Source organism: Lygodium microphyllum, chromosome 17, assembly GCF_053477565.2.
Source record: "Lygodium microphyllum isolate KBCC chromosome 17, Lygodium_microphyllum_v1.1.10, whole genome shotgun sequence".
Taxonomy (NCBI): Eukaryota; Viridiplantae; Streptophyta; class Polypodiopsida; order Schizaeales; family Lygodiaceae; genus Lygodium; species Lygodium microphyllum.
In genome coordinates, this window is record NC_141151.1 from 21285501 (window position 1) to 21573858 (window position 288358).

Sequence of the window (288358 nt, forward strand, 5' to 3'; positions counted from 1 at the left end):
AGCCATATAAGGCTCACTTGGATACAATTAGGAGGATTATATGCTATGTTAAAGGTACTTTTGATTATGGGTTGTTTTATGAGTATGGAAAGCCACTTGAGTTGACAGAAAACATAGATGTTGATTGGGTTGGTTGTGCATATGACAGGGAGCCAACCAATGGTTATACTTTTAGTCTTGGTAGTAGTCTGATTAGTTGGAGTAGCAAAAAACACCCTACAATTTCTCTCTCTAGCATAGAAGCAAAGTATAGATGTGCAGCTTTAGCTACTTGTGAAGTATTTTAGCTCTTGAAATTGCTGAATGACTTGAGTATACAAATGGATAGAAAAATCACATTGCATTGTGACACCATGAGTAGTGTGCTTCTAGCTAGCAATCTAGTTTACCATGCTATATCCATGCACATTAAAATTCATTATCACTTTATTAGGGAGATGGCACTTGCAAGAAAGATAGATTTGATCCATCTAAAGATTAAAGACTAGGATATCTTTATCAAAACACTTAGTAGAGATAAGTTCATTTACTTTAGAGACTTACTTGGAGTACAAAAATTGACTTGAGCTTGAATGGGAGTGTTGAGAATCTAGCTCAGTAGCATACACCGACATTGTGTGATATAGTTGTAGCTTAGCTGGTACCATCAGTTGTGACATAATAAATGAGTCAATGTGACTCAACCATAGTTAGTCATTGTGGTGAGTTTAAGTGACCTATCTCTTCAGTTGTATTGAGTGATTAAGTTAGAGTTTGTTATTCTACATCTATGAAATAATGAGAGAATGAGGGTATACTGCCCTTTGTTCTAATGCTCCAACATGTATTTATCTCTCTCCCTCTTGAACAAGAAATGCAACCTCTACATCTTTGAGCTTAAAACCATCAACATGAACATTAGCAATTATGGTAGTGTGAAAAGTATCCCAAGACTCGGGGAGAATGACAAGCAAGAACATAGCCCTAACATTTTCCTCAAAGGTAATCCCCTATAAAGTAAGTCAACTATAGTTGGAATGAAAATCATTTGAATGAGAAGACATGACAATGCCTTCCTTCATGCCGAAGTTCCATGAGTTTCTTAAGAAGCCAATACAATTTTCTTCCATTACTCTCAAGCACCACCCTTGTTCTCGATGACATTAAAGTAAACGTGCTTTGACAAAGACAAGATAATAGTGGGATTGCATATCTCATCGAGATCAATGCAAGCCTCTACATCATACTCTTCTGGCTTTATCCATTTAGTCTTCATCAATGGTCTAATTTGCTTCCTTCAAACTACAACTTGCCATATTTGGGTCTTCCAATAGTTGAAGTTATTGCCATCCAACTTGTTTGTGTTGAAAATGGCACTATTAGTATAAGTAGTTTAAGCAAAGGTCATTATGATTACTAAGTAAAGAGTAGATTGGCTACTAGAATAATAGTAAATCACCCCCAAAATCAACTCAAAATTGAATGCAAGAGGTGGGGTGCAATACAATCTATGGCTATCCACAAAAGTGATGCCTTAAAGTGCTCAAACCAAGTGTCTACTCAAGAAAATGACTCAAAATTGAATTTTAGTATTGCTGTCTAGAAAACTATAGTAAAAGAGTATGCAATTGTAGGTAAAAGAACGGGCTAAAAATGCAGTTAGTAGTGTATAAGAATGAGTATAAACCTCTAGATACCAAGTATTATCAAAGAACCAAGTATGTTAGATATGTAGATGCATCCCAACCAATTGAGTAACCATGCACATAAACTAACTATCCATAAGAGATCTTTCAAGAAATAGGGAGATCCAACAAGCTGCAACCAAGCTCACTGCATATGAATAGTAAATGTCATGTACATAAACATAGCATGTGTCCACCACTGACAACCCATCTAACAAAAGGAAGTATCGAGGCATCAAATCAAATCTAAATCAGCCCACAATCATCAATGTCTACAAAGATGGTGTATGCATAGACCAATGAGTATGTAAGAGTCTCCCACTAACTTAAGAGTCTAAGATCTATAAAGAAAATACCAAAGTACTCCCATTGGAAACAAACCAAAATAGACAATGAGAAAAACAAGCTCAAAGCATCTGATAACCTAAGATATATCGTGTATATCTAGGAGCATATACGTCCTATACGTAACCAAGTGTGTAAGTGGGAAATCACTAAAGCAACCAGTAAACTAATAGCCACTCTAAAGTGTATGTAACCAAGCTCAAGATCAAAGCTAAAAGCTCAATGAGAGCATAACCATACATAACATCAATAGCAAGCATCCATATAACAATAGGCATCTGCAAAGAGCTTGTAGGCATCAAATACATAAGCATTCACTATGTATGCTTGCTTCTCACAAGGTATAACAACAATGAACCTTCCAAAAGTTGGGCTAAACAAGCTCTGATCAATCTAGTAAGATTTTTTGAGCATCGATACATCATCCAAGCATCACATGAAACAATTATGCTTACCTAAATAGTGAATAGTAGTCCCTCTAAAGTATGAATTCATGGTTGGTTTGAGTCTCTTCAAATGATGCTCAATATTAAGCCAAACTACCTAGGAGCAAGTGCCAAGGTTTTCCAATGCTTGACCAAGAGCTGTGGAGATGAGGTTTGAGATGGAGAGACTAAAGCAAATCAGCCTAGATGGCAGTCGCAAATAGTGTGACCTATCCAAGAGGGGTTGATGGCAATGCTTGGGAGGTCTTACAATAGTCGTAGATAAGTTGAGATGAAGGTGAAGCATGATATACCTCGAATAGGTGAAGATGGGGTTGCCATGGAAGCTACAAGTAAAGCTCTCTTCTTGGTCTTAAATGAATGTTGATGAAGCTCCTCATATTCCTGCTCTAATACCATTTGAAAGGGGAAAAGGTTGAGCAACAATGAAAGCACAAGTGAAAACAAGAAGTAAGAGCTATGGAGGTTGGATCCAGAAGAGAATCAAGACCATATGTGGGAGTTACAATGTGTGACTTGCCTTCCATTATTCTATTAATATAGTAAAGAATAAATAATAAAGTGACAATAATTAGTGGCTACCACCTGTAGTGTACATGTGTGTAGGTAGTAAGTACAAGATCAATATAGACAACTAGGAATAAGAAGCCTTTAACCCCCAACAAAAACTTGGGGATATTTTGATTTGTGAATATGGATACAAGGCAAAAAAACACATCTTAATAATTATCTATTGATGTATGGAACTTGGGGATTTTTTGATTGATGATTTTATTCCAAGAATCGAATGGTAAAGTTATAGAAAATAGTAGAGGATCATAAAGTTAAAATATTGTTGACCTCTTCTATTTCTTATTGGAATTTTTTAGTAAAATGTGCCTTGTGGCAATTTTATTAAGACATTACTTGAACCCTAAAAGGAACCACCATTTTGTAGATGGAATGTCATTGAACTTTTGAAATAACACACCCACCCCTATCAATTGAGATGTCACTAATTGACAAACATACAAAGAAGGAGAGGTATCAATGAGCATTCACCATGTTCACTTACTTGCATTCATGGGAGAATGAGTGAAATAGGAAGAGATAGAGAGTGAAAGTAAGAAATTTTCATTTGTATCAATCACCAAAAACCCCTTTATATTGCAAGAGTCTTCGATGTGCTATCAAAAATTTATTGTTATTTTGTTAGGTGTCCTAAAAGAAACTCTTTTATTTTTTGCATTCAGGTCTTCATTATTATAAAACTAACACCTTTTATCCATTAACAAAAGGAGAACTACATTAAAAACGATAGCAAAATGGCATAGTTCAATGATACAAAATTTTATCAAAAGCAAAAATACTCATAAGATCCAAAAAGAATAAGAATACCATACTTATTTGCATTGGTCCAATGGCAATGGAGTCAATGTTCATATCTATATTCATACTTATAGTATACTTATTTGCATTGGTAGGCAATGGAGTCAATGTTCATATCTATATTTAAACTTATATTTATTATATTGCCCTTCTCAGTGATTGTTCTAATCCCTTACTAGTGTTGATCTAACCCTAAACTAGAGATGGACTTAACCTTGCTTTGGTGTTTATCCTATTTTTCAAAAGTGGTACAAGCTAGTAGGATCCTCTTAAAACCACAATACATCCCACAAAGATAGGTGTTTTGAATACAACTCAAATAGTCTTTCAAAAGCATTGATATATTTCATAAAGATAAAAAATGTATATAGAGCTCTATGAAAAGCTATGAGAGATTTTAATGGGCTATAATCTATATTATGAAAGTTTTAGCATTAGCTTTTAAAAAGGATGTTTGATTTCTCTTATTAGATTCATTGAAAAACTTATCCCAAGGTAATATTTGTTGTTTGAAATACACATTATGCTCAAAATAGGCAAAGGTGCATTTAAGGCAGTGCCATTTCTAGAGTTAGTACCATAAGTATTCTAGTGATATTGAAGTTCATAGTAGTATGTTATTATGTTAACTTTCTTCGCTTTTATATGTCTTTAGATAATTTCCCATCTCATATCTTGAACCTTACCTACACTCTTGCCTTCACTTGCCCTCTTGATTTCATCACCTTTTTCTCTTCTACATTTTGGCTAATTTTGTTGTAGCTTGCAAAATCCTTACTTGTCATTGCTTTGCATTTTGCAGAATACCTTGACAAATTGTTTATACTCGGCATAAAGTGAGTGTTTAAAATTTTTTAATAATAATTCTTTTGCTTTCTTATAACCTACCTTAAAGTTGCTCTTTACAAAGGTAAACTCATAAATATCCTTAGTTATTCCTATTTTCTATCGACTTGACAATTCCATGTGTGGCTATATCAACACAAGGATGTTGACCTAGTACTCTTCTTAAAGAAATCATTTATACTTCTTGAAAACTGAGTTTATGTAAATTTAAAGAGGTTCATTGTTGAGCATCAATTGATCATGGAACAACCACCATCTTGGGGCTTTGAAATAAAAAGAAAACTAAGTTTGGCACCATTTTGGTTCAAGATTTTCTATCCATTTACAGACTAGATTTTTCAACATCAATTGATCAGGGATCAACCACCATATTGGGGATTTGAAACAAGAAGACTAACTATTACATAAATATCATGTTTGCATTTCCTATAGCCTACTAAGCTCTACTTTCTCTCAAACACATTCTCAAATAATCCACAAGGTCTTAGTACATGGCAAAGCCTTTTGGAAAGGTTTTCTTTCATCATAGATACCAAAAATTGAGATGTGATAAACAATATACCACATTCATCTCCAAGGGTTATCTTTCCTTGTCAAGCTTTCCCCATTAATATTCTTTTCATTTATGATGGAATGATTTAATCATGTACAAAGTAACATGATGGAAGAAGATGGAATGATTTCATTTATGATGGAATGATTTAATCATGTACAAAGTAACATGATGGAAGAAGATGGAATGATTTCATTTATGATGGAATGATTTAATCATGTACAAAGTAACATTATGGAAGAAGATGATATTTATACTAAAAGACAAAATATCTCCACTCTCCTCCCAAAAAGAATTAATGATTAACCATGGTTTTGTGACATATAAAGAAGGAAACAAAGGAGCATGATGTGGCTAAGAGCATCACTCTATTGCTTTTCCTTAACTTTGTTGGTTTCAACTTAGAAATATTGAAAAGAGACCAAATGGCCCTAAAAATCAAAGGTAATCATAATGTATAACAAACACTAACTATTATGATAGGACCTTCCTCATTCATCATTGTGCTAATATCCATCACAAGTAAACCACCACTAATGGAGAGAGAAAGATGGACTCAAGGTCATGGAGAATGTGGTGGTGATGTAGAAGAAATTGCATGGTCTCTCAAAAAACAACTACTAGATCTATGACCTTGTTGACAAGTGGGCTAGCTTTGTCTTTATTGGATCAAATGCTTTGACCAAATGTGCAAGAAAAATGATGTCATCAATTAAGTGGCTAGGCGAGTTAATCTCCCCTAATAATCAGTTACATGTTTGTTAAGATCACATCAATCTCTGTATCAATGTAGCAACAACTCATTTTGAAAAGTGTAGATGTTGGTTAACAAAACAAAGATGACTTTCCAATGCTCTCTCTCTCTCTCTCTCTCTCTCTCTCTCTCTCTCTCTCTCTCTCTCTCTCTCTCTCTCTCTCTCTCTCTCTCTCTCCCTCCCCCTCCCCCCCCCCTCTCTCTCTCTCTCTCTCTCTCTCTCTCTCTCTCTCTCTCTCTCTCTCTCTCTCTCTCCCCCCCTCCCCCTCCCCCTCTCTCTCTCTCTCTCTCTCTCTCTCTCTCTCTCTCTCTCTCTCTCTCTCTCTCTCTCTCTCTCTCCCCTTCCCCCTCCCCCTCCCCCCCCCTCTCTCTCTCTCTCTCTCTCTCTCTCTCTCTCTCTCTCTCTCTCCCCCTCCCCCTCCCCCTCCCCCCCCCTCTCTCTCTCTCTCTCTCTCTCTCTCTCTCTCTCTCTCTCTCTCTCTCTCTCTCTCTCTCTCTCTCTCTCTCTCTCTCTCTCTCTCTCTCTCTCTCTCTCTCTCTCTCTCTCTCTCTCTCTCTCTCTCTCTCTCTCTCTCTCTCTCTCTCTCTCTCTCTCTCTCTCTCTCTCTCTCATACACACAAAAAAGAGAAAGAGAGGGCTCACAAATAGAAATAGAGAAAGACCTAGACACCTTTCAGAGAGTGTGTGTGGGTGTGCATATTTGCTTGTGAAAATAAAGGAAAAGAAAGGGTGAGGAGGGGAGCACCTTGGACTTTTCTTTCCTTTTGTGCTTCCACATTCTCTACAAGTTTTTCCATTCGCACATGTGTGCAATAGTGGAAGTCTTGTGTGTAAAATTTCATCTCCTGTGACATCAATAGGTGCATTGATATGAGCAATTAGTTTCCATAGAATTCAAAACTATCACATAAGTATGTGTAGAATACAAATCAAAAGGTGCATTGATATTAGCAATTAGTTTTCCAAATAATACAAAATATCACACTTGTGTCACTACCTATGTTAAGACCTAGATACTTTGGAGTGTTTTAGCATCAAAATATCCACCGTGTGCAGTAGTGAAGCATAAATTACCCAAACTTCAAATGGAAGTCCCAAGAATGATTCATCTCTTTATTTGACTTTTCAAGTAATTGAAAAGAATTCATAATTCTAAAATACAATTTTTAAAAGTGAGATCAACCCATTTGGATGATACTTCTAGAATAACAAAAGCATATTAAAAGATATAAAACTACCACCTCTCATACAATAGTAGCGCAAACTTAATCACAACAGATGCCAATCACTCTATAATTGAAAGGGATGCAGGAGACGTGGGAGAGAAGAGCACACACAATGTAGGTGTTGTCAACAATGTTATGACATCCTTATTGCACTTTCATATATATATGAATAAAGAATATGGGTGGTCACTGTACAGAGGCAGGCCCAAGGGCCTTTTACCCCAACAACCTCCCACTAAAAGGCCAATGGGCCAGGGAGTGAAAAAACAAAACAAAACAAAAGAGACAGGGTGAGGAATCATGACATCTCACCCAACGCCCAATCAAAAAGCGAGCTGTGCAATAAGCGGCGGGAACCTCCTCACAAGAAGAGTCAAGCATCCCTGAGTCCATGACATCTAAGAGATAAGCGATCCCATAGCTCTAGACAATAGAGCAATCCATGACTACTTCCCATGAAGCAAGCAACACAACTCATAAGTGCACGGTTGTAAAGCATCAAAGTGGCACATAGCATCAGTGCGGCACATAAAAGATAGTGGAGAGTATACAGACTCTCCAAGGTCAATCATCAAAAGAGGGCAGCATCTCGGACAAGTCAAACGGGGTCTCAAGACAATATGCAACCTCAGCAAAGCGGAAGACTGACATACGACTATAGAATCAGCCATAAACCGCACTAAACGCGCATCAAGAGGCCTGAGAGGTGTCTGCGTGTCATAAAAGATAGCATGATGGTTGCGTAGGACTTGTTGGGCATCTAAATCCCAAAACTTGTAAGCCATAAAGTCACCATCTCCATAACCAAGGAGTATGCATCTATGTAACATAGGCTCATGTGGCATACTAACATATGCTTGGCAGCCAAACATCCTCAAGTGATCATAGGAGGGTCTCATGCCACTCCATGCCTCATGCGGAGTAATAATATCCAAAGAGAAACACGACGTCCGATTAACCAAGTAGACTGCCATCAAAAGGGCCTCGGTCCAAAAGCCATAAGACAACCTAGCTGTAGTAAGCATAGAAGCAACCTTTACCTGTAAAGTCGGGCGTATGCCATGAGCAATCCCATAATACCGTGGGCATAAGAAATCAATGCCATATTGATGACAAGAGATCCGTAAGCTGGGAGAGATAGCATGACTCTCATAATCCATCTGCAAGCATCTAGGCCTGCTACCAACAAAATCCATAAACCTGTCAAGCATAGTAACATCATCCGCAATCCGTACCAAAGGGTAAGCCCAAACACAGTGGGTAGCATGATCCATGAAGGTCACAAAATACGACACTCCACCAAGTGACTGGGAAGGCATATATTGCAACATGACATATCAAGCATAGTAACAGCATTCGCAATCCGTACCAAAGGGTAAGCCCAAACACAATGGGTAGCATGATCCATGAAGGTCACAAAATACGACGCTCCACCAAGTGATAAGAGAAGACTCATTTGGCAAAGCCAAGTGTATATCCCCTCTACCAATAACATGATAATCCTGCTCAAGGCCCAAAGAAATACATTTGTCAACCTCCTTGTAAGAAGAGAACCAAGCTCTATGTGGAGTAACATGACAAGATGACATACTGTCTAAAAGCAAATCAAAGGTATAGGCTGTATCAGGGTAACACGATGCCAGGAGTCTAGGCTCAGCTGCATCATCATGGGTAACTACATGCACCATACCACTATCAACAGTGATATCACCTACTGTATCACTGACTCTGCTCTCATGTCTAGTGCAGCGCAATCTTTTCTGCTCTCTAATCCACTTGAAGCATTTACACTTCACATGCCTTGTCTTTCCACATTGAAAGCAAACAGAACCTATAAAACTTGTAGAAGAGGACAACTGCTCTGTAATAGCATGAGTAGGACTGTCCAATACATCCAAGGAGCTCAAAGAATCAGGGGAACTCTCATCACAGAGAACAGGCTCATCAAGAGGACTGTCTGCATGACTAGAAAAGCTGGAAGTCGTCATAGCATACTGCAAAGGGGACTCATCCAAACCAGAAGGGGAGAACATAAAGGCATCAACCACGGATGCAAAAGCTCCCACATGGACAAGCCTAGCAGACAAAAGCATGACATATCCAACCACTGTAGCTCGTAGCCATAAAAGCATAAGCATGCCTCGGAGCCATAAATGTATAAGCATCCCCGAAACATAGGAGTATGCATAACTTTGCAGTGTCTCATACCATGTACTGACATACATGTCCAGCCAAGAACGGCAGGTGGCAAATAAACCTGCAAGAATCAAGCTCCAATAAAAGCCCAAATATCTATGTAAAAGCATCCAAGTAAGAGGCTCCGTAAAATACATAGCAGCAAACCATGTGCATACACGGGTGGCCATAAAGATCAATTGCTCCTTGACATACACGGGCAATAGCAGCCCAAATAGCATAGATGTCATACAACAGAGAAGTAGGACGGCCATAACTATAAATCCCAAGCACTATCCAAGTCCACTGATCAGTAAGTATCCCACATATCAAATGAAAATGAGCAATCACAACTCAATAGGCAATTGCTAAAACAAGGGAGCAGTTCACTGCTCAATACATGTAAGTGCATCCAAGTAATAGCCAAGATCCATAATCAGAGCATCAAATCCTATATAGAATCCAAGGTCGTAACGGAAAAAGCCAAGTCAATGTCCAACTGCTCAAGGGAATACTCAAATGACTGTCGAGACGAGCTCAAACAACTGCCATCCATAGCCAAAGCATAAAGCATTCACCAAGACATCATAATCCGTACTGGGTAGCCTAGGCATAAGCCATGTCATAGATGAAATGCTAACTGCAAAGAAGTGACAGTCAAACTCAAATCGAGCTCTAATCTCAGCTCAAAAGCATTCCGGAGCATAAACAAGACATGTCGCATTATACCGAGTAGCCGGGAGCACCCCATGACCAATAGGCATAACCCAACTGTAGCATAAATAGCTTCAACCTTGAAGTTTCCAACAGCATATAACCTCTATAAACTCAGCAAATCAATGCTCAATCCAAGCTCAAATCCATAGGTAAACCATAGGCATACACTCCCATATGTATAAGCACCAACCGGGCATAATCGGGCATCAAATGCCAAGACCTGTAAGCATAAAATTGAAGTAATAGGTGGCTCCCCTATATTGGACAGATTTGGGACTGTTCAAAACATTCAATGGCTGAGCTAAATCAGCTCCAAATGCATCTCACATAAGAGGCATAACATCCACAAGTGATCCGGTATCAATAGACATCAGTAGAAGCATCACATAAGCCATAGGCATACAAATACACGCTGTTTCAGACCTGAAATCTATTGCAGAATATTTTGTTATCAAAATTTGGCAAATCCGACATCACCATCACGTCTGAAGCTTGCCAAAATCCCAACTTAGACTCTTACCTTGCCTGAATCGGGTTCCGAACGCCCGAGATATGACAAAAAGAGTGATTTTTGAGCCATTTTTACAAATAAGCGCAAATAAAACGTGAGCATGCTACTGTACTTGAGGGGCCAAATCAAGGTAGATAGGGGATAAGCAAGATCCCAATGAAGTCCTACAATAGGCCTGCACAAGCCTAGGACAAGTCCAAGCAAGAGGTAAAGAGAACAAGCTTCAATTATGGAAGCTATGGCTGCCTCTTCATGAAAACATGTTGTTCATGTCAAAGAATGGCTGAGAAGTGAGTGAGAAGCAAGCTCTCATACCTCGTGTAGATGCCGGGGAAGGCCGGGAAGCACTCGCGAAGGATCTACTCTAATACCAATTGAAAGGGATGCAGGAGACGCGGGAGAGAAGAGCACACACAATGTAGGTGCTGTCAACAATGTTATGACAGCCTTATTGCACTTTTATATATATATGAATAAAGAATATGGGTGGTCATTGTACACGGGCAGGCCCAAGGGCCTTTTACCCCAACAATAATTAATATAAGGATGATAAGATAGAGAACAAAAACATTTTGGATCAAAAAATTGATCTCTTTTATTCACTCTCATAATTTAAATGATATTGGGTTTTTTTTTAAATTGGACATGTCAAATCAATGTATTGTTCAAAACAAAAATGTAATTATGTGGTCTGATTGTGACCTCAAACATATAAGCATTTTAGGTTTACCAAATATCCACAACTAAACTACAAAAAGAAAAGTAACTTCATGAAAATTGAATCCATATATGCCCAAATTGAAAACAGCTCTAAGAGAGAACTCAAAATACCATCATGGGAGAGGCTCTGAGGTTGCCTTCCTTGATATGAGCATTACAAGCACATGGTTCAAGCTAATGTTTGCTAAGAGTCCATAGGAGTACATTGATACTACTTTTGGAAGAAATAATTTAAATGTTTGCTAAAGGACTTTCATGCCTTTCAAGTTTGAAGTTCTATATATGGTTTGGTAAGATTCAATGCCATCCATGTGCCTCTAAGTAACTTAACATTCAAGAATGGGCCAAAAGTGGCTTTAAGGTAACTGTTTGCAATGTACAATTAAAATACTTTGATGCCTTTCAAGTTTGAAGTGGCATCACTAGTTTGGTAATATTTGATGCAAATCCATGTGCTTTTAAGTAACTTGACATGAAGATGTTCAAAGTGACACACTTTGCAATGCATGTGCTAGAAATATAGAGCAAGAAAAAATGCATGAAGATGACCATGGTTCAAAGAAAGAAAGGGGAAAATATATGACTCACACACACACACACACACACACACACACACACACACACACACAATATATGTACATGTATATAATATGTGTACAAGACTAAGAGAGCTCTAATTTGATAGGATTTGGAATGGACCATTGTGATCGTGATTTTGGATCTTCTTGAGTATAATACAACGTTCATTTAGGATCAATTTAGAATCAAGGAAATAAGAGCTACAGTAAGACATGTACCTTTAAGCTATCGAAATTGTGCAATTCAATGTAACCTTTCTTATTCTTATTCTTCTTCTTCTTCTTCTTCTTCTTCTTTACATGTTATCACCCCCTTGCAAGGAACTTAGCTAGATCCCCACTCCTTACTTCACTCAAGAACATGATAGTTATGCCACATTTTCCATGTACTATAAATATCTTGAACTCACTTTAAGACCCACCCTAAGAACCACATAGACATTGCAAAATAATAAAGAGTTAAGAAAGCTATGTGGATAAAACTATGATGAGTGCCTTATGTCTCAACTTTCATGCGTGTCCCATCAGACCTTTGTGTCTTTTGAGACAAGGCCCCTAGATAGTCCTCCTATGTCCTCTTCCCCTACATGTGTCACACACATGTGGCAAGCAATGCAGGCTTCCCACTCAACTCATCACATACTCAACCATAGTCTCCCACTTAAATCTCTCCCATCACATCCCAACTTAACATGCACAAACTGAATGAGGCATAAAAGGCTCCTTGTTGGCTTCTCAGAGAAAGGTCTATAAAGCCATTGTGGCTCTTGCTATCAAGCTCTATCTACTTGCTATTTTGATTTTGCCACTTATGGCTTGTTCTTGTACTTCATGGGGAGGTTGCCATTTGAAGACAAGTTCTTGAGGTGGTTGTTCGCCCCTTCCTTTCAAGCCCAGTATTCACTAGCCCACTTCAAGTTTATTGGACTAGACTCTTCCAAGTGGTGGTTCCTCAAATGCCAAATGTGACTAGGTGCCTTTTGCTCCATTGGCTTCAAAGGAAACGTAGTTCACATGGTTTTGTGGTCCACTAGGTTCTCCCCTCATAAGTCCTCCTTTCAAAGTGCCCAATTTGGGTTTCCTTCCTAGTCTGCACTCCATCTTTGATGCCAATGTTAAGGAGATTGTCAGCTCCCTTAGTAAGGTATTGTGCATCACGTCACTTATTGTTAGCCCAAAGGGGGGTCCATTAGCTTTTCCCCACACAATTCCTCCTCTTGAATCACCCAATCCAGTTTTCCTTCCTAGTCCTACACTCCATATTTGATGCCAATGTCAAGGAAATTGCCAACGCCCTTGGTAAGGTACTATATGACCCACAACTCTCAGAGAGGTATGGCCTTAACTGCTCTTGATGGAAGGTGGTCTTCCTCTCCTAGACATGCACATAACTTTAGATTGAAATGGTACAAATATACTTGAAATGGTTCAAATATACAGAAGTTCTACTTCCTAAAGTTAAGCTTAAGGTGGAAGGAAAAAATGACAAGTGGATGGTTGCTACTCAAGAGTATTGAAAGAAATCTGGTATGCATTGGTCAGTATATGCTATGCTTAAGGCAATTAAGAAATCATGGACAGTTACATTCTTTGCAAATGCTAATTTCTTTTTGTGAAAAGTGGTTATGAAGAGGCTCCCAACACGTGATAGGTTATAGAAATGGGCTTTGGTCCCCCATATGTGTCCTCTTTGTCACTTTTAGGAAGAGTCTCTATTGCACTCTTTTTGGGAATGCAAAAGTGTTTGGGATACCACACATAAAACTCAGAAATGGATTACATAGGTGGGGTTCCATATGTCATTATTTGGAAATATGTGGCTCCAAGCATGAAAGTCAAATTGAGACATGTTTTCTCCCCTTGTGGAATGTGATTAGAAGGATAGTATTAATGCTTGTCTCAAATTTTAAGAACAAAAAGTCTTTAAGGGCGTTACATGGATCTTGGTTGTCGCACAATAGATCATTTTGACAACGTTGTCAAGTGGGTTGTGAAGATGCTTACTTGTTTAGGAAAAATAATATCAACCTAAAGTTGTTCTTATTAAGCTTGCCAGCTATACTAGTTTGTGGTAGACCTACGATGCAATTATTTCACCTTCGATAATATAAATGTGGTATACATTATTGCTAAAATGAATTATGATCCGTTTAACATACGAAATTAACCAACAGTGTAAATATATAAACAAAAGAAGGAATTTTACTTAAAAGCTTCGAATAAAAAGGCATGTGAACACATAAATAATAAGACATTTACAAGTAAGAGGAATTAAATGATTGACACCATGTACTTAAAAACATTGTAACTATCTTACTAAATTCCATGAACTAGAGATAACTTGAACTCACACTTTAAGCTGTGAGAACATCATTAACAATATAAACATTGTAAGAATATGTACCCTTATGAGACATCTTGATAAAGTGAAAGCAACAAATAGTGTGAACACATAAGTGAAAGAAGGAAATTTAATAAAAAACTTTGAATGAAAAAGGAGGTGAAGGCCAACAAGATTATACCCCAAGTGGTTTGTGCATGTAGCTATGTACATGGGTGCATGAATTCAAATCTTAGATACATCCTTGAGGCATCTTTCAGATTTCAAGCCTTCTCTAAGAAAAACAAGGGAGGTGAGTACAAAGACATAAATAATAAGGCATCTACAAGTAAGAGCATTAAATTGAGAGGATGTAATAAAAGTCATAGCATTAAATTGACACGATGTAATAAAAGTCATTGTAGCCATCCTATCAAAATGATCAAGGCCATGTAAGAGCAATCATTCAATGGTTAAAATATAAAGTCAAGAGAGATTTTGGTGAAAAAGTGTTGCATACTTTGGGGGCATGTGTTACCTATGTCATGCCTTTTTGGTAGGATAAAAAGATTTAGCATCTCCTTTGGTTTCCAATGTAAGGAGAAATTTTTGGGTGTTGGTAGGCCAAAAGGCTAAGTTGAGGCAAAGCCCATCATAAGCATAGACTTTTATTGGACCTAAGTGGGCAAATCACACACCTAAAATTTAAGCTTTCGATAGAAAATTTCATGATGTCTTTGAAATTTTATTCACAATCTAACAAAATTTAGATAAATACAATGCAAGGTTTCCATGGCAAAAAATGGAGAGGGGAAGACCTTTAATCACACCTTCCTTCAACCTTCAATCAATTTGATGCAAGGGGTGTGGTGGGATCGTGTCGTCGGGATAGTGTGATCATAAGCTTGGGACAAGGCAATATCAATTGAAAAGAGAATATTCAAAACTACATCATGAATCTTCCTTGCATGCACAAAGCCATAATATCGTTGATGGACAACGCTCCCCAAGAGGCCTTTTGTTCCTAAGTGCAAGGGCTTTTGAGAGGACTTTATAGGAGAAGTTCAGCAATTGGCGTAACGAGGCCTTGGTTAATTTCCCTTAGCATACATCCAAATCCACCCCGATGAAGTCCCAAGATTTTTGAAAGAGCTCAGCAAGAAGGCCACTGGGACCAAGTGCTTTCCTAGCCTTCATTTTGAACCCTGTATATTTCACTTCATCAATCAGGTTGAATAGTCAGATATATCAGCTAAAGCTTTAAGTAGGCAACTCCTGGCATAGGCAACAGCATCACCCTCCCTCTCGTAGTCCTTGGCCACCTTAGTGACTTCTTTGAGGCATTGTTGCCATCTAAAATCATTGCCACACATCCGCCATGTACCCTAGGTGGGATAAAAGCGATCTAGCCTATAGCCATCCTCAATGAGAGATAGCCATTGGGACGTACCTTGCTAGCATGCTGTTAGCACTCTCTTTTGCCTGTAGGGTAAGCGCGGGGTTTACGTAATCCCCCTCTGCTCATACTAGTGGCGCAATCAGGGGATAGTAGGCGTAGTAGTGGGGCTCTCGTCTACCCTGATCCGAGTGGTGCAGCTAGAGGTTAGTGGGGCAGTCCGCACAACGTTTAAAAGATATTTGAAGTGAAAAAGGGTTGATGATCAAACGGTGCATGACGACTCTAAAAAAAAGACTCTCGCTGACGCTGAGAAAGGCGATGCCAAATATTGTTCGAACAATCATCAATGCACTGATGTGCGCACGCGCGCCTCTCTCGAGTCTCGACTCCCTCACAGTTCACTATTATTTCTGTCGCGTCATGATCAGATTGGCCCCCCCACGCTGCCGCATCCAGAATCCACTGTCCAGATATTTCTTTCCAGCTTTTGCTTTTGTGTGACCCAACAGGCTACAGCTTTTTGATTTGACGCTCCATTTTGAAAATTGAAGGTCAACCGCAGTTCGAACAGCTCGGACAAGTGTCATGCTTGCGCAAGCAAAACGTAATAGAGCATGCTATCTTTCATACTCTCTCTCCGACTCTTCCTTCGACTTCCTCACCATCTTCCTACGGTCTACCACGAAAAACCGAGGTTTCAATGTAATGTGAATTGCAAAATTTAAAAAAAAACCTTCAAATTTGAAAGAAGAATGTCTAAAACCTTGAACTTTTGAAATTTTTTAATTATAAAAATGGCAAATACATGTAATTTGATTCAGAAATCCTTGCAAAAATTTGAGTTAGATGTTTTTGTATTTGCTACGAAAAACGTTTTTCGTGAACGCTGCTCCAGGCTCCACCTCCGTGCAACCTCCCCACCATTCGACCACCTCCCCCTTTTCTCGAGTCCCACCATTTTCCCTTTCCCACCCCTCGACTTCCCCTCCCCACTCCACCATCTCAAACTACGCACACACACACACACACAATCCACAGATATGAATCCTCCCCCTTTCTTTTTCATACACACTAAGCACACACACACGTAAATATATATATTTTGTCCATGTATATATTCCCTATCGATTCATATTGTATCTATCCTAATACTTATTTTACAAGTTTAGTAAACGTTAGTATTTATTTTTGTTATTTATGTAATTTTTAAAAAAGTATTTCATATAAAAGATAATCAAAGATTTTGTTATTGTTATTTTTATAAGTTATTATTTATCATTCATATTTTGTTGTTATTCTCTCTCTCTCTCTCTCTCTCTCTCTCTCTCTCTCTCTCTCTCTCTCTCTCTCTCTCTCTCTCTCTCTCTCTCTCTCTCTCTCTCATGTTAATTGTTCTCTTTGTTTCTCTCTAATGTGTTTTGCTTATTAGCTTCTAATTTTTAATTATAAGTGTGTGTGTGTGTGTGTGTAATTTTTCTTATGTTTTATGTATCATGATTTTTCAACTTATTCTCTCTCTACTTATTTAATTAAAATAAATTTTAAATTTATTTTTTAATTTATGATTTTTAGTTTTATTTTAGTTCAAATGATATTTTTATAAATTTAGCTCATTTAATATTAGTATTTTCCTTTTTTTTCTCTCATGTTTTTATATAATTATAAGATTTCTACTATGTGAATTCTTTTCGGGCCTCCTTTTCTTCCAACTAATAATTTTACCTTTTTTCTTTTTTCAAAAATTATATTAACCAATAGTAATAGTGGTGTTGCAAAGTTTGTTGTGAAGCACCAAATGTAAACTAGTGCGTAACACTAGCCCAACGCAAAGCATTGGGAGGAGACTAGGTGTGGAGTGCCTAATATCTAATTATAAAAATAAATATATGTGCCATTATATGGGCCTTTCACAAGACCTTTCGTATCCCATTATCTCCATAGCAACTTTCTAAATCTATGTTGTTATAGGAGAAGAAAAAATTCAAGCTTTACGGCCATATGAGGCACTAAATGTCATCGTCAACCACTATTGTATGAGCGCAATATAGAAGATTGATTTAGCCTGTGGGTGCCACATTTATCATTCACACCATACCATGGCTCCATTCCCTGCATCTGTGTCTCACAAGGATAGATCTCAGGGTGCATCCACATCCTAACCAGCAAGTCAAAGACAAAGAGGATAGATCTACGCATGGATATGAAGATGCAAGCCCTATCTGTTTTTGTTAGGAACAATCTTTTTTATTTATAAGTTCGCCAACTTCATCGTGTCGTTCTTATTTGAATGGTAGAACATTGGATGACCAGCTATTGATCGCCAATTCAAGTGTCACAAATAGCAAACCTTAGGTTATCGTTGCAACCCTTATTTCCAAATCTTAAAATCTATGTTTGTGCAACCCTTATCTGCCTACATTAAAAACTATATTGCAACCATTATGTTAGGTTGATGAGTAATGAGCAAAACTTTTGTGCATTACGAACTATAATGTTGATTTGATATATATGACATTGATATGCTGCATATATGTCACTAGATTCAAATCCTACAACTATTCGTCTCCTATATATCTCAATTAAAAGTCTAGAGTGCTAATACCACTACAACATAGAAGCATTTACACATATTTACGAATTGCCAGCATATCACAACTAATCTTGATGCATGTATTGAACTCTACATCTAGCTCACAATACATAATATCCTCATACCACTAACATAACGGTTAGTTGAATCCTAAGTCCTACAACTCTTGGTTTTGAGGTTTCCAAAAGCTACAATTAAGGTAGATTGTAACTTTTGCAAGATTTGGTTTTGAGAATTCCAAAAAGGTTCCAAAAAGTTGGGATTATTTGGTGAATCTAACCTCTACAAGTATTGGCTTTGAGAACTCTAAAGCCAAAACCTTGTGAATGTCCATGGGAATTGATTCATGTAGCTAAAATTCATGGAAGCACTTTGGCATCCAAGGTTACACTCTTTTGTATTTGTACAATTGTTATCAAGCAATTTTTATAATTTATGTGTCCTTTGAGACTATTATATAATAATATAGTTTGGTCATCACCTTTCTTTTACACATTCTTGGAAGGTGTGCACACACACAACATCATGTATCTAAAAAAGTATAAGATATATGCAAAAATTAACCCTAACGATACCACATATAATGTGCTAATGTAATTAAGATATCTAATATGAATACAAAGTTCTAGACAATGTCAGCAAAGTTAAGGGTTTAAATATCGTATGTACAACAAGTATTTGAAGTTTAGAGAACATTTTGTTCATGATAAGTTTATACGCATATGTACTTATTTTGGTGAAGCTAAAATTAGCTTATCCATAAATATTGACATTAGTTTTAATTCTTCATGGACACCCTCAATCATATTAACTCTCACCAACAATGAGCCTTTATAGTGTTATTGATCAAGTGGACCAATATGTGAAAAGGGCATTGAAATCGCCCATCTCAAACCCCCACAAAATGGCAATACAAGGGGGTTGAGACCTATATGGAGTGAATACCATAAGTAGATGAAGATGTTTTGATACGGTTGGAATTTTGGTACACCATGGATGAGAACCAATGACATATAATTTCCACTTAATATATACTTGCCATTGGTTGTCATCCAATAAATGCCAAGTTGATTTTCCTTTGACTACCTAATCATCATTATGTGGAGTCCTCAAAATCTTCGATTATTTGGAGATTCCTAGTTTTGTAAAATGTTTCTAATTTTTTAGGTAATGAAGTCTTTCAAAGTATTTTAGATATAACCAACAAGATATTTCTTGGTTAGCTAATTCTATATCATATTATAGATAAGGTTTCTTTATGAAACTTTGAATTTAGATTTCAATTTCACATGTACTTATTAAAAAGGCTATCAATAGGTAATCATTTTTATAATCAAAGGCTTACAAGTGATCATGTACCTAACATCATTTTACACTTTAAATAGAATCTCTTTTGTATTTGAGAAACCATCATGTGTCACTTTTTACACAATACTCATTTTCAACTATTGACTTATTCTTAAAAACTTTGTATGGAAAAGCAAGTCACTACCATTTTCTTGTTTGTTCTAGGTGCCACTTCTCTTCTATGTGTTGTGACAAAACAATTTGAGCTCATAATACTCTTGCATATTTGAGAATTGGTATAATGTCAATTTGCAAATTGCAAAAATAGTAAATCAAATGAGCTTGTAGAGATTCTCATGCTATGGATCCTAGAAGGTTTGAAATGATTTGTAACTAGCATGAAACTTCATACTTAGAGCAAGCATAAACATTTTTAGAATATCCTATGATGGTGTAGATCAATGTTAGAGCTAGGTAAACTAACATGTAATATTTTTCTTCTAGAATTGCCTCCAACCAAGAACTCCAAGAGCTCTCTCTCTCTCTCTCTCTCTCTCTCTCTCTCTCTCTCTCTCTCTCTCTCTCTCTCTCTCTCTCTCTCTCTCTCTCTCTCTCTCTCTCTCTCTCTCTCTCTCTCTCTCTCTCTCTCTCTCTCTCTCTCTCTCTCTCTCTCTCTCTCTCTACTAAACTTTTATTTTCCCTTTGCCTTGTTCCTTCATTCCCCTCAGTGGGTGTTTTCCGATAAAAAACAACAAATGCATGGTGATTTTCTATGTGTGTGTACATGTGTGCAAGTGCATATAGAGAAATCATATAGCTCAAGTGGTTAGGGCCCTTGAATCCTCACAATGTAGGGCCAAAAGATCATGGAGTGCATTGAGTGGTAGGTGACATGTTGTAGACTAATCTTATGGTATAAAGTAGTGATGTTCCCTAGCAAAGATTTGTATTCATTTTGTGATATGGATAAAATAGTCCATAGAGCATTTCACAAGTGGTGTACTATGATGGGAATTGGCTCCAAGGGATTGGATTTGAAATCCTAGCGAAAGTTGTGATTTAGCCTTGTGGGGCGTGTTTCAGTGTATACCAAATCGAGTTTTACACTTATTGTGATAGTTTGTACTTGTATGCCACTAATTGACAAGGTTGCAAAGAAGTGGCTACAACTCTAGAGTGATGCTTGGAAGAATCAACAACAATAAGAAGAAATGTGTACATGCCTAGGAACCACACTGTGTTGGACAAGGAAGTTGGTGTCAGCTCCTAGATGGTCATGATCATTATAGTTAGCTAGCCATAAGAGTAATGAAACCCTTTGTGCAATATGAGTTTCTATATCCATCACCATCAAATTGGATTGCTACTTTGTGTCTTTCCAAGTAACTACTAAGCCATTATTTCAAGTACTAACCTTCCTACAATATACATTGGTTCAATACATCCCAAACTTTGAGATTGTTGTTCATATCTTAACATGTTTATTATCCTTAAAATTGTTACAATTAAATTTCAATACATTACTTTATTGGTTATTGAACATTTGCACAAATTGTTGGATTATTAACATTTTATCAAATTGGGGTCAGCTTAAAGATGATCATGATTATTATGGTTAGGTTGCTATGAGAGAAATGAGACCTTTAATAAGACAAGTATCTATACCCACCATCATTGAATTGGATGCTTAATAAGTGTCTTCCCAAACAATGAATGAGCCCTTGTTTCAAGTATTGACCTTCCTACAATATACATCAGTTCAATAATCCCAAAACTTGAGAACATTACCATACTTATTATCCTTAAAATGGGGTATATGTAAATGTCAATGCACTATTTTCCTGCTTAATCCATACCATAGATTCTTCTTTATGTAGACATGCCCTTATGATTACATCACCTTGTTTCAAACAAGGGTGCACTATCATGCGCAAGGGTATTGCCCTTTATACATACATACATACATATACATATACATATACATATAAATATACATACACATACACATATGCATACATACATACATACATACATACATACATACATACATACATACATACATACATACATACATACATACATACATGCATGCATGTGTGTGTGTGTGTGTGTGTGTAATGCATAGAGAGAGAGAGAGAGCACCCTTTTTTCTTCAATTTTCTAAAATTAACCACTTTTTCTTTTTTAAAAGTAAAATATCCATAAAGTTTAAGGGTAAGTGGACCGCTTAACTAAAGTTAATAGTGAGTAGTTTTTTTGAGTGTTGCACCACCTTGTCATGCACCATTGCTTAAGCATATGTCCTAAAGGGTAATGCTACAAAAGGTGCTAATAAAGTGTCCATGGAAAACATTTTTCTAGAGAAAACCCTCCAAAGTTGATGATTTAGAGGTTTTTTCTTGGATTTTGTAGGTTTTTCTCAGATTCCTTAAAGTATTGCAAAAAGGTTGTATATTGTGAGGAATGATTAACCCTCCTATTTTCTTGTCCTATGAGTCTTGCACCAGGATTAGTGGCAAGGGTGGATCATTGCTCCCGCCACTAATCCTCAATTGCATCATGTGGATCTTGGGGTAGTGCGATTATGTAAACTCTCACCTCCCCTTGTTACACCCCTTAAAAATGTCAAATTAATGCAAGGTTAATAGGGCTAAGCGATTTGATTAGTAGGGGTGAAAACGTTGCTTTGAGACACAACCAATTGTTTTCATTTGGTTTTCATCATCAATGAATGTTGTGCAAGAGATCCAACCTTCTCATATCCTTTTCAACATTAACATAGCCTTGCTACATACTCCCCTCTTTGGCATGATTGCAAGGTCAGCCTGAGCATTTGAGATTTGAAATAACCCTACAAGCAATGACACAACGACCCAATCCTAACACTAATGCCATGGTGCCACTGTATATGAGGGGGGACAGTGGGCCCCTTGTTACCCTTGGGTGGAATGGAGTTTTGAGTAAACTACCCTACATTTTAAAATTAAGAAATCCTTCTCTTTAAAAATTTCAAAATTTTATTTTCAAATTTACTATTCACTTGATACTAAACCTCAATTTCCATGAACATTGTGTTGGTGACAAAAAAAACACTACCGCACCATGCTCACTTCACTCATTAGACTGGCATAAAGTTTAGTAAGAGTCATGTGTGGCAAAAACCATTAAAGCTCAAAGTGGTAAAAAGGGATGAATCTATTCCAAGTTGTAAATCCTACTCTAAAGTATTGCATAAGTTGAGTATGATTGAGAAGCCACCAAATTGAGTACTTGAAAAAGAAATCCATTTTAGTAGATACTTTTAGTTGACCAAGTTGTTCTCATAGCAATGTATTGATAAGCCATGCTTGATGAAGTTAATGAGAAGAGCATGACTACCCTATTTTCGTCCCTTCGCTCTTATCCATAATGACAAAAGCATTGGATCTCAAAGTGGTGAAAGGGGATGAATCTATTTCAAGTTGTAAATGTTGCTTTAACATACAACATAAGTTAAGTATGATTGGATAGCCACCAACTTGAGTAATTGAAAAATAATGCCATTTGATTAGGTACTTTTAGTTGATCAAGTTGTTCTCAAGGCAGCTTGCATGATGTGGCATTATAGCATATTGACAAACTATGCTTGATGAAATCAATAAGGAGCATGATTACCCTAATTTTGTCCCTTCTCTCTTATGCATCTTTGTTTCCAAGATAGCTTGCATAATATAACATTGCTACAATAACACACCACCAGGTGCTCCACGCCTAGATTCTTTCGACCCTTTGTGCTTGTGTTCACCTGGTGTTTTGCACTAGGGTTGAAGGCATGTTTCAAATGGCAATGGCTCATGTTCACATGTGTAGTCATGAACCGATTCATCATGCCATTGCCCCATTCTGATATTGTGGCTCATAGCATGGGGCCCTCCTCATTCAGGTGGTAGATGCTACATGGCACCCTCCGCAAGAGGATAGCCTACTCATCCTTGGCCTTATCATTTCCCTTAACACCCTTGGTCCCATCCTCTTTAGGACTACAACTACCTCCCTCTAGTGCCCCACCACCACTACACGCCTCCATGCCTGCATACTACTTGCTAGAGTACATTCACTAGTATGTTACCATGTTTGGCATCTCTTACCTAATTATATAGATTTTTTAATGAGCATACAAGAAAGCTCTCTCTCTCTCTCTCTCTCTCTCTCTCTCTCTCTCTCTCTCTCTCTCTCTCTCTCTCTCTCTCTCTCTCTCTCTCTCTCTCTCTCTCTCTCTCTCTCTCTCTCTCTCTACACACACACACACACACACACACAAAGAACTCCTCAAGTTTGTGGCTTAAGGCTAGCAACCCTAGCCTAGCAAAGATCCCATATTCTTAAAGTCATTCATAGCCTTCTAGTCTAAAGTCCCAATCTCCTAGTATCTACATATATCAATTAAAAATTTACAGTAGCTTTCTAATGTCATAACAGAAGGACTTTTCCAAACACAACTAAAACTTAGATTACACACACCATGGCTCCTTCATCTTAGTTGTCTAATATCATAGCCCAAGGACTTTTCCAAGACAACAAGAACTAAAACATAGATTACACACCATGGCTCCTTCATCTAGGTAAGGTCTCGCATTTAGTAGCCTAGGTAGATGAAAGAGCTATTTGACTTAGATCCCTACGATCACTAATCAAAGTTGAAAATCTACTCTTTGTGCCACTATTCCAAGTTAAGCTCAACAAATTTCTTAGTTTACTGTACACTTTATATTAAGTTAATATAGTACAGTTTATTTTAATTTAGTATAGAATATACATTGAGCATTAGTGAGTGAGTGAGTGAGCAAGTGCATGCTACTTCAAAACTAGATTTTAATGATGATACTAAGGTCTTAAGTTGATATGATGTTATAATCTACAAGTACATCTTCATTGTAAAAGCATGCATTTAGCTTTGATATACCTTCGGTAGATGTTATTATATAAAATAAACATGCAGGCTTTGTTGGATGAGGTAGGTATATCTAGCAAGGGATACACAACTATTTACCAATCTCTTCAATCGAAGATGAAGGACTTTAAGGTACATGGATCAATATTGTAAAACCTGACATCACTCAAAAGAATGCGAAAACAAGTGAATGATCAAGCTCTACAGCTCATAGGAGCTCATTTCATATCAAAGATACATATTGTAGAGCAATGGGGGAGGCAATGGTTTATAACAAATATAATGATATATTTTATAGCTTGAAGACCTTACAGACATACTCTATTCAATTATTTGAAGTGACTCTAGATGAATGTGATGGTGTCTTGAAATTTGTACTCAAGCTTGATGAGTGCCAAATTGTGAAGGATACAAAGCTAGAACAAGTCATCATCACCTTGATGAATAGGGCACTTGATCCAACAATTTCAAAGCATGATCCAAAATTGTTTAGTGTCTAGTCAGAGGATAATATATTCTCTCTAGGGTCCTTTAAGGTGAGCAATATATTAATATTGAAAGTTTACTTGTGTTAATAGTGTGGGTGTGTGACATGCTTATAATATGAGTGTATTCCAAGATATGTACGATAATTTTGAAACCTTACATTAGATTTTCCATAAGAGTAATATACCCCAAATTATTAGTGAGCAAAGGAATGGGAGAATCTTGGATGTGGAAGGGTTTGAAAGATTCAGAGTAGAGTGGCACCTAGCAGGTGATCTAAAGACCCTAAAGTGCATGTACAATGTCTCAAAGGAGGCCAATTCGAAGAGCCCATGCATATATTGCATGTGTGCCATAAAAGAACTTGACAAAAGGAATTGGAAAAATGCACCTAATAGGCACCTCAAAGTCCAAATTTTAGAGCAATTTTAGATATTCCCTGTCTCAAGTCCATATCTGCACAATTCATGGTCTATGCAAATTTATTGAGAAATTACTTTTCTTGTATATGCTTTGCATAGACAATGCGAACTAGATCTGTGCAGGTCAAGGCAATTGCAGCATTGGAGAATGTATTATCATACGTTGGTTTGCATGGTTGAAATGTAAAGATTGAAAAGGATGAGAAAAGGTCCAAGGATGGTAGAGACATGCCAAAGAAACTTTCCATTGGAGGTGTGAAAGCATGAAGATTTGTATTTGTACCACCCTCAAATAATCCTTGTTAAGTAATACAATCCACTCAAAGAATTCAATTCAACAGGTGGAAGTGCATCCATAATATGGTTGTGGACCACATTCATAGTGGTGAAGCACGATCACACAAGCCCAATGTTTGGAAATCTTTAGGTATAATCTTTAAGCTTTGTGACATGTGGACATGGAACTCACATGACTATTAGGGCTTTGAAACATCATTGGACAAGTTCAAAATGTCAATGGTTAGTGCATGGACAGATTAACACATTACCCACTACATGGTATGTTGTTTTCTTAATGTTTGATAAAGTATAATCACTTAATTGAAAGTGCGACACTAATTTGGCATCCTTTCTTATTCTTTGACAGCATATTATATATAATCACACCCCTTGGTTTGCTAAGGAATATGGTAGTCTATCGGTATGATCAACTCAAGGTATGGAGAAAACCCATTATCAAACTCGTACCAACTATTTCAACCATACAAGACATGGTGGAGGAGTAGAGAAAGCTAACAATTTAGAAGAATTACACCAATGGACCTATAGAAAGCTTAGAGCTAATAGAAAAGAAGCACTAAGAATATCTAAAAGAAACACTAAGAAGATCTAAAATTAACAAAGCAATGCAACATTTGGAGAGATAAAGAAGAAAGAAATTGTGGGGCAACAAACTAGACAAACACAAGGAAAGGCTTGGATACCCATAAACAACAATTCCTCATTAAGAAAGATCCGTAACCATATTTCTTTTTCAATAATGCAAATGCATAAGCCCATACACAATGAGATAAATACAAGAGGAGTTTTGGAGAAAGCTTAACAAAAAGGAACACTTATCAATTTCTGGAATGATTAATTTTACACAATAAAAATTACATCTCTTTCTTTTTTGAAAAATCACCAAGGGGAATAAAGATGGTTGGCTCGCAAATCACACAATAGAGAGCATGTACATAGCTACCACCAAGGGTGTTGATGATGAAGTAAGAGTAAAGACGTATGAAAGTATGGAGGTGACTAAAAGCACCTCAATTGAAAGGAAAGAGAAACAATTGCCATGATAAGTGGAAGGATGTTGAGACCCGATCTATTAAGAGAAGACACTATCTCTGTTTCCATGGTGATCAAGGACACGGAGGCAAGCCCACTAAGGTAGGAAGGAAAAAACCAGATTAGGTAGGACTTGTAAATATGTGCAACATTAGTCTCTAACTGAAATACAAAACCCAACATGTAAGTACAAGAAAAGAAACCAAAACTTGCATACCAATTGTTTCTTGTTGAGATACTTTTGGTACTATGCAAAAACTAAAAATTAACCTAAATGAGTGTATATGCAGCAAAAGTAACTAAAAAAGTAAGTGAATAAGTGTGCAACTACGACAAGTAAATATATGCATATGGCGAATGGAGAGCAAGAGCCAAGAGAGAGAGAGAGACTCAAAAGTGGAAACTCCAATAACCACAATGTGTGGCTAGAACTTCCTTTATTCAAACTGTCACTAAAAGAATAAAGAATAAGTGAATGTGATGGGCACCCGCCACCTGCAGTGTGCAGTGGCAGGTACTGTCAGTGTAGTAATATACGGGCGACTAGGCGAAGGTGCCTTTACCCCCAACAACCTCCCACTTAAAGGCAAATCCGCCCTAGTGAGAGAGAAAAAAGAAAAGACAATACAACATGTACACATGTACAATAGGATGAGGAAAAAGACATCATCTCATCCAATGCCCATCAATCTCCTGAGGAAGGCAAAGCGCTTGATAGTGAGGCTTTTCTGAGCAAGACTACAGGATTCTGCTCAGTCGGAATCTTGACAAGGTCAGCAGACCTGTCCTCAATGACCTCGCGAATGAAGTGATACCTCACCTCAATATGTTTCATCTTCACATGGAAGACTGGATTCTTGGCCAACTGAATGGCACTCATAGAATCGGAATGCAGTGTAGGCATAGCATCTATCATACCAAGGTCTGCAATCAAATAGCCTAACCAGATAGCCTCCTTGTAAGCCTCTGTGGCTGCAATATACTCGACCTCGGTAGTAGAAAGAGCCATACATTTCTGTGCCCTGGACATCTAAGAGATATCCCCTCCAGCATAAGTGAACACATAGCCAGAAGTGGACTTCCTACTATATGCATGTCCTGCATAATCAGAGTCAGTGTACCCCACGACTCCTGTATCATGACTGCCATAACAAAGACACATATATGTTGTGCCCTTCAAGTACCTCATGATGCCCTTCACGGCATCCCAATGTTTCTTGCCATGTGTAGCCATATAATGTGCCACAACCCCAACTGCAAAAGCTATATCTGGACGGGTGGCTATCATGGCATACATAGGACTACCCATGGCTGATGCATAGGGAATCTTGGCCATCTCGGCCCTGTGCTCATCTATCTGTGAGCAATTGCCTATGAAACCTTCACAGAAGAAGGTAATGGACAACCAATAGGCTTAACATCCTACATGCGGAAGTGCTCAAGGACTTTATGAATGTACTCCTGTTGTGACAGATAGAGTAGTCCCTGAGATCGATCTCACGTAATGTTCATACCAAGTATGTGAGAGACATGTCCCAGATCTTTCATCTCAAAGCTCTTCTTGAGCTGAGCCTTAAGAGAATCTAGCTCGTCATGAGCTATTCCTACTAAAAGCATGTCATCCACATAGAGTACCAAAATCAGTAAAGAACAGTCACGGGCTTTCTTCGTGTACAAGCACAGATCCATAGCACTGCGGTTGTAGCCCTGTGACTACTTGAATGCATCAAACTTATGGTAGCATTCCCTAGGTGCCTGTTTTAAGCCATAAAGACTCTTCTTTAGCTTGCACACTAGGTGTTCCCTGCCAGGGTCTGCAAAGCCCTTAGGCTGCTCCATGTAAATCTCATCATGCAAGTCCCCATGTAGAAAAGCCGTCTTAACATCCATCTAGTACAAGTCCAGGTCAAGCTGTGCAACCAAGGCCAAGACTAAGCATAGGGTGGTCATCTTGACCACAGGAGAAATGACTTCATCGAAGTCAACACCATCCTCCTTCTTAAAACCCTTAGCAACCAATCGAGTCTTGTATGCCGGCTTGGGGTGTCCAAGGGTACTTTTTAGCTTGTGCATCCACTTGCATGGCAAAGCCTTCTTACCCTGAAGCAAGGAAACCAAATCCCAAGTCTGATTCTTATGCAATGAGTCAAGCTCAGACTGCATAGCCCTCTCCCAATAGTGGCAATCACCCCTACGCATAGCCTCATCATAAGTGAGAGGCTCTCATGCATATGTAACCAATACATAATCCATAGAGGGCGCAAAACAATCAAGAGGTCGTCTATCTCTAGTAGAATGCCTCAATCCAGGGTTTGTTGCCTGACCAATATCCTGTCTAACATTAGCATGTCTAACATCTAGGCCATGAGTATTAGGTGATGTTGCACGCTGTCTAGCTAGCCGTGGAGTGGGCTGAATGGGAGCAAGTGGCTCCTCCTGAAAGGTAACTCTGCTTACCTCAACCACTTTTTCAGGCTGCATATGCATTTTGTCCTCATGAAAGATGACATTATGGCTGCGGATCACTTTCTGCACCTGCGAATCCCATAGATGGTAACCCATCTCTCTTGCATCTTCATAGCCAATGAAAATGCATTTGACACTTTTAGGATCCAGCTTATTACGTTTGTCCTTGGGCACATGGCAGAATGTCTCACATCCAAAGACACGCAAATAATCATAAGAGGGGGGCTTGCCGTCCATACCTCCTCTGCAACCTGAAAGTCAATGCCACTGCTAGGCGACCTGTTAATGAGATGCACTGCAGTAGTAACTACCTCAACCCAAAAGTGCTACGGTAAGCTAGCCTAGCTAAGCATGCTACAGACTCTTTCCTAAATGATCCTATTCATGCGCTCAGCCATACCATTCTAGGATGGGGTGTAAGGGGTGGCCAACTGACACTTAATACCCCACTCATCACAAAATTACTCAAAAGCACATGATACATACTCACCCCCATTATCTGACCTTAGGCATTTTAGCCTTTTCCCAAACTGGTTTTCTGCCAATGCAAGCCAATGCTGAAAGGTGTCTAAGACATCAGATTTTCTCTTTATGGGATAATCCCAAACCTTACGTGAGTAACCATCTATGAAAGTAACAAAGTACTTTGCCCCACCAAGTGATTGACAGGGCATGGGCCCACATACATCTGAGTGCACAAGAGCCAAGGGCTAACCCATGCGTTTCTTACCAGACTTTTTATGTGTATTTCTAGTCTGCCTACCATATAAACAATGATCACAAGAATCAAAATGCGAGGAGTCAAAAGGTGAAAGATACTACAAAGCACGTAGCATTTTCATTCCTTTAAGAGACATATGCCCCAAACGAGCATGCCAAAGGGATACATGGGGAATAGAACCCACAGACAAAACATGATCCAATGTAGCTTCAGATACAAGTAAGGGATAGAGGCTACCAGACTTGGCACCTCTTGCAAGTACAAGCCTGCCACGAGTAATCTTCCATGCAGAGTCTCCAAAGGACACAAAATATCATGCATCATCAAGCTGTCTAACTGACATAAGGCTGTGAGTCAACGCAGGTACATGGCATACATCATGCAAAACAAAAGAACTACCACAAGGAAACTACAACCTAACATCTCCAATGCCCACAATGTAAAGAGACCTATCATCACCAAGGTGCACAGAACTAGACATAGTACGATAGGTATGAAACCAATCTCTATAGGGTGTCGCATGAAATGACGCACCCGAATCCAAGAGCCAGCATTGCGCATACATAGAGTGTATCTCAGAAGTCTATAAGGCATCGCATGAAGAAGCTGCAAGTATGTAATCGTCATCTGAATCAGTGGCCTGCGTGACATTAACATCTTCTATCTTCACACTAGACTTTGCAAGTACTATGCTGCGCTCATAAGACTTTTCATGAGCCATCTAAAGTGTGTATCTTCCAAAGGCCCGCACATTGCATAGCAAGGAATGACAGTTGGACTAAGTGTGCAACAAGAACCCATTAGTCTTGGGAAGAGCATGCCTGCATTGCAAGCTAGAGCTTGACAGAAGCGATACTAGCAACATGCCTCCGTCCTTAAGGAGCTAAGGAGGATTATGAATGTTCATGAGCTTGCTATTGCAAAGCTTCCATTCACCAGGGTTGTAAAAGATATATTAGAAAGGAGCAATCTGCATTTCTGCTGGCATTCCTCGGCATTGGATTGCCTGCATAAAGTTGTTGAAGATTTTATGATCGTAGTCTTCCAGGATGCATATATTTTGGAAGCTCATGCACACATGGTCACATTTATGCCAAGGGACTTCACATCTCTTAGGCTTCAGTTCAGATGATACGATAAATTGTTGGCCCATATTGCATGAGTGATAGAAAAATGAAGGCAATTTTGGAGACCCCTCCATTGGAAAATAGCAGAAAAGTGAAGATGACTAATGTCATAGGACCCTCACATCCCCATAATACAAGGCTAAATGCTAAGAGGGTAACCCAAGACCAAAGGGAGATGGGTTAGACAAAGACCATGGAGATAGAGACATGGGAGACAAAGAACTAGGAGATTAGAGAAAGGCACGTTAGCATGCATAAGGAGGACTGTGAGGCCCTAGAGATGCTTTGACCCATGCTTCAATGCTCTGCTACCTCTTAGAAAGCTGCACTAGTAGCAAGAGTATCTTAGTTCCTTTCACTTTAGTGAGAAGGATACTCTTGTCCTTATAAACCTTCATAAGGAGATCAACTATTGTGTGATGAATGTCATCTTAAGGTATATTGTGAAATCATAAACTTTGGAAATTTTACATGATTTTCTTATAAGTAGATGGGCTTGAAACTACTATTTATTTGCTTTTGTAGCTTAATCATTGTAAACCTTCCTTTTCATGTAGAAGAGAAGGTTTTCATCATAGATTCTCTCCTATATGTGGTGTTGATCTAGGAGAGAACATCCCTTTTGGATGTGTGTATATGGTATAGAGATTGTAATTTAGATCTTGTATAGTATCTTGTGATGGTATACAATGAGAGGTAAGGAACTCTTTGGTGTGTTTCTTCTAAGTTATATCAATTTTTTTCTTGTAGATTTGTTCTCTTCCTTGCCTTGTAGATCTCATTGGAGCTTGGTAGTGTATGACATTTGGACAAGGAGATGTTTTCTTGCCAATTCAACAGATGGATACCATGATAACGTGACAAAGTAAGTTCCTTAAGCCTGTGAGAGGGAGAGAGAGAGGAAGAGGAAGAGGGGGAGAAAGAGAGGCACTAACCTTATTTTCATTTACCAAAACATATATGTTGAGAAACTTATCAGGGGCTTTGAGGCTACAGTTCAAGACCACAAAATGCTGGATAATATAAGAATAATCAATTGTAGATTGCCAGAGTAGGGTGACAGCCACAGTTGCAGGTGGAGAGTTTGCTATGATGCCAAACTGCTCCTACAACATCTACTCAGGGTACAAACAAGTGATGCATATTTAGTTTTTCTTAATTTAATGGCGCATAGTGTTAATGACTTTATACTTATGTGCATTTTGTACAATTTTATGCAGGGTGATCACTTAGCAAATTACACAAATGATGACCTTTTGTTTAGAGCAGAGATGGTTGAAAATTTGATCAACTACGCATCACATTGAGATGTTTCCATACCACTTTTGCCTATGTGCCTCCACCATTGTGCTAAATACCAAGATAGGTGAGAAGGCCAAAACCTTATTATAATACTATATACTTAAATGATCTGGACCTGATTGGCATTGCAGAGGAGACATCAGATGCACCAAGTTTGGATACAAAGAGAATGCAAAGATTGTAAATATGCCAAAATTTTATATTTAAATAAAAAAATTTCCTCTTCTACATACAATATAGCTTTGTAATCAAATTGCCATCATTAGCAATGAAATTCAAATCATTTTTGTATTACTTTTCATCTTGTTTACAACTATTGCATTTGTATTTCTATTGGATACGTTGTGGCAAGAGGAAAACTTTTTAGTGGGAATGTCCCTACATAAAGTATTTCTCTCTTTTCTCTAGAGCACTTGCACATAAGGTTCACTGTGACTAATATTATTAGCAAATTAAAATAAAGTATCTTAGATAATGTACAACAGTTTTGAATTACATATTCTATTTACCTTAAACCATTGCACTTGAATGAATAAACAACAAGGACATTTAGGTCCTTGTTTGCTAGGTCCATTTGCACTTGACATAAATAGACATTTGCATTTACATTGAGCATCATTAAGAGCTCATCCTCTAAGAAAACCTCTAACATTGTCATATGATTATCATCGACATCATGTAAGTCTTAATCAATTGCTGCATGTTGGGGATAAAGGTGCCTGGTACACTAACAGTACCCGGCACTACACATGTTGGGGGTAAAGGTGCCTCTACCTAGCCGCTCGTATATCTTTCCATCCACATGTTGGGGGTAAACATGCCTCTACCTAGCCGCTCGTATATTACTACACTAACAGTACTTGGCACTACACACTGCAGGTGGCAAGCACCAGTCACCATCACTTTATTATTTATTCTTTCACAGTTTGAATAAAGGAAGGCTCGATCACACATTGTGACTGTTGGAGTTCCCATTTGCTCTCTCTCTCTCTTTCTTGCTCTTGCTCTCCCACCATAACTCTTCCAAGCAAGCTTTGATCCTTCTCACCTTTCAACTGGTAACAAAGCATGGTTGCTCAAGTATTCCGACTTGGTTCGTGACTCCTTCAACTTCCTATTGATTATCTACACTCATTGGGTCTCCTTCCTAGTAGCCATAACCGACTTTCCCGAGCTCCCATCGCTCCCTTTGGGCACCCTCAGGGCATTCCAACAAAGGTATTCATTCATTTGCTTCAGGATTTCATGCTAGTTACATGTCTACATGTTTGAGAAGAAAGGGGGCAGCACCATTGAAGCTTCGGTGCTCCATATCTTGACATAGGCTTTACTGGGGCACCTCAGGCTTTGTTATGTGCCTTCTTTGGCACCCACTTGAGCTTCCTACCACTCTGCCCATCTCAAAAACGTGAGCACCAATCCCAAGAAGATTTGTGCCATTTTTCTAGGCACATTTACAACACGTGATCAGTTGTTTGACTCCTCCAGCTCATTCCAATCATTAGCAGCCTCATTTGGGCACTATACACTTGGTTTATGCTTGGCATTTGATCTCGAGCCTTGGCATTGAGCATTGATGTGATTTACTTTAGGTTTGGGACTATTATACACAATTTACAAGCAATCCACAATAGTGCTACATTAGCATTTTATGTATGGACCACTTTTGCATTGACATTGGTTGCCTAGTTGGGTCCCGAATGCATCCCGAATGCTAGGGGAATGTATGCCTATGATGTGAGATGATTTTGGGGATGAATTTTCTCAGTCATTGATTGTTTTACACAATCCACAAGTAGCCCAAAATAGGGTAGCCCTCTGTCATTACACTTTATGCTCATGCTACATAGTCATTTGATGCTCGATTATGCTTGATTGTTGGTGCATATACATATGGGAAAGTATGCCTATAGTTTGTCTATGGTTTTGAGCTTGGATTGAGCCACTCTTTGCTTAGTTTTGGACATTATTTGCTGCTAGAATATTCAGGGCTAAAGCTCTTTTGCTTATGTTTGGATATGCCTATTGCATTCGATCTATGTCTTGGATGTATACATTGATGTAATGACTCTCGGGGATTGACATAGAGCTTGGATTTACTCTTGAATCATTGGTTGAGCTTGAGCTTGCTTTGCATAGTATTTGGATCTTCATCTCTGATGTACTTATGGCATGTACTTTGCTTATGTTTGACCGGTCATGACATGCTTGGCCTATGCCACTACTACATGCATGTTACATTGTTTGGAGTTGGATGCTACTAAGCCTTGATTTAGCTTGACATTTGATTGCTCGAAGCTTACTTTGGCTATTTCTTGGCTTGCAAAAGTTACAGTTTGGTTGTACTTGATGTCTGTGGATGCTATATACGGATGCTACACAACCTATATGCGCATGAGGTCTTATTGATGCTTGATCTTGGATCTTTTGGCACTGGGGCTATCATATGCCCTTGTTGAGCTTCTTTGCTTGATATTTATGGCCTTTGTGCCAGTTGGAGTGTCTTGATACACTTGACAGTAGACATTGAGCAATCAGTTTATGCTACTTGAGCATTCAGATACTTGAGACTAGGATCTTCACTTGGATTTTGCATGGTTGATATGCCGTGGTCCTCACAGATGTACTTGGGCTGATTTGGGCTTTGCACTCCCTGAGCATACACCTCTTTGTGTCAAGTCTTGCCAATGTTGTGTACACTTTGTCCTATTGCACAGGGGGTGTGACAGCTTACTGACGGATTCTTTTGACATGCTTGGGCGTTCGCTTGATGTCCGTATGATTGCAACTTTTGTTGATTTATGCCCGTTTGATGTCGGTTATGCTTTGACAGTCAGTGGTTGACTTAGTGCATTCATTTTTCCTATAGTTTGCTCTTATTGTACCTAGCTATAATTTATTACATCAAATAATTATGCATGGATTGACATGGAATTTTCATGTTGAATCATCTTGATTTTAAGTACTTTTGATGGTACTTGGTGGGGAGCATCATTAGCTACCAGTTCATGGTTATTTTGCCTTGGTTTTGGTGGTATTTTGGCTGTTTACAGCAGAAAATAGCAAGCAATTTTAGACTATCTATACGTTTTGGATTGTAGTATGGCATCTTCTTCCACTGATAGTGCTATCTTCAATATCACTAAGCTTAATGGTACGAATTATGCCTATTGGAAGATCACACATGGTAGACTTGTGCTTGCTAGAGGTGCCAAGGTTGGCAGCCTCTATCCTCTTGTAGTTGATAGGTCCTCTGTTGACCATATTTTGTTAGTGGGTTCCATCCCACATGTATCTCTTTGGTATGCCCGTTTGGGCCATATGTCTTTGAAGGGAATAAAAATGATTTCTAGTTTGCAGTACTTGCCGCCCCTTGACTATGCATGTTTTGATTCATGTGAGCATTGTCTTTATGGGAGACAGACTAGGAATACGCATAAGAAGTCTGGTAGGATACACATGAGTGAGCCCCTAGCATTGGTACATTCGGATGTTTGTGGGCCCATGCCCTGTCAATCTATGGGTGGGGCAAAATATTTTGTGATGTTCATTGACAATTTTTCGCGTAAAGTCTGGGCTTATCCCATTAAGATTAAGTTAGATGTCTTGGCTATGTTTCAAGTCCAAAGCATTAGGGCTAGAGGGAGTATATTCATAAAGTCATTGAGTGTTTCTACATGCAGGATGTAAAGCCTATTGGTTGTCCATTACCTTCTTATGTGAAGGTTTCACATAAGAGGCTGATTGTCCATAAACAAATGAGCAGAGGGCCAAGATGGCCAAGATCCCTTATGCATCAGCAGTGGGTAGTTTGATGTATGCCATGATAGCCACTTGTCCAGATATTGCCTTTGTAGTTAGATTTGTGGCACGCTATATGGCTACACCTAGCAAGAAACATTGGGATGTCATGAAGGGTCTCGTGAGATACCTGAAAGGCACATCAGACATGTGTATCTGCTATTCCAGCTAGAATATAGGAGTTGTGGGATACACAGACTTCGATTATGCAGGAGATGCAGAAAATAGGAAGTCCACTTCTAACTATGTATTCACCTATGCTAAGAGGTGCTGTCTCTTGGATGTATAGGGTTCAGAAGTGTACGGATCTCTCTACCATTGAGGCTGAATATGTTGCAGTCACTGAGGCTTGCAAGGAGGACATATGGTTGGGCTGTTTGGTTCATGACCTTGGGAGTGATTCTATACTTACGCTACATTCGGATTCTATGAGTGCTATTCAGCTAGCCAAGAATCTGGTCTTCCATGTGAAGACGAAACACATTGAGGTGAGGTATCATTTCATACGTGGGATCATGGAGGACAAGTCTGTTGACCTTGTCAAGATATCCACTGAAGAAAATCTTGCAGATCTACTCATGAAAAGCCTCACTACTGAGTGCTTTGCCTTCCTTAGGAATTTGACGGGCGTTGGATGAGATGACGTTTTTCCTCATCCTGTTGTACATATTGCACTCCTCATTGGGAAAAATTCGCCTTTAAGTGGGAGGTTGTTGGGGGTAAAGGTACCTCTGGCTAGCCGCACGTATATTACTACACTGACAATACCCGCCACTGCACACTGCAGGTGGTGGGCACCCGTCACTGTCACTTTATTCTTTATTCTTTCAATCACAATTTGAATAAAGGAAGGCTCGGACACACATTGTGACTGTTGGAGTTCCCATTTGCTCTCTCTCTCTCTCTCTCTCTCTCTCTCTCTCTCTCTCTCTCTCTCTCTCTCTCTCTCTCTCTCTCTCTCTCTCTCTCTCTCGCCATAGCTCTTCCAAGCAAGCTTCGATCCTTCTCACCTTTCACCACATAATGTAATAGAAAGTCAAAATAAAATTTTGTGATGCAACCATATACTTACAAACAATAGATTTTCGTTCCACTTTGGATGGAATCCTACAAACTTCTTTTGTATCCTAGCTTTAACCTAGGAAGTCCATGCATTTCTTCAATCTGCATATGAACATTGAAGATATTTTCAAAACTTCCTCATCATAAAAGAAGTCCACAAAAACATGTAATGGCATGAAGATTGTGATATTCACTTGTCAACTTGCTACATTAGGTCTCTAATATCTTTGAATATTTGCAAAAATATTTAATGTAAAAGATTCACATGTTTTATTTCGAAATTGGTTACTTTGCCAATAGAGCCATGAAATGCATCAAAGATTCCAACCATGCTTTCAATAGGTTGCCAATCTTTGAGGTTTAATGGATATATATCTACAAACTTCAGTAAATTCCTAAAATATAAAACCTAGTTTAAAGGCTATTGAAAAAATTTTAACTTATGGTTTGGTCTATGGCATGGTTCTACAAGTGTAATTTTGAGTGCATATATACATATTATATGAGCACCTCCTTGTTTTTTTTCCATAATCCTTCAAGCTTGAAATCCTTGACTTGCCCCTTGTAAGTGTCAATGAATTCATTTCCATGACTTCTCCTCTTCTTTGTTTGCAATATAATCCAAGTATCGACTAAGATGGTAGTAGGAATTCACCTATTGTTGTCAATATCAAAATTGTTATATTTGTGATTCCTTTGATAGAAGAGGAAGAACACCGAGGACGTGAAGCTTCCATTGCTTTGATGGGGAAGAGAAAGGATTCCAAGGATGTGAAACTTCCATTGACATAGAAGATGACGTTGAGTGAAAAGAGAGAATAGCAAATCCTATGCAAAAATAGAGGGAGAATATGCACTTTGTTGAAATTGTTTTAGATTTTTGTGAAAAAAAGAGGAATAGTATAATGGAGGGAAAACGTTCAGGTGTATTATTCAAGAATTTTAGAAAATGATTGGGAGACTGACAAGAAATGTCTCATCTAGTATCTTTAATTGTACCAACACCTCTTATTTCTTGTGCCTTCATGAAATTTTCTCCAAAAATATAAAAAATTAATTTTTTATTCAAAAATCTATAAAAATAATATAAAATACCTCAAAATTGAAAAACCCCATTTTATCGTAATGGTAGCTCTCCCCCTATTGGTTGAGAGGCTTTCTCTCTCTAAAACTAAAATGCCCAAACTTGAGTCCAAATCTCCCCTAATGTTTTCCATGATATTTATGAATTCAAAGTCAAAAATTGCAAATGATTCTTAATGGTTTGCATTCATTAGATTAATTCAACAAGCCAAGGCAATGCTTATAAATACTAAAAGGCATACATAACCAATATGGAAGGAACAAAGTGAATGTACCTTTGTGGTTGGTGGGAGACAACCATAAATAGTACTTTGCAAAAGATATTTCAAAGATTTGTTATGTAAGTTGACATTATAGATATTTGAAATTCATGTTTGAACGAGGGTTTTAGGTTATTTGGAGCTCTTTCTTTCTTTCTATTCACATGATAAGATATAATGTTTAGGATTGCTCTTGAAAGTGAAAGGTAACAGGTAACATCTAGCATATTGATGTGAAAACTTTAATATCTTAAGGCTTCTTGCTAGGCGACTTGTATAAATAGCAATATCATTCTTGGAATCATTCATTAACAACCTTATGAAATTCCATGCAAAGTTGTAATAATCTGTTATCGTTTTGATTTGACAAAGAAACATAGTTACATTATATTGATAAAGACAATACATCCCTATGAATCTTGAAGAACCATAAATCCAAACCTATATGCTTTCATCACATGGCTCATTATAAATGCCATTTCTTGGAAGTTTAGATATACTTGCAAGCAAATGCTTTTGACCATGATGGACTTGTGAGCTTGAAAATTGGAATTGAGTTAACATTCTTTAATTTTTCTCCATCAAATTTATTGATAAAACTAGGTGCATCCAATTTTTATTATATAGAGTTTAGATGTAGCATACTAATAGATAACAATAGGAGATTATACTTCTAGAGATAATAAACAACTTACCCAAATCTATATTTCCTTGTCTTCATGAAGAGCTAGAGTTACTCTATTTCAAATACAAGTCATAAGGAACTATTGCCATGAAAGATGAATCTAGTACTAACAAATAATAAATAACATAATGAATATTTAGATGGTTAGATTGCTTTGTTAAATATTGGGCTACTATTAGGCCACAAGTGATACTGAAGATTTGGAACTTCTGCAATGAGGCAATTTATGGGCGAGTGTGCAATGCTTGTGGAGTTTTAGTTAGCTTTTGCCCTACTATCTTTGCTGATGCTTGTATGCTAGTCAAGCACTTAGTCAAGAAAGATTTGGCTTTAAAGCCTATTTGGAAGCTTTTGAAAACAATTTGACCTATTCAGTTAGGTGATTTTTACCCAAGTTGGGAGATGTAAATCTTTACTTTATTACTACAATGATCGCATTATAAATATAACGAATAACATGGCAATGGAGAGATGAAGGACATTCTCTTAAAAAAATTTCCCCAATCAAGTTGCATTTCATTTCTACATCGCGCTAAATTAGAGGCCCTAGAGGCTTTGCATTTAGAAAAGGTTACTATGCTTGAATCAACAATAAATTATTGAAACATTCTTAATACATAAGCTATTTTTGCACATTTTCCATATGTCTTCATACATGTAACTTATCCTAATCTACACATTTAAATAAGCTCTTACAAGACCATTAGATACCCATGTTTTTTTGTTGCTTTTTCCTTTTGCTAAGATAAGCCTTAGAGTTGTTCCCCAAATCAACATTCGAAAGGATTGAGAAGCACCTAAGCAATGATATTAAGAGAAGAGTCTCTATTTTGTGTGCAAGCCAAGAGAGTGACTATTTAAAAATGTATTTTAAGGAAGTTCTTTATGCTAGTGAAGGTGACATATAAAAATTACACGTTTTTATTTCAACGATGATTGGAATTCATTTAATTTTTGTCCACCACGATTTCATGTGAAGGTGAGGAGTGAAGCCAAAGTTTGGTCCATTACTCACTCTAATAAAGACATGAGACTTACATAGTCAATGATATGCATCATTATGCATGTGATAAGTTAAAAAGCATGCATGTGGTTATTGTATACTTTTAGGGGGGGGGGGGGGGGGGGGGGGGGGGAGAACTTTAAATAACCCAAAATAAAGAAGCTAGATGTTAGGTAGAAAGAACAAGTCGTGGCTCCACTTTGGCACCTAACAAAAAACAAGTCGAAAAGGACAAGAAGAAAAGCTAGATGTAGTTTGAGCTCATAAAACTCAAATTTTGTTAGCTAAAAAGAGAGTAAAAAAAGGAAGAAGCTTAAAGATTCTCTCTCTCTCTCTCTCTCTCTCTCTCTCTCTAAATTTATGATGTTGGAATGTCTAGTTTTCTAGTTTAAATTGTGACATCACAATGTTGTTCCAACCACGTAAAAACTCTTGTCACATGTCTTTCTTGGTTTCTCCTTTCTTTTACAGATTGTTCACTGAAAAGCTTGATAAGAACAACTTCAAAGCATGGAAGTTTAGAATGACGAATTTCCTTATGGGAATGTTGAAAAAAAAAAACCTAGATGCAAATTGCATTCTTTATGAGGGGATAAGGCATCAGGTCATTAAGAAAGAAAAAATATATTGAAAAATAGGTGATAGTTGTTTACCTTTTGTCACTCTCATGCCTAGATCCTTCCATAAAGGAATGACATGACATCTTAAGCTAATATTAAATGGAGAGTAGACTTCAAACCTTTACACATGAGGCAAATATTCAATATCTCTTCTCTTTCATTTCATTACTACTCTTATATGTGAATGATATTTGTGGGGATTTTAGGGGGGCCCAAAGGGCATGATTGTGGGATTAGTGGGGGAAGTGGCATTGCACTTATTCCTAACCTTGAGACCTAGCCCTACGGGGGGAACAAGATCAGGGTGTTATTGCACTCCATATTAGTGAGAAAAGTGGGATTCTATTAGCTCCACTGACACGCTATCGCACCATAGAGTGCTAGGTGAGAGTTGGATTAAATGTAAATGCCACTCATCCTATTAACACCTTCAAAAAACAAAGGGTGTAACACTATTTTAATGGTGCTAGTCAATAGCACCATGACCTTTTTGCCAATCACAAAATCATGTTTGATAGAAGGATAATACGTCCCCATTATTATCTGTTGCAAGCTCCTTGGTGTGTTTGTTGACGTTCGAATGCATTCATAGCCTTGCTCTTACCCTTGCAACCCCTAGTGCAATGTGGCTCTTAGGGCAATAACATGCACACATTGAATCGACCTACATGAATCATTATAGTTCAAACTATGTGCACATTGTAGGGTGAAGGTGCATTGCAACTTTAACTTCATAAAAAATGAAACTCCAATAGGCTGATGGAGCACCTCTTAAAATAGTGGTACTAAATGAGCTGGAGCAAGTTCATCTCACGTGGTGAAATCTATTTGTGATCTTTATAAGCAAAATTCTTTTCTAATCTGAATTTGGATTGTCTCTCGTCCTTTGGCAATTGGCATGGATATTATCTGTGCAAGGCTGGCATACTCGAAGTCTTCAAAGCCGCTCACGCAAGTCAGTTGACCTGTGGTTGTTGGGGGGAGGCGGCGGGGGAGCGGGCCCCGGGGGCGCGGGTTCGACTCTTACGGTTTACCCCTGGGGCCTGGAACCGAGGGCCACTTGTATGATCTAACTAAGACAAACCGTTGGGATCAGATAGATAGATGACGTATCTTTCGGACCACCGATTTTCTAGAAACCTGGAATGATTCCATGAATTGTTGCAGCCGGTAAACGAGCCGCTACAATACCCGATCCAGCCGGTGACCACTATATAAACGGCCAGCTCCGATTTCTACATCAATTTTGTCTTATTACGTCTTTCAACCATAGCTGTAAGCTCCTTTGACACAAGGCTGTCAGCTCCGAGTCCTACATCAATTTTGTATTATCACCTCTTTCAACCATAGCTGCAAGCTCCATTGACACAAGGCTGTTAGCGTGCTGCGTGCGGGTAGAGTAAAAGGCTTCCGTTCACACCTTCAGGCTTCGTGTTCGTCCCCGAGAGTCACGCGGATCACTGTTCAACGTGGATCACAACGCTTCCCTGACAACAGCCTGCATGCATTTACTCTTTGTCAACAACTTGTGCGCCTCCAGAGCTTGGAATCCTTTCGTCACTCGTGTAAGGTCAGTCCTGCGCGGGCCGCGCCTGTTTCTTGCGAACATCACCGCGCATTGCTTCGTAGTACGCGGAGAGAGAGAGAGAGAGAGAGAGAGAGAGAGAGAGAGAGAGAGAGAGAGAGAGTCTTGAAGTTTCTTGTGAATATCACCGCACATTGCTTCTTAGAGAGAGAGAGAGAGAGAGAGAGAGAGAGAGAGAGAGAGAGAGAGAGAGAGAGAGAGAGAGAGAGAGAGAGAGAGAGAGAGAGAGAGAGAGAGAGAGAGAGAGAGAGAGAGAGAGGCGAAGGTTTCTCTAAGTTCTCTTTGCCTCCTCTTCTGCCTCTCGCATCGACTATCATGCACTCCTTTCAGTCCCAAATTTTGATTTCTCACGATAGTCTAAGGTGCAAAGCTTCTGCCTCGGGCTTCTTCCACGAGTAGTTGGTGAATGCAAATTGCAGTACTCCTCAATCCAGAAACAGCTCTTCAAGCCAATCAAGCCGTCATCTCAGGATCTCAAAGGACACCGTTGGATGGAAATTACACTCCACAATCTGCGAACTTCTGACTGTGAGCTCCAAGCCAAACAAGGCTCCATCTCAGCAAGTTAGTACTTCCATGAAACAGCCACGTGTTTGAAAAACTCGTGAATTGTCCACAGGTAATATCACATTTCACAGATTGACTTTCTGGATTATTGGATCATGTTAGGTAGGTTTTGATAAACAAGCTTGGTGTTCAATTGTTCTCTGAAGATATGATGAGTATTAGTATGATCTCAGTGCAATCTGCACTCCGACTATGAGATAAATCTGCAGTGACTCTGCTCATTTATAGACTTCAAGTCTGCCCTTGTTGTAGTCTCTGATTAGTTGTTGTCCTCACTGTTAACTTGGACTCAATGCTTACATTTTGCTGCCCTCACTATTAACACCGGTTTGCTTCTTACATCATGGTTTCCTGTCATATGATTTATGCCTATAAGCAATACCATTGAAACACCCTTTAAACTTTTAATCTAGGTAGCCCAACAAACAAGCTGATGCTGTAACTTGGAGTTTTGCTGCCAAACGTTCAATGGCGGTATTTCCTTCTGTACACTCTATGCATATGCATGAGAATCGAGATTGTAGAGGCCATTCAAGGACTGGAAAGCAAAACTTGTACATTGGCACTGTTATTTGAACATTGCAACCTTTTAGCTTCTATGCATCAGCACTCTGTCAGTAAACATTGCCTGCTGACATAACCCAGTTTGTTTGGATCAGCCCCCCAGCTTATATAGGCAGTTGTTGGGAAAATATCATGCTGCAGTACAGCACATGTTTTCTGGATATGGATCCTTTGTTGCTTACCATCCAACCATTCCATTGATGTGAGTTTGCTTCTCCTTCCTTTACTACCCACTGACTTTTTTATATGTAAAAGTTAAATTTCAGGTTTTTCCCTCACGTTGAAATCCTTTGGCTAGAGTTGGAGTTCTTTTGCTGGGCTCTCTTTGTATTGGACTCCTACGAGTAGATAAGGAGACACATATTGAAAATCTTTGGGTGGAACAAAATTCTCGAATTATTCCTGAGAAAAATTACTTTGAGTCTCAGTAAGATGTTTCGAATTCGTTCATTAGTGAACAGATGGGTTTTTATTTGATTGATGGGTTTGGCAGTGCCTTGATGCTGATTTGATGTGTCATGTTTCTGGTCTTCAAAACAGCTTTGGAGGCATCTCTCGGAAGGAGTCTGTCACAATCAACTTAAAGACATCTCAGCATGCTAAGATTGATGATCTTGGTCAGGCAATGGATGTAATGATGTCAATCCTGAAGCCACTTTATGACCAGCTCACTTGGAATGTTACAGTTGATGACCGCACTGTTGAGCTTACCCAGGTTTGTTCTAGTCTTTGACATGTTTGAACTAAGATGTGGCTACGTCCAAATTTTTATATATCAAAGGATAGCTTAAGCTCAAGACTGGTAAGATCCTTTTGGGCACCATCATTACCATCATTAGGTCAGAAGTAGAGTAGTTGCTGAGATGATGGGCCACAAGCCACTTTTTTCTACTTGTTTATGTCAGTCTTGAAACTGGCACATAATAGCTGTCTGTGATAAGTTCCTCTGCGTCTCAGAAAAGGGAGAAGGTTAGAACAGATGTAGAACTATTTATCAGTAGAGGAGACCTTCAGATTCAGCTATCACTGCATGCACGCAGAGACACACACACACACACACACACACAAAAAGAAAAAAAGAACAGCAATGTTGCTTAATTTCCTGCAACCATCGGGTGTGTTATTTTCTACATCCACTCATGGTTTGCTTCTGGTATCTGCTGAAGCCTTGGTGAGGACCCTGTCAATTTGGCTGGAACATTATTAAAAAATCTTGGTACCCAAGTGTTGTCACTGAACCATTGGCTGGTTTGGATTTCAACCTGTCCACACACTTGCTCGCATGTCCATGAATATCTTGTTTCCCTTGGAAAAGATTCCCTCTATTAGTTGAAAGTCAACTGCAATATGTCCTTGAGTGTGAGCAGGATCTGCCATGTCAATTTCCCTGCCATACCAACAAGATTTCCAGGCTGATGGTTTCTTTTGTAGCCCAGCCTCAAGATGGCAAAGAAATGTGCAGTGCAACTGCTGTGTTAGTTACTTTGCTAAAATGAGTAATCTAAAGTGTAAAAGGCCGCAACTTCCCTTACATGTAATGCTTTGTAGTGGTACAGTTCTTTTTGGATACTAGAAAGGGCATCATCACTTGGGTTTAGTTTAAGTGTGTGTTTGCTTCAGCTTGGATGGCAAGCACTTTTGAGGGGGATGTCATGACTGTTTGGCATAAATGGATGTTTCACAACGTGTCACTTTGGAAAAGCATAATGAGAAGTTTTGAGAAGCATTGTTGCTACTCACTTCATATATATATGTGCCTCTTTCTTAGTAGATCGAAAGTACCGTTGTGGTTTCTAAAGGAATCACAGATTTTTGCAAAAAGACAACTATAACCAGCATGTCAGCTGACAGAGATAGCATATATAGCAGATGCTTTGCTGTGTGGTAAGTCTTTTGGCTTTAAGAATGCTAATCTGGGTTTATGACAAATGCATAGATTGATAAAGAAACATAGTTAGGGTTAGAGTAGCACAGAGAATGAACATAGAAGATGAAGGGCATCTGAGTAATGAATAAATAGAATGCTCAATGCAACTCTCATGTCTCTAGGACTAGGGCAGAGAGTATGAGCAGAAGAGTGTGCTGTACTTCCTGGGATGCTTGACAGTAGCAAATGCAACCATGGTGAAGGTCAAATCAGTGTCAGACAGGTAGTTGGCAAAGACTAATGATGTGGCAACAGAATAGTCAAATGCAACAATCTGATGACTTGCCAGGCTGGGCGGACAGCAAAACGCAGCCAGTGGCTGGTCATGCAGCTGCAAACAGGAATAGCTTTCCATGTGGCAATAGGCAGTAGCTGGTTAGGGTGTAGACAACAGTTGCCAAGCTGGACAGCGATGCAGGAGAGGTTGAAAACAGTCATGAACAACAGTAGAAGGCTGGACAATAGGTGCATGATGATGGGAAGTCCTAGCTAGCAGCTGGAATTGAGGTATCCTCCACAAATGGGGTGTGGATAGTAGAGAGAAGGCACTTGTAAGTTGTGAAAACGAGATTGAGGTTGGGTGGTGGGTAGCCTGTCTATTTATAGGTGGATGTGTCCTCCCAAATTAAGGTTTGGCTTATGGGACACAAACATTCCTTAGGAACACATTCTTTTTTATGAAAGTTTAGTAATTTAATAAATTAAGCTTGTTTTGGGGGCGTCTAATATAGCTAATTAGCAGATAATGCATCTTTAGCTCAACACCCTCTCTCAAGCACAAAACTAGAACTAGAAAGTGATTGTACTAGCCCAAGCCCATATATTTTTCTTTTCTTAAGGGGTCCCATCCCAAGGCAGCTAGGCCATTGGACAAAGGATGCACGTCGGTTGCCCAGTGGCCTACCAAGACTATAGAGGCGATGGCTATCTTACCAAGGAAGACCAAGTGATCACCTGAGAGAGGCCAATACATTGGACAAAGGGTACTTGTCGGTTGCCCAATGGCCTACAAGGACTTGCAAAGGTGGATGGAACCACACTGATCTTTGGTTTTTGTTTTGTTTATTCAATTTTGGGAAGGATGTTGATTCGATTTAGCATTAAGTGTAGGTTTCCAATCAATGTTTGTCCTATTCAGTAACTTGTGCCTCGAGGGGTGAATAAAAGGGATGGTCTAGGACTCAAATCCAACACATCACAAAATGGACAAGCTATTCGGACCACCACTGGGTGTTGTTGATGAAGGAAACTATAGGGGTATGTGGTGAAGCAAAAAAGAGATGGAAGCAAAGGGAGATTGCCCGAGGAGATTGCCATGTGAGCTACCACGAATCCAGTGGATTTAGAGTTCACCATACTTTGACGGAAAATGGATAAATGTGCATGGATACATGTTTACAAGAATGAAATGCCAATGTATGGGGTTATGTAAGAGGCAATGCAAATCATCATGCTCATGCAAAATGCTATGAAATGGTATCACTTAGACATTGCTCTCGTAAAATCCGCTTGGACAGTGCTGTCATAGGTGAATGGTTCAGTTGTCCAAGTGCCCTTTTATAATCATAGTCATCCAGAGGATACAGATAATGATGTAATGTACAGATGATAATCATTTATGGAGCAATAAATGAACCAAAATCAGAAAGGCACTTTTGATATCCATGTGATAGAGCAGCCAATTGTGTTGAGTGGCTAGGGCAACCAACAAATGGAATAACGTCAACCATGTAATAGCTGCAAAGGTCACTTCGTAATCTATGCCTTGTTTCTATTGAAAACCTTGCACTACAAGGTGAGCCTTGTATTTGTTCAAAGTTCCATCAGCTTTTAGTTTAGTCCTAAAAATCCACTTGGTCTTGATGACTTTCTTGTGGCTCAGATGATCTACCAAGGTCCAAGTCTAATTTTGGTCAATATTCTCAAGCTTCTTTTCCATGGCCTCTCACTGTTAGGGATGCTTTAGAGCCTTTTGCCAACTCTTCGGCTTAGAATGTGCTATATAATTTGTCGTAAAAACAGATGGAAATGAGACACTAGGTATAAGTCAAACAAATCTTTTAGGGCCCTTTAGAGTGGAATTCGATGGAAGGATCCCTAAATCCCATTTTCTCCTGGTACTTGCGAGGTATCGGGTCTTGCAGAGTGGGCCTAGGGATTGAAGATTCTATAGGTGGGTCAAGAGTGCATAGCGGACCCAACTCAGATGACACTATGTCTGATATGGTAGGGGAGGAATTGGCTTAGACGTCGGTGTAGTGTACTGCACAATATCCCTCTCATAAAAAATGACATCTCTTGATAGGCTTTTGCTTTGGACAAATAGCTAACAAAAATCAAGAGATTAACTCAGGGAGTGAGCTTTCCTAGCTTATCATTAGGAGTGTGTGTGCAAGTATAACACCCAAAAACTTTGAAGTAGGAAATAACAATCCGAGTGCCAAAAAATGCCTCAAAGGGGTTATTTGACGGACTGTTGCAATCAGACACCGGTTGAGGATGTACACCAAAGTGTTACCAGTCTCAACCCAAAAGTGCTCAAGAAGCTCTATTGCAAATAGCATAGAGTGTGCCATGTTCATTATAGTCCGTTCCTATGCTCTACGACTCCATTCTGAGAGGGGGAGTTAGTAGATGAAACCAACCTTTCTCCTTGGATAGGATGGTAATAACCTGATTTAACAATATTTATAGCAAGTAAACAATTCACATAAACTGAAATGCACACTTTACCACTTAAATCTTGGACAATGGATAGCTTGTTGGCCCCAAAATTGGTATTTTTTTAATCTTCTGTTGCAAATGGATAGAGTACAACTGAGATTCACTAATCTCCTGTGCTAATCCAAGTGCTGCTTGCTGTCATTAATGACCAGCAAGCCTTCAAAATAATTTGCCCCTTTATTTGCTTGGGGAATTGGCCTTCACCTTGCTCCTTGTGAGACAAATATAGCCCCAAATTGAAACCAGCTAGTTGCCCTCTTGAGTCTCTCTGAAATGCTTCAATTTCAGCGGTTGGAATTCAAGTCCTAGGAATCCCAAGTGTAATAATCACTAGTTGGAGTAGAGGATGATGTAGAAAAGTGCTGAAAACTCTTATCCGATTTGTTGTAGATGCAAATGCAGATCAGGCTGATGCAAAGTTGCAGTAAACTTAAAAACAAGTTGTTGTAGACGCAGTTGTAGATGCAGTTTCAGGAATCATTCAGAGAGGGGCTAGAGTAGTAACAAAGGGGTTGATTTGATGGTGACAGCAGGTGTCCTGAGGACATGTAGTTTTGAAACCTCGATTAATATGTGGAATAACTTTTAATCACATGATTAAGTAAATGTTGCACATGTGAGGTGCAACTAGGGCTAGAGTAAATTTACAAGCTCGAGACTCGAGGAAATCACGAGATGTCAAAGGAAAAAGTTGCTATAAGTTATGCCGCACAAGTACTTGGTGGTATCTGGTGCCAGTTGTTGGCCTAGGTCATTCATTTGGCCATAAGTGTCAGTTGGTGACCCTAGAGAAGTGGCGTTTGATGGTACCTAACGCCAATCTGATGGTCAAAGATGGCATAGAGACACTCAGGAATGGAAGTTGCCTAGCAAATTTAATTATTGACCAGTCAGATTATTTTTCAAGGCATTGAAATAATTATTAGATTAATTTTCAGTATTTAAAGACTGAAAATTAATATTTAATTATGGATAATGCTGGAAAAACCATTTGGGAAGGGTGCTACTTGTCAAAAATGCCCATGTAAGACTGAAAAACGTCTTTAGAGGCTGGAGAGAGGCATTTTTAGTGTATTCAACCTACAAGAGAGAGGGAGGAGATGTTGCCGGTTTGATTTGCAGCTATTGGAGGACCTTCCGAAGCAACCAGGGGCAGGAGAAGACTAATCAATAGCAGGTGACAGCATCTACAAGCTGTTAAGACAGGGCAGCGGCAGTAAATGTCTGATTTTCTTCAGTTCTTTGCATCTACAAGCTGTTGTGGCAGGGCAATAGTTGCATTTGACTGATTTTCAGTCATTCTTCGCAACAAAACTCTGAATTTTCTCTCTCTACAGCTTTCTCTCTCATCTCCCAGTCATTTTATAGCCTTGCTTTGAAGATCTCAGCTTTTGGATCCTCGGAGCTTGAGAAATTGCAAATTTCTTTGCTATAAAAAGAAAGTAGGGTTTAGCAGCAGCCTTAGGAAGCGTGCCAAAAATTGGAAGCTCCAAGACTTGGATTCAACAGGGCTGAAGGTGAATTTCAGCTAAATTCAAGTGGAGGACTAGCCAACCATTGAATTTGGGGCATTTCTATTGTCTGTGAAGTGGATGAAGGCCAGTTAAGTGCCCGAATCAAGGGGCAAAATAGATTGAAGACTTGTTGGTCACTTTGGACAGCAAGGGGAGTTTGGATTGCGAAGGGGATCGGGAGAATCCCATTGTAAATCAACTTTTACTTCAATAAAGCTAAAGAAATACCGAAAGGAGCACCAATTTTGGGGCCAATCGGGTGTGCATTGTCCAAGGTCAGTAGGTAAATTTGTATTTTCAGATTTGCATTAATTGTTTTTTGCTGTTGTAATTAGGGATTTACCATCCATCCACGGAAGGAAGGCTGGTTACAGCAGGCTGGAACCAAATGCAGATGATGGGAACCACCAGATGATCAGGGAGGCAGCAACAAATGCAGCAGCTGAAGTGATGGGCAGACTGGATGGCAATGGAATGCAATTGACTTAGTGCACACTCCATTTGTGGAGATGGAGCCAACCAAAGTGTGCAGGCTTGCTTATGGGACACTGAAGCACATTAAGTGCATTTGAGTTTTGGGGGCTGTTTAAAGAGCTGCTCCTTTTGAAGCTCAACATGGTGTTGTGCTGCCCTATCCAATTCATCAATCCTAAGTAGCTTTGTCCTCTGTTCTCCTTTATTTCAGTAAATGGTGGAATTTGGCTGAATTAGCTCTGCCTCTGGAACTGGCTAACCTGCAGGTTGCCCAGTTGCCTACCCTGACTTGGCATGGGTCATGATGGGCTGCCTGCCCCTGCAACTGCAAGAGGAGGAGGGGGTGTGCAGGATGCTAAATGCACATAGCTTCTAGATGTTTTGGAAATGTCTTGTAAAGAAATACACTTCAGAAATCTTTTGTTAGTATTTGAGTATTTAATAAAAAACAGTTGCTTGCTATTTTATGGAGGGATTTTATGTGTGGTATGAAAAGTATACATGTCTAATCGTTGTATAAACTAGGAGCAGTGAATGGTTTAAAGACATGTATGTAAAAGTACACCAGGACCAGTGATTGTAATAGTAAAGGTGTTGAATATGTAAAAGGGGCAAAATTGTTTTGAAAAATCGCAAGTCTTTAATTGTTTCAAATTCTCATTTGCTGTTCTTGGAAGTTTTCATGCTTGCAGTGTGTTCCATAGATGCGCTTAACAAAAGAATCAACTTACCTATTCTTGTTAGGATTTTGTATTCAATGTCTCTGATGGTCTTTCTGGTTTGTGTGCTCCTTTTGGGATATAGAGTGATTTTTGTGAACGGCCACTTGTTCCCATAACAATGAGGAGGGGGGCTGACCCCAACATTTATGGAAATTGGTATGCTTGGGGGTACCGCCGAATTTCAAATTGCGTCCTCAATACTCTTCAAATCCTTTTCAGTTTCAATGTCAGTTCATATATGCTTCCAGAAGACTGGGGATTTGATGACTTTCCATGCTATAAACTTACTGCAATGGATTGCTTTCAAGAAGGGAAGGAGTTTGACTATCCTGAGGCTCTGCAACAGCTAGAAATATTGAGTACATTTCGCTCCTTGCTGAAAGTAACTATTGGATACACCATCGTCCATTGATGTCTCTATACAACCAATATTTAACGTGTGTACCTAAATGTCTTTGTATTAAGCTAGGACCATTATCTGACACCAAATCAACACACATTCATTGTCTCATGTCTATGTCAGATTTATATCGCATCTTGGTGGTGCTTTAGTGAAAGGAATCTGGATTTTTTGTAATGTATTTACTTCCATTTTTAAAGGAAAAAAGAGAGAATGGAAATCAAACTCTTGGAATGCTTGGTTCTTTCTTAGATAATCTAGGCTTATTACTTCATTCCTAACTAGGAGCCGTTTTAGCAGAAGAATGGGATGATAACATGGAAATGGAGTTTTGAGATGATATTTAATGATAGTTGTCTAAGTTTGCACAGATACAAGAGCCAAGCCACGTGTGAGTGTGTTAAAATTTTTTGACCATGCATAGACAGGTTTGGATTCTGGAAATCACAGTCCTGAAAGAAGTCAGAAAATCTTTAAGTGCATTCAATACTTGTTATCAAATTTCACTGCGACTGCATTCTTATTTAAAAGGGAATTGGAGTCTTCTCCGTTTACAGATTATGATGACCTTTTTCCAAACTAGTTCTAAAGATGTTTCAGTCTGGTTTTTAGTCATCAGCTTTTTCTTAACTCTCTCTTTTTGTTCTTACAGTTATTCTGAATTCCACGCTAAATGGGACATTGAACCAGGTTGTATATGGCTTTGAACAGCTTACAAATCACCAGTGCTATGGCTCTCTTGCATCTTCATTGAGGAGCAATCCCAGAAGCATTGGTGTGAATGTTAAACTTTCTGCACAGCAAGTTGACGATGTATGTCAATTCTATGAAATGTCGTTGCAATTTTGTATTAGATGCATTGTGATATTCAGAGACTCAAATTTCCTTACCAGTCATTAGATGTTCTCTCCTCTTGCAGATTTTAGAAGGCATCAAAACTGTCACAACAGTTTTTGCTTCTTGGGGTTACAACTGGCGACCTTCCTACAAAGAAATGACTAGTCAACAGGTTAAAGCTTTTGGCTTTCTGTGCTTGTTAAGGTTTGTGAATTTGACTCAAGTTCTTAAAATATTACATGGCGCTTTGTGCAGGTGTTGCTCTACTTCAATAAAGCGATTGAATTCTCAAAGAACTCGAGCATCAATTTAAGTAATCCAGCGGTAATGAGATAAGTTTCTTGTGGTTATAGTTTTTGTGCATTTGTCTGAATTTTCAGCAACCTTCACAGTTGGCTGAGGCATCATGTAGGCAATCTGAGGCAGCCATGAAAACCCTAATTCTTGCTGTTTACAGATCTGGGATCAGCGAAATCCCATCAGCAACACCTCCAGATCAGAATGGAGGCAGGCCACAAGAGTTTCTTGTATAGATGTGGCTGGTGACAGCAATTTCTACCCCAGATCAGGCTGGCAACAGCATTTATTGGCTGAGATCAAGCTGAAAGAGAGATGAGCAGCAGGAGGAGAGAGAAATCAGTATTTTCCTGCCCAGAAAGATGCTGAAACAGGTCGCCACCCAGCAGCTCCTTGGCTTCTGGGCCCTTTCCCCCAAGTTACATGGCCCTGTCAGGGGCTGATTGCCAAGGTCAGCCCCTGGCACTTGGCAGACCTGCCCATCCAATCTCAGCCTCACAACTGAATTTTCATCCAAGTTTAGTTCAGCAACGTACTAAAAAATTGGCCCTGCCCAAGTTTTGGCTACTGCCCAGCCCTCAATTTTAAATCTCTGACCACTGTGAACCTGAAAATGTTTTGCAACTTGCCAATCCTTCCCAAACCTTAGTCGAAGATATTAAATGATTTGATTCTCTAAACCCTTTGACACTGAAAAACATTGCCAAGGGGCTATCCGAAGTCTTTGGATCAGGTCTATCCTAGGTACCCATTGGCATTTGTCCTTAACTTCTGGCAATGTCTCGCACTGCCCAAATTGATTTTGCACATCTTAACTTAATTTCACATGTGCACAATTTAATTATCCCAAGAGAAATAAATCAAAAGTTCACGACAGAGCACCTAGCCTGAATTGACAATGATCAATCATCCCTTTCTGTTTTTACTCCAGGACAGCCCTCTTAACCTCTTGCCTTTTAGTCCATGCAAAGGTTTTGTTCTGCTGCTTTGGCTTGCCAATTACCAGCCCTCAGGTGGTCATCATGCATATTGGTCTATCTCTGGTCCAGCAAACTCCTGTACACAGGCAAGTTCTCATACTCTGCAAACATGGAATGCCTTTGCTCTCTTTCGATGAAGTTGATGCCTTATGCAGCCTCTCTGCACCTATGACATGGGGTTCACCTCTACTAGACATAGACTGCAGTCGGAATAGGAGAATAAAATTTCAATCTCCAAGCTAGTCTGATGAATCCTTGCTCAGCAGCTTTTCTTGATTGTTCCAAACTGAGATTGTCATTATTAATAGGATCATTGTGCACTTCATCTTCTGCAAAATTAAATCAGCTGTACATATGTGGCTGTTGCTAGAAGTGGCAAATAGTGGAGGGCACTGCAGATATTTTGCCCAGGACTGTCAAGTTGATTGTTCATCCCTCTAAGTCCTTCACAATGAAGAGTCATGATGGGCCTTCTCCTGCAACCATTTAGGCTCCATGTTGATCTATTTGCAGTGGTTGCTGATGGGCAATGAGCTGCCGTGATTGTCACTGCATTCTCCTATTTTTCTGCTCCAGCCATTGTACTGGTAATCCTAATTGGCGTACTCCGCTTTGCCCTTTAATCATTGGCGACTCTACTCCTTGGCACCTTGCTTGCTATCCCAGCCTACTGCGCTTCCTTCATTTAGTCTTCAAGGCCCTTCTCGATTTTCACCTCCTTCATGTACTTGGCTTTTATTTGTTTGTTTGGTACTATTGCAAATCAAATGCATGACATGTGGCTTAAGGAGAGTTTAATGAACAGAAAATTTGATCTCAGGCTGACCAAGTAGAGATGCTTGCAGCAAGATCATGAGAACTGAGTGGGTTAGCTGGTGAGGTCAATGGGTGTCAAGTAGCAGGAAGATGGGCAAAGTGAAGGAGCAAAAGGTAAAATTGGTAGTGCTCAGTGTATTAATGAGTGTTGGAGCCTATGTTGCACTTGGAAAAGGAAGTATCAGAGGTGGGCAAGGTAGAGGATATTGGATCAGAAAGATGTGAAAGAATCAGTGAGAGGGCAGTCATGATGTGCTTACTCCTGTGTGAATGGTATCTGAAAGAGTGCTAAATTGCTTGTTGAAAGCAGGACTGGTAAAGTGTGCGTAGACTGAGAAAGAGGGTGAGTAACATTGTAACACCTCTACTGCCTTTATTCATGTGAATAGGGTTTGAAGTGCAAGAGAGTATCTAACAGTTTGAGTTTATAGCTTGATAAATGTTACAAGCCCAGTTAAATTGGCACATTGATTAAGCTTGAAGCACCAAGGTAGCATCGGTGTAGCACCTGTTGTATTCTTTCTATTCCAAACTGGGAACAGCTGGATCCAATTCCTATATACGATTGTGAATATTATGATTAGTGACTTTCTGATTTTTCCTGATATGGGTGGATGACAAGCAGCTTAAAAGATCTTGCTAGAGCATCAGAACCACTGCGTTAAACAGAAAATGAACAATAGGTTATGAGACTAAAAGGATGTGCATTGTACAACTGAAGATGTAGCACTCAACTCTATAAAAACAACTTTACAAGAAGAATGCAAAGGCACTGCATATTCTTTGGATTGTGTTTGAACTTTGTGTCTAGTCAATGTTTAAACTTCATGCTTGTCAGTCTTCTGTGCTGGGTTTCTGGTTTTGGAGAAAGAAGCTTTACTATCTTCCCTGTATGCCTGCCTGCTCACTTCAATTTTGTACAAGATAAGTGTTTTTATTCTACCATTTTCAATCATTCAATGCATTCTCTTACAATGGCTTAACTTTTGCAATCTTTTTGGCAGCTGCAACATTGTATAACCGAGCATAGGCCTTGCTGCTTGACATGGTTTGGTGCAATGGCTCCAGTTGAATATACACTTGGAGGTGTTGAGTACGATGGGTTGGGGAAAATAACTTCAGTGAGAAGTTCATACGAAAAGTTCTCTTAGGGCTTACCTGATGATGCTGTAGAATAAAAATTTCTCTTCAGTTTTGCTTTTGTTAAGTTTAATGAGTTTAATGCAGGTTGAGTCAATGAGATGGGGAGCTAACAATTGGAATCACAATCATCCCTTGTGGGTCGAGTTTATTACGAATAAATTGAATACGAGCAACACGGCTAACCAAAGGGAGAGCTTAGTGCTTGGTTGGGAAGAAGAAATGCTTAAAATTCTTGCACCTTTACAACAGAATGCTGCTGGCACCAATTTTACATCAGGGGGAGCTTATGGAGATTATCAAGTTCAGTTTAATGTTTGGGTGGGTAAAGATATTATATTTCACTCACTATTCTCTTCTTTTCTGTCAATGAGGAAAACTTCTTTGCTTCTGATGCACAGGCAGAGGTATACTGTATAACCGACTTTTTGTCAGGGAATCCAGCAAGCCCCCTCTGGATGGTCAATCTTTGTCAGAGTTTTTTCTTGCTTATTGTGCCATCAATTGTTCGTTAATGATATAGGAGAGATGTTTCCCTTTGTGTGAGTTAAATCATACAGTTTTTTATCGGTATCTTGATAGTTATATCAGGCTGCAGACACTACCACATTAGATGCCTAGATGCACTAAACACTTCAGTTTTCAGATGGGAACAAGATGATGTTAACTGCTTCATTTACTGAATTCTATTATTAAGAAATTCTAAATCTGACATGCCCTTTCACTAGCTTCTGATTCATGATACTAATTGAACCTGCTGAATTCATTAGCGAATCTATTTTGTTTCATGTGTGATATTTTCAGAAGAGATGATCTATATGGTCAAAATCTTTCTCTATGATGTCAAGGCAGGCAAGTCTAAAATTGCAAAAGGAAATCATTGCAGCATAGTTTTACTCTGTTGCATATTATATTATGAAGCTAGCATTATGGAATGTAAAGGGTGTTTCATCCGGTAGTAAACGATATAGGATGTGGAGGACTATTTTGTTAGCAAGTCTGGAGAACATGCCGGATGCCATTTGATTGGAAGATGCTTCGATTGTTACTAAGGTTCTTGTTGGGTTTGACTCATGCCCACGCTCATAGAGGAGTGTCAGTGATCCGTGGTAGGACGCTGGGGCACTTTTTACTCTCCTTATGAGAGGTTTTTTCCCCTAGTTATATTATCTTCTATTTTATGTGCTTATGTTACACAGTTTGGGCACTTATCATGTTTTACACCTTTCGGATGTGAATGCACATTAACAACCGTAAGGTTTAAGGGTTGTACTTTGTACTTTCATTACGCTCTTTGGTAATCGTTTCGGAGTCGTGCTGTGTCTTCACTCTCTCACTCTCTTCACTGTCAGCTAAGTATTCTCAGCTGAGCTTCAATCCTCCATATCTCACATTTGGTATTGGAGCTGTGGGTCAGCTCCAGCTGCACTACATTACCACCAGGCCGCCATAATCCTGCCAGTCAGCTGCTGGTCTTTGAGACCTGCAGCTCCCACTTGCAGCCACTTGCACCATCTGCAGGTCCACCCCCAGCTGCCAATTGTGTTTGCCACAATGCCACCACTGCCTGTTGCAGCTCCCACAGCCTAGGCGCCGCATGCACCAGATACTGCCATTGTCATCAGCTCCAGCGCCCCTGCCACCAGTGTGAGCTCCGCTTGGTCAAAGTGCCCCCCAGGTCTGTAGCACTGCCTGCCTTATGGCCAGCATCTTTCTGCTCCTCCAGGCCGATAGCGCTTCTTCCACCTCTTGCCGCTTGGCTCATGAGCTCCACCTGTCGGCCACCAAGCAACTGCTACCTGGCTCTCGTCTTAGGTGATAGGTATACTTTATTACTTTTTTATTTGTGAAATCCGAGCTACAACAAGGGGCTTTTGCTTGGGGAGTGCATTTTTGCTCTTGGAAGTGCTTTTGGGCACACACATTGCAGCAATTTCTTGGGATTCGGGCCATAAAATTTGGGGCTTTTGGGTTCAATGAAGACATTAGCACATGTACTACAGCTATAGTCTGAAATAGACTGAAATTGTGCAATTTGGACATAAAAAATTTGGGGCTTTTGCGTTGGTTGTGTTGCTGAGCACTATTTGTGCATTGGACAATGTATACATTGGACAGTTTTGACAGAGTGTGACACAGGTTTGTCAATTACAGCATGGTGCATGCTGTAATTTTTGGAAATTTTTAGATTTCCAGGTTGTTCCAGCTTTAGTTCTTTCTCTTGTGCTATTTGAAACAGTGACATTTACTATGGCGAGTTAGGGATAGAGTGATGTATTCACATATGTATCCAAGGAGGATAGATTGGACGGCAATAATTATTCTCTATGGTCTTTCATGATGAAGAATGTGCTGATTGCAAACGATCTTTGGGATTATGTTAGTGGTGAAGAAGTTCGTCTTGGAATTGTGGCTCCTGCAACACCTCCTCCAGGAGGACCTAGTCAAAGGCCCACTCCAGCTCAGCCACTATAAATCCCTCCAACACACCTTCCAACAAGGCTCGTATACAAACTCAAAAAGTCACATGGCTACCCCGGCAACACCGTCTGACTCACCACCCAGTAGTGCCATGGGACTGGCACTCAACTAGCAGGGGGGTAATGTTTACTACAAAGCGAAGGAAGCAAAAAACGAGGCATCAAGAGGAAAAGTGCAAGGTGGAAAAAAAAGGAAAAGGTGCCCTGCAAGAGAGTGGGCTTGGAAAAAATCTAAAAGCATGGGAACAACCACCAGGAGTACAAGAAGAAGCCAAAAGCAAGAAAGTGCACCTTTAAATATAAAGGTGTAGCCAAAACCTCTATAAAAGAGCACTAGACTCCCTCCTGTGCAATTTGGAACCATGAACGGGCGGTAGGAGGACAATAGGAAAAAGGGTCCCCGGCCGGCCATGTAAGAAAAGGGGGATAAGGGGATGACTGCCCAAAAGGGATTTAGGGTTTTGTATATAAAGTTCAAAAAGGGAATGAGAGCTCATTCTTAGCATGTGGCAAAAAAGCTTCTTCTTCTTCTTCTCTTTTCTTGTCTTCTTGCTTGTGCTTGAGTGAGGGAGTGTGAGAGAGTGAGGGAGTGAATGCATGAGAGTGAGGAATCAAGGAGAAGAAGCTCCCCATCTCCTCTCTTTATCTTCTTATCTTCTCTTCTCTTCTCTTATCTCTCGCGACTATGGAGGATGGAGCTTGATAGAGAGGAATTGAGGTTGCTTGAGCTTGCCTCAAGGATCGTGGAGCTACCGGTGTGCAAGGGAGAGGAAGGTACTAGAATCGAGCATCAAGGTAAGCTCACTACATCCCATGGATAGGGATAGTGCGTTGGCTATGTGAGAGGTAGCCATGGCCGCTCGCTTGAAACGCTTAACCAATAAGTGGTCCGTAGGTCACGGGGGTTGAGCTAGAGAGCTTCCTTCAACTATGAAGAGTCTGCAAGTAGAGCAGCAAGGTTTGAAGCTTCTTCTTGAAGTTTGAAGCTTCCCTCTTCATTTGAGCTTGTTGGCAATATCATTGGCCACTTGGGGACCCTCCCCATCATCTCAAACACTTGGACTAGCATTCCAATCTCTTTAGGGCTAAAGGCGTCATCAGCGTGGGTATGCAGATTTGCTTTTCAGCATACTCAAGACCTACAACAGCTACTCCTCTTCATTTGGCATCATGGTTTGAAGGGGAGCTACAAGCTCTACCCCGAGACCTACGGACCAAAGATCGGCAGCATAAAAGGCTTGGGACACATGGGATGTTCAAGCATTGTCAGTGATTGCCTTGGCAATTTAGCGGTCTATAATCCGGTACATACAGTCTGTAGTTTCTTGACGGGAAGCATGGCTTACTTGAGCAGATGTTTGCTGGAAAAAATGAGACACATCTCTTTCTTGAAGAAAGAGCTTGAGAATGTATGAAATGCCCTAATCTCACCATGAAAATTTCTCCATAGCCACTTACTTTCTTCAATTGGTTAGTTGCTTGTAGAAGAAGAGCAAACAAGAAAGAACAGTGGGGCGGATGTAATAGCCTCTGAACAAGCTTTTATGGCGAGGTAGAAGGATAAGGATAGCCAGTCTTAAAATGCTTTGCAAAGTTCTAGAAGTTCAGTTGCTTCATAGAGCAATAAGAAACAGGGGGCATGCAAGCCAAGAAGAGAAAGTGCCACTATTGTAAGAAGCGAGGTCATTACATCACGGAATGTAAGAAGGGCATTGCTAAGGAGGAGGAGTCAAGGATGTCTGTCTGATGCACCTTCTATTGCCACATAGTCCGTGTCTTTTGTTGTAGACTATGACTACTGTTTTTACACTTGCAGTTATGACTCTTCTTGGACTGATAGAGCATTTAGCTCTATTGAGGATGCTAGCACTTGGTTCTTTGATAGTGGTGCTTCTAAGCACATTACATCCCATAAGAATTTGTTTTCCTTTGTTATTGTAGCTTCTATTGGTAAGTCTGTGCAGTGTGCCAACAATGCATCTTACCTTGTTAGAGGTGTTAGGGAGATTGTCTTGAAAGCCATTGATGGCTCTACTCTCCATTTCTAGGATGCATTATTTGTGCAAGGCATAAAGAATTTGTTGTTCATTTCTTCTTTAATAAAGTGTGGTATGCAAGTCACATTTGATGATGACAAATGTACGGTTAGGGATAAAGAATTATTGACTTTGGTTTTGACTAGCACATTATGTCATGAACTATATGAATTAGATGCCTATTCGATTGATCAGTTAGCCTATTTAACATCTACTCTTACTCCTGTTATGTCATAGGGAGAGTTATGGCATGCTCGCATGGGGCATGTCAAGTTTCAACTATGACAGTTTGATGTTTATGCAATGTACTTAGATGCTAGATGGCTTACCTCTCTTGGAGAGACCTCTTGAGCATATTTGTGAGGGATGCATTTTGGGGAAAAGGCATCGATTCTTGTTTCCTCGTGATGTTGCTTTTAAGGCAACCGCCAGATTATAGATTGCGTATTTGGATGTATGTGGATCTATGCAGACAAAGTCATTGGGTGGATGTTATTGTTTCATCACCTTCATTGATGACTTTACTCGTTTTTGTTGAGTCTACTCATTGGTGAAAAGGTTAGAGGTGTATGATGCATTTTTTGCTTATGTCGCACTTGCTGAAAATAAATTTGGCTGCAAGATTAAGACTCTCCATTCAGACCAAGGGGGGAAATACATGTCTTCCTTGCTGAATAAATTTTTGAAGCTGAAAGGCATTGTCAATCAATATACTACTACATATACTCCACATCAGAATGGGGTTGCAGAAAGGAAGAATCAATCACTTATGGAGATGGCCAAATGTATGTGGAAAGCTAAGAGTTTGCCACACGGCTTTTGGATGGAAGCAGTTATGTGTGCTTGTTGTGTTTTGAATAGGTGCCCTACTAAGGCATTAAAAAATGTCACGCATTTTAAGGCTTGGAACATCCAAAAATATTTAGTTGACCATTTTCATACCTTTGGGTGTTTTGCGTATGCTCATATTTGTGAAGTACTAAGAAAGAAGTTGGATAACAAGGCTGTCAAATGCATTTTTGTAGGGTACAGTAGTGAGAGCAACGGATATAGATTATATGATCCTGTTCCAAGAAAGTCTTTATCATGTGGTTTTTGATGAAAAATCAAAATTATGTCTTGTTGGTTTTGAGACATATCAAGCTGCAAATGATGTGTTTGAAGGGCTGCTGCCCATTTCTTTTGGTGATACAGCTGAATTTTAGTAAATGAACACAATGTTCAGCCAATTGCTCCATTGAGCAATGCAGAAATTTAGCCTATGGCTGATTTGAATATTCAGCAAAATGCTGAAATTGAGGTTTAGTAGGAGCTTGTACATAGTCAAGAAGCTAGGCAGATGCCTAAATGGTACTTGCAGACTATGAAAGATAGTCATTTGAATGCTCCTATTGCTGGTCGTACTGGAAGACAAGCTCGTTTGCATGATCATGCTAATACAACGGAGTTTGTTATGGTAGTACACACGATGAGATGAGGAGCCTGAATGTTTTGAGGATGCACAACAAAGTATGCATTGGATGGCAGCAATGCAAGCTGAATTTGATTCTATCATAAAGAATCAAACATGGGATTTAGTGACATTGCCCGTTGGAAAGAAAGCCATTGGCACAAAGTGGGTCTATAAGCTGAAAAGAAAAGCAGATAGATCCATCGATAAGTATAAAGCTAGTCTTGTGGCCAAAGGTTACGTTCAAAAGAAGGGCATTGACTATGAGGATATGTTTGCTCCTACATCCCGTATGACTACCATTCGGTCTATGGTTGCTTTGGCTGCCCATCATGGTTGGATTGTACACCAGTTTGATATTAAGACTGCATTTTTACATGGGGAATTTCAAGAAGAAGTGTATGTACAACAACCCATTAGTTTTGTGCTTGAGGGATCCGAACACTTGGTATGTAAGGTGAAAAAGGCTTTGTATGGTTTAAAGCAAGCTCCACGAACTTGGTATGCTAAAATTGCTGCCTTTTGCCAAGGGTTCATTAACAGCCCATCATAGTCTACTCTTTACGTATGCAAAGAGGGGGGGATGTTTGCTGGTCATGTGTCTTTATGTAGATGATCTTGTGCTCATAGGGACACATGTTGATCAGATTTCAGCATTCAAGAAAAAATTTCAGCAAAATTCTGAAACGTTATATTTGGAGCCTTTGCATTACTATTTGGGCATTCAGTTCATTCATGAGGCTAGAGACATTGGATTGTCACAGTCGAGATATATTGGTAGACTCTTTGAGAGGTTTGGCTTACATGATTGCAAGCTAGTTAGTACACTGATGGAGACTGGACTCAAGCTGTCTTTACATGAGGACGGTGATTTGTTTGACATCCATACATATGCTCTAGCAATTTGATGTCTCATTTATTTATGCAACACAAGGCCAGATATTTAATTTGCAGTTTTAGCCTTGAGCAAATATATGTACAAGCCACGCATGTCACATTGGCAAGTTGTGGAGCATGTTTTTGGTTACTTGCAAGGTACCAGGACTCTTGGATTGCTTTATGTCAAGGGGGACCACTGCAAGTACATGCTTATGATGATTTAGATTAGGCTGGTGATTTTGATTCACATTGGAAATTGTTTCTTTCTTGGCTCATCTTGCATCTCTTAGCTTAGTAAGAAACAATCCACTGTTGCTACATTGTCTTGTGAAATTGAATACAAGGCAGCTTTCACTACCATAGTTAAATGTGTATGGCTGAGACGTTTGTTGGTTGATCTTGATGTATCTGTCATGTAGCCTACTCCTTTGTTTATTGACAGTTAGAGTACCGTTGCAGTGGTATGGAACCCAATGTTTCATGCATGTATGAAACAAAGGGATCCCTTATCACTTTGTCAGAGAGAGGCTACATGCACGAGATATCAGCCTTGTCTATTATCTTACCACCGGTAATGTGGCAGATATCTTCATCAAAGCTCTTTCTTGTGACAAATTTGAAGCATTTCGCAATGCTTTAACTTTGATCTCCTTTGGTGGATGATCCTTGTATGCTGATCACTTTTCACCCTAGGGGTTTTGTTGGATTTGACTCACACCTACACTCACCGAGGAGTATTGGTGATCCACGGTAGGACACTTGGGCACTTTTTACTCTCCTTATGAGAGGTTTTTTCCCCCAGCTATATTATCTTCTATTTTATGTGCTTATGTTACATAGTTTGTGCACTTATCGTGTTTTACACCTTTTGGGTGTGAATGCACATTATCAACCCTAAGGTTTAAGGGTTGTACTTTGTACTTTCATTACACTCTTTGGTAATTGTATTGGGAGTCGTGTTGTGTCTTCACTCTCTCATTCTCTTCATTGTCAATTGTATACTCTCAGTTGAGCTTCGATCCTCCGTTTCTCACGGTTCCTTCCCCTTAGGCTTTGTAGCAATGGAGACCCATTTTCATTGTGGAATCATTGTATAAAATTTTCTCCAAGATCATTGCTAATAGGCTTCAAGAGATTTTTCTAGAGCTAATTTATCCATGATAATATGGTTTCATTAAGGGACAAAATATTATGCACAATATTTTGAACATTTGGTTGGATATAAAAGACCCTTTTGATCATGTGAGCTCGACAATTAATGTCTTACATGGGTTTTGGCCCTCAAATGATTTCTCTTATTGATACAATTAGCTCTAATGAAGTGGTACACATAGCGCTTGACTTGGGGGGTGGGTGGGTTAACTAACGAGATTTCTCTCATTGAATCCCTTTATCAGGGATGCCCCTTAGTCCTTTGCTATTTTTGTTTGTGATTCATTTAATGCTCTCCTTATTGTATAAGCTAGCAACTTGATGGTGAAATCATTGGTTTGGCTGTTCCCAGTGGAGATAAGCTTCCGAGAAGTGAGTAGATGATTCATTTATGTTTCTTAAGGGTAGGAAGTCTAATTTGGATAGAGCAATGGTCCTTTGGAGATTGTTTGGCTTAGCTTGGAGCCTCAATATCAATGCACAAAAGTCCATTCCCGTTAGTTGTATAGAGAGAGACTTGCATGCTTTGGTTTGATAGGGTGGGATTGTTTCTCAGGGAGAGATTGCTAGACACTTGAGATATCCCATTGGTGTGCATGTGACCCCTTAGGCATTGCTTGATTAGATGTCTTTGCACATTCATAACAAGTTATGTATTAGAAATCTTAAGGTTGGCCTCTACATGGGGACCTAAAGGTTGCACAGATAGTGATGATATGTCATGTTGTCGCGAATTTTCAACTTAATGCTCTCTAGACACTTAAGTTACGCATGTGTGGTGCACGTGAGATTAAGTTGAATGTGTGCCATGGTGATAGATAATCCTAGATTAAGAGACCATGGGGTCTCTACTTTTCAATAATGGCACAATGGTGTGTTCTATCATGTTGTTTGGGATTCCCTCACATAAAGCGCTATTAAACATGGGCATGCTAAAAGCTCTCAGATACTAATTCATCATGATCTTGGTCTCTCCTTGTTTGCAATGGATCAATGGTATTTGTGGCCATTTAGATTGTGAAATGAGTGCTATTTGCCAGCATGCATTGTAAAGAAATGTTCAAGCAAAGATATAGAAATGCAAAGTGTACAACGAATACAAAGTGTGTGCGGAACTCAAGACGTTGAGAACCTAGATGAATGAATGAAGAATGAATGTTGACATGCTGAATATGATACAGGGGCCCTCAAACCTCTGTGTCATGGGAACTAGGGACTAGGGATGAGGTGAGCTGAGAGTGGTGTGCAAGGGTTTTGACAGAAGCAAGGCATTGACTACGAAGAGACCTTTGTTCCTATTGTGTAGTTGACATCATTTTGTCTGATGGTTGCCCTCGCCGCTCACTATGGTTGACTGCTCTATTAGATGGATGCCAAAAGTGCTTTCGGACTGGATATTTGGAGGAGGAAATCTATGTGGAGCAGCCGCCCGAATTTTCTTCAGTTGACCGAAAATAGAGACACTGACAATAGCTTCGAGAGTGTGTTGTACTTGTGATGGACCCTGAAATGCAGCAGCAGTAGTCCATGAAGCTGGAATGATGATGATGTCAACAATGGATGCAATGAAGGAAGCGTAGAAGACTGTTGAAATAGATTGCACAACAGAAGAGGACAGAGAGAAGAGAAAACAAAGGAATGGAGAACACTGCAAAGAACTAAAAGATATGCTCTGGAAATGGAATCCATGTACCAAACATGAGATAGTCGTGTGCAATAGTGAGTCACTGCCTGTGTGGGCATTGGCACTAGCTCCCTTTCTCCAACAAGACCTGCTCTAGAAGACAAGTGATGAATGACTGTGGAGGCGGGAGCCCAAAAAAAGTAGGCATAAAATGCATCGGGTTGGCCAACATCATGATGGCCTAAAAATAAAGTCAGCTAGCTAAAAGATGCTAGAAACCACAAGAATAAGCACCAGAAAAACGCCTAAAATAATATTCTGTGCCTAGCCCACAAATACACATGCACGGACTCACTCATGAGCAGACTAATCTGCTAACACATGATGGTAGTGGAGGGAGCAACATGCAGTCCTCCACAGTCAGCTAGATCTAGAAGGTGTGGGTGGCAGCCAAGTACATGTATCCAGCTAAAATTGCAGCAGATGATGATGACGAATGATGATTTTAGCTGTTGAATTTGTACTGCTGCAGGTGATGATGTTAGCAGCTGGGCAGCCTCCAGATAAGCAAAATGCAGGGCTGGGCAGGTGGTCAATCAGGTCACCAGGCTGGAATGATGTCCACAGGCTGGGGTTGCCAGTGGATGATGAAAGCGCAGCAGGAAGCCTCCAGGACATCAGCAAAATAGGTTGTTGCAGCAGGCAACTGGCTGGGAAACAGGCTGAGAAGGTCATCCAGTGATGGTGATATCCTTCACATGGGGCAGCAGCAGGTAAGATGATGGCAATGGCTGATAGATGACCGGCAGTGGGTATGATGATGGTACTAGCTGATAGGTGCTTAAGGGCTGGAGTGAATGAAGAATGGGGGATAAAGGGATGCCCACATCTGACTCTATTTATAAAGGATTTTGGTGCATTTTTCCTATTGTTCAAGAGTAAAGCCATATATTTTTGGTAATAAGTAGTAAAAGGTTTTTCTAGAGCTGTTTAAAAAGGAGAATAGGGATCGACATAGTGTAATTTAAGATAAATGAAAACCCTAGTTTAAGTGGCTCAACATGTTGTTGTTGGGTGAGGCAGTTGTGGCTGTCTTGGTACATCATAAAGAGCTCTAGCATAGTTTGCCATCCTTCATGCGCTGTGATCAAGGTGGGTAGTACTCTCTTCTGGTAGAGAGAGAGAGAGAGAGAGAGAGAGAGAGAGAGAGAGAGAGAGAGACGCACATTTGGCGCACGGTGGTGGGATCCTCGCTAACTCCTTTCGATTGGGTTTTTGTGCGCCCGATGTATTCCGCACCGCCACAGTTGCATGAGAAGATCTTATTTCACTTTTTCAGATATTGGGGATGCTGGCACATTTGGACCACGCGCAATGCTTTTCTCTTTGATTCGGCCTCTAATGTACCCCGACATATTGCCAGGCTTAAAGGGCTCTTGCATTGGCAGCTGGATATCATCCGACACTCCGACTTGCTCCCTCGAGAGGATTTGCATCCGTGGCATATGGCAATTGCCTTTGGGTCGTTGCCATGATTGGTGTAACTTTTTCAGTGCATTACTACGGGGCTTCCCCACACGTTGGCCTAGGGCCCTCGTGTATCTTGTAATCAGAAAAAAGAGAGAGAGAGAGAAAGAGAAAACCTCTTCACATGATGGCTTTGTGTCATCATGTATGTTGTAATCCAGTAATCTTGTATTTCTTTCGTAATTAATATAATTACCTTTTACGAAAAAAAAAAGAGAGAGAGAGAGAGAGAGAGAGAGAGAGGAAGCGATCCCGCCATGGCGCTTGTCACAGACCTGCTCGACCTCGACATCGATGACTCTGGCAAGATCCTCGCAGAATACATCTGATCACGCAGGGACTGGCAACGCGGACCTTCTGCCCCTCGTTGCTTGACTGGGCTGCAGCAGCGCCCGCCAGCCGCTTGCTGGGTATTTGACTCACGCCTCACTTACGCCTACGCTCATATGGGAGTGTCGGTGATCAGTAGGACACTGGGGCACTTTTTACTCTCATTAGGAGAGGTTTTTTCCCCCAGACTTATAGTCTTATTTTCGTATGTGCTTATGTGCTTATGTTACACACTTATGGGCACTTACTGGGTTCGGGTGTGAACACCCCCTACAACCCTAAGGTTTAAGGGTTGTACTTTGTACTTTCATTCCACTCTCTTTCAGTCTATTCTATTGGGTGTTGTGCTTCACTCTGTCTCTCTCACTCTCACACTGTCTACTGCACTCTCAGCTACACCTCGATCCTCTCACCCTCTCACATTTGGTATCAGAGCTCAGCTCTGAGCTCAGCTCCTGTCTGCAGTGTGAAGTCCTGACCGCACCCGAGCCACCTGTACCAGCGCCCTGTACCTGCGTGCTGTCGCTGCACCTGCAGGCGCTGCCACCTCTGCCCAGCGTGTCCTCTGCCCTGCGTCTGCCCAGCATGCCCCTGCACCTGTCAGTCTGCCTGCGCAGCCTCCCTGCGCTGAGCTAGCCTGCGCCGTCAGCTCCAGCCGCCAGCGCGCCACCTGTACCTGCACGTGCCCTGCCCAGCGCGCCACCTGTCAGCTGGAGGCGCCACCAACTCTGCACAGCGCGCCATCTGCCCAGCACGTGCCAGTCCTGCCTGCGTACGCCACTGGCCTGCACGAGACACCTGTTCGTAGGACGCCGCCTCCTGTACCTGTAGAAGCCCGACACCAGGTTCGCCAACTTGTTCCTGTTTGCAGACGTTGCCTCGGGATCCGTGCATGTCGTCAGTCAGCTGCAATCATTCTGTAGAGGTAACATTTTGCATTTTTTATTTCAAACACAGGAGTTCGTGCAGCAGCAGGATCAGTTTTCTGCATTGGGACACGTGCCTGTGTCTGTGACAGAGCAGCAGCAGGATCAGTTTTCTGCATTGGGACACATGCCTGTGTCTGTGACAGAGCAGCAGCAGGATCAGTTTTCTGCATTGGGACACGTGCCTGTGTCTGTGACGGAGACGTAGCAGGATCAGTTTTCTGCATTGGGACACGTGCTTGTGTCTGTGACAGAGACACATTAAATGCACATTCTGGGGTATTTGTGACAGAAATTTTGGGGATTTTGACATTACAGTGTTGCTGAGCACTGTTTGCACCTTGGGAAGCGTGCATTAAAGACAGTTCTTGACAGAGTACACCCTTGCACATTAATTGCAGAAGTGTGCTTGCTGCAATTTCTGGAAATTTGCAGATTTTCAGCCCTTACTGCTTTGACATTGCTCATTTGTCTTTGGAAACTTGTCATCATGGCAAATCAGGGAGGTGATGTATTTACCTATGTATCCAAGGAAGACAGATTGGATGGAAACAATTATTCGCTATGGTCATTCATGATGAAGAATGTATTAGTGGCTAAGAATTTATGGGATTATGTCAGTGGAGAGGAAACTAGACCGGGAGTTGTAGCTCCCGTTACTCCTCCTCCTCAAGGGGCACGTGGACAACGGGGACCTCAGCCCGCTCCACCTCAGCCACTTCCTCCAAAAACTGCAGCTCAAAAAGCTTGGGATACACACGGGTCTTCTTTGCCTGTGGACGTGCCCTCTCTGCACAGCGGCCGTCTGTTTCTGCGCGTGCGCTTCCTAAGCCCCTTCGTCAGTCTAGTGCAGGGCCCGTTTGGCCTGAGAGAGAGCGAGAAAGGCTTGCGCGTTTCTGCCTCCCGTGAGCTCTTCACTCAGCTTCTGACCGGCATACGCAGTGATACAATATGGTTGGTATGGATCTGGCTTTTATAGACCAAATGGTGGTAGCTCTTGGTCTGGATTCTGATAGCGAGGACCCAGAGGATATGGTTCCGTGTACAGAATAGATGCCCCCTAGTCCTGACTTCCAGCCTGCGGGCAAACGCACCAAGTATACTTTGGAAGAGACAATGGATCATCAGGATTGTTCCTATGCTCAGGTTGCTTCTGATTCTGTGAACTCTCAGGATGTTGACTGGGAGCATTTGCTAGAGTTTGCCAATACTCTGCTTGGCGATTATGTTCAACATAATCAGGAAGTCTTTTCTGACTCTGCAAAACTGAAGATGTTCTGGAAGCCATTGTGGACCCGAAAAATGTCTTGCGCTCCTTTTCAGTGCTTTATGAATGCGCTGTGATACTCTTCTTCACTATATTTGCTAGTGGCTGCATAGTATGCTACAAGGGGAATGTGTTGAAGAGATTTTTGTTGGGCCCTGAGGCTTTTTTGAGGTGCTGTTGAAATCTAAGACGCACCGTGTTGCTCTCCTGTCTAAACTGCCTTTGTTCTTTGATCGCCGTTTGGTCCATGTTGTGCCATGGCGCCCAATGGTAGATTTTCAGCGCCTGCTGCAACGTGAATACCATGTGTGGGTGAAAGTGGAAAACTGTCCGGCTGTCTACTGGCCACTGTTAAAGGACGCCATGGCCGCTGTGGGCACTGTTCTGGTCCCCCCAAGCCTAAGGGCCGTGAATCGTAACCGTTTGTGTATGTCATGGGACACTGCTAGGAAAAGGCCTGCTTGGTTATATCTTAATTGCTTTAGCATGCATCCTTTACACTTTCGTTTGAAATGGGGCAACTTTGCAGGACATTGCTTTTCGTGTGGAAAATTGGGGCATTTTATGGCCGAATGCCCAGAGAAGCAACACACTTCAGATGCTGAGCATGTTGCGCTGCCCATGGAAGATATGGTGTGTGATGCTCCGTCGCAGGATGCCACCCAGCCACCTAAAGTTTTGGATAAAGGTAAACGACAAGTTTCGGGTTTGGATTCCCGTGGCAATGACTGGGTTGATGTACGCACAAAAAAAGGCAACAGGCTTGTTGCTGGCATGGTGGATACTGTGTCTACTGCCTCATAAGATTCCATGCGTACTTATATGCGCAGGAAAAAAATGTTGTCTTCAGAGCACTCTGCTCTTGCTATGGGTTCCTCTGCTCCCCGTCAACAGCCCACTAGGAGAGTGTATTCGGATGGTCCAAAGGGTCCACCTGCTAAGCTGGCTTTTGATACTAGAGGTAATGTCATTACCCCATGGGATCGTCGTTATCCCCATTCCATCCCCAAGACAGCGGATATGCCGTCTACCTCCAAATCTGGTCATCAGAACTCTTTTGCTGTGTTAGCTGATTTTTCGGATGAGGGAGTCCTGGACATTCTTGCAGAAAAGGTCAAATCGAGGTAAGCTGTGCCTCGTACCTGATTTTCTTTTGAATTCACATGAAAATGGCCACGTGGAATGTGCGAGGAATTTGTTCTCGCCACAAGCAACATGCCATGTGGACTGTATTGCATGGGAATTAGTGGGATGTCTTGTGTGCTGTTGAGCACAAGAGTCACGGTGAAGCAGGAACAATTGTGGATTGCCATGGCTTTCGTTTGTTCTATGCAGGGACACATGCCATGCATTATTCTGGTGTGCTCATGATTGTACATGAAAAATATCAGCCTGTTCTTATTAAAAATGATGTACATGGCCGCTTTGTGGTGATTGAAATTTTATTCGAAGGAAAGATCTTATGGTTGCTTGGCCTCTATGCTCCGAATGATCCTTTATCTCGCTGGGAGCTTTGACATACTTTGCAGACTTCCTTGTCACTTGGCAGACATGGTTTTTTGATGGGGGATTTCAATATGTGTGTTGATTCTTCGCAGTCCACATCGGAGCATTCGGTACTGGACGCACCGGAATGTCGTATGTGGCATGAGTTGGCTCTTGCCGTTCTTAAGCAAGATCTCTGGTCTTGGCTACACCCTTCTTCTATAGGGTTTACTTTCCATTCTGCCTAGTATGCAACAACATGGTCACGGTTGGACCGCATATACATCATGCAGAATGATGATTTCCTTCCTGAGATGCTCGAAATGAAAGTGTTGCAGCAATATGCCTTGTCGGACCATTTCCCTCTATAGCTTGAGCTGCTTGCACAACCCATTGCACCTTTTACGCAATTTCTGGAGAGACTCCCTTTGTGTTTCAACTTGTCTTATTTGAGGCATGCAATCTTTCAGGGCTATATGCAGTTATTGATTGATAGATTCTTATTGGACTTCTCCTCTCAGGGCACTGCTTTGTTTGAATGATTGCTCTCTAATGTGCAGCGGGTTGCTCGGCAGTATGGGATCCATCATGCCTCTCTTTGTCGGCGGCGTCGACAAGCAGCGGAGGACCTGCTGGCTTTGGTTCGTTCTATGTTGGTGGACACTCTAGATGATGAATTTCTGCTGTCACTGGCAATGCGTGTGGCCGATCTTATTAAAGAGTTTTTGTTGAAATCTTATCAGCAGGCCAAATTGCAACATCTGACGGAGACTTTGCAAGATAGTGCTTGTTAGACTCATAAGTTCTTTCGAGCTCTCCATGCCTCTCGTGCTCGAGAGAATATGACTAGACTTCAGGATGCAGAAGGTCAAATGGTCCTTGATCCGCAGACTATTGTGAATATGTGTAGGAATTATTTCCTCGACCTTCTTGGTTCCACTTCTCCACCTTCAGGCCAAACTACTCATGCCCGTTCAGTTTTTTATGATCTGGTCCGTAATCAGGTTCCGCAGGACATGCAAGCTACTATGGAGACAGATATTTGTGAGGCGGAGGTTATGGATGTTTTGTTACTTTTGCCCAAGGATAAAAGTCCTGGCTGGGATGGTCTCACCAATGAGTTCTTTGAGGTTTTTGCTACCCAACTGGCGAAACAATTGACGGCTTTGTTTCAGCAGGTGTGGGAAACGGGGATCATGCCTTCCTCATGGAAAGAAGGACTTATTAGACTGCTTCCAAAAGTTCCTTCGCCGTCTACGTTGAAACATTGGCGCCAATTTCTTTGATGGGTTCTATGTATAAAATCTTTTCCAAAGTCATGGCGAATCGGCTTCACAAGCATCTTCTTGCCATTGTGCATCCTCTCCAATATGGTTTCATTAAGGGCCGAAACATTCTGCACAATGTATTAAATGCGCAACTGGCAATTGATTATGCAAGGTATTCTAATCAGGAGGTCGTACTGATTCAATTGGACCTGGAAAAGGCTTTTGATTATTTGGACTCGTCTTTCATTGCAAAACTTATGTCTACTATGGGCTTTGGTGGTTGGATGTCTCGTCTGATCTACACCATCAGTGCTGCGGCGTCTTCGCGAGTCATGCTGAATGGAGGCCTTACCGAGCCATTTGTCCTTGCCGGCTCTGTCAGACAGGGGTGCCCTTTGAGTCCTCTCTTCTTTGCCCTTGCGACTCATCCAGTTCTTTCGATGTTATCTCATATGGTAGCTTCTACTCAGTTGGCTAGATTGTCACTTCCTTCTGGACAGCACTTGATTAGTCAATCCTTGGCTGATGACAGCTTTATGATTCTGCGTGCGGACAAGGATAACCTTCGCAAAGCATTAGATGTTTGGGCTCTCTTTGCTCAGGCTTCCGGTCTTCGCATCAATGCTTTGAAATCAGCCATTCTCAGCTGCACGGAGCCGGATTTGCAGTCATTGGACTGGCAGGGCATGGTTGTTCCCTGTGGCTCCATTGTTAGGCATCTTCGGTACCCTTTGGGTGTTGATGTTCCCCCAAAGCAGCTACTACAGTGGATTTCACAGGAACTAGCGGCTAAGTTTCTGTATTGGAAGTCTCAGGCCTGGCCCTTCCATGTTCGCCTCAAAGTAGCCCAGACAATTATGTTGCCTATGCTCACATATTTCTTGCCATTGCTGCCCTGGACTACTACTTTACTAAATGCTCTTACTCAGTCTATTCGTTTCATGTTATGGAAGAAGGATTCCTTGCATGCAGGCATTTCCTGGATTTCTTGGTCGCATGCGTGCACCCCCAAACGCATGGGTGGAGGGGCTATTTTAGATGCCCAAACTCATATGCTGGCACTCCGTTGGTCTCTTTTCCGCGCCATGTACTTGGATCACCATCCGTGGGTCGTTATAGCCCGTTATTTTCTTGAGGATCACGGGCTTCTGCATGGTAATACCCAAATCCGGAGTTCTTGGTGGCATGTTCTTAATGCCGATTCTTGGTTCTCCAGTTCTTCTTCATCTCTACTTGCCCATTTGGTATGTTCCTGGAGATTGGTCCTCCGGAAGGCTCAATGGCATCTAACGGAGAATCGCTTAGCTACTAATTCTTTTCAATTGGAATTGTTGGCAGTCTCGCGGTTACTTTCGTGAGAAAGCAAACATGAGCTTTGACCAAAATCCAACCGCATGGCACGTTCGGGCTTAACTTCAATCGCGGATGCCACCCTTGCCAGTCGCAATGTGTTGATATCCTTTTGTATAGCCAGGAGCCTTTTCAGGATCCCTCGTGGATACTGGCATTTATGGGAATAGCTTTTGATGGTGCTCCAGAGCAGTCAACCCTTTCCTGCCCTTGCTTCGGATCGTCCCTAGCAGGACTGGGACTTTGTAGGCCGGCTGAATTTAGTCTCAATCCTCAGGTGGTGGATTGAGGTACGGATTTGACCAATAACTGTGAGCAATCCATGAGGCAGTTGTGTATCCATGTAACTGGTTTCGGTGATGATGTAGTGTTCCTTTGTCTCTGGCTCTTTGTCGCATAGTGGGCATGTGCATTCCTTTGTGTGTATGCCCTCGCATTTGCCTATGGCAAGCTCTTTGCTTTTAGCATACATCTGGCCATCTCCATGAGTGACCGATTCTTCCTCTATGCAATCCCATTTTGTTGTGGAGTATAAGCAATAGTGTATTGATGGACAATGCCTTTTTGCTTCAAAAAAGAATTCAGCATAGAAGACATGTTTGCCCCCCCCCCCCTTGGTGCGAATGAAGAGTCTTAATCTTGTAGCCATATTGATTTTCAGCAAGTGCTACAAAAGCCAGAAATGCATCATACAATTCTGACTTTTTCACGAAAGAGTAGACCTAGCAAAAATGAGTGAAGTCATCAATGAAGGTGACAAAATAGTGACAACCACCCAATGACTTTGTCTGCATAGGGGCCACATACATTCAAGTGCACAATTTGTAATCAGACAGTTGCTCGAAAAGCAATATCATGAGGAAATGAAAAACTATGCATTTTCCCTGAAATGCACCCCTCGCATATATGCTCAAGAGGTCTCTCCAAGAGAGGTAAGCCATCAAACATCTGTGTATGTTACATAAGCATCAGACCACCATAGTTTACAATGCCCCATGCAGCCAGATTGATTTTCAGCAAGTATTAGAAAAGCCAAAAATGCATCATACAATTCTGACTTTTTCACCAAAGAGTAGACTCAACAAAAACGAGTAAAGTCATCAATGAAGGTGACAACATAGAAACAACCACCCAATGACACTATTTGCATAGGGCCATGTACATCTGATTGCACAATTTGTAATCTGGCAGTTGCTCGAAAAGCAACATTACGAGGAAGTGAAAAATGATACATTTTTCCCGAAATGAACCCCTTGTATATATGCTCAGGAGGTCTCTCCAAGAGAGAGAAGCCATCAAGCATTTGTGTACACTACATAAGCATCAGGCTACTATAGTTTACATGCCCCATGCGAGCATGCCATAACTCTGCCTGTGACATAACAAGAGTGAGAGTAGACACTAGATAGACCGACTGATCAATTGAATAAGCATCTCACTCATATAATCCATGATATAAGGTGCTAGTCAAAACCAAAGTCATGTGTTTTTTATCTATGACCATACATTTGTCATCATCACATCAATGGCTGTCAACACAATCTCGCCAATACCTCTAACAGGGTATGATGCATTGTTGGCACACTACACTGTACAGACTAGCCAACAAGAGCTGCAATAACGGAGGAAAACAAATCCTTGCGGGATGTGATATGCCTAGAAGCACCGGTGTTAAAAAACCATGTGCTCGCATTCTTAGTAGAGCTAGATGCTCTATCAGCCCAATAAGAGTCATTACTGCATGTGTAGAAAGAATAGTCATGGACAGTTTGCAACAAAAGATGCAGGCTTAGTAGCAATAGAAGGTGCATAAGAAACATACATCCTTGACTCCTTGGCTATGCACTTCCTACATTTTGTGATGTAGTGACTTGGCTTCTTGCAATAGTGGCATTTACCCTTCTAGCCTTGCGTGCTCCCCTGTTTCTTGCTGCTTTGTGAAACACATGAAGTTCTAGAGCTCTGTGGAGCATTTTTAGCTTGGCTGCCATTGCGCTTTTGCCTTGCTATAAAAGCATGCTTGGAGGCTATAACATTCACCCCATTGTTCTTTCTTGTTTGCTCTTCCTCTAAGAGCAAATTGACCAACTGAAGGAGAGTATGTGGTTGTGGAGAAATCCTCATGGTGAGGTTCAAGGCTGTATGAAAGGGCAAATAGGAGGGCAGCAATGAATTCATAGTAGTAGATATCAACTGTGCATCTGAGTAATACTCATCTACATTCATAAGGTTCTTACGTGAGTCTTGAATTTTATTTAGATCATCCTGCATAGAATCACCCTCCTCCATCTTCATAGTCTCAAGATTTTTTTTCAAGAAAGAGATGTGTATCTCATTCTTTCTAGCAAACACTTGCTCCAAGGTCAACCATGCTTCTCGTGAAGAAATTGCAGACTGAATGCGTGGGATGATGGACCGGTGAACTGCCAATGCAATCAGTGACAAAGCCTGAGCATCCTGTGTGTTCTATGCCTTTTGTGTTGCTGATATTTGGGGAAGTGGCTGAGCTGAAGCAAGCTGAATAGGCTGAGCGGGTTGAGTTGTCCATTGTTCACATCCTCCTGGAGGGGGTGTAGGAGGAGCCACAACTCCAGGCCTAACTTCTTGACTGCTGACATAATCCCAAAGATTCTTTGCAATCAACACATTCTTCATCATAAAAGACCATAGAGTATAGGTGTTGCCATCCAACCTATCCTCCTTGGACACATGTGTAAATACATCACCTCCCTAATTGGCCATGGTAAATGTCACTGATCAAGGAGCTAAAGAGCAATACTTCAAGCTGGACCAACCTAGAAATCTCAGAATTTTCAGAAATTAAAGCAAGTACTTTTCTGTAATTAGCAAATCTAATCACACTTTGTCAAAAAGTGTCTGAAGTACACGCTGTCCAAGACATAAACAGTGCTTAGCAACACTAAAAATGCAAGAGCCCTGAATTTTCTTTTCTTAGTCTATTTCAGACTATCATTGATGTACATTTGCCAATCTCTGAGCTGACAAAAAAAGCCCAAATTTCTGACCTGAAATGCACAAAATCTCTGCTAGAAAGGTGTCCTAGACACCTGCAAGAGCAGAGAGATGCGGCTCAGACACAAGCCCCTTTCTCAAGATCAAATTGGAATAAAAAATTGATAAAATTTTTCTTTTACCTCCTTGAACTTCCGAGCTAGAGGTCAAGCTGGAAAGGTAGGTGCAGCTAGAGGTCGAGGGTGGGCTGTGCACAGGACTTAGGTGGGCAGAGTTTCAGGTGGCTGGTGTTGGTGGCGCGCTTGTTAGGTGGAGTTGTAGGGTTTGGCATAGGGGGTGGACAGGAGTAGGTAACGAGGTGCAGGAATGTTCACCAAGGGCGGGCGTTTGGTGAGGTGGTGAATGTTGCTGAAGGCAATGTAGGGAGTTGGTGAACAGAGGGTGGCACTAGCAGAAGCGTTTCAGACAGTGGTGGGATGGTGGAGGCAGCAGTGGGTGCTGCCTTGTCTGGTGGTGCAGGCAGAAGACGGGCGCAGGTAGAGGTGTTGCTTGGGGTGAGCGTTGGTGGCTTTGGCGGTTCAGGCTTGGTGGCAGACTGCTCAGGTGTAGGCGGCTGGAGCAGTAGCTCTGCACAGGTTGCTGGAGATGCAAGCTAACGTGGGGTTGAATGCTGAGGAGCTGTGGAGCTAAGGACAATTGAGAGGTGGTGGCTTAGCTGGCGATGACCACGAGCTACGCTGAGGGCCAACTTTGATACCAAATGTAAGAGTTGTGAGAATGCACAGAGATCGAAGCTCAAGCTCAGTTGAGAGTACAATTAACAGTGAAGAGAGTGTGTGAAAGTGAAAGCACAACACCGAATGCAGTAATTTGACGAGTGTAAGATGCAATTACAAAGTACAAGCCTTAAACCTTAGGGCTGCGAGTGTGTTCACACCCGAAAGGTGTAAAACACGATAAGTGCCCAAACTATGTAGTAAGACAGGCACATAAAATAAAAGAGAATAAATATGGGGGAAACAATCTCTTGTGAGGAGGGTAAAAAGTGCCCCAATGTCCTAGTGAGGATCACCGACACTCCTCTGAGCGTGGCCGTGAGTCAAACCCAACAATATTTTGCACAACATATGGGAATAGGTTATGCTCCATACACGAAGCAAGAAATGGTGCTCGCTCAATTGGACTTGGAAAAAGCCTTCTATCATTGGGAATGGTCTTTCCTGGGTTAGTTGATGCAAGGCATGGGTTTTGGTCCGAGAATGTTTGCACTTATCAATACTATCAACATGTATACCTTGTCAAGAGTTCTGATCAATGGTGGTGCTACTACATCCTTCCCCATTTTTCGATGTGTTAGGCATGGTTGCATGCTGAGTCCTTTGTTCTTTGCCTTGGCCACTCACCCTATTCTAATGATGTTGTATCCTCTAGTAGCCAATGGTGAGGTGGTTGGACTCTCTCTCCCTTCGTAGGAACAATTGGTGGGTCACACCTTGGTGGATGACACCTTCATGTTTCTTAAGGTTGATCTAGATAACATGCAAACAACGATGGCCACATGGTATTGCCGTTGCCTCAGGACTACACATTAATGCATCTAAGTTGGCCCTAGGCTAGCAAGGCGAGGTGGTGCTTACCTTCCCTTGCTTCCTTTGTTGAAGTCTCATTTACAACGAATCACTCAACCCATCAGTTTTTTGCTTTGGAAAAAAGATTCAACTCGGATGGGTATCTCCTCGATCTCCTAGCACCATGTTTGTGCTCCCAAAAGAATGGGTGGTGGGGCTGTTTTGGATTTGGAGACACATATAGTTGCTCTTCGTTGGTCATTGTTCTAGACTGTGTGTGAGGGTAGGCAGTCTTGGTCCTTGATTGCTAGATTTTTCCTTGAGACTCAGGGTATCAAGCATGGGAACACAAAGATCTCTGCCTCATGGTGGCATGTGCTCAACGTCGAACAGCCCATCCATTTGAAGTCTTCTATGCTATTGAATCATTTGGTCCAAATGTGGGGATGAATCTTCATGGCACCCACCTCTGGATCAGGAGGTGGCTAGCTTCCTGAGACTGGAAGGGTTGACAATTTTGAAGTTGCTCTCTTGGCATGGCAAAGAGGAAGAAAGGCTGATGTTGAAAAGGATGGCACGCTTGGGACTTGTCATTGTTGTTGATGCTCTTCTACCTGTTAGTGGGGTTGTTATGTCCTTCAAATTGATCCAACGCTAGTTTCATGTCCAAGGCTATTGCAATTTATGGAATGCCATCTCCACCTCTTTACGGGCCATGCAACCTCTCCCCTCCTTGGACTAGGAAGTCCCTTGGCAAGGTTGGTTGATTAAGGGTAGACTCCTTTTTGGTCGTGCTTGCATGAATCAAATATATCATTTGCTTATTCGTGATAAGTCCAAAAAGGAAATACCACTTGGGGTCTCTAGAAAAGCCAAGCATTGTGGAACTCTGGTTGTGATAGGCTGGCATAACACAACACCCTTCCGATCCAAGGTTTTCATTTGGAAAATGTTGATTGGTGCACCTCCCCTTGCCTTGGCATTCTTCAAGTGAACTATTTCCAATGGTTGCTACTTTTTTTGTTAGACGTCGGTTGAAACCTCCCACCATGGGTTCCTTACTTGCTGAGTCATGAGGAAGGTTTGGTTACTACTATTGGCCATTTGGTTATGAGTGGTTGGCCTACTGATGCTTCCAAAGGACTTGGTCTTTGGGCATCCCAAGTTTGTGGACACTGTGCAGGTAGATATGAAAGTGTTGTTTCCTTTCATGCGCTTTTGGGGTTGTTGGCATATATGGGCCATGAGGAATGCATTCATCTTTGATGCTTCATTAGGCGTGCAGAGCCGTATAGCCTGCTTGAAAGGGCTTTTTCATTGGCAGCTAGACTGGATTGAGTTAAATGATATACTCCCTTGTGTAGAGAGTCATCCTTGGTTAGATATTGCAAAATTTCTCATAGAAAAGACTGACATCTCTCATGGTAGCACGATTATTCACACTTCTTGGTGGCATGTGCTTAATTCCACGAGGCCTATTAAGGTCTCCCATGTGAGAGCAAGAAGAGATTGAAGCTCAGTTGAGAGTGGAGTAGGCAGTGTAGAGTGTGAGAGCATGACACCCAATGCAATAATCTCAAGTGTAAGGTGCAAGTACAAAGTATAACCCTTAAACCTTAGGGTTGTAAGAGGGTGTTCACACTCGAAGTGTGTGAAACATGATAAGTGCCTAAAACTATGTAACATAGGTATATAAAATAAAGGGAATAAATCTGGGGAAAAAAACTTCTCGTAAGGAGAGTAAAAAGTGCTCCAGTGTCCTACTGAAGATCACCGACACTCCTTTGTGAGCGTAGGCATGAGTAAAATCCAACAAATCCCCCCGGAGTGAAGAGTGATCAAAATACAAGGGTCATTCACCAAAGGAGATTAAATTTAAAGCATTGTGAAATGCTTCAAATTTGTCATGAGGAAGATCTTTGGTAAAGATGTCCACCACATTACTAGTGGTAGGACAATAGACAAGGCTGATATCTCTTGCATGTAGCCTCTCTTTGACAAAGTGATAATGGATCTCGATGTGCTTTGTGTATGCATGAAACACTGGGTTCTATGCCACTACAATGGCACTCGGACTGTCAGTGAACAAAGGAGTAGGCTCTGTGATAGATATATCTAGATCAGCTAGCAAGCGTCTAAGCCATACACATTCAACTGTGGTAGTGAAAGCTGCCTTGTATTCAGCTTCACATGACAATGTGGCAATAGTGGATTGTTTCTTGCTAAGCCAAGAGATACAAGATGAGCCAAGAAAGAAACAATTGCCACTAGTGGAGTGATAAGAATCATAATCACCAACCCAATGAGAATCACTTTAAGCATGTAAGTGCAATGGTCCCCCCTTGGCATAAAGCAATCCAAGAGTCCTAGTACCTTGCAATGGCACTACAATGGCACTCGGACTATCAGTGAACAAAGGAGTAGGCTCTGTGATAGATACATCTAGATTAGCTAGCAAGCGTCTAAGCCATACACATTCAACTGTGGTAGTGAAAGCTGCCTTGTATTCAGCTTCACATGACAATGTGGCAATAGTGGATTGTTTCTTGCTAAGCCAAGAGATACAAGATTCGCCAAGAAAGAAACAATTGCCACTAGTGGAGTGATAAGAATCATAATCACCAACCCAATCAGAATCACTGTAAGCATGTAAGTGCAATGGTCCCCCCTTGGCATAAAGCAATCCAAGAGTCCTAGTACCTTGCAAGTAACGGAAAACACGCTTGACAGCTTGCCAATGTGACATGTATGGCTGATGCATATATCTGCTTAGGGCCGAAAGTGCAAATTGTATGTCCGGCCTAGTGTTGCATAGGTAGATAAGGCATCCAACTGTTGGAGCATATGTGTGGATATCAAACAAGTCATTGTCATCATGCAATGACTACTTCAGTCCAGGTTTCATTGGTGTACAGACTAGCTTGCAATCTTGTAAGCCAAATCTCTTAAGAAGTTTACCAATGTATCTTGACTGTGACAATCCAATGTCTTTAGCATCATGAATGAACTGAATGCCCAAATAATAGTGCAAAGGCCCCAAATTTGACATCTCAAAATTTTGCTGTAAATTTTATTTGAATGCTGAAATCTGATCAGCATGTGTCCCTGCAAGCAAAAGATCATCAACATAAGACAAATGACTAACAAGGATCCCCCCTGTTTATATACATAAGTGGTAGACTTTGATGAGCTGTTTATGAACCCTTGGCTGTGTAAAAAGGCATCAATCTTTGCATACCAAGCTCAAGGAGCTTGTTTCAAGCCATATAAAGCCTTTTTCAGCTTATAGACCAAGTGTTCGGATCCCTCAACTGCAAAACCAATGTACTACTATACATACACTTCTTCTTGAAGTTCCCCATGTAAAAATGCAGTCTTGATATTTAGCTAATGCACAGTCCATCCATATTGGGTAGCCAAAGCAACCATAGACCTAATGGTAGTCATGTGGGAGGTAGGAGCATGTCTCCTCATAGTTAATGCCTTTCTTCTGTGCATAGCCCTTAGCCACAAGCCTAACTTTATATATGGATCCATCTACATTCCTTTTCAGCTTATAGACCCATTTTGTTCCAATGCCTTTTTTCCCAATAGGCAAAGATACTAAATCCCATGTCTGATTCTTTATGGTGGAATCAAACTCATTTTGCATTGCTGCTATCCAATGTACACTATGTTGTGTATCCTCAAAACATTCAGGCTCAAAATCATGGTGGAATCAAACTCATTTTGCATTGCTGCCATCCAATGTACACTATGTTGTGCATCCTCAAAACATTCAGGCTCCTCATCATCAACTGTATGTGCTACCATAACAAACTCCATGGCATGTGCACCATCATGCATACGAGCCTTCCTTCTAGTACAAACAGCAATAGGAGCATCCAAATGACTATCTTTCATAGCCTGTAAATAGCATCTAGGCATTTGTCCAGCCTCCTGATTGTGTACAAGCTTTTGCTGAATATTCAGATAAGCCATGGGCTGATTTTCTGCATTACCCAATGGAGCAGCTGGTTGAACATTAACTGATCTAGTTTTCCCTACAAAACAATAAAAACCTTGATAATCCGCTATTTGTAAATGAAAGGTAAGTTCACTTGCTGAAACTCCAGCTGTATCACCAAATGAAATGGGCAACAATCCTTCAAATACATTACTAGCAACCTGATATGTGTCAAAACCAGTAAGGGATAATCTATATCCTTTGCTCTCACTGCTGTACCCCACAAAGATGCATTTGACGCCCTTGTTATCCAACTTCTTTTGGAGTACCTTGGGAATGTGTGGATATGCAAGACACCCAAAAGTACGAAAATGCCCAGCAGAAGGTTTCCAGCTGTTCCAAGCCTCAAAAGGCATGATATTCTTTAATGCTTTGGTGGGACATCTATTCAAGACATGGCAAGCACACATAACTGCTTCCATCCAAAAATTGTGTGGCAAGCTCTTTGCTTTCAACGTACATTTGGCCATCTCCATGAGTGATGGATTCTTCCTCTATGCAACCCCATTATGTTGTGAAGTATAAGCAGTAGTGTACTGATGAATAATGCCCTTCTGCTTCAAAAAATAATTAAGCATAGAGGACATGTATTCCCTCCTCGATCCGTGCAGCCAGATTGGTTTTCAACAAGTGCTAGAAAAGCCAAAAATGCATCATACACTTTTGACTTTTTCACTAAAGAGTAGATCTAGCAAAAGCGAGTAAAGTCATCAATAAAAGTGGCGAAATAGTAACAGCCGCCCAATGACTTTGTCTGCATAGGGCCTCATACATTTGAGTGCACAATTTGTAACCAGGCAGTGGCTCTAAAAGCGACATCACAGGGAAACAGAAACCGATGCATTTTTCCCAAAATACATCCCTCGCATAAGTGCTCAGGAGGTCTCTACAAGAGAGGTAAACCATCAAGCATCTGTGTACGCTCAAAAAGCATCAAGCTATCATAGTTTACATGTCCCATGCAAGCATGCTATAACTCTGCCTGTAACATAGGAGTAAGAGTGGTTGTTAAATATGCCAATTGATCAACTGAAAGAGCATCTAACTCATATAACCCATGACATAGAGTGCCAGTGAAAACCAAAGTCATGTGTTCCTTATCTCTCACCATGTATCTGTCATTATCAAAGATGACTTGCAAACCACACCGTGTCAAAGAAGAAATAGATAACAAATTTTTCTTTATACTTGGCACAAACAAGGTATCTTGTAAGCGGAGAATAGAGCCATCAATGGCTGCCAACACAATCTCCCCAATATCTCTAATAGGATATGATGCATTGTTGGTAGACTGTACAAACTTGCCAACTCGGGCTGCAATAACAAAAACAAACAAATCTCTGCAAGATGTGATGTGCCTTGATGCACCATTGTCAAAAAACCATGTGCTTGTATTCTCAATAGAGCTAAATGCTCTATCAGACCAAGAAGATTCATAACTGCCTGTGTAAAAACAAGTCCCTGATTGCAACAAAGGACACTGACTCATTAGGAATGGAAGGTGCATAAAAAACAGACATCCCTAACTCCTCCTTCTCCTTGGCTATGCGCTTTCTACACTCAGTGATGTTGTGGCTTGGCTTCTTGCAATAGTGGCACTTGCCCTTATTGGCTTGCGTCCCCCTTTGTTTCTTATTGTCACAGGGACGTGAAATTTTGAGATGCTTTAATCTTGCTAGTAACATTTGATTAAGTTCTTAATCAAATGTGCAAGGTTGTTTAGCACATGTGATGCACATGGCAATTATTTCATGGGAACGGGCCAAGGATCCCGAGGATGCAGTGGGTGTTAAAGGAAAAAGTTGTGTTAAGTTATGCCAACTGGGCTTTGGTGGTCAGTTGGTGCCAAGTTGGACCCTAGGACAATTGTTTGGCCATTAAGTGTTAGTGGTGACACTAGGGAATAGCATTAATTAATTATTAATGCTAGTCTAAGGGTCAACAGAGGTTGGGAACCACTCCAAGTTGCAAATGGACTAGCCAATTTCATTACAGATGGGCATGTTTAATTTTGGGCAGGGTCAAAAGGGCTGAAATTAATTTTCAAAATTAATTAATTCTGAAAAATTAATTTAATGGCTGAAAATGCATTAGGAAGGCTGCCACTTGGCAAAACTTTCCCATGCAACTAGGGAGAAGGCTGTTGGAGGGTGGTGGAAGTTGAATTGCAGCCGTTCGGAGCTTGGTAGAGAGAGAGGAGGTGATCATATTTGGCTCAAAGAGAGGCGACGACTGATCGCGTGCAGCGACAGGATAGGAGGCAGTAGGATTTCTCTTCCGTCTCAAGAGAGGCGTCGGTAGAAGAGGAGGGCTTGCCAATTGAGCTGGTGTTTTATCCCCCTTTTGAAGCTGTTGGTGCCATCAGATTTGTCATCAGAGCTACGAATCAAAAGATACATTTCAGCTGATTTTCTCTCTCTCTACAGCATTCTCTCATCTCCTCCAGTCTATGCTTGAGCATTCTCAATAATTCTCAGCCAGTGGTTGCAGAGTACAGTGAAATTTGGTGGATAGCAGAGAGTTTATTGCTGTAAACCCTAAATTACAGTAGTAATTAGGGTTTAGTAGCCACCTTGGGACCTATGCCATCTGTTAAAGGTATTGTACACTAAAACCAACATTGGAAATTCGTGGAATTGTGAGGATTTCAGATGCCAGCCCATCGATTGTGAATTTGGGGCAGCATTTGACTAGTTGGGGTTCCATTAGAGCAAGTCCTGGGTGAAAATCAAGGGGCAATTTGCCCGAATGCTTTGCTGATTATTGAAACAGCAAGGGGCTTTTGAATCAGCCAAGGAGATCGTGAAATCTCGGCTTGTAATTTATCCATCAGTAATTGAAATTAAAGAAATACCGAAAGGGGCGCCAGTTTTGGGGCCAATAGGGTGTCCACTGTCCAAGTTTATGAAGGTAAAGTGAGCATTTCAGTTTATGTTCATTTGTTGATTGCTGTAATTAAATGCTTAATCAGGTTAAACCACCCTATCCGAGAAGGAAGGCTGGTTTCATGGTTCCTTTGCCGGGATAATTACTCAATCTCTTGATTTAGTGAGCCCGAGGCACCTGATTGCAAGCCAAAGCTTTGTGCTAGTGCTGATTTTTGTGCTCAGCTGAGAAATTACAGCAACATGCCTTCATACAGTGAGATGGAATCAAGCAGTGATGATGCCTCTCAGTATGGACATTCTCATGGGAATGAAGGAAATGCAATGCCTAATCTTGGACAAGGCTCTCATGATGGACAACAAGTTGAAAATGCTGCTGTTGGGCAAGATGCAGGGCCTTCGAGCCGTCATGAGGTAGATGACTGACAAAGTGAAGAGGAATTTGATGACCAGTTCAAGAATCGGATGAGCACAACAGCAAAAATCTCTTTGCTTTTGAATGCTCGGAAGAAGGACAGCAAGGGCAAGAAGAAGAAGTCAACTTCTACACCTTCGGGATAGCAAGGTGCACCGAAGGTAGTGCCAAATCCTTCACCTGAAGCTCCTAAAGAGGCCAATGAAGCTAAACAGTTGGTATCTATGGGGCAAGGAATGCAAATGCAAGGCCGTTATGGAAGTGCCAATCCAATGGATTTTGGACAGCCGGGCATGCATGCTACGATGGGGCAGCCAGGATACTTTGGTGGTAGCACGATTTTTCATGCAATGGTTGGCCAAGGGCCGCATACGGGAATTCACGGCACAAATCCCTATGGTATGCAGCAGCCAATGCATGGTGTGGAAGACCCATTGTTTTCGGGTATGGCTGGAAATGTGCAAAACCCTATGTATGGTAGCATTGGCTTGATGCTTGGGGCACAAAGTGGAATGTTTGGCAATGCGTCTGCACCCCCGAATGCTTATGGGGCTGAAGGAATGATTGCTGGTCATCCACATGCTTAATTTGGGCTTGGTCATGATGTAAATACAGAAAATGCACCCTTTTTGCAGCAGCCAGTGTATGATAACTTGACTCCCAAAGGGGAAGCAAAAGACTATGATGAGGGTGGAAAAGCAGTGAAGTTTGAGTCCTTCAGTGAAGTTCACTGAATCCTCTAAGATTCGAAAGGCAGTCACTTTCTTGAAGGAAGGGATTTTTGCATAAAATCCACCGTGTCTAGCATATTTTAGCTCATAGAGATTGCTGCTACAGCTGATGCTTTGCTGCGTGGAAAGGATTCGGGCTTCCAAGAGAGCGGAGAGAAGCCGAATAAAAAGTTGTTTAAGGCTGAGAAAAGGGGCATATCTGAAAACCAGCCTGAAAAGAGGCCAAAGCAGCAAAGAAAGGGTTCGAAAACATTGGCACAATGTAGGAAATTGATGGCTGCAAATAAATGCTTTATTTGTGAATAGGAGGGTCATATTGCCAAGAACTGTCCCAATAGGCAGCAAGCTGCAAAATCAGAAAATCAGGGAGATCCTAAGGGTAAAAGGCCCAAAACATCAGTGGGATTGGTGCCCGATGTTGTTAGTGATCAGCCCAATGATGATGCTACTGAGTTGTATAGAGCATGGGGCAAAATTAGGGATGAGTATGCGTTGATCTTCTTTGATAATGGCGCACGAGCTAACTTCATCTCTGCTGACATGGCAGCCCGTCTAGGCATCAAAGAGGATGAGATGGGAGCCATGGGGGAAGTTGGAATGGCATGTAAGGATCATGCAGAACCTGTCACACCACTCATTGGAAAGCTTCGGTTGCACATACAGGGATATGTGGACAGCAAAGAGTTTTACATTGCTCCACTTGAGGGTTGTGATGTGTTGCTTGGTATGCCATGGTGCCACCGTATGCATGTAATGATTGATTCATATGCAAAAGAGATCACTATTCAACATAAGGGAAAGACACTCACACTTGATGTAAAGTTGAAAGGGGAATTTGTCCCTGTTGTATCCGCAACTGCTATTTCTAAAGTAATGAAAAATCATCTTTCAGCGTATTTAGTTTTTGCTAAGGATAAGGATGATAGTGAGAATGTTGGGAATATGTCTAAATTAGAGAAGAATTGCATGCCATTTTTGAAAATGTATGCTGATTGCTTCTCTCAGTCACTTCCAGGCCAACTACCACCTGAAAGACCCGAAGATCATGGCATAGACCTTATCCTTGGAAGTAGCCCTCCTAATAAACCACCCTATAGAGTCAGTATAGCCCAACAGGAGGAGATTATGAGTCAGGTAAATGAGCTGTTAGAAAAAGGGTTGATTCAGCCCAGCTCATCTCCTTTCTGTTCTCCAGTGCTTTTGGTGCAGAAAAAGGATGGTTCATGGCGTATGTGCATTGACTATCGTGCTCTGAACAAGATCACGATAAAGAACCGCTTTCTTATCCCTCGGATCGATGATGTTATGGATAGATTGCAAGGGGTAGCAATATTCAGCCGTATAGATTTGAAAAGTAGGTATCATTAAATACGCATTAGATCGGAGGATATGCCTAAGACAGCTTTCAGGACATCTTTTGGGTTATATGAATTTCTTGTCATGCCTTTTGGACTTATGAATGCTCCTGCCACTTTTAATCGGATGATGGATCGCATCTTTTAGCCACATAGAGCATTTGTGGGTACTTTCTTTGATGACATGATTATCTATTAAAAGAATGAGATGGAGCATAGAAAGCACTTGGACATTGTTTTCAACGAGCTACGTAAGCATAGGCTGGTTATCAATGACAAGAAGAGTGAATTCTTTTTGCATGAAATCCACTTCTTGGGACATATTGTATCGGTTGACGGTATTCGTATGGACCTTGCTAAGGTTGAAGCAATACATTCATGGCCAACTTTGAAGAATGTTCATGAGATCCGTAGCTTCTTGGGTTTATGTTCTTACTATAAGAAGTATGTACGCGGGTTTGCTGAAATTGTATCTCCATTGCATGCTTTGCAAAAGAAAGATGTGCCATTTAGATGGACAACAGTGGAAATTTCAGCATTTGAAAAGTTGAAGGAAAAGATGACTTCAGATCCTGTGCTTGTGTTGCCTGATCTAAGGAAGTCATTTGCGGTTCAATGTGATGCATGTGGTAATAGCATTGGGGCTGTCCTTATGCAAGATGGCTGAGTTGTGGCTTATGAGAGTCGAATTCTCCACAGTGCAGAGAGGAATTTACAGGTTTATGAGAAAGAGCTCTTGGCTGTAATTCATGCACTGTCTACGTGGAAACATTATTTGTTGGGAGGACTGATTTTATAGTGCAGACAGAACATCGGACTTTGAGGTACTTTCTGACGCAAACAAAGTTGTTAGAGAAGCATATGAGATGGGAAAATTTTCTCTCTATGTTTCATTTTCAGATTGTACACATTGATGGTAAAAAGAGTGTTGTGGCTGATGCACTATCACGTAAGCCACAAATTTCAGCCATCACTATGGTTTATCACATTGAGTTGGATGCCATGAAAGAACAATATGCTGCTGATTCGGACTTTGCTAATGTTTATGATCAGCTTTACAATAGCCAAAGGCATGAGCATTTTATGCTAAGAGATGGATTTTTGATGATACATGGAACGACTGTGTGTCACAAAGCAGTTGAGGCCTAGAGTGATCATTGAAAGTCATGCACCTTCGTATGCAAGACACAGAGGTATTGATGCCACAGTCAAGGCAGTGGAGCATTTCTTTTATTGGCCAACTTTGAGGCATGATGTAGAGCAGTATGTTAGGGCATACATTATATGTCAGAAGTTAAAGCATGATAGGCAAAAGATGTCGGGCTTGTTGTAGCCCTTGCCTATTCCAGATAGGCCTTGGCAGAGCATTGCGATGGGCTTTATCTTTGAGCTTCCTAGGACATCTACAGGGAATGATGGAATATGGACTATTATCTGCAAGTTTAGCAAACAAGCCCATTTCATTCCGGTGAGGAAGAAGATAAAGACTGATCATATGGCACGATTATTTATGCAGCACATTTTCAAGTATCATGGTATGCTTGAGTCGATCATCAGTGATCGAGACCCTCGGATGACCAGTCTATTCTGGAAGGGGTCGTTTGAGAATATGGGTACTACGCTGAAATTCTCATCATCCTTCTATCTGCAGACAAATGGTCAGTCTCAGGAAGCAAATTCCAGAGTGTTGGATCTTTTGAGGTGCTATGTTTTAGACCACAAGACACAGTGGGAGTAGTATTTGCCATTGGTTGAATTTGCATATAACAATACGGTGCATAGTTCCACTGGCAAGGCTCCATTTGAGGTGGTTGAGGGTGGCAAGAAGGTTCCAACTATTTTGCATACTAAGGATAAGATCTCTGAGGTTGATCGCTTTGTGGAAAGCTTGGATGCGGCCTATGCAAAGATAAAGTATGCACTTAAGAGATCACAGGATAAGCAAAAGCGGGCAGCTGATCGCCATAGACGTGCTTTGCAGTTTGCAGAGGGCGATTATGTATTCCTGCTTTTCGAAAAGGCAAGGCTGAAAAAGATGAAGGGAAGAGAGAGGTTGTATCCTAAGTTAAGCATGAGATACTATGGGCCCTTTCAAGTGTTGGAAAAGATCAGCGATGTTGTATATCGGCTGAAATTACCTCCACGTTGGCGGATACACAATGCGTTTCATGTCAGTTTGTTGAGATCTTTTCGTGGTGATGTGCCAGAAGATGTATCTGTTGAAATTTAGCCAGAGGTTGAGGAACTAGATGAGATCTTGGTACCCGAGCAGATTTTGGCACATAAGGAAAGGAAGGTTAGAGGTAAAGTTTCCAGAAGATATTTGGTGAAGTTTCAAAACTATTAACCAATGGATGCAAAATGGATGGAAGAGGATGACTTGGCATACCATCCTCAGTTGTTGTAACTTTATCTTGATGTCTTTCAGTTAGAGCCAACTTTGGATCGGGCTTACTCAGGTTTAGCAGAGCGGGGGTTCGGAGCATTGCCTGATGCTCAAGGGGGAGGTAGCACTTCCACTCCACCGGTTTTGGACAGCTCTCGTATGTAGTGGATCTCAGATGTATTCAACATGCATCCAAGGTACTGTGCTGACAGTATGTTTGCCATGAGGTCACTACTCGGTGTACTAGTCACTGTGAGATACATGTATATGAGTATGGCTATCACCGCGGCTCTGAGACTATACTTATGCATGAGTTTTTGGACCGGCTTGGCATGAGTTTTTGCCTCAGTTTTGAGATCAATTTTTGATTAGTTTCAGCTCAGTTTTTGATCATTTTGAGAACCTTTTATGATCACTTTGGGATCAATTTTGCATCAGTTTCTGATCAGTTTTTTTTACCATCAGCTTGTGATCAGTTTCAAGTCACATTTGCAGCCATTTGTGACCAGTTCTCATATCAGTCCATGATCAGTTTATGATCAGGTCATGCTCAGTTTTTAATGGTTTACAGTTGATTCCATGGACAGACACATGTAAATGAATGTCATTGACAGTTTCAGCCATGGTTTATGCTGAGAATATGTTTTACTATGGTTTTGAAGTCAGAACGGTTGAGAAACATGAGTTATGGATGCATCCAATGGTTTCTAGCAACAATTTAGGACTGTTTTTCAGTTTTCTATAATGTTTTGCTGGCTGGAAATTTTCAATAAGTTTTGCGCATATGCAACAGTTCGACAATAGTGGCCAATGTTGTGGTGACTGTCATGCCAAATTGAAATTCCAGTGCTATATATTTTTGCTTTGGCCCAATGCAGTGCAATCGAGGACGATTGCAAGGTTTTCAAGGGGGCGGTCTGTCACGGGGACGTGAAATTTTGAGATGCTTTAATCTTGCTAGTAACATTTGATTAAGTTATTAATCAAATGTGCAAGGTTGTTTAGCACATGTGATGCACATGGCAGTTATTTCATGGGAACGGGCCAAGGACCTCGAGGATGCAATGGGTGTTAAAGGGAAAAGTTGTGTTAAGTTATTGGTCAGTTGGTGCCAGGTTGGACCCTAGTACAATTGTTTGGCTATTATGTGTCAGCGGTGACACTAGGGACTAGCAATGCTAGTGTAAGGGTCAACAGAGGTTGGGAATCACTCCAAGTTGCAAATGGCTTAGCCAGTTTCATTACAGATGGGCATGTTTAATTTTGGGCAGGGTTAAAAGGGCTGAAATTAATTTTGAAAAATTAATTTAATGGCTGAAAATGCATTAGGAAGGCTGCCACTTGGCAAAACTTTCCCATACAACTAGGGAGAAGGCTGTTGGAAGGTGGTGGAAGCTGAATTGGAGCCGTTGGGAGCTTGGTAGAGGGAGAGGAGGTGATCATATTTGGCTCTGAGAGAGGCGACGACGACTGATCGCGCGCAGCGACAGGACAGGGAGCAGCAGGATTTCTCTTCCACCTCAAGAGAGGCGGCGGTAGAAGAGGAGGGCTCGCTAGCCGAGCTGGTATTTTACCCCCGTTTTGAAACTGTTGGTGTCATCAGAGCTACGAATCAAAAGATACATTTCAGCTGATTTTCTCTCTCTCTACAGCATTCTCTCATCTCCTCTAGTCTATGCTCGAGCATTCTCAGTAATTCTCAGCCATTGGTGGCAGAGTACAGCCAAATTTGGTGGACAACAGAGAGTTTACTGCTGTAAACCCTAAATTACAGCAGTAATTAGGGTTTAGCAGCCACCTTGGGACCCGTGCCATCAGTCAAAGGCATTGTACACTGAAATCAGCACCAGAAATTCGTGGAATTGTGAGGATTTCAGATGCCAACCCATCTATTGTGAATTTGGGGCAGCATTTGACCAGTTGGGGTTCCATTAGAGCAAGTCCTGGGTGAAAATCAAGGGGCAATTTGCCCGAATGCTTTTCCTGATTATTGAAACAGCAAGGGGCTTTTGAATCAGCCAAGGAGATCGTGAAATCTTGGCTTGTAATTTATCCATCAGGAATTGAAATCAAAGAAATACCAAAAGGGGCGCCAGTTTTGGGGCCAACAGGGTGTCCACTGTCCAAGTTTATGAAGGTAAAGTGAGCATTTCAGTTTATGTTCATTTGCTGATTGCTGTAATTAAGTGCTTAATCAGGTTAAACCACCCTATCCGAGAAGGAAGGCTGGTTTCACTTATTGCCCTGTGAAGTGTCTGAAGTTCCAGAGCTCTGCGGAGCATTCTTTGCTTGATTTCCCTTGCCCTTTTGTCATGCCATAAAAGCCTGCTTAGAGGCTATAACATCCACATCACTATTCTTTCGTGTTTGCTCTTCCTCTAAGAGCAAATTGATTAGTTGAAGGAAAGCAAGTGACTGTGGGGCAATCCTCATTGTTTGGTTCAAGGTTGTATGAAAGGCCAAGTACAAGGGCAGCAATGAATCCAAGGTAGTAGATATCATTTGTGCATCTAAGTAATACTCATCAACATTCATAAGTTGCTCATGCAAGTCCTGAATTTTATTTAGGTGATCTTGCATAGAATCACCCTCATCCATCTGCACTGTCTCAAGCTCTTTCTTCAAGAAAGAGATGCAGGTCTCATTGTTTCCAACAAACATTTTCTCCAAGGTCAGCCAGGCTTCTCGTGAAGAAGTTGTAGACCGAATGTGAGGGATAATAGACCGTTGAACTATCAATGCAATCAACGACAAAGCCTGTGCATCCTGTGTAGCCCATGCCTTTTGTGCTGTTGATCTTTGGGGAAGTGGTTGAGCTGGAGCAGGCTAAACAGACTGAGTTGCCCGTTGTCCATGCCCTCTTGGAGGAGTAGGAGGAGCCACAACTCCGGGCCTAACTTCTTCACCGCTGACATAATCCCAAAGATTCTTCGCAGTCAGTACATTCTTATTCATCAAGGACTAGAGTGAATAGTTGTTACCATCCAACCTATCCTCCTTGGATACGTAAGTAAATACATCACCTTCCTGATTTGCCATGATAAACAATGCTTTGGTCGTCCATATACAAGACATGCTTCTGAGGTTCTCTTCTCTATCTGCTTTATAGCCATCATCTCCTTGGGAGATTGGATGTTTTAACTACTTTATGTATAACCAATCCTAAATAAGTGCTCAATGTATATTGTATTATAGTAGTAAATTGATAGTTACAACTAAGTAAAATGTAAGCTCAAATCAGTCCAAAAAGATCTTAAGACATCACAATAGCATCCTAGCTTCATCACATGTCCATAAAAGCATCAATATTTGTGTAGATCTCATGCAAACATGAAGGAGATCCTTAAAAAGAATAGTAACCAACATAAGGCTTACTATAACCCATAGTAAAACAACTCTAAACTAAGAAGTCAATGCTCAAGGCATCAGACATTGCAATGTGGAAGTATCCAGAGCATGCAAAGAACAAATTTGCAATCACGATCAATCATTAATCGATATCTTCAGCTCTCAACCAATGAGTTACAATGGCAAAATATCACCCAAGAGCTCTAATACATCAATGTTCACCAATAATAAGCATTCTTAAGCATTTGCCAAACATTTCATTTTATTGACATCATCTTGAAGGCATTTGGCATAACCGAGTGCAAGGAGATAGCTACACCTATGGAGGTGAATATAAAGTTATCCGTTGAGGATACATCAGCACTAGCAGACATTGGGAGGTACAGGAGGATGGTCGGCAGTATGATCTACTTGTGTAATACAAGACCAGATATCAGTTTTGCTGTTGGTGTTTTGAGCAGGTTCTCAAAAAAACCTTATGAGAGTCATTGGAAGGCTGGGATGTGGGTGCTCAGATACTTGAAGGAAACTCTTGACTATGATATCACATATAGTTCTGGAACTTCTCTTGTGTGGAATTGTGACTCAGATTGGGCAGGAGACAGTGATTCCAGGAAGTCAGTTTCTGATTATTGTTTCTCTTTGGGTTTAGGAATTTTCTCTTGGATTAGTAAGAAGCAGCCAACAGTGGCATTGTCTTCTACCGAAGCAGAGTACAAGGCAGCTTGTTTTGCTGCATGTGAAGCAGTATAGTTGAGAAGGATCCTATGGCCGATATCTTCATCGAAGCACTTATGAAGGATCTACTTCAAGTTCATCTTCAGAGACTCCGCATTGGGCCGAGGAGATAGTTCACCTATGGGTGGACATTGAGGGGAGGTGTTAGATATGCTCAATGCCCCACCCTCATAATGTGCCACCAATGATCCATGGTGCTCAAAGTTGTAAGGCCCCCATTATAAGGAGAAGCCAAATGTGAGCCCGGACATTGGTTGAGTCCTGACTTGTATGTTAGATGAGGTCTATGTGACCAGATGGCAAAAAGGTCACTATTGTGGGTCTAATCTTTGGGTTGGACTGAGTAGTTAAGCTGGTAGCAACTCGAGGCACATTGCATCGAGTTGCAGGGTAAGGGAGTTAAAAGGGGCCCCTATTTTGGGGTTCGGGGGCCGTGGAAGAAGCCCTTGGTTGGGGGGTCCCAAGGGGGCCAGCGGCCCCCCTGGTGGGGGTCCGGGGGTAGCACCCCTAGCTCGACGGTAAAGGGAATAATCCTTGGAATATTCCCTGGCCGACTAGTGGAGGCTCATATGGTAGGCCGGTCATGCCGACCTAACCGCCTTCACTGGCTATAAAAGCTAAACCCCTTCACAACCATCGATCATCTATCTTTTACCCAGTCAGAGTTGTTCCAGCTAGCCTTAAGCTCTTCACCTATCTTCTGTCTAGATCGCCATCTAAGCTTCACCATGGAAGCGCATGGGTGGACGGAGCCATCTCTGTATCAGTTGTTTGGAGCTAAAGAAATTTTCTAATTCTCCTCTTATCTTTTGTTTACTCTCTCTCAGATTCTGTTCGTTGTGCTATGTAATTTTTACATGGAAGTCTAAGGTTCCGTATCAGGGAAAAGTGTTCATGTGGTGGCTGCTCATTGGGGGTCTTCCGATGGGAGAAGTGCTCCATGCTTTGCTGGGCGTCCCTGTGACGCGACAGATGTGGAACTTCATTTTCCATGTGTGGTTCTTGGTGACTCAGCACCACCTATCGGTTCGTTCCTGGATTATGGGAAATATGTCCTTTATGCCCTCTTTGAGTTCAGATTGTTCCTGCCTATTTCATTTCCTTAGATGGACAGCCCTGTGGCATATATGGCGTACTCACAATGCCTTTATTTTTGATGTAGCATCGGGCATCCATGGGCATGTGGCCTGTGTGCGTGGAATAGTGTTATGGCAAATCTTCTCTATGATGTTAGCGGAGCTGGTTCTTCCGGATATTGCTGCTCCCTGGTTGGTGATTATTGGCTCTATTCTAGTTGTTCCTTCTGTCTAATCTATTAGTACTGTTCATGTAATACGTTGTTCCGGTTGTTCTGAGAGCCTTCAGGCCTCATGTACATAGTAGTTACACAGAGAGTGAGAGAGACAGAGTATGCTGGCCTAATGGTTTGTTATAATAGAAAGTAAGAGTTATAGAGAGAATGTTGACCTGATGGTCTGATGTAAATATTCACTATCTAATTCAATTTTCTTCACGAGAGAGAGAGAGAGAGAGAGAGAGAGAGAGAGAGAGAGAGAGAGAGAGCCGAAACTCTTTCCTGATGGTCTGATGTAAATATTCACTATCTAATTCAATTTTCTTTGAGAGAGAGAGAGAGAGAGAGAGAGAGAGAGAGAGAGAGAGAGAGAGAGAGTCAGTCGAAACTCTTTCCTTTGGGTCTTTGCCATGATTTGTGTAACTTTTTCGTGGCTTAGTACTGGGATTTTACACACGTTGGCCTCGGGCCCTCGTGTATTTTGTAATCGTGTAATCATGTAAACTTGTACCTTTTTTTTGTAATTAATACAATTACCTTTTACGAAAGAAAAAGAGAGCCGAAACTCATATACTGGCACTCTGTTGGTCTTTTTTTCGTGCCATGTGCTTGGATCATCACCCGTGGGTCTTTATAGCCCGTTATTTTCTTGAGGATCATGGGCTTGTGCATGGTAATACCCGAATTCGGAGCTCCTGGTGGCATGTTCTTAATGCAGACTCTCGGTTTTCTAGTTCTTCATCCTCCCTGCTTGCTCATTTGGTATGTTCCTGGAAATTGGTTCTCCAGAAGGCTCAGTGGCATCCAATGGAGGACCGCTTAGCTACTAACTCTTTTCAATTGGAATTGTTGGCAGCCTTGCGATTACTTTGTTGGGAAGGCAAACATGAGCCCAGACCAAAATTTAACTGCATGGCACGTTTGGGCTTGACTTCAGTTGTAGATGCCACCCTTGCTAGTCACAATGTGTTGATATCGTTTCGTACAGCCAGGAGGCTTTTCAGGATCCCTCGTGGATACCGTGATTTATGGGGACAGCTTTTAATGGTGCTCCAGAGCAGACAACCCTTTCCTGCCCTTGCTTCGGATTGTCCCTGACAGGACTGGGATCTTGCAGGCCGGCTGAATTCGGAAAAGGCCTCAGCTAACCAGGTGGTTTCATCTTCTGATTAAAGATCATCAATGGCTGGTTACTAAAGCTAATACTGTATGGGGATTGCGTAAATCTCAGTCGTGGTGGAAGGTAACTGTGATGGAGGGCTGGTTGAACAAGACACCTTTCAAATGCAAGGTCTTTCTTTGGAGGGTGATGATTGGTGGTCTTCATCTTGCTTCAGCCCTTTTCAAGCGTCGAATCTCCAACGGCAATTGTTTCTTTTGCATCACCAGTGTGGAATCGGCCCCGTCATCGATTTATTTCCTACCCTCTCACTAAGAAAATCTGGTCACTCTTGTCAGCAGTTTGGCGAGCAGTGGTTGGTTTCTCGCTAAGCCCTTTTGATTGGGTTTTTGTGCGGCCCAAATACCCCACACCGGCACATTCGCATATGAAGATCTTGTTTCACCTTCTTAGATACTGGGGCTGTTGGCACAATTGGACCATTCAGAATGCTTTTCTTTTTGATTCAGCCTCTAATGTTCAGGGACATATTGCTAGGCTTAAAGGTCTTTTGCATTGGCAGATAGATCTCATTCGGCACTCTGACTTACTCCCTCGGGAGGACCTATTTCCCTGGTATATGGCAATTTCCTCTGCGTCGCCATGACTTTTGTAACTCTTTTGTCGTTTAGTACTTTATAAATATAATATCCATTACGAAAAAGAGAGAGAGAGAGAGAGAGAGACCCTCCGGAGGACTTACTTCCCTGGCATATGGCAATTTCCTTTGCATCTTTGCCATGACTTTTGTAACTCTTTTGTCGTTTAGTACTTCATAAATATAAGATCCATTACGAAAAGAGAGAGAGAGAGAGAGAGAGAGAGAGAGAGAGAGAGAGAGAGAGAGAGAGAGAGAGAGAGAGATGGGTGGGGGGGGGGAGCCTTGTCTGATCACTATCCTTTGATCTTGGAAATGACACATCGACTTGTTCATGCCTATAAGGCTCTCCTGGCTCGCTTGCCTCTTTGTTTCAATCAATCCTTTCTCTTGCAAAATTAGTTTCTAGAATGTATTCAACTAAAATGGAAGCATGGCTTGTTTTTAGGGATAATGCGTGTATGTTATTCCGACAATATAGTATTTAGCATGCTTCCATTTTACGCGCTGAATTGCTGCGTGCACAATCTTTGTTTGCCCATTCGTTGTCTTTATGTCAGTTGGGGGATACCATTGATTACTTGCTTACATGCATTAAATGGTTAAAAGGCGGAGTTCAATCTTTACAGGAACACGATTATGCTAAATACAAATTGGTGTCTAGAGCAGAAGATTTGCACGATAACAACAGTCGATCTCACCAATTCTTTGGTGGATTACATGAGAAATATGCCCGGGAAAATATTGTGGTCTGAAGAATGAGCAAGGTGTTTTAGTGACAAAACATGCATCCATCATTTAGATGTGTGTAGATTTTTATAAATCATTGTTGGGCCCTCAAGAGATTATGTCTGACGCTGTACACTCTACTCACAGATACATTTGTGATTTGGTTAGTAATCAGGCTCAGCCAAAATGGATAGTCTTAATGGAGGCAGATATTTCAGAGGATGAAGTGGAAGAGGTACCGGCCCATTTTCCTAAAAGAAAAAGCCCTGGTTGGGATGGGCTTTCTAATGAGTTACTTTCAACCAATGTTGAGCAACTTAAGGATCCGTTAACTCGTCTGTGTCAGCAAGTTTGGAATTCCGGTGTCATGCCCTCAAACTAGAAGATTGCAGTCATTCGGTTATTGCCCAAGGTTCCCTCTCCTACTTCTTTGAAACAATGAAGACCCATTTTGTTATGGGCTCTTTATACAAAATCTCTTCAAAAATCATTGCCAATAGATTGCAAAACGTATTTCCGCATTTGGTTCATCCACGCCAATATGGTTTCAGTAAGGGTCGGAATATAATGCATAACATTTTGAATGTTCAACTGGGGATTGACTTTGCAAAAGCTTTAGGCCAACAGGTGGTCATGCTTCAACTTGATATTGAAAAGGCATTTGATCATATAAGCTGGTCTTTTTTGAGGAAGCTAATGTTCACCATGGGTTTTGGGCCATGTATGGTTTCTTTTGTGGATACTATTGGTCAGGGGGCAATGGCCTGTATTGCACTTAATGGAGAGATCACTGATGAAATTACCTTATTCCGCTCTCTTCGACAAGGCTGTCGTCTCAATCCTTTGTTGTTTGCATTAGTTACTCATCTGATGGTTTCTTTGTTGGATAAGTTGGCCAATCAAGGTGAGATCGTTGGTTTGTCTCTTCCCAGCGGGACCCAGTTGGTGGGTCAATCTTTGGCAGATGATTCCTTTATGTTTCTTAAGTTTGATCGCTCAAATGTTAATCGGGCAATGGAGCGTGGAAACTTTTTGTTATGGCATTGGGACTTCATATTAATGCTTAAAAATCCACTCTGCTCTCTTGTACGAAAAATGATTTGCAGGCTTTGGTGGAATGGTATTGTGATTCCTAAGGGGAATATAACTAGACACTTGGGTTATCCTATTGGGGTGGAGGTAGCTCTTCATGCCTTGTTGGATTGGATGACATCTCATATTCATGATCGGTTTATGTACTGGAAGTCACAAGGCTGGCCTCTCCATGTGAGACTTAAAGTTGCACAATGTATTATGATCAGCATGATTTCGTTTTTCTTGCCATTGCTTCCTTGGACTAAGAAGTCCCTATTGAAATCGGTTCAACCTATCCGATTCATGTTATGGAAGAAGAAAGGAAATCGCCTAGGTCAGGTGTGGATTTCATGGCAACACGTGACTACTCCTACAAGGATGGGGGGAGCAGCTCTATTGGATGTTAATTTTCATATGGATGCTTTGAGGTTAGCTCTTCTGCAGGCTTTTTGTGTACAGACTCATCCCTGGACAGATATAGCAAAATTTTTTATAGAAAAGACTGGCATTTCTCATGGTAGCACAGTATTCATGCTTCTTGGTGGCATGTGCTTAACTCCACAAGATCTATTAAGGTCTCCCAATCTTTTCTCCTTTCCCATATGATAGCATCTTGGTAGGCGATGTTACGTTTTTCGGTTTGGCGCCCCCCAGATTCTCGCAAGGAGGAGAATTCCCTGCTAGTCGAGGTACTGGCCTCCTCGAGGTTGTTGGACTGGCCTGATAAAGATTTGCAGATAGAGAAGTTTAACCGGATGGCTCGTTTGGGGTTGTAGTCAGTCCAGGATGGTGCCATTCCTAGACAGGCTGTCTTTATTCCTTTTGGTGTATTTGCCAGCACTTTCGGGTGCCTAGAGGGTATCATGTTATTTGGACGGCAATATAGGAAAGAATTACGAGCTACTATCCTTTGCCTACATTAGAGCTTTTGTCTCCCTGGTATTCATGGTCATGTGGCCCGAATCCGGGGTTTAGTGTCGTGGCAAATCACCTCTATGGTGTTGCCTGATCTGGTTCTTCCTGATATTGCTGCTCCCTGGCTGGACACTGTTTGCTCCACACCAGCTGTATTTTCAGTGTGACATTTCTGTGTAGACTTTCCTTCATGTCTGTTATTTTCTGTTATTTCTAAAGCTGACCTGATGGTCTAATGTAAAATATTTACTACTTAATTCAAATATCTTCACCAAAAAAAAGAGAGAGAGAGATGGGTGTGGTAAGTTATTTTAATTTCTGTATTGTTCCTATGATGCAGAGATCTTCAGAAGATGTACTGTTGGATGCAAATAGTGTCCCGATATGGCAACTTATTCTGAGTGCTGCATTGGTCTGCTTATATGCTGTAGCGGCATTCATCAACCTGCGAAATCCTATACATTCTCATACATGGCTGGTGCTTATGGTAATATGGTTTTCACTGGTCCTAAATATAGAAGAGCTTTGACTGCATTGGCATTGAAACAAACACTTTGAGTGTTGTACAAGATACTACCAATCTTCTGTTGCCAGGGGATGCTTGTCGTCTGTTTTGCAATCGTCTCTGGATTTGGGCTGACTTCAGCATTTGGAATCAAACTGTCTCCTTTGGCAGGCTCAGTTGTACCGTTTCTCACCCTTGGTCTGGGTATGTCCTGTTTCCATGAGATTCTAAAGTTGTGGGTATTGTTAATGCTTTGGAATTCTTCAAACAAAAGAAGTTTGTTCAGGTATGATTCTTTGTTTGATATAAAATAACATCAGCTGTGCTTTCTGTGCATGGAAGGAGAAATTTTTTCTCAAATTTCTAGGAAAGGTTCTGTATTATGTTGGCACAGTTCAATTGAGAACCACAATTGGCTTTAGAATCTTGGTTATTTTTACAGCTTAAGAATCTTGGTTAGCTTTATTCTGCCTCGTTCTCATGTCTACACTAGCTGGTGACTGGATTTTGGTACGTGTTCTGTAATATTAGTGTCGGGCTTTATGCTCACATTAAATAGTTGGCTTTATGAAAGGAATTAGGATTTTGCAGATCATTGCATCAATTGAGATTCTTTTTACAGTTTTGTAATCTTGATTAGCTTTTTGATGCTTTGTTCTCATGTTTACACTAGCTGTTGACTGGATTTTAATACATGTTCTGTAATATTAGTGCTGGGCTTCAGGCTCACATTAAATGCCCTGCTTGGGGAGGAAGGGGGATGTCTTTTGGTCTTCTGACGTAGTCCTCAACTTTATAAAGAGGAAGAATACTAAAAATGAAACACACTAGAAACAGAGTCTGTAAAGAAGACCTAAATCAGGCTGTACTGAGGCTTGGAACATGTGTGCTGAGTTGCAGTTATTGCTTTAGATAGTGGTGTTTTGGATTAGATTGGCCTATTGATTGCAATCAGTTTGGTTTTCAGGCATAGATGATGTGTTTGTTCTTGTGAATATACTGAGAAACTACCTCAAAGACAAAAATGTCCAGGCTTTATACACAACCAGGTCCGTAATACCAGAGCATGAAATGAAGCTTACGGTTGCCCTTGCTGGTCCATCTGTTGTTCTTACAACATTTTGCGTACTCGCCTCATTTTTCATTTCATCTGTGGTAAGTTTTTCGAAGTCCTGTTGTCTGTATATGTGTATTGCATCTGTATGTTTTCATCAATAAATTTGATGGTTCTAACTTATGATGCTTGCATACAGAATCCAATGCCCATAGTTCGCTGGTTTTGCTGGCAGATGGGAATAACAGCAACGATACACACTTGTGGGATGCTACTCATATTTGTCCCAATAATGTCTTTGGATGCAAGGCGGACAAAGGTACTTTGCTTACTTAATTTCTTATTGACTTAGCATATCTTGTAAAATCTACTGCTCTGTTGTCCCAGTTTTTGCAAAAAAGAGCCTTCTGCTAGTTGAGGGCACAAGAGATTTGTGGTTGACTTGAAAATAAAAATGCCCTGTGGAGTGTATTTTGGTTGCAAATTTTGGTGTGACTTGTTGTGGAAGCAGCTGCTCGTTCAATCATTCAAATTAGGACTATGATTCATTTACTTAGCTTTATGTACTGCTGACATGTCTTAAGGAAGCAGCTTTGGATTGTGAAAGATGTGGTGGAGCACTTCTATTTCAAGTGAAATTCTGGGAATTTGATGCCCTTTTGAGACCATTGTTCTGTCAGGTAGATAACAAGCACAAAGAGTGATTTGGGATGTTGGGACATGCACAGTTCACTTGGCTTTGACAATGATTTAGACTTATGTAGATTCAAATTATCATGTGATTCAAGTGACTTGTCCATGGTGACAATCAGAAGTGTAACTGTTTCTGATCTCATCCTGCTAACTCCTCCAGTCAGGCAAGATTGTGCATCTTCACCTTTGCACGTGGAGCTTTAGGGAGTGAAGGCTGGCCTGGAGCTAAGGAGTCCCAAAGAAGTGAACCCATTGTATGACGTCAAGGGAGATTGACCCAGGTGTTCTTGATTAGGGAACCCCTCTGACAATGGAGTTCAGCCTGAAAATGTGCTGGTTGGAAACTCGAAGATCTAGTGCTGGCCACACTCTTCTCAAAACCTGTACCATATCCTTGGGTTCTTATCTTTATCACATTCTAGCAGATACTAGGTCTCAAACAACTTCACAAAGAATCATACTATAATATGAGAGGTCTAAAAGAAAAAGCTCCATGCCCGTCACATCGCGCTGCCGCCCCGCGCCCCGACTGCTCCATCGTGCCAGCCCCCCGCCTCCCCCCCCCCCCCCCGGCTGGTTCCCCCCCGCCCCCTTCCCCCGCGTGCTACCTCCACCTCACGGTCCCGGCTCCGTCTGGCAGACCTACCACTCCCTGTGCGGTGCCCATTGTAAGCCGACCATCCGTGACGCCCAACACCTTCCCCACTGTCAAAAACAACAGCCCAGGCCGCCCCCCCCCCCCCCCCCCCCCCCCCCCTCGCGTGCTACCTCCACCTCACGGTCCCGGCTCCGTCCGGCAGACCTACCACTCCCTGTGCGGTGCCCATCGTAAGCCGATCATCCGTGATGCCCAACACCTTCCCCACCGTCAAAAACAACAGCCCAGGCCGCCCGCCCTGCCCTCCAGTTGCTCCCTCCATCTGTAGCAACTTTTCCCCCCTTAGGTAGCACCGCAAACATGATTGGTAGTTTTTCAGAAGGGACGTGCAATGGAAACCTCTGGTTAGACACCGACACATTCAGCGAGTGCCCCCCAGTCAAACACCTTGCACGTCATCCTCTTTGAGGAGCAGTTCTTAGCTGTTCGGGCTACAGAGCTGGAGCTAAAGGAAACAACGATCTATGGTTAGGTAGTAGGACATTCCTTAGCCAGGGCCCAGCTTCGGGACTGGCTTCACTCCACGCTACACAGCGGCACAATGCAGATCGTGGAGGCGGTTCTAATGGGCCAAGGGATCTTCATGGTGCGGCTCAGCTCGGTACACGCAGCTTGTGAGTTACTAGCCGGTTCACCCTATGCGTCCACGAAGGGGGTCATATACATGGTCCCTTGGTATAGTGGCTTCATAGTGGAGGCATTTGCACTCCACAACAGGTTTCTTCGGCACTTGGTCACCCTTCTCTTTCCCGGCCTGGCGATAGAGTATCGCTAGTTGGTGGATGACTTTGGATGGCTCTTCGGCATTGTCCTTCCCATGTCTTTCGCGGACGTAGTGATTGGAGTCCCAAAGGTACAGATGGTAGTGAAAGATGTCAAGAATATCCCACAGTTCCTAGAGATTGAGGCAGGCTTACACTCCTTTAGGCAACAGGTCATTGTGAGTGGGCAGCTAGGGCAATGCCTGTGCTGCCATGACTTTGGGCATGAGGTAGTAGAGTGCACGTGCTTTAGTGCTAGGGCAGCTTTGCTGACAGGCCCACAGGTGGATGCAGATGGTTTCACACGAGTATAGAGACGACAGAGAGGGAGACGGCAGGGGGGGCCACAAGGAGCTCCTCAAACAGCCACGGTAGGAAGCTGGAGAGCGAGCATTCCCACCCCCCTTCCCCCTCGGCCCCCGTGCGGATCCCCACCTAGTACAGGTGACCCCTTCCCCACCCATCCTCGCCCCTCCCATAGGAGGTGAGGAGCCCCAGACATCGACATCCTCCACCCATTGGTTGTCTAGTACCCTCTCCCTCCCTCACATAGCCACCAGTTCATCTATCCATGCCGCTCGCCACACTTACTCGAGACAAGCGTAACTGCTACCACAGGAGTTTTTTTTGCAGTGGGCCGTAGTCTTATTTGAGAGTTGCGGAGCGTGGAGTTTTCCCACTACCCCTGGAGGTGGGGATCTTCGTGGTATGCAAGTCTAGGAGCGGCAAGGTCCATCTATTAGCACCACCGGATGGACCAAACTACGCCTTCTTTTGTTAGATCTCTCACACAGGAGGTTGGACAACAACTCAGGTAGAGGAGATGAAGAGCCAGGTGGCAGACCACATTTGCCAGTGGATGGGAGAAGGTGGACTGACACTTTTCTCCCAACAGTGGCCGGGTTGCATGATGGACATTAGCTGGTGTGGGCAGGGCCGAGGTTCCTCATCTGAGCATTATCTTTCGAGCCCCCCCACAGTGGAGAGCGCCAATAGATGTGATAGAGTGGCCCCTGACATAGGCGGCTTGTTTCTACTAGTGTACGGAGTCTTGCCTCTCAGCTTGGTTGATTGATGCTCTGGTGGTACCACCAGGCGGATCCATCACCCCCATGGTTGACCGAGGGCTACCATGCGGGAATGGAGTTCACCATCCGGGCGCATCTATCACCCTCATGGTCTGACTGAGGGCTACCATGGGGGAATGGAGTCCACCATCCAGGCTGGCAGTGAAGTGTATCCGCATGCCTCATAGTTCCTCTTCTTTGTTAGCAGCTTCCACATCGAACATATGCTTGTTCGGTCAGTCACAGGTCTTTCCATGAGTTTACACCTTGCATCTTGGAATGTGAATAACCTCCACTATAGTGGGGCACATTGTTCCAGGAAGTTGATTGTTCGGTAGGAGCTGCAGCCTGCCCTTGCCGGGACGGATTGACATCTTACTTCTATAGGAGCACAAGCTCACTCCCACCCGGGCCTAGAGGGTAGGGAAGATACTCCCGGGCAGCTCGCACACTTACTGGGAGCATGCCATCGGTGCCGACGGTAGGAGCGGAGGCGTATGCACCTCTATTGGCTCGAGTCTCACCTCCTGTGTACAAGACCACGGGACGATAGTGGTGGCAGGGAGGGTTCTATAGATCAGATTGGATATTGGGGACGCATGCCTTGAAGTTCTTAATGTCTATGCCCCTATTGAGGTTAGGGCATGTAGTAGGTTCTGGGTGGAGATCGCGGATGGACTCCCAGAGGTGGACTCTTCGATCGTTGGAGGAGACTTCAGCCACCTAGAGGCTTTAGAGGACCAATAGGGCAGAGGCGGAAACTACCAGGGCATGATTTGGGAGGAGCAGGAGGATGGGAGGTCTTTCTACTGGCAATAGGAGTACGCAATGCTTGGAGAGATCCTGGTTTCCACAGGAGGGAGAGGCATGATGTGTAGGGAGTTTTTCCAGGTGCACCAGCCTCACACCTCAGGAGAGCAGATACGTAGCCTTTGAGGTCAGTATGGGAGGACTCGCTCTAGCCTAGACGAGGTGATGGAGATTGCCACCGACTACTACAGATGCTTGTTCCAGCAAGAGACAGCCTCAGCTAGAGGACAACGATGTAGACAGTAGGTCTGGGATCACATCCCGTCCCTCTTCATAGAGGAGATGGGATGCTCCTTCCTAGCCCCCTTCAATTCCAGGAGATTTTCACTTTAGGAAAAATGCCAAGGAGTCTCTCGACAGGCCTTATCAGTCTTCTCCCCAAAGGGGAAGACCGGTTGGAGCTTTCCTAGTGGAGACCAATCACCTTATTGTCAGTGACCTATAAGACACTGGCAAAGATGATTGGTAGGCGACTATGCCCCGTGCTTCCAAACATTATCCATGACACACAGACAAGCTTTGTCCAGGATAGGAGGATCCTAGACAATGTATTCCCCTTCTTTGAGGCGATAGAGTGGGCTTTGCAGAGTGGGTAGAGATTGGCCGTACTACTCTTGGATTTAGAGAAAGCTTATGACAGGGTGGACTGGGATTTCCTAGAGGGCACCATGGTGAGGTTAGGTTTCCCCCAAGCTTGGATTCGCGGGGTCTCTGCACTTACAGATCGACCACTAGCAGGGTTCTTATACGTGGTAGGCGAGGGGAGGAGTTTCGGCTGGAGAGATCAGTCCCACAGGGCTGCCCCCTGGCCTCGTACTTGTTCCTACTCTTTGCAGAGGCGATGTCTCATTTCCTTAGGTCACGGGTGAGCGGATTACGCTGCCTCCGACTTCGCGTGAGGAAGGAGATTGAGTTGTTAGACTCAGAGTATGCAGATGATACAACACTCTACATAGAGGACGATGATTTGATGCTGGAGAGAGTGAGGCTAGCTCTTGAGGTGTTCTCTTCTGCTACGGGAGCAAAACTCAACCGGTGAAAGTCGGTTGGTTTCCTCATAGACCCAGATTCTAGCACGGAGTGGGGCGTCCACCTAGGATTTAGATGGGTGAGCAGAGGGCAGACCGTTCGTTACCTAGGGTTCTAGGTGGGACTCGACATCACTCCTGCCCAAAAATTTCTTCCAGTCCTTGATTCTATTCGGAGGAAGCTGACCTACTGGAGCATGGCTCAACTCTCACTAGCAGGCCGAGCCCTGGTGGTTAACCAGGTTCTCTTAGTGACGGTCTGGTAGATCGCCTTGTGTTGGTGCTTCTCCTCATCCTGTGCAGTGCAGCTTCGCCGCCTAGTGTGGAACTTCCTTTGGTCCGAGTCAGATGGCTCAAGGGATTCTAGGGCCAAGGTGGCATGGGTGACCATCATACGGCATCAATGAGAGGGAGGGCTTGGGATCATAGACCTAGAGTATCAGAGTATGGCTCTCTTGGGCAAGCTAGTTGTCCGCGGCCTCACACCAAAAGGGCAGACCTAGAAGGTCCTATTACAGGAGGGTCTCCAAGAGTGTACACCGAGGCTTGGTGGTAAGTATGGCTCTCTTGGGCAAGCTAGTTGTCCGCAGCCTCAACAGGAGGGCAGACCTAGAAGGTCCTATTATAGGAGGGTCTCCAAGAGTGTACACCGAGGCTTGGTGGTGAGTGGAGGCTATCACTGAGATGGATCTTCACATCAGCCCAGATCACCCTCCCTAGATCACCTTTCCTACGTAGCTCGCTCCGCGTGTGGCAGGGCCTCTGTAAGGCCCTAATCCAAAGCCCCCCAGGCTGTCGGAGGAGATAGACCATCAACCACTGATCTGGAACCCCCAGGTCAAAGATCGGGATGGGGTATAGATTGGTGAGTGCCCCCACATCTAGTGGGCTGGTTGGGAGGCCGGCCCGGCTTGTACCATCAGGACATGGCGGGAGGTGTACAGGATGGTGGACGAGAAGGTGCTATAGCGAGTATCAGGCTGCTAGAGAGGAGTGGAGCTGAGGAGAAGGGAGATAGATGTAGCAATACCTCAGGAGTGGCTTGCTCCCCCGATATGAGAGCCAATAGAGCTTGGGGAGGTATGGGGTGCTAGGTTTTCATCAACAGGCATCCCCCTCCAGGTGGCAGGTAGAGTGGGCGGCGCTCCACCTAGGACCTTCACCGTGTAGGAGTGGGGGCGTCTGGCTCTTGACAAGGGCAACAGGATGAGGGGATTATTGTCCTTTCATGGAGGAGGATCCAAGTGGCGGCTGGGTCCTTTTGTCTTCTGGGAGGAGTTCAGGGAGTGACGCCTTTGAATCTCGGAGGGCAGGCCACTTGATGAGCTGGAGTGGGATCCAGCGGAGTGGCTATGGCCAGCCACTGCGGTCGCTAAGAAGCTACCGAGGGTCCTGGAGTACACTGTTAGGATTGGCAGACACGTACTGATGCATGAGGATATGAGGCACCATTGCGTAGCAGGCACTAGGCGGAGCCCAGCATCACGGAGCCTTTCGTACGGACCTTCTGGCATCACCTATGGGACAGCTTGAGACCGAGGAGGGTATCATATTTCTTATGGCTGGTGGGATATGGAGGCTTGGCGGTGGGAAGTTATCTTGCCCAGATGCAAAAGGAGGGAGGTTGTAAGCGTTGCACACAGCAACCTCTGGAAACCCCAAAACACTGCCTTTGGTCGTGCGAGGCAGTGTAGCTAGTGTGGAGAGGAGCATGCCGCATCCTTCGCCGCATGGCTCCAAGCCTTGGATGTATCTCTTGGGGACCTTTCTGTTGGCAGGCAGTTAGCTAGGGCTGTCACCTTCTATATGAGACGGGGATGCAGGACGACACAATATTCATTATTGAGGCAGGGTCGTGTGTAGTGGTTGATTTGGAGGCTCTACCCATTTGCGAGGTATTGGAGCCCACAGCAGACCGCTCTGAAGTATGGGAGATCATAGGGAGTCTTATTGGATGGCATATCTGGAAGGCGCGGTGGCGGGAGGTTTTTGGCGGAGAGAGACTTTGAGTACAAGCGACCTTAGCAGAGCTTTGAACCTCCATCATCCACTCCCTCCATGGCCGATGGGATCAAGTGGAAGGCAAGGCCAGGGCTGGTTAGGAGCTCCGTTGTCATTTTATGGGCACTTGGGGCGGCCAGGACTTGTTTTTCGAGATGCAGGCAGGTAACCCCAAATGGCGTTAGACCCCCCCTCCATGGCTTATTGCCCTTATCTTGCCTAGACCGCCCTGAGAGGCTTGTACATCTGATATATTTGTGACTCTGCATTAGCTCCAGCTAGTCTATTGAGCATGAGCACTTCCTTTATTCAGGGTTTTTCTGAAGTAATAATTAGCCACTTTTTATTTGCAAAAAAAAAAACATACTGTAATATGTGCATGAGGAGTCCTTTCCATGACCCCAATCCATGCTTTAACCTGTTGTTAATAGGCTTGCCCAACAGCACTTTGCTACTATGACTAGTCAGATCCACTATGACAAGATTCCCTTTGGTTTGGGTAATCATTGACAGTCTATTTTGACCCTTGACTTGGTGAGATTCCATGATTGTTTAGGGCAGTCTATAGCTTAGATTTGGAAGGTCAGATTGTTTTTAGACGGTCTTGCTGCAAGGACCTGGATGACTGCTTATAGGAGATATTTTACAGGGACATGGAATTGAATGCTTTGCTAGTGCCTTGCTTAGCATTTGATTAATCAAATGTGCAAATATCAGATGCACATGTGACATGCAAGGAAGTTATTTCACAGTAGCGGGCCAACGACCCAAAAATATAGGCCAATGCCAAAGGCAAAAGTTGTTAGAAGTTATGTTTGCTAGGTTTTTTGGTGCGAGATACTAGCCTAGAACACTTTAATTAGCCACAAGTGTTCGTGGTGACACTAGATACTTGGCATCGGTTAACTAATTAATCCCAATCTAAGGCTAATAACTGCTTCGAGATACATGGGAGAAAAATCAGCATAGCCAATTTACTTGTTGGCTGGTTAGATTATTTTTATGGACACAATAATAAATATTAAATTGCTTTTAAGAATTGATTCTTTGAAAATTAATTTAATGGGCTGGACAATGCTTGAAATTCAGTTTGCAAGGCGACTTGGCAAAACTTGCCCATGCAAGTTTGGAAAGGCTGAATTCGGGCTGAAGGGAGAAGGAAATCTCATTTTTGCATTTTGGAGCTGTTGGGTGGCTACTCTTTGCTTTTGGGGCCATTTCCTAGCCATTGGACAATTTTGGTGAAAGGCAACTGTATATTCTTGACCTCGGGAAGCTAACAATTGCAGTTGCACTTTTTCTTGAAGATTATAGCCTTTGGTACTTCCTTTGCTGTTGTTGAATCCATTTGGGGTTGGAAAATTGGGCCAAAAGCTCAATTTGACCAAATTCTCACGACAACTCTAAATTCTCTCTCTCTACAACATTCTATGTCCTAGGTTTGCTCTAGGTTTTACAGCAATCCAGTCATTGGAGGTCGAGTTTTTGGTGAATCTCAGCTGTGAATGCTAATTTACAACAAAAATTATCGTTTGACAGCCACCTCAAAAAGCCTACCTAGATTTGAAGGCTTGGGACCTAAATTTTCAGAGCTGAAATTAGTGTATTTTAGGAGGATTCAAGAGGTCAGCCAACCAATGTAAAATTTGGGGCTAATTTATTTTCCAAGGAGCACAAGTGAAGGCTAATCCCCTAGCAAATCAAGGGGTAAATTGATTTGAAGGCTTGCTAGTTAGGAAGAGGCACTTGGATTAGTGGTGGAGGTTGAAGAATCTTAGTTGTACTCCATCCATTTGGAATATAAGTTAAAGAAATACCACAAGGGGTGCCATGTTTTGGGGCCAATTGGGTGTCGGTTGTCCAAGATTAAGTGGTAAAGCGTGTTTTCCATTTTATGTGAATTTGCTGCTAGCTGTAATTAAGTATTAATTAGCTCATTACCACCTTTTCATAGCAGAAGGCTTGTTTCATATCTGTGTTTATTTGGCTGATAGGTTTGCCAACCAGTGATGATCATTCATGAAGCATCTCATAGCTCTAATAATGAACACTGTTTGCTAATCATGCCTTTCCCATCAATATCTGAAGATAAGTTTTAACTATCACCAAGCAATTGCTCTCCAAGTAAGAACCATATGCTGTGTGCATTTTTCTCCTTTTCAAAGAAAAGAAAGTATTGCCAATGGCACCTTGGGAGAAAAGCCCCTGAGATAAAATAAAGTACAAAAATGCCCCATAAGGGACTGTTAAGTACATCATAAATATAATGTCAGATCATGTGTGGTGCTAAGCGAAGGAAGGTGCTATAAAAAATAATGTCAGATCATGCGTGGTGGTAAGCGAAGGAAGGTGCTAGAGTGTCTATCCAGATCCTAGAGAGAGTCCTTGAAGTGGAGACATCCCGAGGTCAATAGCATGGCTAGACCTTGCAGTCCAAATGAACCAATCAATAATGCTAGGAATCTACTCCCATTGTGCCTTGAGTCCACTGTCTGTGAGGAGTTTGGTGCTGCCCGACAATAATAAATGAATGGCTACCTCAAATCCTCATCCACTCTGAGGTGTGCCATGAAAGACTATCCGACACCTCTGAGCTGTGGGACAATTCCATAGACACAGTCTTTGGGTCTCCTCTAACTTATATACTTATGTCTTTGTTAATATAACAGTGATAATGTAAGGTTGCACTTCCTTTGTGGAAGTTATAGCTCGGCTTTAGTAACACTTAATAGAAAAATGGATGGATTTCCTGGAACTTGAAGCATCTAGTTGCTTCCACTCAGCCAGCAACCCAGTTTGAATACTAGCAGGGGTCATTCAAATACTGCAACGAGTGACATTCATGTAGCCTCAGAGAGTAGTGTGAGCATATGACATTGGGGCTGCATTGGGGTGGGGGGGGTAAGGTTTATATGTTTCTCTAAACCAATGCTTGCATATACACCCAACCATGACTTACAATACAGGTGCTTAAAGGTTGCAATCACATTTCTAAGTCAGTCAAACAGAATTTCAATTTGTGAACCTGTAATAATTGTCAAAAATACATGTCAAAATGTTATTTGTTCAATAATACTGAAAATTTCTATCATGACTGACATAAAATGTTATTGATATGTGTTTCTAGGCAGGCATAATTGACCCAAGCTTATGGCTGTTCTGTGGTTTGAGAAGGAGAAGAGGTGAAGAATCAATTATGTTTTGTTTTTGACCTTGCATGGCTCTCTGTTTGAATTGTGACATACTATCATGTACACTCAGATCAGAGAACAGCCTCAGCCAATTATGAGACAGATCCACCTCCTCTCTCTCAACACACAGCTAGCAGTCCAATTTCGCTTGGAGTTGCTAAATACTATGCTCCTTTGTTCAAAAATAATGTCTTTAAAGTTAGTTTGGTAAGTATCAGTTCCATGGAACAATACTGTTTAAGCATTCAAGTGAAGTGAAGTAAATAATTTTGTTAGTTTGGTTTTGCAGACACTTATTTTTGCAGCTTTCTTAGGATTAACGATTTACTTGGGATTCTGGAAAGTGCAGCATGGATTGAACCTTTCAGAGATTACCTTGAAAGGTAAACAAGAAAAGGCATGGATGAAACTTGTATAGGAAACAAGGAACACAACAATCCTTATCATCTAGAGCAGTGAAATTAGACTTGCTGACTAATAAGTTGAAAATACAAAGTTTTACAAAACCCTTTCTCCTCTTGGAAAAGGAAGTTCTTCATAATCATTAGGTAATGTAAACATTTTTATTTCCAGGAAGGGTTTGTTCCTCTTTCAAGGTAAATTCTCTATGCTTAGTACCTAGTGGCAGATGCTGATGCAACTGTTAAGTTTCAGAACTACTCAATCTTCAATCCACTGAAGCATATCAACGATCTCTATTAGCCAATCTGTGTCCTTCCTTGAAAGATGGAACTATGCTGCCTACAAAAATGATGTGTGATTGATAAGTGCAGGACTACTATCTTCAGTGTTAATTTATACTATGTGTTTTTTGGTTGCTCACATGACTAGATATATGTCCACTTCAGGGACCATGGTAACATGCCTGTTTGATGTTCTTACTACATGGTAATCATCTAGTTCATCTTTGCAGGTACTTACCAGCATGATTTTGCTGTGCTAACTGAGCAACAGTTTCCACAGTATGATCTTGTAAGAAGCATGTGACATACAAGCAACAGTAATCTGCTAAGTGAATTTAGTTAAAGTATTGTTGAAGTATCATCCTAATGTCACACGCATGTCTGCTCGCTCCAGTATGTTGTGACTCAAAACATTCAAGATTATTCGACAATGCAAAAAAGTCTACTGGCTCTATATGATACACCACCAAGCAATCTGTCATCCTTTACACCTTCGAAGTCAAAAGTAAGTCAATTAGCAAGTTTCTTCCAGAATGAGATGCTCATTTGTTAGAATGAAGTCAAAAGTAAGTCAATTAGCAAGTTTCTTCCAGAATGAGATGCTCATTTGTTAGAATAATTATATGACCTGACATGCTAGATGATTGAAACATGCTTGGCAATGAAGAAGTTTCCTCACTTGAGCTGAGGGCTTGTCTATGTGTATGAGGTCTCATTCAAATGGGTTGGGTGGGCCACCCATTCTTGATGTCTGTGACCTAGGATGAAAGATAGTTTGATTGGACCAAGCCTTGAAATGTTTCAATGAGATTATCTTTCTCCTAATTATACTTTGAAAACAAGAGCCGGCACAGGTCAAATAACATCTTATACCAGCCTGCTCCAGGTGCACACCACTCTGAGACTCTGCATCATTGCCTTTGGGACCACCTTGGCACAGAAGGTTTGATAGAGAGCACTGAGGATGGTTATTAAGTATGCAGGAAGAGATGATTGAGACTTGGGGAGTAGTTACGTTTATGGCATTGAAGAAGAGAAAAACACAAATCAAAGAAAAAATGAGATTGTTTAAAGCTAGAACAACAAAATAACCATCCTGGAAAGAAGAAGTACCGACTATTATACTAAATTGTCAGCGGATGAGACCCGTTGAGTGATAACGGTCGACGATACATCTTTTTATTATCGATAGAGCTTCAAATAAAATAATTATTAAACTTGTTTTTAAATGTAAAAGAGTTGTTTGACTAACTTAAATGTGCAAAGTATTTTACAAAGACTAACCTTAGGCAAGGTGCATGGTTGCCCACTTCTGGGCAAAGCCTTGGGCTATGAGGATCATCCAGGAAGCATAGAAATGACAAGTTGCTAGTCATTTGATTGCCCTTACACGGTACACCCATGCAGGTTGTGTGTAGGGTTAACAGAGCAGCTGAGAAATCCTATGGGGAGACAATTTCAGACAGTGGGCTTGATCTCAGTCACTCCTTGAAAAGGTTGCTGGAAAAATCTCTAGGGAGACATGGAGAAAATGAGGGCATTTATACAAGGTTGGGAAGGATCTCATTTTCTCCAGAGAAATAATTTCCTTTATTTGGATGATGCTCTCTAGAGTGACCAGCCTGGGAGTTCTTTTGTCTTGCACTTTGTGTGGGTATTGACAGACTTGGTTGCCTTCTGGATCATTTATTCTAGATGATTTGGTACCTTTATTGGGAAACATTTGTTGGGAGAAAAGGGTAACTTATTCAGGCATTACTGGACTCGATGTTTCCCATAAGGATAACTTGGTCGAGCATATTTGGACTCAATGTTTCCTATAGTCTATGCAACAGTGTATTTACTTCACCTATTTTTCCAGTGTGTCACTGCAAGCATCATCAAAATTACAATCTGCAAATCTGTATAGTAATAAACAAGGCTATCCTTCATAATCAAATGGCATTAACAGTATTCAAGATACTTCTCCTTGATTGCCATGAGTAATAGAATTCAATGGTTGATTGGGTTTTTAATGTGAAAGTTTGAGGCCCTAATAGGTATATGATGCCTGTAGATGCCCTGGCATGGTATGGACCACATGCATGCTACACGTGTGCTATGCTTGCTTCCAGTAAAACTTGATGACAAGCAGGCCATCCTGCTTACAGTGTTTAGTGCCATTTCTCCCATTTCAAAGATGTTTGATCAGGTTTCTTTCTACAGATCTTATCTCTAGGTCTCTCTTTGCTGATTATGCCAAACCTGCAACTCAGCCTCTACTCTGTGTCTGCAGTTTCTTCTGAGCTCATACATATATTGAGGTTCAGTAGAAAGCAACCAGTTAATAAGCATCTTCTCAGTGCTACACTCCAGCTTGTTCAATAGCTAGGGACACATATGCATGACTTCTTGTTTAAATCTGACATCCACTTTCTCCCTGCTTTTCAGGGTGCACAGTGAATATTATGTGTTTCTGAATTCTTTTGTTGTACACACTCCTTTGTAAATATTATCACACAAACTTATGGCCAGAAGTATTTTTTCCACAAATAAAATCTCGATTCTATGAATGATTTGAGACACACCGACATCTATTTTAAACTACCTTCAAGGTATTGGCAATTAGTCCAAACAACCAAGAAGATCTGTATCCTTTTGCTCGGATACCGCTAGGATATCCATATTCATTGGTGTCCCATGTAAGTTCTTTGGGAGAACACTTTGGGCTAGGGTGAATTGGATTGTCCTTATTAATGAAGTCATGTACTTGGAGGCAGTCATTCATTAAGGTGGGATTGTTACATCCTTGGACATCATGGACGGGTGCTCATACCATTGGCCACTAAGAATCACTACGTGTGAATGCGTCCTAATAATTAGGATGGTCTTGTAGTGTGAATGCTCTCACTACACTTTATGGTTAGCTAAAGAGTCTAGTAGTGTGAATGTGTTGTTAGAGCACTTTAGGGTGTGGTCGGCTAGGTTCCATAAAAGAAACTCAATGCTTATTCACATAGATTATTGTTAGACACACTCTTGAACTTAGGACCCTAGGTGGCTCTACCCCCACAACTTGTATTGGTGCAAGTTGGTGGAATGAGATGCCGGCTTTTGTGGTAGAGGTTTGGCTTGTTTCTTGCTAGTTTTGAGGCTTAGGGGTGAGCCCGTATCGGCTTTATGGCTAGGAGGTGAGAACAATGTCAGTTTTCTTATGCTTTTTATGTACTTGTATGGGAACCTTGAAAGCAGCCTCCCTTTCGATAGAAGGGTGGTGGAATCCTAAAATCCACTGATTTACAGCAATTTACAGCAAGCAATAGATTCACAAAATAAATGATAACTCGAATATTCAGCACTTCACCACTTTGGGCTAGAATGCTCTCAAGAAAATTGAGCTAAGAAGACACTCAATTCGCCCCGAAATGTTTGTGCCCCATTGCAATACTTCTTTTCACATTAATTCCAAGAGATCTGTTGTACAACTAGGGGTTGACTGAGCCAATTCTCCAACAGCATTTGAAACAATAGTGAAATCAAACTTTTCATTATTTGGATCTTGTACACTAGAAGAAGAGACATGGAAGGGTTTTAATTTGTGTGACTCAAAAGGGTCACATGAACCTGACAACAGGCTGGCTGTGATGAAGAAGATGGATCATGATTTGTCCGGAATGCAGCATCTCCTCCTTGAGGGGAGAGGTGGCTAGTCTCACCCACTAATCTTGTTTGATGCGCAAGGCTCCTAGGAGTGTAGGGGGAGATTTGACACACAAGAATTCACTAATCTCTTCCCTCACGAACCATAGATCTAGCAAAGAAGAAGAAAGTGATGATGCCTTGTCCCCATTGAGGTGTGAATTGGTTACATGTCGCTCGTGTATCTTAAACCAAGCTCTCCACAATAACTGCAAGATACTCTTTAGAGGAGCACTGGCTTTGATGCCATGTGAAGTGGGGTTGGGGTTTGCATTGAGAAAACATAGAATGTACGAACACGGCTAAAACACAAGAACTCAGACAAGGATGCAATAAATGCAAAACACAAAACACAAACAAAGAAGAAAGTGAATTTTGAATCGAATGAATCAATGCTACAAATGAATGAGAGAATGTACAGATCCTCAAAGGTAGAGCATGGGGAGTAGTCAAAGAGTGACGTCCACCAAAGACGGATCTTGAGGTTTGTAACCACTAGTCGGAGGTGAGATGATGCTGAAAGTGGAAGGGCAGCAGGATGGTAACCAAAACGCAGCAGTCTATGGGGATGGAACTGGTAAATGCAACAGTGTACCACCTGAAGATGGAGGCAGCTGATCAGCGGAGGTTGAAGAAAATTAGGTGAAAGCACTCAGAGTGTGTGTTGATGTAGGGTGGCTTGCAATTGCTGAAGATGCAGGCAACAATGGTGGAGAATTGGCAACAGCTGATAACATCAGCAAATCTGCAGCAAACACAGCCTAATCTGGAGCTGCCAGGGAGTTGGTAGTAGCTGGGAGCAGGTTGTCTAATGTGGGAGCAGTCAGTAAGGGCTGGACAGCTGGTAGAAGGGGAGCTGATGGCTAAAATCTGTAGACAAGGATGATGAACCACAAGACAAGGGATGGGCTGAATTGTGGGCAGCTTGTCTTTCATAGATGAGTGGATCCCTCTAAATTAGGGTTTTGCTTATGGGACATAGATACTTTCAAGGTCCATGCACCATTTAATGACACTTTAGTTAATTCTCATGTTTAATGACACTTCAGCTAATCAGTTAATAATGCATTTTTAGCTCAACATATAGTAGTAGAGCTATCGATACTGTCCCAAGGCTAAGGCCATCTCCTCCCAATCCAACAATATAGTATGGTATCTCATCAATGTATAGCCCGAAGAGGGTGAGTGAAAGGGGTTAACCCTGCTTCACTCCAATAGTGATGATGATCTCCTTCGGCATTCCTCTTTGAGCTCAAACTTGTCCAGTGATTGACTTATATAATGCTAGGACATCCATACTAGAGCATGAGCTGAGAAAATGGGTAGGGATGCACCAACATTGGGCATGTGGGCAGGCAAGGTTTAGGCAAGGGTATTCCACACTCGACCACATCCTCACAATACGAGCCATCATTGAGGAGGATAGAGCACAGGGGAAATAGATATATTGTTGCTTTGTGGACTTCCCCTCTTGTGTTGTTGGGAAAATTTCCACCCAATTATTTCTCCGGGCCCAAAAAATGTGTCCCTGGCTGTTTCCCCCAGCGTGAAACAACCCCGCTTTCCCTTCAATAACATAATTACATTGCAAATGCTTAATGATGCTTCCCAATCTGAATTGGTTCGAGTAAAAACTATGCTTTGTAGTTGGGTTCAATTTTAACTAGTCAGATAATATCTGTTGTGGGAGAACAAGGCATTTTTATTTAACTTGTAGAAAGAGACCACATTGAAGATTTATGATGCTTCACTTAGGAATTGTTTCTCCCCCAAAGTATTACATTGTTTGATTGCTCTTCACTGGATATACATAGACTTTTGAAGCTCAGTTTTTGTGTGTAGTGTACTGAAAGTAAATTGCTGGCCATTCATTCATACACATTTGCAGATACTTGACTACTCGTGGCTAGGAAACTTGTATGCTGCTTCAAATATTACCGCGAATATTTCATACCCTTTTCCACCGCAAAACTTCAGTAGGTTGGCAGAGCGGTGGTCTACCTCTCCATTAGGTAAACATTGAAGGGACATTAATGCATTTTTGCATTTTGAAATTGAATGTGCTAAAACTATTTTTCAAACTTGTGCAGGTATACTCTCAATTCATGATCTGTATTGCCAAAACAGTGCTACACAAAAGCACTTGAGTTGTTTTGCTGAACAACCCACTGCAGACTGGAGTATTGGTGCTACAAAGACTGTTGTATGTATCTGAAATGATTCTATTGAAATCCTTGATGATAATAGAAAATAAGCTGTTACATTTATCGAACTCTTGTGCCTGTTAACCTATGGTTCTGTCGAAAAGTGCATGGAAAAGAGAGGAAGAGAGACCACTACACCTTAAATAGATAAATGAACTGTCTCTCTTCCAGCCTATTGGGAGCAAAGTCATACAATGGAAAAGAACCAGGGAGAAAATAGTGCACTAATCTAACTCATCTGAAGGTACATAATGAAATACATGTATATGGATATTGAATATACTTGTATTACATGTATACATGGTACATAAGGGTATTTAAGAATATGATACTACATCAGTCATCGGCTTTGAGTCTCTTGCTGTTCCTGCACTCATCATAGCTGCTTGCCATGTTCACTTGTGTCTTTCGTTCTGTCCCCTCCTCTCATCTTGCTTGCATACCCCCCACCTCCTTTCTGTATATCTGTAAACAGCTCTCCCACATCTGCCATACCTGTGACTTTTTCTCCATCACCATGTCTCACTTGCCTATGCTTATAACAGTGCCACCCCCTCTGTCTCTTCTCGACCTAGTTTGCTGCCAGGTGTTCCACTGCTTCAGGTATATGGTCGTACATCCAAAGAACCTTCCAACTCTGTGATCCTGCCCACAATCAAGGAAACTACTGTCATCCACCATCATATGTTCACTGCCTGTAACACAGTTCAAGCTTCAGAAGTGACACCTCCTATCCCTTCCCATTGCTTCACAGCCACGCCTACTATCACATTCTGCATCTCACAAACCTGAATGCAATAATGAATCTCTGCATAACTTGCATGCCTCATGCCTTCATATTATTTTCTCCAGGAAGTGTGCTTCCTCAATTGCCTCTTCAGCTGGACTAGATGGCAGCCTCAAGGAGTCACGGAGTATGTCTCCAACTCCCAGCCCAAGCACTGATTGTTGGCTTTAAGGATTCAATGTGAGGTCATCTTTGTTTTGCAAGTTTGTTGGGTTTGGCCTTCACACATACTAGCAAATGGTACTTTGCAAGGTGCTGTAGCATGTGGTTCAGATGTCTTGAGCCTTTGGTCTTGTAAATGGACGCTTGCACATATACAAGCTGAAAGAAATAGATTGAGAATGATAGGTGAGATGCAAGTACAAGTGATAGAGCTTGAATCTATAGACTAAGTTGTGTAGCTAACCCTTTGACCCTTATTTAATGCTAAGTGGTGTAAAAGGTGTCCACACCTGTGCATAGAATAATGTGTATTCACACTTGGGGATGAATAATAACTAACAGAGCACCCATGAGCATCTTGCTCACTTCAAAACCCTAACGGTCTCCACTTAAGGTACCTTACCTTCATATCTCTTCATATGTCGTTATGGATTCCATTGTGGGTGGCTGTGTACATGCTCTCTATGTCGTGATTCATGCACAGACCATACTTCTTCTCAGATTTCCTTGTGGTGGCAGTGTGCATTCTCTCTGTTTTGTGATCTGCCTTCCAACCATCCCTTTTCCCAATGGGCACCAAAAGAAAAAATCCAAGGAAAATGCTTCATGCTTCCAAGGAAAAATAACCATCAAGTCTATAGCTTTGCTAGGTTTGTGGATAGTAGACAAGCACTCGGGGACTGATGCCTTGCTTGCTTTGGGGTGATACTTCTTGGGGTAAAAAGGTGTGAGCTTTGGTTGGTGGTCTCTCCTGGCATCATTTTGGGGCTTCAGAGGTAGTGGTAAGGTAAAGAAATTGCACGAACATCAAACCTTATCAAAGCTCATTGAATAGCCCCAAAACTCAAATGCACAAGGGTGCTTCAAGTGTCCCATGAGCAGGCCCATAAACTTTGGTTGGTACAACTTCTGTAAAAAGAGTGTGCGGCATGCGCTAAGCCACTTGTACCCCTCTCAAGTTAGTGTCCAGTTGCTGCTGTTCTTCATTGTCATCACCTTCAGCTTGCATGACTACTTCAGCACTTGTTCAACACTTTGTAGCTACTGCCATCATCATCTGCAGACTTTCAGACTGTTGCATTTTCTGTCGAGCAGGCCAACCTGTTGTTGCCAAGATCCTGGAGGACATCCCTTGATAAGGGTTCATCGCAAAAGGCACTAGACGACTTTCAAGGAACGCTGGGCTCTTTGCGATTTCTTTCTTTGTCTTGAGGTAGAATGGATCCTTCCATTTGATCCAGTTTTGCCTCCTAAAAATAGATGTGCTTCTTGATTGGCTCCTTTCTGTGTCATGGCTTTGTATCCCGAAAGTAGATGGACTTTGAAACTAGCTTTGCTTCTTGGATAGGGTGGTCAATGACTTGATTGACCAGTAATGACAGCAAGCAATAAAACCAAAGAAAATGAAATAAACGGAACACCAATTCACTGTCGACAACTGACAACCAATTGGCCTCAAAAAGTGGCATGCCTTGTGGTATTTCTTTAGATTGTGTTCCATGAGTTTGTAGAACACTAGAGATTGGACTCCAATTCCTAGCCTTGAATTAAGATAAGATTTTAAATCCCTCTTTCTCTATTGATTGGCCAGTCTGACTGTCCACAGATTTTGAAACTTAGGGCTGTCACAAGTGACCAACAGCACAAATCCCAAAACTTCCTCTTCATGCACATTCGGGCACAAATTAGGGCTTCAACACTTGCATGCAATAAACTTCAATTGTATATGGGCATTCCTTTGTAGAGCTGCTGCAAATTTCCAATTTATAGCAAGCCCTTTTGACACAAGGCTGAGATTTGTGGGCTTGCTTCCCAGGTCTGCTGAGAAATGCTGATTGCAGCAGTAAATCAGATCTGAACCAGCAATTACACTGCTATACATCTGAATAAGTTGAGTGCAACAGTGATAGGACAGAGAAAAAGAGATTTGTCAGAGATGAGAGGCAAAATTTGCCCAAATCAGAATTTGCAGGACAGAAACAGCATTTATTGCAGTCACCTGCCAAATACTGCAGCAAACAGGTGGTCTTCAGCCTGGAATCAGTCGCCCGCTGCTTGGAGGTGGTGTTTAGTTATTGCCAGCCTTTGGAGAGCCATTTCCAAGGGCACATTGAATGCTTACAACCAACACTTGTCACCAAGGATCCATTGGCACTTGTCCAACACAACTTATTCACTACTTTGCCCATGTCCCCTAGTGCCAAAAGTAGGGCTTGACTAGCACTGTGCTCAGTGCCTGAATTTAACTTGTACTTCACATGTGCACAACTTAATCATGCCTAAGCAATTAGTTGAACAATTCATGTCCTCATAGCAAACCATCCCCTTAAGTCCTTGTGATTAATCATCATCAATTGCACTATAGTGTGAAAAGCATATGAACTATTGGTGGAGCACATGGCATCATAGTCAAACAACATGTGTGGCCATTGCTGAACCAAATCCATCTTGACGATATGCTGAAATTTTGAGCTAGCAAAACCATATTATAATTGATACACATCAATCATAATTGTTGTTACTACCATATGGGATGCATCCATTTACCAAAAAACCACCATGTTTCTATTGAACAACACAAAATAATGTCTAAACGAAGCATAAGCAATGTCTTCTAGCAAAGATGTATCACATGATACTCATGTAAAACATGTATCAGCTCTTAACCACTAGCAAAGGTATAGTTTGGAAGCCATGCTAAAAACTATACCATTTTCTTAGCAACCATAGTGACTAGTACACTGAATAGTGACCTCATGGCAGAAATACTATCAGCAAATAGTACCTTGAATGCAAAAAAAGTATATCTAAGATCCACTATAAATACGAGCTATCCATGGCTAGAGGAGTGGAAATGCTACCTTCCCCTTTAAGAATCATAGAGTACTCTAGACCCCTTGCTCTATTTAACTTCAATGAGCTTGATCTAAAGGCAACTCAAGTTAAGATGTATCTTCATGATGAAACCATCCTTCCTTCTTATAGAGGGTGATAATTAACATGATTTAACACTAACTACAATAAGTACAAAATTTACATAAATTGAAAATGCAAATGTTACCACTTAATCTTAGACATTGGATAGCCTATTGGCTCCAAAACTTCGTGCCCTTGTAGTATTTCTTTAACTTATATGGAAAATGGATAGAATACAATTGAGATTCTTCAATCTCCTCCACTAATCCAAGTGCCTCTTACTGTATAAATGACTAGCAAGGCTTCAAATCAAATTTCCCCTTGATTTGCTAGGGGGATGACTTTCACTTGTGCTCCTTGGGAAAAAGATTAGCCCCAAACTCAATGTTGGCTGACTGGCCTCTTGAATCCTCCTAAAATACATTGATTTCAGCTCTGAAAATTCAAGTCTGAAGCCTTCAAATTCGAGCATGCTTTCCGAGGTGGCTGTCAAACCCTAATTTTTGTTGTAAAATTCGGGTTTAGAGTAAAGATTTACCAAAATCTCCATCTCCAATGGTTGGATTGGTGTAAACTTGGTGCAAAGCTTGGAAATGGCCGAAGAAAGAGAAAGAATGTTGTAGAGTGAGAAAATTCGGAGATGTGTTGTGAGAATTAAGTAAAATTGAGCTATTGAGTTGGTTTTTCAGCCCCAAATGGATTCATCAATAGCAAAGGGAGCATCAGAGGTTGTAAATGTTCAGAAGAAAGTGCATCAAGCCTGTGTAATCAGCAACTTTTCCCGGTTAGGAAAATGCAGCCACCTTCACCAAAACGGTCTCCAATGGCTAAGAAATGGCTCCAAAAGCAGGTAGTAGCAACATAAACTCTCTTCCCGACAGCTTCAAAATGCAAAAACGAGATTTCCTTCTCCCTTCAGTGTCCCAATTCAGCTTTCCCAAAATTGCATCGGCAAGGTGTGAATCTTCTAAACTAAATTTGCAGCATTATCCAATCCATTAAATCAAAGTTCAGATTAAAAAGTATGAAAATTAATTTAAATATTATTTTTGTGCCTAGACAAATAATCTAACCAAGCAACAATTTCATTTGCTAGGCCCGCAACTGGCATTAATTAATTAGTTAATTCCAATTTCCTAGTGTCACCACTATCACTAATGGCTAGTGTTAAGTTCCAATATGCTTGGTACTACAACTTAGCTGTAATGTCTTTATTTGACGAAGTTTCATCTCCATTCTTTTGCTTTAGGCCAACAAAAATGGGAAGAAAGAAAAAAGTGGAATGGGAATTCATAACAATTGTGAAGCAATGTGGAAGGGGGCAATTTACATGGAAGTGCAAGTGGTCTCAACACACTTGGGATTCCAATTTTCATTCATCTTGTTAGCTTGCTTACTTAATTTAGTATAAAATGTTAGATTTAGATACATTTTTATTGGTTTTTGAAATTAAAATTAGAGCAAAGTATGATTTAGCCCTAAGGTGTGAATCATACTCCAATCGTACTTTCATACCCCGTCTACGTATGACGTATGATTGGCGTATGAAAAAACTATGGCTCACTTTATGAACTAATTGACACACACCTCACATGTGCAAGTCACGTTTGCACATTTGATTGACTTTTAATCAAATGCTAAGCAAAGCAATAAAATTTCATGTCCTTATGACACACGACCCTATTTGTCTTGAAGTAGGAATACTATGGGAAGAGCCGTATGAGGCCATCTAAGGTAAAGCTACAACAATTGAGGATGATTTGCCAAGTCACCCCTCTTCCATCCATTTTGCATTCATAGGCGAGTAATTTTGAAACTTCAGCAAGTGGCACCTAGGAACTTTACCTCTTTATTTTATTTTTTGATGTGCCAAGATTTGCTTGGATACTAAAGCCTCATTCAGTTCCTCAACATCTAGCTGAATTTTAGTAGATACATCTTGTGACACATCCCCATGGAAAGGCCTTAACAAGCTAACATGAAAGATGTGCATCTTCCTATGTGGAGGCAATTTTAGCCTATATGCCACATCGATTATCTTTTCCCACATTGGAAGGGCCCATATTAATGCATATTCAACTTTGGATATAAATATTCATTGCCTTTCATCTTTTTCAGCCTTGTCTTTTGAAAATGTAGCAATATTCAATCCCCCTTTGTAAATTCCAATGGACGTCTACAGCAAATCAACTACCCTATTTTACTTCTCTTGCAATCTTTGAAGTGCTTGCTTGACCTTTTGATATGCTACAACCATGCTTTCAATGTACTTTTCAGTCTCAAAGATCTTATGCTTTGTATGAAAAATAGGTGGAACTTTCTTTCCACCCTCCACAATCTCAAAAGTAGCTTTTCCAGTGTGTCTACGTAGTGGTTTTATATGCAAACTCAATCAGTGGCAAGAACTATCCCAATGCGACTCATGCTCTGACACATAGCATCTTGAGAGTTCGAAGACTATAGAATTTACCTGTTTGGTTGCCCATCAATATATGAATAAAAGGACAATAAAACATTTAGTGTACTAATGTTTTCAGATAGTCCTTTCCAAAAGAGACTAGCCATGCGAGGATCTCTATCACTAATGCGGATTTCAGCATGCATTGATACTTAAATATGTGGTGCATAAAAATCCATGCCATATGATTAGCCTTGATCTTCTCACAAACAAGTATAAAATGAGGCTATTTGCCGAATGTTCATATGATGGTCCAAATGCCATTATTTCTAGTAGAAAGGTGTCCTCGGGAGATGAAAATAAAAGCCAATTGCAATGCCTTGCCAAGGCATATTAGCAATAGGCAAAGGGTGCAACAACCTTGGAAATGCTTGCCTATTATACTTGACCTTGTGACATGCAATGTATGCGTGTACAAAGTCTTAATTATTATGTCTCAAAGCTACTTGAAGGAAAAAAGTGCACCACTGCCTTGATTGTAGCATTGATCCCTTTATGCTATGCATACGGAGGAGCATGTCTTTGAAGCATCACATTTGGCCTCAATTGCTTTGTAATGCAAAACTGCCGACGCATCATAAGAAAGCCATCATGAAGAACATAATGCTAATGCCTCTGGCCATTGCAAAGCTGATGATAATCATTCACAAAAGCCATCATAACTACTAAAATTTGGGGCTTGCTTGAAAGTGCATCAGCCACAACATTTTTCTTACCCTGAATTTGCATGATCTAAAAATGAAAGATTGAGAGAAAATTCACCCATCTCATATGCTTCTCACATATCACAAAGTTTGATGGTGGTTTGCATGGCAACCATATACCCCCCTTGCATTGAAAGAGCCTAATGTTGCTACCACGAGCATCACACTGTACCATGAATGACTTCTTTCTATCTAGCAATATAAGCATTGGATTTGAAGTCAACTTTTCTTTTAACTTTTTGAACTTTGAAATTTTCACCTTTGTTGAAAAAGTATACCTTTCTTCTGTAAAGCATGTGACGCTGATGCAATTCAACAAAATGACGAATGAACTGTCACTAATATAAGCATAGCCCCAAGAAATTGTGAACCTCATGAACATTTTCCAAGTGTGGCCATGTGCAAATTGCATCAACTTTTGCCAAGGTCCATACATACATACACCATCAAATTGATACATTGCCCCAAAAAGTGAATCTCATGCAATAAACGTTTTAGTCCTTTTATCATCTGTACTTATAGATGTTTCATGAGTTCATTGAATACAATAGACAAGTGTTCATAATGTTCCTCTACATTCTTTGAGTGAACAATCATATCATCCAAGAATGTGCATACAAATGTCGTGTGCAGAAGATAAAAATCCTATCCATCATTCAATTAAATTTGATTGGACCATTAGTAAGTCCAAATGGAAAAATTAAAGCTCATACAAGCCAAAAGAAATCATAAATGTTGTCTTATGCACATCCTCAAGCCTTATTTATATATATTGATATCCATTTTTTAGATCAATATGGTTGAAGATGGTAGATTTGTACGATTTATCCATCATAGAATCAATCCTAGGAATTGGAAAGCGATTCTTGATTATTGGGCTGAATCAACCCCTTTTCTAAGAGCTCCTGTACTTGGCTCATAATCTCCTCTTGTTGGGATGCACTCACCCTAAACAAGCGCTTATTTAGTGGACTACTACTAGGGATCAAATCTATGGTGTGATCCTCTAGCCTTTCAAGTGGTTGTTGCGTTGGGGAAAGACAATGAAAAAGAGCTCACATATTCTTTTGAGAATGCTATGTGTTCCTTATCCAACTTAGACAGATTACTCGTTTCATTATCATCACTATTTCTGGCAACCACTCAGTATATTGAAAGGTCTATTTCCATTACTTTGGAAATGGCATAAGCCAATAGAGTGAGAGTAGAGTTCCCTTTTAAGTTTACATCCAAAGAATGGGTCTTGCCTCTATGTTGGAGAGTGACTTCTTTTGTGTGTGTAAATCAATGCATGCATTCCATGACATCATGGTATACAAAGGAGTACATCACATCCATCCAAGAGTGCAATGGATAACTTTTTGTGGTCCACATGACTTTGAATGTAAATGTGAAGCTTTCAAATAATGGGTGTGATGGCTTTGCATGATCATGACAAGCCATACCACTTCTCCCATCGGTCCCAACTTATCCTCTTTGATGTGAAGTTTAGCAGCCATACGTATGGAGATAAAATTAGCACGCGGACTTTGATAAAAGAAAAAAAAATGCTGATCCTTCGCTTTGCCCCATGCTCTATATAATTGCAGAGCAGCATCATTTGGCTTCTCACACTAAGTACATCCAGGACTGAACAAGTAGTAGTTTTTGGCCTTTTTCTGTTTGGATGGCCTTTATTTTTAGCATTTTCAGCTTGCTGCCTATTGGGACAGTTTTCACAATGTGCCCCTCTTGTTCACATACATAGCATTTATTGGCAGCATACAATCCTTTATGCTTATCCACTACAACCATGGAGAAGTGTAGTCATGCATCGGACTTAAGTGGCTTCTAGTTGTACTTCTTGCTTTGTGCCGATGTCCCAAGCTTCGCTTCACATGCAAAGACACAAGGCTCTCCCTATACATGCCTTGAGCGTAGTGTCTTAGTTCCATATCCTTGTGGTTTGGCAGTGAAGGGACATCATCATTAGTGTAGTCATACATCTAGCTGAAGTGGCTTGCAACTTGTACTTTCCACTTTGCATGGGTGTCCCAATATTCGCTTCACACACAAAGACATAAGGCTTTCCTTATCCCTACACTATGCATGGTATTTGGGTCTCATGTCCTCATGGCTTGCCTTAATTTTCCATTTGTTCGATCCAAGTTTCGACATTTGTTTCAATCTTTATACCTTCGCCGTTAAACTCGGGTGGTTTAACTTGCTTTAATATAAATTTCTTCTCTTATTGATTGACCCAAAGATACTAGTGGGGAGAGTATTTGAAAGATGTAGGGTAGCCTTAGACAAGATTATTCATGACAAGATATTTTTACATTATCAAAAGCTCAAGAGTATATACAATATGTAGCTTTATGAAGAGAGCTTTTTGATACTGCCTCCATGTGCCTTGGGTCTAGCTACCGGAGAGAGGTGATGAATCCTGGAACTTGAACCATGAAACCAGCCTTCCTTCTTGGATAGGGTGGTAAATATTGTCCCGAAGAACGGCACCACTTGTGGTATCTCTTTAGGTTGTATTCTGCAAATCTTGTAGTATACTAGAGATTGAACTCCGATCCCCAAGAAGAATCAGCGGACTCAATAGATACACTCTCAAATCCCCTCTTCCTCTATTGATTGGGTAGTCTCTCTTCAAATTTTGGTACTTATGGCTGTCACCAGTGGACAACAGCATAGATCCCCAAATTACCCCTCGATTTGGTTCTTCAACACTTAAATGCAGGCCACTTCAATTGTAGATGGGCATTCCTTTTTATTTCTACTGCAAATTTTCTGATTTGCATGCAAATCCCTCAGTCATAAGGCTAAGATTTATGGGCATGCTTCCCAAGACTACTGAGAAACCCTAATTACACAGTAAATCAGATCTGAACCAGGAGTTACACTGCTGTACATCTGTTTTAGCTGATTCCAGTAGTGATAGGAGAGAGGAAAAAAGAGAGTTGTTGGAGGAGCAGGAGGAAATTGGCCCAAATCAGAATTTTCAGGGCAGAAACAGCCTTTATTGCAGTTGCATGTGCCCAAATACTACATCAAACAGGTAGCTTTCAGCTTGGGATCAGCGACCTGCTTCCTAGAGGAGTTGTTCAGCCCACAGGCTTCCCTTTTTTTTTTTGCAAGTAGTATATGGCTGATTATATTACTCTAAAAACTGATTACAACGGAGTGCTCATGCTCAACAGATTAGCTGGAGCTGATGAAAGTTACAAATACATCATGTAGACAAGCCTCTCAAGGTGGTTTGGGGGGGTGTATTGCCATTTGGGGCTGCCTACCTTCATCACAAGCTTCCCTAACCTTGCACGGCATGTTTTCTCTCCTTCTATAAAGGGGGACACTTGGCCATGCACAACTCAGCTTGTAGAAATGAATTTCCAGCAATTAATTGTAAAAATTCAAAAATTACTTGGCCATGCCCACAAATTGGCCATTGTTCTGAGCCCTATGAAGTTGAAAGTGTTCAAACCTTCATTAATGTTAGTCCTTGGCATTTCATGTTTAATATTTCTAACCCCCATGATATCAAGAGTTATTTCCAAGGGCGCATTTGATGCCTAGAGCCAAGACTTGTCACTAGACACCCATTGGCACCTGTCCACCGCAACTTATCACAAGTTTTGCTAGTGTCCCTCACTATCCAAGGTAGGATTTGACTATCACTGTGCCCAAATTCAACTTGCACCTTACATGTGCATGATTTGATTATATCTAAGCAATAAGTTGAAAATTCACATCCTTGTGATAGATTTATTTCCTTAAATTCTTTAGGCTTTGAAATCTTTTTAGTTTCAAAATTTTCTCATGGATATAATGATTATTGTAAGTGTCCCATACAACACAGTATGCTTAGAAAATCATAACATTTGCTTAATTCACATATTTGACATTTGAAGGAAATAGAAAGAACGATACTTAAAGCTGAATAAGACAATGCCAAAATTGTTTAGAAAATTAGATGGATACCTAAAATAGATTGAGACAGGTTGCGGATTGAGCATGGTCTGTTCAATCTCTATTTTTGCTTGTATTCTGGCCTTTTTTGAGGAAGGAGGGAGAGATATATAGGCCACTTGGTGCTTGGGCAAGAGTGGTTGGCTCTTTTGCAATGTTTCTGCACCACATGATTGGCTTCTTCTTGATAGAATGAAGACCCTTGTGATAGAGGAAATGGAGATAGATGGAGAGGGTCTTCCTTTGCATTAGAGGCATCACAATTGGGAGGTACTATTGTTGGATTTTACTGATGCCTACGCTCATAGAGGAGCGCTAGTAATCCTCAGTAGGACACTAGGGCACTTTTTACTCTCCTCACGAGATGTTTTTTCCCTCCAGGTTTATTCTCCTTTATTTTATGTGCCTGTGTTACACAGTTTGGGCACTTATTGTGTTTTACACCTTTTGGGTGTGAACACACTCTAGCAACCCCAAGGTTTAAGGGTTGTACTTTGTACTTGCATCTTACACTCTTCAGATTATTGCATTGGGTGTCATGCTATCACACTCTCACACTCTCTTCACTGTCAATTGTACTCTTAGCTGAGCTTCAATTTTTCCTTCTCACATTTGGTATCAAAGAATCCTTATGCTCAGCTCAATCAATGGCCACCATCTCTAGTTGAGCTCCTCCGCATTTAGACCCACTACTCAGCTCAGCTCAGTTCGCCCATTAGCCATTGACGCCAGTTGCTTTAGCTCGTTCTCAGTCTGCCAGCACAAGCAACGCCGCCCACCAACCTTCAGCCTTTAGCCTCCAATGTCTCCTCCATGTAGGCTTGTTGCCTGTGCCAATTGCACCACTTGTAGTCCGCTTCGCCACCTGGCTTGTAGCGCCGCCCCAGCTCCTGCCCTACGCAAGTGCCTTTGGTCGCCAGTATTGTGTGCAACCCGCCCACCTTCAGCTTGAGCTCCACTTGCGCCACCTGGCCCTTGGCTCTTGGTCTGTCTGATTGTGCCTCCTCACCTGCTCCTGTCTGCTCCCTGCGCCAACTTCTTGTGCTGCCTCCAGTAGCGCCCCCCACTAGGAACGCCACCTATCTGATCCTTTGCGCCACGAGCCTGCACCAGCAATCGCTTTTGACAGTCCTAGGTTGACCTCCAGCTGCAAAGTTCAAGGAGGTAAAAGAAAATCTTTTTATCAATTTTTATTTCAGGTCACATTATTGGAAAGGGCTTGTGCTTGGGCAACATCTCTCTGCTTTTTCTTGTGTTTGGGACGCATTTCTCGCAGAGATTTTGTGAACTTTGGGTCACAAATTTGGGGCTTTTGTTGTCAGCTCAGAGATTGGCAAATGTACATCAGTGATAGTCTGAAATAGACTGATTTTGTGCATTTTGGGACAAGAAATTTTAGGGCTTTTGCACTTTTAGTGTTGCTAAGCATTGTTTGCACCTTGAACAATGTGTATTTGAGACAGTTTTTAACAGATTGTAATTAAATTTGCTAATTAGAGCAAAGTGCTTGCTGTAATTTCTAGAAATTCTGAGATTTCCAAGTTGGTCCAGCTTGAAGTATTGCTCTTTTGCTCCTTGATCAGTGACAATTATCATGGCAAATTAGGGAGGTGATGTATTAATGTATGTGTCCAAGGAGGATAGGTTGGATGGCAACAACTATTCTCTATGGTCTTTTATGATGAAGAATGTACTGATTGCAAAGAATCTTTGGGATTATGTCAATGGTGAAGAAGTTAGGCCCGGAGTTGTGGCTCGTGCTACACCTTCTCCAAGAGGACATGGACAACGGGCAACTCAGCCTAGTCAGCCTGTTCAGCATGCTCCAGCTTGGAGCCACTTCCCTAGAGATCAAAATCAGAAAAGGCATGGGACACAGGGGATGCACATTCTTTGTCGTTGATTGCATTGGCAATTTAGCATTCTATCATCCCCCACATTTGGTTTGTAGCTTCTTCACGAGAAACATGGTTGACCTTAGAGTAGTTATTTGCTGGAAAGAATGAGACATGTATCTCTTTCTTGAAGAAAGAGCTTGAGATCATGAAGATGGATGAGGGTGATTCTATGCACGATCATCTAAACAAAATTTAGGACTTGCTTAGGGCAGCTTATCAATATAGATGAGTATTGCTCAGATGCACAGTCAATATCTACTACTTTGAATTCATTGTTGCTCTCATACTTGGCCTTTCATATGGCCTTGAATCTCACCATGAGGATTTTTCCATAGTTGCTTATTTTCCTTCAGTTGGTCAGTTTGCTCTTAGAGGAATAGCAGAGGAAATAACAATGGTGTGGATATTATAGCCTCTAAGCAAGCTTTTATGGCAAGGCAGAAGGGCAAGGGTAGCCAAGCTAAAAATGCTCCACAGAGCTTTGGGACATTAGGTGCTTCATAGAGTAGCAAGAAATAGAGGGGGCACGCAAGCCAAGAAGAGAAAATGCCACTATTGCAAGAAGCTAGGTCACTACATCACAGAATACAGAAAACGCATAGCCAAGGAGGAGTCAAAGATGTCTGTTTTTGATGCACCTTCCATTGCTACTGAGTCCATGCCTTTTGTTACAGACCATGACTATTTTTTTTACACATGCAGTTATGACTCTTCTTGGGTTGATAGAGCATTTAGCTATACTGAGGATGCGAGCACATGGTTTTTTGACACTGGTGCTTCTAGGCATATCACATCCTGCAGGGATTTGTTTTCCTCTGTTATTATAGCTCTTGTTGGTAAATCTCTATAGTGTGCCAACAATGAATAATACCCTATTAGAGGCATTGGGGAGATTGTGTCGACAGCCATTGATGGTTCTATTCTCCATTTGTAGGATGCATTATTTGTGCCAGGCATAAAGAAGAACTTATCTTATTTTTCTTCTTTGGAAAAGTGTGGTTTGCAAGTCATCTTTGATGATGACAGATGTATGGTCATAGATAAAGAACACATGACTTTAGTTTTGAATGACACTTTATGTCATGGGTTATATGAGTTATAGCTTATTCAGTTGATCAGTCTGTCCATCTAGCATCTACTCTTAGTTTTGCCATGTCACAGGCAGAGTTATGGCATGCTTGCATGGGGCACATCAAGTATGGTAGCTTGATGCTTATGCAACCTACACAGATGCTTGATGGCTTACCTCTCTTGGAGTGACCTCTTGAGCATATATGCGAGGGATGTATTTTGGAGAAAATGCATCGTTTTTTGTTTCCTTGTGATATTGCTGTTAGAGCAACTGCCAGATTACAGATTGTGCACTTATATGTATGTAGCCCTATGCAGATAAAGTCATTGGGTGGTTATTGCTATTTGGTCACTTTTATTGATGACTTTACTTGCTTTTGTTGGGTCTACTCTTTGGTAAGAAAGTTAGAAGTGTATGATGCATTTTTGGCTTTTGTAGCACTTACTAAAAATCAATCTTGTTGTAGGGTTAGGACTCTCCGTTCGGACCGAGGGGGGGAATACATGTCTTATATATTGAAAAAAATTTTGAAGCAGAAAGGCGTTCTCCATCGGTACACTATTGCTTATACTGCACAACATAATGGGGTTGTAGAGAGGAAGAATCAGTCACTCATGGAGATGGCTAGATGTATGCTGAAAGCAAAGAGCTTAGCACATAGTTTTACAATGGTAGCAATTATGTGTACTTGCCATGTTTTGAATAGGTGCCCGACCAAGGCATTAAAGAATGTCATGGCTTTAGAGGCTTGGAACACCTGGAAACCTTATGTTGGACAATTTCATACTTTTGGGTGTCTTGCGTATGCATAGATTTCCAAGGTACTCAAAAAGAAGTTGGATAACAAAGCTATTAAATGCATTTTTGTGGGGTATAGCAGTGAGAGCAAAGGATATAGATTATATGATCCTATCTCTAAGAATGTATTTGTTAGTAGGGATATGGTTTCTAATGAAAAATTTGAATTATTCCTTATTGGTTTTGATACATATCAGGCTACCAATGATATATTTGAAGGGCTCCTAGCCATTTCTTTCGGTGATACAGCTAGAGCTTCAACAAGTGGACTTAATGTTCAACAGTTGCTCCATTGGGTATTTGAATGCTTAGCAAGATGCTGAATTCAAAATTCATCAAGAGCTCGTACACAGTCAGGAAGCTAGGCAGATGTCTAGATGGTATTTGCTGAGTGTGATAGATAGTCACTTGTATGCTCCTATCGTTGGTCGTACTAGAAGGCAAGCTCCTATGCATGATGGTGCACATACCATGGAGTTTGTTATGGCAGCAGATACACTTGATGATGAGGAGCCTGAATGTTTTGAGAATGCACAACATAGTGTGCATTGGATGGCAACAAAGCAAGCTGAGTTTGATTTTATCATAAAGAATCAAACATGGGATTTAGTGTTCTTGCGTGTTGGGAAGAAAGCAATTGGTACAAAGTGGGTCTATAAGCTGAAAAGGAATGCAGATGGATTCATCAACAAATATAAGGCGAGGCTTGTGACCAAGGGCTACGCATAGAAGAAAGGCATTGACTATGAGGAGACATTTGCTCCTACATCCCGCATGACTACCATTAGGCCTATGGTTGCTTTGGATGCCCATTATGGGAGGACTGTGCACCAACTTGATATAAAGACCGCATTTTTACATGGGAAACTTCAAGAAGAAGTGTATGTACAGCAGCCCATTGGTTTTGCAGTTGTGGGATCCGAACACTTGGTGTGCAAGCTGAAAAAGACTTTATATGGTTTGAAGCAAGCTCCTTGAGTTTAGTAGGTGTAGATTGCTGCCTTTTTACTCAGCCAAGGGTTTGTAAACAGCTCATCTAAGTGTACCCTTTATGTATGTAAAGAGGGGGGATCCTTGTTGGTCATGTTGGGAATAAAGGCCTCCGTGCCTTTTAAATGTGCTCAGGTGTGAACACACCCTTAGCACTTGTACTTTCATATATATATCTATCTAAAAACCTAAAGAGGTATACACTCATCATTGTACCCAAAAATCATGTTCACTCTTCTGACTACACTGCTCTCTCTCACTCTCACTCTCTTTGCCGCTAGCAAGCATTGAGTGTCTCGATCCTCGCGCTCCCCGTCACTACAAACTGTATCAAAGCATCGGCTAAGGTGTTCGTGCTCCTCGGAGTCCGTGTGAGACATCTATAGTGTTTCGCTCGCACGAAATCATCAGGTCGCCACTGATCTCAGACACGTGTGTGTGCTGCACTGTCAGTTGATAGTCTAGAAACCCCGACAAGCCGTTTTTTAACTAGGAGACAACAAGCGTTGACATGGTTGGTAGGCGACAGCAGGTGTGAACCAGGCGACTTCTGCAAAATGGTGCTGTGTGACGGGGCTGGAGGCAACAAGTTGTGCGATAGGGCTGCACGAAAGACACTGCGGACAGGAGACGGCAGCCAGGCATCAGACGGGGGTGACCAGTGGGTGACTTCACGGGCGTGCGACAGACGAGACCAGTGGGGCTCATGGGCGCACGAGAGATAGGTCAAAGGACCCATCATCCAATTTTTTTCTTTCAAAATTTTTAAAATTCCTCTCCCTCTAACTAGGGTTCGTGCGCGCAAGCACAATAGGTCAGATTTGTGCAATCTTGGCCCAGAAATTTGGGGCTTCTCCAGACTGAGTATAGTTCATGCAAAATTGAGGCATCTGCGTCAGAAATTGCAGACATTGTGTGCATTTGAATTGGGGATTTCGCCAAAATTATTGAAATTTTGCTCATCTGAGTGAAATTTCTCAACATTGGACCCATAAAATTTGGGGCTTTTAACGTATTGGTGAAATTCTGTTCAGCTGAGTCAGATTGGTTGACATTATTGGTGCACATTTGGACCTGATAAATTTGGGGCTTTTGCAAAATTTTGTGAAATTTTGCTAATTTTACCCGGTTTATGCTTTCGGGAACATGTATTAATGCAATTGGGACAGATTGGCCAGTGAAATTTGGGGGTTTTACTGAAATTTCTCTATTTTGGCAAAATTGGCCTATTCTCTATGCATGCCAGAGACAGTTTAGATGTATGGTTAATGCTTTGAGCACAAAAAGTTTGGGGCTTTTGACCGTGCATGTCAAATTTTTTGCCCGTGGGTACACGTACAACAGAAATTGCAGCTAAAATTTGGGACTTCTCATGTAATGTGATGTATTTGCCCTTGAAACAGCTGTAATCAGTTGTGGAATGCTGTAGCACATGGTTTGGTGCTTCTGAAAATTTACTTACAGATCTGAAATTTCTACTTCTACGTGGTCATTTATTGCTGGTTGGTACTTGTTTGTACCTTGGTCACTTGTGTGACAGTTTGGGCCTGCATTTGCTGAATTTTTTGGTCACATTTGGGCTGAAAGTCATGGCTGGCAGTAGTGACAACAGTAATCTTATGTACATAAAGAAGCTTGAAGGAGCACATAACTTTGCAGTTTGGAAAAACCAGTGCTACAATATCCTGTTGCAAAAGAAGCAGGCAAAGCCGATTAAGACCAAAGGGGCAAAGCCCGCAGACATGGAATAGGAAGATTGGGATGAGTTAAATGAGCTTGCACACTCAACCATTGAGCTATTGATTTTTGATGCCTTGTTGTTTAACATTTTGGTTTGGATTCTACATATGCTATTTGGACTCGACTGGAAGAACTGTATACACAAAAGAGTGTTGCAAGCAAAGTGTATTGGTTGAAAAAGCTTATGGATTTGCGTATGAAAGAGGGTACGGCAATGTCTACTCACTTGAGTGAGTTTAACTTCATTTTCAGCCAGCTGGTTACCTTGAAGTTCTTGATTGATGAAGAATTTAAGGCTACGTTCTCGCTTTGCACTCTTCCAGAGAGTTGGGATACATTAAGGACTGCTATGAGCAATTCTAATGCGATTCTTTTGTATGTTGATGTAGAGAGTGCTCTACTCATGGAAGAAATGAATCGGCAGAACAATGCATCTAGTAAATCTTCCAGTGCTTTGCATATTAGGAGCAGATCACAGTAGAAACACAAATCTGATAGCAAGGGATGCAGTAAATCACATGGCCAAGATGTTGAATGCTATCATTGTGGCATGAAGGGTCACTTTAAACGTGACTGCTACAATTGGAAGAAAGAGAAAGGAAAGGGAAAGAAGACAGATGATAGCAAGGAAGAGAAGAAAGAGAGTCAACCTAAAAAGAGCAACGTCAAAATTGAAGAGGTGAATGTAGTCACTTATGACAGTGACAGTGGGAATAACGTACTCTTTGTCTCTTCACACTTTGGTGCACATGCTTTACTTATAGATAGAGATGATGACATGCATACTTGGATTCTCGATTCAGGTGCTTCCTTTCATGTCACCCCTCATCGTGAGTGGTTCTCTGCCTATACAAGGGGTCGACATGGTGTTGTCCATCTTGGGGACAACTATGCATGTGACATTGGAGGTAGTAGCAATGTGCAGTTGCAGTTTTAGCATGGTTCTGTCTTCACACTTTAGCATGTACGACATGTACCTCAGCTCTAGAAGAGCTTGATTAGCACATGGTAGCTAGATGATTATGGATTTCATACCACCTTTGGTGATGGGAAATGGAAGATCTGTAAGGGATCTAGAGTGATTGCCAGAGGTTGTAAAAGCGACGCCTTGTATCCTCTCAATGTAACTAGTGTGAGTGATCATGTTGTTGCCATGACCGAGCAGCCAAGTATTTCTTTGTGGCATGGCCAGTTGGGACACATGAGTCAAACTGGAATGAAAGTGTTCTCTTGTTTGGGTTACTTCCCTTGTTAGCGTTATGCTAATTTTGAGCATTTTGATCATTGTGTTTATGGTAAACATGCATAGATGTCTCATAAAAAGTCTCTTTCGTTGAAATCTTCTCCTCTAGAGTTAGTACATTTCGATGTATGTTAGACGCCAAGGTTATCTTTAGGGGGAAAGAAATATTTTGTAACCTTTGTCGATGATGCTACACGAAAGGTATGGGTTTACCCTATTCGTAGCAAGGATGAAGTGCTTGAAAAGTTTAAAAAATTCTTGGCATTGGTTGAGAATCATACTGATAAGATACTCAAGTGTCTTCGCTCTGACAATGGTGGGGAATATGTGTCCAAGGCCTTTCAAGCATTTTGTGATAGCGAGGGATAAAGAGGGAGCTCATTGCCCCTCATAATCCACCCCAAAATGGCATTGTAGAGTGTATGAATTGGACCATACAAGATAAGGTCCGTACAATGTTGTCTCATGCTGCATTACCCCATGGTTTTTGGGTAGAGGATGTTATGACAGCCATACACTTGATTAATCGGTCACCAAACAGGTCTTGGGGAAGGGAGCTCCCCAACAAGCGTGGTCGGGCAAGCCACCTTCATATGCTCACCTAAAAGTGTTTGGCTGTGAGGCTTCTGTGCACATTCATAAAGAAAAACGCAGCAAACTTGAGCCAAAGTCCTGTAAATGCATTTTCCTAGGATACGGTGTAGAGGGTGAAATTGGGTATAGATTATGGAATCCCGAGAAAAGGAAAGTAGTACGTAGCAATGATGTTATCTTCTGGGAAGATCGCATGCATAAACATCCCGAAAAGATTGAGGAGGTCCGTAGAGTTGTATTCTGGGAAGTACCTTTCGGACAGCAAAATGTGCCCGCTGTACAGCAGAAAATACCTGCTGTAAATGCAGAAAATAATGCTGGAAATGATTAGCTAGCTATTGCCCATGATAACAAGCCACCACATGTGCAGGAACAGCCAGGACAACAAGCTGTTAATGCTGATTTGCAGGCTGAAATGCTAGGACAGCAAGTTGAAAATGCTCAGCAGCCCGCAAACAATGATCATTGGGTTAGGAGATCGTCTAGGGCTACTAGACGACCTGATAGATTCATTGCTGGTGCAAATAATGTGGCTGATTATGTCACGTTGATAGATTGTGGTGAACTATCTTGCTTCAAGGAAGCAATGGACAGACAAGATAGCAAGAAATGGTATGAAGCCATGTTATCAGAAATGGAATCTCTTGAGGAAAATGGCACTTGGGAATTGGTGCAGTTGCCTAAAGGGCAGAAAACACTTCCATGCAAATGGGTTTACAAGATGAAGGTCACTTTTGGTTCCTCACCAAAGTACAAAGCAAGATTGGTTGTGAAGGGGTATAAGCAAGAACATGGAATTGACTTTGATGAGATCTTATCTTCTGTAGTCAAGATGACTACATTGAGAACCGTTTTGGACTTGGTTGCAGCTGAAGATATGGAGCTCATACAGATGGATGTAAAGACTGCATTCTTACATGGTGATTTGCATGAAGACATATATATGCAGTAGCTTGAAGGGTTAGTTGAAAAAGGGAAAGAGAAGATGGTATGTAAACTCAAAAGGAGTTTGTATGGACTGAAATAAGCACCAAGATAATGGTATCATAAGTTTGATACATTTATGCAATCTTAAGATTTCCATAGAAGTTAAGTGGATCATTGCTTGTACACCAAGAAGGTAGCAGATGGTAGTCTGATTATCTTGGTTCTGTATGTTAATGACATGCTGATTGCTGGAAGGGATACTAATGCCTTGGACTCACTGAAGCAAAGTCTTCATGGCAGCTTTGACATGAAGGATCTTGGTGATGCAAATCATATTCTTGGCATGCAAATACTCAGAGATAGATCAAAATGATTACTCTGTCTATCTCAGTAGGAGTATATCTCCGAAATTTTGCAGTGTTTCAATATGGAGGGAGGGAAAACAATTGGGGTTCCATTGCCTCCATATATGAAACTCAGTTCAGAGGACAACCCTACATTTGATGATGAGAAGGTTGGAATGGCCAAGATACCATATGCTTCAACTGTTGGCAGTTCGATGTATGCTATGGTTGCTACATGTCTTGACATTGCCTTTGCAGTGGGAGTGGTTAGCAGATACATGGCAAACCTTGGTAGAAAGCATTGGGAAGCAGTGAAAGGTATTATGAGATACCTCAAAGGCACAAAGGTGTTGTGCATCTGCTTTGAAAAGCAGAAGGCATTTGTCGTTGGCTCTATGGATGCAGACTATATTGGTTATGCGGATTGCAGAAAGTTCACTTTTGGATATGTGCTTACCTTCACAGGAGGAGCAGTCTCTTGGATCTCCAGGCTACAAAAGTGTGTTGCATTGTCTACTACAGAGGTAGAGTATGTGACTGCCACTAAGGCATGCAAGGAGGCTTTATGGCTTTCACATTTGGTGGGAGAGCTTGGCATTACAGAGTTACCTGTTCTCCATTGTGACAGCTAGAGTGCTATCAGGCTAGCACGGAATCCCGTCTTTCATGCGAAGACAAAGCACATGCAGGTGAAGTATCACTTCATTAGAGATGTACTTGACAGCAAGAGCATTGAGCTTATCAAAGTGCATACAGATGATAATCTTGCAGACTTTCTCACGAAGGGTCTTTTAGTAGAGTGGTTTGCTCATTGCTGACAGATGATGGGAGTTGGATAGATATATGTATTTCAGCTTTGTATATATCTAGACTTAGCTGATTTTTTTTTCCTCCTTTTTAGGCATATTGCCTTTAGGTGGGAGGTTGTTGGAAATAAAGGCCCTGGTGCCTTTTAAATGTGCTCGGGTGTGAACACACCTTTAACACTTATACTTTCATATATATATATATATATATATATACATATATACATATATACATAGATACATATATACATATACATATATATATATATATATATATATATATATATATATATATATGTATATGTATATATGTATCTATGTATATATATATATCTATATATATATATGTGTATATATCTATATATGTACATATATATATATATATATATATATATATATATATATATATATATGTATATGTATATATGTATCTATGTATATATATATATCTATATATATATATGTGTATATATCTATATATGTACATATATATATATATATATATATATATATATATATATATATATATAGATATATATATATATATATATATATATATAGATATATATACATATATACATATATACATATAGATATATATATATATATATATATATAGATATATATACATATATACATATATACATATATATATATATATATATGTATATATATATATACATATATATATATATATATATTAAGAATCAAATCAATTAGCTTAATATCATCTTCCAGGGAAACATTAATTTATGTTTCCTTGGCTACTTGTCATTATCCACCCTTGCCATAAATTTATCATCAAGCACAAGCACTTGGAATAATTATCCAAATCACATCCAGCAATCAGTTTAATGCAAAAGAATTTTAAGATGATGTTAGATCAATTCAACAAAACAATGATAACCTTTTTCAACATTGCAGGAATAGTCGTGATAACCTTCCATCGCATACTCACTCTCCCCCTTGGGGTCTAAGCAATTTCATGCAAAATCTACTTAACACTTTGGCTAAGAAGCATGCCAAGGTCTTAGACAACTATGTGAGAATATAAATTCTATTGAGCACTAATATTGATCAATAACCTAACCCTCTTCTTAGGGAGTTCTAAAGCATTGGCCTTTCCTTTGTCTCAAGTTTCCTTAACCCATTGAGCTCTGTACTTGCCTTTGAGGCCCGGTGAGATGTCAGATTTGGGGCCTTTGCACTATTACTCAAGGATTTAGTTCATTCATGATGCTAGAGACATTGGATTATCATAGTCTAGATACATTGGTAGACTTCTTGAGAGGTTTGGCTTATAGGATTTCAAGCCAGTTTATACACCAATGGGACCTGGACTAAAGCTGTCTTACATGCCGACAATGATTTTTTTGATATCCATATGTATGCTCTAGCAGTTGGATGTCTCATTTACCTATGCAACACAAGGCCAGACATTCATTTTGCAATTTCAGCCTTGAGCAAATATATGCACTAGCCATGCATGTCACATTGGCAGGTTGCCAAGTGTGTTTTCCGTTACTTGCAGGGTACTAGGACTCTTGGATTGCTTTATTCCAAGGGGGGACCATTGCATTTACATGCTTATAGTGATTGAGATTGGGCTGGTGATTATGATTCTCGTCACTCCACTAGTGGTAATTATTTCTTTCTTTGCCCATCTTGCATCTCTTGGCTATGCAAGAAACAATCCAATGTTGCCACATTGTCATGTAAAGCTGAATACAAGGTAGCTTTCACTACCACAGTTGAATGTGTATGGCTGAGATATTTGTTGGCTGATTTAGATGTATCTCTCATGGAGCCTACTCCTTTGTTTACTGGCAGTCAGAGTGCCATTGTAGTGGCATGAAACCGATGTTTCATATACGCATGAAACACATAGAGATCCACTATCACTGCATTAGAGAGAGGGTACATGCATATGATATTAGCATTGTCTATTGTCCTACCGCTAGTAATGTGGCATTGTCTATTGTCCTACCACTAGTAATGTGGCAAACATCTTCACCAATGCTCTTTCTCGTGACAAATTTGAAGCATTCCGCTATGCCTTAAATTTGATCTCCTTTGGTAGATAATCCTTGTATATTGATCACTTTTTCACTCCATGGGGGTTTGTTGGGTTTGACTCATGCCTATGATCATAGAGGTTTTTGCCCCCAGATTTATTCTCTTTTATTTTATGTGTTTGTGTTACATAGTTTGGGCACTTATCATGTTTTACACCTTTTGGATGTGAACACACTTTGGCAATGCTAAGGTCTAAGGGTTGTACTTTGTACTTGCACATTACACTCTTCAGATTATTGCATTGGGTGTCATGCTATCACGCTCACACACGCTTTTCACGGTCAACTGTACTCTCAATTGAGCTTCAATATGTCCTTCTCACGACTACCTTCTCACTTGCTCTTGCAATGGCCTTTTGCCGCTTCAATGGCAAGTAATTTTGATAACACTGTTTAAGATTGTACTTGGGAATACCCTTGCACAATGTTGCTTCTCCTTCCAATTTGCAGAAATGGACGAGGAAGCGGGCACGAAAGAGGTTTATATCTTTGGTATCGGAATACTTGCATTGCCACTTGTATGTATTGGACTTCTTTCGCATGTTGATAGTGGGAGCAATGCAAGTGAAAGGCTTCATGGAGGGCAAGTGCTATTATGTGTATGTAGGAAGATGGAGAGAGCTTGAACGTAGAGAGGGTAAGGATAAAGAACTTGGGAGGAGGATGGAGATAGTAAACAGCTTGAGGGCAGAAAGGTTAGAGGTGGAGAGCTTGAGGGATAGAGAGGGCAAAGAGCTGGATGGATAAAGAGATTGAGGGTAGAAAGGGTGGAGAGCTTGAGGGAGTAGGAGAGAGCTTGGGAGTAGAGATCTTGAAAGTTGAGTGAAAAGCGTGAGAGCTTGAGGAGGTAGATCAGGGATTCACTCTTGAGACATTGAGGACTAACTAGTGCATTGAGTATTCTTTGGCTATATTGAGTTCAAGCTAGTTGGTGTGCCTTTTCTCTTATTTAGATAGGGCTATGTGCCTTGTAGTTAGATTTCCTTTTATTCTCATGTAGCAAGAAATGGTCTCTTCAGCATTCTCCTTCCTTTAAGTCTCAAACTCTGAGTGTTTTACCTCTCCCATTTTGAACAATCTTCAAGGATTGCATACGACAGAGGAGTATAGAACTGATTTGCACCAATCATTTCTTGCTACATGGACTTCTTGCAACTTATTTGCCACCAGTTGACTTACAGAAGAGCCATCTTTTGTTTAAACTAGTGACCCAGCAAAGCATTGGGGTTGTGAACATGCATCTGTATATCTGCCAGAAGAAAAGAGAAAAAGAGAATTTTAAAGTCAAGCGGCAGCTTTTCATCTAGTGGTGATTCCTAAGTATTGGCTGGAACTTGGTTTGCAACTACAGCTGGTGAACAGGTCCTAGAACTTAGGGTGCTGAGGTTAATGAGGATATGCATAAGCTTGGTAATCATGTCAATTTTCTTATGTTTAGTAGTGAGGGTGCTGAGGACGTTTGAAATGATGCTATTTCTCTAAATTTTTCTAGTAATTTAATGTGTCAAGGTGGTGGACCGATGTTTAACTACTGTAAATCTTGAAAAAGCTAGTGATGATTGGGTCTTAAGCACATATCTTGATCATGCTTCTATGCTTCATAACAGGTTTTTGCAGAAAACTTGGGTTTCAATACCAAAAACAATGTTCAAATGATCAAACAAACCCGAGCTGCACTGGATCATTTAAATGATATGTACTTCAATGGAACAAAGGTTGCATACATGTATGGGTTCCCTTTCCTTTTCAATGAGCAGTATCTCCACAGTTCACATGATCTCTACATGGTGGTTGGTTTTGCTCTAGGTATGTATCCAATAGGTTTTTGGTGGTTGTTTCTATCTTTTCTCAGTTTCCAAATAAAGCAGAGAGATTCCAGTATGACAAGAACTTAGTTGTATTAAGACAGAATAATTCATCCAGTTGGTATTTGCTGGTATTCTGCTCTCTCTCTCTCTCTCTTTTTTCGTAATCGATGTTATATTTATAAAGTACTAAACGACAAAAGAGTTACAAAAGTCATGGCAAAGACGCAGAGGAAATTGCCATATGCCAGGGAAGTAAGTCCTCCCGAGGGAGTAAGTCAGAGTGCCAAATGAGATCTATCTGCCAATGCAAGAGACCTTTAAGCCTAGCAATATGTCCTTGAAGATTAGAGGCTGAATAAAAAAGAAAAGCATTCCGAATGGTCCAATTGTGACAACAGCCCCAGTATCTGAGAAAGTGAAACAAGATCTTCATATGCGACTGTGCCGGTGTGGGGTATTTGGGCCGCACAAAAACCCAATCAAAAGGGCTTAGCGAGAAACCAACCAGTGCTCGCCAAATCGCTAACAAGAGTGACCAGATTTTCTTAGCGAGAGGGCAAGAAATAAATCGATGACGGGCCGATTCCACACTGGTGGTGCAAAAGAAACAATTGCCGTTGGAGATTCGACGCTTGGAAAGGGTTGAAGCAAGAGGAAGACCACCAATCATCACCCTCCAAAGAAAGACCTTGCATTTGAAAGGTGTCTTGTTTAACCAGCCCTCCATCACAGTTACCTTCCACCGTGACCGAGATTTACGCAATCCCCATACAGTATTAGCTTTAGTAACCAGCTTGATGATCTTTAATTAGAAGATGATACACCTGGTTAGCTGAGGCCTTTTCCAAATTCAGCCGACCTGCAAGGTCCCAGTCCTGCCAGGGACAATCCGAAGCAAGGGTAGGAAAGGGTTGTCTGCTCTGGAGCACTATCAAAAGCTCCCATAAATCACGGTATCCACGAGGGATCCTGAAAAGCCTCTTGGCTGTACGAAACGATATCAACACATTGCGACTGGCAAGGGTGGCATCTGCAAACTGAAGTCAAGCCCAAACGTGCCATGCGGTTGAATTTTGGTCTGAGCTCATGTTTGCTTTCCCAAGAAAGTAATCGCGAGGCTGCCTACAATTCTAGTTGAAAAGAGTTAGTAGCTAAGCGGTCCTCCGCCGGATGCCACTGAGCCTTCTGGAGAAGCAATTTCCAGGAACATACCAAATGAGCAAGCAGGGAGAATGAAGGACTAGAAAACCAAGAGTCTGCATTAAGAACATGCCATCAGGAGCTCCTAATTTGGGTATTATCATGCACAAGCCCGTGATCCTCAAGAAAATAACGGGCTATAAAGACCCACGGGTGATGATCCAAGCACATGGCACGAAAAAGAGATCAACGGAGTGCCAGCATATGAGTTTCGGCATCCAAAATAGCCCCACCACCCATGCGTTTGGGGATACATGCATGTGACCAAGAAATCCATGAAATGCCTGCTTGCAAGGAGTTCTTCCTCATAACATGAAACGAATGTACTGAGTAAGAGCATTCAATGTAGTAGTAGTCCAAGGAAGCAATGGCAATAAACACGTGAGCATTAGCAACATAATTGTCTGAGCCACTTTGAGGTGAACATGGAAGGGCCAAGCCTGTAACTTCCAATACAGAAACTTAGCTGCTAGTTTCTGTGAAATCCACTCTAGTAGTTGCTTTGGCTGAACATTAACACCCAAAGGGTACCTAAGATGCCTGACAATGAAACCACGGGGAACAACCATTCCCTGCCAGTCCAATGACTGCAAATCTGACTCCGTGCAACTGGGAATGGCTGATTTCAAAGCATTGATATGAAGACCAGAAGCATGACCAAAGAGACTCCAAACATCTAATGCTTTGCGAAGATTATGCTTGTCTGCACACAAAATCATAAAGCTGTCATCAGCCAAGGATTGACTAATGAAGTGCTGTCCAAAAGAAAGAGACAATCCAGCCAACTGAGTAGAAGCTGCCATATGAGATAACATCGAAAGAACCGGACGAGTCGCAAGGGCAAAAAAGAGAGGACTCAAAGGGCAACCCTGTCTCACAGAGTGTGCAAGGACAAATGGCTCGGTAACACCACCATTCAGCATAACTCGCGAAGAAGCCGCAGCACTAATGGTGTAGATCAAACGAGACATCCGAGTACCAAAGCCCATAGTAGACATAAGTTTTGCAATGAAAGACCAGTCTAAATAATCAAAAGCCTTTTCCAGGTCCAATTGAATCAAGACCACCTCCTGATTAGAGTGCCTTGCATAGTCAATAGCCATTTGCACATTTAAGACATTATGCAGAATGTTTCGGCCCTTAATGAAACTATATCGAAGAGGATGCACAATGGCAGGAAGATGCTTATGGAGCTGATTCGCCATTAATTTGGAAAAGATTTTATACATAGAACCCATCAAAGGAATTGGTCGCCAATGTTTCAACATTGATGGCGAAGGAACTTTTGAAAGCAGTTTGATAAGTCCTTCTTTCCATGAGGAAGGCATGAACCCCGTTTCCTGAAACATAGCCGTCAATGGTTTGACCAATTGGGTAGCAAAAGCCTCAAAGAATTCATTGGTGAGACCATCCCAACCGGGACTTTTATCCTTGGGCAAGTGTAATAAAACATCCATAAGCTCTGCCTTACGAATATCTATCTCCAAAGTAGTTTGCATGTCATGTGGAACCCGATTGCGGACCAAATTATAGAAAACTGAGCGGGCATGAGTAATTTTGGTCAGAAGGTGAAGGAGTAGAACCAAGAAGGTCTAGAAAATAATTCCTACACATATTCACAATAGTCTGAGAATCAATGACCATTTGACCTTCTGCATCCTGGAGTCTAGTCATATTCTCTCGAGTAGGAGATGCATGGAGAGCTCGAAAGAACTTATGAGGCACTATCTTGCAAAATCTCAGTCAAATTTTGCAATTTGGCCTACTGATTTTCTCTCTCTCTCTCTCTCTAGAGATACACCTCCCTAGAGAACAGACATATCATTGATGGAGAGTTTTCCTTTCTCTACTCTCATTTTCAGATCATTGACATGTTTCCCTTTTATAGGACACTATTTCATTTCCTTTTCAGTCTTATAGGCATGTTTTTCATCTTTTTTCTCGTTTCAGATGAGAAACACACCATCATTGTATGTACTGCTTTGGTCTCATAGGCCACATTGGCCTTTTAGAGATGTTAATATACTCTCTCTCTCTCTCTCTCTCTCTCTCTCTCTCTCCCCCCCCCCCCCCCCCCCCCCCCAAAAAAAAGCCCTGTAATGACTAAGTTTTATATTATCAAGTGGTAAAAGAGTTTAAAAGTCAGGGGACGAAAAAAGTACAAAAGTCATGGCAAAGCAGCTGCTGAAATTGCCATATGCCAAGGAACCTAGTTCTCCCTAGAAGCAAGATCGGTGTGTTGAATGAGATCCAGTTGGCAATGTAGGAGACCCTTAAGCTGAGCAAGATGTCTTTGAACATTAGAAGTAGAATCGAAAACAAAGGCATTCCAAGTGACCCAATTGTGCCAATAGTGTAGAAAGGAAAACAAAATCTTCATGTGTGCTTGTACCAGAGTGGGGTATTTGGGCCTGGCAAAGACCCAATTGAATGGGCCTAGTGATGTGCCAACTAGAACCGCCAAACATTAGACAAAAGGGTCTAGATTTTCAAGGTCAAGTGACATGATAAAAATCCCTAGTGAGAGGATTCTGCACTGGTGAGATAGAGAAAAGTGAAGATTCCACGTCTCGAAAGGGCCAAAGCAAGGGGAAGACCATCAATCATCACACACCAAAGGAAGAGCTTAAATTTATACAGAGTCTTGTTGAGCCAACCCTTCGTGATAGTCATTTTCCACCAAACGTGAGGTTTATGCAAGCCCTAAACAGCATTGGCCTTAGTGACCATCTCTCTTTGATGTTTGAATTAATGAAGTGGAGTGTTTACAACAGGCCTTCTGGCTAGCCAAGTAGAATTAGAAACAAATAGCGAATGTAGATAAAGGCAAAAGGTGATAAAATACAATGCTATAGGGACGAGAGAAGGGGATCATGAAGGAGGCACAATAGGGTTGGTGCAATTGATTTCTCTCTCTCTTTCGTCTGTCTCCCTCCCGTAAGGGTATGGGCTTCATAGCTATACCATGGCGTTAGAGCCAGAAACACCTATATAGGGAGTAGTAGTGACTCTGAGTTTAGCTTGGTTTCCACTCTACGTGTGATTCCCTATACTCAGTGGTGAACCCTCACATGTGTGGCGTGACGAGGGTGTAGTCGTGAGATGTGCCTCAATGTTGTATCTTTCGATATCATGAATACAAAGATTCCATATTGATATATTTTGTGTGCCATTCCGTTGTGCCTTTTTGTGCCTCATGCCAAGTTATAACTTGAAGTCCCGTGAAGGTCCATAACACTTAGTATCAGAGCAACTCTAGCACGGAGCATACTAGCTGGAGAGGGGAACAGGCTCACGGATGCGGAGGAGATCCTACCATAACATGTCGCGCAATACGACATGACGACCTCGACACGACATGACGCGACACGACATGGTGCGACGACCCACGTTGCGATGCCCTCCCGGGCGTGTTACCTGCTGAAAATTGGAGAGAACCTAGTGTGCCAACAAAGTTGAGAGGGAGTCGTGGCATGATAGGGATGCACGGTATACCGTTCAAAAATGTCTTGGAGAGAGCTGAGGCTGTGGAAGGACACTTTCTTTGAAAAGGAAGATGAGCTATGCCATTGGCTCAAAATCACATACAAGAAGAAGGAGCTACGGCTCAAAATGATCGGGCTGACGAAGAAGACCATCAGGATGCTAAGGAAGACCCAACAAGGAGCAGATGTGTTGTACGATCTCAAAGAGAAGGCTAAAGAGCTGGATGAAGACCTGGAAGAGGTTGACTACTAGTTGATCATGGTGCAAGAGAGAGTCAAACTGTGGCAAGTGAAGATGGCCCGAGACCTAGACACGGAGTTATAAGAGAAAGTCATGCTGAGGTGGGACTTGGAGACTGTCTTTGGAGCTGTAGGAGCCAAAGAGAGGGCTGAACCATACTTGGAGTAGATGCGGGCCGAAAGAGTCCAAGAGCTGAAAAATGGAGTGAAGCCAACCAAAGAATCAAAGAGCCAAGAGAAGCAAAAATAGGTGAAAGAAGAATAAGAAATATGATCGGATGAAGATGAAGATGAAGACAAGGGGGAGGATGAGCTCAACACGGATCCTGGAACACCTTGTCCCCAACAAGAAGCAGCGGACGGCTACTACCCCGACTATTACCGGGAAGATTACTACCCAAAAAGCTATCTTGAAGATCAATACCTTGACAACGAATACCCTCTTGAAGGAGATGTATACTACTGCCCTGAAGATGTTTCCATCGACTACCACCCAGAAGGAGAATACCTCTACACCGACCATTCCTATCCCGAAGAATGCCAACCTGAAGGAGTTCAAGAAGAAGAAGAAATTATGGAATATTATGTGAAGGGAGAAGGATGGAAAGTGGATGTGAATTCAAAGGTAGAAAAGATTATGGAGTTAGGATACAGAAAAGAAGATGAGGCAAGGTGGACATGTCTGAGGGATGAACCACTGCACCCATAAGTTGCGGCTTAGTTGAAAGAAGAACTAGTGCTAGAAGAAGAGAAGGGGAAGAATGAGCTCGATCTTGATCTTGGAACACCTCTACCAATTGAGATTGAGGGTGAGGCTAGGTTGGTGCCCTCTTGTGAGGCACGAGATGCCTTTGATGAAGAAGAAGATGAAGAAGTAGATCAAGAGATAGAGTTAGAAGATGAGAGTGGAAGGGCGAAAGCACTTGGGGCAGGGCATCCACTATATGGAGCCAACACTTCTATTGTAGATGATGATATAGGCGAAGGAAGAGAAAAAAGAGAGGAATTAGGAGAGAAGAAAGAAGAAGAGCGGGAGGATGAGCTCCAGAAGGGCTAAAAGAAAGCGTTCTCTCTTTGTCATTGATGATGTCATCGAAAAACGCTAAAAAAGCAAGCATCCTCTCTTCTACCCCCCATGCAAAACTATAAATTGAGGGTTTGGGGATGACCAAAAAGAAGGACAAGATCAATCTTGACGAGACGAGACACTGATCGAGAAGCCCAAATCTTGGAACACCTCGACCCCGACAACCCCAACAAGAATCAACCAAACCCTCACTGTTCAATGATGATAGGCTAGGAAAAGAGTTGAAGGAGAGAATCATGCAAATATGGGATGAAGTAGAAGAAGATGATAGAAAAGAAGAAGAGAAAGATTTGCTAGATGAAGCTATAGAGAAGATCAAGGAAAAGATGAGACAAGAAAATAGAAGAAAAGAGATAGAAGAACAAGTAGAGTTAGCTAGGAAGAAGCTAGAAGAAAAAGAGAAGCTAGATCATGATAGGAGAAAACAAGTAGAAGAAAACAAGAAGAAGAAAGTTAGGAAAAAGATTGAGCAAGAAGAAAAAGACGAAGAAAGTAAGTTGAAAAAACCAGTATGGAGAGCTAGGAAGCCAAAGGAAGAAGATAGGCTAGAGCAAGGAGAGCAAGAAGTGATAGATGAAGGCAGGAAGGCCAAAGAAGAAAGGAGAGAAGACAAGAAGTAAGAAGAAGAACAAAAAATAGAGAAGAAAGAGAATGAGAACGAGACGAAGAGGAATGTGAAACCAAACGCCAAGAAACGGAGGCATCAAGCCACTAGAGCCAAGATGGGAGATGAGAATGAAGATGCCTCCAAAACCCCCCAAACCCAACTCGTGGCTAAGGACAAGCAACCCAAGCTTTTGATCCAAGGCCACATCCCATCCCAACCAACTCGGATCAAAGTAGGAACCAAGTGCACTTCAGCAATGGAGTCATTGGCTACGCCTTTGAGCCCAAAGAGACAAACTCTTATGAGCTTGGACAGGAGTCAGAGGACAAAGCCTCAAAGAAGGGAGAGCATGAGAGAGTGTTCGCAATATGGTCCAATCAAGGTAACTTAGTGCCACGGAAGGGAATCTTGCTAGTTGAGCCTTGGAGAACTCTCCAACTCACTTTTAAGGTGAATGTCTTTGGACTATGGAACCCGTTAGGACCATACTGAATGTTGACAAAGATTGAGATCTTGGCATTTAGGTCGCAAGCAGTGCAAGGAGTTGTTATCCCGATCCTATGGATCCATGACACACCAAAAACAACACATCTGGGCGTCACCCCAAGAACTTCAAGGATACCTCTACTTCCGTAAACCAAAATCCGGTCTAAGTGTTACGACTTAGTCCATTCCTTGCCAAGAACCTAAACTCCAAATGAGGCTAAGAAGAGCCAAAGAGGTGCCATGCACCAAGATTGCACCTTCCGTGCGAGAAGACAAGCTGAACCAATTGGTTTGAGCAAGCAAGAAAGATCCGGCAAAGAGGCCAAGGAGACTTGGTGATGAGGGGAAATCGTCTTGGTAAACAAACCAAGAGACCCAAGTCCCCAAGGCCCAAGGCGACGACACGAAGAAAGGGAGGACCGGTGCAAGGACCAACTCAATGGATTGCCTCCCTTAAGGCATGGCACAACATGGCGACAATTGCGCCAGCACGCCTTGACCCTAATAGCGCGACAACTTGGGATTGTGCCTTGAAAGCTTGGCATGCAAAGCCATAAGTGCCAAGCCAACCTCAAGTTAGGACTATGAAACCTCCACTCCTCAAATGTAATTGAGTTGAGGGTGGATTGGAATACGACACAATAAAAGAACTAAGTCTAGATGGATAGACCCTAGCCAGCTTGATAGCATAAGCTGTGTTAAGACCCCCAAGTCGCAGTGTAGTAGACATTGACCAGCTTGATAGAAAAGGCTGTGTTAAGACCCCGCTAATCCCTTAAGGCGTGGCACAACATGGTAACGATCGCGCCACCATTCCTTGATCCTAACAACGCGACAACTTGGGATTGTGCCTGCAAAGCTTGGCATGCAAAGCCATAAGTGCCAAGCCAACCTCAAGTTAGGACGATGAAGCCTCCACTCCTCAAATGTAATTGAGTCAAGGGTGAACTGGAATACGACACAACAAAAGAACTAAGTCTAGATGGGTAGACCCTGGCCAGCTTGATAGCATAAGCTGTGTTAAGACCCCCAAGTTGTAGTAGTGCAACAGACATTGACCAGCTTGATAGAAAAGGTTGCGTTAAGACCCCGCTAATGAGTCTGTCCCTAGACCAGAAGACACTGTCGAGCTTGATAGCATAAGCTGTGTTAAGATCCGGGAACGAGTCAAGAAACCACCCTTAGATTACTGAGGACAGCAATTCATTAAGCGGGGGCGAGTGTAAGGGTATGGGCTTTGTAGCTATACCATGGCATTGGAGCCATAAACGCCTATATAGGGAGTAGTAGTGACTCTGAGCTTAGCTTGGTTTCCACTCTAGGTGTGATTCCCTATACTCAGTGGTGAATCTTCACATGTGCGGCGTCACAAGGGTGTAGTCTTGAGATGTGCCTCAATGTTGTATCTTTTGATATCATGAATACAAAGATTCCTTATTGATATATCTTGTATGCCATTCAGCTGTGCCTTTTTGTGCCTCATGAAAGGTTATGACTTGAAGTCCCGTGAAGGTCTGATGACACACACACATCCCAACCCACCCCACCCCCCCGGTCCCCCCTTCCTTCCCCCCGCTCTCTCTTTTGTAATAGCTAATTGTATAAATTACAAATAAAATACATGATTACAAGATGCAAGATGGTTGTAGGCCATTGTGCACATCCTTGCATTACAAAGGATCAAATAACTAAAAAAGTACAAAAGTCATGGCATAGAAGCAGTAGAGATTGCCATATGCCAAGGAACCAAGTCCTCCTTGGAAAGGAGATCCATGTGCCAAATAAGGTCAAGTTGCCAATGTAGAAGACCTTTCAACTGGGTGAGGTGAGATTGCACCCCAAATGCGGAATCAAAAATAAAAGCATTCCAAGTTGTCCAACTGTGCCAGCAATCCCAAAAATAGAGGAATGGAAACAGAATCTTCATGTGTGTTTGTACCAAAGAAGGGTATTTGGGCAAATCAAAGGGGTGTAGTGACATGCCAACCACATGCCAGCAAATAGTAGATAACAGGGACCAGATTTTCCGTGCCAAAGGGCACGAAAGAAAGCGGTGGCAAGAAGTTTTGGCAATGGAGAGGCAGAAAAAACATGCACCATTCAAGATGTGGCAGTTTGCAAGTGCCCCGGCAAGAGGCAGCCCACCCCACAGGGAATCACCATCCCTTGCCATTGCAAAGGCTGCAGATCTGGTTCAATACAACTGATGAGGGAAGATTTGGATTCATTAATATGAAGACTAAAGGTTTGGCAAGAAAGTTTCCATACATTGAATGCCTTGTGGAGGTTCTCTCATTCCACTTTGAGAATCATGAATGTGTCATCTACTAGTGATTGGCCTACAAAATGTTCTCCAAAGGGAAGAGAGAGACCGGTCTGTTGTCCCGCAGTCACCAAGTGAGCAAGCATGGGAAGGACCAAATGGGTCACAAGGGCAAAGAACAAGGGGCTCAAAGGGAACCTTGTCTAAGTGATCATACCGGAGTGAATGGGGCTTAAGCAACCCACCATTCAGCATGACCTGCGAAGAGGCATCCACATTGACTGTGTATCAAGTGAGACGTGTGGACCAAAATCCATAACTTGCATGAGCTCTACCAGAAAAGACCAATCTAGATAATCAAAATTCTTTTCGAGATCCAATTGAATCAGCAAAACCTCTTGCTTGGAGTGCTTTGCACAGTCAATGGCCAGTTGAACATTCAATACATTGTGCAAGATATTCCGACCCTTGATAAATCCATGTTGATTAGGGTACATGAGGGTAGGGAGATGCTTGAGGGGATTAGTGATGACTTTAGTGAAAATCTTTTATAGAGATCCCATCGAACAAATCGGCTGCCAATGTTTCGGCATCGAGGACAAGGGCAATTTTGGAGTTAGCTTAATGACCCCCATCTTCCATGAGGCAGCCATGATTCCAGTCTCTTGGATTTGTTAGCACATGGCTGCCAAAGATTTGGCAAGAGTGGTAACATAGGCTCCAAAAAATCATTAGTCAGGCCATCTTATCCTGGGCTTTTGTCCTTGGGTAGATGCAACAAAACCTCTATTACCTCTCCCTCTAAGATGTCTTTGTCCAACTCATCCTGCATATGTGGCATCACTTGGTCCCTAACCAAGGCATAGAAAGCCGAATGGGCTTGGGTAGTTTGCTGAGTATAAGGAGACAAAGTACCAAAAAGGTCAACGAAATATTCTCTACACATATGCACAATGGGCTGTGGGTTTGTAACCATCAAGTCAAAGAGGCACACCATATTTTCTTGTGTGAGAGGCATGCAAGGCTCAAAAAAATTTATGCGACTAACACGAAGGATCTTGCAAATTCTCAGTCAAGGTTTGCAACTTGGCTTGTTGATAAGATCTCAACTCGAATTGTTGGATGAGATTGGTCAGCCTTGTGGCTAGTGGTAGTAGAAACGGATCGTCTAGGGAATCAATCAACAAGGAGTGGACCAATGCCAGCAATGCTTCAGCCACGTGTCAACGCTATCTGCAAAGAGAAGCATGATGAATACCATAATGCCTGGCAAACCTCTGCACATTATAGAGTAGTTGTTGAAAGGAGTCATTGCCCCCTGTAGGAAAATTAGTGAGAAACCTATCAATCAGCTGTTTCATAAAACCGTTAAAGACCCAGTGCTTCAAATAAAATGAATTAAAAGGTAACGGGAGTCTTCCCAAGAATTGCACTAAAGGGGCAATAGGTTGGACAAGGATGTCGAATTGGAAAGGGAAATGATCTGACAAAGCGTGTTGTTGCAACACTTGGAAATCCAGAATCTCTGGTAGGAAATCATCATTATGCATAATATATATACGGTCCAAGTGGAACCATGCGGCCTTGTGTTGTGCCGATTGGAAGGTAAAACACGCGGATCCAATGGGTGGAGCTAGGACCAAATATCCTCCTTTAAAACAACCATCTCAAATCGTGCCAGGCACAGCTCTCAAGTGCATCAATCACTAAGTGCCCAGAGGTGGACTGTGAATGATAAATGCCTATGTTGAAATCTCCCATGAATATTCCTAGTCTGCCTAGAGATGAGCAAGTTGCCAACCGATCCCATAGATCTCGAGACGAAGAGTCATTTGGTGCATTGAGGCATACTAGCCATAGTACCTCCCCTTCAAATAAAATTTCAACAACCAAAAAATGGCCATGGATGTTGTTCTTGACAAGGGTTGGCTAGAACTTGGCATTCACTTTTCCAAAACAAGCTAGTCATTCTTGGGTCTCTATCATTCACAGTTGACAAGATTGGGAAAACGGCTCTTTCGTCACGTCGCATTGCCGCCCCCCGCCCCGATTGCTCCATCGTGCTAGCCCCCCGCCTCTCCCTCGCAATCGCGCCCCCTTTCCTAGTCGTCGCCCTATAATGAGCTTCACCCCCCCCCGCCCGCCCCCCCCCCCCCCCCCCCCCCCCGGCCCACGACTATTCCATCGCGCCAGCCCCTTGCCTCTTCGTTGCGCCGCCCTGCCTTATGTGCCCACTGCCATCCTGCCCCTTCCCCCTCCCCCTCCCCCGCTTGTCGTCCTGTGACACGCTGCGCCCCGCCATCTTCCTCCCCCGTGGTGCTGCCATCCCTTGCGTTGCCCATCCTCCCATATATACCCCCCCCCCACCCCCCCATACAGTCACCTGCTCATCCACCCCTGCCACTCGTCACACTTTCCCGAGATAGGCACACCTGTTGCCACAAGAGTTATTTCGCAGTGGCCCATGGTCCTACTTGAGAGTTGCAGAGTGCGGAGAGTTCCCAGTACCTCTAGAGGTGGGGATCTTTGTGGTTCGTAAGTCAAGGAGGGGCAAGGTCCATCTACTAGCACCACCGGATGGACAAAACTACGCTTTTTTTCTTCAGTCCTGTCACTCGGGGGAGTGGACGACAACACAGATAGAGAAAGAGTTGAAGAGTCAGGTGGCGGACCACACCTCCTAGTGGATGGGAGAAGATGGACTAGCATTGTTTGCACAGCAGTGGCCTGGTTGCATGATGGACATTAACTGGTAGGCTCGTGCTGAGGTCCCTCACCTGAGCATTATCTTTCGAGCCGCTCCAAAGTGGAGAGCTCCAAGGAATGTGATCGAGTGGCCCCTGGCACAGGCGGTCCGTTTCTACCAGTGCATGGAGTCTCAACTCTCCGCATGGCTGATAGATGCATTGATAGTACCACCTAGAACTTCTATCATCCCTATGGTTCGGCCGAGGGCCACCATGGGGGAATGGAGCTCGCCGTCCAGACCGGCGGCAAAGCGCACCTGCATGCCTCATAGCTGCTCCTCCTCATCAGCAGCCTCTACACCGAACATATGCCTGTTCGGGTAGTCACAGGTTTCCCCATAAGCTTACACCTTGCATCTTGGAATGTGAATACCTCCATGATAGTGGGGCACGTGGTTTCAGGAAATTGATTGTTCGACAGGAGTTGCAGCCTACCCTTGCCGGACGGATCGACATCTTACTTCTACAGGAGCACAAGCTTACCCCTACCTAAGCCCAGCGGGTAGGGCAGCTACTCCCAGGCAGCTCACACACTTACTGGGAACACGCCATAGGTGCCCACGGTAGGAGTGGAGGCGTATGCACCTCTATCGGTCCGAGTCTTACCGCTTGTGTTTGAGACCACGGGACGATAGTGGCAGGGAGGGTGCTATGGATTAGATTGGATATTGGGGACTCGTGCCTTGGAGTCCTTAATATCTATGCCCCTACGGAGATTAGGGCATGCAGCAGGTTCTGGGTGGAGATTGTGGAAGGACTCCTAGAGGTGGACTCCTGGATTGTTGGAGGAGACTTCAACAACCTGGAGGCTTTGGAGGACCAGCACGGGAGAGGGAGAAACTACCTGGGCATGGCCGAGGAGGAGCAAGAGGCATGGGAGGTATTTCTACTGGCAGTAGGAGCACGCGATGCCTGGAGAGACCTTGCCTTCCACAAGAGGAAGAGGTCGTTGGACTTCTCTTGGGGATACAGGTGGCTAGGTGGAGTCCTGCTGGAGCGGTTGGACAGGTTTTATGTGGGAGAGTGGGGAGGCTCTCGGGGGGGCCAGATTGGGCAGTTGGGGGGCACCACGTTGTTCGATCATTGCCCGGTTCTCCTGACACTAGATCCCCCAGCATTTGCCTTAGATACACGATCTTGTTGGATCCCTGACTTGATTCACAGGAGGGAGGAGGTGATGAGATAGATAGAGCAGATTTGGACCAGAGAGTGGGGCAGGAGTGGCCAGATCGCAGAGGAGGTTGCAGAGGCCCTAGCTAAGTTGAGCAGAATCTGCCAAGAGGCAGCCATACAGGCTAGGCAACACAACTGGGAGGAGGAGAGAGCACTCTGGTGGGACCTTGCAGCCACACAGAGATTATTACAGGAGGCACTAGGGGATCCCACTCTCCATGCACAGGAGGTGCGTGCGTGAGTAGCCATTGCTGGCCTAGAGGACAGGCGCTCTGAGTTCTCTTTCCGCACCTCAGCATCTTTCTGGGCGCAGAAGGGGGACAAGATATGTAGGGAGTTTTTTCAGGTGCACCAGCCTTGCACCTCAGGAGAGTAGATACGCAGCCTTCGAGATCAACATGGGAGGACGCGTTCTAGCCTAGATGAGGTGGTGGAGATTGCCACCGACTACTATAGTCGCCTCTTTCAGTAGGAGATAGCCTCAGCTAGAGGACATCGATGTAGACAGCAGGTCTGGCATAACATCAAGTCCCTTGTCATAGAGGAGATGGGACGCTCCCTCCTAGCCCCCTTCACAGAGAAGGAACTAGAGGAGGCTTTCCATACACAGGACGGGCAGAAACGCCTGGGAGAGGATGGCCTCTCTAAGTCTTTCTTCACCACCTTCTGGGAAGTGGTGAAGGACCCCCTACTGTTGGCCTTTAAGGAGATTTTCACTTCAGGACAAATGCCAGGGTGTCTATCGGCAAGCCTTATCAGTCTTCTCCCCAAAGGGGGAGACCGGTTGGAGCTTTCCCAGTGGGGACCGATCACCTTATTCTCAATGGCCTATAAGGCACTGCAAAGATGATTGGTAGGCGGCTACGCCCCTTGCTTCCAAACATCATCCATGACACATAGAAAGGCTTTGTCCAGGATAGGAGCATCCTGGACAATGTATTCACCTTCTTTGAGGCGACAGAGTGGGCCTAGAACAATGGGCAGAGACTGATCGTACTACTCTTGAATTTTGAGAAAGTGTATGATAGGGTGGACTAGGATTTCCTAGAGGGCACTATGGTGAGGTTGGGTTTTCCCTAGGCTTGGATTTCCGGGGTTTCCCCACTTTACAGATTGACCACAAGCAGGGTTCTCATAGGAGGGAGGGGAGGGGAGGAGTTTCGGTTGGAGAGATCGGTCCGACAGGGCTGCCCCTTGTCCGCGTACCTGTTCCTTCTCTTTACAGAGGCAATGTCTCACTTCCTCAGGTCACGTGTGAGCGGTTTACGTGGCCTCCGACTTGCAATAAGAGAGGAGACAGAGTTGTTAGACTCAAGAGTATGCAGATGATACATCGCTCTACATTGAGGACGACAAGTTGATGCTGGAGAGAGTGAGGTTGGCTCTTGAGGTGTTGTGTTCTGCAGTGGGAGCGAAATCAACTAGCGAAGTCAGTTGTTTTTCTCACAGACCCGGACTCTAGCACGGAGTGGGGCGTCCACCTGGAATTTAGATGGGTGAGCAGAGGATAAACTGTCCGGTACCTAGGGTTCCAGGTGGGACTCGACATCACTTCCGTGCAGCAGTTTCTTCCAGTCCTCGATTCTATTCGGAGGAAGCTGACCTACAGGAGCACGGCTCACCTCTCACTAGTCGGTCGAGCCTTGGTAGTTAACCAGGTCCTCGTAGCGACGGCCTGGTACATCGCCTCGTGTTGGTGCTTCTCCTCCTCCTGCGTAATGCAGCTTCGCCGCCTAGTGCGGAATTTCCTTTGGTCCAGGTCAGACGGCTCTAGGGATTCGAGGGCCAAGGTGGCGTGGGCGACCATTATACGACATCGGTCAAAGGGAGGGCTTGGGATCATAGACCCAGAGTATCAGAGTATGGCCCTCCTAGGCAAGCTAGGTTTTCACCAGCAGGCATTTCCCTACAGGTGGCATGAAGAGTGGGTGGCGCTCCACCTGGGACCTTTTTCACAATGTAGGAGGGGGGGCGTCTGGCTCTTGATAGAGGGCAATAGGACGAGGGGATAACTATCCTTTCATGGAAGAGGATCTGGGTGGTTGGCCTTCAGAGGAAGACATGGCAGCTAGACCCTTTGATCTTTTGCCAGGAGCTCAGGGCATGGCGTCTCTGGATCTGGGAAGGAAGGCCACTTGATGAGTTGCAGTGGGATCCGGGAGAGTGGCTTTGGCCAGCTACTACGGTCGCCAAGAAGCCGCCAAGGTTCCTGGAGTACACTGCCAAGTTTGGCAGGCATATACTGATGTAGGAGGACATGGATTGGGCGCCGTCACGCAGCAAGCACTGAGCGGAGCACAGCATCACGGAGCCATTCCGACGGACCTTCTGGCGCGGCCTGTGGGATAGGTGGAGGCCGAGGAGGGTATCGTATTTTTTATGGCTGGTGGCACATGGAGGCTTGGTAGTGGGGAGCTGGCTTGCCCAAATGCCGAAGGAGGGAGTTTGTAAGTGCTGCACGCAGCAGTCGATAGAAACCCCAAGGCATTGCCTTTGGTTGTGTGAGGCGACACAGCTCGTGTGGAGAGGAGTATGCCGCATCTTGCGCCGCATAGCACCCAGCCTTGGATGTATCTCTTGGGATGCTTTCTGCTGGCAGACGGTCAGCTAGGGCCGTCACCTTCTGTATGAGGCCGAGATGCAGGATATGATATTCATTATTGAGGTAGGGTCGTGCACAGTGGTGGGTTTAGAGGCTCTACCCATTCGCTAGGTACTGGAGCCCACAGCAGACCCCTCTGAGGTATGGGAAATCATAGGGAGTCTTACTGGTTGGCATATCTTGAAGTCGCGGTGTCAGGTGGCTTTCGGCGGAGAGAGACTTTCAGTACAGGCGACCTTAGCAGATCTCTGGACCTCCATCATCCACTCCCTTCGAGGCTGATGGGATCAGGTGCAGGGCGAGTCCAAGCTCTTCAGGAGTTCCGAGGTCATTTCATGCGCACTTGGGGCGGCCAGGACCTGTTCTTCGTGATGCAGGCAGGCAACCCCAGATGGCGATACACCCCCCTTCCATGGCTTCTTGCCCCTATGCCCCACAAACCGCCTTGAGAGGCTTGTATATATGATGTATCTGTGACTTTCACTAGCTCCAGCCTAGTCTGTTGAGCATGAGCACTTCTTTGTATTCAGGTTTTTTTTGAAGTAATTAGCAAAAAAAAAAAAAAGAACTTGGCATTCACGACATAAGTACACCTGAATAGTGTCGAGCTGAGCTCCCTGCATAAAACAACCGAAAGACATGGCAATCCACGATTTTTCCAGCTTCAATATGATTTTTGTGTTCAACAACACATAACACATCCCGTTGATTGCCATGCAAGATGTGCCACATATCATGCTACTTGACGCATGAACAAATGCTACGCACATTCCAAGTGGCGAGCTTCATCTGTCATGATGAAAGGGTTTCAGCGTAGAGTTTGATTTTACTGACTAAACTTTGGTAGCCAAAATGTCAAGGGTGCCCTCATCTAGAAACAGTCGAAATGTCAAGGGTGTCCTCATCTAGAAAGTCGGCCAATATTGCAAATGAGTTTAGGTCCTTATGGTTCACTTTGGAAGTGGAGGGATCATATCCTTGTTTATGAGATGCCCTTGGGTATCGATGATCTGAAGGGGTGATCATACTACCGTAGGAATCAAAAGCAAGTTGCACGTGTGGGTCCCGCGAACTATTGACAGAGAGCTTTGGGCAGAGGTAGACCTTATGCAAACTATGTGAGAAGGTAATGGCAATTGTTTGATGACGTCAATGCAGTAGGAGAGTCAACAGATCGCCATGAGCGCGACGAGTGTGCCTCTCCTCTCTCTCTCTCTCTCTTTTGTATTGCATAATTATATTAATTATGAAACAAGTACAAGATGGCAAGATCACAAGGTATAGGGTGGCTCTAGGCTCTCATACGTGAACCAAATGCAATGGATTCATAAGGTGCAAAAGGCACCTCGGGACTAGACAAAAGGAAAAGATCAAGAGTGTTGACCGGATTTGGATTCGTGGGCCTAGGCCTTCATTGCAAAAGTCTCTAATTCACCTTCTTCAAAGAAGTATCCTAGCACTCCTGCAAAGGGATTGGGTCCCTAATGGTCGGCCCAAGAGGAGGGTCCATTTGCAAGGTGAGCAGTAGAACTTGGATCCTCACGATCCCATGGTGTAATGACTCAACCAGCCGCATCAAAAGCTAGTTGAGCTTGAGGACTTGAGTAGTAGGCGCTACTGAGGACTTGTCTTGGCGATGCAAATAAGTGCGAAGGGGGTCCTGTGAAAAAGAGGAAGGATTAGCACCGACTATTGTAAGTGCAGGAGTCTCCTTTACTTTACCTTTATTCGGTTGAATGAGATTCTGCCCATCCTTTTGTCTCCAGGATTGGTGGAGGGGCTTGTTGCTTGATCTTGGATTGGCTAGGTTGAACAATCTGCCTCTCAGTAGAACGGGGTGGCGCTTTAATCTTTATCCAAGGGTTGATCCACCAGAGTGCTTTTTCGATTTGGGCATTCTGCCACAAAATGGCCCAGTTGACGACAAGAAAAGCAGTGACCAACAAGTACCCCCACTTAAGCTGAAACCAAAGTGGCCTCGTACCAATGCAATTAAGGTGCAACAATTTAGGTCTCTTTCTAGATGTGTCCTAGAGCATACACTCTTGATTTCTATCGGCTGTGTTCAAGTTGGGGAGCACCAAGACCTATCCCACTGCTGCCATGGCATCCTTGACAATGGCCCAATAAGTGGTTGGGCAATGCTCAACTTCCACCCACACTGGACATGCTCGTTTGAGCAAGCATTGGAAGTCTGCCATGGGACACCACGAAACAATGTGCACCAACTGTTTATCAAAGAAGACGGGCTGCTGTGTAAGAAGAAAATCTCGTGCTGAAGGAGAACCGAGCACAACCTCATAGAAACCACACGGACCAGCAAAAATCTCCTGCACATGATCAGCCTAAAGAAGAGACATCAGCCATTGACGAATCCTCGTGATGAGGACAGGTAGCCGGCCTGTGTAAGAAGAAAATCTCGTGCTGAAGGAGAACCGAGCACAACCTCATAGAAACCACACGGACCAGCAAAAATCTCCTCCACATAATCAGCCTAAAGAAGAGACATCAGCCATTGACGAATCCTCGTAATGAGGACAGGTAGCTGGCCCCTGGTGAAGAAGAGAATGACACTACGTTCATGGAAAGCAGAAAAGGAGTGAAGAACCCCCTGGGTATTCTTCTGAGTTATCTGAAAGGTCTTCCTCCCCACAGTTAGGAATATTGCAACGATTATGCTCCACATACTCCTCCAATAGAGAATTGGCGAACTCAAGCAACTGTTCCCAATTTGGTTCAAAGGAGAAGCGGCAAGCCACCTACAGGTAGGAGTGCTGGGGGGAATCTTCGGGATCAGGGGCTTCAAAGGAAGCAAGAACTTGCTCATGAAGGTGCTTGCTATGCTTGAAAGATGGCTTGCCTCGGGGGGAATCAGATTCATCTCATTGGTGCAGGGCAGCATTTCCTCTTCTTCCACTGTAGCTGGCTGATGTGTACTGACTGTGACAGGATGTCTGGGGCCTGCTGCAGACGAGCAGGGCCTGTCGGCAGCAGGCAGAGAAGCAGATGCTGTTGACCAGCAGGGTGCAGGTTCCCCAGGCCAGCAGGGCAGGCAGGAGATCAGCACACTGGTCACTGGTTGACGAGCAAGATGCTAGCAAGATATAGGGGTGGCACACAAGCACAGGAGTCCTAGGGAAGGACCCGTCATGCAGACAACAGCATGAGAATACCATAATGTTAAAGATCATGTAAATATATTGTCATCATCAGCGATAAAAACATATTAGGCTTCATAAGAGGAAAACTCATTACAATCCTTAAAAGAGTCTTTAACTCGCTCTTTGGAGAACTCATTCCAAACCTCTAAAGGACTCGTCACTTTTGGCAGCATCACTTCAAGACCAAATGGTTTTTCTACTCATCTTTTTTCTGAAAGAGCATCCATCTGTCAATTGGACTTTGCTTCCAGTGGGTTGGCAAAGAATTGTCTACGGTTTCCATAGAGTACAACTGTCTGGGAGTGGCTGAACACAGGTGTGATGTTGAAGAAGCTACTGCATTCACATCCATGAAAAACGAATTGGGAAATCGTATGAGCCTCCTCAACTTGTATTTCTTTTTCTCTAGCTCTCCTGGAGAAGGCTTTCTTTGTGTGCACTGTTGAAACCAGCCTTCCTTCTTGGATAGGGTGGTAAAACTTGATCGAGCACTTAATTACAACAATTAATAATTGAGCATAAATTGAAATGCACACATTACCTTAACAATCTTGGACAATAGACACTCTATTGGCTCCAAAACTAGCACCCTTTTGCCAATGGATCAATTACAAGCCGAGATTCTCTGATCTCCTTTGCTAATCCAAAAGCCCCTTGTTGTACAAACAATCAGCAAGCAATTCGGGCCAATTGCCCCTTGATTTTTACCCAGGACTTGCACAAAGGCAGCAGGTAGATTTTAGGGTTTTCTCATGAAGAAAATCAGATTTCTCAATCATCTTGGCTTTCTCTCACCTTCTCCAATCAATTCTCAAAAGATCTCAACATTTCTCAGCCATTCTCAGCACATCTCAGCCAGATTTGGTGGACAACAAGAGAATTTCTGTTGTAAACCCTAAATTGTTGCAGAAATTAGGGTTTGGCAGTCACCTCGGGATCTATGTTAACAAAGGCATCATACACTGAAATCAACATCTGCAATTTGTTATATTGACACGGATTTTAGATACCAGGGCATCCATTTTGAATTGGGGCAACATTTGGCCAATTGGTACTTCAGGCACCTCCAAAATGCTGTCACTTGATCACCAATGCTTTTGCCAGCCCTTGAAAGGTGTCTCCCTGTTGTTCCCTGCTTGTTGAGGCCCGCAAATGGCTATCTTTTGCAGCGAATTGTTGTGCTCAAATGGACTAGCAACTCTCTCTCTCTCTCTCAGGCTATAAACTAACAGAATAATTGAGACCCAACCCCCAAAAACGTTTTCTTAGTCTGCATGGGCATTTTTGCCAAGTGGCAGTCTTTTAAACCCAGTTTTCAGCATTATTCAACCATTAAATTAATTTTTAGAATTAAATATTCCTGAAAATTAATTTTAGCCCTTTTGACCCCGCCCAAAATTAAATGTGCCCATCTATAATTAAATTGGCTAGGCCATTTGCAATGTGGAGTGGAGTTATTGGCCAAACCACTCTCCTAGGGTCAAAACTGACACCAACTAACTCCCAAAGCCCAGCTAGCATAACTTATCACAACTTTTTCCTTTGACACCCATTACACCCTTGGGGTCCTTGGCTTGTTATCATGAAATAATTGGCCTATTATCATGAAATAACTGCCACACCTATCACATATGGTAAACAACCTTGCACATTTGATTAATAACTTAATCAAATGTTATCAGAAAGATTCAAGTATCTCAAAATTTCATGTCTTCGTGACAACTGTTGCAGACACTGCATGAGCTATGCTTATTTCTTGCTAATAGAGAGAGAATCTCTCACTGAGAGCAAACACACACACACACACACACAGTGTGTGTGTGTCTCTCTCTCTTTCTCTCTCTCTCATGAAGAGGATAAAATAAAAGAATGGTGATATGTTGAAACATATAATCTCCATTTGTGGAGTTGCTGAATAAGACCTGAACCACGGAACAACTTGGATCTTTGGAGGTAAATCAAGCTTGTTGGACACGCTACTTATCTCCTTGCTAATCTAGAAAGGGCCACAATACCTCAAAGACAACTTATAACATTTGACCATAGACATTGAATTAGATTTATTTAGGACTTTAAGGTAAACCTAGATGCCCTACTGGAACTCTTGAGAAGTATGATGTTGGTTAGCATAAAACATGGCATAGCCTTGGGCCCGCTTTAATTATTTTTCTCGCAATCTTTAGTATCTCGTGCATGTCGTGTAGAAAGTTAACCATAGATTGTATTTTCACCCCTTCGAAATCGACAATAATCAATGGTTTTGGCTCATAATTGTACATAAGCATAAACAGGATCTAGCCAGTTTTTAAACGCTTAGCACTAATATGAGCAATCTCAATCTGAGGAAGGTAACACTCCTAATTAGATTGTCTGTGGGAGATATATGCATGATGTGTTCTCTTGGTCAGAGTCCATCGGTCTCAGGATGCCTTGTGGACGACATGGACAATTGAGTTTCCAATTTTTGGAAAATTGTCTATCAGAAATGGCTAGTGAACTTAGGGTCTTAATCAATAACTATTTTGTATGACAAACCATTAAGTTTATAAAAATTACTCAACAAAGAGACCACCCAACTTGTGGTGTTTAAAAGTCGCCTTTGTGGAAATGAATCAAGCCATTTTTCTCAATCGGTCAATCATTGCCTAGATTGCATTATGACCTCGATTTGTATGAGGTAATCCTACTGCAAAATCCATAGGACTGTTACTCCACTTCTTATAAAAAATTAGTAATTGATATAATATCCCGACTTGTTTGTACTGTTCAAGTTCATTAAAATTAAGTTGACACTTTAGGTACTCATGCATGTAAGATCCAATTAAAGTATGCCAAGATGTCCAACGCTCGGTGCGTCATGACACCCAAACAAAATTATCTTACGGATCTTTTGCTCCTCAAACATACATACTTTGCCTTATTAAAAAGTAATCCATTATGAAGGGAATACTTCTCCACCATCTTTCTCTAAGTAACTAGCTTTCAAGTGTCGAGGTCACCAAAGCTTCTTGGGCTACTAGATCCATCTTGGACTAATTGCTAAATTCAACCAAAGGGAGGATCATTTTGGCAACGCCCTTTGAGAGAAAGATGGAAATCAGTTGAAATTATGGAGAAGAATAATTCATGAATTTTGGAGATCCAACTAAGGGCATTGAAAACTATATTAATTGCATTCTTTCGATAATGGATATCAAAGTCAAACTTATGCATAAGCTCTGCCTATCTCGCCTTATGGCCATAGAGATCAAATTGATTGTAGAACTACTTCAATGAATGGTGCTTAGTCCAAATAATAAACCATGCCATACCAATAATGACACTAAATTTTAAGCATATGGATGACCACCAATAGTTCCTTTTCTAGTGTTGTAATGTGTTTCAGTGTTCGTGAGCTTATGGCTCTCAAATGCAACGGATGGGCCATTCTGATAACGATAACACCCATAGCATAATAACCTACATCCATGTGAACCTCAAAAGGTTTATTTAGATTAATAATCTGTAACATCAGTATAGTAGTAAACTAGATGTTTTAGTCTTTGAAAAGAAACAAGGTTTTGTAATATGAGCATAGTCCTTAATGAATTTTCGAAAGAAAAACCTAAAAAATATTTTACTTGTCTTATGGTCCTTGAAATAGGCCAATCGAGCATTGCTTGAACCTTTTTAGGGTCAATATGGATGCCATCAATCGAGAGAATATGCCCAAGATATGAAAGATTAGTGCAAAAGGTTACACACTTGAATAGTTTTGCAAACAATCACTCTCGTCTTAAGAGATGTAAGATACTATGCAAGTAGCTCACGTGCTTCTCCTACGACTTACTCTAATAAGTTCGTCGTCGAGGAAAATGACTATCTACTTTCCGAGATATGAACGGCATAAATAATTCATGATCTACTAGAAAGTTATGGAAGCATTGGTTAATCCAAAAGGTAGGACCAAAAATTGATAGTGCCGGTGCACTTGAAATACAATTTTTTGGATATCCTTCGAAGTATCTAATAGTATCCGGATCGATCTTTGTGACATAAGGTGGCACCATATAATCGATCTATAAGATTATCCATTTGAGATAATGGATATTTATTCTAGATAGTCACCTTCTCTTTGTAGAAGCGCATCGTGCCATCCTCCTTTTTGGTGAGGACATGCATATCCCATGGAGACTTACTAGCTTCAATAAAGCCCTTACCTAGGTAATTATGAAGTTGCCTAGCTATCTCATCCTCCTCTTTTGGGCCAAAATGATATAGGAGTCAAGATATAGGATGGTTGTTGGGCAATGTTTCAATCCTATGGTCTAATATACCATCCAAATATTTTCTCATATATAAATTAGTATCAACTTTATTATTAAAAGAAATAGAACTATAGAGCATGAGGTTAAGTGTTAATCAAATGTGCAAATGTGAGATGCACATGTGATGTGCAAATTAGTTATTTCATAATGTTGAGCCAAGGACCCTCGGATATGAGTTGGTGTCAAAGGAAAAAATTGTAATAAGTGTACTTGAGAGGTACTAGGTAGTACCTAGTCATAGATTTTGGCCTAGACACGTTTGTATTTTCAGTTTATGTGAATTTTATGCTTGTAATAATTAGTGCTTAATTAGGTTATTTACCCACCCTATTTGAGAAGACAGGCTGATGGCATGGTTCCATTGTTGGGATACCATCAAGTCCCTTGAATTGGTGGGCCCATGGCACCCAATTGGAAGCTAGAAGCAATGCTTTAGCGCTGAATTTGTAATTAATGAAGCATTACCCCAGGAATGTCTTCTAATAGTGAGATGGGACCAAGCAATGATGATGCCTTTTAGTCTAAGAATTCACAGAATGTGGGGGAAATGCAATGCCTAATCTCGGATAGGCAACTCAACATGGGCAGCAATTAATGCTGGTTTTGACCAAGAAGTGGATTCTCCTAGGAAGATGGTGACGAATAAGAAGATGAAGAATTTGATGAACAATTTAAGGATCAAGGGAGGGCAATAGTTGAAATTTTTGTGCAGTTGGTAAATGATCCTTGGTTTATGCACTTTTTAAGCTTCCCAAAGGAAAGTAGCAAATGCAAGAAGAGGAAATTGTTTTCAAGAGCTTTGGGACAGAAATATGCACTAAAGGAAGCATTACCAATAAATACGGGTAAGAACAAGTGGAATGGAAAACCCAATGCATAGCAATGTTGGCATGGTGCTCAGGACACAAGATAGAATGTTTGGCAATGCATATATACAGCCAATTGTGTTTGGGACTTATGATATTAATGTTGGTCGTGCATGCTTTGTATTGTCCCATTGATCATGAGGGAAATGCAATCAATGTACCATTCTTGGTAGCAATATGAAAGTTCCAAGGATCTTTGTTGTCCAAAGGCCTAGAACTTGGTGGAGGTCTCGAGGTTAGTGAAGTTAGAGATAAAGTTTCCATGTATTGCTTGGAAAAAGTTAAGGATTGTTGCACCTATGGACAAGAGTACATCATCATTGGACCTCATCTTTTGTAGGTGCCACTCTAGATAGAGTAGTGGCACTCAGCCGATCTAGGCACCCATGTCCACCCAAATGAAGGCCCAGACATCCACACCACAGACAAATTAGAGCCATCATTGAGCACCATAGGAGATAGATGCCAAGACGCCTCAGCCATGCAGATATACATCTCCTTAGAGGACAGACATCTCATTGATGGAGAGTTTCCTTTTTCTACTTTTACTTTTAGATCAGTGACATGTTTTCTTCTTATAGGACATTATTTCACTTTTCAGTCTTAGAGGCATGTTTTTCATCTTTTCTCATTCTAGATGAGAAACACACCATCATTGTATGTATTGCTTCGGTCTCATAGGCCACATTGGCCTTTTAGAGACTGTGTGTGTGTGTGTGTGTCTCGCTATGTCATGCTGAGTGCGCATAGGACAGTAGTTAGTATGGAGTCTCTGCCCAGCAGTGTGCAGGTACTCTCTCTCTCTCTCTCTCTCTCTTTGTACAAGGTAATTGTATTAATTACGAAAAAAAAGGTACAAGTTTACATGATTACAAGATACACGAGGGCTCTAAGCCAATGTGTGGAAAATCCTAGTACGAAGCCAGGAAAAAGGTACACAAGTCATGGCAAAGACGCAGAGAAAATTGCCATATGCTAGGGAAGTAAGTCCTCCCGAGGGAGCAAGTTCGAGTGCCGAATGAGATCTATCTTCCAATGCAAGAGACCTTTAAGCCTAGCAATGTGTCTTGGTACATTAGAGGCCGAATCAAAAAGAAAGGCATTCGGAGTGGTCCAATTGTGCCAGCATCCCCAATATCGAAAAAAGTGGAATAAGATCTTCATATGCAACTGTGGTGGTGTGGGGTATTTTGGGCGCACAAAAACCCAATCGAAAGGGGTTAGTGAGAACCCCACCACCGCGTTCCAAACCTGCGACAAGAGCGACCAGATATTCTTAGCGAGCGGGCAAGAAATAAATCGATGTCTAACCGATTCCACACTAGTGGTGTAGAAGAAACAATTGCCGTTCGAGATTCAACGCTTGGAAAGGGCCGAGGCAAGAGGAAGACCACCAATCATCACCCGCGAAAGAAAGACCTTACATTTGAAAGGTGTCTTATTCAACCAGCCCTCCATCACAGTTGCTTTCCACCATGATTGAGATTTCCGCAATCCCCATACAGTATTTAGCTTTAACACCCAGCCATTGATGATCTTTAATCAGAAGATGATACACCTAATTAGCAGAGGCCTTTTCCAGACTCAACCGACCTGCAAGGGCCCAGTCTTGCCACGGACGATCCATAGCAAGGGCAGGAAAGGGTTGCCTGCTTTGAAGCACTAACAGAAGCTGTTCCCATAAATCATGGTATCCACACGGGATTCTGAAAATTCTCTTGGCAGTATGAAACGATGTGAGGACATTATGACTTGCAAGGGTGGCCATGCGGTTGAATTTTGGCCTGAGCTCATGTTTGTCTTCCCATGAAAGTAATCTCGAGACTGTCAACAATTCCAGTTGAAAAGAGTTAGTATGCAAGCGGTCCTCTGCTGGATGCCAACGCGCTTTTTGGAGCACCACTTTCCAGGAGCCAACCAAATGCAGTAACAGAGAGGAGGACGGACTGGAAAACCGAGAGTCTGCATTAAGGACATGCCACCATGAGCTCCGAAGTTGGGTATTGCCATGCCGAAGTCCGTTGTCCTCACGAAAATAACAGGCTATAATGGCCCACGGGTGATGATCCACACACATGGCCCGAAAGAGAGACCAATGAAGTGCTAGCATATGAGTTTCGGCATCCAAAATAGCTCCACCCCCCAGGCGTTTGGGGGTACATATATGTGACCACGAAATCCACAAAATACCTGCGTGCAATGAATCCTTCTTCCATAACATGAAACGAATGGGGCGAGTGAGAGCCTTCAAAGTAGTAGGACTCTCTCTCTCTCTCTCTCTCTCTCTCTCTCTCTCTCTCTCTCTCTCTCCCCAATTGAAGATGCTACAGCTCTTGCCAGCAAAATTGGGGCTACAGATGTACCCATCATTGGGGCTTGGCGAGTCGGGAAAGCTGACACAAAAACAAAAGTTCTCATCTTGGAGACTTGGAAAAGAAGAGAGCCTTCCTCTCCAAGAGGATCGCTCTCAAAGGAGAAAATATCTATGTAGATGAAGACCTCACCCCAGCCTAGATAGCCCATAGGAGGGAAAATATGCCACGTGTTCTAGAGGCACGAAAAGCAGGTAAATGGGCTGTCTACAAAGATTGAAGAGTCATCATCACAGAGAAAAGGACAGCATGACGGTGCGCGGCCTATGAGACCCTAAAGTTTACACTGTGGAATTGCAATGGCTCCCTTAAGACAGATGCAGGTTATTTTGAGGATACTTTCAAAGGGATAGACATTGCTATGTATACTGAGACACATCAATGTAAAGACAGTCGTCTACCTGATGTATATGGATATAGATGGGAAAGTGTATATCGCCCTTAGCCTAGGCGGCCTGGAGGGACGAGGGGATCAGGAGGTGTGGCAATTCTATTTAGAGAAGAGCTCCGAGATACAGTCCAAGTGGTACATAGAGATGTAGAGGCAAGATACATGGGGATCAGGTTACGTACAAGTAGAACTTGAGACATGTATATTGCCATATGCTACTTTCCCCTTGCATACTCTAAGTTTTCCCCTAAAGAGGCATCCCCGTATACACCACTATATGAGGACATAATGAGATTTATGAGAATTGGGAATGTTCTACTAGCAAGAGACTTTAATGCACTCACAGGAAGCAACCAATCTGCTTTCTTTGACACTAGTGATGAGATGTTCAGAGATATTGCATTAGATGAAGTGGGATTAGTTAGATCAGCCCAAGATAGAGAGATAACAGAATATGGAACACACCTACTGGCATTGGGAAGTGCACATGGTTTGGCCATCCTTAACGGGCTGACACAGTGGCCAAGATCTAATGGTTTCACATGTTGGAATAACAAGAAAGGGTCAAGCACAGTGGACTATTTGATTGGATCACCCAACTTGCTACCTGACATAAAAAGCTTTGAAATCTCAGATAGACCAATTGGACTAGCAGCAAACCATGCTATTCTAGATTTCACAATGCAATATGGGCATATACACGAAGCACAACTGTTGAGAAATAGACAAATGATGTATGCTCCAAGAGGAGCTGTCTTGAATCCCATATGCACAGTGAGGAGAGTGGAACAACTCAAAGCCTATAAAGCATTGTACTTAACTATGAAATGAACACAATATCATGATGCTTTGTACTTTCAGTTAAGTGTCTGTCATTGCCAATTCTACACAAGATTGTGTTTATGAGTCCAAGCTAATCTATCTTGGAACCTAATTCACTTGTGTAATAGTTTATCTCTACTTGTCCATGTCATTATGAACTTGGTTTTCATCTTTGATCCACCACAGCTCGTGTCATGTCCTAGATCCGCATCATTTAACATGGTATCAGAGCCCAGTTGATGTCCTAGATCCGCATCATTTAACATGGTATCAGAGCCCAGTTGGGCATGGCACAGCTCATACTCTGAATCTCTAGTCTCCCTTCACCTCTGGTGATCTCTAACCATCTCACATTCAGCTCACATCTTCAGTTTCAACTTCAAATCTCAATTGGACCTTGTGGCAGCCATAGCCAGACTGCACCTACCCACCTTGGAGCACTTGCATCTCTCTCTACGGGCCATATCTTCAAGTGAATCCTTCTGGAAGTATGTTCCCTTGCTCCAGGCGCTTCAGCCTATCACATCGGACAGCAACATTAGCATCCACAGCAGGCAGCATTGCGCGATTTCCAGAAATGGCGCAGTCTGAAACTACGTGACGGTTCGTACAGCTGCACGCACAACACGCAGCACAATCAACGCAGCAACCATAGGGCTTTTGTAGCCCATGACATAAGCTTCATGGCCATGTAAAAATTTCTGAAAATGATCAACTCTAGCTCTAGATATCTGGAAAAAACCAGGCCTGGGTCAAAACCCTAATCCAGGAAGCCATAGCCATCAAGGTGCAAGCTCTTTTTTCCTTCAATTTCTCATTCCTTTCAACTGAGGGCACACACTGCCACTCTTATCTGAGTTTGAACTTAGTTCCCAGCAAGATTAACACTTCAAATCAACAAGCACCGACATTCAATACTAAGCTCAAGAATAGTATCTATTGATACTCAATTAGTGTCAGTTGACACTAACCTCCTTGTGACACTTCACAAATTCCCCTTGCTGGTCTTTTCTCAGTTAATTGGAGCTGCTCAACATGGCAGAACTTGAGCAAATAGCAAAATTCAATGGAGAAGGCTTCCATGCCTGGAAGGAAAAGACCATGTATCACCTAATGCGGAAAGACTTGTGGGACCTGTTTGAAGATGATGCAGATAACAAGAAGGAAGATGATGAAGACGGGTTCGTTGAAGAAGAACAGTTCAAATCCAAAGAATGGAAGAAGATGAATAATAAGGCACTAGGCATCATTGCCTGGGGACTAAGTGATGACGTGTTACATCATATATCTGGCATTAGAAATGCTAGAACCACCTGGGAGGAACTTGATAAAATGTTTGGTACTCAAGCAAAGAATTCAAAGGTAAAACTTCTCATGCAGTTTTATAAACTGGATATCAAAGACAGTGCTTCTATGACCATACACATTAATAAGTTTAAGAGTTTAAAAACTCAACTTGCATCTCTTAAAAAGAATATTGAGGAAGATGAAGCAATAGCCGTACTGCTTGCAAGTGTAAACAAGGATCCATATGAAAATCTTGTGTCCACTTTGAGTAATGTTCCAAGCCTCACACTTAAAGATATTGAGCACTCACTACTCGATGAAGAAGGCAAAGTAAAAACCAAGAATGCAAAAGACAATGTCTCATCATCTAGGGAAAATCTTTTGTACACCAAAGGAGCTGCTGGACCTAAAGGAAGAGGTCGAGGATTCATCAACAACAATAACAAGGATCGGATTACATGTCACTATTGTGGTAAGACTGGCCATGTAGCCAGTGAATGTTTCCACAAGAAGAGAGCCCAACAATTGCAAAGTGATCATCACCAGAACCAATACATGGAAGGAAGAGAAGAAGAAGAATATGCTTCCACTACCATCAACAACTCTGACAGATTGTTTTGAAGAACTTTCATTGTATATTTCATATGTTTTTCCCACAGTGGATCTTCCTTTTCCTTAGTGAATTTGATTTGTACAACCCTTGCCAAGATGTAAAGTCTCAAGCTTTAACTTGACTAGGCTGCCTATGAGTTAGTCTTCCGGGCCATGTTATCATGAAGGGGGGGCAAAAGCCAGCAAGTGTAGGGACTCATCATTTGAGGGGGGGTGTTGAGAAATAGACAAATGATGTATGCTCCAAGAGGAGTTGTCTTGAATCCCATATGCACAGTGAGGAGAGTGGAACAACTCAAAGCCTATAAAGCATTGTACTTGACTATGAAATGAACACAATATCATGATGCTTTGTATTTTCAGTTAAGTGTCTGTCATTGCCAATTCTACACAAGATTGTGTTTATGAGTCCAAGCTAATCTATCTTGGAACCTAATTCACTTGTGTAATAGTTTATCTCTACTTGCCCATGTCATTATGAACTTGGTCTTCATCTTTGATCCACCATAGCTTGTGTCATGTCCTAGATCCGCATCATTTAACAACAGCCACACATACCAAAATTACCACGCTATGATTTTGTGGAAGCGACCTCACACATATACATCACTACTGTGGGAGATGCATTGAGGGAGCTAGACACACAGGCCTCTCTGGATGAGTTTACATGACAGTTGACCGAGATAATACACACTTCAGCAGCCTACGCTTTCCCACACACTACACCGTCAGATAAACCTCCACGAGGTAATGCCCCACAAAATGGCTGGTATGATGATGAGTGCAGAGAGACACAAGCACGTTTTCAGCGAGAGGTGGCACTTGGCATATGTACACATAAGCATGCTCGAACACTCTTCAGACGATTGGTACGCAAAAAGAAGCGGGAATACCTGAGCAGACTAGAAACAAAAATGTATTTCATGTTCTTGGGACAGGACAGCAAGAGAGTATGGAAAAAGATGCACGAGAACCAGCCACCCTTACAGATTACTAGACCGGATGATTGGCATGGATATGCTTGCACACTCTATGATGTTCCTGGCCAAGAGCCTATGCCACTCCCCTCAACCTCAAGACCAGAAAATTGCAGATTTTTCATAGAAAAAAAAGTGAGGAATGCCATATGGAAACTGAAAAATGGAAAAGCCCAAGATCATGATGGTTTAGTAGGTGAACACTTCGCGCATGCTTGTGCTATCTTGGCACCAACGTTGGCTCACATCTTTAATAGGGCAGTTTGTGAGGGATTTCCAACCTGTTTTTCAGACCATATTATTGTGCCACTCTTTAAGAGTGGAGACCCCGTGCTACCTAGTAACTATCGAACTATCATGATTGGACACATGCTGGCCAAAATATATGACTCTATCGTGGAACAAGCATTGAGTGAATGGGCCGGGATGCATGGCCTGAGATCAAAAAGCTAGGTTGGCTTCAGGAGGGGATATACAACTCTAGACCATATCTTTACATTGAGGGCAATCATCGAAGAAGGCAAGGTATTCAAGAAAAAGATCTATTGCTGTTTTGTGGACTTTCACAAGGCCTTTGACACAGTGCCATGTGCTAGACTCATGAGAAGAATGCAAAACATTGATGTGCCCGTAGAGATACAGTGGAGTATTTATGCCTTGTATGAGACAATGACGGGCAGAGTACGAACACCTGAGGGCATCTTAGATACAGTCAATAGCACCATTGGGGTGAAACAAGGCTGTCCACTTTCACCGACACTATTTGGGTTGTACATAGATGAAATTTCAGAATATGTGGACAGAACTGGTGGAGTCGGAGCCAGCCTAGTTGGAGTGCTGATACCATTACTGCTTTATGCCGACGATATTGTACTTATATCTGACTCGCGTGAGGGACTAAATATACACTTGGATGCATTATCAGCTTTTTGCAGAGATAGAGATTTTAAGGTGAACCTTGGGAAAACTAAAGTTATGGTATTTAACACTTCAGCTGCTTGGGTGACAAGAGCTGAGCATGAGTTTACTTTTGATGGAGAGCTAGTGGAGATGGTTAGGCAGTATGTCTATTTGGGGGTCACATTGAAGGGACCACAGTTTTCTTGGAGAGAGACATCAGAGGCTCGTTTGGCAAAAGCATATGCAGCCTTAGGTACATTGGAGAGGCAATGTGCTCACATACAATTTCATGAGCCGCGCACCAAATTGTGGCTTTTTGATACCCTGGTTACACCCACACTCCTATATGGGGCAGCTATTTGGGGTCCGAGTCTCTTTCACACGAGGAGACAGCCTTTGGGAGACCAGGATGGATCAGAGAAGGAATACTATGACGGGTGGGAGCATATGGAAAGACCACGAGTTGTGAGCATCACCCATGGTGGCTGAGGCCTTGGTCCAGGCATTGACTTTTATACATAGACTATGGGAGCTCCCCCAAGATAGATACCCACGGCTAGCCGTGGCCTCTTCTAGAAAACTAGTAGCAGATGGTGACAGACATTGTTGGTATGCTCAGGTGAGTACATGGATGAGTCTACATGGGCTGCAGATTGACAGACTACCCCCCTTTGACTATAGCCTGGATTGCCCTACACTTGTCCTAAGCCGATCAGAGCTAAACCATGTGATCAGAGTAGACATACTGAAGTTAGATACGGAGAAGACATGGATCCGACCCCCCTCCCCCCATGGCACAAGGATGGCATACTACCACACTCACTTCCTTTAGGTATCTGAGGATGGTTTCATCACCCGACCCAATTACATGGACACACAGCTGCCTCATGGACTACGCACAGTTATTGGTCAGATCCGCACCTCATCCCACCACCTGAGGAGGATGGGAGGGTATACAGACAGAGGAACGCATATGCCCACTATGCGATAGAGAGCCAGAGACAGAGGAACACTACATCTGCCGATGCACTGTATATTATGATATACGAGGTAGATACCACTGTCTGTTTCGAGAGGGTTTTGGACCCCTGAGATGGATCATGGAGTTTGAGGATCAAAGATGCTTGGGATTCTTCCTCTTGGAGCTCCAGAGGCGCAGAGCAACAATTCTACGGAGTAGGAGGCCCCCACAGCTCGGCTCACATAGACAGAGAGCAGTCACTGACTTTTTCACTGATACACGACAAACTATGGCAGATACCACTACTATTGCCACACAGCCTACAGGAGTACATTATCATTGGACCTCATCTTCTGTAGGTGTCCCTTTTGGATAGAGTAGTGGCACTTAGCCGGTCTAGGCACCCACGTCTACCCGGACGAAGGCCTAGACATCCACACCACAGACAAATTAAAGCCATCATTGAGCGTCACAGGAGACAGGTGCCGAGACGCCTCAGCCATGCAGAGATATACCTCCTTAGAGGACAAACAACTCATTGATAGAGAGTTTTCCTTTTTCTACTTTCACTTTTAGATCATTGACATGTTTCCCTTTTATAGGATACTATTTCATTTTTTCAGTCTTACAGGCATGTTTTTCATCTTTTCTCGTTCCAGATGAGAAACACACCATCATTGTATGTATTGCTTTGGTCTCATAGGCCACATTGGCCTTTTAGAGACGTTAATATACTCTCTCTCTCTCTCTCTCTCTCTCTCTCTCTCTCTCTCTCTCGCAGTGGTCTGTTCTGCAGCGTCTAAGCCTGAGGTATACAAGTGCAGGGGAAGTCTGCAGGGTGTCAAACTGTATGACCAGAGGTTGCTGATCTGAAAGGAAGCAAGCTGCAGGGCATTGAGCAGTTGCAGCTGCTGCACCAAGTGTGACCTGCACAACAGGCCTCTTTTTTTTTTTCCCCCCGTAATACAACAGGCCTCTCTTTTTTTTTTTGTAAAAGGTAATTGTATTAATTACGAAAAAAGGTACAAGTTTACATGTTTACAAGATACACGATGGCTCTAAGCCATCATGTGCAAAATCTCTCTCTCTCTCTAAAGTAGTAAACGACAAAAGGGTTACAAAAAGTCATGGCAAAGACGTAGAGGAAATTGCCATATGCCAAGGAAGTAAGTCCTCCCGAGGGAGTAAGTCAGAGTGCCGAATGAGATCTATCTGCCAATGCAAAAGGCCTTTAAGCCTAGCAATATGTCCCTGAACATTATAGGCTGAATCAAAAAGAAAAGCATTCCGAATGGTCCAATTGTGCCAACAGCCCCAGTATCTAAGAAAGTGAAACAAGATCTTCATATGCAACTGAGCCGGTATGGGGTATTTGGGCCGTGCAAAAACCCAGTCAAAAGGGCTTAACGAGAAGTCAACCACTGTTGCCAAACTGCCGGCACGAGTGACCAGATTTTCTTAGCAAGAGGGCAAGAAATAAATCGATGACAGGCCGATTCCACACTGGTGGTGCAAAAGAAACAATTGCCGTTGGAGATTCGACGCTTGGAAAGGGCTGAAGTAAGAGGAAGACCACCAATCATCACCCTCCAAAGAAAGACCTTGCATTTGAAAGGTGTCTTGTTCAACCAGCCCTCCATTACAGTTACCTTCCACCACGACTGAGGTTTACGCAAACCCCATACAGTATTAGCTTTAGTAAGCAGCCATTGATGGTCTTTAATCAGAAGATGATACACCTGGTTAGCTGAGGCCTTTTCTAAATTCAGCCGGCCTGCAAGGTCGCAGTCTTGCCAAGGACGATCCAAAGCAAGGGCAAGAAAGGGTTGTCTGCTTTGGAGCACCATCAAAAGCTGATCCCATAAATCACAGTATCCACGAGGGATCCTGAAAAGCCTCCTAGCTGTACGAAACGATATCAACACATTGCGGCTGGCAAGGGTGGCATCTGCAACTCAAGTCAAGCCCAAACGTGCCATGCGGTTAAATTGTGGTCTGAGCTCATGTTTACCTTCCCAAGAAAGTAATTGTGAGGTTGCCAACAATTCTAGTTGGAAAGAGTTAGTAGCTGAATGATCCTCCGTTGGATGCCACTAAGCCTTCTGGAGAACCTATTTCCAGGAACATACCAAATGAGCAAGCAGGGATGATGAAGGACTAGAAAACCGCAAGTCCGCATTAAGAACATGCCACTAGGAGCTCTGAATTTGGGTATTACCATGCACTGGTCCGTGATCCTCACTAAAATAACAAGCTATAAAGACCCACGGGTGATGATCCAAGCACATGGCAGGAAAAAGCGACCAACGGAGTGCCAGCATATGAGTTTCGGCATCCAAAATAGCCCTGCCACCCATGCGTTTGGGGGTACATGTATGCGACCAAGAAATCCATGAAATGCTTGCATGCAAGGAGTCCTTCCATAACATGAAACGAATGTACTAAGTCAGAGCATTCAATGTAGTAGTAGTCAAAGGCAGCAGTGGCAAGAAATATGTGAGCATTGGCAGCATAATTGTCTGAGCCACTTTGAGGAGAACATGGAAGGGCCAAGCCTGCGACTTCCAATACAGAAACTTAGCTACGAGTTATTGTGAAATCCACTGAAGTAGTTGCTTTGGCCGAACATCAACACCCAACGGGTATCCAAGGTGCCTGACGATGGAATCACGGGGAACGACCATTCCCTGCCAGTCCAGTGACTGTAAATCTGACTCCGTGCAACTGAGAATGGCTGATTTCAAAGCATTGATACGAAGGCCAGAAGCATGACCAAAAAGAGTCCAAACATCCAAAGCTTTGTGAAGATTATTCTTATCCGCACACAAAATCATAAAGCTATTATCAGCCAAGGATTGACTAATGAAGTGCTGTCCAAAAGAAAGAGAGAATCCCGCCAATTGAGTAGAAGCTGCCATATGAGATAACATCGAAAGAACCGGATGAGTCGCAAGAGTAAAAAAGAGAGGACTCAAAGGGCAACCCTGTCTCACAGAGCGTGCAAGGACAAATGGCTCGGTAACACCACCATTTAGCATAACTTGCGAAGAAGTCTCAACACTAATGGTGCAGATCAAACGAGACATCCGCGTACCAAAGCCCATAGTAGACATAAGTTTTGCAATGAAAGACCAGTTTAAATAATCAAAAGCCTTTTCCAGGTCCAATTGAATCAATACCACCTCCTGATTAGAGTGCCTTGCATAGTCGATAGCTAGTTGCACATTTAAGACATTATGCAGAATGTTTCGGCCCTTAATGAAACCATATTGAAGAGGATGCACAATGGCAGGAAGATGCTTATGGAGCCGATTCGCCATTACTTTGGAAAAGATTTTATACATAGAACCCATCAAAGAAATTGGTCGCCAATGTTTTAGCATAGACGGCGACGAAACTTTTGGAAGCAGTTCGATAAGTCCTTTCCATAAGGAAGGCATGAACCTCGTTTCCCAAACTTTTTGAAACATAGCCGTCAATGGTTTCACCAGTTGGGTAGCAAAAGTCTCAAAGAATTCATTGGTGAGACCATCCCAACCAGGACTTTAATCCTTGGGCAAGTGTAACAAAACATCCATAACCTCCGCCTCACGAATATCTGTCTCCAAAGTAGTCTGCATGTCATGTGGAACGTGATTGCGGACCAAATCATAGAAAACTGAGCGGGCACGAGTAATTTGGTCCGAAGGTGAAGAAGTAGAACCAAGAAGGTCTAGAAAATAATTCCTGCACATATTCACAATAGTTTGAGGATCAATGACCATTTGACCTTTTGCATCCTGGAGTCTAGTCATATTCTCTCGAGCAGGAGATCCATGGAGAGCTCGAAAGAACTTATGAGTCTGACAAGCATTGTCTTGCAAATTCTCAGTCAAATTTTGCAATTTGGCCTGCTGATAAGATTTCAACTGAAACTCTTTAATAAGATCAGCCAAACGCATAGCCAATGGCAGCAGAAATACATCATCTGGAGTCTCCACCAGTAGAGAACGAACCAAAGCCAATAATTCCTTTGCTGCTTGTCGACGTCGCCGACAAAGAGAGGCATGATGGATCCCATATTGCCGAACAACCCGCTGCACATTAGAGAGCAATCGTTCAAAAGAAGCATTGCCCTCAGAGAAGTCCAATAAAAAACTATCAATCAATTGTTGCATGTAGCCCCGAAAGATTAAATGCTTTAAATAAGACGAATTGAAATACAAAGGGAGTCTTTCCAGAAATTGCTTAAAAGGTGCAATGGGTTGTGCAAGCATCTCAAGCCGTAGAGGAAAATGGTTGGACAAGGCATATTACTTCAACACTTTCATTTCTAGCATCTCAGGAAGAAAATCATCATCCTGCATGAAGTACATGCGGTCCAACCGCGACCATGTAGTTGTATACTGCGCAGAATGGAAAGTAAAACCTGTAGAAGAAGGGCCTAGCCATGACTAGAGATCTTGCTTAAGTACGGCAAGAGCAAACACATTCCACACATGGCTTTCCGGAGTGTCCATCACCGAATGCTCTGATGTGGACTGTGAAGAATCAACACACATATTAAAATCCCCCATATTAAACCCCGTCTGCCAAGTGATAAAGAGGTCTGCAAAGTATTCCAAAGATCCCGACGAGATAAAGGGTACCATAAGATCTCTGCTTCAAATAAAACTTCAATCACCACAAAACGACCATGTACATCATTTTTTATAAGAACAGGTTGATATTTCTCATGTACAATCATAAGCACACCAGAATAGTGCCTGGCATGTGTCCCTGCATAAAACAAGCGAAACCCATGGCAATCCACAACTTTTCCTGCTTCACCATGACTCTTGTGCTCAATAGCACACAAGGCATCCCAGTGATTCTCATGCAATACAGTCCACATGGCATGTTGCTTATTGCGAGAACAAATGCCTTGCACATTCCACATGGCTATCTTCGTGTGTATTCAAAAAGGAAAATTAGGAACGAGGCAAAGCTTGCCTCGATTTTACCTTTTCTGTTAGAATGTCAAGGACTCCCTCATCCAAAAAATCAGCTAACACGGCAAAAGAGTTCTGACGGCCAGATTTAGAGATAGACGGTATATCCACTGTCTTGGGGATGGGATGGGGATAACGACGATTCCATGGGGTAATCACGTTACCTCTAGCATCAAAAGCCAACTTAGCAGGTGGGCCCTTTGGACCGTCCGTATGTACTTTCCTAGTAGGCTGATTCCGAGGAGCAGAAGAAACCATCGCATGAGCAGTGTGCTCTGAAGACAACATTTCTTTCCTGCGCATATAAGTACGCAAGGAATCTTGTGAAGCATTAGGCATAGTATCCGCCATGCCAGCATTAAACCTTTTACCTTTTTTGCACGTACATCTATCCAGTCATTGCCACAGGAATCCAAACCCGAAACATGTTGTTTACCTTTATCCAAAACTTTGGGTGGCTGGGTTGCATCTTGCGACAGAGCATCAAGCACCATATCTTCCATGGGCAGCAAAACATACTCAGCATCTGAAGTCGGTTGCTTTACCGGGCATTCGGCCATAAAATACCCCAATTTTCCACACGAGAAACAATGCCCTGCAAAGTTACCCCATTTCAAACGAAAGCGCAACGGATGCATGCCAGAGCAATTAAGATGTAACCAAGCAGGCCTTTTCCGAGCAGTGTTCCATAACATACACAAAACGGTTACGATTCATGGCCCTTAGGCTCGGGGGGACCAGAACAATGCCGACAATGGCCATGGCATCCTTTAATAGTGGCCAATAGACAGCGGACAGTTTTCCACTTCAACCCACACCGGGCATTCACGTTGAAGCAGGCACTGAAAATCAGCCATTGGGCCCCATGGCACAACACGAACCAAACGGCGATCAAAGAACAATGGCAGTTTAGACGGCAGATCAGCACGATTCTTCTCAGATTTCAACAGCACCTCATAAAAGCCTCGGGGCCCAACAAAAATCTCTTCAGCACACTCCCCTTGTAGTAGACCTTGCAGCCATTGGCGAATATGGGAAAGCATTGGGCTCTCTCTCTCTCTCTCTCTCTCTCTCTGTTTGTTGAAGGCACGAGCAATAGGTAGGGTAAAAGAGTAGGTGAGTGAGACAGAGGCCCCAAGCCTACACAAGGTTAGGACACACAAATTAGGTAGGGAACAGGGGACAAATGTGCCAGGTACAAGCGACTGAGGTGAGGGGGGCAATGGCCTGGCCCCCTGGGCATTCTCTCTTTTTTTTTAATGTAATAGGTAATTCTACTAATTACAAAAAAAGTGCAAGATTACATGATTACTAGAGGTAGGATGGCTCTAGGCCATCGTGCATAAAGTTGCTTTACAAAAGATCAAATAAATTAAAGAGTACAAAAGTCACAACAAAAGAAGCAACAGAAATTGCGATATGCCAAGGAGCTAAATCCTACCTAGGGAGAAGATCAACATGTTGCTCAAGATCTAACTACCGGTGTAGAAAGACCCTTGATTTTGGCTGTGTCCCAGGACACCCGCGGTAAAGTCAAAGACGAAAGCATTCCGGGTGATCCATGTCAGAGTGAAGCAATGCGGAAGCGAATGCAGAAAATCTGCAGTGAAGAATGTTGTATAAGGATGCAGAATTATACACGGGTCAAAGAGAATATTTGCATATGTCTGAGGATCTTGATCTCCGTCAGCCTCGAGAGCAATCTCTATAGTCAGCAGGCTGAAATCTGTGAGAGACAATATGCCAAGACTATTGGAAACTCAGCCTATTTATAAGCTGGAAATAATGCCAATAATTGATCAGGTTGGCTGCATTTAAGCTGATGCAGTCGATTGCTGCCACGTGGCAGCCTGCTACGTGGCACCTCCCTCTGTGGCATTCAGGGAATGACTCTTAACACCCCCTCTCAGATCTTGGACAAGGTAGCAGACGGAGGGATCTCGAATGTTGGTGAAGTAAAACTTGGGGAAGTGCCTTCGTAAACAAATTTGCAATATTGTCTTCGGTCTTATAGTATTTCACATCGATGGTGTCATCCAGAAGCTTCTCCCTGATGAAGTGGTACTGGATCTCGATGTGCTTCATCTGGACATGGAATACGTGATTCTATGCCAAGGCAATGCAACTCTCATTGTCGCACCGCAAAATAGTAGGACAAGTCTGAGGGCAGCCAAGCTCCTCCAACAAACACCGAAGCCACACAGTCTCACATGTGGTAGAAGACGCAGCCCGATACTCTTTCTCAATCGAAGAATGGGCTATCGTGGGCTGCTTCTTGCTACTCCAAGAGATAGCACCAGCACCCAAGATAAAACAATTACCTGTAGTAGACCACCCGTTGGTCCATGTCACTAGCCCAAACCGAATCACTCCAACCTGCAAGAAGAAGATCAAAAGCATCTGTACCTACTGGATAGGAAATCTCGAGATCGGAGGTCCCCCTTAGAAACCGAAGTATCCTTTGAGCAACCTGCCAATGCATCTGCTAAGGTACACTCATGAACCCAGCCAAGAGACCTACAGCAAAACATAGATCAACCCGTGTGTTGAGGAGCCAAATCAACAATCCAATCAGCTCTGACAGTAGTGTGTAGTATCTACCAAAGGAGAATTTGCGTGTGAAGTGGTCTTCTAGTTCGGATCCATAGGAGTAGAAATGGACCGACAATCCTCCATCTCAAAAGTCACCAAGAGGTCTTGTACATATCTCTGTTGAGAGATGAAAATCCCCCTCGGAGTCTGATAAATCTTGTGGCCCAAAAAGAAATGGAGCAGTCCCAAATCCGTCATCTTGAACTTCTGATGTAGGGCTGCATTTGTCTCTTTGACCTTTTGGGCAGGATCACCTGTAACAATCAAATCATCAACATACAAAACAAACAACACACGACCACCTGTGGATTGGCCCTAGAGTGCCGATATCCGAACTTGGCCTAGAGAAATGAATCAATCTTCTCATTCCAAGCACGTGGAGCCTACTTTAGGCCATACAAGGCCTTCTTCAACTTGTAAACCTTCCCATATGAGGAACCAAAGCCAAGAGGCTGCTCTACATAGATCTCCTTCTTCAAATCACCATTCAAGAAGGCCGACTTCATATCTAACTGAAAGACAAGCGATCTCCTATGACTAGTCAAGGCAAGAACAGCACGAATAGTCACCATCCGAGCAGTAGGGGAAAAAGTATCATGGAAATCAACACATGGGCGTTGTGCAAAACCTTTAGCAACAAGGTGAGCCTTGTGCTTGTCCAAAGAGCCATCACTATGATAGTTGGTCTTGAAGACCCATTTAACACCAATCACCTTCTTATGAAAAGGATGAGGCAGAAGGTACCAAGTGCCATTCCACTCAATAGTCTCCAACTCGGCTTTCATCGCTTTCCGTCAATGATCAGACTGTAACGCCTCCTTCACTGATGTAGACTCTCTATCTTGCATAACACGGGACATCAAACAATAGTTAGAGCAAACAAGCTCCATAGTATATGCTTGGTGCCGTCGTGACCTCTGCGGTTCATCTTGTGGTTGTCACTCCTCAGGGACCCGCCCCCTCCCCTGATCCCGGAATTTCGGAGCGTGTCATGGGCCCAACGAGGAGGTTGAATCTCGCCTCGGCGCTTTCCATCTATTGAAGTTTCTGGAAGGTCCATCGTCAACGAAGGACAATCAGTGAAGCTGGTGGTTGGGAAGTAGGCTCCTCATCTGAAGAAGAGTCCTCAAGAGACATAGGCTCGAGAGGAATAGTCGTTGGGGCCTAGCTATCACCGGGGAAGTACAAGGTGATCCTCACCCCCCTTTGGGGCTGGAACCTCCACAAACCGAACATCACAGCTCGTGTAGACATCCCGCTTAACAGGATCATACAATCGGTACCCTTGAGATTGTGAGCTATAGTCCAAATACTTATCTTTTGGAAGCCACTTCAAATTTGTCACGTTGTTTGGGGCAATGCTTGATCTAAAATACCCCAAAATTGGGGACATTGTAGCCAAGTCCAATGCCCCACATCTTTGCTGAAAAAGCCCCAAATTTTGGGCAATCCTTTTGGGGACATTGCAGCCAATTCCATGCCCCAAATCCTTGCTCAAAAAGCCCCAAATTTCGGGTAATGCTTGATCTGAAATGCCCTAAAATTGGGGACATTGCAACCAAGACCAATGCCCTAAATCCTTGCTGAAAATGCCCCAAATTTGGGGACAATGCAGTCTAATTCCAAGGACCGGCTGTTGAAACGGCCCGGAATGGGGTTGGAACGGGCAGGAACGGGGTTGGGAATGGGCAGGAACGTTCCATGGGCGTTTCGCTGGTAGACACATGCCGGAACGGGTTAATCCGTTCCTAAGGTCCGGAACGGGCATCCCCTATTTCTATGGTTTGATGTAATAGAAAGTAAGAGATACAAAGAGAATGTTGACTTGATGATCTGATGTAAATATTTACTATCGAATTCAATTATCTTCACGAGAGAGAGAGAGAGAGAGAGAGAGAGAGAGAGAGAGAGCAATTTTTGTAACTCTTGGGTTGTTTACTTCTTGTAGCGAGAGAGAGAGTTCTTGCACGCGATGGCGTAGAGCCACCGTGTATCTTGTAATCATGTAAACTTGTACCTTTTTGCGTAATTAATACAATAACCTTTTACGAAAAAAAAAAGAGAGGAATTTCTTCCATGATCCCTCCATTAAGAGCAAGACGAGACATAGCTCCCTGAGCAATGGTGTCAATCAAAGAAACCATGCGAGGGCCAAATCCCATTGTAGACAATGATTGCCGCAAAAAAGGCTAGCTAACATGATCAAATGCCTTCTCAATATCAAGTTGAAGCATTATTACTTGCTGTCCTGAAGCTTTAGCATAGTCATTTGATTGCATCTTTGTAGGAGCTCTTATGTTTTCAGTTTGGTGCCCTCTTGAGATTCGCAAGGAGGCGAATTCACTTCAAGAAGAGGTCTTAGCCTCCTTCAGGTTGTTGGACTGTAGGGACAAAGATTTGCATAGACTCAAGTTTAATCGAATGGCTCGTTTGGGGTTGCAGATAGTTTTTGATGGTGTTATTCGTGGGCAGTCCCGTCTTTACTCTTTTCAGCGTATTCGTCAACATTTTCGGGTACCCCGTGGATATTGTGATATCTGGTCATCCATACAGGTCAATCTTCAAAGGTTTTCTCCTTTACCAGTGCTACAGCCATTGTATCCATGGCGTGACTGGAAGTTTGTGATTCCGGATGATTTCGAGAAGAGCTTTGCTAACCAGATGTACCATCAAATGGTGGAGGCCAAGAGATGGATCATTATAAAGGTGAGTAAATTATGGCATATTCAGGACGGCAAAAAGAAGTGGTAGGAAAGATTTCTTCAGCTCTGGAAGTCTAAGGTTTCCTATTAGGGAAAAGTCTTCTTGTGGAGATTGCTGATTGGTGGTCTTCCAACTGGAGAGGTGCTGCGTGCTCGAAAGATCTCTGCTGGTCGTGTATTTTACACTACATGTGATGAAACATTGCTTCATCTTTTTGCCTCTTGTCTAGTTGCGCAACAGATCTGGTGTTTTATTTCTCACGTGTGGCTCTCGGCGACTGAGCTTCAGATAACAACCTGGTCATGGATTATGGGAAAGCTGTCATCCGTGCCTTCTTTGCATTGTGATTATTCATGCCTGTTTCAGTTCCTTAGATGGATTGCCTTGTGGCATATTTGGTATACTCGGAATGCCTTTATTTCTTCTATGATATCAGCTGATCTGGTTCTTCCTGACATTGCTTCCCACTGGCTGGCCATGTTCGCTCTACACCAGTAGTGTGATTTTCTCTTTGTGATATAGTCCTAATAGTCTTTCGTCACTTTCTTTGAGGACCTTGATGGTATGATGCCACAAAATGTACACACACACACACACACACACACACACACAGAGTTTCTTTGATGACCTGATGGTCTGATGTAATAGAAAGTAAGAGATATAGAGAGAATGCTGACCTGATGGTCTGATGTAAATATTTACTACTTAATTCAATTATATTCACAAAAGAGAGAGAGAGAGAGAGAGAGAGAGAGAGTATATTAATGGTGGAATATTTATATCTAACCTTTAGGCCATCCAAACAAAAGGGATACAAGTCTCACATGATGCCTTCTAGCCAGCCACGAAAATCTTGTCCAGCACAAGTCAAAGCCTAAAGGTTACTATAAAATAAAACACAAATATCATGCTGCTGTAGGACTAGAGTCATAGTTACCTGGAACGGGGAACGGGAACGGGAACGGGACCCCCTGGAACGGGAGGAACATCCAAGGTCAGGGAATGGGAATGGGGGGAACCGCGCACGTCTTAAGTGCCCCAAACATGCCCTGCATGACCCAAATGGCCCCAAAGAATGTCCCTCTAGTTGCCCCAATACCCCTCAAATGCTTGAAATTGACCCAAATGTCCCAAAATTGACTCGATTACCCCCGTAGCTTCAAATTGCCTTGAATTGCCCCAATTATCCCAATTTTCCTTGAAATTAGACAATATAAATGGATGAATACCTTGGAATTGAGGATAGGCTGAAATTTGATTTTGATTTGCAAGAGTTGATAATGCATCAAATTTGAACTTTGCATGGACTCCTAATTAGCTTGTGGATTGTCTTGACACTTTGAATCTTCAACCACACACAGAGAGAGAGAGAGAGAGAGAAAGAGAGAGAGAGAAAGAGAAAACCTTTTCAGTGCATTACTACGGGGCTTCCCCACACGGCCCTCGTGTATCTTGTAATTAGAAAACAGAGAGAGAGAGAGAGAAAGAGAAAACCTCTTCACATGATGGCTTTGTGTCATCATGTATCTTGTAATCCAGTAATCTTGTATTTTTTTCGTAATTAATACAATTACCTTTTACGAAAAAAAAGAGAGAGAGAGAGAGAGAGAGAGAGTATGTGCACATTAGGCAATGGAGATGGGTGAATATGTGGTAGAAGGACTGTGACCCAATCAAAAAGAAAAAATGAGAAAAAATGTCAATTTTTGGTCAATAGGGAACGGCAGGGAATGGCCTTGGGAGCGGCAGGGAACATTCCCTGGCCGTTTCACCTCCTTGGAGGGTTTGGAACGCGTTAGGCCGTTCCTACAAGTCGGAACGGCCGTTCCGTGTTTCTATGACTAGAGTAGAGTGAACAATATCTAGCCAAGGAGTAGCTAGATTAGGGAGGACCACATCTATTGAAATCATGGAAGAAATCTTCCATAAGATTAACTTATGGACATGGGCCACATGAACACGAATACCTGAGGTCGAGTCAAAAATAAAGGCTTTACGGGCATGCTAAATATGGGAGAGGACTTTCGACCTGAGAAATTGGAAAAGGCAGGCATAATCCAAGTACAAAGAAGAAAATGAAGGCATCTTGCCCCAAGATCGAAGAACGGATGGACGTCCACTACTGACGAGTCCCTGGGTCCACACACGAGAAACAAAGCTCCAAATCTGTCTTGCTAGAGGGCAAGAGACAAAGAGATGAATCAGTGTCTCATCACAAGTAGTGCAAATATGCAATGGCCCCATGAGATTTTACAAGCACATAGGACATCCCCAATAGGAAGACCATTGATAAGAAACCTCCACACAAAAACTTTTCCTTGGTAAGAAATCTTGGACCTCCACAATTGAAGAAATCTATCCTGCCACTTTTGTCTGCTATTACGAGTACACTAGACTTTATTTGCTTTCTCACCCATCCCTTGTTCCCTACCATATTGTGGTACATTTGATTAGTTGAAGCTGGTCCTGTAGGGTCAACCAAATTTTTGCACCTGACTCAAAAAACAAAAACAAAAAAAAAGTTGGTCCTGTGTCTATAGTCTCTAGGCACCTCAAAGTGTTGGTGTATGTGCCAGAAAGAATAAAGACAGGATGTCCCAAGAATGATAGCATCATGTACCGATTGTAGCCCCAATCGAGCCATACGATTAAATTTATCTCATTGCAAATCTTTATTATGCCAATGAAGCAGCTTGGATGTGGCCAACACTTTTGCATGCAAGGAATTAGCCTCCTTTTGGAGGTTAGGAGTATGCCAAAGTGTAAAACGAAGTATCTCGTGCCGAGAGGCAATCAAATGAGTGAGAAGAAATGACTATGCAAGTTAAGAGGCCTAGTAGAATTCAGCACATGCCACCAAGATGCCCAAATAACCATGTGATCATGGGAGATACCCATCTCCTGAATAATAAATTTGGCAATATCAATCTAGGGATGGCTCTGCACAGATAGGCTTGCAAAAGTTCCATTCTAAGAGCAGTCTTATGAAGATTAACATCCAAAAAAGCAGCTCTCCCCAAATGTTTTGGAATATTGACATGCTGCCATTATATCCACACCTAACCCAAATGATTCCCTTTCTTTTTCCAGAACATAAAGCAGATAGGTTGTACCAATTCCAAGAGAGACTTCTTGGTCCAAGAAAGCAATAGTAAAAAATAAGAGACCATACTAATCATGATAGATTGAGCGGCACATGAAGAGGCCAGCCATGAAATTTCCAATACGTAAACTTGTCATGAATACGAGAGAACATCCAATCAAGCAGTGCTCGAGGAGGCACATCCACACCAATGGAATATCCCCCATGCCAGGTAATGTCACCTTAAGAGACAAGAGCTCCCTACCAGCCCGATTCTTGCAAATTTGTCTCTATACAAGAGATCAATGTTGATTTTTGAGCTTTAATATGAAGGCTCGAGGCCAAACCAAATAGACTCCAAATCGCCATTGCCTCATTGACATTAGTGCAATGAAGCTTGAGAAACATAAAGGAATCATTTGCCAAAGATTGACCCAAAAGTTGAGAACCACTGGGAAGAGAGAAACCAACGATCTCCCTATCCTCGGCCAAGCGATCCAGCAAAGAAAGCATGGGATGAGTGACCAAAGCAAAGAAAGTTTGGGGTCAGTGACCAATGCAAACAATAAAGGATTGAGAGGGCATCCTTGACGAAGAGAAGGAGATAAAGCAATCCCGTCTGTGACTCCCCTATTAAGCACAACATGTGCCAGTGCATCTTGTTTGATAGTGTTAATAAGAGAACTCATGTGCGGACCGAAGCCCATGGTAGATATCAATTGCCGCATAAAGGACTAGCTGACATGATCAAAAGTCTTTTCAATATCTAATTGGATTATAATGACATGTTGGCCAGAGACTTTGGTATAATCAATCCCCATTTGAATATTAAAAATATTATGCATGACATTTTGTCCCTTAATGAACCCATATTGACGGGGATGAATCAATAGTGGAAACACTTTTTGCAATCTGTTGGCAATGACTTTGGAAAAGATTTTATATAAAGAGCCCATTACTGAAATGGGCCTCCACTGCTTCAAAGTGGATGGGGAAGGAATCTTGGGCAGCAAATGAAAAACTGCAATTTTCTAATCTGTAAGCATTGATCCAAATCTCCAAACATGTTGACAAAGGTGAGTCAACAGGTCCTTATGCTGTTCCACATTGGCTGAAAACAGCTCAGTAAGGAGGCCATCCCAACCTAGACTTTTTCTATGGGGTAAATGGCACAGCACATCCTCCACTTCTTCCTCTGTGATATCTGCTTCCATCAATTCCTTCCATTCAGGCTTGACCTGATTTCAAACCAAGTCACAAATGTATCTTCGAGCAGAAAGAACAAAATCAGAAAGAACTTTGTGTAGACCCAACAAAGATTTCCCCTTGCTCGTTTATCAATTGCAAAATATTCTCATGGGCATATTTTTAACACAAATGAGCAAAAAAATGATGAGTTTGATAATTAGTATCATGCAATGCATCCAAACAAGGCAGCAATTTGAACTCCGCATATTCTTCCTCTTGTAGAGCTTGAACTCTGCATTTTATCCATTTGGAACATGTGGCCAAATCATTAGAGTTATCCCTAGCATGTTGCGTATTGAGCAAATGTCCAAACAAAGAGTTCAGCATGAAAACCAGAAGCATGCTGAATACCATACTATCAGGACAAGGCACGTGCTTTACCCCTAAAAATAGGCCATGCATCAATTGCCCCCCAAACAGAACATGCGTGCTGAACTGACCACCTGCTGCATATACCCAAAAAACTGATCATTCAATAGAAAAGATTGATTGAAATGCAAAGGCAAACGGGCACAAAGAGCCTTGAAGGCATGTACCGGCTGATGAGTCATGTCCTAAACTGAGGGGTAGTGATTCTCTCTCTTTTTTTTTTTTTCGTAAAAGGTAATTGTATTAATTACGAAGAAAGTACAAGATTACATGATTACACGAGTACAAGAGGCACGAGGGCCATAGGCCAACGTGTGGGAAATCCCCGGACTAGGGTACTAAAAAGTTACACCAATCATGGCAAGGACCCAGAGGCAATTGCCAAATGCCAGGAATACAAATCCTCCCGAGGGAGCAAGTCAGAGTGCCTGATGAGATCTAGCTGCCAATGCAAGAGCCCTTTAAGCCTTGCAATATGTTGCGGTACATTAGAAGCCGAATCAAAGAGAAAAGCATTTCGGGTGGTCCAAATGTGCCAGCATCCCCAGTATCTGAAAAAATGGAATAAGATCTTCATATGTAACGGTGGTGGTGTGGGATACTTCGGGCGCACAAAAACCCAATCGAAGGGAGTCAGTGAAGACCCCACCACCGCGTGCCAGATTCGTGACAAGAGTGACCAGATATTCTTGGCGAGCGGGCAAGAAAGAAAACGAGTCGGGCCGATTCCGCCGAAGTGGTGCAGAAGAAGCAAGTGCCATTCGAGATTCGACGCTTGGAAAGGGCCGAGGCAAGAGGAAGACCACCAATCATTACCCGCCACAGAAAGACCTTGCATTTGAAAGGTGTCTTGTTCTGCCATCCCTCCATCAGCGTTGACTGCCACCATGACAGTGATTTCCGCAGGCCCCAAACAGCATTAACTTTCACGCCCAACCATTGGTGATCTTTAATGAGAAGATGATACACCTGATTAGTAGAGGCCTTTTCCAGACTCAACCGGCCTGCAAGGTCCCAGTCCTGCCAAGGGCGATCGATAGCCAGGGCAGGAAAGGGTTGCCTACCCTGAAGTTCCGAGGAAAGCTTCCCCCATAAATCACGGTATCCGCGCGGGATCCTGAAAAGTCTCCTAGCAGTCCGAAATGATGCAAGGACATTGCGAGTGGCAAGGGTAGCATCCGCAATCGAAGTCACACCCAAACGGGCCATGCGGTTAAATCTTGGTTTAAGCTGATGTTTATCTTCCCATGAAAGTAATGTGGATACCGCCAACAATTCCAGCTGAAAAGAATTTGTCTGCACGCGGTCCCCTACAGGATGCCAACGGGCCTTTTGGAGCACCACTTTCCAAGAGCCGACCAAATGCACTAACAAAGAGGAAGAGGGACTGGAGAAACGAGCTTCAGCATTAAGGACATGCCACCATGAGGCTCGAAGCCGTGTGTTACCCTGGCGGAGGCCGCTATCCTCAAGAAAATAACGGGCTATGATGGTCCACGGGTGATGATCCACACACATGGCACGAAACAGAGACCAACGAAGAGCCAGCATATGAGTTTCTGCATCCAAAATAGCTCCACCACCCATGCGCTTAGGGGTACATGCATGTGACCATGAAATCCAGGAAATGCCTGCCTGCAGTGAATCTTTCTTCCATAGCATGAAACGAATGGGATGAGTAAGAGCCTTCAAAGTACTGGGCGTCCATGGCAGTAATGGCAGGAAATACGTCAGCATTGGTAGCATAATTGTCTGAGCCACTTTGAGGCGGACATGGAACGGCCAGGCTTGCGACTTCCAATACATAAACTTCACGGCCAGTTTGTGTGAAATCCACTCCAGCAGGGCCTTTGGCCGTACATCCACCCCCAATGGGTATCCAAGATGCCGGACAATCGCGCCACGAGAAACCACCTGGCCCTGCCAGCCTAATGACTCTAAATCAGGCTCCGTGCAACTGAGAATGGCTGACTTGAAGGCATTGATGCGAAGACCAGAAGCTTGACCAAAGAGCGTCCAAACATCTAATGCCTTGCGAATGTTATCCCTGTCCGCCTGCAAAATCATAAAGGAGTCATCAGCCAAGGATTGGCTAATGAAGTGCTGCCCCAAAGGAAGAGATAACCCTGCCAGCTGGGCAGAAGCCGCCATAGAGGATAACATTGAAAGGACCGGGTGAGTCGCCAAGGCAAAGAAGAGAGGACTCAAAGGGCAGCCTTGTCTGAGCGAGCGTGCAAGGAGAAATGGCTCTGTGACCCCACCATTAAGCATAACTCTTGAAGAAGCCTCAGTACTAATGGTGTAGATCAATCGGGACATGCGGATCCCAAAGCCCATAGCAGACATAAGCTCTGCAAGGAAAGACCAGTCCACACAGTCAAACGCCTTTTCCAGGTCCAGTTGAATCAAGACCACTTGCTGATTGGAGTGCCTCGCATAATCAATAGCCATTTGCACATTCAAGATATTGTGCAAAATGTTGCGTCCCTTAATGAAACCATATTGGAGGGGGTGCACAAGAGCTGGAAGGTGCTTGTGAAGCCGATTTGCCAGCACTTTGGAAAAGATTTTATACATCACGTCCATCAACGAAATTGGTCTCCAGTGTTGTAGCTTTGACGGCGAAGGGACCTTGGGGATCAGTTTGATGAGGCCTTCTTTCCATGAAGAAGGCATGACCCCTGTTTCCCAAACCTGCTGGAACATGACCACCAAAGGCTTTACCAACTGCGTGGCTGAGTGCTCAAAAAATTCATTAGTGAGACCATCCCAACCAGGACTTTTATCCTTAGGCAGGTGCAACAACACATCCATAACCTCCTCTTCGCAAATATCCGCCTCCAAAGAGGCTTGCATATCAAGCGGAACCTGCTGGTGGACCAGCTGATAGAAGACCGAGCGGGCATGCGTAACCTGGCTAGACGGCAAGGATGAAGAACCAAAAAGATCCATAAAATAATTTCTGCACATATTGATAATGGTCTGCGGATCAGTGACCATGCGACCTTCCGAGTCCTGAAGTCGAGTCATATTTTCGCGAGCCGGAGAAGCATGCAAGGTGCGAAAGAACTTATGAGACTGGCAGGCATTATCTTGCAATGTGTCAGTCAAGTTATGCAGCTTGGCCTGCTGATAAAATTTCAAGCTAAAGACTTGAATAAGATGGGCCAAACGCCGCTCCAGTGACAGCAGAAAATCATCATCTGGGGAATCCAGGAGCAAGGAACGGACCAAGGCCAATAAGTCCTCTGCTGCAAGTCGACGGCGGCGACAAAGAGAGGCAGTGTGAATCCCATACTGCCGAGCAACCCGCTGCACATTAGAGAGCAGGCGTGCAAACGAAGCCAAGCCCTCAGAGGCGAAGTCCAATAAGAACCTCTCAATCAGTTGCTGCATATAATCCTGAAAAATTGGATGCTTCAAATAAGAGGAGTTGAAGCGTAAAGGGAGCTTATCCAGGAACTGCATAAAAGGTGCAACAGATTGTGCCCGCATCTCAAGCTGGAGGGGAAAATGATCCGACAACGCATATTGCTGCAAGACCTTCATCTCCAGCATCTTGGGAAGAAAATCATCCCCCTGCATGATATACATTCTGTCCAATCGCGACCAAGTGGTTGCATATTGCGCAGAATGAAAAGTAAAACCTGAAACAGAAGGGTGAAGCCACGACCAAAGATCTTGCTTAAATATGTGCAAAGCAAAGGAGTTCCACACCCGGCTTTCTGGCGTATCCATTACCGAATGCCCTGAGGTGGACTGCGAAGAGTCAACACACATTGAAATCTCCCATCAAAAACCCTCTGCGGCCAAGTGCCATGGAGCCCTGCAAAGTCAACCATAGATCCCGTCGGGATGTGGGATCATTGGGAGCATAAAGTCCCAGCAGCCATAAAATCTCACCTTCAAATAGGACTTCGATTACCAGAAAGCGGCCGTGCACATCATTTTTAACAAGAACAGGCTGGTATTTCTCATGAACAATCATCAGCACGCCCGAATAATGCTTAGCATGTGTCCCTGCATAAAAGAGACGAAATCCATGACAATCCACAACCTTTCCTGCCTCACCATGACTTTTGTGCTCCACTGCACATAATACATCCCACTGATTTTCATGCAAGACAGACCACATGGTATGCTGCTTATGGCGAGAGCAAATGCCTCGCACGTTCCACGTGGCAATCTTCATATATTTTCAAACAAAGGAAGTCAGGAACGAGGCGCCTGTTGCCTTGATTGCATCTTTTCCGCGAGGGCATCCAGGACACCCTCATCCAGAAAATCAACCAATACTGCAAATGAATTCGGGCGACCTGCTTTAGAGGTAGAAGGGAAATCCACTACCTTGGGAGCAGGGCGGGGATAACGCCTATCCCAAGGAGTAATCACATTGCCTTTCGCATCAAACGCCAGCTTAGCAGGTGGGCCCTTGGGGCCCTCGGAATAGACTTTCCTTGAAGACGGATTGCGGGGGGCTGATGGGGCCATGGTACGCACAACCTGCTGTGGGGTGACCATGTCTTTCCTGCGCGTGTACGTGCGCACGGAATCCGGGGAAACATGAGGCCCAGGATCTGCCAGGCCTGCGTCCAACTTTTTACCTTTTTTTTGTCGTGCCTCAATCCAATCAGAGCTAGGAGAATCCAAAGCTCGGACCTGTTGTTTACCTTTTTCCATGACAGTAGGGGGCTGAAGGGTCTCGTGTGTCTGGGCATCAAGCACCATGTCATCCTTGGGCTGCACAACCTGCGCCTCCTCAGAAGACAGTTGCCGTTCCGGGCATTCAGCTACAAAATGCCCTAATTTACCACATGAAAAGCAGTGTCCGGCAAAATTGCCCCATTTCAGGCGAAAATGCAAAGGATGCATGCCAGCGCAATTGAGGCGAAGCCACGCAGGCCTTTTCCTGGCCGTATCCCATAACATGCATAGACGGTTTCGGTTCATAGCCCTGAGGCTGGGGGGAACCAGCACTGTGCCCACAACCGCCATCGCGTCTTTCAACAATGGCCAATATACCGCAGGACAATTTTCCACTTCCACCCACACCGGGCATTCGCGTTGAAGCAGGCGCTGGAAGTCAGCCATAGGGCGCCATGGTACCACATGGACCAAGCGGCGGTCAAAGAATAGTGGCAACTTGGACAGTAGCTCAGCTCGATGCGATTCGGATTTCAACAGCACCTCATAAAAGCCGCGAGGGCCAAGGAAGATCTCCTCAACATACTCCCCTTGCAATAAGTGGTGCATCCACTGGCGAATATGTGAGAGCACTGGGATCCTGCCGGTGAAAAAAAGTATAACTGCACGGTCATAGAACACCGAGAAGGACCGCAAGACTGATTTTGGGTCCACTGTCGCTTCCAGCACATCATCCGCAGCCGCAGCAGAGAAAGTTTCATTATTATGCTGGACATAATCGCCAAGTAGAGTATTGGCAAAGTCCAGTAAATGTTCCCAGTCTATTTCCTGCGAATCCACAGGTTCGGAGGCAACCTGCGCATAGGAACGGTCCTAAGGACCCATTGGCTCGTCTGAAGTGTGCTTAGAGCGTTTGCCTGCCGGCGGCAGTTCAGAACCCGAAGGCGGCTCCTCCGTGCATGGCACCATATCCTCCGGCTCCTCGGTATCGGAATCAGGGCCAAGGGCTGCCACCGTCCGGTCGAGAAAATCCATATCCAGGCCAGCCATACCGCTGTCTTCTCTCTTTTGCTCGCTCCCTCACTGCAGCAGCAGGATGCACTGTCTACAGTCTCTGCTCTTCAATAATCTGCTGCCTCCTCGGCACAGATCTGTCCTTGTAAAATGTCTATCTGCCTGTCCCTTCCTCTCTCTCTCTCTCTCTCTCGCTCTCTGTCTCTCTCTCTTGCTCGCTCCGCAAGTCCCGCAGACCGGCACAATCAGGGAACCACCTGGCTGCAGCAACAGGACTGCAACGGGGTACCTGTGCAGAACAGGACAGACGCGCGCCGGTGAACCTCTGACGAATAGGGCGTGTGAAGGCAGGCGAGCAGCTGAGGGCACAGATCCAGGTGAGTGTGCAACGTCCGAGGGGAGACGTCAAGCAGAACTCCTTGTAGTGGGCCACAGTCGCACAGCAGAGGGCGAGCGGGTTTGGACCTGATGGCCACGGCAGAGGACGGATGCGACGGCAGGAAAAGAGGCAGGGACGATGCAGACCTGTGAAGTGCGGGTGTCGTCGGCGGGTGGGTCTTCAGGCGCGCGGGCAGGTCGTCAAGCCGTCAGGCGGCAGGCATCAGGCAGGTCGTCAAGCGGCACGCAGGCAGGTCGTCAGGCAGGTCGTCAAGTCGTTGCGCGGGCAGTCAGGCGTCAGGCGGCAGTCATCAGGCAGGTCGTCAGGCGGCGCGCAGGTCTAGGCGACGATAGGATGGGACGCACCGACGGCAGCATCGCGACTCCTCTCTCTCTCTCTCTCTCTCTCTCTCTCAAAAGGTAATCGTATTAATTACAACAGTGATTCTCTCTCTCTCTCTCTCTCTCTCTCTCTCTCTCTCTCTCTCTCTCTCTACTGCCACACAGCCTACAGGAGTACATCATCATTGGACCTCATCTTCTGTGGGTGTCCCTTTGGATAGAGTAGTGGCACTTAGCCGGTCTCATCATTGGACCTCATCTTCTGTGGGTGTCCCTTTGGATAGAGTAGTGGCACTTAGCCGGTCTAGGCGCCCACGTCCACCTGGACGAAGGCCCAGACATCCACACCATAGACAAATTAAAGCCATCATTGAGCGCCACGGGAGACAGATGCCGAGACACCTCAGCCATGCAGAGATACACATCCTTAGAGGACAAACATCTCATTGATGGAGAGTTTTCCTTTTTCTACTTTCACTTTTAGATCATTGACATGTTTCCCTTTTATAGGACACTATTTCATTTTTTTAGTCTTAGAGGCATGTTTTTCATCTTTTCTCGTTCCAGATGAGAAACACACCATCATTGTATGTATTGCTTTGGTCTCATAGGCCACATTGGCCTTTTAGAGACGTTAATATACTCTGTGTGTGTGTGTGTGGTGTGTGTGTGTGTGTGTGTGTGTGTGTGTAATCATATTTAGATTATTAGTGGTATATTCAAACTGGAGGGAATATCCCACAATAGATTACACCCTGGTGTAAAACCGTCTTAAAATATTAAGAAAATTATAAGCTCTAAGCATTGAAAATTTCTATTGGAAGATAAAAAATATAAAAAAATTATCAGCACAAGCAACCCTTCCTCAAAAATGAGGAAAAAATCATCTCCCCCCATCCCCCCAACCCCCTTCAAGACAAAGAAAAGAACCCTTCAAAACAAAAAAACATTAATAATTACAAATTCCATTCAAGTTAAAAGTGCTGACTGGGCGGTATTGTTTGCTGTGAAAGCTTAATCATGGCAGAGGAGCATCAGTATGTCAAACTTTCAGGTCTTTTTTAATCATGCAGCATGTCTCAGGAATGATCTATACTTTTTTGTTTTGTGCTACAGTGGGAGTATTTCTGGCAGTCTTGATCTTCCAGTTTAGCCTCCTCATGTCCCTTATCATTGTTGCCCTGCTGCTTATGGTTGATATTGAAGTTTATGGCCTACTGTATGTGATAGGGGCCAAGCTGAATGGTAAGGACCATATTAGCAGCATTCTGATTTACTATCTAGTTCTAGGTGGCAATGACCAGAATTTCTGAAATACTAACTAGTTGTTCCCTTTTGATGTAACCAGCACTATCACTTGTAAACCTTGGCATAGTGGTAAGTGACTTGTGAAGTAAGAAGCCTAAATCTAGTTATGCTAATAATATGTCCATGATTCAGACCCTTGCACTTCTTGATGCACAGATTGGCATGGCATCGGAGTTCACTTATTTAGCTCGATCGTTTTTACTTGTGAACGGTTCTAGAGACGAGAGGGTAGGGAAAGCACTGGAGTGGACATTTGAGCCCCTGCTGCACGGCCTTGGGACTCAGATTATTGCTACAGTACCCCTCCTCTTTCTCAAGTATGTCAGAGCACCTCCTGTCTGGTCATTCAATTTTTTTAAATGCATCTTGTGCTCCCCCCTTAATGCAAATTGTCTGTGTTGCAGGTACCATGCTTTTCGTGTGTATTATTTTGCAATGTTCGCCCTGATGGGAACTATTGGATTTCTGAATGGATTTGTCTTGTTGCCAATAATTCTCTCCTGGATTGGGCCCCCTCCATTGCTTCACATGTTAGAGCAGACACATCAATTCACAGGGATAAAAGAAGCATCATCAGATAAGGAAAGTTTTGCTCTGGAGGAAATGCCAAAATGAAAAGCATAGGTGTTCCAGTTCTAGCTGATAGTACTTCACAAATTATGTGCTTGTACCTGGCAACTGTAAATCCATGTACTTTGTATGTACTACCAGGTTTGGTTGTAGGAATCGAAAAGAAAAAGCCCAGAAAGAAGACATCACTGGTCATTGGTACATAGGGGAGCACTGGCCCCTTCCCCCTGTCATAGAATGTTGCGTACAGGTCATACCATAAAAGAAAGGAAACTTCATTCAAGTTTTATGTTTGGCCTTGCAGACATCACTATAAGTTACAGCACCAGCTGTAGGAGCAAGAGAGGGGAAGTTCTCACTCAGAAGTACAAAAGTTCTCCCAAGCATACAAGCACACCGCCTTCACCAGTTGGAACTTCTGACTTTCAAAACACACACACACACACACACACACACACACACACACACACACAGTCTCTCTCTCTCTCTCTCTCTCTCTCTCTCTCTCATAATAGTAGTTGTATTGGTTGTTGAAAAAAAAAAAAAAAAAAACAAGAATACATGATTGGAAGATGCAGGATGACTCTAGGCCATCCTGCATAAACTCAACTCTCTTTTACAAACAACATATGAGAGGAATACCAAGGACTACAAAAGTCAGGGCAGGTTCACTGAACAGACTGCCCGGCGTCAAGGTAACAAATCCTCTACAGACAAAGTATCAGCATGCTGAATAAGATCAAGCTGCACCACTGAAGAAGTCCTTTAGCTTGGCCACATAATTCTGTATGCCCAAGAAAGCATAAAAAAGGAATGCATTGTATGTGACCCAAATATGCCAGCAGCCCAAGAACCTGAGAAAGTGAAATAGAATATTCTTGTGAGGTTGCAGTGGACCATGATGCTTAGGCTACCAAAAACCCAATCAAAAGGACACATCCTGGCATCCACCACAACATGCCAAATGTCAAAAAGGAGAAGCCAAATTTTTTGGGCAAAAGGACGAGATATAAATTGGTGATGGGAAGATTCCATTGTGGTACAGAAAAGAGAGCCTCGGTAGCAAAGAGCCAAAGCAAGGGGAAGACCACCCACCAACATGCGCCAAATGAATGCCTTGCATTCGAAGAGTGTCTTGTTATGCCATCATTCCATGATTGTGAGCTTCCACCAGGCCTTAGTTTTGTGCAATCCCCAAAATGCATTAGCTTTTAATGGTCAACCACAAATGATCTTTGATCATGAGGTGGTAATTCTAATTAACTAAGGAAACGTGGATACTCAAGTGGCCGGCAAGGTACCAATCCTGCCGAGGATAGGCAGAATCTAGGAGAAGAAAAGGTTGGCAACCCTGTGAAAGTCTAGAGACCTTGCCCCAAAGGGCATTGTAGCCACAAGGAACCCGGAAAACTTGCCCAATTGTGCGAAAATACACAACTGTGCTTTGAGGCAGGGAGTAGCATAAGCCACCGACACCAATCCAAAGCGAGTGATGCGATTCAACTTAGGTTTGTCCTCTAATTTGTCCTTCCATTAGAGTAGATGAGAAACTGCCGAAATTTTCATTTGGAAAGAATTAGTAGCCAATCTATCCTCGGCTAGGTGCCATTGTACCTTGAAAAGTACCATTTTCCATGAACATACCAAGTCGGTGAGAAGTATCGGAGTAGATGTAGAGAACTAAACATCAGCATGTAGGACATGCCACCAAGAACCTTGAATCTTCATATTACCCTTCCAAAGGCCGCAATTTTTAAGAGAATAATGGGCAATAATTGTCCAAGGTTGTTGACCAGCACACATGGATTGCAAAAGTGACCAACGAAGGGTTGTCATATGGGTATGCACATCCAAAACAGCCCTACCCCCATGGATTTCAGTGTACAAACATGATTCCAAGATATCCATAATATACTAGCATGGATTGAGTCTTTCTTCCATAGCATAAAGTAGAGGTGTCATATGATATTCCTCAGAGCCACATTAGCCTAAGGCAACAATGGCAAAAAGTAAGTGAGCATGGGAAGCATAATGATTTGTGCCACTTCAAGGCATATATGAAAGGGCCAAGCTTGAGATTTCCAATAAACAAATTTGGCTTCTAATTTGTGTGAGATCCATTTGAGCAAGTGTTTAGGTTTCACATCAATACTCAAGGGGTAACCAAGATGCCTCAATATATCTCCCTTCAAAACAAGCACACCTTGCCATCCCAAATCTGACAAATTGGAGTCCGTGGAAGTAACAAGGGATGATTTGGCAACATAAATAAGGAGACCCAATGCATCTCCAAGCAGATTCCAAACATCCAAAGCTTTGCAAAGATTAGTGGCATCTTCTTTTAGAACCATAGAGGTATCATCAGCATGTGCTGACCAATAAAATTCTGATGTGAAGAAAGAGATAACCATCCAGTTGTCCCATATCAGCAAGATGCAACATCATAGAGAGAATGAGGTGTCTAGCAAGTGCAAAAGAAAGAGGGCTCAATGGGCAATCTCGACGAATTGAACATGCAAGGAAAAAGGGCTCAATAGCACCACCATTCATCATAATATGGGATGCAGCCCTCACACTGATGTATAGATTAACTTGGCCATATGAGGCCCCTAAACCCATGGCTTGTATAAGATCCACAAGGGAAAACTATTATACAAAATCAAAGGCCTTTTTCATGTCCAATTGCACCAAGACCACCTCTTGCTATGTATGTCGCGCATAATCAATGGCCATTTGGGCATTGAGAATATTACTCAGAATGTTCCTATCCTTAATGAAGCCATACTGATGAGGATGTACTAGGCCAAGTAGCTACTCATGAAGGTGATTTGCCAATACTTTTGCAAAGATATTATACATGGTGTCCATTAGGGATATTGGTCTCCAGTACACAAGTTTCGAAGGGGAGGGTGCTTTAGGAACCAACTTAATGACCCCTTCTTTCCATGATGAAAACATGTTGCTTGAATCCCAAACTTGCTAGCACATTTCCGTGAGCAATTTGGCCAAGAGGGATGCATGCCTTTCAAAGAATTCATTGGTGACACCATCCCAACCAAGGCTTTTATTGTGTGGCAATTGCAACAAGACATCCATTACTTAATCTTGCGAATATCAACATCTAAAGTAACTTGCATATCATGTAGAACGTGATCTTTGACCAATGCACAAAAACTGCATGAGTACGGGTAACCTATGAGGAGCATGGTTGCTGAGAATCCGAAAGATTTACAAAGTAGTCCTTGCACATACATACAATGGATTGGGCGTTTGTAACCATGTGGCTTTCTGCATTATGTAATCTCACCATATTCTCGTGTAAGGAATGGATGTAAAGCTCAAAAAACTAACGAGATTGAGAAGAACTATCCCAAAGGCCATCAACCAAATCTTGATGCTTAAGCCTGTTGATAAGACCGCAATTGAAAGTTTTGTATAAGTCCAACCATCCACCTTTGCTGATAATGAAACCAAGAATGTATCATGGGAAGAATCTAGCGATAGTAGACAAACCAAGCCTAGAATATCCTCTACAGTATGCAAATGCTACCTTATAAGTGAGTCATGGTAAATCCCATAGTGTTTGCCACTTCTAGACATCAAGAAGCAGTCTATCAAAGGAGGTGAAGCCTTCCGATGGAAAATCACACAAAAACCTTTCTAAGAGCTGGCTTTTATATTGTTTAAAAATAGCATGACTTAGAAAGGACGAATTGAAGCACTTGCAAGTGCAGGCTGCCCAAGAGACCCTATAAGGTGTCCACTGGTTGCTTGATCATATCAAGCAGCAAAGGGAAATGATCGAATAAGGCATAGCTTTGTAACACTTGCATTTGTAAAATTTCTGGTAAGAAGAAATCTTGATGCATAGCATAAATATGGTCTAATCAAGACCACGTGGCTGAATATTGTGTCGAGTGAAATGTTAATCCCGAAGCCGATGGAGAAAGCCATGACCAAATATTTCTCTTTAGAACATCTATTGCAAGGGCATTCGAAGGCCAAGTTTTTGGCATATCCATCAGCGAATACTCTGAGGTAGATTGGAAAGGGTCAATGCACATATTAATGTCACCCATGAGCAAGCTTGGTCTACCCAAGGACAAAGAATCATGAAGCTGATTACACAGGGCCTAATGATGCGATGAGTTTGTGCACATAGTGTCCCAACAAGCCGCAAAATCTCTCTTTCAAAAACAATTTCCACCACTATAAAATGGCCATGCACATCATTTTTTATAAGAACTGGCTGAAGCTTCTCGTGCACCACCAGAAGGACACCGGAGTAGTGCATTGCTTTGATACCAGCATAAAAAAGGTAAAAACCCTGACAATCCAAAATGCAAATAGACTCTTCAAGACTTTAGTGCTCAACAACACACAATACATTCCACAATTCTCATGCAAAATGTGCTGTATGTCATGCTGCTTACTGCGAGAACAAACCCAGTGAACATTCCAAGTGGCAATCTGTATCATCAAAATCAGAGTTAAGTAGGAGGCTGGCCACGCCTCGCTTGGACTTATTTGCCAATGCCTCATGAATTCCATCATCCAAGGAATCTACCAAAACTGCAGAAGCATTCTGCCTGGACGAGTAGACTTCAAAGTGGATGGGCAAGATCCAGTTGTTGGGGTTGAACGAGGGTATCTGTGATCCCGGGGGGTGGTGACCTTGCTTGTGCGGTTAAAGGCAAGGCATCGGTGGGTCCTTGGAACGTTCAGTAGATACATTAGCACCTCCCGCTCTGTTTGGAGCAAGAGAAGAAACATCATAAGGGCCATTATTAGAAGGGGAAGCAGCCGTCCTTCATGCATAAGTGCGCAAGGAGTTTGGGGGATTGAAGTGTTGAACCTATGATGCCCAGCCTCAAGGCTTGTGGCCTTTTTCGAACGCACCTCTGTCCAAGCAGGTGCTAATTGATCACCTGAATGCATAAGCTGTTTACCCTTATCCATGGTCCTATGTAAGGAGCTCCACTATCCTTCAGCTCCTCAACTAACATGTCCATATCCCCCAGAGGGGCAACATTTGTATCTAGTTTGTCTAAACACTCCGACATAAAGTGACCCAACTGCCCACTAGAAAAGTAGTGGCCCACAAAGGTGCCCCATTTGAGCCGAAAGAGTAACGGACACATACTGGAGCAGTTTATGTACAACCAGCTAGGCCTCTTACGACCAGTTTCCCACAGCATACATAATCTGTTTTGATTAACAGCACACAAGGTTGGTGGCACGAAAACTATGCCAATGGCAGCCATGGCATCCTTTAACAAAGGCCGGTATACCGCTGGGCAAGCTTCAACCTCCACCAAGATGGGGCATTCAAGATGAAGTAGACATTGGAAATCTACCATGTAAACGCCCCGAACAACGTAGTATGCTTAACAATTATGATATTCGTTTGTTTTCGAGATTTAATATAAAAGAGAATGAACACTTAAAGCTGAAAATGAAAATTACTCACAAAATTACAGCCATGAAAATGTAAAAGTAATGGAGACAAGATTGAGAGTTGAAGATGGGCACCCCCCCCCAGAAGGAATGTATTTCTGCTCAACCCAAGTCCCTTAGGAAAGAGCTCAGTTACAATCAACCTGAGAGTGAGGAGAAGTAATTCTCACTCTCACAAGATAATGCAAAGATGTACAAACACACATGCATTATCTATTATGCAATGATAAGAACTGATTTCTTTACAGTATGAGAGAAGAAAGAGGGGAAATCAGCCTTTCTTCATCGTTGATCAGCAGTACATGGATAGGGCTTGCTTCTTGTTGCTAAAATCTGGAGAGCTTTGGAAAAGATGAATTTTGATCAGTACCTTGTTTGAGCCTGCTTTTATCAAACTTTAGCAAGACATATTGACCTTTTTCAAAAGCCAAAGGTCTTCTTCGTTTATCTGCTTGCTTTATTTGTCGCTCTTAGGCAACTTTAATAGTGGCTCGAACTTGATCCATTGCTGTTTTTAAATCTGAAGCAAACTCATCAGCAGCAAAAATCTTATCTTTAGTGCAAATAATTGGAGGAGGAATCACTTTACCCTGCACTATTTCATTTGGAGCTTTCCCTGTGGATAAGTGTACTGTATTGTTGTAAGAAAACTCCAATAATGGAAGATATTTCTCCCATTGTGACTTATGTTCACTAACATAAGCTTTCAACATATCCAAAAGAGTGAGATTCATCACCTCTGTTTGGCCGTCAGTTTGAGGATGAAAAGCTGAGGAGAACTTTAAAGTGGTTCCCAAATTCTCAAATAAAGCACGCCAAAAGTTACTTGTGAATTTGGAGTCTCTATCTGAAATGATCTCAGAAGGCATACCATGTAATCTGAAGATATGTTGAATGAAAAGTCTTGCAGCTTGTGCGGATTTCAATGTTTTATGACATGGAATAAAATGTGATTGCTTGCTGAATCGATCAATTATGACCCAAATCATATCATGACCTTGAGGTGTTTTTGGAATACCTGAGATGAAATTCATTGTGATAGATTTCCATGGATCTTTGGGCACTAGAAGAGGTTGCAACAATCCTGGAGTCTTCTGCCTATCATACTTGGATTTTTGGCATACTAGACAAGCCTCAATGAAGCTATGTGTATCTCTTCGTAATGTTGGCCAATAAAAGTAGCGCTCAATTGCACTTAGAGTAGCTGTCCTCTCTATGCCCTGCATAAGGGGATTCATGACTTTCTTTAAGCACCTTTTGTGGAATAGGAAGAGTGACACAAAGGCGATTGTTCATGAGAAGGTAACCGTCTTTGATGGAATAATCTGGATGAGAACCTCCTTGCTGTAAATTTGACCAAATTGCTGCAAAATCAGTATCTTCATCATAAGTATTCTTCATCGTTTGAAAATCTTCATGATGAGCCACTGTAATAGTTGCAATGCGAGGCACTCTAGAAAGTGCATCAGCAACTACATTTTGTTTTCCTGGAGTGTACATAATTTGAAAATGAAACATAGACAAGAAATTTTCCCATCTTGCATGTCTCTCCTGTAAATGCTTTTGAGTCTTGAAATACTTCAAGCTCTGATGATCAGTTTTAATAAGGAATTCATTGCCTAAAAGATAATGTTTCCATATCTTCAAAGCATGAACCACTGCTAAGAGCTCCTTTTCATAAATGTCATATCTTTTCTCCATATCATTTAGACGGCGGCTTTCAAAGGCTACGGCATGGCCTTCTTGATTTAGCACTGTACCAATACAATCACCGCAAGCATCTGCTTCTACCACAAATGGTTTTACCAAATCTGGAATGATAAGAACAGGTCCAGAAGTAAGAGCTGTTTTCAGCCTTGTGAAGACTGCCTTCTCTTTTTCCTTCCATTGGAAAGAGGTCTTCTTCTTTGTAAGGTCATGAAGTGGAGAAGCCATATGTGCAAAATGCTTGATAAAGCGGCGGTAATAAGAGCATAAGGCAAGAAACTATCGCACCTCATGTACATCATGAAGATGAGGCCATTCTTGGATTATCTTGATCTTTTCAGGATCCATCTGAATCCCTTCAGAAGAGATGACATACCCAACGTAATTTATTTTATGCATGAAAAATTCACTCTTTTTACCATTTACCAAGAGTTGATTTTGTTGAAGTAATTGTAGAACAATCTCCAAGTGCTGATGATGCTCCTCTTCATTCTTGCTAAAGACAAGAATATCATCAAAGAAAGTACCGACATATTGTCGATGCTTTCTAAAGATGCGCTCCATCATTCGATTAAAGGTGACTAGTGCATTGGTTAATCCGAAAGGAACCACCAAGAATTCATAAAGACCGTATGAAGTGTGGAAAGCAGTTTTGTGTACATCTTGTGGTATTACCCTAATTTGATGATAACCATTCTTTAGATCAATGCGGCTGAAAACCTTTGAGCCTCCTAGACGATCCAAAATGTCGTCAATTCTGGGAATAGGAAACCGATTCTTCACAGTGATTTTGTTGAGGGCTCGATAATCAATGCACATCCTGAATGTGCCATCTTTCTTTTGAACAAGAAGAACCGGTGAACAAAATGGTGAGCTACTTGGCCTAATTAGCCCATGGTTGAGTAGGTCTTCGACTTGCTTTCTGATTTCTTCTTGTTGAGGACGGCTCACACGGTATGGTGCTATATTAGGAGGAGAACTGCCCGGAATAATATCAATATGATGGTTTTCTGGCCTTTCTGGGGGAAGCTGATAAGGAAGATCTTTCGAAGAACAATCTTTATACTTTTTCCAAGAGCTGAAGTCGCTCTTGGTTTTCAGCATTCATATTATCTTTTACATCAGTGACATAAAGCAAACAACATTGAACACAATCCTTAATTGCTCTAGAGACTTGCATATGGCTTACCATAGGTATGGTGTCTCCAGAAACTCTAGCTTGGATCTCGTACTTCTTGCCTTTGTTGGTGAGTTTTACCTTCTTTTTCTGAGAGAAGATGGTTGAATCTACTCTATGATTCCAGGGCATGCCAAGAATCACATCGCAACCATCAAGGTCTCCGATACAGAAGGTATCTTCGTCACTGTAGCCTTGAATTTGAAACTTGAGCTTGCCAATGTAGGGTATCACAGTCTTCACTGTGTCACCTTCATCGGCATTTAAAGCTTGGCGAACTTCTACCGGAGTGTCCATCTCTTCATTCTTTAATCCAAGCTCTTTAGCTAATTGCAAGGAAATGACATTTTCATTCGCTCCAAGATCTATCAAGAATCGTGCTTGCTTACCTTGCAACTGTCCCCAAGCTTTTAATAATTTGCGCATCTCTAGAGTGTAAGTTGTGTTTGCAACTACATCACTAATAGCATTGATTTTCACCGGCGACTTAGGCTTGTTGTCAGAAACCTTGCTTTGTCCTTTGTTTGGACATTGCTTCGCTATGTGGCCTGTTTGTCCACATTTAAAGCACTTCCCTTCTTTCATGAAGCGCTGCTTTTCTTCTTCGGAAAGTTACTTTGCTTGTGGATATAGATTGGAGCAAAATTGAGGAGCATTAGGAGATGCATAGGGCTTCATCTTCTTTTGATTTGATGGCTGCTTTTGCCGTTGTTTTTGTCCTTCATTTGGGGCTGAATACTCCTCATCATCAGCTACTCTCTTCTTATCATTCTTTTGGAATGATTTGTTGCCATTGTTCTCCATTTCCCATGTCTCAGCATGGTCAATGAGTTCCCTAAGACTACAACAATGATAATGATTAAGAGCAGTACGAAGTTTAAAATGCAAACCTCCTTGAAACTTCCTAAGCTTTTCCGAACTGCTGATCTTCTTGAAATGTTGGACCTTCAAAAGTAGCTCCTAAAATCTCTTGGTATAGTCACTAAGTGACTCATTTTTCCTTTGCCAAAGCCGATTCCATTCCATTTTTACATCTCTTTTGAAATGAACAGGAAGAAATTGGCTTTGTATCATGCGAACAAAGGACTGCCATGATTTTGGGACAGCACGATCATATTTCAACCCCGTCCACCAAGTATGGGCTAAGTCGGTTAAATGTAAAGCTGCACACTTAATCTTTTCTTTTTCTTTATACTTGTTACGACCATACAAAATTTGAAATTGACGAATAAACTTCAGAAGAAGATCAGGATTTCGGAAACCATCATACATAGTGAACTTGATCTTCTTTTCAAGTTGAGATAGTAACTTAGTCTTCTTCTTCTTCTTATGCCTTCGTCCATGCCCGGATCTTGAGGTTGAAAATGATGAAGTGCTTGATGGGGATGAAGATGGAGACGAGGGTGAAGAATATCGACGCCTTTGACGATGATGAGGTCTTCCACGAGAAGGGTGGGACTCTTCGTCACTAGAAGAGGGTCCATCAGAGTAGGCGCCAAATGACTTTGAAGAAGAGGATGAGCTTCGATACGATCTCTTTCTTTGTCTTGAAGTAGAATGGGATTGCCTCTTAGAAGTAGTTGGACTTCTTGATTGGCTCCTTTCATTTGTATGGCTTTGTCTCCTTGAAGTAGATGAGCTTCTTTCCTTGAATTCTTTGGGATTCTCAACTTTTTCTAGTTTGAGAAGTTGCTCACGAATTTGCTGATTCTCCTCTCTAAGACTTTGAATGGCTTGAAGGATAGCACTCGACTGATCCATTGAGACTCTAAGAAAAATATGCTCAAGCACTCAATGCAAGGGCTGAAAACAAACAAACTTATAATTGTAAGCACTACCAGTGTTAGGGTGAGGACCGAGCCAAAGCTCTGATACCACTGTAAACGCCTCGAACAACATAGTATGCTTAACAATTATGATATTCGCTTGTTTTCGAGATTTAATATAAAAGAGAATGAACACTTAAAGCTGAAAATGAAAATTACTCACAAAATTACAGCCATGAAAATGTAAAAGTAATGGAGACAAGATTGAGAGTTGAAGATGGGCACCCCCCCTCCCCCCCGAAGGAATGTATTTCTGCTCAACCCAAGTCCCTTAGGAAAGAGCTCAGTTACAATCAACCTGAGAGTGAGGAGAAGTAATGCAAAGATGTACAAATACACATGCATTATCTATTATGCAATGATAAGAACTGATTTCTTTACAGTATGAGAGAAGAAAGAGGGGAAATCAGCCTTTCTTCATCGTTGATCAGGAGTACATGGATAGGGCTTGCTTCTTGTTGCTAAAATGGAAGAAAGAGCTCGAGAAGGAGGTGCTGTAATGAATTTACAGGCTTGCTGTCCTGTAAAACAGCAGTGATAGAAGAGGGAATATGGAGGAATTTGATAATGGAGAAGTGGGGGATGATGATGGGGATGGATGGTGCCAGTTTTTGGCTTTCTGTGGGTGCTGTACATGAGTTTACAACAAAGAAAAATGATGCTGAATGAAAAAAAAAACGAGCTCTTATTTATAGGAGAGAGAAGAGCTAGTACAAAAGGGGAAAGTGGAGTAGCACAAGACAAGTGTCTAGCCACATGTCATGAGATGTGACAAGTGGTGGGACACTTAGAAACTTGTGTGATAAGTGTCTTGACACTTGTCTCTTCTCTACGGCCTTCCTTTTTGGGCTGAATACTGTCCAGAATAGAAACAACCAAATTTAGTAAGCACAGTCAGAGTACAGAATTTACTATTTTTAGAATGACATCCCTATTTTTTAGGACTAGCATTTTTAGGCTAATTCGAGGCTCCTAAAATTTAGGGACCTTCTAAAATTTAGGGAACCCCCCAATATGGGTGTCATATGAAAGCTTTTTCCGTGTACATTGCAAAAACGGTATCAGAATCTTCATGTGACTTTCCTATACAAAGAAATGTGCATTTCAAGCTTTCAGCCCACACATGCACATTGTACAAGCATTTCATGATCATGCCATCTTGTTGATTGTAACTGTCTGTTCTGGTGGATTTAGCCCACACTTCAAGGCATCAATCCTTTCTATGTGCGAGTTTAACCCTGATATGCATGAGTTCTGGTCATAGGTGCCCAATCGGGCCATATAGGTGGAAGTGTGAACTATCTTTTCTCTAATCCACCGTGTGGGTCCACCATAACCTGTGACCACTCATCAGTGGCCAGCTCCAATGCACTTTTCTTTATATCTAATTAGTGCAAAGGAAACAAATTTAATAAATCATTATATAGACAAATTAATGAAAAAGGATACAAATTCTGTTTCTATAGAGTTGTGACATACCAAGGGCCGCTAGGGCACAATGTGTACCAAGCAACAGTCAAAAAACAAAGGTAGCTTAGCCAATAAAGCATCCCGCATGTGAGAAGAATGCAAGAGTACCTCATAAAAGCCCCTGGGGCCTACGAAATTTTCATGTACACAATCAGCTTGCATCAAAGAGGCCAGCCATAACGGATCTGGGCAAGTATCAGAATTCTGCCCATGAAAAACAGTATGACACTCTTTTCATAAAACCTGGAATGTGAGTGCAGCACAGCCCTAGTATCCACATCTTCCTCAACCTTGTCCTTGGCACTGGAAAGATTTTGGTGAACATAATCACCCAACAAAGTTTTTGTAAATTCGAGCAAGTGCTCCTCCCAATCCAACTCTTGGGATTCCTCAGAGACAGCGGCTGCTTGCACATAAGGGTGGACAGGAGTATGCACTGGAGTAGAAACCTCTGCTAAGCCCATAAGTTCATGAGAAGCACGTTTAGGATATTTGCCTACCAGCAGATTATCTGAACAAGGTACCATTTCTTTCATGTGTGGAACCATTTCCTCTTCATCCTTAGCCACAGAATTCAGAGCAGCTGGAGACTCTGTCCGTCCATGAACACAGTATCAGGGCCAGCCATATCAGCTAGCGTGCAGGACTGCAATCAGTCTGGAGTCTCTGCCCAGCAGCGTGCAGGTCAGCAGTTAGGTTATAGTCAATCATGAAGCTACAGGCAGGTCATCACTGTCTGTAGCTTTCATGGTATGTCTGCTGCAGGTTTCGTGGCTTTCTTCCTGGTCACCCTGGTCTGTCAACAGTCTGAATATGATGCAAGTCTGCAAGTCTGCAGGTCACACAGGGAGGTTCCAGGTCACGCAGACCCTAGTCGTGCAGGTCTATGCGAACACCAGCAGGTTGCAGGTTCACAGGCGGGCAGGTTAGGTAGGGTAGGAGAAGTCTGACACACACCTCTCTCTCTCTCTCTCTCTCTCTCTCTCTCTCTCTCTCTCTCTCTGTGTGTGTGTGTGTGTGCACTGGAAGAGCAGGCCAGGCCCCAGGCAGGCCAGGCCCCAGGCTGCAGGTTGCTAGGCAACCCGTAGTATATTCCACCGACAAGCTGCAAACCCTAGGCCACCGTGGCCTTCAAGTGGGGGGCACCAAGCAGAGTGCAGCATTCTTCTCTCTCGTCCCCCCACCGCCCAATGAGTAGTTTCTATTATATCAAATCACATAAGAAGCACAAAAGTCAAACCATAAGTAAGATACAAAAGTCACAGCAAGGAAGTAAAAGAGATTGTCGAATGCCAAGGAGCTAAATCTTTCCTAGGGAGAAGATCAGCATGCTGGATAAGATCTAAGTTAGGTAATATATCCCTAGACGCCTGTAGCAGAAGCAAAGACAAGCATTCTGAGTGAGCCAATTGTGCCAACACCCCCTAAAATCTGAAAATTTGGATCAAAAGCTTCATATGTGGCTGTGTTGGGATGGGGTATTTTGATCTTCCTAGCCAAAGGGGAGGAAATAAATCCATGATACAAAGATTCCACACTAGTTGTACAAAAAAAAAAGGTTGCCATTTGAGATTCAGCATTTTGAAAGGGTCAAGCAAAGGAGAAGTCCACCAATGATCACTTTTCAAAGAAATACCTCGCATTTGAATGCAGTCTTGTTCATCCGTCATTCCATTATTCTCTCTTTTTTTTCCATAAATCCATTATTCTCTCTCTCTCTCTCTCTCTCTCTACTAGTAGTAGTAGTAGTAGTAGTAGTAGTAGTAGTAGTAGTAGTAGTAGTAGTAGTAGTAGTAGTAGTAGTAGTAGTAGTAGTAGTAGTAGTAGTAGTAGTAGTAGTAGTAGTAGTAGTAGTAGTAGTAGTAGTAGTAGTAGTAGTAGTAGTAGTAGTAGTAGTAGTAGTAGTAGTAGTAGTAGTAGTAGTAGTAGTAGTAGTAGTAGTAGTAGTAGTAGTAGTAGTAGTAGTAGTAGTAGTAGTAGTAGTAGTAGTAGTAGTAGTAGTAGTAGTTGTTGTTGTTGTTGTTGTTGTTGTTGTTGTTGTTGTTGTTGTATTAATTATGAAAAATGTACAAGATACAAGATTACTCTAGGTCATCGTGCATAAACTTGCTTAATAGAAGATCTGATAACTAAGAGAGTACAAAAGTCACGGCAAAGAAGCAACTGAGATTACTAGATGCAAATGGACCAAGTTCTCTCTAGAAAGGAGATCAGTATATTGAATAAGGTTAAGTTGCCAATGTAGAAGACCTTTTAGCTTCATGAGATGAGTTTGCACCCAAGATGCAGAATTAAAAACAAAAACATTTCAAATTGTCAAATTGTGTAAGCAACCCTAGAAACGAAGGAATAAAAATAGAATCTTCATACGTGGATGTGCTAGAGAAGGGTATTTGGGCCAATCAAAGGGATACAATGACATGCCAACCATGTCTTGTCAAATAGCAGATAACAAGGATCAAATTTTCTACCAAATGGCATGAAAGAAAATAGTGGCGAGAAGTTTTTGCAAAGGTGAGGTAGAAAAAACAAGCATTATTTGAGATACGACATTTTGCAAGTACAACATGTTGAGATGGCAAGCTCAATACGTATGAACATTAATGATGGACCACCTGGCTAGATAGCTTCACACATCTACACTTAGTACGTCGGTGGTCATTATGATTCTCACATGGCCATTGACTTATCACTTATTTATTATATTTAGTTTGTTTTATCAACCTACAACTGGTATAGTTATAGCGCCAATCGATTAGTATAGTCAATCATACATTCTTTGACTTAGTAGATCACTTTTTTTATGTTGTATCTTATCTATACTTTGTGTAAATTGTATTGTGGGTGAAAGAAGAAACCAATAAGAAAACGTTTTGGCCTCTATCTCTCTTCGTATGTTCTTGAATGAGCTTTCTCTTGTCTTGTGTGTGGTGTGTGTTTGGCGCAATAACTCAAGCAAGTCTTTACCATGATTCTTAATATGATATTAGAGTGGCGCCATTAAGAGGTTGGTTCAACAATTTCATGGCATATTGCAATTTTTATTGTGTCTGTCGAAAGTGGATGCACATGTTGCAGATTTTAAATCTGTAAGTTTTGAGGTGTTTACCAAGAAGCAAATATAAGTTTTATGTGTAAACATGTTGCAGATTACATGTGTTGTTGAGCAGTAAGTAAAAAAAGTTGCTTGATATATTGTTGTGTACTTCTTGTGAAAGGTTGTAGAAAATGTGTTTGTTGTTTTATATCATTTTTGTGATAATGGCAAAGAATAGTGGAAACTCCATCATTGAGAAATTGAACAAGAACAACTATTCATCATGAAAGTTTCATGTGATTAGTTTTTTTATTAGAAAATATCTTTATGAGTTCATTTAGATGAAAAAAATGAGTCAAAGCTGAGTAACCCTACGACTACGGATTAATTAAAGGTATGGAAAGAATGGAATGCAAAGGACAAAAATGTGATAAATTGGCCATTTATAGTCATTGATAATACTATGTTGGGACATATCAAGAATGAAGAGACTTTATATGGAGCTTGGATAATTTTTGAGAACATGTTTTCAGTCAATAGAAAGGTATAGAAGATTCAACTCAAGCAAGAGTTAAATATTTTGAAGAAAGATAAAATATCTATCAATGGGTATGTTTTCAAGGTGAGGAGCATTGCATGTGCTTTAGTAGCGATTGATACAATGCTTGATAATGATGATATGGTTTTATCTTCTTTGGATGGCCTCAATAATGAGAAGACTTGAAAATCATTTATCACTTTTGTATATATACAGAAAGCATTTTCAAGTTTTGATGAGTTGATATTTCTCATGATTATCGAAGAGATTAATATGTAGGGTGACTTCTGAAAGAGATGGTGAATATGTCAAAGTATTTTACTTAAGTTCAAAAAGGGGACATAGCGGATCATCTTTGAGAGACTCTTAAAACTTTAGAGCCGGGGGGGGGGCTCTAAAGAAAAAGATAGATGGTAAATCAGAGGTTCTAAAAATTCTATTATTGTTTGTCATTATTGTGGCAAAATAAGTCATATCATAGCCTATTGTTATGCTAAGAAGAATGTAATGCACAATGGTAAATTGTAGCAAAAAAACTATGCATCATCTTCATAACATAACAAATGAAAAAGGCATCCCTGCTCACTCTGAACTTACATGTGAAAGGGTTATAACAGCGATACCCTTTCTGCTCTAAAGAGTATCCAATAAAGACACATTTTTCTGCCTTTGGATCGAGCTTCTTCCTTAGCTCATCTAGCACATGAACATATGCAACATAGACAAATACCTTCAAGTGTGATACATCAGGCTTCTTGCCAATAAAGCATTCTTCAGGAGTCATCTCATGAACTGCAGCTGTGGGAGTTCTGTTCATAATATAAACAGCAGTATGAACAGTCTCAGACAAAAAATGCTTAAGCATATTCTTTTCAACCACCATCAAGGCACGTGCAACTTCTGCAATATGCATGTTTTTCCTTTCTGCAACCCCATTTTGCTGTGGGGTATACATGCATGTGAACTGCCTCTTTATCCCATGAGACCTCAGAAAATCATTGACTCATTCGAGAGGTACTCTCCCCCTCCATTTGACCTCAAGCACTTTAGTTTCAAGCATTTTTCTCTTTCAACTGCAGCCTTGAAAGTTCTAAAATGCTCAAATGCTTCACTCTTTTCCTTCATAAAATATACCCACAGCTTTCTAGAATAATCATCAATGAATGTGACAAAGTATGAACTGTCTCCAAGAGATACATTTTGTGTAGGTCTCCAAATATCTGTTTGCACAACATCAAGGATATTTCTGCTTACATCTCTGTCATGTAAAAAGGGTTGTCTTGTCTACTTACTAAACTAACATGCTTCGTATACCTTATGAAATTCTGCAACTCTTGCCAGTAGACTCGGACAATGGTCCATACTGCTCGATGTGGCAAAATATCTATCGGTACTAAGTAAGTTGCCACGAGTGCTGGATGCATGTGCCATGCTCCAGTACAACCCCGAGTTCTACAATTGGTTTTTATCCTCGTGAAGTGACATGGATTCACAAATATGTATATAAATAAACACTGATTTGTGTGTTGTTAATTCTATACCATAAAAGCAGAATCATAAATGTAGGCAAACCTGTAACCAACCCTTTGAACTACATTAATTTCAGCCTTTGTACATTTGCATATCCAATGCGTTTGTGCCAAATTTCAATATCTGCAACACATTTTTCTTTAGCATACATAGCAGCATTCATAGTAGGAATTTCAGCATCTAGAGTAAACATACGTCCAACTCTACTTCCCTTTGCAACCAATCTGTACTTGTCATTGAAGTCTTCTACAAAGTAGTCCTTTGCATTAAATCTGACTTGCAACCCTTGCTCTACCATCTGACCGATTGACACCAAGTTCTTTGTAATAGATGGCACATGCAATACATCTGAAAGACTCTTTGTCTTATCATCATGCAAGGACAAGGAAACTTTTTCAATGTGTGAAATTGGGTGGCATGAATCATCACTCGTTTGCATATAACCTGCATTTTGCAAATTTTACATCTCTCCAAACCATTCTGCATGGCTGGTCATATGATTGGATGCACCTGAATCAACATACCAAACATCATTATGTGTTTCCTTTCCTGTAATAGCATTCAACATATGCTGCATAATAAACAGACGTTCATTTTTATCTTCATTCTATCGTGAAGACGATGCATAGTTTCCTTGCTGCAACTTATCACTGCGAACATCATCTTTTTTAGCATAATATTGGGCTGCAATATGACATGTTTTGCCACAGTAGTGACACACAATATCAGAGGAGTTAGAACCTCCGTTCTGCCATCCACCTCTTCCTCCAAAGCTCCCCCTGCCTCTAAAGTTACCACGACCTCCTGAAACCTACATATCGCCAAATTGCTGATTCAATCTGTTTTACTGGTTGTCACTACCACGTTCTGTACCACAGCCTCTTGAAGAGAACCTGCCACGTCTCCTTCCTGAAGTGAAGTAGAAAGCTTGGATATATTCATAACTTCTTTTAGATGTCTCACTTTGCATGTTGATCTCTTCAGTGATCATAAGAGAGACCAACTCATCGAAATCTGGAATGGCTTTCTGACATATACGGAAGTTACAAAAGACTTTTAAGCCTTTTCATTGTTACGTCCACCCAAGGTAGACGACACCAAATCATCATCATCGGGCATTGCATCAATCGCTGCCAAGGCATCTGCAATGCTCCTTATCTTCATTACATACTCATTGATAGACATATTCCCTTTCTTCAATGTATTCAACTCTTGCTTGAGTTGAATCTTTCGTGCCTTTGTATTTATAGAAAACATACTTTCAAGTATGGTCCAAGCTGTTTATGAAATCTCTGCATTTCTAATATGTCCCAGCATATTATTGTCAATTACTGTAGACAGCCAATACATGATATTTTTGTCTTTTACATTCCATTCCTTCCGTGCCTTTGTCTCTTCTGCAGTTGGAGGATCACTCACCTCCGGCTCCTTTTCTTCACCTAAAACAAACTCGTAGAGGCATTTTCCAATAAGGAAGTTCGTGACACAGAACTTCCATGAAGGGTAGTTGTTCTTGTCAAGCTTCTCAATGATGGGGTTTCCATTGTTCTCTGCCATTATCACAAAACTAATACCAAACAGCAAGCAAATCTTGTGCAACCCTTGACCTGTAGTGCACAGTAATACACCAGACAACCTTTTTCACTGTTTGCTCAACAATACATGCAATCTGCAACCAGTTTACAAATAAACCTTGTGTTTATTCGCGGGTAAACACCTTTGAACTTAAAGATCTGAAATCTGTAACCTATGCACCTGTATACGGCATACACAACTGAAATTACAGGATACCTTGAACTGCTGTCCGCAACCTTGCGAGTCTAAAACGGGGCCTAAGATGACCTTGAATGACCAAAATAGCAACGGTAAAAGCCTTAAAGGGCTTACCTGCAGAATACAGAGTGCTCTTTGCGCACACCAAATCTCATTGCAATCTGAGATTTTTGCTCTGCCCTGCTTCCGGTGCCTCCACAGGCACTGTCCAAGAGAAGAAGTAGAGAATGGAAGAGCTTCTTACCCGTTGCTTGCTTACTGGAGTCCTTGGCTCCTCTCCTTCACTTTAGCCTTCAAAACCAGACTCAATCAATGGTGCAGCTCTAATACCATGTCAAGAATCGCGTGGTGGAGGGATTTGCTCAAGATGTTGCGCCGAACAATGTACACAAAGTATAGATAAGATACAACATAAAGGAAAGTGGCCTACTAAGTCAAACAATACATAACTGACTACACTAGTCGACTGGCGTTATAACTATGCCAGCTGTAAATAGGTGTAACAACCTGAATATAATAAGTAATGAGTCAGTAGCCATGTGAGATTCATAATGGCCACCGACATGCTAAGTGTAGACGTGTGGACCTATCTAACCAGGCAGTCCATCATTAATATCCGCATGTGTTGAGCTTGTCATCTCAATACAAGAGAAGAGAATAGAAGAGAAGAAGAGAGGAGAAGATGGAGAGCTTCTCCTCCATGGTCCCTCACCCTCAGACACTCACTCTCTCACACTCTCACATACACTCTCTCAATCACAAGCTCATGCAAGCAAGAACAAAAAGAAAAAGAAGAAAAATAGAAGAGCCACTTTTGGCCATACACAAGAATGAGCTTCTCATTCACTTTTCAACTTTATGTACAAAACCCTAAATCCCTTTTGGGTGGTCATCCTCTTTTTTACATGGTTGGTTGTGGCTTAGGCCATTTTTCCCATTGTCCTATCTTCCACGCTTCCTTCCTACTGCTCATCTATCTTTACAAATTGCACAGATGAGAGCCCGGCACTCTTAAAATAAATCATGGTGTGTCTTACGCTCTTTTATAAAAGTATTGACTTGCGCTTTTTCTTATGCACTTTTCTCCTTGATTTATGATATTTTCGCACCTCTTGTCTTTCCATATTCTTCTTGGCGTGACTTCGTCTTCCATTTCACCTTTGCCTTGGCCTTTTTCTTTTGCTCTAGATTTGTCGAATTTTCCACCTTGTTCGTCTGAGGGTTAACATTATCCCCCTCCTAGTTGAGTGTCAGTCCCATGGCACTTGTCGTCATAGGTAGCAAGCTTTGGCATGCACAGAAGACGTGAGTGGAAGGGACATCTGTAGCTTGCCTTGGAGGAGTTTTGGTGGTGGTGCGAATGAAGGTCATTGGGGGTACATTGTTGGCCCATGTAGCTAGTGGTAGGGTTGTTGAAGTTGGCTGTCCTTGTTGGGATTTGCACTGATGGTTGGCACAGGTGGTGTTATTTGGGGATTCTGCACATGACGAGTCTTTGTTGAGCTTGCATGATAATAAAGGACAAGAGTTAAGAGTTGAATGTTGATGAAGAGCTGACGGTACTTTCAGTGGAGTCATCAATACCTGCAATTGAAAACCTCTCATATGTGGTCTCTCCTTGGGGTTAGTGCTAGTCTTCTTATTATGCACAAGACATAGTTTGATGAGTTTGGGAGACATGCCGATGAACTCTAGGCGAGCCAAAAGTAATGTCATGCACTTGAGGACCTAAACTGTGTAGAGATTGTGGTGCAGATATTATGTGAGTGCACGTGGATACTTAGATATTATGTAGGTAGAAGATTGTTGGTCTGGTGCCTCCCAGCAACGTGTGGATGAAGCAAATGTGTCAATGTTGAGGAGAAGCACACATGAAGGTGTATGAGATATCATTTGCGCTGTGACAACACAATGTAGCATAATTGAACTCATTAACATCTTAACTTGTGGTAGCTAGTAGCTACTTGTCTTGCTCAACGAGTATGATGTACTTTCCATGGTCGTTCGTGTGTTGCTTACCACGATCGATTGTAATCGTACTAAAGTGGAGTGCAAAAAATGAATTGTGCAAGTGGGTTAGGGTGACAGGTCTAACCATAGGCGAGACAATCTCCCTAGTTGTGTCTTGTCCTTGATATGCCCCGAACAATTGTGGGGAGATGTGAAAAGGGCTAGGGGACTAGGGATGGAGCCAACCGACCAAGGTCACTAGACGCACCTAATTTGAGGACCCCTAGGTGTTGTGCTGCGATCGTGAGTGCTTTTTTCTTTTTCTTTCGTTATTTTTTTCTTTTATTGTTCTTAAAAAAAAAAAAAAAAACCATTATAGTACGTTGAGGCCATCAACCTTTCATTTGGACCGGAAAATAGAGTCAAAGGCTGTGAAAATGGATATTGCAACGATGATTGTGTTACTAGCCTTGTTGCTAGGGAAACAATTTTTGCAATGTCGGTACAATTGAGGTAATAGCTATCGTGAGCCAAATGTAGAGTCTGACCCAGAAAGAGAGAGTAGCCAATGACTATGCTTTGGGCCGTGCTCAAATGCAAACAAAGCGGAACTGAACAACATCAAGTTTTTCTCTTCCGGCAATGAAACTTCCGTCATGGCTCTTTGTGAGGTTGGTCGTCTGGATGTGACTTGGACATTGAACACTTTCGCACAAAGACTTGTGTCGTCCAACATCCACTTGATACTTCGTGAGAGTATATGCAAGCCACATGCGTCAACTTTAATAAACAAATGCAACGCAAAAATACGTTATTTTATCTAAATCCTATGGTGTTAACTGCGATGCATATCATCGACTCTTGTTAAAGATATGACATGTATTAGTAGTAGCAGGTAAGGAAAGTTTGTACAGTCGGGGAGCTTCCTTGCAAGCCAACTGCACTCTGTGCTCCATGACGGCTACCGTGGGGGAACCTGCAAAATGTGAACCAAGGGTTAGGCCCTGAGGCAAGATAGAATTATTTGCATGAAAGAGATTAAGCAGTGGATTATCAAGTACATATGATGAGAAGGGGTGAGGTGAGGTATGAAGTGGTCGTTGTAGAAGGGTGGCCCCTGTGATAATGTTCGTCTTGCCTCGACTACAAGGCATATTCCAACCAGTAGTACCAGATCTTTGCTCACTTCTAGTTGCACGAAGTGGTTGTGATGGAATGGGGCAGGGTTCGTCCTCGGAAGGATGGATCAGAAACGGGGAAAAGCCTTTAGAAGGGGACGGTGACCTGTGTGTACCCTCAGAGCTATTGGTTAGGGCTTCCCATGGCGGCCATGAGGACTACATGCCCTCCACCTAGAGGCTTGAGTAGTCCCACAACTTCTAGACATGTGCTGGGGGACTCAGCCTGTCAAACCCAAACTTTTCTCCCTACGCTTGATTACCATTGCTTATGTGTGTTGGTATTATATGTACATAATTACCAAATTCATTGTTTATTTATGTACATATTTATGGACCCATGTCATTTCATGAGGATAAGAACCAATTGTAGAACTCAGGATTGTACTGGAGTGTGGCACATGCATCTAGTACTCATGGTAGCTTACTCAATAACAACATATACTTTGCAACATCGAGTAGCATGGTACCTTGTCCGAGTCTACTCGCAACATGTAGCTCCTCCTCAGTGAGAATCTTATCAACCAGAGAATTTTATTGGCTAGTTCCGGCTAAGTCCATACCCCGAATGGTAGTCAGTACTCGAAGGGAAGTTGGTGTCATATAGGTTGGGTCTCTTTGAGACCGCCATTTGGTTAATCGCTCCTCTGATAGTGTCATAATCTGGGCTCCTAGTTCGTCCATTGTAACGCGGTTTTCAAACCAATGTTTTGCAAATTGACTTTGACCCTTTGATTGTTGCTTTAGTTGCTCTATCTCTAAGAGATTAGTGCGTCATTGAATGTCACACTTAAGCATAGTTCATCAGTCTCCTTGTCAGAGATGACTTGCATACGCTTATATAGAAGTATATCATAGTGGTCGTTAAGATATTCTTGCTCTTCCGAGGATAGGGGACATGGCAAGTATTCCTCAAGCTGCTCCTTAGGGAATGTGCCCATGTCTGTAAGACGTAGACACATGCAAATAATTTGAGTTTAGCATCCAACTCAATCAAGCACTCTATGACACTTTCATGTTCTATGAAGGCCTGCTCGGTTGCTATCTCATGCAAGGTTCTAGGAGTTTCTCTAGGCTTTAGCATAGCTGGGGTGTCGGGCCTAGATGAGCAAGATTGGTCAATGCTAGGATTGCCTATATCCTCGGGGTTTTCATATTTCCCCTGAGGCTTTGTTGCTATTGCTTCATGGTTCTCCTCGGATGTGATTGGTGTAGTTTTGTCACCTTGTTGTGACAGTGTTGCATCCACTCTTGATTGGTCAATGTGAGTTCTGTTGTCGGTGGATTGAGCGTTGCAAGCAACCATTGATGGTAATGGTTGGTAATGGTTGCTTTGACTTCTCAGAACACATGGATGCGTCTGAGATTTCACCGCTGCTAGGAGAGATGGCGATGGGTTCATGGGACTTGCATTTTATTCCTCACCTCTTCAATGCTCTTGGTCTGAATCTTCTTGTCATCTACCACCACTTGCAATTACCGTTGTTTTCATTGTTTTCTCCTCTTTTTCTTGGGCAATTGAGGTGTATCCCTCGAAGACTCCAAACCCTGAACTAGGTCAGCCATTGATGTGCTTGGTTGGGGCCTCAGCCCTCTCTTTCTCTAGTGTGTCCTCATGGGGCATAGCCGCAACCTGTTGAACAGCCTCGCTAGGTTGTGAGGGTACAACTGCCTCTCTTTTTGGAGAGTCTAGCTCTTTAGCCAATTTCCCTCTGTTTAGCTCCTCATTCCGATTGCATTGGGAGTTGCTCCCAATTGGACATTTTCTCCTGGTCCTTGAGTAGATCAGAAGTGGTTGTGTCTTTTATTGTCCTTTGATCATTTACTTGTCCAGATGAGCTAGCCACGGTGGATTGCACACGCATATCCCTAGGTTGAGAATTAGGGGTGATGTCATGTCCCACACCTTGGACATTTGGAAGGTCAGATGGATATAGAGAATGGGATTGAGTAGCCACACTTGATGATTGTTGTTGTGCTTCATGTGTCCATTTAGGGAAAGAGGGTGTAGGAGACTTGGGACTCCTAGGTGGACTTAGCACTGGTTGGAAAATTTACTCATGGCTATTAGAGGATTCTACCACTTGCTTTGTTGAGCAATTAACCTTACCATGAGCAATGTTGTGCCTATGATGCTCGCTATCCTCTTAGGAAATCAAAGGCTCCATGGGTACTAACGGCTTTTGTGCACACTCAACGGTTGCATTTGATGTCCGCTTGTTAAGCACACTAAGATGATCATCTACCTTTCGAATAGTCATGCGTGGTTTCTTGCCTTGAGACTTGGATTTTTGTTTAGATTTCCTCCTGCACTTCTTTGCTTTTGATGCAATCTGACCTTTAGCTAATAGAGGATATTTGGCAGGGTGTTTTGGTATCCAAATCCATCGGTTACCTACATAATACCCTTGTGCATGTAGCAACGCTTTGGATATCCATCACGGCGTTGTGCTGGCTCTCCATCAATACCTTCGTCTATAAGGCTTCGGCCTCTTTTGTGGTCTTCTACGATATTTGTAAGTCCAAAGCCCATCCTTGGCATTGTCACCTGACCTTCTTGGTTCAAGTATGACTTTGCTCACTAGTTCTCTCTGTTCAACATACACTTCTATCAATCCTTTCAACAAGCCCTTGCTCTCATTACTAGGATGGCATGGCATGTCAGAGTGTTCCTTGTCTTTTCCCCGAGGTCTGATGAGGTCACCCTTACTAAAGGTTGTGATTATCCTCACACCCGGTAGCGTCAAGTGTATCCTCTGTGCTACGTAATCAACCTCACACTTTGTCGCTTTTTTGAAGGGTCTTCCTAGGAGGGTTTTCTTTCCACAATTAGCACTATTTGAGTGGTCTTCCTAGGAGGGTTTCCTTTCCATAATTAGCACTATTTGAGAGGACATGGAATAGGATAGGCAAGCTTTCAACCTCAATAGTGACAAGGATTTTGCACTTCCCTATAAGTGCTTGTGGGTGCCCCTCATAAGGATTAAGAGTTACGCTAGTTGGTGTGAGTTCTGGTTGGCCTAGTAGGGTCCATACTTCATGGGTCAAGATATTAAAATCAGCTCCTTCATCGATGAGAGCATCGACACAATGCTCCCTTTTTGCAGTAAGTTTGACTCTAAGATAAGCAGGCGGTACTATGGCTTCATCTTTTGGGCCTTGGCTTATAAATTTAAGCCTTCTAATCCATGCCCTTGAGTCCCCGACTGTTCAACTAGATGTGGAATCTCTACTAATGTCTTGGGTCGTCTGTGCAATGCTATTCAAGATGCATCTAATCGTTAGGGCTATTATCTCTAGTCATCATCCCTGTTTTAACTTGACGTTGTTCAGTTTCGCTTTGACTAGATGCAGTCCGCATACAATATATACATGCTTTCTCAATGTAGCCTTTTTGCCCTTGTTGGTTAGATTGGCCCACTGAGGTTCTAGGGTCTTTGTTTGTCTTTATTTGGGTATGGGCTTTTGGTTGTTGTTTTACAAGTGAGAATCTATGCTTATGTAGAGTCATTATCACACTAGGATCTAATTTGAAGGACCTGTCACGGCACGCATTTTCTATCCAACCTACTTGGGGGAGGTGCAGAGGGGACAGAGCCCCCCTCTATAGGGCCGTTGCGCTAAACACCATGCACGATTTGAAGGATTATTCATAGCCAAGTTTTGAACTACTTGTTCTAGATTTCAATCTAGTGATAGATCTATAATGTTCTTTTTGGCTTTGTCTGGTCTCTAGGTCAGTTTTAGGATCTACAAGTTAAAATTTGACAAAATCCAAATTTGGTCCAACAGGTCCGAATGTTCGATTCGGCCCGTTCAAATGGTCGAATGAGAAAGGGCCGAATGCAATTGGTCCGAGTGTCAAACTTGGACAATACGAGTGCAGCTATCTGAGGGCCGAATCACGTGGGTTGAGTCGTCAAGGCCGAGTGCTGAGTGGTTCGTTCGAATGGATATGGGCCCGAACAATCGAGGGCCGAGTTAAGTGGATCGAGTGTAAAATTGGTCTGAATGGTTGACTCAGACAGATTGAGTGATGAGTATCCTAGTCAAGTGGGCCAAGTGGTTAGGTGGTCTGAGTCAAATGGGTCGAGGACCGATTTTGGGACTCGGCCCAGAATCGGTATCACTCGCATGAGCCGAACGCGATGCGTTTTTTGCTGGACTTACACAGAATTCGTCACACCGGATGATCGAGGCCTTCCTATTGGTCAAGCACCTCCAAATCCTAGCTACTCATGCAGGAGAAGGTGTGAGAGTACATCTAATGGGAAAATAACTCCTTGACGGCAAAATCAAAGCAGGTCCACGCAATGAAGCTCTCTCTCTCTCTCCAGCTCTTTGTATTCTTGAAATGCAAACTTAGGTCTCTTCTACCACTCTTGGCCTCTTATTATCCTGCTCAGGTCTGCATTCACCTTAGTCTTTCTTCCCTTAGCAATATTTAATCCAAAATCTCATTTTTTGCCCTTCTTTTTCTTGTTTCAGCCTGTTATATAGTAGCAAAAAACCCTACTACATGCTCTAATGTTTTGCTTCTATCCTACCTAAATGCAAGCAAAAATCCTAAATGAAATACCTACACTACTCCCACCTACTTTTTCAAATCCAAAAAGCCAAAAAGCTACTCACTAACGAGATTCAATACTTCTTCAAACTCCCTCGCTTCCTACCTATCTACCTCAAGCATCGGTTCAGGAAAAACTCTACTTTAATGCTTGATTCGAAGTGTGCAAGCGCTCAAGGCTTGAATCCGTTGGTCCCAGCAACGGAATCAAAATGTAGAGCCGATCAACCACTAAGATCTACAGACTACTTATTGCTTCAAGTGTTCCAAGCCGAGTACTAATGGCTACCTCTCACATAGCCGACACAGTGTCTATCTCTACGGGTGTAGTGAGCTTACCTCCATGCCCGATCGAGTTACCTCCTCTTCTGAGCACTCCGATAGCTCCACGATCCAAGTGCAAGCTTCAAGCAAGCTCCATCCTCAAGCTCCACGCTCCAAGCTCCATTGTCACGAGCAAGAGAAGAGAAGAGAAAAGAAGAGAAGAAGAGAGGAGAAGATGGAGAGCTTTTCCTCCATGGTCCCTCACCCTCATGTACTCACTTCCTCACACTCTCACACTCCCTCTCTCAAGCACAAGCTCAAGCAAGAAGAAGAAGAAGAAGAAGAAGAAGAAAAGAAGAGCCACTTTTGGCCACACACAAAAATGAGCTTCTCATTCACTTTTCAACTTTATATACAAAACCCTAAATCCCTTTTGGGCGGTCATCCCTTTATCCCCTTTTTTACATGGTCGCAGTGGCCTAGGCTCTTTTTCCCATTGTTCTCCTATCTTCCATGCTTCCTTTCTACTGCCCGTCTATCTTTACAAATTGTATGGGTAAGAGCACGACGCTCTTAAAATAAATCATGGTGCGCCTTGCGCTCTTTTACAAAAGTATTGACTTGTGCTTTTTCTTGTGTGCCTTTCTCCTTGATTTAGGGCATTTCCATACCTCTTGTGTTTCCATACTCTTCTTGGCACGCCTTCGTCTTCCACTTCACCTTTGCCTTGGCCTTTGTCTTTTGTTATAGATCTTTCGAATTTTCCACCTTGTTCATCTCAGGGTTAACAAATAGCATTAAGTGAATATGCCCATTAAGAACCCTCAAGGTGGAGGCAGTCCAAGGTAAAAATAGCAAAAAATATATAAGTATAGGAAGCATAATGGATTGTGCCACTTTAAGGCAAACATGGAAAAGCCTAGCCTAGGATTTCCAGTACTAAAAATTCACCTCCAATTTCAAAGAAATCTATCGCGACAATTTCTTGGGTTGAACATCAATGCCTAAGGGGTAACCTAGCTGTTGCATGACATTTTCATGAGGGATCACCATCCCTTAACATTTCAAAGACTACAAAATTGATTCAATACATTTGAGGGAGGATTTGGCTACATTAATATGAAGATTGGAGACTTGGTCTAAAAGTTTTAATACATCCAACGCCTTGTGGAGGTTCTCTTGTTCTAGTTTGAGAATCATGAACATATCATCTGCTAGTAGTTAGCCCACTAATTTTTTTCCGAAGGGAAGAGAGAGACCAGCCATCAATCACATGATCACCAAGTAAGAGAGCATAGAAAAGACTAGATGGGTCGGTAGGGCAAAGAAAAAGGGGCTCAAAGGGCAACCATGTTTAATTGATCGCGAAAGAGTGAATGGCTCAGTGACCCCACCATTTAGCATGACCCACGAAGAGGCATTTGTGTTGATTGTTTGTATCAAAATAGGGCACGCACAAACTGAATCCAATAACATGCATGAGCTTTGTCTAAAAAGACCAATCCAAATAATCAAAAGCCTTCGCGAGATTCAATTGAGTCGACATGACTTTCTACTTTGACTGCTTTGCATAGTTAATGGCCAGTTGAACATTCAATACATTGTACAATATATTTTGACCCTTGATAAATCCATATTGATTAAGGTTCCCGAGGGTAGGTGTGCTTGTGGAGACAATTAACCATGACTTTAGTGAAGATTTTGTACATAGATCCCATCAAAGAAATTGGTTGACAGCGTTTCAACATTGAGGACGACGACACTTTCTGAATCAGCTTAATGATCCCCACCTTCCATGAAGTAGGTATAACTTGAGTCTCCCAGATCTATTAGTAGGTTGCCAAAGGTTTGCGAAGAGTGGCAGCATAAGCTTTAAAAAAGTCATTAGTTGAGCCATCAGATCTTGGACTTTTGTCCTTGGGTAGATTTACCAAAACATCTATGATCTCTTCCTCAAAGATATCTTTGTCCAAATCATCATGCATATCTCATGACACTTGATTTATGACCAAGGTGTAGAATGCCAAATAGACCTGGGTGGTTTCTTGAGTAGGAGGAGAGGAAGGTCAATGAGATATTCTCTAACACATACACACAATGGACTACGGGCCCATAACTATCAAGCCATGTGTATGCTAGAGGTGCACCATATTTCCTTGTGCAAGAGAGGCATGCAAGCCTTTAAAAAAACTTACATGACTGATGTGGATAGAGGCCTCACAACCATAGTATCTCTCCTCCAAATAAAATTTCAACAAGTAGAAAGTGGCCATGGATGTCATTCTTGATAAGGATTAGCTAAAACTTTCCTATGCCATATGAGGTACTATCGATGATTTTTGTTGAACTATGCATTAATTGCTAGACCCCTATACAAATTATTGATTATATTTGAATGCGCCGAGGAATATCAACATGCATATGAAGAGCTGAAAAAGGCTCTAACTACCACACTAATTCTAAGAGCCCCTGATTGGACCATAACCTTCAACGTTCACATTAACGCCTCGAAGTTTGCCATGGGAGCTGTGTTGTGCCAGCCTATTGAACACAATCTTGACTATCTAGTGAGCTTTGCTAGTAGACAACCCACAAATATGGAAACGAACTACTCAACAGTAGAGAGAGAAGGTTTAGCCATGGTGTTTGCTGTAAAGAAATTTTGTCATTATCTTTTGGCTATGCCTTTTACCTTCCTTGTTAACCATCAAGCCTTGCTCTATCTCATTAACAAACCTTGCACTATAGGATGCATTGCTCAATGGTTACTTTTTCTTTTAGAATTTGACTTCTCTATAGTTGTACACAAAGAGAAGAAGCATTAAATGGTTGACAATATGTCTCGCATACCTATAGGAGAAGTTGTTGGATAGGGCATTATGAATGAATTGCCAGACGACATCTGTTTAACCTGTCTAGCGAACAAGATTTGTTTAGAGTCGACTTGATGCCATATCGGGTAGATTACATAGTCCAAGTGCTTGAACATGGACTACCTAAACAACCCATTAAAAAGGCCCAACTTAGGTGACTCATTCTTAAAGTCCAACCTTATCAGTTGATAGCAAGCCAACTCTATAGGCTAGGGCAAGACAAGTTGCTACAAAGATGTGTGTGTGTAAGTATGAAATGTTCGATGCACTTGCAGAGGCACACGACAAAATTATAGGAGGACACTTCAGTGGAGATACGACATCCCACAAAGTGTTGCACTCTCAACTGTGGTGGCCTACTCTTTTTCGAGATGCAGCACGATTTGTAAAGAACTACAACAAGTGCCAATGGATTAAGGTACCTATTTGCAAGGACAAAATGGAGTTAAGTCCAATCATTGCAAGACAACCATTCAAGAAATGGGGAATTGACTTCATTGGGCCGATTAGTCCTACAACACAGTACTCACATGCCAAGTACATTATCATTGCCACAGATTATCTCATGAAATGGATAGAGGCACTAGCCACAAGGAACAACAATACTAGGACCACTGTTAAGTTCCTATGGGAGCAAGTGATCTCACGATTCAGCTGCCCCATTGAACTGGTTAGTGATCAAGGGACACACTTCATCAATGAAGTGATCACTCACCTCTTGTCCACCTTTCTAATCCATCGAAAATTCTCACCATACTACCCTCAAGCAAATGGCCAGGCTGAGTTCACAAACAAGATTCTAGTAAATGTCCTAACCAAGGTAGTCTCTGCTTCGTGTAGTGACTGGGATAACAAACTAATGGCAGTCTTATGGGCCTACTAAATAGCCTATAAAACAATTGTAGGATAGACTCCTTTCAGGTTAACCTGTAGAACTGAACCAATTCTATTAGTAAAGTTCTTGGTTCCTAGCTTGAGAATAGCTCTTCAAGAGAGATGGGATGGAAAGGAAGTATGGACGGAGCACCTAATCGAGCTAGAATGCTTATCGGATACTCAAATTCTAGCCATCCATGTGCTGATATGTGAGAATGCATGATGCAAGAGTTGGTTTGACAAGCGCATCAAGTAATGGAATTTTGAACAAGGTGACTTATTATTGTTATACTCCATAAGAAAAAAATGACGTTTCGAGGGCTAGGACCCTTCAAAGTTCACACCATCAGCCAAACCGGTAATGTAGAGCTCAACCCTAGAGGGTGAGAGCATAGGCTTCTTCAACGGTAGCCACATAAAGAAGTACTACCCTCCCACACACTCGCTACACAAGCCTCCATTGCTGGAATTCCCTATCAAGGTATCAATGGCCACTATCACAGAAATTGAAGATGAAGATGAGGAAACTGTAGCTCTAGGGCTTACCTATGCATGACTATCACTACCAAGTAAACACATACATTTGATGCATTGATCGATGAGGGTGTTGATTTTAATATCTTGACTCATGATCATTGGGTTCAAATTGGCAAACCACAGTTACAGCCCACTAACAGCAAACTCAGTCCATATGGGGGCCGATCATATTCACTTCTGGGAAGGTGCAAGGTTGTTGTCTCTATCGAGTCTGGAAGCCTGCCCATGATCTTTTGTGTGTTGCCAAATACAAAGGATGTGGGTACGGAATTGCTATTAGGACGTACATTTAAGAATCGGGCATTGTGCAATGTCAACTACCAGTCATAGCACATTCACTTAGCCATCAACAACGTACGTATAGTCACGGTTTTCACCAAGGGATGCATGACTCCATCAAAGTTTGCCAAGCCACCAGTAGAGAAACCCACCATAAAGTCTAAGGAGGGGAGTTGTGACTTGTCATAACCCACCAAACCTTAATGCCAATAACCCACATAAATCAGAGCTAAGGCCCAAGAACCATACCTCAATGGATGCCTAAATATCAAGGGCCGCCACTTAGAAGCACACAATCATGAGCTTGGAAGGCTAGGAACTCGTATTCAAAATCTAGGAGACACAAAAGAACTTATAGGTATCTCAATGAGCAGTCACAAGCCATTGCAAGCGCAAGGCTACTATGAGGGTAATACTTAGATTTGGGTACCTAAAGCCAAGATGGCCAAGGGCACTACTCAAACACTACCCTCAAACTTGACCACACCAAGCCATGTGACAAAAAAAGCACCATTTCCACAAATGACTCACGCTGCAAAACCCATAGAGCCTCAAAGGCATAGGCTAGTAGAGCCTAAATAGATCCATCGAGTGAAACCACAAACTACCTCAACATAGTCCTACTAGTGTTCCTAAGACCTCACAAGCATCTAGTAGCGCAACACCTGCAACTCTAACCAAGCCCATCACACAAGAGGCCCAACCACACCCTCAAGAGAGCAACCAAAGCTGCAACAATCAGTTGTCAAATTATCTAGTTCAGTCAAACCCCAAAACCACCTATAAGCCTTAGACCCTCTTACGAGTGAAGATCAATTCTCACTTTGGTCACAAATTTAGCGGAGAATACGAGGGATGACTTGCTTGCTTGCCTTCGATGGTTGGACGCCACATTTACCACACTTGCTAAAAGCTATGATCAACTAAACCTAGGTCTTTTAGACAAGCCTTTACCAATGGAGATACATATGTTGCCTTGCTCATGGGAAGAATCCTAATTCGTATTCATTAAAGCTTCCCAAGTAGTTGAGTATTTAATTGCCATTGAGATTTTCCAAGACCAAGCACGCAAACAATGCCTCATTACGTCTTATGAAAAAAACACAATCCTTACTCCTGACCAAGAAATTGAGGAGTTGAAGTAGCTTGCTGATAACGACTCCTCTTTTTTAAGGAAATGGTATGCTCTTTGAATTCAATGGGAGTAAGAGGGCTACCAAATCATGACCAACACTGAGCAACGACGTGCAATGAAACCTCAGAGTATGACCCCACTTATGTAGCTCTAACCACCTATAGGGTATTGACTACCATTCGTAACTAACCCCTGGAAGAGCACATCATGACCCATCCGTATTTAGATCAAATTCTACTAACTGAGGAGGAGCTACACATTGCCAACAGAATAGAATCTGGTGAATTCCTAATGGATGTTCTCACCTACATCACTCAAGTAGGCATCTGCGCTTTTGACATGGACCACTATGCTAATTTGGAGTACAATACAAACTTATATGCTTGGCTCATGCGAAAGTAAAGCACTGCGAGCACGAGCTAAATGCCCTTGACCTCTCAATCCTTAATCCTAGGAAGGATTCTTCTCAATTCCAAGGGGGAGGGGGTAAGATGAATCAAAACATGAATCAAACATGTAAGGTGAATGAAATATGCAAGGAAAAAACAAAGCCTCAATCAATGTCCAAAAGAAAATAATGATTAAAATCAACTTGTGATTGAGGAAAAGTGTCATAAAATTTAGAAAATTGATAGAATTGCTTGAAGGAAAACTCTCTTTCTATACCTAAGCATTTCAATCATCCATAAGCACATAATCTTTTTCTTTTCGCAAAAATTATTTTAAGATAACTAATCGTGAGCATGGCTTAATGACATGCACCCACTATGGTAGGATAGGAAAATACTAGCAAATTGTCGTTCTCAAAGGAAGAGCAGGCAAAGTATGGCCTCTCAATTGAAATGAGGGCCTTTATTCAATTCAAGTTTATGCATGTCTTGAACTTGGATGATATAGCCATGGAGGAGCAAGCAGTAAAAAAGATTGTGGAGCAACGCAATTTGCAAAAGTACATGGAAGCAATTGGCCAGATGGTGGACTATAACCAATGCACAGAGTTTCTTCGGACCTTCAATAGGAACTATAGCACTGTGACCATGAGAAAAGGAGAGGAAACCCACCAAATACAAATTGAGTTGACACCTGAGTTGGTGGAGAAGAAATTGGGCCTAGCCAACAAGGTGGAAAGACAACCGAAGAGAGACATATATGCCATGCTAGGAATGGAAAAAGTGATGGTCTACACTTACGATGGTATTAGCTTGGCTGATATTCTTGATCCAAAAATCCAATTGCAGGCCAAAATGGTGCATGCATTATTCTCTAGCCAAAGGTACAACTCGATAATGAGCTAGATCAATATACTATACTGGAGAGCATATTAACCTAAGTCAAGATGGCGAAAAAAGGAAGGAAAAAGTAGATAAAAGAGGGAAAAAGAGCAAAGACATGTAGGCGGCCTCTAAAGCTAAGATGGGGCAAAAAGCACAATTTTAAATGAAAGGCGTCTCAAAAAGTTCTAAAAACTCTTGTAAAAGAGTGCTAGGCTCCCTCCTACGCCAAATATAAAATATTAGACGGATGTAGGCTAGAGGCATAAGGCTAGAAGATGAAAATAAAGAAAGGACCTTGCCACAACAGCCAGTCATGTAAAAAAAAGGGATGGGTGTCCATGGGAATTTAGAGTTTTGTATATAAAATCCAAAAAGTGAATGAGAGCTCATTCTTTGGTGCATGACTAACAATAGTTATCTTCTTCTTCTCTCCTCCTTGCTTGTGTGTGCTCTTGAGAGAGGGAGTATGAGAGTGTGAAGGAGTGAGTGTGTGGGAGTGAGGGATCAAGAGGGTGAAGCTTTTCACCATCTCCTCTTCTCTTCTCTTCTCTTTTCTTGCGCGTGCGGCTATGGTGGATGGAGCTTGGAGATAGAGGAGGCTTGAGGATGCTTGAGCTAGCATCCAGGATTGTGGAGCTACCGACGTGTGTGAGAGAGGAGGCAACTCATTTCGGCATCAAGGTAAGCTCATTACACTCGTAGGATCGACGGCGCATCGGTTAGGTAAGAGATAGCCATTAGAGCTCGCTTGGAACGCTCGAAACAATAAGCGGTCCGTGGGTCTTGGCGGTTGAGCATGAGCTCCCACATTTTGGTTCCATTGCTAGGACCAATGGATTCAAGCTGGAGCACTTGTGTGCCTCATATCGAGCATCGAAGTAAGGGATTCATCCCCGAACCGGAGCTTGAGATAGGTAGGAAGTTGGGTTTTTTTATCTTCGAAGCAAGTAAGTATTTTGGGTTATTTTGTTTGTTTGATGATTGGAAAACATGGAGAAATCATTTCAGTTTTTTTCTTTCGATTCTTGTTGCATTTAGCGTAGGGTAGGACTAGGAAATCGAATCAGAAAAGGGTAGGGTTTACCGTTGCAAAACAAGGCAAAACATGGCACAAATCATGCAAAAAATGGCAAAAAGATTGCTTGGGATACTTAATGTCGGAAAGTGAGTGGTTGGGAGCGTCCAAACCTTACCCGAGAAGGGGTTTAAGAGCCAAGAGGCCAAGGGAGAGCTCATTTGAAACCCTTGCAGTGAGTGAGTGAGTGAGAGAGAGAGAGAAAGAAGAGAGCCCGCGGAGAATCGATTCGATCTTGTCGGTGGAGAGCCTACCGATCGCTTCAAGTATATCAATCACTTCCCCTTGCACCCTAGTTGTGATCTGGAAGGTTGTGCATGAAATGATTAGCTAAATCGTCAGTGTTGATTAAAATCGCCTCGGCACTGCCACATCATGCGCAACTCGGCCGGTCCGAGCAGTCGGCTTCTGGGCCAAGTCCCAGAATCGGCCCTCAGCCCTTTGTCTTTCGGCCGACCCGGCCCCAAAACCCTACTCGGCCCATCTGAATCGACCCTCGGACCACTACTGCTCGAACCACCTGGCTCGGCCCACTCAACTTGGACACCTACCACTCGGCCCGTCCGAATCGACCATTCGGACCAACTTCGAAATTCGGCCCTCGGCTCTGCCGACTCAGCTCGACCCCACTCGAACAAGTGACATTTAGCCCAGCCGAACTCAGCCACTCAACTCTCGGCCCACCTAACTCGGCCCTCGGCCCACTCCGCCACTCGGCCCTCGGACAAGCACACTCGAACTGATCGAATTAGACGTTCGGACTAGTTACATTCAACCCTTTCTCATTCGGCCTTTGGCTCTTGGACGGGCCGAGTCGGACATTCGGCCCTTGCAATTCGGACAAGTTGGGCCGAGTGTGGACCTTTCCAAAATTTTCAGAAATTTGACAAGACCTAGCTAGAGCTCAGCTGCACCACCTGTTGCGAGTTCTCCTAACGCTCAGAACTCGATTCTGGCGCAAGGAATAGGAAAAATCGTAAGGTGCAGCCGCTTAGCAGCTTGCGTAGACTATCAGGAGACCTAGAGTCCTAGAGACAACGCACTGAGCCATAAAACCTAACCGGACCAATAACGAGCAAGGCAACATGGCAAGAAAACCCAAACCCTATCAAGATGGCCAGAGAATTGATCGACGAGCCAATCGGGCCCAAAATAAAGCGAGAGTGCGTGAGATACTCAGATATTGTTTGCCGCACTCACCTTGAATTTCCACACTTGAAGTACACTTAAGGAAAACGGAAAGCCTGATTGAGCACAAGTGCACGAGAAGGAACACACACTAAGAGGAGATAAATTGAGAATTGTATTTAATAAGTCAAGGAACTCACTCAAATGAACAACTCAAGGAATCTACCAATAGGAGAAGGCCCCAAGGACATAGACAAACTATCGACACATGAAGTAGAACCAAGCAAGCGGCGCCAAGGAGGTGGATTTGACAAACTTACTCAACCTAATCGATAGCTTGGTGAAGCACGAGAATACGAGGATGGCAAAAGAAAACCCAGACCGCAGGCCGAACAAGGAACTAGACTTAGGAGTCTTTCCAGAGGCGATTTAGCATCTGGTGAGTAGCTACGATGTGCATGCCCGATATGAGCACTGCGGTAGGACAGCAGATGCCATTATCGTAGACTTAGAAGAGGAGAGGAAGCTAGCCACAAGGCACTGCAAAGCATAGTAGAGTACAACAGAGACCAGCAGGCTAGGAGCCAAAGGTAAAGCACAGAATTGTGAGAGGTACAGCGAGTGCTGAGAACCTAGTCGGTAGAAACCAAACTGATCACAAGAGAGCCCTAGAAGGAGACTTAACACTGAGCGAGCTTCTCATGAAGCGACTGCTAGACAACACAGCAGCCAGCAGAGCAAGTGCCGCAATACTAGCAACATCACTACTAGCAGGATTAGGAGCAAACCAAGGCTCCAAGAGCCAGTCCAAAATCCCAATCATTGCTAAGCAGCTCGACAAGTACCAGCCCCACAATGATCCATACAGTTTCGTGGAGCAATTCAAACAAGTCTGCGAAGCCAACGGAATCACTGACCTAACTCAGTGCTCCCAAGCATTCGAGCTCTACTTAGGTGACAAGGGTAGGACTTGATATACAAGTTTAAATGCCGCAGAGTGAGCCAACTTCAATGGCCTCAAGAATCTCTTCATCAAGAGATTTGCCGAGCCTGGATACTTCGACAATCTGCTAGTGCGACTGATGAATGTCAAACAGAAGGAGGAGGACATTCGCAATTACGTGACCCACGTGAGGAGTCTCTTCAAGAGAATCCCTACGGGCGAATGACCAACCGAAAGAGCAGTGTTAACTATGTTCATTAGTGGAATTCGAAATGAGGAACTATGTAAGGCCTTGGTATGCAACTCAAGCTTGCAGTGAGATGTGCTAGCTAGGGTTTTTGAGGAAGCTATCAAAGTTGACAACCAGCTGAAAGAGAGAAGCTCCAAGAGCTTAAAATTAGAGGAAACCAACTCGCAGATCTTAGAGAGAGCTTCAACGTCTAGCAAACGATCAGGCCCAATCACCCAAGATAAGGGGAAAGTCACCGAGACAAACCAGGACTGGGCTGATGTAAAGATGGAGATAGACATGTTGAGACGACCAACGCACCCACATGTCCAATGCGTGTACTATGGCGGAAACCACTTGCCAGCCGAGTGTCGAGACCCTAGGTCAAGACCTTGCGCTAATTGTGGTAGGTTCGTTCACTACGTCGCACATTGTAGATTATCAAGAAGACTTTCGTACTCGCAACCATACGGCCAACCCTACTCAGCGAATAGGCCACAGCCATTCTTCAGAAGGGGAGCCCCATTGACCCTTCCTGCACCTAACGACATTAAGCTGGATGTTCCTAGGGTGGACATAAACCCTATAGGCATACCTAGACCGCCTGGCCCCTACGTAACCCATCCACCGAGTGACGATCCAATCCACTACGTGGAAGAGCCGATTGAGGAAGAGACTTACGTATATCCTTACGTCTCGCACGATGACGAAGGCAACGTAGTTCTTATGGACTATCAACTAGTATTAGTGTGATGGCATTAGGAAGAGGATGAGGTAGAGGCCTAAGGGGGGCAGACAAAGGATCCAATCACCTGTTAGATGTGTGGTCACCCAGGGCATATCTCATCACACTGCCCGGAGAGGGAGCAACAGAATAGAGACAAAGCTAACCTAAGGTGTGTTGAGTGTGGGATTAGTCATCTCTTCGTCGACTTTCCAAAGCGAAAACCATCTTCGAGTTCAGCCAACGAGACATCTGTCCCATTGGGGCTATTTGGTGTCAAGAACCTCGATGGGGAGGCCACACCTATCCCATTGCGGGTCATGACTCGTGCCCAAACGAAGCACGCCGGCATATCACTGCCACGGCCTAGCAACCTCGATGGAGCATCGATAGGAAAGAAGAGCCGTAGACAGAGAAAGAAGAAGCGTAAAGCTAAGGTTGCATTGAAAACTGAGAGTCCTACTACTCTGCCTGTTGGATAGAAGGTCATTGATGTAGAGGCAGAAACTTTAGCCCCTAAGACGACCGAAAAGGGAAGTGCTAAGATAGGGGAATACCCGCATCCAAAGTGCTAACTAGAGGCCATAGAGAAAATGAAGGAATGGGTGAAAGAGGCCCAAGAGCACCTGAATGACGCCAAGCCCATCCTGGAGGACGAGATCGATGATCTCTCTAGCATAAACACTCCAGTCTCACCCCCTCGACCAAAGTCGGGGGATGTGACCGCACCATAAATAGTATCGCTTAGGCCAAGTCTTGATGCTGTAGGCCCGAAAATCAATCACGGCCATTGGCCAGGACAAGCTGGATTAGGAGAGAGACGAGCAGCCAATGACCTCCTTACCACGCTGGTGACCACCCCTGTGATGTTAAGTCTGGGAGACCTGCTTAAGCAATATCCCACCCTCTGGCAAGACCTGAAATAGTGGGTCAAGGGATCACAAGAGCAAGATGTTGATCTGCACGACCATGATGCAGAGACACAAATATCAACTCTGACACTGCACTGTATGCCAAAGTCCTTGCACGTTAATGCCTTCTGGGAGGGCACCAAGATGCATGCAGTTGTACCGGTCCTAGCCCTAGGCGACACAACAAGAAAGGGGATCGTAGACACAGAAGTTGGGGTTAGTGTGCTTAGCCATGCAATGCTTCGGACTTGGGGAAACCCACCCGTTGAGATTGCTAAGTTCAATGTCACACTAGCAAATGGTATGAGAGTGAAACCACTCGGGGTGCTAAAAAATTGGCCAATGAAAATCACAGGTGTCCAGTTCTTTGTTCACTTTATAGTCATGAAGGGTGTGGACTATGATATCCTATTAGGCTGACCCTGGATGCACAATGCCAGAGTCATCGAAGATTGGGGTAACGGCTTAATCTTTCTTGGCAATAGAAGGGATGCCGTGAGGATAGAGATGGACACCTGGAAAACCTCACTAGTTGACTTGGATGCCATCTCCGTGATGCTTAAAGGGAACGCTCAAGTTAAAAAGTCCTATGGACCCTTGACCAAGTATATTCCATGCCCAGAAGACGAGCAAGATTGGATGCATATTCTTGCTACAATCAACCTACCATTCTGGATCATGAGGTATACGAGCAAGCCATCTAAAGATGCACCCTCCATACCAGTTTGCACGATGGCAGGAACCCTTCAGGGGAGACTTAAACCTGTCACCTTTCAACTGCCCAATAACAAGAGAGAACTCCAGGAGATTCTAGAATATTTTACGAGTAAGCTAGCTGACAACCCAACAACAAACTTCAAACCACTCCAGGATCTCTTAGGTGAATCCAAGTGGCAGTGGACCGGGGTGCATGACTTGAACCTCATGTACAACTAGGCCCTAATCCTCGATCAAAGACAAGGGATATACCAAGACCTAGGAGATGACGAACATGACTTGAACCTCATGTACAACTAGGCCCTAATCCCTGATCAAAGGCAAGAGATATACCAAGACCTAGGAGACGACGAGCAGTCTAATGAAGAGGACTCCAATGACGAATACAAAGACTACCAATCCTTCAATGAGAAAAGCGAGGGTGAGATGGATACCGTAGAATATGACACTGAGGGACGGGAAATATAACAAATATAGGCAAACTCCAAGTCGCAGAAAAAGAGTGCCTTCAAGATCGAGCAAGGGGTCATTCCCAGGGATTGTGATCGCACCTGGTTGGAACACGTAAGGGCCATAGATTTCGATCAAGTAGGCCTAGCCCAGCCCGGTATGACACCAGTGCTTCGGACAGAGTCACCCTTTGAGTGGCGACCACCAGGGGAGACCACCTCTTCTAGCGTAGAGACGGGAAGTTCGACTTTGAGTCGAAGGTAAGTTCAGATAGCGACCCGGAGATACCTTGGCCAGACGCACCAAGGGGAACCTACCTGTCCACTTGAGGCATAGAGGGTTGAAAGAGGAAAGGATAAAACAACCCAGGGACACTCAAACGGAAGAACAGAGAAAGCCGCAGGACCTCCCTAAAAGATTTACGAAATTCAAGAAAGGGGATAGGGTAGTGATCCTATTGGGTGCCAAATGTCAAGGCCAAACGAGTGAACCGATCGAGGGACCAGCCAAGGTCAAGGAGGTGAACCTAGCCCAGGAAGGGGAGACACCCCGACCAGCCTTCATTGCCGATGACATGACTGAGAAAGCGGAGACAAGTCTTGTCGCTCTCTTACGAGAGTACATAGACATATTCGCTTGGTCCTTAGAAGAGCTTAAGAGGGTAGATCCGAGTGTAGTTACTCATAACATACCCATGACGCCAGATGCTACGTCGATCAAGCAGCGACCATATCCTATGAATCCAAAACATGCTCATGTAGTCAAGGAAGAGATTGACAAGTTGATGAGAGTAGAATTCATTTACAAAATTGAGCACACGGATTGGGTATCGCCCATAGTCATTGTCATGAAGAAGAACATAAAAATTAGAGTGTGTGTCAATTACAAGAAGATGAAGCTGCTACTAAGAGGGACAATTATCCATTGCTGTACACGGAGCACATGCTTGAAAGAGTGGCTGACAAGGAAGCCTACAGTTTTTTGGATGGCTTCTCGGGATACAATTAGGTGCAAGTGCATCCTGCCGAAAGGCATAAGACTACCTTCACCACTGAGTGGGGCATCTTTGCTTACATAGTCATGCCCTTCGGGTTGACTAATTCCCCCACCACCTTCCAACGCCTCATGTGCGCCATATTGAAAGACATGCTTCACAATGAGTTGGAAGTCTTCGTGGATGACCTGTGCATCCAATCGACTTGGAGAGAACACTTAGAAAAACTCTGAGCAGTCTTTGAGTGGTGTCGCCTATATCATCTCTCCCTGAACCCCTTAAAGTGTTAGTTTTGGGTGAAGCATGGATGCATCCTAGAGCATGTGGTGTCAAAGAACGGCATTGCCACTGACTTCTCGAAAGTTCAAGTTATTGTTGATCTTTTTCCCCCAATAAACTATAAGGGAGTTCAATGCTTAGGCCACATGGGATACTATCGGCGGTTTGTGCTAAATTATGCGTTGATTGCCAGACCTTTATACAAGCTACTAATTGTCTTTGAATGGACTGAAGCATGCCAACGAGCATATAAAGAATTGAAGAATGCTCTAACCACAGCACCGATTCTATGAGCCCCAAATTGGACCATTACCTTCCATGTGCATATCAATGCCTCAAAAATTGCTATGGGGATAGTGTTGTGCCAACTTGGCGAACACAACCTGGACTACCCAGTGAGATTTTGCTAGCAGACAACTCACTGAAACATAAATGAATTACTCGATGACAGAAAGAGAGGGCTTGGCCATGGTGTTTGCTGTGAAGAAATTTCGGCATTATCTATTGGCTACACCCTTTACCTTCTTTGTGGACCATCAAGCCTTGCTATATCTAGTAAATAAACCTTGCGCTACAGGACGCATAGCTTGGTGGCTCCTTCTGCTTTTGGAGTTAGACTTCTCCGTGGTTGTACGGAAAGGAAAACAGTACTACATGACTGACCATATATCACGCATCCCCACGGGAGAGACCGCTAGAGAAGGCATTGCCGATGAATTGCCCGACGCCCATCTCTTTAACCTTTTCAGTGAGAGAGATTTGTTTAAGATAGATCTAACACCATATTAGGCAGATGACATAATCCAAATGCTTGAGCACAGACTGAGACAAGGCAAGACTTAGGCAACTCATCCTCAAGATCCAACCCTACTAGTTGATAGCAGGCTAGCTATATCGACTAGGGCAAGATGGACTGCTACGTAGATGCGTGTGCGAGCATGAGATGCACGATGTGCTTTTAGAAGCGCACAGTGGAATCGCTGGTGGGCACTTTTGCGAAGACACGATAGCCCGCAAGGTGATGCAATCTCAACTATGGTAGCCAACTCTGTTTCTTGATGCAGAACGATTCGTTAAGCATTGTGACAACTGTTAGTGGACGAAGGTCCCAATTTGCAAGGATCAAATGAAATTGACCCTAATCATTGCACGATAACCCTTTGAAAAATGGAAAATTGACTTCATAGGACCCATGAGCCCAGCTGCACAATATTCACTAGCCAAATACATCATTGTAGCCACAGATTACCTAACGAAATGGGTAGAAGTGAGAGCGACATAAAAGAACGATGCTGGAATGACTGCCAAGTTCTTGTGGGAGTAGGTATTTCAAGATTCGGCTGCCCCATCGAACTAGTCAGTGACCAGGGTACACATTTCATCAACGAAGTGATAGCGCATCTTCTATCCACCTTTCTAATTATCCATCGAAAATCCTCTCCATACTACCCTCAAGCAAACGGTCAGGTGGAATCCACGAATAATATTCTTGTAAACATCCTGACCAAAGTAGTCTCTGCTTCACCAGCGACTGGGACAACAAGTTGATGGCAGCCTTGTGGGCTTACCGTACAGCTTATAAAACGGCTGTCGGCCAAACTCCCTTTAGGTTGACCTACGGCACTGAAGCGATTCTCCTTGTAGAGTTCTTCGTTCCTAGCCTAAGAATAGCACTTTAGGAATGATGGGAAGGAAAGGAGGCATGGACACAATGCATGGTTGAGCTCGAACGCCTCTTGGAAACTCGTCTTCTAGCCACTCATGCACTCACATGTGAAAAGACACGATGCAAGAGCTGGTTTGACAAGCACGTCAAGCAGCGTGATTTTAAACTGGGAGACTTAGTACTCCTGTACTCAGTTAAAGGGCATAAGCAGAAAATGCAGTTTAGAGGTCTTGGACCTTTCAAAGTTTGTGCAATCAGCCGAACTGGCAATGTTGAGCTCGAGACTCTAGACGGCGAGGGCATAGGCTTCTTCAATGGTAGTCGTGTCAAGAAGTACTACCCTCCCACGCATCCTCCGCATGAGCCACCAATGTTGAAACCCCCTGTCAAAGTACGAGTAGCCACGATCACTGAAATGGATCATGAGGATGAGGAAGCCGTAGAACCTGCATACCTACACATCATGGTCACTGCCAAGCGAATATGCGCTTTCAATGCCTTGATCGACGAGGGAGCAGACGTCAATGTCTTAACCAACGATCATTGGATCCAATTGGGCGAACCACCAATATAGCCCACCAATGCCAAATTAAGCCCATATGGGGGCCGCTCATACACACTTCTTGGCAAGTGCAGGGCTTCCATCTCTATCAAGTCTGAGACTGTACCAATGGTCTTCTACGTGTTGCCGAACACTGAAGACGCGGGTACAGAATCGCTACTAGGGAGAACCTTCAAGAAGCAAACTCACTGCAATGTCGATTATGAATTGCAGTGTATCCACCTCGCCATAAGCAATGTTCGCATTGTTACAGCCTTCAGCAAGGGCTGCATGACCTCGTCAGAGTCCGCCAAACCACTGGTAGAGATGTTAGCAGCCAAGTCTAAGGAGGGGGTAGTGCTCGGCCACCACCCACCAAATCTCTAGAATCGCCGCTCACAATAGCAAAGGCTAAGGTCTAACAGCCTAGGCTTCAATGGAGGCCCAAACAACCGCAACTGCCGCCTAAGAGTCGACGCTCACGCCCTCATAACACTAGAAACTCTGAACCTAGGAGGCCAAGGTGCAATTATAGAAATCAACGCATGATCAAGCCAAGATGGGTCCCTGAAGCCCTCTTGCATGCGTAAGGCTACTATGAGGGAAATGCCTGGATGTGGATCCCTAAGGCCCACACGGTCAAAGGCACCAATCGCACACCACCCTCAAGGTTAATCACACCAAGCCCCATAAAACCTTAAAGCCAGAAGCCGCAACGCTTCCAAGACCCATATCCATCAAGCTCATTCGCACATACGCCCAAGAAAGTCGAACAAGCCTATTGGCCCAAACGACAAACACTATCTAATGACTCAACACCCGATAGAGCCGCTCACACCTCCTTGATTCATGTCGAATGCATCAGTCTGTCAGACGTCAATGCTACTACCCCAGCCCTAATTCAAGAGGTCCAACCACAATCTCAAGAACACCTGCAACCACAACTATTTTTTTTCAAAGTCTCTAGTTCTATCAAACCCCCAATCGCCCACAGGCCTTCGACCCCCTTATGAGCAGAAATCATTCTTAACACTAGCCACCGATCTAGCTGAGGACACAAAGGAGGATGTGGTTGATTGCATTAGATGACTCGATGCCACTTTCATGTCATTAGCTCTAAGCTATAACTGCTTGGATCTAGGGCTAAGGTAAGATCTCTTTGCAAATGAAGTTCGAACCATGCCTTATTCTTGGGAAACATTCGAATTTGCATTTGCAAAAGCCTCTAACTCCGCTGTTGAATTGCTCACCAGCAAGATATCCAAGGAGCAGGCCATCAAACAACGCCTCATCACGTCCTATGATAAACGAACCACTTCTGCCATTATTGACCAAGAAATCGCAGAATTATCAAAACTTGCTGCTACTAAATCCCCATTCTTAAGGCATTGGTACACTCTTCGATTGCAATGGGAAGTTAAAGGATGCCAAATAATGATCAACACTGAGCAGCGCCGCACAATCAAAACAGCGGAGCACAATCCCACTTACATCATGCCAACCTCGTATAGAGTATTAACCACTCTTCATGGCCGACCCATGGAAGCGCACATCAAAGGACACCCCTACCTCAATCGCCTATTGACTAAGGAAGAGTTACATATTGCTAGCCGCGTCGATTCTGGTGACTTCCTAACAGATGTTCTCACATACCTCACACAAGTTGGCATTTGACCCTTTGCTCTAGACCATGAAGCACAGTTAGAGTACAATCCCAATTTCTATACTTGGCTCCTACGCATGTAAATCCTAGGAAGGATACCCTTGACCTCCTAACTTTAAATCCTAGGAAGGATGCCCTTGACCTCCTAACTTTCAATCCTAGGAAGGATCCTTCTCAAGATGGAAGGGGAGGGGGGTAAGGGGGTAAGGTGAATCAAACCAAAACCAAGGAAAATCAAGCAAATGCATAAACATGTAAAAAATGAGTGAGGTAGGAAAAACAACACGAGAACTTAAATTTTAAAAAAAAACTATATTGGATTTTAATGCCTTCCTTCAATAAATACATAGAGTCTTTCTTTACGAACACATTATTATTTTGAAAGCACTAATGAAAACTTGGGTTCATGACAGGAATGAAAAGGTGTCGCAGCAAGACTGTGCTCACCGACTCCCATTCACGGAGGAGGAAAGGACGCGATATCGCATCACCCTAGAAAATCGTGCTACAACCAGCTCAAATTTCGAACCATCCATAACATAGAGGGTATGGTGGCCAAGGAGGGAACAACCAAGAGAGTTGTTGAGCAGTGCAACCTCACAAAGTACCTTAAGAAGTTTGCATAGGAGCCTGACCACACGAAGTGCGTGGAGTTCCTCAGGACGTACAACCCAGACAAGGAGTGCGGCATCGGTGACAGTGGGAAGGGGAGACAAGGCCAAGCAGGTGCAGGTACACTTAAACCCAACCTTGGTGGAGAAGGCGTTGGGGTTGGAGCCAAAGATAGAGAAAAAGCATAAGACACATGTTTATGCCATGCTTAAGATGAAGAAAAAAGTGCTGACCAATGACGGCATCAACATCCAGGACATTCCTGACGCAGAAGCCCATCTACAAAACTAGTGCATGCGCTCTTCTCTAGCTAGTACTACAACTCCTTGATACATCGAATCAGCGTGCCTGTGCTGGAGAATGTGGCAGTTCTCACCTTGGACAAAGTTGACTGGAATGGCTATATACGTAAGACCATTGACCATGGGGCAAAAGCGCTAGCTTTGGGCAGTAAACTAGCAGGTGGGGATTTCCTAGTGTCCCAGACCACAGAAAGAAAAAAGGCCTCATCCAAAGCCTCAGTCATTGGCTACGAAAGCATTTTGACTGCCCTCATTCAGGAGATGGTAAAAGAGGCTCAGGATGCAGAGGAAGGAAAAGGAGAAACATCTGCGAGATTGCCCCCTCACTAGGACTTATCCAGTGACAAAACTGAGAGTGAAGAAGAAGGAGAAGAATAAAAGGAACAGAGGAGCAAGAAGACAGCAAAGAAACCCGTTAAAAGGACGACACAAAAGAAGAAGCAAGACGAAGGTCGGGAAAAAGAGAAAGAGGATTTAGAGAGGGCAAAGAGGGAATCCCTCAAGGAGGTCGAAGAGAGGGAGATGAAGAAAAAACAAGAAACACATAGATTAGAAGAAGAGTCTAGGAAAATAGAGAAGGAAAGGGAGAGAAGAGCTACTGAAGAAGAGGAGGAGATAAGACGGAAGGAGGAGGAAGACTTGGCCGAAGCCACACACCGGTCAATCGAACAACAAAACAGGGCAGACAACCTCGGGGCTATGAGCGCAACCAGAAAGGAGGGGCCCGGTTCCAGCACACAGGTGCTAGAAATTGTACCGTCGGCCATCACTGAGGGCAAAGGCAAGGTTCCCATTCACCCTATTCCGACCCTGCTGGTGCCTCCCATCGAAGCAACAACCCTCACCCCAAGCATCCCCACCAACGCAGATGTCTCAAACTTCGTGACGTCGATGCAGTACTTTATTAACAAAGTACTTTATTAACAAAGAGCACCGAGACCACAGCCATAGAGCAGAAAAGGCTGGTCACAGACACCGAGTCAAGGTAGGATCCGAAGCGCCAGAAAGTGGAGGCCTTGACCACTCCCATCCACACAATAATGGCGCCACTAGCTAATTACGACGAGTACGTCGTCGAGCTACTCTCACAATTGGAGAAGGCTAAGGGGGAAAGGAAGATAGCTATGGCTGAGTTGGCGGCAGAAAAGGAGTCGATGGCTACATTTCAACTCAAAAAGACCCTAGTAATAGCCATGCAGCAAAGGGAGATCTCTCATCTGAAACAGGAGCTGAAGGCTAGGGATGATAGGGAAGAGGGCTGGAGGCAACATCTGGAGAATGAAACACAAGAACTCGTGATGATGCAAAGAGAATACAAGCTCTTGATCGTGCAACTTGAAGAGTTGACTACAAAAACCGATTAGATCGAAAAGCTTACAGCCAAGTTTACCACCTGGGACGAGGAAAGAAAGCAGGAGTTAGAGTTGTAGCAGAAAGAGATCGAAACCATGACCAACAAGCTGGACCAAGGAAAGAAAGAACAGTAAACCATGAGCAAAGAGCTAAAGGACCAGGAGTAGAAACTCGTGTCCCAAGTCCAGAAGTAGGGTGAAAGCATGGAAGAGATGAAGAAGAGAGCCGAGGAATGGGCCGAGCAAAATGAAAGAAGGGCGAAGACACTGGCATGGTGCGTGGCTCTGGTAGAGAAAGAGAAGATCCTTGTAGAGAGCAAAGCAGAAGCCGCCCAGGTTGACGCAGGAGAGTCATTGGAAGTGGTTAAGAAGAAACTTAGTATCACGTGCAGAGCTTTGCACATAGGGTTACACATGCCATCCCAACCTGTGGAGGTCAAGTTGAGCCTGGATGATCAACAAAAGTACTTGTTACTAGCCGGCCTAACCCCCCAGGACTTTCAAATAAGATTGACTATATGAAAGACATATTTGATATGATTTTATCATTGCCATAACCTATGCATTTACCATAGATAATATATTTACTGAAACCAGAACCCATGCATTTATCAAAAACATAGCCAATGCATTTACCGAAACCATAACCAATGTATTTGTCCCATTTAACTTTCATGGTATTTACGAATGCATAAATTGGCTTTCCTTACAAATCCAGTAAAAGGTTCACCATAAGGGGAACCCTTGGATAAATAATCTCTTAGATTAGGTAATATTACCTGATGTAATTCATTTAAGGGTCTCGCCAAAGCTTCCCTTTTGATGCGATAGGGTTTGAAGAGGGAACACAACAAGGAGATCGGTAGGGGGATGAAGCTAAACTTCAATTTGATATGGGAAGGTTTAGAGAAGAGGTGATCTCACAACCCCCCTCATCGGATTCCCAAGAGTAACAATTGGTCGACACATCTGCGGAAAGACAATCCGTGCTTAGGGAAAGAAGGAAAAATTTAGTAGAAGAAACCAAAAAGCAGCTAAGGGCCAAGCCATTCGTTCAACCATCCACTCCCCTCCCACCATGCCTTGAGGACATTCCCGCAGGATTCCATGCAAAACTGGTAGTTGGGAGAGACAGGAAAGAGAAAAAGAGCCATTCACTTTCAACTTCCTCATGCCCAATAGCCTGCGGAGGGTCTTACCACTCAAGGTGATGGAGGAGGTGATTGGGATTGGTAGTTGACTAGGACAGAAGTGGCGGGAAGGAAGAGAGAAGAACCCCACCCTTTGGGGAACTGAAGAAGCCAAGTTCTGGCAAAATAAAGTGTTTCAAGTGTCGCATTCTGTGCAAGGTTATAACTGCCAGCCCCTATGGAGGAGGCAGGTGTGTGACATCAGCATGCTTGCCTAGATGGCTTTTTGCAACACCTTGCCTTACGAGAGGAACAACCCCACGTTTATGGCTTACCCTCGTAGGGTAGGAGTGGATTGTGCTGCCCCTCTCCACGGGCGATATGATTTTCCTATTATCTACAACTCTAATGTTGTTTCTTTTAAACACGCGCTCATCTTCAACTCGGAAAGCTTGGATGACTCCATGACTCGCTTCCTCGCTGACTTCTCCTCTTGCCCTGATCCAGCTTTCATAACTACATGTAATTATCTTAGGCTTCTTAAATTATTACTTAAGTAGGACCTGACTCCGCAAGAACGTGGCATGCCTCCTCTCTTCTTTGATCCTAACGCCATCGACAGCTGTGTCATGGTGCACCTGATGATGAGGGCTAGCCTCCTCCCTTCTTTTTGCCTAGCTCTCCTGGAAGACATGAACGACAACCAATTCACCAAATGTAATCATCCCTTCCTCTCCACCACTTCACTCCACGTTCGCATGAATCTTAAAGGATACATATAGAGCTGATAATTTTTTAGTAAATCCATCCAACCCCCCTCTCCACGTAATTCAAACGATGAGAATTAGGCACTGACTGCCATCCTACTAGTGTAATACTTATACAAAAGAAGAAGAAGAAGAAGAAAGACAGAAAGAAAGAAAGAAGAAGAAGAAAAAGAGAAGCATGAAAGGAAAAGCAAGAGGAACATCACTCAAGGATATGGAAAAAACGACTCACTTGAAGAAGCACTTAGCCTCCTCCCTTCTTTTTGCCTAGCTCTCTTGGAAGACATGAACGACAGCCAATTCACCAAATGTAATCATCCCTTCCTCTCCACCACTTTACTCCACGTTCTCATGAATCTTAAAGGATACATACAGAGCTGATAATTTTTGAGTAAATCCATCCGACCCCCTTCTCCACGTAATTCAAATGATGAGAATTAGTCACTGGCTGTCATCCTACTAGTGTAATACTTATACAAAAGAAGAAGAAGAAGAAGAAGAAAGACGGAAAGAAAGAAAGAAGAAGAAGAAGAAGAAGCAAAATAAGAAAAAGAGAAGCATGAAAGGAAAAGCAAGAGGAACATCACTCAAGGATATGGAAAAAACGACTCACTTGAAGAAGCACTTAGCACCACATAAAATATGGAAGAACCGTAAGAGGAAGACACGTAGGAGGAGAGTCCCCTTCTTTTAAGGCAACAAGAAAGGCATCATCCTCAAAAGCCTCGACCATCGGGTTTGGTGGGGTCTTAATTGCTATCATGAGGGAAACCTTGGGGGAAGGACATGGAGAAGTTGATGAAACACCTGACAATTTGCCTCCCTACCAAGAACGAGAACAATCCAATGAGATAGTAGTAAGTGACGAAGAGGAGGAAAAGGAAACAAAATCTAGCAATGGAGGGGCTAAGAAAGCAAAGAAAAAGACTACATAGGAGAAGCAAGTAGAAGAAAGGAGGAAAAAGGAGAAAGCAGATCTACAAAAGACTCAAAGAGAGTCTAAAAAAGAATAGAAAGAAAGGAAGAAAAAAGAAAGAGGTGTCTGAGAGATTAAATGAAGAATCAAGAAGAGCCGAAGGGGAGAGAAGGAGGAAAGTAGCTGAAAAAGAGGAAGAATTGAAGAGGACATTGCAATAGCAAGGCACATGTCAATAGAATAGCAGTGTAGATAGGACGAGCTGGAAACAATGAGCCCACCACGAGATGAAGGCCTAGGCTCAAGTGCCCAAGTTCTAGAGATCACGCCCCCTCTAGTGAAAGAAGGCAAGGGAAAGGGCCTAATTGAACCCATCCCTGCTCTCCTAGTGCCCACTACCCCAACAACCACAACCACCCAAGGCTCCACACCTAAAGTTGATGCTAGCAACATGTTGGCCTGGGTGCAATTCTTGGTTAATAAACAAATGGCCCAAGGGATAGGTGAACATACCCCTGTAGCAAGAACCAAGCGGCCGATAGTAGCAAACACCGAGTCTAGATAGAACCCTAAGAAGCAGAGGGTGGAAACCTCCACGAACTCCATTCCCACAATGATGACGCTACTTGCAAACTATGATGAGTACGTAAAGAGCTTCTCTCACAATTAGACAAAGCAAAGGAGGATAAGATGGTGGTAGTGGTTGAGTTAGAAGCCAAAAAGGAGTTCATAGCAGTGTTCCAATTAAAGAAGACCTACCAAGTAGCTATGTGCTAGAAAGAAATACATGACCTAAAGGTAAAGCTCGAGGCTAAGAAAGGCGAAGAAGGAAAGTGGGAGGCAAGGTTAGCTGAGGAGAAAAAAGGCCTAGTGAGGATGCGACAATACACCGAGGAGCTGGTAGGGTTATATGAAGAGCTACAAGAAGAAATGAAGAATATCCAAGATGCCATAGAAATGCTAGAAGTAGCACGAGAGAAAAGGGCATGCAAATATCAAGAGGAGATAGAAAATTTGAAAAAGGAGGCAACCTTGGGGCAAGAGAAGCAAAAGAGATTGGAGAGAGAGATTGAAGAGCAAGAGAAACGGCTCATAATCCTACGCAAAGGAAAGGGGAGAGCCTTGAAGAAATGAAAAAGAGAGCAGAAGATTGGGCTAACCATAATGAAAGAAGAGTCAAGGACTTGGCACGTCATATGGTTCGGGTAGAAGCAAACAAACTGCTAGTAGAGGGGAGGGCAAAGGCCGCTCAAGTGAGCCTAGAGACCCAAAAATGTGTCTTCCTTAACACAATCTTGGATATCACTCAAACAAAAGAAGGGGAAGCTGTTGAACCATTGAAGAGGAAGCTGGGTATTGCACACATCGCCCTCAAAGTAGAATTGCATATGCGGGCATAGGCAATGGGTTTCAACCTTAGTCTCGAAGAATAGAGGAGTTATCTATTAAGGGCAGGCTTGACCCCACAAGAAGTGGATGGCCTAGGTTTTGCTAAGGAAGCACAAAAGGAGGATAGGCAAGAGGGTGAGGCAGGAACAAGCATTGAGATGGGACCTCAAGAGGAAGAACTCGTCCCACTATCCCTTTTCCCTCGACTAGAAGAGCAGCATCAAGTAGACACCTCTGCAGAAAGGAAAGCTGCACTTAAAAGGAAAAGAGAATATATGGTAGAGCAAGCATGCGCAGGAGACTGAATGCTCAACTAGCAACAATGCCAGTAGCACCTATCCTTCCAGGTGAAGAAGACCTCCCAGCAAACTTCCATGCTAAACTCATAATCTAGGAGTGGCAAGAGAATGCTTGGAGCCCTTCAACTTTAATTTTTGATTCCCTACTAATTTGAACAAATTATTGTTAGTCAAGATGGTGGAAGAGGTAATTAACATTGGAAGAAGGCTAGGAGATAGATGGACATCCAAGAGAGCACAAAACCCTACCCTATGGTGGACAGAGGATGCAGATTATTGGTAGAACAAAGTTTTTGAAGTGCCCAGGTTAGTGAAGGGCTATGAATGCCAACCAAAGTGGAGAGGCCACATTTTTTAGGGAAACATGGATGCATGGATGACATTTTGCAACACCCTATCCTTTGAAAGGAATAACCCAACTTTCATGCCATATCTGAGAAGGGTAGGAGTGGATTTTAATCTGAGCATCCACGGTAGATATGATTGTCCATGGACCTACAATGCAAATGCTACTAAACCTGAAGAAGCCCTTGTCTTCACGTTACACGACCTATATGACTCTATAGTCCTCTTCATTAATGAGTTCTCTTTGTGCCCCGATCCCACCTTCATCACCATGTGTAACTATCTTATATTACTTAGTATACTACTAAGACAAGATCCAACACCACAAGAGCACCACCTCCCAACACTCTTCTTTCATCCCAATGGCATAGACAGTTGCGCTATGGTTAGATTAATGATGTGATCTGCTCTACTTTCCTCTTTCTTCTTAGCCCTCCTAGAAGATATGAGTGATAGTTGCTTCACCCGTTGCAATTATCCATTTCTTTCCACCACCACTCTCCAAGTGCAAATGAACCTCAAGGGGTACATGCAAAGTTAGAAATTCCTTGAAAAATCCCTTAAGCCCCTAACTTTGCCCTCTCATGACTCTGATGACAAATACTACCTTCTCGTCATAGTTATGTAATTTTAAAAAAAATAAAGGAAAAAGAAAATAAAGAAGAGAGAAAAAGAGAAAAAGAGAAGGAAATCACCAGAAAAGCAATCAAATCACCTCACTACATGTAGATCACAGTCATTGCACCTAGAGGTCTTCAAGCTAGGTGCGTTTGGTGGCTTTGGTCAGCCATCTCCATCCCTAACCCCCTAGCTCATTTTGATTCCCCACACCACGCTTAGGGCACATCAAGGGTAAGACATACCTAGGGAAGTCACACTCGCCTATGATTAGACATGTCTCTCTAAGATGCACCCACCACACCTCCCTTATGCATGAACTGGGTCCTTAAGTATATGACAATATCTTGGTCAAACCTAGCTCCTAGTTCCACTAGCACAAGCACCATGCACCACACGATAAGGTAGACACTCCACCTAGGTAGCGCACTTCTTTTCTTTTCAGGTATATACAAGGGCTGTAAACCACCCCCTTCGAAGGCCCCGTCATCCACTCCAACCATTCTCGACCTCCACCACCTCAACATTTTGATCAGCTTCTCTCCAACAATCAATCCCCAAGATGCCCCATCATCATCCACTCTCCACCACCTCAACATTTTGATCAGCTTCTCTCCAACAATCAATCCCCAAGATGCCCCATCATCATCCACTCTCCTACCACCCTTCAAATCACCGAACCCTCATTAACACATAGACTTGCAAGTGCCATGGGACCGGCACTCATTTAGGAGGGGGTGATGTTAATCCCAATTTGAGATGGAGAAAAAGAAGTCCAAGAAAACTCCAAATGTAGATACAGTGGAAGAAGCAAGAAGGAAAACGGCCAAAAGTGCAAGGGCAGCCTCAAAATCTAAGTCAAAGGCAATGGCACATTTCTTAAATGCAAGGCATCCCTAAAACCCTTGTAAAAGAGTGCAAGTCTCCCTTCTATGCAAATTATAAAAGATAGAAGTGCACAGGTGAAGAGAAAGGGCAACTAGAAGGGAATGGGAAAAGAGAACCTTGCCACAATATCCGGTCATGTAAAAAAAGGGGATGGATGCCCAAAGGGATAAGGGTATATAAACTCAAAAAGTGAATGAGAAGCTCATTCTTTGGTGTGTAGCTAAAGTGGACTCTTCTTCTTCTATTCTTCTCTCCTTCTTGCTTGTTGTGTGCGTTTGAGAGAGGGAGTGTGAGAGTATGAGGGAGTGAGTGTGTGAGGGTGAGAGATCTTGGAGAGGAAGCTCGCCATCACCTCCTCTCTTCTTCTTCTCTTCTCTTCTCTTCTCTTCTCTTGTCTCATGTATAGCTATGGAGGATGGAGCTTGGAGATGGAAGCTTGATGATACTTGAGCTCGCATTACGAATCGTGGAGCTACCAGCTTGCTTGAGTGAGGAGGCTACTCATTTGGGCATCAAGGTAGGCTCACTACACCCCGGTAGGTACATCGGCTACGTGAGAGATAGCCATTTGTGCTCGCTTGAAATGCTTGAAACAATAAGTGGTTTGTGGGTCTTGGCAGCAGAGCATGAGCTCTCTCTACAACTAGACATAAAGGGGGATGCCCCTTTTTCTATTTAATTTACATACTATTAAAAATTTTACATAATATAAAAAATAAAAAATAAAATATTCTTTGATATTTTCAAAATCCACATAAGTAAAATACCTAGAAAATATCTATGTTGCAAAAACTCAAAAATTCAATAAATAATTTTAAATATTAATATATACTTATATTTAAATTAATAAAAGTTTTAAAATTCTTTTTTTTCAAGAATTGTACTGTCGCTAGGAAATCGCCCTTTCTTTCCAATGTGGTAGTCAAGGCCACCGTCTACATATGTTTGGAAAATGAGTGAGAAAAAATGGGGGTTCCATGAAGTAGAAGAATACAACTCAATGAGGAAGAAGAGAGAGAACATGAATGTGTGAGGGGATTTGTGCAACTCTTATGGAGGAAACAATCTAGTTTGGCTTGCATGGCATAATGGGAAAAGAGTGACTTTGGGAGAAGTCATGATAATAGGCTCACCTCTTTTGTGAAAAGAAGAATGAGAAGAAAAGAGCAACTCTAAGGGTGCAAGGTTACAAGTGAGAAAGATGCAGAAATAAAAAACTTATATATTTTATCACGTGAGAGAAATGGAGGAAAAATAGTTTTGCACAAAAATACATAAAAAGCAAGTACATAATACTCATAAAAATACATGCAAACCTACTCTTGGATGTGGTTGATAAAGAGCTTCTAGAATTGTTACTTTCTATTATTTAATAAAGCTAGTATTTCATTTTCTCTTTTTTAAATTTAAAAAAATCCAAATGAAATTTAACTTTTTGTTTCCATTCTTTAATGAGTAAAGTAAAGTGATTTTTCTCATAGTAATATATAATGAAGAGTATAATGTTGGTGTTGCAGAAAAATATTGTTTGAATTTAATATATTCACCCATATTTCTTTCTTTCTTCACCCATCGTAGAAGCAAGAATTGACTAGTTTCTTGGGTCTCAGCATTTGGATCACTTTGTACCTCTAAGGAAGGAAATTTTTCAATAGGCTCTTTCTTCTTACAATAAAATTACCTTATTTTCTAAAGTTGACCAAGAGAGAGTAAGTACTTTAACTCTTGGAAAATCAAATCTGACATTTAGCTTGTGTGGTATTCAAAATTGCCAACTAGTGCGGATTGATGAAACATATACAAGGAACTCCAAGAGAAAAAGTTGCTTCTCAAGCAGACACCACCACCTAGGTTTAGCAATGAAGAACCCAAGGTGGAGCAAAATGCACAAGCTTGGATTGAGGCTTAAGATGACGATTTTCTAGCCGCTGAAACTATTGCTACAAATTAGTCCATGACTACTCGTCTTTGTCTTACTAGCGAAGCTAAGCTTTGGTGGAAATAGTTTTGCTGCGATAATGGGGTAACATAAGCTTCCCAAACTTGGGAGCAAATCAAAGAAGATGTGAAAGGACGTTATCTTCCCCCATCTTTTGAATCAATCAAGATGAATGAATTCTACAACTTCTGACAATTAAACCTAACCTTGGAAGGATATTGTTCTAAGTTTGTGGGTCTATGAAAATATGCACCTCCAATGATGGTGCCTCAATAGATTGCAAGGTTCTGCCAAGGACTAAATCCACCTTTGGACACTCACCTTGAATCAATGAGACCAACGACTCTCGAAGATGATCTTATGCGAGCAAAGCCTATGGCCAAGAAAATCGCTCGAAATGGCCAAAGGAACCATCCAATAAACAACTATGGAAGGGGCTACCTAAACCATGGTGTTGACATGGCCAATGCCAAAGGAAATGCTAGAGCTAATGCAATCACCCAAGGACCAAATGTGATAGGAATCAGGCAATGCTACCAGTGTGGAAGGACTGGACACCTAAGGACAAATTGTCCTAATTGTCCTCAAAATCCTAGCCCAAACCAAGTTGGTGAAAGAGGCCAAGGGAATGGCAACAATAACCTAGGCCATGGACGTGGAAGAGTAGCTGGTGCTTGGGTAAATACCTTGATTGGATAACTCGAGGAATGCACATTAGGTGAAGAAATTGAAAGAGGATTCATTCATGCTATCGTGGAAAGAAAAGGAGCAGACCACCAATGTTCAATATTTCAATCTCCAACTACTTACAAGGGTACGTCGTTTATAATCTTAATTAATTGTGGTAGCACACATTCCTTTCTTGCACCCAAAACAGTTAAAAGATTATATCTAGAATCCAAGGGGACAAGGAAAATGATAGTAGAATTGGCTAACGGGAAGGAAATCGCCTCAACTAAAACTGTAGGGAAACTTCAATTCGAGTTAGATAACCATACAACTGAAGCAAAATTCTAAATCCTACCACTAGGATCCTACCACTGCATTCTAGGAATGGATTGGCTCAAGAAGAACAAAGCCCTGATTCTATGTGCTGAAGAGGAAATAATCTTTCAAGACTTGGAAGGAGGACCCGCAAAGGCATATGGGAAAGCTCGAAGAACTAGAGTCCCAACCATCCAAGGCAAGCTACTATGTGGATGACTTGATTATTACAGGTGATAGTGATAGTGGGATTGCTGAAGTCAATGAATTTTTTAAGAAGAAGTTTGAGATGAAGGATTTAGGTTAGCTAAGGTACTTCCTTGGCATTGAGGTGATTAGATGTGATGATGGTATATGGCTGTCCCAAGGGTAGTATGGCTTGGATATGTTGTCCAAGTATGGTATGACAGCATGCGTTCTTTGAGTCCCGTTGGAGTAGAATGTAAAGTTGAGTGCTGATGTTGGGGATGAGATAGAAGACCCTACTATGTTTAGGAGGATAGTGGGGAGTTTGATCTACTTGACCATTACAAGGCCAGACTTGAGCTACGTTGTTGGTCTTGTGAGCTATGATGACCAAACCTGCATCTTCCTTTCTCACATAAAGTGAGTGATCAGCATCAGAAACATAAAAGCCAATATACTCTCTGATCTTGTCAGGCCATGCTCTAGGTGCTTGCTTGAGCCCATAGAGCACCTTCTTCAACCTGCACACATACGTGGGATACTCTAAATCTTCATAACCTGCTGGCTGATCCATATACACTTCTTCCTACAAATCACCATGCAAGAAGGCATTCTTCACATCCATTTGCTGCAACCTCCAACCTTTGGCTGCTACCAAAGCAATCACACATCTGACAATTGCCATCCTAGCAACTGGACTGAAGGTTTCTTCATAATCTATGCCATATGTCTGGGCATAGCCTTTTGCAACCAGTCTAGCTTTGTACCTACTCATAGAACCATCTATATTGTGCTTAATCTTATAAACCCACTCTACCTTCCTGGATCAATGACTTTGAGGATGTCTTTCCAAAAGAAATGACTCAATTGCCTCCAAATCATGAGGTTGATCATGAAATAAAATTATTCATGGAGCCAACCCAATGTAAACGACCATATAAAATGTTTATTCTTGAAGCTATTGAGCTTCAGGAGCAACTGAAGTAGTTGATAGAACAAGGATTTATCCACCCAAGTAATTCACCTTGGGGAGTGCTTGTCCTCTTTTGGAAAAAGAATGGAACACTTAGACTCTACATTGACTTCAGAGGACTAAACCAAGTTATGGTCAAGAACAAGTACCCCATACCCAGGATAGATGAACTTTTAGATCACCTACACGGAGCCAAGGTTTTTTCCAAGATTGATTTAAGGTCTGGATACTATCAAATCCGAATCAAGGAATGAGATATCCCAAAGACTACCTTCAGCACTAGGTATGGTCATTATGAATTCTTGGTCATGCCATTCGAGTTGACTTCCCCAGCCACATTCAACCATATCTAGATGACTTTGTGCCATTATTCTTTGATGATATACTAGTGCACTCCAAATCAATAAAGGAACATGAAGGCCCACTTAAAGATCACCCTAGTAACACTCCGTGAAAATCAACTTTATGCCAAGATGAGTAAATGCATATTTCTCACTAACAAGATTGAATATCTTGGATACATTTTTTCCACTAATAGAAACTCAATAGACCCTACCAAAGTAAAAGATATCCTAGAATGGCCAATACCTAAGAAAGTGAAATTCGAGGATTTTTGGGACTGATAGGATGGTACCGAATCTTCATCAAAGATTATTCCCTCATTGATGCACCATTGACAAATCTTTTGAAGAAAAATATAGTAATCATTTAGAGCATTGAATATCAAGAAAGATTTGATAAGCTTAAAGAAGCTATAACCATTGCACATGTACTAAAACTCCCTGATTTCAATCAACCATTTGAGGTGATCAAACTGATGCAAGTGGACTTACAATCAGTGGGGTGCTAGTACAAAAAGGAAGACCAATGGCCTATACTTCTAGAAAATTGAAGCCCTACGAGTCCAACTATGCCACTCATGACCTTGAGTTACTCATAGTAATCCATGCCTTGAAACTATGGAGACACTTTGTATTGGGAAGGAAATTCACTTTAGTGATAGATCATAAAAGTCTTAAGTGGATCTTTACCCAAGCTGATCTAAACATGAGGCAAAGAATATGGATAGAGATACTGCAAGAGTTTGATTTTGAAATCAAATATTGTCCAGGGAAGGACAACACTGTTGCAAATTTCTTAAGCTGAAAAGCCTTTCTTAACAACATTGTCGAAGTTCGAAGCTTAAGAACAGTATCCATACCTAATAACCCTATACTTGAGCTTGTACGCCAAGCTATTTCTCAGGATAAGGAATATGAAGGACTCATGGCTAAGGTACTTCAAGGAGGAAGCTCTGACAAAGAAAGGTCTAAGGATTATTGTGCTAGCAATGGTTTTCTATATTACCATGATCGCCTTTGTGTCCTAAAAAGGACCAGAAGTGAAGGCCAATATCTTATGGGAACACATGACAGCCCCATTGCAGGACATCCGAGGTATGCCAAGACACTCACATAGTTCATAAGAGCTATCACTGTCCATGATTGAAAAGGGATGTATTGAAGTATGTAACTCAATGCTTGACTTGTCAAAGAGACAAGGCAGAAAGAATCAAGATGACTGGAGAGTTATAACCCTTGGACATTCCACAAATGAAATGGAAGTCAATAAGTATGGACTTTGTTGTTGGATTACCTACTACTGCTGGTGGATATGATTCCATCATGGTAGTGGTTGATAGATTGACAAAAGTTGCACACTTGATCCTAGCCAAAATAACCTATAATTCATCTAACATTGCTTGATTCTTTATGAAATAAGTATTTAGGCTACATGGATTGCCAAAGAGCATAATCAGTGACGATCGAGACTCCAAGTTCACCTCTAAGTTTTGGACTTGCCTATTCCAAGCAATTGGAACACAATTATGCTTCAATACTATGTATCATCCTCAAACCGATGGCCAAACTAAGAGGGTAAACTAGATCATTGAAGATATTCTAAGGTCTTATTGTGGCAAAGAACCAAAACAGTGGATTAAACATTTACCTTTGGTGGAGTTACTTATAACACTACCTTTCAACAAACAATCAAGATGTCACCATTTCAAGCCTTGTATGGGCAAGAATGTCATACACCTCTAAACTTCTCAGATCCCACTCTCAAGGTAGAGGCTTCTAAGGCTATGCTTGGAGAGATGGACCGACAAATTCAATTGATCCGGCATGACATTCAAGCTACTCAAGATCGGCAAAAGTCCTATGCAGATCTTGAAAGATCCATAAGAACATTCAAGGAATGTGACATGGTGTTTCTAAGGGTAAGGCGCGAAAAGAGCTCATTATCCTTAGGGAAATAAAAAAAGCTTAGTCTAAGATACTATGGGCTATATGAAGTAATAAAAGTAATGGGAAGGCAAGCCTACAAGCTTAAAGTGCCACCTCATCTCAAGATTCATAATGTATTTCATGTAGGCCTACTGAAACCTTATGCACCGAACCCCGATCATGTGCTTAATGGCGAACAAATAGTCATGCTTTCCCAAGGAATTATGGAAATGCAACTGAAGAAGATTCTAGATACAAGGGACAAACCTCTAAGAAGCCAAATCCTAAGAGAGCACCTAGTACAATGGAAGGATTATCCTAAAGAGGATGCCACTTGGGTTGATGAGGCAATCCTTATGAAAGAATACCCCTAGTTTCTCTAGAGATGAGGACATCTCGATTTCTCTAAGGAGGGAAGAATGTAAAGTCCCATTATAATAATCCTTCCAAAAAATAGTCTATATAGTACTTGTGCATTTACCTTTCAATTTAGCCTTTTACCAAATATTGTTAACAATATCATCTTCACTACTCTTCAATGATTATGATACTAAAAAAGGTGATGGTCATGTGTGCCTTTTATCTTTCCCATTGAGTTAATTGTAAGTTCCTTGTATCTATGATGATGAGAAGTCTGGGAGTGGTAGCTACCAATGGTTGCTACTAGCCTGGGGTTAGTAGCTATTAGTCCATGGAGTCTCACAATTGCCAATTTAGGATTAGGAGCTACCAGCCTACTAGCTTTATTGGGACTTTAGACTGATAGATACTAGTATACTAGTTTGAGACTGCGCTACCATAGGTGGTACTTGTATGTACTAATTCAGAATTGGTAGTTGTGTGCTAGCTATCAATCCCAAAAAGTAACATTGGTATCAACTACCATTCCTAGACTAGTAAATTTGTAGCTACTAATCCCATATTGGTATCTACTAATCCCAAACGCATAGGCTAGTAGCTTCTGGTCTATGACTAGTGGCTACCATAGTTGGAAGTAGTTTAGTCTAGGAATACTAGTAGTTTGTTAGCTACCATCCTAGCTACAAAGTCCTAGATTGATAGATTGGTAGGTACCAACATCATGTTAGTAGAGCGATATTAGTACCTGTCAATCCTAGACACTAGTTACCAATCCCAAACTAGTAGACTTTTCGCTACCAATCCTAGATTGGTAGATAATAGCTTCAAACTAGCTACCTTGGGGAGACTATCAACCACCACTAGTGTAGTTGCTTATTGTTACAATGTTTCCACATTGGGTTAAACTAGTGACTTGTTTTTTACTACTTGTTATGACTAGAAAATCTAAGTCTCCACAAGGGAAGAAGAGAGAACAAGAAAATTCCCATGGCTTGTGCTATCTTTTTTTGCAAGGGCGAGAGTAAGGTTGATGGAGAGAGTGAGGTGAGAGTAAGGGACATTAAGTGAGAAGCTATTGTACCATTATTTTCTTCTTCATATACTCTTTTGGAACAACCAAAGTGCTTGTTAGAGCTTGTGAGAAAGGAAGAGTGAGAAAACAAGGGACATAGCAAGGAAAGTTTCCCCCATCTTTCTTCCTCTCCTTGAATTATCCTTGGTGGTTCGTCCAAACAAGGCAACAATGCAAGTCGGAAGACAAGCAAATGGGTGTACATGTGGATCATGGAGCAACACTTGGCAATGTGTTGCAACTATAATGTGGTAAGTGTTGGTAAGCACGCTTAGTACAACTGGCTCAATTCGACCTATCATTGGTAAGTTAGTTCATTGTGTACTATGCATGTATGAGTAGGCTAGGTGAGAGATAGCCATGACTTCATGAGTTGAATCCTTGAAAGAATTAGGGTGTGTTCATGGTCTTGCTTGGCATGTGAAAGCTACATTTTTTGTTCTTTTCATTGGGATTAAGACATGATGATTGTGTAATTGTTCACATGCTTTTTGTTATGGAATAGGAAGGGCATGCGTACCAACTCCAAAATATGAGTAAATAGTTAGACTAGGCTTTATCTTCTTTTTCATTGGTTGAAATAGCATTTAATGATTGTTTGACTGGAATCGTAGTAGATAAGATGGCGTATTTATTTTCATTAAAGAAGCATCTTCTTCATTCAAAAAAAAAAAGAAAATAGAAAATGGAAACATGATTGCCAAGAGAGAAAGGAGCAATAAATTTTATTCACTAGGGATTGGACTTATACAACGTGTATGAGGCGCTCAATATATTATATGTAGCATTGTGCATGAAAGGGCAGTTAGCTAGAAAAAGATAAGGGGAGATTGTGGTTGTGAAGAGGAGAGGCATATGTTGCAAGGATGGGTTTGCCTTGTGCGCTACACTTGTGCTTAGAGCACAATAAAAGTTACTAGTCCCCATGCATGAACAAGGGGTAAATACCATGAAGGGAGAGAGAGAAAGCACTGCTACACATGAACCAAGGTTTAGCAAAGGAAGACAAATTAGTGCTACACATGAATCGAGGTTTAGCAAAGGAAGACAAATTAATTAACTGCATATTTAAAATGTAAATTAAAAACATTTGATTTTTGGGGCATGAAGCCCTAAGGCTTCACGCCTCACCCCTTTGTGCTTCATGTTACTAGTGTTCATGACCTACATGTGCAATCCCGTGCTTTCATGCCACTTCACTTATGGCATGTAATAGCACCCTCTTCATCTTTGAGTCCCCCTTGACCACTGTGCAGTGCCACTAGTGGTGCACCTTGTCACCATCTGGTCTTAGCCTCACGCCACTGCTAAGAAGCTTGTAGCCATCATCATGCTATTGACTACCCTGTCATGTGCTTGCTACCTAGTAGCCACATCGTCGCTATTGTTACTTGCACCTTGTGCACTGCTGCGAGATGCCGCACCACTTGGAGATGTCATGCTGCTGAGAAGCCCTAAGCACCACCAATCTTCTACTCGCCACTAGCCAGCAACCACCACTACCACAGCTCATGTAGCAGCCTTGGCACTACTGGCGCAGCTCTCCACCGTGAGCCCTACAACCTCACCATATGTGCCACAGATCACCTCGCCACCAACCTTGAAATCCCTGCCACATGCCTTGCTCGATATATTACCGCTACATGTCACCTTGGAGCTGAAAGATGCTTGTACCCCTTTTATTACCACCTCTTCTTATCCCTTCACCACGATAACCTCCTTGCCTTCCATCTACATACCCTCATACTTGCACCAATACCCTTTCCCTGCCCTTCAAATATGCCCCACACCCTCTATCTCCACCTTGCTATCTCTAGTATTCCTTCCTTTCTACCCTTCAACACCTCCTACAATATCACCACCGCCCTGATAGCCACCCTCACCACCTACATCTCCTTTTCTTCCCATCATACCCTACGCTCACCACTGCCATCAAGTTGCGACAACCACTATAGAAAGGAGCTACAATCATGTCATGGAAGGAGGAGTTTCTACAACTAAGCCACAAGGAGGAGTGGAGCCATTGATAAAAAGAGATAAGGGCTGCCAAACAAGAGGAAGAGCCATATAGATTTAGAGCCAAGTAGGAGATGCAATCGGCATAATACAAGTAAGGTTATGGTCAATTAGTTTTCAACATTGAAAAGTATGTGCGTGTCATCATTAAAATTGGGAGGGAGTGCTCCATTGAAGGAAGAGAGTGAGGAAGGGAGTGAAGCATTGAATAAGAAGGTTACAAGAAGAAGTGGTTATTGCCAAGAAGTGGTTGCAACAAATTGTCATTTTTTTATTGACCTTGCTATTAAAATATTGAAAGAATATTTTTGTAACTAAAACTTGTCAACATGCTCTTATCAAAGTAAACTTGTCAACATGGTCTTGTCAATGTAAGCTTGTCAATGTGCCATTGCCAGTATAAAACTCATCGAAAGAAACTTGTCAATGTACTACTGTCAAAATGAACTTGTAAATGGGAACTTGTTGATGGAATCAAAGTAAACTTGTAAATGGGATCAAAGTGAACTTGTTAACGTATAGTTGTTAACATAAACTTGTAAATGGAAACTTGTCAATGGGAAATTGTCAAGCTAAAACTATCAACATGAGCCTGTCGTTATAAACAAATATAAACTTATCAACAAAAGCTATCAACATAAACTTGTCAATACAAACTTATGTATGCAAACTCGTCAATGTGAAACAATCAATCCAAAACTTGTCAATGAGAACCTACCAATGGGGTCTTGTTGATGAGAAATTGTTAGCATGAACTTGTCAATTAACAATTATTGATGTAAACTTATCAACCTAAAATTATCAAACCATCAACATGCCTTGTTGATGGGATCTTGTCAACGTAAACTTGTCAATGTGCCTTTATCAATGGGAACTTGTTAATGGAAATTTATCAATGCAAACTTGTTAGTATAAACTTGTCGATAAGAAATCATCAAGCTTAAGCCATCAATGTGAATTTGTTGATGAAAACTTGTCAACATGAAATGTTCAACATGATCTTGTCAATTGAAATTCATCAACATGATCTTGTCAACTGAAATTCATCAATGCAAACTCGTTGGTCCCAACTTCTAAATGAGAACTCTTCAATTGAAACACAACCACCTAAAACCATCTATCTCAAGTTATCAACCTCAACATCTCAAAGGAAACTCCAAGATCTAAAACTTATCAACTCAACTCAATAATCTAACCTATTGACCAAATTTGTCAACGTCAATGGATCAAACCCAAAACTTGTCAACTTGGACTTATCAATCCCAACCTGTCAATCCTAATTTGTGATCAAACTATCAACTCAAACTCATAAACCTCAACTTGCCAATTTTAACTTGTTAATCCAAAACTCATCAACCTAAAACCATCAAAGACATGAGCTTGCCAGTGTGAACTTGTCACTATGAATCTATCCAAGTGAACTTATCGATGTGAAGTTGTCGACATGAAACTTTTCAACCTAAGACCTGTCAACATGACTTATTAAGCTAAAACTGCAAATGCCAACTTTTCAACCTAAAACATATCAAATCAAATTCATTAGTAAACCTATCATCCTAAACCTCTCAATCTAAAACCCATCAAACCCAACCTATCAATCTCAGCTTGTCAACTTAAACTCGTCAACACAAACATGTCTATGTGAACTTGTCAACACGAACATGTCTGTATGAACTTGTGAACGTGAGATTATCAATCCAAAAGTTAATGAGCAGATTCATTAAACCAAAACTGTCAATTCAAACCTACCTGCTCCAACGTGAAGCCCAATTTTCCAAACCTAACTTGTCAAGTCATCAAGGAGGGGAAAAGCTATCAAGCTTATCGAAAAACCTATCAAATCATCAGAAAATGTGTTAGCTTGGTGACATTCAAACTTGTCAATCTATCAACTAAGCTAATCAAATCACCAACACTTGAACAAAACCTATCAACAAGACTAGGGCTCTTCAAGGGAAATTACTTATCAAGGGAATCTTAGCAACCTTCCAACACAAACAATAGGCAACTCATCAACCTATGTCGATTTGTCAACTGGTCAATTTACGAATGAAAGCATCAACAAAAAAGATCTTGATATATTAACTTGTTGAAATAAATACCTGTCAACTTGAGACTCAAACATGGTAATTCAAAAATCATTTGTTTGTCAAAGACTCCATCAACTTGGGGTCTATAGACCAACAAGGCAAAACCTCAATCGTCCACTTGGTAAAACTGAAATTTGAGGTTTTATCCATTGTTAGTTTGATGCACATCGATTGTTAAGCTATCAAACATCAACACTCAAACTAAGCAATCCATCCATATGAGACTAGGCTAGCCATTACAATAGTATCTTGTCAAGCCTTTGCAAGAAGGACTCATCAATACTAAGCCACAAGTCATCAATTAGTCAACCTTGGAATTTGTGACACATAACCTTCATTTTCTACTTGCTCAAACATAAGTCACTTACCAACCTTGTAGCTTGAAAATTTGCCAACCCATTAATAGGCCAACTCATTAGTTGAGCCATAGCTAGAACACTCTCTACTCGTTAGAAATTGGGTCATAGGGTAAATTATCCTAGGGGGACATAACCATGTTAAATAGTCAAACTCATTGTGACTCAAACTTTCCAACATTTCCATACAAGTCAAGGGGTTGATGAAAATGTGTCTCATTAGTAGAGTATTAGTTGTGGGGATTGACCCTTAAATTGATTGATTGTCAGTGTGCCTTTGATGGACTACTTGGGATGTGAAACTAAATCATCTTAAAAGTTGTGAAAGCATCTTAATTGCAACCATTGAGGGGTTGGGAAGTGAGCTATGGCATTGACTACTTGTCCTTGAGATCACACTTGTTTGGAAAAAGAAAGCAAACAACCTAATTGAGCACAAGCACTCATTGAATAACTTGTACTGCACAAGTCACACTATGTGGGAAAAAGAGGAAAAGGTTAATTGAGCACAAGGCACTTCTAGGGTTCAAGTTGTTAATTGAAATTAAACACAAGCACAAACTAATTGAGAATAAGTGCAACTTGATTGAGCACAAACACTCATTGAATAACTTAGATTGCACAAGTCACACTACTTAGAAAAAAGAGCAAACGCTTGATTGAGCACAAGGCATTGCTAGGGTTCAAGTTGTTAATTGAAATTAAACACGACCTCTGCAATGATTGAGATAAGCAGATGTAAGGAGACCATGGATGATAAAAAGGAGCCCACCAACACAAGGACTGAATAGAAACTGTAAGGGAAAAACAAAGAACCTTTAGGGAGACAATGACCAATCGATAGAAGATAAAATTAAACTAGACTTAGAAGTGCTTTGTCAAAACATAATTAGTGGGTTCACAAGGTTTAACACTATGGAAGGCATTGCTGAGAAATGTACTTGAAGAACTGAGGATAACCCTACATTCAAGCAACTATAAACAAAGATGTTAATAAGTATTATCAATAGGGTTAGAAGAGATAGCATCAATATAATGTTTTGGCTGTGAACAAGGCACGGATACACTAGATAAGCTATTAGATTTGACCCTAGCCACCCAACACAAGAACAAGAGTATGCAGCAAGAGATAGATAAGCTATTAGATTTGACCCTAGCCACCCAACACAAGAACGAGAGTATGCAGCAAGAGATAGATGCCATAAGATAATAATTTTACAATACAAATATTGCTACATCCTCTATTGATTTGGCGAGTGATTACGTACATCAAAGGCTATTAGATAATTCATATGCTGTTCACAATACAAACGTTGCTACATCCTCTATTGATGCCATAAGATAATAATTTTACAATACAAATGTTGCTACATCCTCTATTGATTCAGTGAGTGACTATGTACAACAAAGGTTCTTAGATAATTCATATGATGTTCACAATGGAATGCACAAGGCCAACTCATTGTTGGTAGGACTCAAAGTTACGCTAAGGTCTAGGGACCAACAAAAATTTCCATTGGTCACCAAGCAAATAGATAAGTATAAACCTGGTGATAATCCATATATCTTTGTAGAGCAATTTGAATAAGTATGTGAGATACACCACCTCACTGCCAATAATAAGAAGAAGCAATTTGAATAGGTGTGTGAGATACACCATCTCACTGCCAATAATAAGAAGGCCCAAGCCATTGGTCTGAAAAAGCACACTTCACTAATGTCAAGGGTCTATTAATCATGCAGTTGGTTGAGGCCAGATATGGGGATAACCTCATCATATAGCTCATGAACCTATTGCAATCGAAAGAAGAATGGATACATGAATACATCTCCAAGGTAAAAAGCTTGTATAAACCCTCTTATTGAGAGGCCAAACCCTAAGGCTATCTCAAAAGCATTTATCAAGGGGATATGGGATGAATGCATCTATGAGGGCATGGCTCATAACTTGATACTTAATAGGTGGACCATCTTGAACGTTGTTTTTGATAATGCCATGCTCATCATAGAGAAAGAAATCGAGACAAGAAGGATAGAACTAGAACTAATGCTACTCACTACATTCAAGACACTAGATTGAATTAGCAACCCTAATGGATGCTATGAAAAAAACATTGCCTTATCATCCAAATGTTTAGTGCATACAATGCGGAGGTGATCACCTTCCATCCAAGTATTTCCAACCTCCATGAGTGTGCATGAATTGTGAATGTATCAGATGTGAAGTAGCCTATTGCCAAGCACTCAAATGTTTACCCTATGCAAATGTGTTTAATAATAATCAATACCCACAGTAAAGTAGGAAACCATATTACCCTAGGCTACAATAATTAGCCTTGGTAGCTCTTAACAACGCGCAAAAGCCCACATCACAACGAGTTGAAATAAACCCATTTCGAATATATTGGCCCCTAATCTCGATAGTTATGCATCCTTCAAGAGATGTTCATGTCCACCATGAGGTAGCCAAGTGAGGAAGATGAATATTCAAACCCCTATGTGACTTATGATGAAGAGGGTAATGCAGTTCTTATGGACTACCAACTCATACATATCATGGTGCTAGAGTGAGGAAGAGGAGGATCACTAATCTAGTATAAAGATCCCATCATTTAGTGTAGGAACTATGCACAACTAGGACATGTGTCCTTGAGATGCCCCCAGCAAACTGAACCTCCTAAGGATAGTCAATTGGACCAGTGATGCCTTGAATGTGGGATAAATCATATATGTCCTTATTGTCCTAGAAGGAAGGCCAGCAAGAGTAAGGCTATTGTCCCATTTGTGCCTCTCATGCTCTTTGGAGTAGAAATGATTCACAATAATGACATGATATCAATACCTATTAATGCTATCACAAAGTCTCAAAGTAAGAAAGATAAAGTAAGCATTCCAGGACCATTGACTGCTAATGGATTCGTAATTAAGAAGAAGAGTGCAAGAAGAGGAGGAAAAGAGTAGCTAAAAAAACCCTTTTGGCAAAGCAAAGGGATTACCATAGAATTGACAAACAAAATAGTGTTTAGTGTTGAGAGTGCCACCATTGTCCCTCACACTGAAATTTTGAATCCTCTAAGACCAAGGAATATCCCAATGTGGAGAAATGCCACTTGGGTTATTAATGCATAGTACCCCTGACCTCTAGAGAGCATTTAAACATTGAATAGAGGATGGTGCGGAGTAACAAGAAACACCACTCCACATGATTCATAAAAGCAATACATGTCTAGGAAGGTACCAAATGCCATATTGTTCTCCTTGTGAAGGTTCTAGGTGACTTACCAAGAAGAGGAGTCATAGACATAGGTGTTGGAGTAAGCGTAGTCAATCAATCAGTATAAGAGGCATGGGAAAATTTTCCCATTCAAAATTTACAGTTTAATTTGACGATGATTGGTAACTATAAAGCTTGGTCACTAGGTGTACTTAAGGATTGGCCAGTCAAAATTGTGGGACAAATATATCCGTACTTAGATTATGAACAAGATTGGATGCACATTCTAGCCACACTTAACCTATCGTTTACGAAAGAAGAGGATTATTCAAAAGTTATCAAAACACTCAGTGAGTCTAACAAAAGTGAGCATACTGCACACATCACCTAGCAGTCAAGCACCTGTAACTTGATGATGCATGTCCTCATGATGAATCTCGAACCTTCATGCCTAGAGTCATAGAATTCTAGGTCTCTAACAATCATTTGGAGTTGAGAAAGATTCTCACTTCACTGGTGATGGTGTCTAAAGAACAACCATGAAGCCAACCTTTTGATAAGCAAAGAGATGCTTCAATAAATGGAGTGGAATGGACAAGGTTACACCATGCTTTATTCAAATATCATGCTAGTTTAGTAGTGTCCTTGAGGAAGGATGACAAGCTAGGAGAAGAGGATGTGAATAAGTCTAAAGAAAGTTTCAATGATGAGGAAAGAGAGGATAATGAGGATGATGAGTCTAGAGAACATGATTTAGATGGCAAAACCATAAAACAAATCATAATAGATCCTAAACTAAAAGAGGTGGATGGATTGCTTATGGATGCAATTGTTAGAAGTCTAAAGAAAGTTTCAATGATGAGGAAATAGAGGATAATGAGGATGATGAGTCTAGAGAGCATGATTTAGATGGCAAAACCATAAAACAAATCATAATAGATCCTAAACTAAAAGAGGTGGATGGATTGCTTATGGATGCAGTTGTTAGAAGTCTAAAGAAATTTTCAATGATGAGGAAAGAGAGGATAATGAGGATGATGAGTCTAGAGAACATGATTTAGATGGCAAAACCATAAAACAAATCATAATAGATCCTAAACTAAAAAAGGTGGATGGACTGCTTATGGATGCAGTTGTTAGAGTGAAGTCTGAGCCAGAACAGCTGGAATATTTGGAGGTACTTGATCATGAATGATTAGGATTTCAATCCCCCTCAAGCCTTATTCACCTCTTGATGCATTCAAGATTGCAGAAGTACAAAACATAAATGAAAGTTCACGTGAGCAATCACAAACAATACAAGCTTAGAGTTGGATGAGAGCACGAATTGTGATCCAAATATCCCATAGCGGACTCCAACCAAACAATCCAACATTAAATTACTGATACATTTGAGATAGAGAAAGATAAAGGAAAATCAAAAAAATAGAGACTCAAACAATGACAATAAGAAAAAAATTGTAGGATCTCTCGAAGAGGTCCACTTGCTTCAAAAAAGGGGACCATGTGGTCATTCTTTTGGGAGAAAAATACAAAGGGAAATCATGTGAATGGATTGAGGGGCCCATAAAGGTCAAGGAAGTGAATCTCTTGTGAAGAAAGGAGAACCTTCTAAACCCCCCATACATTATCAATGACCTTGCAAAAGAGGATGAGACAAAACTCATCGCACTTCTTAAGGAATTTTGAGACATGTTCACATGGAGTTACACTGATTTAATGCCACATCAAAAAAGAGTTGGTATTGAGAGCATATGGGAAAGGAGGTCATTATGGAGGAATCTCACCTAGGTTCCATCAATCTATGGGAGGGTTGTAGAGAAAGATAATTTTGAAAATGTAAGCCCTACTTTTTTTCTTTTCGTGTCATTTCTTTAAGTACTTGAATAGACAATTCTCAATTACTCATTTTTCACATTTTTTATAGGTATTAATTTAGGATGATGATGGCTTCCTAGCTTGTTCTAGTGGCACAAGGACCACATTTGGGAAGGAATTCTGCTCTTACACATTACCTTCCCAAGCTTGATCCAAAAATTATGAAGATTTTCCACACAATATATTCTAATAAGCCAACAATGCTAATATCTCTTCTCAAGACTTTGTCTAGATATTTAGGGTATTCCATATACCTACAAAGTGAGAAAGTCATGATGATTTATATTTTGCAATTAAGTTTTTTGGCTATGCTCTAGGATATAAAGATTCATGAAGTCATGGATACTTCTTATACTATAGAACTTATGCCTTAGTAGTTAATTCTCAAAAGAATCCCCCATTGCAAGGCTACAAAACATAGAGATACCACCTGCAAAACAAGAGCACATTCTTGCTTGAAGAAAAAGAGAAAGATGGAAAAGTAGAAAGCAACCAAAAAGAAGGTTTTCTAATTGACTTATGAGGAATGCAAAAGAATACAATCATATATATATGTATTATAGCTTTGATTATTAATATAAAATGTTAATTGAGTGATTTCTCTATAAAATAATGTGATTAGAATTACATATCTTTTACAAACTTATTATACGAATAAGAAGCCTTATCTTGAGCTAGATTTAGTTCCTGTGTGGTTTCTTTAGTTTGTTGTGTGGATAAGAAATATTGAATATTTCACAAAGCAATTTTACTTTTATCTACCTAGCACCACCTCTTGTGGTTCTAAAGTAGAATGTTATTGCTTGGTAGTGAGACTTCTCTAGACCTTTGTATATTCCATATTGACAATGGTCAATAATTGTCAACAAAGCATTTTTTTACTTAAGAAAATATAATTAAAAAACTAGTAATGACCATGAAAAATATTCTTGTGAGATATAGTGGTAAAATGCTTATTAAAAGAAGTTAGCAAGTAGAATGTGATGTCTTTTTCACCCAAGATTTTACTTTTGATTCCATTAAACTTTTTATAGCCTTCCTAAAGTCTAAACAATAGCTTACTCTATCCTTGCTTTAGTGCAACATATGAAGTTATCTACTCATACCTTTATATGGTCATTTGCTACAAAGGGATAATATATTTGCACAACTCTTTCCAACTTTCCCATGTTACATAACGTTATCAAAGTTGGAGAGAAATCTTCTGGCCTTTGCCTCTCCCATTGATTTCCAACCAATACATCACTCAATATTTTAGATTGTTATGCATCCTTTTGAAGTTGCACATGGCCCCTCCTATGAAAGCCCACTCTTGAAAGGAATTATTCACATATATTGATATGGGTTTTTGACAGGGATGTAGGCTTGATAGAGTAAGCATAATCCAAGTGCAAACTTAAGAGCTTAACAAGAATGCAAATCTGTGTATGTGATATACAAATATATATTCTTTCAATGAAATTTGAAGGATGGCCTCCCAATTTGGATCTTGTAATCCTTGAAGTGCACTTATTTTATGTTTGCCTTTTTTAATTGTTCAAGGTTGCCGCTTGACTATTCACTTTGTCCCTCGATAGGGCAACTCCTAGGCTTCATGTCAGAACAATCCAAAAAGGTAATTCCATCAATACAATACAAACATGGATGTGTCTTTGTTACTCCACTTGAGATCCCAAACACTCATTTTAGGGCTTTTAAATTAGTGCTTAAATGCTACTATACTTCAAATGACCCAATGTCTTTTACCTCAAGTAACTTTGCTTTGTCTTGTGATTCTATAATGCTTGGGATTATGTGACTGAAAATCCATTTTAAGGTCTCATGGCTCTCAACTTGCACTACACTTATCTACAATAAAATTTTTGAACTAAATGTTTGTAGTCTTGCCTTATAAATAGAAGTCCCTTGCATGTTGTAAATCGATGTTCATGATAAGTATAGTACTTACATGTTTTATTTTTTGGTATTTTAATATTTGTGCCTCATGTAGTTTCAATACAAAGTTGATTATCCTCTCTATATTCTCTAGGATCATGAAAGCACGTACCATTGTAACCTTTATCCTCCGATCCACTCATACAATGTTGAATCCATTACATTGGAAGACCAGCATATCTTTTGTCTTTTTGTTTATAACATGCATTGCATCTTTAATGTATTTGTAGTCACCTAAAATTTTCATGATTACCAAGTTTTACTTTTGCCTCTCTTTTGTAAGCATGTGTAGTCTAGGAATGACAAAAGCGCTTTGATAATGTTAACAAAGATTCTTCACCACCACCTTTTTAAATATTTTGTAATCTTCTCTACTAAGTGAAGCATTGTCACATGCTTTTAAAAATTTTTGTTGTTCAATAACATTTTGAAAATATGTCCTTAACTTAGTCAACACATCTTTGCATAGAGAGCTTGAAATTGGATTCCTCAGCAAATGGATAATATGCTCTTTGCTTTGGTGTGCTATCCATTTCTTGAAATATTAAATTTTGGTCAAAACTATTGTATTCTTTTTTCATTTCTTGCTTGAATCCCCCATCCTTTGGTGCTAAATTGTCAATGCTTTTTAAATTGCCTTTGTCAAAACTTGATACTAACAAAAGTCAATGAGGCTTTTAGTTTAGCCATTTGATTCTTTTGTATTATTGTGGCATTCTAACCATGAGCCTTCCATAATTGGCAAAGAATGTAGTTTACCCAGTGGAGGTATAGCTAGCATTATCATAGGAGAATTCAACCAAGGGAAGTAAATTCATCTAAATACCTTGATTATAGCTCATTGTACATTGAAGATGTGTTGATTTATTTGTGTATCTATTATTTTGAGAGTGATTGGTTGAAGAAAGGTTGGTTTGGATGCCTAGGAGCTTGAAAAGACTTCTCCAAAAACTTAATATAAACTATGATCCTCAAATTAATACATCTGGTGGCCCAAGGTAATAGTAGATATATTCAATAAAAAGTTGGCATTGTGTCTTTGCTAGTAATTGTCTTGTCAGTGGTGATAAAGTATATCATCTTGGTAAATTTATTAACCACTAGAAGAATGGAATACAACCCCTTTGAAGAAGATAGATCAGTGATGGAGTCCATTGACATAGATGGCCAAGGGTGATTAAAGATAAGCAAGGAATGGAGAAACCCATTAGGTCGATAGCAAGGGACTTTGGGTCCATTACATTTATAATATGTCCCTACAAATTCTTTGACTAATTTTCACATTTGAGACCACTAAAAGTCTCAAGAGATAAGATTTATTGTTTTATTGACCCCAAAATATCCTATAGTTGACAGGTCATGCCTGGTTTGAAGTATATGTAACTAAAACAATCTAGATGATACATATAGTAGTCCTTGATAATATAATCGACCTTCACCTTCTTAGAAGTCTTCAATCATTGTGCAACATTCTTGTAGTTTTTGCTTAATATTCATGCTAAAGTGATCCTTGGAAATTTTTTTCTTAATGTAGAGGGGTTAGATCTTCAAAAGCATACTACCCAAAGTCAAAGTTGTTTTAGCTTTAAGAACACAAAATCTTGCTGGTTATAAATTACATCTCCCTCACAATAATATGATAAAATTAAATTTAGAAAGGAAGATGCTCCATCTTGCTTGCGTTGATTCAAGACCCAAGAACTCATGAAGTACTCTAGATTTTTATGGTCTATAAAGCTTGTGATTTTGTGGAGTGCTCCTTTTAAAAGATGCCTTCATGTTTCAAAAGAGTCAATAGTAGCTAAAAGTTTCTTACTATGGATTTCATATTTTATTTTAGTTTGCAGAGAAGTTTCTAAAATTAAAAGTCACTAGATACTCAACCATCATTGCTAGCTTGGGAAAGTATAGCACAAAGAGAAAATTTTAATGCATTAGTCTCCAAGAAAAAGAGCTTGGATGGATCTACATGTATCAATATGGATGCTATCATGAAGGATTTCTTAAGTGCTTGAAAGTTCTGCACATAAATGTATGTCATGTTTAGTAAATTGCATCAGCGATATAGTGATCTTGAAATAAATTTTGATGAATATTTGATAAAAATTTGCAAGGCACAAGAAGCATTGCGTCTTTGCTTGATGAAATGAAAACACATTTTTAATTTAACATTTAAGTCCTTTTCATATACCTTACCAAAAAAGCTATTCATATATGATGCTCATGCTATTCTTGATTCTTGGAAAATATTAGAATGCAATCTAAATATATTACCACAAAGTCATTTAGGTACTCGTGAAATATGTTATTTATTAGACGTTCAAAGATTGTTAGAGTATTTGCGAGGCCAACCACATGATAACATGCTCAAACTGGTCATATCTTGTATAGAAAGTTGTTTTTCACTTATCATCTTTTCTTATTTTGATAATATTATAAGTCCCATAAAGATCAAAGCTCTTCCAAGTCACTCTAAGATTGATTCCATGGAATCAAGGAAAATGGATAATTGTTTTTAATGATTATCTTGTTGAGTCCTTTGTAATCGACACATAATAAAGAGAGACATTTTTCTTCTTAACAAATACTATTGAAGCTCCTGCCAATGAGTTGAGTGGTGTATGAAACCCTTGGATAGATTCTTATCGATTTTTATTACTCCATTAATTCATCTTGAGATAGCCTTATAGATTGGGCCAAAAGGTGCTTAAGCTCTCTTTTAGAATACATCTTGATAATCACGATATTGGAATGGAAGAGCTTACATATATTTATTGTTCAATGGCTTGGATAACAAAGTATATATTAGGGAACCAAGTGTTTTTTTGGTTGTTATCTTGAATACATTTGTCCCAATAAGTTGGTCTTGCGTTCTTTTTTTTTAGTGAATTGTGTCTATCTTTATTCGACTTTCAAAGTTCTCCACATGAAAAAAGATAATAAAATTTAAGACAAGATAGACCAATGATGATTGGATTGCTTGAACAGTATATGATATTGAATGCTATATTTATTACAAAGCCTCTATATTACTTTTCGTAAGACTATGTTTTGTACTTGGCATCCCTTGAAGCAAGAGGATAGTCATCTATGACTTTTGCATGACTTAGGCTAGATCACTCCTCATGATTGTGATATTATGTCATCTTGCAAACTTCTCATCCATAAAGCATAAAAAGGCTTCAGAGTTCAAAAGTGCTTTAACATCTAGTTATCGATATGGTACATAAACTCCTACTGATAATATAAAACTTGAAGTAGCCTTAACAAATAAGGAGTGCGTCTTCTAAGAACTTGATTTTTGTTTATCTACATGGATCCTAATATGTCCAAGCATCCATGGTTCCCAAAGGTGAGGGCACTATAGAGCTTCGTACTTATAGCTTCTTGTTAGGACAATGTTGGAAAATATACCCAAGTCCTCTGTAATACAAACATGATCCATGAAAACATTCTTATTGCTTCTCTTGGACTGATTATGTCTTGAATTAGGTCAAATCAATCTACATCAGCTCTCCAGATCAATTTCTTATGTTTTTCAGATATCATTCTTATCCTAGCGGATAAACTTAATGAAGCTCCATGGCACTTTTCTTGGCATATCTCCTAGTCAATTGTGACATTTTATTACTTAAGAAATAAAGTTAATTAATATGTGAACCTTTAGCATTGTCAATAAGAGAAACTTCACATCGTCATTCAATCCCCTTGGCTAATAAAAAATTTCCCAAGTCAAGTCAAATCACAAGTGAGTTACTTGAATTTAGTTGCATAAACTAATGCCAATTGAGATCCTTGATATAGACTATTTAATTTGGTCTCAATAACTAAGAATATCCAAAGGTAGCTAAGAATTATTGGGTAGAAGCTTCTAAATCATCAAGTAAAGGAGATTACCTCTCAATTAAGTATTCAAACCAAGAGGGTTATACATGAGAAAAGGCTTGGACTAGATGAAGATGCACAACCACACCTATTGCAAAAGCCTATGAACTTTGATATGGTCTTATCAAACATTTCAAAGTAAGCTAACCTTTGGCTCCTTGTAGCTAATAAGGTGACTATAAGATGTCAAAGAGCCCTCTTAACATAGACTTGACTATCAAAGTTCCTGAGTTGATTTTGAAGGTCTCAAATGGTTGAACCCAAAGTGTAGGGTTTCTCCATTTATAATCATGTATTACTCTTACAAAGTTGGATTTATTCTTGAATATTTTGCAAGGTAATGATGACACTTTCCATCATTGTATCCATCATAACTAGGCAAGATCAAAGTATACAACCTTGTCAAACTATTATGATCACAACAAGAACTTGGCAAGGATATAAATGGTCACCTCACAACTAACAATGAATTAGCTTAAAGAGGAAAAAAACTTGATTTATTATTGTAAAGGTAGAGTACAATAATAATTTCTCAAAATAAGGTTTGATAGACTGATGTTTACAATAAGACCAGGTTCATGATATAAGGCGGTAGTATCTTGATACAAGACTAGATTGAATACAAGACAAGGATAATAACTAGAGATCCAAAGCTTGAACTAAAACTAGAGAGAGAGTTACCTCACAAAAGAGCCTCACAAGTAGTATTGGTAAGGTAGAAGGACTTGTACCCTAAGATCCCTACTTACACTAAAGTTGAAGAAGTTAAGAGAAGCTTCTAGATGTGAGATGACATGAGCATTGACATAAGCATGATGATATCATTGATGACATAGGAATTGCCAATATAGACAATAATATAAGCAATGTTGATGTAACTACTAATGCAAGCACTCTTTTAAAATCTCCCAATGAATCTTCTAGAATCCTTTTACAATCTTCTAAAACTTTTCTAAATCTTCTAGAAGTTTCTAAAAATTATTAGATATCTTAGTGTCTATGACATCTTCCTCCTATGAAGTCATGATGTGTCAATAAAGATTCTCTTGCGTTGATTTAAATGTGGTACCCCCCTACAACTACAAAAAAAGTATGCTAAGGTGTTTCACCATGGCAAGACTAGCCCATGTAAGATAGATGGCCAAACCTCATTTACCACTTTCAAAAATGTGGTTTATTTTTAATCAAATACCAATCTCCATATACATCCAAATTGCAAATTGATCTAGTATTGTTTATAAAAAGTTTGGCCGTAACCTTGTACCATGGCTTTTCATACATGCAAGCTCTTAAGAGGGGCCAAATTCCATGGTTCAACCATGGGTTCTCGGTTTAAAATATTCTCAATCCACATAATTGCAAAGAGCAATAGTTTCATCCTTGAGCAGATATATGCACTAGCCACGCATATCACATTGGCAAGCTGTGAAGCGTGTTTTTCATTACTTGCAAGGTACTAAGACTCTTGGATTGCTTTATGCCAAGGGGGACCACTACAACTACATGCTTACAGTGATTTAGATTGGGCTGGTAATTTTGATTCTCATCACTTTACTAGTAGTAATTGTTTCTTTCTTGGCTCATCTTGCATCTCTTGGCTTAGCAAGAAACAATCTATTGTTGCCACATTGTCTTTATGAAGCTGAATACAAAATGCAGCTTTCACTACCATAATTGAATGTGTATAGCTGAGACGTTTGTTGGCTGATTTAGATGTATCTCTCATAGAGCCTACTTCTTTGTTTACTAACAATCAAAGTGCCATTGCAGTGGCACAGAACAAAGTGTTTCATGTATACACGAAACACATAGAGATCCACTATCATTGTGCTAGAGAGAGGCTACATGTAGGTGATATTAGCCTTGTCTATTGTCCTACCACCAATAATGTGGTAGACAACTTCACCAAAGCTCTTTCGCGTGACAAATTTGAAGCATTCCACAATGCCTTAAATTTGATCTCCTTTGGTGGATGATCCTTGTATATTGATCACTCTTTACTCCAAGGGGGTTTGTTGGATTTCACTCATGCCTACGCTCAAAAAGGAGTGTCAATGATCCTCAGTAGGACACTAGGGCACTTTTTACTCTCCTTACGAGAGGTTTTTTTCCCAGATTTATTCTCTTTTATTTTATGTGCTTGTGTTACACAGTTTGGGCACTTATCGTGTTTTACACCTTTCGGCTGTGCACACACTTTAGCAACCCTAAGGTTTAAGGGTTGCACTTTGTTCTTGCACATTGCACTCTTCATATTATTGCATTGGGTGTCATGCCTTCACTCTCATGCACTCTCTTCACTATCAACTGTACTCTCAGTTGAACTTCGATCTCTGTGTATTCTCTCACCTCTCACATCCAGTGCAATGATGGAATGTAGTGAGCATATATCCCTGATGATGTCATGGTTGATTCTGGAGCCCGACTCAGACTAGGAATATCTCTTGAATTTTGCTAATATGCTATTGGGTGAATATGTTCAATACAACCACAAATCCTTTCCAACCCAAGATAAAGAGGATGCTTTTGATGTTATACTACACTATTTTTAAGCCTTCTATAAAATAGGGGTTTTCACCAACATGATTCCAATGTTCTCTTGGATTTGCCAATGGTTGAAGTCTGGAGGGCGATTGTATAGAGGAAATTTTTGTTGGTCCACAAGGCCTCTATTTGAGATTGTTCAAAGTTCCATTGTTCTTTGACAAAAGCTTGGTGCATGTAGAGGCTTGGAGATTGTTGGAAAACTTCCAACTGTTATAGTAGGAATTCTCGATAGGGGTTGAAGTTGAATGTTGTCCCACAATCGACTAGTTGTTGCTTAAGTATGCTATGGGAGCAATTGGCACAATGTTGGTTCCCTGTAGCTTGCAGGATTGGCAATAGCGATTGCCTATGCATGTTGTGGGGAACCTTTGCAAGGCATTGGTTTTTATGTGGACAACTAGGGCATTTCATGGCCGAATGTCCAAAAAAGACCACTACTATGGAATGCTCCTCTAGTCGATGGGACCTCAAGCAAACAAGGCCCTAGTACACCCTATTCTAGATAAAGGGAAACAACCTATGCAACCTTTGGATTTCCCTCACCAAAATTGGGTTGATGTGAGTGCCAAAAGAGAGAAAAAGTTTAGTGTGTGCTTGACAGCAACTTTGACAGCAACTATGTCAAGCACTTCACAAGTCCCCTTATGCACTTATGTCTATCGCAAAGATAAGGCATTATTGATATATCTATTGCTAATGCCGCAATCTCAATGGGCCCTTAAAAATCCTCAGCTCCAAATCACTTTGCTAACCACTTGCGAGACCCTCTTGCACCACATGATTTTGATCCGCGTGGTAAAGTAATCACCCCTTGTAATTGTTGATATCTAAGGGTTGGTCCAAAACAAGGATATGATACCTCCACTTCCAAAGTAGAGTGTAGGGACTTAAAACTCATTTGCAGTACCTCATTTGCAATATTGGCTAGCTTTCTGACAAGGGTACTCTTGATATTTTGGTTGTGAAAGTGCGATTGAGACAAAATCAATATGAGACTAGCCACTTGGAATGTGCATTGCATTTGTTCATGTAGCAAGAAACATGATATGTGGTGCAATTGCACGAAAATCAATGGGATGTGTTATGCGATGTGGAGCATAAAAATCAAAGTGAAGTTGGAAAAATTATGGATTAACATGGTCTTCAGTTGTTCTATGCAAGGGGCTCATCACAATGCTATTCAAGTGTGCTTATGGTTGTGAATGACAGTGAACTTTCTTGTTATCAGCTGGTGGTGGTAGATGGACAATGACCTTGACTTTCGAGAAGTCTGTGTGGTGGCAATGCCGTTCTTTGATACCACGTCCCCTAAGATGCATCCATGCTTTACCCACATGGCACTTCAAGGGGTTCAATGAGAGATGATATAATCTACATCGTTCAAAGACTACACAAAGCTTATCTAGGTGTTCCTTCCAACTCGAATGGACACACAAGTCATCAACAAATACTTCTAGCTCTCGCCTAAGCATATCCTTGACGATGGTGCACATGAGCCTCTAGAATGTGGCTTGTGCATTCATCAAGCCAAAGGGCATGACTATGTAGGTAAAGACGCCCCAATCATGGTAGCAAATGCAGTCTTGTGCCTATCGTCAGGATGCCCTTGCACATGATTGTATCCCGAGAAGCTATCTAGAAAACTGTAGGCCTCTTTACTAGCAAATCTTTCAAGCATGTGCTTCATGTACGGCAATGGGTAATTGTCTCTCTTGGTAGTAGTGTTAACCTTCTTTTAGTTGATGCATACTCTGATTTTTCCATTCTTTTTCTGTACAATGACTATGGGCAAGATTCTGTATATGTGCTCAATCTCATAGGTGAATCCTTCTCTCAATAGTTTATCAATTTCCTCTTTGACAACGTGAGCACGCTCGAGATTCATATGATACGATCAATGCTGACCGGTGTCGCCTCAGGTGTCATGGGGATATTATGAGTCACTACACTTGAATCTACCCTTTTAGCTCATCAAGGAACCAAGCAAAGACATCTATATACTTCCATAAGAGAGCAATGAGACTTGCTTCCTATTTCTTGGTCAAGTTGTCGACTATAAAGACAATTCGAGGTGTCTCCCCTTCCTTAGCTAGATTAACCTCCTTGACTTTGGATAGTCCTTCTATTGGTTTAATTGCTTGCCCTTGTCATTTGGCTTATTAATAGCACTACCGCATCACCTTTCTTAAACTTTGTGAATCATTTCGGCAGGTGTTGTGGTTTCATTTGCTCCTCATCTTGCGGTTCTTTGGGTTGTTTCCTTCATTCCTCCTTCAACCTTGAGCACCTTAGGTGTCCTGGTAGGTCTCCCTTGGTATGTCTGGTCTTAGGCGGTTGAGGTATCTCAAGATCACTGTCTAAGCTTACTTTTGACTCAGAATCAAACTCTCCATCTTCACTAGAAGAGGGAGTTTCTCTTGGTGGTCGTAGCTCAGATGGTGACTATGTCATGAATAATGAGGTGGCACTTGGCTGTGGGCTAGGCCTGCTTGCTTATAGTCAATTGCACCTATGTGCTCCAACCATGTGCAATCACAATCCATACGCATGACTCCTATCTCTATTCTAAAGATGTTCTTCTTCTGCAAATTGGAGTCTACCCTTATCTATTCAATCACATGTCCTTTAGTGTTGTACTCTATTGTATCAATCTCTCCTTCACTCTCACTAAAGGAACAAAAATCTTCACACTCGTTGTTAGAATTTTCCTCATCTAAATACTCATCATTAGCTAGGTTGTGATGTTGCATTTTCTTTTCATCAGTGTGCCTAAGGCCCAATTGTACATCAAGTTCAGGTCATGAACTTTGGTCCATCACCACTTGGGTTCATCCAAGAGATCCTTGAGCGGTTTGAGATTAGTAGTTGGGTTGCTGGCTAGCTTGTCCGTCAGGTGCTCTAAGATCTCGTGGAGCTCTCATTTATTGCTTGGGATATGGAATGTAACAGGGGTGGGTTGCCTTTGCAAGCTTCTAGTCATCATGCAGATTGGCACTGAGGGCTTGTCTCCAAGCTTGCCAACTGCCTTAGTAGCTTGTTCATACTCCTCATTATTTGAGAATCATCCTTTCTCAAGAAAGGTACTTTAGGGTGACAAGAACCACTGCTAAAGAAATACAATTTTTTTTAAATCCACTTCTTATAAATATTTTGCATACAATGACGTCCATTTACTAGTCCAAAGGATACCATGGTCATTTTGTCCCACAACATGGGATGCTCAACTTCTTTTGCAGTCTCTGGGTCATTCTCCTCATCAATATCCTCTTCTGGTTGGATAGCTTCTTCCACATCGCTTTCATTATCTGTGTCCTGACTTTTATCATTGTCCTCTTCAAAATTTGTCTCTGCCTCTATAGGGGCTCTGTAAGAGAAGAACATGCTCTCTGTTGCATCTTTTGCTTTTGATTTTGTATTTGCTTGTGCTTCTAACTCTAGCTTTGCTATGGCCATGCAACATGGAGAGTAGTATATCCATGCTTCTATTTCACTTTCAGAGGTAATTTTTGAAGTCATCCCTAGGTGAGGTAGGAGGTATTCACCCATTAGGGATAGTGCTTCTAGTTTCTTCAAAATAATTTGTTTGACAACATCATCTTCAGTTGATGTTCCATCCTTTGCTTCATGGGGAGAGTCAAATGAGACTTCTATGGAGGTGGATTCATGTCCCTTTTGAGCATCATATAGTTTTGACTTTATTTAATCCCCTGCCTCGAATGTTAAGGTTCCTTTGAACCAATCTGTCCTTGCTCTTGAATCAAATAGCCATGATCTTTATAGTAATAGAGGGTAAGATGTACCATAAGAATTTGGCTTCACTACCAAGTATGTCATCTAGTAATCTTTGCCAACAATTATGGTCTTGATGTATGGGAGGATGCCTAAGGGCTTAATTTGGCTCTAGTCTGTGCCAGTTTGATGAGCCAATGGGTGGCTGCATACCTTGTAGACCTAGATCTTTCATCACCACATCTGTCATGATATTAACTGAAGAGTCTCCATCTATCAATGCACTTGCAATGAAATAGTCTTCTATCTAGATGTTAGCCTCTTGAGTGCCAGAATCTAGGAAGGCATTGGCCACCTCTACTTCTTTCACAAGCTTTGGGGTTCTATTGGTTTTTATAATAGCTGCAGGGTTAGAAATCCTTAGACAACGTCATCACGTAGAATTCTTTCAAATATTTTTTAGCAACTAGGGGACATCATTAGGAGTTGATGGAATGTTAAGTTAGGACAGAAGGTATCTCGGTCCTTGACTAAGTCATATTTCTTTATTGGATCCAGTGGCTTTTCCAATCGACTAGGGAATGGTACTATATCAACTTTCATTTTTTCTATTTCTTCAAGCAAGGGTTGTATTACCACTTCTTCTACCACAGGAGGTACATCGATCTCTTCTATCTCCTGGATCTCTGATCCTGCTTCTGTAACTATCTCTATATCCTTTTGTGGCACTGAACCGCTCTATGGATCTATTAGAAGCTTGAACCTCACAGCTTTGGTAGGGGAAACATTCTCTTTTGGAACAGTTGGTTCTCTTTTATTGGCATGTGTTCTTGCAGCAACTTCTAGCTCTACCAAGTTAGAGGCAAGTTCTTGGGTCTTTTGTTGGTTATTAGTAATGGTGTTGGCCTTCATAGGGACTGGTCTTTGGCATTGTGGCCTTTTCCTTTACATCAATTGCATAAGGGCTTGTAGTCCACTGACCTTCTAGGGTTTATATAATTTGGGGATATGTAACCCTTCTCTCCACATCTATAGCATTCCACTTCTAATCGTTGTCTTCCACCAAATTATCTTTATTTGTAACTTTGGGTAGGGAATCTCCTTGGATCAAAATTAGAACCAAACTCTATAGGCTTTGGGCCAATATCTTGGGTTGTCATCTTGGATTTAAGTAGGTTGAACCTTGCTTCCTCATCTTTCTTTCTTCTTTCATGCATCTCCTTCAAAGAGTAGATATCCTCTATGTGGTTCTTTCTTAGGTAGTAAGAATAGAAGGCTCCATAGATAGTTGGCTTTTGGGTACATTTAGTGGCTAAATGTCCCACCTTGATGGTACTTTTTGTACCATGTGTTTGATTTTATCACATCTCTTCCACCTCTTGTAGTATTGGATATATTGGTAGTATTCACTTTTAGTGTCTGCAACAATTTTGTAATCACATCCACTAGCTCTTTGTTAATGCTTGCAACTAAATTGGACAAGTAGTTCTTCAAATTTTCTCCTCTTGGAGTACTCACAGTAGGGTTTTGGAAAGTCTTTGTAATCATTGCATTATCAAGTTGGGTTGGTCCAAAGGGTCATGTGTTTTGATTTTGATTCAGAGCTCCTATTGAGACTATTGGTTACTGGTTCCAATTATTAAGGTTCCACTATTGTTGTTGAGATGCCCTTGGGGAAACTATTTGAGGCCATTGTTGTTCTAGTTAAACATTCATTTGAGTTACTGTGTTGTCTATGACCACTATGGATTCGATGCACTATATTGTGGTATTGTTTGCATCTGTGGATAGGGATAGGAAAGTCCGTGGGACTGTATTTGGTGGGTATACCATTCTTGGCATGGGAGGAGTTAAGACTCCTCTTCTTAAGGTCATTAACAACCTTACTTCAACTTCATCATACAACCCTATACCCTCCATTGTAGCTTGCAAGTTAACTGATCTTCTCAAGTCCACAAACTTATGAACTTATGGTTGTAGGTCTCTAAGAAAAACTCCCTTTTGGATGACTTCATCCAAGTTATGGTTGGTTTATCTCTTCAGTATTGATTCCATTCTAGAGACATATGCTTCCACCTGTTTTCCAAAGGACTAACTTAGGTTCATGAACTCCTCTCCATCTGCTCTTCAAAACCTTCACACCTGAATTTGGTGAGAAAGGACACCTTTAGGTCATCCTATGTGCCAAAAGTTCCTACTGCTTGTCTTTCATACCACTGAAATATTGTGCCTTTGAATGTGGCAGGGAATATCACCAGCCCATGCTCTGGGGTTCTTGCATTGGTGGCTACACATGCTACCATGAGCTGAGCTACGTGAAGATTAGGGTTTTCATTGTATTTTGACTTAAAGATTGGAAATGGGACTACATTCATTGGCATATCCTCAACATTTCGCGAATGGATCTGACTTGGAAGGGGACCTTCGATTGCCATTGGGACTTCTGTAAAGAGTGCCCTAAGGGAATCAACAAAGGCTTCTACTGCTAGCTTGTTCTCAGTTTTTATTTTTGCCTTCTCTCTTCTCACATATCTCTAGATTCATTCTAGTGCTTTCCTCTTGATCACATAATTCATCAAGGAGTTGGGTCCATCCAATTTGTTTGTACTCATCAACACAAGGGAATCAGAAGGGCTTCAATCTCTAGAGGACCCTCTTACCAACATTTCTTCTACTTCCTTCTTTTTAGCATCTCTAAATTCAACTTTCATTCCACTACAAAAGGGGAAGATATTATTTGTTTCACTTTTCAATTTTGTGGGAAACAATTGGCCATAGTGATACAACTTTATGTAGCTTCAGAAGACAATGGGATCAGTTTATCACATAGAGAGCATGCATCAAGATAGTGACATGTCTCCACCATTGAGGAATGCACTTCTTGTCGAAAGTGGATTTGGCAATGAAGATCTCCAAATTTTCAACAATATCAAGAATTCTATAAACTTTCATTGCTTTTCTTTCTCTTTACTAGTGCCACTACTTTCATTTCCAACCTGTGTTAGTACTTGTTGATGGCAATTTTCCCGACTATACACCAAAGACATGGAGCTCCAAGAGAAACACCAAGAAAATAGAAAACTACTGTAAGAAGTTCTATCTTCTCACACCAACAAGTATGTTCTTGATAGTTTAATCAACCATAATAAGAAAAAGAACACCAAGAATAACTAATCTTCATGCAGCATCACATAGTGAATCTCCCACGGATTCACCACAACAAATCTTCAACATATTCTTCATATTCTTCATGAAAACCATTCAAGAACCAAATGAACACAAAGGAATACTCAACTTTGAATGGAATTCATCACACAATATTCATATTTCATCATCTTCATAGTCTTCATAATCTATCTCTTATATAGATACCAAATTTTTCATAGAAAATTGGCTATCTCTCATACAATATCTCTCTCACATATGATCTATCTCAATAGTACATTTGAATAACTAATAATAACACTCAATAATACTCTCTTGGTCGTGGATACCCCTTCCAAAAAGTATATTTTACATGAAAGGTCACTAGAAACACTACAATGGCCTTTGGCAACTCACTACTATCACTGTCACTGCAATTTTCACTTCAAGTCTTCATCAACTACTTCTTCGAGCTTCAAAGAGCTTTCATTCATCATTACAAAACATTCCCAAGCTAAACATCCATCCAATAGAACACTCATAGGACCATATAGAACAAAAAATAAGGTTAACAAAAGCTCTACAAAACACTTCAAAGAAGGTCAATAAAAGGTATAAAAACCATATAGCTCAAACCAAAACCAATTCAAACTATCAAAAACCATCTAACCCTCTCTCAAAATGGTAATAATGAATTTAGTAATTGACAATCATTTAGCCTTCAGCTATTATTGCCCCAATCCTTCCCTTGATCCTATCCATGCATAAATAATCACTCTTGTAATAGTGCACATTCCATATTCCTTCCAAGATCAAGTCCAAGGACGTGAATCTATTAGAAGTAAAATTTTTGTCTCAGATATAGACTTTTAGCATTTCCACAATTTCTAAGTTAAATCACTTGGCTTATTTTGTTTTTTCCAATGAATTTATCAATGCTTTATTATAATAATAATAGATCCTACTGCTCTGATACCATATGTCATGTGCTCACTCCTTAATTGCAGAAGGTAACACTTAATAGTCATCTAGGATCTACCCTAGCCTAATGTTGTCCACACTCCATAGGAATAATTTGATTAGTGGCCATGGGTTTACCTTGTAGTGAGACGCTTGGCCTTGATCTACAAGGATCGCGACCTGAAGGTTCCTTAAGACCTAACAATCTTTAAAAGAATTATAGCGCTCAATTAAGACAATCACTTTATAATCTATCAAGACAACAGCGTCTCAATCGCCACACCTAGTTTATAATGAGTAAGAGATGAGAGGGAGGTGAACTTTACCCCTTTGACTATAAGGCAAAATCTCATCTCCATTTCCCTAAAATGGATGCATGAGCAAGTTGTAAGACCAAACCCTAGGAAAAAATGATGATCACCTCTTGCCTAATATTTTCCATATTTAGAACACACTGCTTATCAAGTCCACCCAACCATTGATCATTTTCCATAAGGAAAATATGATCATCCACTTTTAATTCAAACACAATTTTTCTAAGTTTTCCAAACATAATGCACTAACATGCTATTTAACATTTAAAAAAAGTAGCTTCTTTAATTATCCTTATCACTGGGTTCATTTCATGTCTTCTTAAAGCATTATTCCTCCCCTTGATCCTCCAGGCTTGATTTCTTCTTGACTTTGGCCTTAGATCAGAGGCAGATACTCTTATGGCACTTCAGGACAAGGCATGGATTTGCTGAATCCTTGCCTAGATGGGGAATGCCAGCCTTCCTTATTTCTTGGGCTACTCTAGCCCACTATTTCTCTGGAATGTGTTGCCAAAGGTCGGATGATGATGCCTTCCAATCTTGGTTTCAACACCACCTATTGAAGCACCTAGATCCGCTCCTCTACTTTGGCATTTTGCTACTCTAGCGCTTGTCAATGCTCTACTCTCTAAGTTGCCAATTTGGATTGGTGGAACTGGTACCAATAAAAAAGTCAAAGAAGTCCAGAGTGGGGGTTTAGGGCGATACACCTTCCTCGCTTGGGGGTCTTTCGGGCTCCTCTGTAGCAACCTATTTGACTTTGCTAGTGGGCACAAGATGCTTGGTCATGTTTGCTTATTCCTTGGGTGGTTGGTTCACAAGGACCTAGAGTGTGGTTATTTCGATTAGAGGCAAGGTGAAAAGTTTGAATTTGGCCACAAAGCTTGATGCAAAGTTGGAGTGGGAAGAAATAGAGCCAGCATGTGTGCTATGGAGGATTGAATGTGTTGAGTGTTGAAATGACTTGTTTTTTGGCTGATTTTTGTTGTTTTTGAGAGCTGAATGGTTGATTTTATGAGTTGATTGATTAGTTTGGAAGTGGTTTGAGAGTGTTTTGGATGATAATGATTGTGTTTTGGAAGATCATGATGTTTTTTGGTGGTTCTATGATGTTCTGATAGGTTCTGATTGGTTCTGTATACCTTCTGTTTTGTTCTGTTTTGCTCTGTTTTGTTCTGATTGTCTTCTGTAAGGAGGGATGGAGTATTGATTGATGAAGATTGAGATCTTGTGAAAGTTTATTGAATAGTTTTTGAGAGTTTTGAATGATTTGAGTATGAGTTATGTGGTTTTGATGACCTTCTGTAACCTTCTGTAGGTCTTCTGTAGAGCCTCTGTCTCTGTTCTGTTCTGTTTCTGTTCTGTTTCTGTTCTGTACTGTAGCTGCTCTGGTACTGTTCTGTAGACTATTCTGTATGCTTCTGTATGTGTTGTGATGGATGAGAGTGTAGCTTAGGAAAGTTTTCTAGCCTTGGAAAGAGGTGAATACAAGTGCAAAAGAGCTGGAGGAAGTGGAAGAAGTAGCTGTTGAAGACTCAAGTGAAGACTAGAGTGAAGTGATAGTAGTGAGCTATGAAAGGACACTGTAGTGGTTCTGGTGACCCTTCATATCAGACATACCTCTTTGGAGGGGTATCCACGACCTAAGAAGGATTATTGAGAGTGATTTTGAGAGATTGTAGTGAGGAGATGGTGTATTATTGATGGAGAGAGAGAGAGAGAGTCAGAGATAGCCAATTCTACTCAAACAGAGTGATTGTATATGAGGGATTGAGAGAGAAGACTATGAAGATATTGAAGATGAATACTATGTGATGTATTTTCATTCAAAGATGGTGTATTCCTTTGTTTTCTTTGTTCTATTGATGGATTTTGTGAAGATATTGAAGAATATGGTTGATTCTATCAAAACCGTGGGAGATCTACATGGTGCTGCATGAAGATTTGTTGTGCATGGTGTTCTTTTCTTCATTGTGATCATATGAAACATGATAAACAAGCTTGTTGATGTTACAAGATAGATTTTCTTGCAAGAGAATTCCCTTTTCCTTGGTGTTCCTCTCGGGGCTCCATGTTTTTGGTGCGCAGCCGGGGAATCTTGCCATCAACAAGCACCAGAAGAGGCTGAAAATGAAGGAAATGGCATTGCCAAGAAGAGAAGAATTCAATGGATGTTTGTAAAGTTCCTTCTTCCACTCAAGAGTTGGAATTCCTCATAATCAAAGCCACTTTCCACAAGAAGTTCATCCCACAATGGCGGAAACACATCACCATCATGATGCATGCTCTATGTGGTGGACAGTTTCCTCTTCCTATTGAAGCAGCAGAAACTTGCATCTTGGTAGCAAACTGTTTGGGAACAAACTGAAGAGCAGAAACAGAGAGAATGACCATCCATGGAAGATTTGGCATTCATTGAAAAGTTTCCAGACAACATCAAGTGGGAGATT

The 288358-nt window shown here is 42.0% G+C and overlaps 2 protein-coding genes across 7 annotated transcripts; both read left to right on the forward strand.

The window, feature by feature from the left end:
- Positions 1 to 42476: 42476 nt before the first annotated feature.
- On the forward strand, positions 42477 to 198960 carry LOC148021665 (uncharacterized). 6 transcript variants are annotated; one of them, XM_087697146.1, is made up of 27 exons: positions 42477 to 43004; positions 43366 to 43426; positions 43612 to 43718; positions 43815 to 43943; positions 44057 to 44231; positions 50960 to 51236; positions 51930 to 52090; positions 52197 to 52286; positions 52370 to 52438; positions 55212 to 55328; positions 55435 to 55668; positions 99636 to 99782; positions 99890 to 100004; positions 100768 to 100955; positions 101054 to 101173; positions 111000 to 111054; positions 111134 to 111270; positions 111353 to 111446; positions 111977 to 112035; positions 112141 to 112251; positions 117313 to 117436; positions 117515 to 117627; positions 142707 to 142905; positions 197912 to 198040; positions 198144 to 198172; positions 198260 to 198420; positions 198508 to 198960. In XM_087697146.1, exons 2-27 carry the CDS (start codon positions 43421 to 43423, stop codon positions 198716 to 198718), a joined length of 3357 nt encoding a protein of 1118 aa, XP_087553272.1. In that variant the 5' UTR covers positions 42477 to 43004; positions 43366 to 43420; the 3' UTR covers positions 198719 to 198960. The 6 variants fall into 6 exon arrangements, 5 of the variants coding, with proteins under 5 accessions (XP_087553272.1, XP_087553273.1, XP_087553274.1 ...); XM_087697147.1 differs by having other exon boundaries at positions 42477 to 42949; XM_087697148.1 differs by having other exon boundaries at positions 42477 to 42913.
- On the forward strand, positions 76571 to 94903 carry LOC148021666 (uncharacterized). Its single transcript, XM_087698057.1, has 2 exons — positions 76571 to 76729; positions 86006 to 94903. Exons 1-2 carry the CDS (start codon positions 76571 to 76573, stop codon positions 87065 to 87067), a joined length of 1221 nt encoding a protein of 406 aa, XP_087554183.1. The 3' UTR covers positions 87068 to 94903.
- Positions 198961 to 288358: the final 89398 nt, after the last annotated feature.

Coding starts and splice junctions, on each gene's coding strand:
- LOC148021665 (XM_087697144.1), top strand. CDS start 43,458: ATGAGAATCGAGATTGTAGAGGCCATTCAAGGACTGGAAAGCAAAACT. Junction 55,329..55,434: donor GGTTGGGGAAAATAACTTCA/GTGAGAAGTTCA, acceptor AGTTTAATGCAG/GTTGAGTCAATGAGATGGGG. Junction 55,669..99,635: donor AAGTTCAGTTTAATGTTTGG/GTGGGTAAAGAT, acceptor CCTATGATGCAG/AGATCTTCAGAAGATGTACT.
- LOC148021666 (XM_087698057.1), top strand. CDS start 76,571: ATGGTGGAGGCAGCAGTGGGTGCTGCCTTGTCTGGTGGTGCAGGCAGA. Junction 76,730..86,005: donor GGAGCAGTAGCTCTGCACAG/GTTGCTGGAGAT, acceptor ATTTGTGAATAG/GAGGGTCATATTGCCAAGAA.